At 51.9% G+C, this 242,403-nt stretch overlaps 63 protein-coding genes and 1 non-coding gene across 64 annotated transcripts; 28 read left to right on the top strand and 36 right to left on the bottom strand.

Moving 5' to 3' along the window:
* Positions 1-4,928: 4,928 nt before the first annotated feature.
* AREA (Nitrogen regulatory protein areA) lies at positions 4,929-8,153 on the top strand (the record flags this gene model as incomplete). The annotated part of the gene is made up of 3 exons (XM_066131375.1): positions 4,929-5,344; positions 5,495-5,840; positions 6,081-8,153. 3 exons carry the CDS (start codon positions 4,929-4,931, stop codon positions 8,151-8,153), a joined length of 2,835 nt encoding a protein of 944 aa, XP_065987304.1.
* Positions 8,154-9,495: 1,342 nt separating this feature from the next.
* On the bottom strand, positions 9,496-11,633 carry sid2 (Serine/threonine-protein kinase sid2; the record flags this gene model as incomplete). The annotated part of the gene is made up of 3 exons (XM_014686223.1): positions 9,496-9,859; positions 9,930-10,968; positions 11,039-11,633. 3 exons carry the CDS (start codon positions 11,631-11,633, stop codon positions 9,496-9,498), a joined length of 1,998 nt encoding a protein of 665 aa, XP_014541709.1.
* A 1,384-nt stretch (positions 11,634-13,017) lies between these two features.
* Positions 13,018-13,839, top strand: G6M90_00g090520 (uncharacterized protein; the record flags this gene model as incomplete). Its single annotated transcript, XM_014686224.1, has 1 exon — positions 13,018-13,839. The coding sequence occupies one exon, from the start codon at positions 13,018-13,020 to the stop codon at positions 13,837-13,839; it is 822 nt and encodes a 273-aa protein (XP_014541710.1).
* A 4,035-nt stretch (positions 13,840-17,874) lies between these two features.
* Positions 17,875-22,408, top strand: srb8 (Mediator of RNA polymerase II transcription subunit 12; the record flags this gene model as incomplete). Its single annotated transcript, XM_014686225.2, has 3 exons — positions 17,875-18,887; positions 18,954-19,158; positions 19,214-22,408. The coding sequence occupies 3 exons, from the start codon at positions 17,875-17,877 to the stop codon at positions 22,406-22,408; spliced, it is 4,413 nt and encodes a 1,470-aa protein (XP_014541711.2).
* Positions 22,409-23,145: 737 nt separating this feature from the next.
* Positions 23,146-25,802, bottom strand: G6M90_00g090540 (uncharacterized protein; the record flags this gene model as incomplete). Its single annotated transcript, XM_066131376.1, has 6 exons — positions 23,146-23,423; positions 23,497-23,646; positions 23,707-24,427; positions 24,487-24,689; positions 24,763-25,432; positions 25,491-25,802. The coding sequence occupies 6 exons, from the start codon at positions 25,800-25,802 to the stop codon at positions 23,146-23,148; spliced, it is 2,334 nt and encodes a 777-aa protein (XP_065987293.1).
* A 2,269-nt stretch (positions 25,803-28,071) lies between these two features.
* Positions 28,072-28,618, bottom strand: rps-28 (40S ribosomal protein eS28; the record flags this gene model as incomplete). The annotated part of the gene is made up of 3 exons (XM_014686227.1): positions 28,072-28,133; positions 28,245-28,328; positions 28,558-28,618. The coding sequence occupies 3 exons, from the start codon at positions 28,616-28,618 to the stop codon at positions 28,072-28,074; spliced, it is 207 nt and encodes a 68-aa protein (XP_014541713.1).
* Positions 28,619-30,732: 2,114 nt separating this feature from the next.
* G6M90_00g090560 (uncharacterized protein) lies at positions 30,733-31,794 on the top strand (the record flags this gene model as incomplete). Its single annotated transcript, XM_014686228.1, has 1 exon — positions 30,733-31,794. The coding sequence occupies one exon, from the start codon at positions 30,733-30,735 to the stop codon at positions 31,792-31,794; it is 1,062 nt and encodes a 353-aa protein (XP_014541714.1).
* A 1,587-nt stretch (positions 31,795-33,381) lies between these two features.
* Positions 33,382-35,442, bottom strand: G6M90_00g090570 (uncharacterized protein; the record flags this gene model as incomplete). The annotated part of the gene is made up of 2 exons (XM_014686229.1): positions 33,382-34,798; positions 34,895-35,442. The coding sequence occupies 2 exons, from the start codon at positions 35,440-35,442 to the stop codon at positions 33,382-33,384; spliced, it is 1,965 nt and encodes a 654-aa protein (XP_014541715.1).
* Positions 35,443-41,078: 5,636 nt separating this feature from the next.
* On the top strand, positions 41,079-41,982 carry G6M90_00g090580 (uncharacterized protein; the record flags this gene model as incomplete). Its single annotated transcript, XM_066131377.1, has 2 exons — positions 41,079-41,362; positions 41,421-41,982. The coding sequence occupies 2 exons, from the start codon at positions 41,079-41,081 to the stop codon at positions 41,980-41,982; spliced, it is 846 nt and encodes a 281-aa protein (XP_065987265.1).
* A 1,480-nt stretch (positions 41,983-43,462) lies between these two features.
* G6M90_00g090590 (uncharacterized protein) lies at positions 43,463-44,530 on the top strand (the record flags this gene model as incomplete). The annotated part of the gene is made up of 2 exons (XM_014686231.1): positions 43,463-43,565; positions 43,629-44,530. The coding sequence occupies 2 exons, from the start codon at positions 43,463-43,465 to the stop codon at positions 44,528-44,530; spliced, it is 1,005 nt and encodes a 334-aa protein (XP_014541717.1).
* Positions 44,531-44,808: 278 nt separating this feature from the next.
* G6M90_00g090600 (uncharacterized protein) lies at positions 44,809-45,370 on the bottom strand (the record flags this gene model as incomplete). The annotated part of the gene is made up of 2 exons (XM_066131378.1): positions 44,809-45,210; positions 45,281-45,370. The coding sequence occupies 2 exons, from the start codon at positions 45,368-45,370 to the stop codon at positions 44,809-44,811; spliced, it is 492 nt and encodes a 163-aa protein (XP_065987530.1).
* A 351-nt stretch (positions 45,371-45,721) lies between these two features.
* POP1 (Ribonucleases P/MRP protein subunit POP1) lies at positions 45,722-48,472 on the bottom strand (the record flags this gene model as incomplete). The annotated part of the gene is made up of 1 exon (XM_014686233.1): positions 45,722-48,472. One exon carries the CDS (start codon positions 48,470-48,472, stop codon positions 45,722-45,724), a length of 2,751 nt encoding a protein of 916 aa, XP_014541719.1.
* Positions 48,473-49,728: 1,256 nt separating this feature from the next.
* Positions 49,729-51,161, top strand: G6M90_00g090620 (uncharacterized protein; the record flags this gene model as incomplete). The annotated part of the gene is made up of 4 exons (XM_014686234.2): positions 49,729-49,764; positions 49,832-49,855; positions 49,926-50,508; positions 50,575-51,161. 4 exons carry the CDS (start codon positions 49,729-49,731, stop codon positions 51,159-51,161), a joined length of 1,230 nt encoding a protein of 409 aa, XP_014541720.2.
* A 485-nt stretch (positions 51,162-51,646) lies between these two features.
* Positions 51,647-53,534, bottom strand: SSZ1 (Ribosome-associated complex subunit SSZ1; the record flags this gene model as incomplete). The annotated part of the gene is made up of 3 exons (XM_066131379.1): positions 51,647-53,090; positions 53,168-53,294; positions 53,396-53,534. The coding sequence occupies 3 exons, from the start codon at positions 53,532-53,534 to the stop codon at positions 51,647-51,649; spliced, it is 1,710 nt and encodes a 569-aa protein (XP_065987373.1).
* A 391-nt stretch (positions 53,535-53,925) lies between these two features.
* RRP40 (Exosome complex component RRP40) lies at positions 53,926-54,735 on the top strand (the record flags this gene model as incomplete). Its single annotated transcript, XM_066131380.1, has 2 exons — positions 53,926-54,123; positions 54,196-54,735. 2 exons carry the CDS (start codon positions 53,926-53,928, stop codon positions 54,733-54,735), a joined length of 738 nt encoding a protein of 245 aa, XP_065987268.1.
* Positions 54,736-55,309: 574 nt separating this feature from the next.
* On the bottom strand, positions 55,310-57,229 carry G6M90_00g090650 (uncharacterized protein; the record flags this gene model as incomplete). Its single annotated transcript, XM_014686237.1, has 2 exons — positions 55,310-55,589; positions 55,671-57,229. 2 exons carry the CDS (start codon positions 57,227-57,229, stop codon positions 55,310-55,312), a joined length of 1,839 nt encoding a protein of 612 aa, XP_014541723.1.
* A 2,070-nt stretch (positions 57,230-59,299) lies between these two features.
* On the bottom strand, positions 59,300-61,758 carry NAM7 (ATP-dependent helicase NAM7; the record flags this gene model as incomplete). The annotated part of the gene is made up of 2 exons (XM_014686238.2): positions 59,300-61,636; positions 61,699-61,758. 2 exons carry the CDS (start codon positions 61,756-61,758, stop codon positions 59,300-59,302), a joined length of 2,397 nt encoding a protein of 798 aa, XP_014541724.2.
* Positions 61,759-62,609: 851 nt separating this feature from the next.
* Positions 62,610-64,574, bottom strand: ngoFVIIM (Modification methylase NgoFVII; the record flags this gene model as incomplete). The annotated part of the gene is made up of 1 exon (XM_014686239.1): positions 62,610-64,574. The coding sequence occupies one exon, from the start codon at positions 64,572-64,574 to the stop codon at positions 62,610-62,612; it is 1,965 nt and encodes a 654-aa protein (XP_014541725.1).
* A 1,492-nt stretch (positions 64,575-66,066) lies between these two features.
* On the top strand, positions 66,067-72,260 carry SEN1 (Helicase SEN1; the record flags this gene model as incomplete). The annotated part of the gene is made up of 2 exons (XM_066131381.1): positions 66,067-66,419; positions 66,470-72,260. The coding sequence occupies 2 exons, from the start codon at positions 66,067-66,069 to the stop codon at positions 72,258-72,260; spliced, it is 6,144 nt and encodes a 2,047-aa protein (XP_065987288.1).
* A 3,680-nt stretch (positions 72,261-75,940) lies between these two features.
* On the top strand, positions 75,941-78,235 carry G6M90_00g090690 (uncharacterized protein; the record flags this gene model as incomplete). The annotated part of the gene is made up of 1 exon (XM_014686241.1): positions 75,941-78,235. One exon carries the CDS (start codon positions 75,941-75,943, stop codon positions 78,233-78,235), a length of 2,295 nt encoding a protein of 764 aa, XP_014541727.1.
* Positions 78,236-78,927: 692 nt separating this feature from the next.
* On the top strand, positions 78,928-79,743 carry G6M90_00g090700 (uncharacterized protein; the record flags this gene model as incomplete). The annotated part of the gene is made up of 1 exon (XM_014686242.1): positions 78,928-79,743. The coding sequence occupies one exon, from the start codon at positions 78,928-78,930 to the stop codon at positions 79,741-79,743; it is 816 nt and encodes a 271-aa protein (XP_014541728.1).
* A 98-nt stretch (positions 79,744-79,841) lies between these two features.
* cfr1 (Cell fusion protein cfr1) lies at positions 79,842-81,060 on the bottom strand (the record flags this gene model as incomplete). Its single annotated transcript, XM_066131382.1, has 2 exons — positions 79,842-80,924; positions 80,989-81,060. The coding sequence occupies 2 exons, from the start codon at positions 81,058-81,060 to the stop codon at positions 79,842-79,844; spliced, it is 1,155 nt and encodes a 384-aa protein (XP_065987324.1).
* A 1,738-nt stretch (positions 81,061-82,798) lies between these two features.
* ppoA_1 (Psi-producing oxygenase A) lies at positions 82,799-86,530 on the top strand (the record flags this gene model as incomplete). The annotated part of the gene is made up of 5 exons (XM_066131383.1): positions 82,799-83,004; positions 83,052-85,671; positions 85,731-85,949; positions 86,050-86,326; positions 86,397-86,530. 5 exons carry the CDS (start codon positions 82,799-82,801, stop codon positions 86,528-86,530), a joined length of 3,456 nt encoding a protein of 1,151 aa, XP_065987471.1.
* A 1,458-nt stretch (positions 86,531-87,988) lies between these two features.
* On the top strand, positions 87,989-89,392 carry G6M90_00g090730 (uncharacterized protein; the record flags this gene model as incomplete). Its single annotated transcript, XM_014686245.1, has 1 exon — positions 87,989-89,392. The coding sequence occupies one exon, from the start codon at positions 87,989-87,991 to the stop codon at positions 89,390-89,392; it is 1,404 nt and encodes a 467-aa protein (XP_014541731.1).
* Positions 89,393-92,071: 2,679 nt separating this feature from the next.
* G6M90_00g090740 (uncharacterized protein) lies at positions 92,072-93,763 on the bottom strand (the record flags this gene model as incomplete). Its single annotated transcript, XM_014686246.1, has 1 exon — positions 92,072-93,763. One exon carries the CDS (start codon positions 93,761-93,763, stop codon positions 92,072-92,074), a length of 1,692 nt encoding a protein of 563 aa, XP_014541732.1.
* A 1,034-nt stretch (positions 93,764-94,797) lies between these two features.
* ygeX (Diaminopropionate ammonia-lyase) lies at positions 94,798-97,115 on the top strand (the record flags this gene model as incomplete). The annotated part of the gene is made up of 2 exons (XM_014686247.1): positions 94,798-95,391; positions 95,454-97,115. The coding sequence occupies 2 exons, from the start codon at positions 94,798-94,800 to the stop codon at positions 97,113-97,115; spliced, it is 2,256 nt and encodes a 751-aa protein (XP_014541733.1).
* A 401-nt stretch (positions 97,116-97,516) lies between these two features.
* Positions 97,517-98,116, bottom strand: G6M90_00g090760 (uncharacterized protein; the record flags this gene model as incomplete). Its single annotated transcript, XM_014686248.1, has 1 exon — positions 97,517-98,116. The coding sequence occupies one exon, from the start codon at positions 98,114-98,116 to the stop codon at positions 97,517-97,519; it is 600 nt and encodes a 199-aa protein (XP_014541734.1).
* Positions 98,117-99,220: 1,104 nt separating this feature from the next.
* On the top strand, positions 99,221-100,028 carry EIF1AY (Eukaryotic translation initiation factor 1A, Y-chromosomal; the record flags this gene model as incomplete). Its single annotated transcript, XM_014686249.1, has 3 exons — positions 99,221-99,241; positions 99,391-99,549; positions 99,738-100,028. The coding sequence occupies 3 exons, from the start codon at positions 99,221-99,223 to the stop codon at positions 100,026-100,028; spliced, it is 471 nt and encodes a 156-aa protein (XP_014541735.1).
* A 988-nt stretch (positions 100,029-101,016) lies between these two features.
* Positions 101,017-103,106, bottom strand: LAS17 (Proline-rich protein LAS17; the record flags this gene model as incomplete). Its single annotated transcript, XM_014686250.1, has 3 exons — positions 101,017-101,048; positions 101,107-102,832; positions 102,897-103,106. 3 exons carry the CDS (start codon positions 103,104-103,106, stop codon positions 101,017-101,019), a joined length of 1,968 nt encoding a protein of 655 aa, XP_014541736.1.
* Positions 103,107-103,955: 849 nt separating this feature from the next.
* Positions 103,956-104,249, bottom strand: G6M90_00g090790 (uncharacterized protein; the record flags this gene model as incomplete). The annotated part of the gene is made up of 2 exons (XM_014686251.1): positions 103,956-104,111; positions 104,199-104,249. 2 exons carry the CDS (start codon positions 104,247-104,249, stop codon positions 103,956-103,958), a joined length of 207 nt encoding a protein of 68 aa, XP_014541737.1.
* Positions 104,250-105,343: 1,094 nt separating this feature from the next.
* G6M90_00g090800 (uncharacterized protein) lies at positions 105,344-106,458 on the top strand (the record flags this gene model as incomplete). The annotated part of the gene is made up of 2 exons (XM_014686252.1): positions 105,344-105,795; positions 105,864-106,458. The coding sequence occupies 2 exons, from the start codon at positions 105,344-105,346 to the stop codon at positions 106,456-106,458; spliced, it is 1,047 nt and encodes a 348-aa protein (XP_014541738.1).
* Positions 106,459-106,988: 530 nt separating this feature from the next.
* On the top strand, positions 106,989-109,886 carry rad16 (DNA repair protein rad16; the record flags this gene model as incomplete). Its single annotated transcript, XM_014686253.1, has 2 exons — positions 106,989-107,036; positions 107,106-109,886. The coding sequence occupies 2 exons, from the start codon at positions 106,989-106,991 to the stop codon at positions 109,884-109,886; spliced, it is 2,829 nt and encodes a 942-aa protein (XP_014541739.1).
* A 185-nt stretch (positions 109,887-110,071) lies between these two features.
* On the bottom strand, positions 110,072-110,355 carry G6M90_00g090820 (uncharacterized protein; the record flags this gene model as incomplete). Its single annotated transcript, XM_066131384.1, has 2 exons — positions 110,072-110,263; positions 110,335-110,355. The coding sequence occupies 2 exons, from the start codon at positions 110,353-110,355 to the stop codon at positions 110,072-110,074; spliced, it is 213 nt and encodes a 70-aa protein (XP_065987355.1).
* Positions 110,356-111,534: 1,179 nt separating this feature from the next.
* On the bottom strand, positions 111,535-113,282 carry MRS2_1 (Mitochondrial inner membrane magnesium transporter MRS2; the record flags this gene model as incomplete). The annotated part of the gene is made up of 3 exons (XM_014686254.1): positions 111,535-111,955; positions 112,012-112,640; positions 112,704-113,282. The coding sequence occupies 3 exons, from the start codon at positions 113,280-113,282 to the stop codon at positions 111,535-111,537; spliced, it is 1,629 nt and encodes a 542-aa protein (XP_014541740.1).
* A 527-nt stretch (positions 113,283-113,809) lies between these two features.
* G6M90_00g090840 (uncharacterized protein) lies at positions 113,810-114,944 on the top strand (the record flags this gene model as incomplete). The annotated part of the gene is made up of 2 exons (XM_014686255.1): positions 113,810-114,211; positions 114,303-114,944. 2 exons carry the CDS (start codon positions 113,810-113,812, stop codon positions 114,942-114,944), a joined length of 1,044 nt encoding a protein of 347 aa, XP_014541741.1.
* Positions 114,945-117,949: 3,005 nt separating this feature from the next.
* Positions 117,950-120,120, bottom strand: pas1 (G1/S-specific cyclin pas1; the record flags this gene model as incomplete). Its single annotated transcript, XM_014686256.1, has 2 exons — positions 117,950-119,667; positions 119,724-120,120. 2 exons carry the CDS (start codon positions 120,118-120,120, stop codon positions 117,950-117,952), a joined length of 2,115 nt encoding a protein of 704 aa, XP_014541742.1.
* A 6,770-nt stretch (positions 120,121-126,890) lies between these two features.
* On the bottom strand, positions 126,891-128,994 carry SUB2 (ATP-dependent RNA helicase SUB2; the record flags this gene model as incomplete). The annotated part of the gene is made up of 5 exons (XM_014686257.1): positions 126,891-126,939; positions 126,996-127,253; positions 127,324-127,684; positions 127,744-128,154; positions 128,769-128,994. 5 exons carry the CDS (start codon positions 128,992-128,994, stop codon positions 126,891-126,893), a joined length of 1,305 nt encoding a protein of 434 aa, XP_014541743.1.
* A 1,552-nt stretch (positions 128,995-130,546) lies between these two features.
* Positions 130,547-130,936, bottom strand: G6M90_00g090870 (uncharacterized protein; the record flags this gene model as incomplete). Its single annotated transcript, XM_066131385.1, has 3 exons — positions 130,547-130,601; positions 130,655-130,776; positions 130,847-130,936. 3 exons carry the CDS (start codon positions 130,934-130,936, stop codon positions 130,547-130,549), a joined length of 267 nt encoding a protein of 88 aa, XP_065987474.1.
* Positions 130,937-132,872: 1,936 nt separating this feature from the next.
* mug72 (Meiotically up-regulated 72 protein) lies at positions 132,873-135,369 on the bottom strand (the record flags this gene model as incomplete). Its single annotated transcript, XM_014686258.1, has 4 exons — positions 132,873-134,517; positions 134,582-135,014; positions 135,105-135,145; positions 135,215-135,369. The coding sequence occupies 4 exons, from the start codon at positions 135,367-135,369 to the stop codon at positions 132,873-132,875; spliced, it is 2,274 nt and encodes a 757-aa protein (XP_014541744.1).
* Positions 135,370-144,259: 8,890 nt separating this feature from the next.
* G6M90_00g090890 (uncharacterized protein) lies at positions 144,260-144,544 on the bottom strand (the record flags this gene model as incomplete). Its single annotated transcript, XM_066131386.1, has 2 exons — positions 144,260-144,355; positions 144,485-144,544. 2 exons carry the CDS (start codon positions 144,542-144,544, stop codon positions 144,260-144,262), a joined length of 156 nt encoding a protein of 51 aa, XP_065987443.1.
* Positions 144,545-149,333: 4,789 nt separating this feature from the next.
* Positions 149,334-152,118, top strand: isp4_7 (Sexual differentiation process protein isp4; the record flags this gene model as incomplete). Its single annotated transcript, XM_066131387.1, has 4 exons — positions 149,334-149,729; positions 149,794-150,087; positions 150,186-151,083; positions 151,166-152,118. The coding sequence occupies 4 exons, from the start codon at positions 149,334-149,336 to the stop codon at positions 152,116-152,118; spliced, it is 2,541 nt and encodes an 846-aa protein (XP_065987284.1).
* An 831-nt stretch (positions 152,119-152,949) lies between these two features.
* On the top strand, positions 152,950-153,732 carry rpl37 (60S ribosomal protein L37; the record flags this gene model as incomplete). Its single annotated transcript, XM_066131388.1, has 3 exons — positions 152,950-152,953; positions 153,366-153,437; positions 153,587-153,732. 3 exons carry the CDS (start codon positions 152,950-152,952, stop codon positions 153,730-153,732), a joined length of 222 nt encoding a protein of 73 aa, XP_065987430.1.
* Positions 153,733-155,573: 1,841 nt separating this feature from the next.
* Positions 155,574-156,386, bottom strand: G6M90_00g090920 (uncharacterized protein; the record flags this gene model as incomplete). Its single annotated transcript, XM_014686260.1, has 1 exon — positions 155,574-156,386. The coding sequence occupies one exon, from the start codon at positions 156,384-156,386 to the stop codon at positions 155,574-155,576; it is 813 nt and encodes a 270-aa protein (XP_014541746.1).
* Positions 156,387-156,909: 523 nt separating this feature from the next.
* On the bottom strand, positions 156,910-157,919 carry G6M90_00g090930 (uncharacterized protein; the record flags this gene model as incomplete). Its single annotated transcript, XM_014686261.1, has 3 exons — positions 156,910-157,200; positions 157,288-157,572; positions 157,674-157,919. The coding sequence occupies 3 exons, from the start codon at positions 157,917-157,919 to the stop codon at positions 156,910-156,912; spliced, it is 822 nt and encodes a 273-aa protein (XP_014541747.1).
* A 705-nt stretch (positions 157,920-158,624) lies between these two features.
* Positions 158,625-161,226, bottom strand: G6M90_00g090940 (uncharacterized protein; the record flags this gene model as incomplete). The annotated part of the gene is made up of 3 exons (XM_014686262.1): positions 158,625-160,137; positions 160,223-160,973; positions 161,067-161,226. 3 exons carry the CDS (start codon positions 161,224-161,226, stop codon positions 158,625-158,627), a joined length of 2,424 nt encoding a protein of 807 aa, XP_014541748.1.
* Positions 161,227-164,156: 2,930 nt separating this feature from the next.
* G6M90_00g090950 (uncharacterized protein) lies at positions 164,157-164,980 on the top strand (the record flags this gene model as incomplete). Its single annotated transcript, XM_014686263.1, has 2 exons — positions 164,157-164,353; positions 164,527-164,980. The coding sequence occupies 2 exons, from the start codon at positions 164,157-164,159 to the stop codon at positions 164,978-164,980; spliced, it is 651 nt and encodes a 216-aa protein (XP_014541749.1).
* Positions 164,981-165,852: 872 nt separating this feature from the next.
* chr3 (Chitin synthase regulatory factor 3) lies at positions 165,853-168,834 on the bottom strand (the record flags this gene model as incomplete). The annotated part of the gene is made up of 4 exons (XM_066131389.1): positions 165,853-165,992; positions 166,071-168,206; positions 168,269-168,344; positions 168,430-168,834. 4 exons carry the CDS (start codon positions 168,832-168,834, stop codon positions 165,853-165,855), a joined length of 2,757 nt encoding a protein of 918 aa, XP_065987295.1.
* A 3,602-nt stretch (positions 168,835-172,436) lies between these two features.
* On the bottom strand, positions 172,437-173,401 carry G6M90_00g090970 (uncharacterized protein; the record flags this gene model as incomplete). Its single annotated transcript, XM_014686265.1, has 4 exons — positions 172,437-172,505; positions 172,564-172,781; positions 172,847-172,923; positions 173,028-173,401. The coding sequence occupies 4 exons, from the start codon at positions 173,399-173,401 to the stop codon at positions 172,437-172,439; spliced, it is 738 nt and encodes a 245-aa protein (XP_014541751.1).
* A 378-nt stretch (positions 173,402-173,779) lies between these two features.
* Positions 173,780-174,295, top strand: G6M90_00g090980 (uncharacterized protein; the record flags this gene model as incomplete). Its single annotated transcript, XM_014686266.1, has 1 exon — positions 173,780-174,295. The coding sequence occupies one exon, from the start codon at positions 173,780-173,782 to the stop codon at positions 174,293-174,295; it is 516 nt and encodes a 171-aa protein (XP_014541752.1).
* Positions 174,296-175,761: 1,466 nt separating this feature from the next.
* PANK (Pantothenate kinase) lies at positions 175,762-177,335 on the bottom strand (the record flags this gene model as incomplete). The annotated part of the gene is made up of 3 exons (XM_014686267.1): positions 175,762-176,564; positions 176,632-176,914; positions 177,021-177,335. 3 exons carry the CDS (start codon positions 177,333-177,335, stop codon positions 175,762-175,764), a joined length of 1,401 nt encoding a protein of 466 aa, XP_014541753.1.
* A 510-nt stretch (positions 177,336-177,845) lies between these two features.
* G6M90_00g091000 (uncharacterized protein) lies at positions 177,846-179,316 on the bottom strand (the record flags this gene model as incomplete). Its single annotated transcript, XM_014686268.1, has 3 exons — positions 177,846-178,561; positions 178,623-179,058; positions 179,131-179,316. 3 exons carry the CDS (start codon positions 179,314-179,316, stop codon positions 177,846-177,848), a joined length of 1,338 nt encoding a protein of 445 aa, XP_014541754.1.
* Positions 179,317-183,166: 3,850 nt separating this feature from the next.
* G6M90_00g091010 (uncharacterized protein) lies at positions 183,167-185,194 on the bottom strand (the record flags this gene model as incomplete). The annotated part of the gene is made up of 6 exons (XM_014686269.1): positions 183,167-183,368; positions 183,442-183,734; positions 183,809-184,067; positions 184,124-184,697; positions 184,780-185,038; positions 185,105-185,194. 6 exons carry the CDS (start codon positions 185,192-185,194, stop codon positions 183,167-183,169), a joined length of 1,677 nt encoding a protein of 558 aa, XP_014541755.1.
* A 1,466-nt stretch (positions 185,195-186,660) lies between these two features.
* G6M90_00g091020 (uncharacterized protein) lies at positions 186,661-188,466 on the bottom strand (the record flags this gene model as incomplete). The annotated part of the gene is made up of 1 exon (XM_014686270.1): positions 186,661-188,466. The coding sequence occupies one exon, from the start codon at positions 188,464-188,466 to the stop codon at positions 186,661-186,663; it is 1,806 nt and encodes a 601-aa protein (XP_014541756.1).
* Positions 188,467-190,017: 1,551 nt separating this feature from the next.
* On the top strand, positions 190,018-191,809 carry FUMR (Fumarate hydratase; the record flags this gene model as incomplete). The annotated part of the gene is made up of 3 exons (XM_014686271.1): positions 190,018-190,414; positions 190,525-191,548; positions 191,620-191,809. 3 exons carry the CDS (start codon positions 190,018-190,020, stop codon positions 191,807-191,809), a joined length of 1,611 nt encoding a protein of 536 aa, XP_014541757.1.
* A 1,078-nt stretch (positions 191,810-192,887) lies between these two features.
* Positions 192,888-195,035, bottom strand: prr-5_1 (pH-response regulator protein palI/prr-5; the record flags this gene model as incomplete). Its single annotated transcript, XM_014686272.1, has 3 exons — positions 192,888-193,389; positions 193,460-194,768; positions 194,849-195,035. 3 exons carry the CDS (start codon positions 195,033-195,035, stop codon positions 192,888-192,890), a joined length of 1,998 nt encoding a protein of 665 aa, XP_014541758.1.
* A 5,941-nt stretch (positions 195,036-200,976) lies between these two features.
* On the top strand, positions 200,977-203,057 carry G6M90_00g091050 (uncharacterized protein; the record flags this gene model as incomplete). Its single annotated transcript, XM_014686273.1, has 2 exons — positions 200,977-201,746; positions 201,845-203,057. 2 exons carry the CDS (start codon positions 200,977-200,979, stop codon positions 203,055-203,057), a joined length of 1,983 nt encoding a protein of 660 aa, XP_014541759.1.
* Positions 203,058-207,533: 4,476 nt separating this feature from the next.
* sept2-A (Septin-2A) lies at positions 207,534-209,125 on the top strand (the record flags this gene model as incomplete). Its single annotated transcript, XM_014686274.1, has 2 exons — positions 207,534-207,961; positions 208,084-209,125. 2 exons carry the CDS (start codon positions 207,534-207,536, stop codon positions 209,123-209,125), a joined length of 1,470 nt encoding a protein of 489 aa, XP_014541760.1.
* Positions 209,126-210,718: 1,593 nt separating this feature from the next.
* On the bottom strand, positions 210,719-212,895 carry G6M90_00g091070 (uncharacterized protein; the record flags this gene model as incomplete). The annotated part of the gene is made up of 2 exons (XM_014686275.1): positions 210,719-211,601; positions 211,673-212,895. The coding sequence occupies 2 exons, from the start codon at positions 212,893-212,895 to the stop codon at positions 210,719-210,721; spliced, it is 2,106 nt and encodes a 701-aa protein (XP_014541761.1).
* Positions 212,896-213,998: 1,103 nt separating this feature from the next.
* On the bottom strand, positions 213,999-215,010 carry G6M90_00g091080 (uncharacterized protein; the record flags this gene model as incomplete). The annotated part of the gene is made up of 3 exons (XM_014686276.1): positions 213,999-214,055; positions 214,384-214,708; positions 214,949-215,010. 3 exons carry the CDS (start codon positions 215,008-215,010, stop codon positions 213,999-214,001), a joined length of 444 nt encoding a protein of 147 aa, XP_014541762.1.
* Positions 215,011-216,680: 1,670 nt separating this feature from the next.
* TAY1 (telomere-associated protein 1) lies at positions 216,681-218,234 on the top strand (the record flags this gene model as incomplete). The annotated part of the gene is made up of 1 exon (XM_014686277.1): positions 216,681-218,234. The coding sequence occupies one exon, from the start codon at positions 216,681-216,683 to the stop codon at positions 218,232-218,234; it is 1,554 nt and encodes a 517-aa protein (XP_014541763.1).
* Positions 218,235-219,508: 1,274 nt separating this feature from the next.
* On the bottom strand, positions 219,509-220,153 carry G6M90_00g091100 (uncharacterized protein; the record flags this gene model as incomplete). Its single annotated transcript, XM_014686278.1, has 1 exon — positions 219,509-220,153. The coding sequence occupies one exon, from the start codon at positions 220,151-220,153 to the stop codon at positions 219,509-219,511; it is 645 nt and encodes a 214-aa protein (XP_014541764.1).
* Positions 220,154-221,289: 1,136 nt separating this feature from the next.
* G6M90_tRNA00000102 lies at positions 221,290-221,391 on the top strand. The gene has a single exon. It is a non-coding gene; the product is annotated as a tRNA-Ser (tRNA).
* Positions 221,392-226,174: 4,783 nt separating this feature from the next.
* Positions 226,175-226,318, top strand: G6M90_00g091110 (uncharacterized protein; the record flags this gene model as incomplete). The annotated part of the gene is made up of 1 exon (XM_066131390.1): positions 226,175-226,318. One exon carries the CDS (start codon positions 226,175-226,177, stop codon positions 226,316-226,318), a length of 144 nt encoding a protein of 47 aa, XP_065987529.1.
* Positions 226,319-233,130: 6,812 nt separating this feature from the next.
* Positions 233,131-234,868, bottom strand: G6M90_00g091120 (uncharacterized protein; the record flags this gene model as incomplete). The annotated part of the gene is made up of 3 exons (XM_014686279.1): positions 233,131-233,655; positions 233,725-234,666; positions 234,740-234,868. The coding sequence occupies 3 exons, from the start codon at positions 234,866-234,868 to the stop codon at positions 233,131-233,133; spliced, it is 1,596 nt and encodes a 531-aa protein (XP_014541765.1).
* Positions 234,869-242,403: the final 7,535 nt, after the last annotated feature.

Genomic DNA, 242,403 nt, shown 5'->3' on the forward strand with positions numbered 1-242,403 from the left:
CGGGCCAGCTTCGAGAATAAATCCACCAGACTGCATTTTCGCTAGTTCCAACGTTGTTTCGCAGTTGGCTAATGAGCGGGGTGTTGGCGTTTTTAAGCTAGACTGATAAGTCCTCGAGAGCAGTGACTGGTGGCACGACACATCGATAACACTCGCCTTACGTGTAAGCCACTTTCAGCCAAATGGAGAAGAGACCAACGTAGCTGCTTTGTTTAGCAACTGGCAAAACCTAGTTGCCAGCCCCCACGGTGAGTGTGCGTGGGTACGGCATCAAGTCAGATGGTAGCACGCCAAGCTCCGTCTCGATTTCTGGTCTTTCTAACTGGTGGACTTGTGCGTTCCAGGTTCCCTCCAGGACTCAAGACTATGTGCATACACCGTACGGTGTACATACCCGGGGAAACGGAGGCACTGTCCCGGCTACGAGCCTCTGGGATAGTATAGCCAGCACCAGTACTGTACCGGGTATCGAAAAATATTGTCGGATTTAACGGGAAGCAAGAGGAACGGAGTAAACTGCTAGGGTGAGCCACCGGCTGGTGCATGTCGATCCAAAGAGGAGGGATTTGCCCTTGGCGGCAGCTAGACAACGACACGGCTTTTAAACCTTTATTCGGGCGAGCGCATGCATGTCTGGTCTTGATGGCGCCTGTAATTATCCCACTACTACTCCGTGCTCGAAACCGTCAACTACTCCATCCTTGGAATGAATTGCACACGAAATATGCGCCGCGTCTAGTCCATGGTCCCATCGGGGAACCATCTTGCCGTCTTGAGAATCACAAGCAGCCGCTGGAATACCCGGCCGGCCCGGTATTGCGACAAGCCTCATGGCTAACGAGGACCAGTTGACTCCACTTCTGCCGGTCCCATAACTAGAATTCATAGCAGAGGCTGCCAATGTTGCGAGTTATAGATGCCACGTACAGCTGGCCGCTATATGCGGTCCTGTGGACGCCTCCGTACGGAGCAATAAACCCGCAACATAAGCCCGAGTAGAACCCATGGACCCACGCGGTCATGGTCACGAATCGACTGACCGAGGCAGAAAGCCGTTCTCGGTGACTTGCTTGACATCTGCGTGCTATGTCACTTGTTTAGCCAGGAGAACCGGCCGGAGGAGCGCCTGGCTGCAATTCAAGAGCAGGTCGCACGAAGCTCGTGCCTGAGAAAAAAAAGAGTCGTCAGTGCCAGTCAACAGATCGACGGCACAAAATGTAGTGAGAGAGTCCTGATCGAGGAGGACTGACCCTGAATGTTGTAGCTACATGAGCACAGCGAAAATGGCCTAATGGCAGCCAGCTGAAGCTGCTGTGTAACAAGATATGTTGTATGTCGTCCAATATAGTTACACGGCTCTACGTATGACAAGACGACAAAAGACTCCTTGCCGGTAGCATTGCCAGTGGTCCGGATGCTGGTCGATCCCCAAGCAAGACTTACATCTCAGATGCAACGCAGTCATATGCACGAACTTGCCGTAAATGCAGCACACATGGTTGTAGTGGCTGCAAAGCGAGGAGACTGTCAGGTTGCTGTGAGTGGCGCTTGTCTCGAACTGTCAAGAATTTCCCCCTCGCACGAGCGGTATTCATGCCATATTCTCCCGTAGTGCTCCATGCATGTAGGAGTCGTTTTCGATGGCCACCTTTGTCGCGACCTCCAGTCAGCTTCCAAAGCAGCCTTCCGCCCACCAAAGTTCTTCGCAATGTGAACTGGACTGTGGCCCGTTGTTATCCCGTTCTCCGTAGCGTTCGAATTTGACTTTCCAACACTGACGGGACCAAAGACACACACAGCCAACTGCAATGGCCGATTGGTCACATTTCCATCTAACCAGAGCCCGCTAAGGTTCCGCCGGTGTTGGGCCCGGGTCATGTTCTACCAGATACAAAGGACGCAACCACCAACCACCAAAGGAGCCAAGCCGCGAGAACCCCAAGGAACCAGGGCAAGTCTCGTCAGTTGGTCAAGGGGTCTCCTGGCGGGCGACCAGGGGAGCAGGGGAGGTTTGATGGGCGGCGCAACGCCACCAGCCACGTTGACGGTCAAATAAAAGCCTGGCGATTTGGCTGTGAATGCAATGAATGGGTGACTGGAGACTTGGGCGGCGTGGGTCAATGCAGCCCATCATCATCATCGTGGCTCCAAGGGTCCCGAGTATCCACCCATCAATTCAACCCATCCGACGCCAAGGGACTTGTCGCCGTTCGGATATCCTCCAGCCTGATCACAGGCCCTGTCCATAGTACGACATACGTACGAGAGAAAAGGCATCTATGTTGTGCCTGTCCTAAATTACGGCCATGCGTGGCTGCCGTGTTCTTGACTCAACATGCCGGTCTGATAGTGGACGAAGACATCAGTTCTCTGTCCGTCAAGCCAAAGGCACAGGACCTGTCTGGACTCTATTTTCCGTACTGGTGAACCCCGCATGGCACCACATGAAAAGCACATGTCAAAAGCTGGGACAATCCAAAGGTGGGCGAGTCCAATGTTGTCGATGAATTCCAGAGCTTCGGTCGCGTTTAACCTAGTGGCCAACGATGACGCTGGCGCTTTAACTCCGCGACTCTACGCTCCAAATGAGTCCACCTCATCCTTAGTTCATCGGCCGCATATGGAGAAGAAGAAAAAAAGCGGACGAACTAGTCTAAGCAAGTGATGAGGGGTACTGTGCTGTAGGGCGGCAGCCAGGTTTTGAATTTCAGTTGGCGCTCATGCAAAGCCATGGATGGGGCTTTGCGACTTGTCGGATGCGTTTTGGCAGGTGGTGGTTCAGGAAGTCGACGACGGTGTGTGGCGAGTGAGCCCAAGATATACACACTGCTTCTGGCTTGCGGGTGCCCCTCTGGCCCTGTCGGGTATTGCTTGTGGTGTTCAGATCTTTGTACGGAGTAGGTAGTTTGGCTAGGCCGCTGATGGTTGCAAGAACCGGGGTTTGGGAGGTGTGGTGTTCGGGGCGGAACAGAATGCATCGGTTGGTTGGTGGTTTCGCATGGCATCGCATGGCATCGCCTCTTGTCGCACCACGTCTTCCCGCGCGCAAGCTTATCCATCTTTCGTCCAACACCAATAGAGGCACGTCGAAGGGCCTGGCATGCAGCTTGACCGGGCGCGGGAAGACGGGCCAGCGTGGCAGTCGTGAGCCCCATCGCCGATGATGGGCAACATTGACAACATTCTCTCATCTTTCGAAAATAAAATAAAAGTAAGAAGGGTCTGGTGTGTTTGACGCTGAAGGTGCAAAGCACCGCACAATTGAGACCAGACACTAGCAGGGTTCATGGTTGGCAAGTGAGGCGGACATGGCCAGATCTAGCAAGCCGGCCGTCGTCTTTCATAGTACATAATAACAGCAGGAGGCTAGGCTGAATGCTTCTGTGTTGCAAAGAGGCTTTTCGTGATGGATGCTGTATATTTCGACTTTTGATTGTTCACATGTTTGTAGACGAAAAAGGCAGAAGATGCAAAATACCATTGGGGTTCAACTAGGGCTCGGCCACGTCCTCCAGGCAGAAGGCTCCTTCCGTCGGGAGCTTTCAAATGTTCAATGTTGCTTGTGCACTGTTGAACAAATATGTACTCTGTACTCTGTACTCTGTACTCCGTACTTGGACTGGCACGTTTTGCACAACCAAAGCAGCGCAGTGGATAATTTCCTCGTTTGCGATATTATTCGCGCACGAGGTCCAAGGAAGCACTGCATGGACGAAAATGTCCACATCCACCAGGTGTTTTCCCGATGACGGCAAAAGCGTCGAGAGGAGAGGCGGGAGCTGCGCGGCCAGACAGCAGCGAAAGGACAATTTTGCCACTTGTATTTTGGTCATGTTCGGCATCAATCGATCGATGCATGGCGGGAGCGCTCACGGCCTGGCATAGCAGAATAACTCGGTAATAGCGGAGGATACCAAGCGTCAAAGAGTCGAGCCAAGAGGGCCCTGGGGGCATCAGGACCCGCCGCGCGGCCGGACTTTCGGCGAGTCGTGGGACACATACTCGGCACTCTGGCCGCTGGCTTGCGCCTGGACAAGTCGATGAGGTGTGAAGCCGGCTGCGAGTAAAGTGACACATGCAAGTCGGGGCATCTGGGCGAATTGACCGCGGTGTAGGCAGTATCGGGCATCGCAGATGGCGGCAGACCAGCGTCAGGATGCAATAATCAATTGAGGCGGCGTGCACAAGTGCGCTGCCGGGCTGGGTGCTGGCTCGGCGGGTAATGAGGTAATAACGGGTCTGGTCTGGTGCTGCTGTCGGCCATATTGCGGGCTGGTCCCTCCCTGGTCTCTGGTTGACTGCTCAACGCGCCCGCTGCCAGTGTCCGCCTGCGCGGTCAATCAATGGCTCTTTGAGTGCTGACATGGATCAATGCCAAAGACGATGCCGCTCAGCGCTGCTGGGACTGCCGCCCGCCTAGTGCCCACATGTCAGGCTGCACAAGGTGCACAGGCTTGGCTGCACAAGCCGAGTGCGCACATGAGGTGAGTGCGTGAGTGGCCGACTGTGGGCGACCGAGTGACTGGCCGCCATTCCGGAACTCTCCGTCATCGCTCCAGCCTGGCCCGGCCTCCAATCTACAGTCAATCTGGCCCATCTGCACCAGACGTCTGCAACCAGTCTCAGACCCGAGTGTACATGGGTACGGAGTACTGCAGACTCCTACCAGACACTGGAACCAGAAGCGTCTCCTCCAGCCAGCCCCGGATACCGAGCAACGGACCAGACTACGTGCCACCGGGTGGCCACCGGGCGCCCAGCTACACACACTCACCTGCGGCCGCTCCTGCCTGCACATGTGTGCCTGTGCCGCTCTCGTCTCCTCCCGCTCTCTCGACTCTTGTCTTTTGCTTCACCCTCACCTCGCCTCATCCCAAACGCCCATCCGCCTCGCGACGTCTCTGACCGCTTCAGGGCCTGTCGTCGCCATGGATCCCACCATGACAGAACACGACTTTCGATTTCCTCGCCGGCCCCATCATCCGGGCCTTCGTGGTGGTGCCGACGACGACGATGACGATGGGAGCGCCGCCCACCAGACCCGCGGCCTCGACGCTGCCGCCTCCGAATTGACCCAGGCCGTTGCCGTCGCCAACAACAAATTGCTCGGCGGCGCCTTGTTTCCATCCCTCGATAACGCCGGCGCCGACTCCTCCGTGTCCATTGACCAGCTTCACCGCGATGACCCGCTCGCCGCTCAGGTCTGGAAATTCTACACCCAGACGAAGCTGCAGCTGCCCAACCAGCAGCGCCTCGAGAACTTCACCTGGCGCTGGATGGCGCTGAACATGCGCAAGCAGAAGCAGGATGATGAAGCTCGTCAGTTCACGGACCAGCAGACCGGGTACGTCGTTTTTTATTTATACAGTCGCATGCACGTGAAACCACGCTCGAATCCCCCGCAACCGCCATTGTCCCTGCGTATTGCATCATCCTTGCCGGTCCGGTTTGGCTAACACGAGGGCTTTCCCATCTGCCCGCCCCGGCTGTCCAGACATAGTCGTCCGGCATCACACAATGCGCCCAGCGGAATTGCCCAATTGCGAAAGACTTCAGAAATCAATGCCGCCACCGGCGCGGACGCCATGAATCTCGACGATTTCATCTATTCTGAAAATGTCGCCACCCCTTCGGGTCTCATGTCCCCGCCGCCGGCTCCCAGGCGTGACGATGCATCCCCCGGTGCAACGCCGGCTTCAGGAATTCCCATCAAGTCTCGCAAGGGGTCTTCTTCCAACCACTTCGTCCCTCAGTCTGTACCCCAATACCAACGAACTGGCAATAACGAATTCAACTACGTCCAACGACACCATCGTAAAACCAGTATTGATGAGCGTCGTGTGAGTGCATGCCCCCCGTCCTGTTCCGCAAAGTTTGATCATCTGTCATTGTCCCTGCCATGGTCTGGATGTTTGAGTCTTACATGTTGCAAATGCTCTTTGTTTTTTTTTTTTTTTATGTCTATTATCTTGACTTGCTTTCTTCAAAATCAACCCTGGCCTGCCTGGTGTGATACCTGTAGTCTCTGCTTTTGCTGCATTCATTTACAGCATCACCATGACTGACTTGATGATACACAGAACCGGAAACGTCCCGCCAACTTCTCACCGCATGTGCTCGCAGTCAATAGCAGCATATCAGGCGGAGCCTCCAATCTGGAAGCTGATTCTGAGTTTCAGGGATATTCACTCAACAATACTAATTCAGTTACGATGCAGCAGCTCACACAAGGCGGCAATTCCGCAGTTCCTTTTGGTCTCGATACCTTCATGGACAACGACGCAGTCATGAACCAGGCGGCACAATTTCAACAAAATTTTTCATTTTCTCCCTCCAGTTCCCCAATGATACCCCATGGTCCTTACTCCAACATGTATAATACTAGCTCTTCGGTTCCGAATTCGTCTCTCAACAATGCTGACCTATATTCGCCAACCGAATCGGCCTATCAATCAACCGTCTCCACCCCTCTGGCCTTGCCCGACAATGATGGCTTGTATTTTGGTTCTCAGGACAATCGTCAGCAGCAGCAGTCTCAAAACATGCGACAGCAAACTGTTCAAAATATGGCCAACATTGGCCACAACCAACAGTTCATGTATGACAGTTCCCATAACGGGAACCAGATATATTCTGCCCCTGATACAGAGTCCGGGCCACTGTCCGCCTTTAGTACTGCTCCAAGCTCCTATAGTCACATTGACCCGAACCATGTATTCCAGGCCGACAGCCAGGTCGCATCGCCCTCTGTGGCCATGAGACCAGAGAACATGTTCTCATTTGGCGCAGACTCCGATGATGAGGACGGCGGTAATGGTATGCAAGGGCAGAACATGCAAATCCATGGTGATTTTTCATCGTCCATGGATGACGTAGGACCCATGGGGTGGGACGCCTCTCTTCCAGGACAGTTTAGCACACAGGCTGCTCGGTTCCCCGGCGGGCCACCGCGCAAGCAAGTCATGATTGGTGGTACAACGACTGACTATGTTGAACACAATGGCGAGTGGGAGAACTCTGGGTTAGAACGGTCGCAGTCCTTCAAGGCCGGCAGTGACAAGATGCAGCAAAGACTTCCTCGGACAGCATCAACCCCGTCGCACATGGGTGCCAAGCACAGTGGCTTCGAGCAAGTTGCCCAGAGCTTACCTACGTCCCCGGGTGACGCTGCGCCTGGTTCCATGTCAGGCTTCTCTTCTGCTGCTCCGAGTCGCCCGTCTTCTCCTCCCGGCTCCAAACATGGCTCATCAGCCAACTTGCAGGTTGCTGGCGGCAGCCAGAACGATGGTGGTGCGCCAACAACTTGCACTAACTGCTTCACACAGACGACTCCTCTATGGAGACGAAATCCCGAGGGCCAACCTCTCTGCAATGCTTGCGGGTTATTCCTCAAGCTTCACGGAGTCGTTCGACCCCTGAGTTTGAAAACCGATGTTATCAAGAAGAGAAACAGAGGTTCGGGGCCCAATGGATCTGGCGGCAGCGTGAGGTCAAGGAAGAACCCGGCCGGCTCAACAGCCGCATCTCGCAAAAGCTCAACCTTGTCCATGGCAACCGTGTCTGCAAGTAGCACCAATCTCAATACCACCGCCAACGCCAACAGCAGCAGCACCTCGCCTCCTGGCGGCCGAAGCGTCCTGCCCAAGGACAGCGAAAGCCCTGTAGCTACAAGCGTGGGCTCTGGTCCTAACACGGCCGGCAGCACTCCAAACAGCCATTACGGTAACATGGGCAATACCGCTGCTGCGGGCGGCAAAGGTGTTGTTCCCATTGCTGCAGCTCCCCCCAAAGCAACCCCGGGGCCCGGGGCCTCGTCGTCCTCGCGGTCTGGACAGGCGTCGGCTTCATCCAAACGACAACGCAGGCATAGCAAGAGCGTCGGGACTGAAGCTACTTCGGGTATGGAAATTGACAGCCCCACTGAAACATCGTCACCCGGCGACTTGTCACGATCCATTGGCCATCCTCCAAGCATGTCCTCCATTTCCAGCACCATGCTCTCGGGCAGCTTCGGGATGGTGCCTCAAAGAAACCCCATGGCTCACGGCGGCATGATTCAAATGAACCACCATCAACCTGGTGCTGCTCAGCATAGCGCGGGGGGCCCTGCGACGGGACCCCAGGAGTGGGAATGGCTAACAATGAGCCTTTAATTTCCAATTGCCTAGCACGGACACGGGGAGTGCTAGCTTGCGACTAATTTTTTTTTTATATGCTGGAGCAATGGATGAGAGAGCATGTGGAACATACCTTGGGATCACTCTAGTCTTTCAAGAGGCGTTGGGGGAGGGAGGTATATTCGGGCCCCACGGTGGCAGGCTATTTTCCAAGCCTTTTTCTTTTTTTCTTTTTTTTTTTTCCAAGGAGTTCTCGCTTGTCGAGATTCGATCTCGTTTTTTGATATTTGTCGACTGGTTTTGGCCCGACGGTTAGGATTTATTTAACATAGATGGACGGTACGGATTGGTATTGGTTACGCACGACAGGCGGGTGGGTGGGGAGGACGGCAAAGCAGATATGTACGAGGCATCTGCCTAGTGGTATTTGTGTTGGCTGGGTGGGCTGGCTTTGATGTGTTTCTGATTCCCCTTTGAGCACGGTGGGATTGTTATATCTTTGGAGTTTGTTCAGACAGTACATAGATGGTATCGGGGGCCGATGCGCTCGAGCTCGATGAATACGGCAGATTCGTTACGCACACAGTATCATGATTATTTTGATCTCTTTCACGCCAAGTGTTGCATTGTTGTATACGTCGGTAGATGTGAGTGAGGATGTATGTGCACATGGTCAACTGCCACATGCCGTGTGGGGTGGATAGGCTACGGACTCAAGTACTTAAGTACTTAAGTACGGACTTGCCAGACAACCAACGTCACGACATGCACGGCATGTCATGTCATGGGGCGAAAGCGCCTCTGCTTAAGTTCATGCATCAATTCTCTACCATGGCATGCAACAAAAACATGTAATATAACAAGACCAAGCAAGCGGGCAACAGCAAAGAAACGAAAACCCTCTCAAGACTGACGAATACCCTCGTCCTACCGCATTAGCCATTGAAAAAAAAAAAAAAAGACGACCTCCCTGCACCCCAGCATGTTTGCAATCCCAGGGTGCCAGAAAACCGCGTACTACTTGCAACATGGACCATATTTTGTAATCCCGTCGGCCCAGCCAACCAACCCTGTTGTACTCCCCTAGCCCTTGTTCGTGGTCCATTTCACGTCTTTCCCGCCCTTGGTTTTTCGTAGCCTCGTGTAAAACTCCAGACACAGATCTTATGCCAACATACAACATAATACGAAGCCACAGCGTTCCAGCATCGGACGCTTCATTCACATTCTTCCGTATACAGCATATAGCGGAAGCAATTCTTCTTTACATCCCATCATTGAGCCGCTTGAGACAACGTACCAGCCCATTCTCGGCTTACAGCATCACCCTCTGAGTGGCACACACACGCCAGTCTCGACTAGGACTCCACCGCTCGTTCTAGAGCATGGTCCCAAATGTCTCGTTGTCTGAGATGGGAATGCGCTTCCGTGGACTGCCACCATCCTCATTGGCGGGTTTGCGATGTCTGAAGGTAAATCCAACAAAGAGGCTCTTGCTCATTTCGTCGTCACGCTCAGCCATTTGTTCCAGGGCCTGTTGCTTTTCATGCACTTCCTTGTATTTGGCCATGTCTGATTCGTTGCTGAAGTCGTCAAAATAGCCAGCATCCGTCTCCGAGTCCAGCTCCGGGACGAAGGGGGCCCTGGTCTGTCTCAGGGTTGCCCAGTCAACTTCAGCAAAGTACTGGTGGTTATAGATATCCTGAATATTCGAGAACCGACGAGTACGAGAGTTGATGCAACTAATTGCCATGGTTAGTGCCTCTGTTGCGTTGAAAGACAACTGCCACGAAATTCATGATTACGACTCACGTTGTAATAAAGTTCCAGGTGCGGTTGCTGAGGAAGTAGTTGGGGTCTTCCCAGACTGGTCTCTTCAACACCTCCTTCCAATGCTTCAAGTTTCGCCACGTCTCGTCCGGTACAGCTCCGGCAAATGGGGGGAAGCCAGTCAGAGCCTCAAAGAGCATGCAGCCCAAACTCCAGTAATCTACTGTGTAGTCGTATTCCTCGCCTCGAAGGACTTCGGGCGCCATGTAATCGGGGGATCCAACAATAGATTTTGCATAATTGACGTCATTCTGTCGCATGTTACGGTAACTTTCACGACGCTCTGCCACCGTTCGCTGATCCATAGGCTTTCCAAAGGGTACAGACGTTTCTGAAGCCTCCTCCAGCTTGATTCGCATAGACTCGATTCTTGAGGGTGCCAGGACGCCCGCGGCCAGGCCGAAATCGGTCAGCTTAACGTGGCCAGTTGAATCTACCAGGAAGTTTTCTGGCTTCAGATCTCGGTGAATATAGCCAAGTTCGTGGAGGGCATTAACCGCACAAAACATCTCAGCAATGTAGAATCGTGCGTGTCGATTGGACAAGACACCCGTGTTGTTAAGCAAGGTGCGGAAATCACCGCCAGGCACGTACTCCATGGCAAGATAGATACTCTTGTCGTCTTGGAATGAATATAGCAGACGAACCAACCATTCGCTCTGGGCGGTGGTGAGAATGTCTCTTTCGGTAAGGACATGGCGGACCTCGTCGAGCTTGAAGAGGAGCTTCTTGCTCATGACCTTGAGAGCGCACACCTCACGGGTGTCCTTCTTTTGAGCAAGGAAGACTTGACCATAGCCACCCTGACCGACTTGTGTCAAGATCTGGAAGTCGCCGTGGCGAAGTCTCACGCGTCGCTTGCGAAGGTTGGCTCGCTCGCGTCCCGTGTATTTAGTCCACAATTGGCTATGAGTCTGCTCGTCGGTCTCGGGGGGCTCGGGATATTCGGCCTTGAAAGCAGCCAATCGATTCTGCCTCGAGCCAACGTAGGTGAGAAGATCAAAGTAATAATCGAGGAAGTCTGGACAATTCTACTGTTAGCCTCGTCCAAAAGGTCTCTCACACTGGCCGTGTTCATGTTTCCTACTCACATAGTTGGGTAACATTAACCAATCTCTTGACACCGGGCTTTTGCAAAATCTCTCGCTCTTCAGCCGTCAGGCCTCTTGATGTGTTGAACTTCTTGTATGAAGTCATTGGTCGATCCCTAGTCTCATACAGTTGCTGGCGGGACTTGGCAGCATGGCTGTGCTGAGCGGGAGAATCAACCATTGCCAACCTAGACACAGGCGGTGTGTTTTCCTGGCCTTGCTTCTTTAACGGGCTGCCTGATGAAGTCGTCACCTTGTGGATGACACTCTCGTCCACATTGATGCTGGACTCGTCGATGGGTTGAGCGTTTGTTTTGCCAGGCGAGAGCGGGGTGACTACGCTCTGCGGCCGAGTAAGCTTTACAGGCGCGTCGAGGCCGGACGAATTGAGCGACATGGAGCTGTCAAAGGCAGACGGAAGATCGTGCGCACCGGGTGGAACGGTCTTCTTGCTAGGGCTGCCTTGTGGCGTGCTCGGCGGATTGATAAAACTGTTGTTGTTGACCTTTTTCGTTGGCGTCACGGGGCGGGGAGAGTCGTCTCCGGACACTTTGTCCTTGCCGCCCTGGAAGAAATTGGACATGAAGCTCGCCATGATTGAAGCGGCGGTCGGATTTATTGACGAGTCTGGACAATAGAGAAGCAGGGAGGGAAGCAGATATCAACAAAAAGACTCCCCTACTGGAAACGACACGATCAGGCTGCTCGTCTCTGCCCGACGTCAGGTTCTCGACTTGGCAAGCTAAGACTGACTAGACACGGCCACGAGCAGAAAAAAACTGCTGGCTGCTGTTTACTGTCGTCACTTTGGCTAGCCTGCGGGGTGAAGCTGGAGGCGAGAGATACGGATGCAGGGCCAGATTCGATGGCTGCAGGAGGAGCCGAGCCGGCGGGTGGTCTTAAGCTGCCCTCGAGGCGCTCATGCATGTCATTGGGTTGTGGCTTGGCCAAAGTCAACAATGTTGCAGGGGCAACAATCGCACCCCGATCTCCTCCCACAGCCGGAGTTCATCCGACGGTTCGTTGTGTCGACCAAGGGCACATTCCAGGCTCGTTGGCTCGGCTGCTGGAAGTTGACTGTCGATTCCCATGATCATTTCAGGTCTCATCGCACAGTCCTGGATACCTTTGCATGTACTTTTGTATCCTCCATGCATTTTTGAGCGTTACAACTACTACGTACTTAAGTACCTAGGTATATATACCCGTTCTCCGTATGCAGCTTGGATTGCAATTGGCGGGGTGGGTTTCCTAACATCGTAGGACCATTAAGCTGGAACTAGCACATGACGGTGCCAACTTTGCTTCTGACGGTGACGTGCATCCCACCAGAGGTCACGATGCGTTCCTTTGTAAAGAGAACCCAGGCTATATTATTCGTTGTCTGACTGTTGGAATGCAACGGACCACAACCGAGGACTGGCCCATCATTGCCAAAAACTACCCTGTACGACTCCTTTGTTCGGCATGACTAGGATAACTTTTTACAGGGTTTGGCAGCTTGGTAACCTTGCGGACCACGCGCAAGCTCGGATTTAAACATCTGACCCCATTCACAAACATCTAGCGTTCCTCTGGACCCATCCCGCTTCCAATATTGACGTACTCGGTGCCACTTTATTCTGGCGGTTTCTTCCCACCCACCCATCTAATCTTATCAATCTCCCCACCCACCTTCCCAGCATCACTTGATCAAACCAGGTGAGCTCAGATATAGTCGGGGGTCGGTTCCCCAGTCGCACCACTCTCGGCCAACAAAGAATTTTAACCCCCTCATACCACCTCATACCACTTCGGACATTCAAATCCTTTGTCAGGGCTCCGGACTCCGTTCTCCTAGCAGTATAAATATCGCGCCGGAGAACCTGCACCCCACGGGAGAAGGCACACCGTCGACGTCCTGTCGTGCATCTACGTGTCCCTGTACTGTTTCACCCAAACCTAGCGTGCAATCACATGCGCCAAGGCCCTCCATCACCATGAAGCTGCTCAACACCATCGCAGGCCTCTCCGGCGTCGTCGGCGCCGCGCAGACGCCACTGTCTATACTGGACAACTCTGCCGACTCGTACAGGATCCCGAGCAGCTACGAGTCGGCCGTCATGGGCCGACGCGTCCTGGCCCTGACCAAGCTCGGAACACTGTCGACCGTCTTCCAGCAGACGTCTACGCATGAAATCCGCCCCGGCGGCATGGAGGGCCAGCCCATCGGCCTGATGGACTACGTCGCCGACTGCGAGGACGAGGGCAACCCGACCATCCTCGCCATCAAGATCGGCACCAGCTTCAAGAACGTCCGCGCAGGCTCAAACATCACCCTGTCCATGAGGTGGACGCCTCCCTACCCGCCGGCCAAGCGCCTGTCCCTCCTGTCTCGCCTGGCGGCCTGGGTGCCCTTTCTCCCGCGGCACTGCCCACACGATTCTGAGCGGGAGCACACGGAGCTCCCCGACACGGTGCCCTACTCGGCGGCCAACCTGCCGCGATTCTCTCTCTTTGGCTACCTGGAGGAGATTAAGACAGACGGCAACAAGGCCCATGAGCTGGCTTCTTGCTACACGGCCAAGCACCGGGATGCCAAGTACTGGCTCCCGGGGAACCCCATTCACACGAGCGAGTGGATGAGGCTGATAGTGACGCACGTGTACTGGATTGGAGGATTCGGCGACAGAGCCTACATTGGCTGGATTCCCGTAGAGGAATGGAAACGGGTGACCAAGGAGGACTGGCAGGCGATTGAGCTTCCCGGCGAGAAGAAGGATTGGGATGAGTGGCATACTAATCAGTCTGAAGAGCTTTAGTGTGCTCTCTGATGATGTGAACGTCCCGAGGCTAGATTGTGAGAAAACGAGACGTCGCGACGTCATATTTGCCCTACGCAGCATTATGAGCACTGTCATTATCCATAAATTCCCTTTTGTGTTTTTAGCAATACTGGACAGATGTATTCCGTAGTTTGCGCATTGAAACGAAGCAGCATTTCGCACATCTCCCATATTCAGCTTCCGTATCACTTTGGTCTGTGGACGGTGATGGCGGCTCGCAATGTTGTGGGCCCACTATTCATGGAAGACGAAATCAGTCTTCGAGAATATCACCACAGAAAACACAACATGTAGTCGCCGAAATTTCGTAGCTTGTGTCTTCGTATTGTCGGGCTCAAGCGAACCCAGCAGGCCGCGCTGATCCCCGTCTTATGCAAAATGCCTAATGGCTTACAATAATTGGCTCTACCCTCATCTAGACAACTCTGTGGAAGACTATTTTTAAGAACCAACCAACATCATATGCGGTCAGCATCCGCGCAGCTGGGCACAATCCAGGCACGTTCATAAACAGTAGCTATCGTGCAGAGGCAGATGAAGAGCATTACACGTGCATGGCATCTATGAAGAATCAATCTGCAGAGTACTCCGTACCACCACACGGGATTCTCTACCCGGCCACCCAACAAAACCACGGGCATCTTGTTCCGTATGTAGTACGGAGTAGTACTACATATAAATCCATAGGTCTGTGCCCTGCATTTGCGAGAAAAAGCAAGCAATACTCCCTAGATGCACGTTTCGAACGGCAGTGGATGTCCTGCAAAGATAACGACCTGAGCTCGCTTCTTATGGCAAGGGTGATATCATGGTTTGGGTGGTGGCGCCGCTATTGTTTCGCTGGAAGCTTCCGTGTCCCGTTCGTCTCGAGAGGTTGCCAGCGTCCATGGCTGAGACAGCTTATGCTAGCATCCTTTCACAAATGGATCTTGAGATTTGCACCTTCAAAGACATTTCCGAGGGGGCCACAAAATACTCCGTATATTTGCCGGAGATAACGTCTCGGGGTAAGATGGTGCGGACCAATTGGGATGGCGATGATGCACCATGTTGGCCGGACGCCTCGCCTCAATAGCCCGCGACACCGAATTTCTTTCCCCGTCAAGTGAAGGGGAATCATGAGCACGCACCACTGCTCTTGGAGAGGCATTACTTGCAACTCTCATGATATCTTAACTTGGAATTTGAATCATCACCTGCATGGCTGCCGACCTAGACACTTTGCTTCAACGCCAAGAGGCAAGTGGCAAGCATCTTCCATCTGCACCGAGCGAGCCCAACCGACACACGTCATGCAAAGTACTCCGTAGTAGTCAGCAAATTACACACCAGCCCTCTTGCCATGCACTGTACTCCACAGTCGGTCCAAGTACGGAGTATTCCGTACGTGTATGTTTCTGTGAGAGCGGGTTGCAGCAACGACCCTGGGGCTTGTTTGCAGTCGGCTCGAAATGCAACGCTGGGAGGTAGACCTGCGTTTGGCCGCAGAGCCAGCCTGGCAAGCCACGAACTTGAGTCGCAGGGCCAGAAGTCGGTGATGAATGGGGAGGGGGCGTGCTAAGCGTGGCAACGAATGACAGATTCCCGGCGCCCGGAGCTGATGGCGAGTCGAGAGTCAAGAGTCGAGAGTCGCCTTTGTCCGCGGCGGTGGCGGCGATTCTGACAAACCATCGACATTGGCAAGCCCCGGTGGCACAACGTCTTGACGGGGGTAAAGCTTGGGTGCTAAGACTGGGGACCCCGACAATTTCTCGACCTATTACGGAGCACTCCGTAGTGAAGGCGGCAGAAGGAATTCAACATCACAAGGTTAGACGTTGATAGTCAAGAAGCTGGTTTGTGCAAGATGTTTGCTCCCAATGGCCGCGGCGCATCTAGTTGTACGTGTTCAGCTCCGAAACGTGCTTGACAGGACCACCCCTCGGAGCTTTGGTTCTTGTGGTGGGAGGCAAAAGATCTGTAGCCACCGCACGGCATTGTCTGCACATCTTAGGTACGTGGCGATAGGCAAACATGCCCTAGGTAGGTATTTTGCCAGAGAATGCAGCTTGACAATAGGCCGGGTTCGGGAGCCGGCAACCTAACAACTTCGGGCGGTATTCCAATACTGTCTGTCTCTCTTCCAATGGTGCCCTGTCCTCTCTCTCCCTTGCCTCAAGTCGCACAGATGTCGGCATTCGAAGTGGATGATTGAGTCGTGTGGCACTTGGGAGATGACACGCTACTTTTAAAAAAGTGTCCTTTGTCCTCGGTGGTTTTAGTTTTCAGACTGTTACTGCGTACTCCGTATACTGTTACTGTTCCGCCGTCTCTTTCCCCCGTTTGGCGACGGATATTCTGCAGATCGACCGCATTGACATTAACTGGCGTCTCTGCTAGCGGCGGATGGAAGTATCTCCTTGGGCCGGTGTTTGAGAGTTCAGAGCGTATTAGTATTTGTGTTGCCGAGGAGGATGCTGGACACTATCACTAGTATTACTCCGTAGTTATTCCATGTACGTACGTACACGTACATACAAGGTTGTGTACGTGTCTTGGTCTAGTTGCCCGTGAGGAATGATATCTGTCATGCAGTCTCTAGATGCCTGGTGGGAGATTAGCTCGGCAGCGATTCGATTGGGTGTGACAGCAGGCTCGACGTTGCAGGGGAATTCTCACTTGCGCAGTTGGTCCATAGTGTCTGCCGAGAGGAGTCGATGGGGTCATCTCGCTCCGGCCTCATCATGGCTGTTCAACAGCCATGGAAGCCTTCAAGCCTTACCCTCTCGCGGAATCTCGCGTGTTCTCGATACTCCCAACTCCGCCAGGTTCCCCAGCCACCCACCCTCACACCACTCTGGGTACCACCTAGGTAGGTACGTACGTAGTTGGTTATGTGTTCCTTCATTTTCGGGGGAGAGCACTGCTTGGGCCGAGTGATCCTGTCGGTGCGGCCGCTGTGTCCCTCTGTCGGTGTCACCCAGGTTACCGTTCTCCAACTCCGGTCGCTCCCTGACCCTGACGGGCGCAAAGACAGCCCAAGACGCCCAAGTCCACAAGTTTGGGAGCCCACACCCACTGTTCCTGCCACACGCCACCTGAGCCGTGGACGACTGGCCGAGCTTAGTTCGCAGTTCGTGAGAAGCCGTAGTGGTTCCTACTCCGTACGGAGTACTGTGCCAGCAGACGAGATTATTACTCGTGCCTCGTCTTCCGGACGTGGGTATCCCTTAGCGTGCCAGAGCCCCAGTCAGCTCTCGTCGTCTCGCCGCAGGCGCAGCCCACACACCCTCTCGCTCTTTCCCGCTCTTGCCTCTTGGCTTTTTTGGGACACTGTCCAATCTTGGGTGTCGCTGCGTCGCTCCTGCTTCGTTCGCTTCGCCCGCCAGCACCCGCACCCCCGAATACCCACTCTAAACGTCCTGCGACTGCGACCAGACTGGTTTAACCTCCTCTCATGCAACGGCCGGCCTCAACTACTAGGCACGACGACAACTTCTTGGCCTCACGTCGACATCCCCGAACACTTTCCTCTTTGTGCTTCCGACTGAGACGCCGAATTCGTTCACGATCGATATTCCGTGCCCAGTTCTGTGCCTCTTTGGCTGTGACACACCATCAGGGCGGGATCTCGTCCATTCGCACTCGGCGCGGTTATTCCATCGTGGTGTAGCAAGCGGCGGAATATCTGCCAAAAACCTACCCATGCCCCCCGAACGGGACGTCGTGCTTCGTCGCTAGCCCCCCCCATCAGCCTCTATACTCCCACCTTTTACCACATCAACATCTACATATTCAAGTATTCGTCGGGATGGCGCCCGTTCGCCCCTGTCAGCTATGAGCTCGAGGACGCCAATGGGTGTCCAGCCGCGACAGCCTCAACGAGGCCTCGGCTCCACGTTACACGTCCAAAGACCTTCCAATCATCACCAACGGAGTATATCGTCGTCGCAACAACAATACCTTCCAACTTCACCAGTCCGGCGAGATGCTAGCGCAGCCCTCGATTCCAGTGCCGAACCCGCCGAGGCCATGTCGGGCCGTCATGTGTCCACTCCAAGACGGCAAGGCTCGAAGTTGCGGCTCGAACTGTCAAACGAACTGATCTCAGCTGGCCCCATATCTGCTACCGAATCACCACAGACTCTCACGCCGTCTCGCATGATGCCTCTTCCAGACCCCATGGAGACAGATAATATGAGCCCGGCATTATCAAGGGTTTCACAACAAGATAGCGATAACCCTCCTATGCCAATGCCCAGGCGCCGACTGCCCCGGACCTCGCAGGCCATACCTTCCACACGGCCGGCCGCTCCAACACCAGCCTCCACTAAGAAAGACGTGCGGCCGAAGCCGTACACAGTCGAAGTTCCTACAGCGGCGCCTCGATACGTAAATACGAATAGACATGAGACCATAGGCCGGGATCCCTTCAGCAAGGGCCTGTTTTCTGGTAATGCGGACTTCTTTCCCTGGTCGGGCAATCATCATGAGGATGAATGGAGCACCGAGGCTATACAAAAGGGCACGTGGGATAGAGGTAGTCAAAATGAGGCGTCATCAGCACGAATTGCTATCTTCCCAGCGTTGAAGCAGAGGAGCGGCCTCAATGCTCTATCTACTCTATTCATGGGCGTGTTGAACCAACGGAGAATTCGTGGCCAAATTACAGCCCCATCAACCTTTAAACCTCCACCTCGAGTCACACTTACGGATACAAAGCGGGAAATATGGCTAAAGGATTTGGCAAATCCAGCCATATCCCTCAGACGTCTTAGCAGAACAATCCCACATGGTATTCGGGGCAGGACACTTCTTGACCAATGTTTGAACAAGGACGTCCCTACAGAGCGAGCAGTCTGGTTGGCCAAATGTGTTGGCGCCAACGAGATCCGAGCCTTCAAGAGGAAAGGAGCCAGCGGAGCATTCGTTTTGGGAGGCGAGCTGAAATGGATACGGGATTGGACTGTATTCGTGGAACAGTTCATTGAATCGGTGGTGTCTGCATTTGGCGAACCTGACTGGAAATCAAAAGTGACATACGCGTAAGTTTGGATCTTGTTTGCTGCATAATATCATCGACGTTGGAGGTACTAATCCAACAACTACAGAATTCGTCTTGCAACATGTCTATACTCTGAACAACTACTCGATCGCGACCATTACTTGGAGTGGATCATCTCTGGACTGGAAAACAGCCCGCAGTCAAGAATCCCTATGTGGATATTAATTGGCCAAATATATTGGAATGACCTGCTACAGTCACGAAAATGTGGCAGGCGCTTAGTCTTTGCATTATTAAAGCATTTGAATACGGTACGGACAAGCCATGTCACTGCGGGCTAGACGAGAAGCTAATTTCTGAATATAGATTGAAAATGACCCGGACAGAGATATTCTCATTCAACTGTCTGGCCAACTGTCAACGCTAGTCATTTATCTCCTCAAAACCAATCCCGAAAGTTTTGTTTGCCCTCCTGCTTGGCAACGACTTGGCGAGACGTTGAGGCTTGTGTTGCCAACTGAGGACGCAGCCGCCCAGGCTGCGTACAATACCGTCAAGTTACGGAATATAAGGCTTTTAGTTGCCAATACAACCTCACCACCCAGTGGCCGTCAGTATTTGGTACAGTTGCTAGATTCCACACTTCAGGGCAAGTGTGATCCTGGACTGTCTGCAAGATGTTGGGCGTCTGCGGATGATAAAGCTGGGATATTGAGGACAGCAGTCGAGTGGGCTACCTCTCTGCACCGGCCTGGGTTGGCCAAGGTTTATGTTGTTGCTGGACTGATCAAATCCTGGGGCGCTCATAGGATCCACGCTACTTCGACAATCCTTGATGCAATTGGAGACATCCCCCCTGGTGACCAGATGAGGAAAAGACTCATTATTCGATTAGTTGGCGAACTAGTACGAAGCGGACACTTTTCAGTCGCGCAGTACATGCAATGGCTCATTGGCCGTGGTGGCCTGCATGGTGCTGAGGAAATCGATCCTGTCGAGGGCCCTTGTCCTTCTCGCCTTCTGGTCGAGCTGCCCATTCACTGCCTTCTAGAGGAGCAGAAGGCCCAGAGAGGCAGTCTCCTTAGGCGTGCCGAACATTACTCTGTTGGTGATGAGGCCAACGATATTTCCTCGGCGCTTCAATATGTAGACAGCTCCCTTGGCTTGGCAACATATCTCAACGGCTCGGGGCCCTTCCGGAGACCTTTGTCATTAAAGAAGCTATCACGGAAAGTCAGAAATAGCAGCTGGGCAGTACAGAGTGCGATTGGAGCTCACCTGTATGATGTTATAACGTCCCTACCTCCTCACAGGCCCGACTTTGTCATGACTTTGTCAATGTTCAGCTCAGTTCGCACTATGATGGAGACTGTCGAAGATTATTCTATGCTTTCGGGTATTCTCAGGGCCTGTTCCAGTGGTCCAGACGTGGACACTCTCGCAGCCTGCGTTGACACTATTGACGCACAGCTAGACATCTTTATGGCTATAGGCACTGCAGAGACTCTTTTTGACATATTCATTGAACGACTAAAGGCTATGAGTCGAGACCAAGGAATAGTCGTTCGCTCGCTGCTCGCGTCTCTGGCGTCTCTGGCTGCAAGGTTGCCACAAAGGGAGGACCTGGCAAAACAACTCTCACAGGAATTGGCCCAGAACGACCGGTCCAACGCGATTGACGCCTGTTCCCCCGTCTCGGATAGCATGGCAACGCAAGCTCAAACGGCTGAAGGCGAGGTCTCGGAACAAATCGATAAGCTCCTCGCCAGTGGTAACGTCATTGATCACCCTACTATGAATCGTCTCTTTCGATACGTCATCATTAAGTTGGAATCTGGCTGGGGAAAATTGGATGACAGTCGAAGGGTATTTTCGTCGCTTCTGTCACGACTACGAATGCTGGACGCCCTTCATTTCGACAAGCTTATGGCAGACTGGATCAGTCACATCAGAACCCTGAAGGAACGGCCTCCGTTGCCGGAACTTTTCCCGCTCCTTGTTAGCTTTGGTTGTTTATCAATGTCGACAATACTGCACACTGCCAATGCTGGCTCCGTGGCCTTGGACATCACTCCCGATACTGTAACGTCAAAGACTGTGACGTATTTGCAAGAACTCCTCCAGCTTATCATTATGAAGTTACCAGCAACTGCGTTGCTAGATGCCGAAGAAACATATAGATTCCAAATTTACCAACAACGCGCCAAGTTCGAGCATGCGAAGGGCTTGTTAGCTTTGATACGCAATTCGCTTGTTGAGTACTCAGCTCTCCAGATACCCGGCCGAACTGCTATGATCCTCCCTCTTGATGATGTGGCCTGTCAGAATTGTCTCTTGGAGACCATGAGATTCATGGTTGTGGCCGATTCAGCAATCGTCGCAGAAGTGTTGAACATGAGCACGCTTCCTCCGGGAGCAACATCATTGGCGCACAGGATTGTCACCAGACTTTTATTGCCTGAAGCGGATTCCGACCACCACCCATCGTTTGACCATATTCTGTCTCTTGCGGATGAGCTAACAATGCCGTTTTGTCAACTCAAACTCAACCTAGACCTCTCTGTGAATCTGCCTAGCAGCTCTGCTATCGAGGGTGAGACACCTTCACGGTTTGAAGCGTTCGCAAAGGCCATGGATAAAGCCATCGAATCTCAGAACATCATTTGGACGAGGATGCTGCCATGTCTTAGTGACGACATTACTCAAAGCCTGAACACAGAGGCTCACACGAGATTTTTGGATTTGATGCCGTCGAGCAAATCGGAATCGTTAGCCAGCGACACGACGGACGAGAATCGCATCCGCCTCGCTGAAAACTTGCTCGGAGTCATCGAGGCTATCATCTCCGGCCAGCCACCCTCAAGATCAGCCTCGCTCACTAATAACTTGGTTGATAAACTGTCCGATATGTGGGAGATTGTCACGTCGCGAGATGAGGACCGAGCGCTGGCCAAGAAGGAGGTCTTGGGGCATTGGCTCCCTACGCTGCTACGATTCATTACACTACACAGCATTTCCTCAGAGCCGGCGCATATTGCCACGGCAGGGCCTGGCAGCTCAGCGAAGACCGCTGCGACCCCCAACCACGAAGTACGGGCTCGCATTATCCTTTTGCTCTGCGGTCTGCTGCTGGAGATGGAGACTCTTCCGAAGGAACTTACAGGGTCTCTTGCCCAGCAGATATTCGATATTGCGATACTCCTAGTAGACGCCCTACCAGACGATCTACGAACACAATGCGCCAAGTCGATCCTCTTCCTGCCTGGTACCACAGCAAGCGCAGGCACCACATCAGATCCACGCCTGTACTATCTCTTCAGCACGCCGCGACCAACCTCTGCCGAGAACCTAAAGCTCGTACACCGCGACAAGTCGTCGGTGCCGTACACGGCCGCTGCCCGAGGCATGGGGGCCATGTATGGCATCGGCCCGACATTAAACGAAAGACTGAGTCCCTTCGTTCTCCGTCGCTGGGAGATCCTCAGCGAACCAACACCCAATGTAGGCGAAAATGACACGAGTCTCAGCCTACGATTGTTCGAAGCAATTAGGATTCAATGAACCCAAAGGCATCTTTGATTCACTCTCGGCGTGTTGATTTTTTTTTTAGCTCCATACTTTACATTATTTGCTCTGCATCATGTTCAAATTGTTTGTTTATCGTTTCGGATTGTGGGATATCTATGAATAACGACCAAACTGGGAACTAAGCGAGAGCAACAACATACATTTCATGTGGGATTTTGAAAAAAGAGCCACCAGAGGCTTTTTTTTGTGATATATCAGTATCGGGATTTGCATCGTCCTGCTGTCTTTGTTCTTTTCCTGGATGGAGACTGCTTTTTTGTTTATGCATTGATGGATGGGTGAGGTGTTGGCGCTTGAGATGCTGCCATGTAGTTGCGTTTTTTTGCATCTACCATGTTGGATGACGGGCATTGGTTCGAATGGAATTGTTCTTTTTTTTTTAACTATTTCAAGCATGGTGGGAGTGGAGGTTTTTGTTTTCCATCTTGGATGAATAGAATTTAACATCAATCGAGCGTATGAACCTTTTACTCATATCCCTTTATATTTTGTGCACATTTGTTTCACTGAGATGGTAAGAGTTTTTGAGAAATGTATAAACATGCTGCTCCTATCAACAGACCACCTCCGTTACCGACAATTATCATACACTTGGCAATGTACCAAACACAAAATAAGACGCCAAATGCAATGGTGAACCCCGCACAAAACAAGAAACAAAACAATCTTCGAACAGCAGCCCCATGATGACAAACCTCGCCGTCCCGTTTTTAATCCTCATCAAATATCTGATATGTATTCTGTAAAATCGTGTCAATGACTTTAATCTGCCACCCTGCATCGGCAATAGCCGTGCTGGGATCGGAGCCCATGAGCGTAGGGCCGAAAATAACAGCCAAGTTGTGTGAATTCATCCTGTTGACGTGCGAATTGTCCATGATGCGGTAGAGGTGGAGCGTCATGGCGCGCAGGGTAGCGTAGTTGGGGTCGGGGAGGGCATTGATGATGGCGTGGAGAGAGTCGCGGCGCACAACGTCGTCTTCGTTTTCTACTCGGCGGTTAGCAGCCTGATGATCGGGGGATTTCGATGGGTGGATGATGTGGACAAAGAGGGTACGAACTGGCTGCATTGACAAAGGCATCATGGTGTTCTGCTGTCAGGAGGGGATCCGGGAGATCGCGGAAAAACTGCTTCAGGAGGCCAGTCACACTGTTTACGTCGTGATAGAAGTTTTCAGGGTTTCTAAAGTCCAGAGCGGGGTCGGATGAATCTGCCTAGAGGTTAGTTCATGCAGGTGAGCGATATGTAAATGTACAGTGTTGGGACTTGCCTGCATCAAACATGCCCTTGAGCTTGCTGATGTGGGTTACTGAGCCCGATTGTCTGTAGATACCCTCAACACCCAGGCCGAAGAGATCCACAGCCTGGATGCACTGATATACCACCATCGGCACGGCCAGACCGTCTCTCTCATACAGGCGGTTCAGTGACACACCAAATACGAGCTTTGCGTTTGTGGTTGCAGCAGACTGGTTGTTCCCAGGTGTCGGGGCATAGGCGGGAGGGGGCACACCACCGTATGCAGGGCCACTGCTGCGAGGATCCGTTGGAGGCTGAAACGGAGTTCCCTGAGGCGGTGTCGAGGATTGTGGAGATGGTTGTGAGCCCTGGAAGGGCAAAGCACCAAGTTGCGGCGGTCCTTGCGAGCTGGTGGTGTTACTGTATCTCGGCGCCGGTTGGGCAGAGTTCCTGCTCGCGAATTGCTGCAAGGCAGAGACCTGCTGGCTCAGCATGTTGCCCTGGCTGAAGCTGCGGCCGTGAGTTTGGGCATACGGGCGGTTGGAATCAGGCTTGCCACCTTGCGATGCAGAAGGGCCCTGTGATGAAATAAGGCTTCCCATGGGACCAAAATTGCCGACGCTGCTTCTTGAGCCTGGACCGAAGGAGTTCGGGCCTTCTGGAGGAGGCGGCCCAGATGTTCCAACTGACTGGATAGTGTGCATACTCTGGGGCAGAGGGTGGCTGACGGACGATGGATTGGAGATCAAAATCTGATGCGATGAGTTAGAACAGTGAATAGCGTCCATAACGGTAAAGACAGTGAACATACCGGATTGCGCTCATATTTGACCTCCGTGTAGGGCTGGATCCTGGTATGCTGGCCAGCAACAAAGTCGTTGAAGTCCTTCTCGTTATCAATGGCGGCAACTGCCTGGCGCAAACTTCGCGGCTGGCCAGCTCCTTGGGCGCCTTGGATCTTGAAGGGGCTGACAATCAGCCCGTTTCCGAGGAGGAGCTTCTCGTTGAAGGCGGCTAAGGGAAAAAAAGGGTCAGCCTCAAGTCAGATAGCCGCGGCCATCTGGGGGACAGCTTCAACCAAACTCACCAAACTTTTGCATCTGCAGTGTCACAGCCGAGTCGGTCTCGGAGATGAGCTCACGCAGGGCCTTGACGGCCTCGGGACGAGCAGACTTCTCAAGATGAGCCTTTTCGGCCTGCAATGACTGAACGTGGCCCGAATACGTTTGATCAGCCGCCTGAACCTTTCTCAACAAATCCTCTTCTTGTTGTGCTGGAGACTTGTGCGCTTTGAATGCGCCGAGCACCTTTCCGCTTTGCCTGGCCTCGCCGGTCCTCGCACGGTCATATTCCTCAGCCAGAGAATCGTATTTGGCCTTGCTCTTGCGCAACACCTGCTCCAAGTCGGCTACCTTTTGCTCGGCAGCCAGGCCGTTTGCCTTCCACATTTTGCGCCCTCGTTCGCCATTTGCCACCAATTCCAGCAAGTCTTCTTGCATCTGGTGGAGTGAAGCGGCAAATTGTGATCCGTTCTCGGCCATGCGATCGTGAATAAAGACCATCTCGTCGTAAGACTTGGAGAAGGTGCCCTGGCGATGTTCGGGCCGGCGCGCATTGTCCTGAGTTAGCCGACACAATTTGCGAAGGCTCTGGGCGTGGTCGTCTTCGAGGACGGAGCGCTTCTTGAGGAACAGGGCGAATTCCTTGGCCGAGGCTACGCTTTGCTTGAGTCGGTTCAACAGGGTCGGGATGCCCAGCTGGTCGTTGTTAGCATGGGACGCCAAGAGGGAGGCGCATAGGGTTAACGGTAGTTACCTCTGAAGCCATGACATCGTTGACATGCTTCGTCACGGTTGGATCGACGGCTGGCCTGGCTTGCTCTTCGGTCCCGGAAACAGTTGCTGGAGGTGCCGTCGACGGTCCAGGTCCCTGCTCCGACGCCTCGATGTCATGACCCTGAGCCTCGGCGCTCTGTTTGCCATCTGAGCTGTTCTCGGGGCCAGTGGCCTCAGCGTCTTGTTGTGAGGATCTGGGCTCGTCGATAGGCAAGCTAATGGGCCTGTCTTGTTGGTGCTGCTGAGAATGCGGCACGGCATCGTCATCGTTGGAGCTTCGCAGGTCGGCCATGGTGGCACAAGGCACAAGGCCAAAGCCCTCGTTCGCTGAGGAGATGCGGGGAGGGGCGCCCTTCTCGCTCGGCCGCCCTGGTAGTCGCAATAGCTGCGTTGCGGCAGCAATCCGTCGCAAGGGCCTTTGCAAACAGTCTCGCAGCTAGGTCGTGGGATGGAGTTGTATCTGGTGTTGGTGCAGCGGCTTGCGCCTCCTGACCAGTTTGTCGACGTATGGCGGATACCAGCAACAAATTAAAGTAACCCGGTACTAGTCCAGCTCTTAGTTTGTTCGGTGCAACTGGTGCTTGCTGGTGCTCCTCTCTGTTCGTGCGTCGAGGTGGAACGAAGCCCGCCGCCCGACGCCGCCAGTCCACTTGAGCACTTCCAAGAGACCTTGAGCCCTGGAGCAAAACCCTGGGACCAAGGATGCGAGAAGAGATGGAGATGGAAGAATGAGGGGTCTACGGCCACGCGGATGTGGGAGGCGAAGCGACGTGTCTGGCAAGTATTGTAGATGGATGGAGGGATGGATGGATGTGAACGCGTAGGCGAGCTGTATTATGTATGTAGTCTGGTAGTTTGGAGATGGCGGTGCCGAAGCCGATGCCCTTGCCCTTGCCCATGCCAGTACCAATGCCAGAGTCGATGCGAATTGACAAGGACGACGAATCGACGCGATCGACCAAGACCAGCCAGTGGCCTTTGGCTGCGAAGCAGGGCGACAGTGACGGGTTTATCAAGTTACAAGATGCTCGATGTGCAAATCCAAGCTGTCGGGCAATCAATCTGCATCTGCACTTGCCCCTTGCGCTCAAGTGCTCGCACTTACGGAGTAGTACGTAGTACTTGCACTACCAGACTGACTCTGCAGCTGCAGCCTGCAGCCTGTTTTTTTTGCGCGTTTGGTGCCTTGTTCCTCCGTACCGCTGCTCCTGTGCGCACCTTGGAACACGCCACGCCAGACCACAATGGCTGCTTCTGCACTTGTCTTACTCTCTTACGTATTTTTGTCGTCTGATCGACACAGCCTGCGCCAGAATAGCCACGGAATCCCCCTGGCGATGCGATGACGACAAGGTGCCGGGCTGAGCCACGTTTCCTGCCACCAAAAAGTGACTGGGCCTGGGGCCAAGGCTCGGCTACGGCCAATGCACATTCGACAAAAAATAGTACTACTAGTACATCACACACGAGGGCCTCTGCAGATTGCCATGTGCCGGGCCTCGTCGACTTTGCTAAAGAAGCGACAGCCTGTCTGTCTGTCGTTTAGCCACCAGGCAGACAGACAGACCATTGTCAGCAACTTGACAACTGCTCGAAGCCAACATGCATTCTCGTCTGCTCTGTACGAACTACTACTACGTATGTACATTAGGTATATACTTTTGCTTCCTATTTGTTCCACTTTTTCTTTTCTCAGGGAAATTATCACCTGACGTGACCATCTGCATCTATTTACGGGCAAAGCTCCCGCCCGAGACCAGCAGCACAGACGTTGGATGCTCCGTATGCCCGGCACCGGGTAAATTTGGAAGGAAAAAATAATAATAACCAATAAACTACTCCTCAGGCCTGTGGATTATAACTCGGGACGGATCGTTCGTGTCTGGGCTACCACATTGCTGTTTCTGGCGCAAACATTGTTTGGACTACGGACTTGAATTGATAAACTGGGTGGAGAAGTAGTCTCTCGTTGAGCAGGCGAACCTAGTAGACCGTAACGAGTACTGGTAAGAAATTGCCAGGTGAGAGAGAGACACCGATCCAACTTCCATCTCCAAGCACAAATACCACGTGCATACACGTTACCGTTGTTAGTAGCTGTTCCAGACCGGATACGGCACGGGTCGAATACAAACAATGGACACACCATGAACCGTGCTTCATCTTTGTCTCGCAGCGACCGGAACACAAGAGCACACTGCACCACGAAACCAACATACAACAGAGAAAATAAAAATAGGTTAATGCCCAAATCCGTCCTTGTATGCCGATGAAAAACAGAGCTCGGATTCCTGAACACAGTGAAGAGAAACGAGCCTTGCTATTTTCCGACCAGGTAGCCTGCCGGCTATGCTAACTTGACATCCATTTTTATACCGTCAAGCAAGACAATTGTCCAGCGCCTCAACCCCGAAGAATTCGACCCTGAGTTGTTTTGCATCGTTGCAAAACAAGCCTCCCACATGCCCTCTGATATCAACAACAACCGTGGTTCGTCATCCGTTCATAGTCGCTCCATGTAACCCCTCCTACGTAACACCGTCCGCCACCAACAAGGCCCTTTATCGCAGACGTCTGGCCTCACGTTCGGACTCGAGCAGGCAAAGGATATCGTCCTCACGAACTACACAGCACAATGAGTTAGTCATGCGCTAAATTCCCCCATCACTCAATATGTATCATGCCGGCGGTCTAAACATGGCGACACTGTGAGAAGGAAAAGGATTTGCCATACCGGGTCCCTTAACGTTTCGGATGATGGATCGGGTCTGGTCGTCCATGAACTCGACGCGCACCTGGGTGACACCACCACGGGAGCCTATCAACATCAACATGTTAGCCTCTATAGCCCAGTAAATCCGTAATCCCTTTTGATCGATCGAAACAATTTTTCTGCTTGGAGGTGGTATGCGTAGTGCGAGCGGAATTTCTCGAAAATCGTAGTCATCCAAACACACAGACGGGGCAAGCAAGAGCCGAATTTCAATAATTTTTCAGGCATCCTGCGACATGTCGGGAGAGGAGAGAATGGGGTTTTGTTTTCGTACCGGTTCGGCCGAGGACTCGGGTCACCTTGACCAGCTTGACGGGGGCCTTTGAGGAATCCATTGTGAAATTTGTGCTTTTGTATTTGTCGACGGGAGACGTGTGGTGTTGAAAAGCGAAATTTTGGCAAAAAGATTCCCTTGGGTCGTGTGGAAAGTGGACGCAGCTATTTTGTGCTATTCAGCAGGGTTTTCGACAGCCCCCTGTGGTGGGCGGCCGGTGGGCCACGCCAACCGACGGAAGTCACGTGTGGGGGACTGAGAAACCCCAAAACGGAGCCCCGATGCTGAGGGGGGAAAATCGACACCGGATAAACCTATTATCCGACGGTGCATGAGACCGAATTATGCAAATCGTACCCCGAATTTTATGCTATGTATTTCATTCATTTGACTACAATTTTGAAGCTGACCCTATCTTAAGGCAGGTACTGTGTCTAGTTAAACATGATGATGAATGATATCGCTGCATCACTTCAGCGGCAGGAATTGGCCTGTGCAGATTTGGCAATTTATGCGATTTCTTTCTATATTCTCCCTTGAATCTCAGATATCCCTTTCTGGATGACAATTGGGTTGCTTCTTTAGCCCCTCCAGCACCAGACATCTTGTGACTGTTCTTCGTCCACAACTCCACTGACACAGCTCAAGGTCCTCACGTTGCGCATCTTGAGGTATGGGAAAGGCCGTACTCCGTACAGGACACATCTCTACGCCCTGTCTAAAGGCTGGGCGGCTGAAGCTCTGAATTGACCACGCAAAAGGGGGGGGCGTCGTGTCTTAGGCCTCAAATTACCCGAGAGGAGTACTCGGTACGGAGTAGCTCAAGCAAGGGATTTAAATAGGGGGTGGTGAGTCGTTCAAGAGCCGAAACCCGGTAACCAGTCGCGCGCCGACAAGCAGAGTTGTCTCGGGGAGTGTTTGCTTCCAAAAGAAAACAACCGTTTGCCAAGGAGCAAAGTCGAGGAACGAATACGACCCAGTGGCTCGTCCACTGACTTAGTCGCTGACCGGTAGCATTGTTCAGGGTCAATGTATCGTGCGGATGTTTACCCGTGCACCATTTTTTAATAATAACTGCGTGCCTGATGGACCTAGTTTCGCAACAGCACGATGCAGATATCGTACCGGCCTATTCACGACGGTAAGCTCGGCCAGTTGCTCCAAGCCAGGAGTCAGGACATAATTTTGGCGAAATTATTGCGGCTGGCCATCAGAATGCTTGCCAAAGAATACGGACCATGAACAAAATCAGTGAGATTGAAACCAGTGGTAACGTAGACCATATTGTACACTCGATTTCGGGATCTTCCGGTGCTGGACCGGCCTCAGATATCAAAGGCTATTGCTGTCTTCAGACGTCTGAAATATTGATGACCTTACAATCCCGGGCCTCCCAGTACAACTGATGCTGCATCCAATACAAGCTAGCTGCTGTAAGACAGGAGAGAATGGATTTCGAGTTCGTGTAACCACCCAAAGCACGGGCAGTCCCGGTGAAGCACACGGAGCAGGGTATGAAGACCAGGAGGTTGGGGGCGACTGAGGTAATATGTAGTCAATGGACCACAGCCGGTACGTTGTTCGGCTTGTTCGGCCTGTTTACCGCTGCCTAACCGTCTTGTGTTGGTAGTGTAACCGGATGAGAAAGCCGGGTATTCTTAGATAACCCCCTGATGCTTGGAGACGCGTTATAAAAGTCGTAAGCTTACCAAAGTCTGCCAGTGTAGATTGTATCAACAATTCACTAGCTGTATTTACTACGCAGCATGTTTCAACACTCATCGCAGTTTCTTCTTGCTCGAGTGCCACTCGCCATGGGTACGAGAGCGAACGAGTCCAGTTCGCAGTCTTCGACATTGTTACATGCATCTGAGATGACTGACGTCTCGGCCGTGTCAGTAGCAACTCAAGTAACATCATCGGCTTCTGCACCTCTTGGAGGACTTGATATAGAAACCAGTGTTTCTAACAAAACACCAGTCATGTGAGTACCATGCCGTAGTTCTTGTCTCGTATCTCGGGGCCTTGCTCCCTAGAATAGACATTTTCCGTTTGCTTAACCTGCCAGCCAATCTGTTCTGGCCTATTGGGGTTAACTTTCCACCACTCTAAAACATATATTGTGAACAGCCACTAAGAAATGAACTTTATAGTGATTCGGATATCGATAACAACATGGAGAGCGAAGCCATGGCTCGTGGACGAGTTACCCTAAGAAGCACGTCAACCTGGCGCCAAACTTGGGAGGCCAATATCGACGAGGGAACTGAATACTCTCCAGAGGACGCTGCATATTCTAACTTAGAAGACAAAAGACTAAAGCACGCCGAAAGACAGCGTGCTGCCCAAAGCAAGGGCGTCCAGCTCGGGACCTGGATAGACTCTCAGGTCCTCCAAGAAGACAGAAAGCACGCCGTCACCGGATTCATAGATACCGTAGGCCGCCTACAAACCCACGTTCTGCCGGAAACAAAGCACGGAGAGTCGTTGGCCTCGGAGTCCCCCCTGCCCCCTGGCTCCGGCAGGTGCTGGATCAGGTTTTCCAAAATCAAGTTTTCCGAGCACCTACACGGCCTGGATCACTTGCAAATAAAGGAATATATCCGCGTTCTAAGCGAATCCAGAGAAACCAGGGGCCGCGTTCCGGGCGACGAGGCGGCGGCCGTACAAGCGGCCAAGTACCGCCTCTCCAAGGACCCGAATTGGGTCAAGTCCAAGAAGCGTTATATCGCGTACAGTGATGCCGAGAGCGGGCTTGCCCGGGTCCGATCCTCACGAGCTGCCGCGGTGCATTGGGGCCGGACTGGGCCGCTGCCTGTCCATTCCCTTCACTGCGAGGCTAGGACTCGCGAGCGCCAGTTGCAGGACGTGGGGGTAACCAAGGAGGCTGAAGTGTTGGCACATGGCGGAAATGGAGTTGCTCAAAACCAGGCAGATGGTCGGATGATGGATCGAGGGCAGGCGGTAGAGGCTGCCGCAGCCACATCTTCCACCGGCCGCCGGATGCTCTTCCGCGAATGGAAAGATGTGCAGAGATTTGACGACATGTGCGGCGTGCAGGAAACTCCTCGCAGGGGTAAGAGTATACGTCGTGCCAAGATGTATAACGGCATCACGTATGAGCGTCAGACGACGGGTGCTTTTATTGGAAAGCTTGTCTCGCGGGGTTTATTAATTCATATTGATGGTGAGGACTACTTGGAGCACCGTGTTCTTGCCATGCCCGGGTTCTGTTAGAGCCAACGTATTCTGGGCTCCGTGTACATGTGTATAGAAAATAGTACAGACGTTTCTCCATCCCATGGTTGTGGTGACTACATCTAACCAAACGTAATAGATGGATGAATGGTAGGTAGCTGGTGAATGAAGGAAGAAATTGGTGTGTATCGATAGTCCCGTGCACTGATCTGATAAGAGTTTAGGTATTGTTGAGAAGCCTCGCAGTTGCAGGTTGAGACGCTTGGGGAATCATGTTCTCCAGAAGCTATCGACAGTACACACTCCGTCAGAGACAAGCAAGGCAAATTGCCAAGTAATAGTACTACTATTACTACTAATGCCTAGCTCATCACACCGAGACGTCATATTCTGGTTTCTCATGTTGGCCACCGCCCAACAAAACGAATTACCACTGGTTTTGATCGTCCAAGCCCACTCGATATGTCATATTTGCAATCTGTGCAACAAAGAAAATGCCGGCACCCCCCTGTCCTTGCGGGGTGGCAGTTACGTACGGAGCACTGAGCAGTGAGGAATCAATCCATAATTAGGCTCCTTGTTATGTCTCTGAAATCGTGTTCGTGCTTGGGTGGCTGGCGCGCACTGACGAAAACTCCCAGAGTTCATGATCGGCATCTCGCCTTCCTGAGAGTCGCAGGCAGCAGCTACATCTTGGCAAAGTTCAAGTGTCTATAGTCTGAATCTGATACTCTAATATATGCTGATATTTTGCCAAGGGGGTACTACCGAGGTCGGGTGGACAACCATTCCCCATCTTGACCATGAAACCGCGCTTCAATACCAAAGAAGAGTCATGCGCAACGACCGAGTCTGTCCAGCCGAATTGGCCTGTCTGCAGCGGCCCAACTACTATCCTTGACGCAACCACGTTTGTGATTATTTTGCCAAGGTTCCTGTATTCCACAAAACTATCCATAATTTCGGCCGTGGCGAATCCAGAATCGCCAAGACAAATCATGGAGTTTGCCGAGTTGAAGGAATTGGCATGGCGGGAAAATGGCTTTGAACAACCTTGACGTGGAATGCTCCTTGGGTTTTCAGCACACTGAATCTTTGTTCATGCTTATGCAGCTATAACTCAGCCAAAGAGACTTCACCAGATGAGCATTGCGGCACGGCAGGAGCATCATGAGTACATCTTCTTCCCTCAATTGACAATTAGAGATGAGTCTGGTACTATTCTATCCACCACTCCCTCCCCACTCCGCAATGACACAGAGCCCATTTGTTAATTGTACAAACAAATACCTTTCAACGAATCAAGAATTGATTGCAGTGAAGACACTAAGCAACTTCAGAGCAATGGACGGATATGAGATATGGACAACCTGCAACCACGCCTCCACGGCGAACGATGCTGAGTCTCGAATGGTCAATGATTAACTAGGATTATGATTGAAAACCCGACAAATGAAACAAAGAAATGCCAAGGCAATTCGTATATATGTTGGTGAATCAGAGATTGCGTCAAAGTATTTCGTCGTAGTAAAAGCATAACTAAACGGGGTATAACGTCCGTCATCACCGGACAAGTCATTAGATGTAAACGGGTTTTGAAAAAAAAAAAGCCTTCATGACATATCATTAGGACTCAACCACCGTTGGCACAGCGTCTTCCGGCCAGGATGGTGCGTCCACCACGGCGTATTTCAAGCCGTCTTGCTCCTGCAGCTCTTTGCACAATACCTCGATTGCCAAGGTCCACCTTGCCGTGGTTCGAGATTGACGCTCGCCGAAGATGCTGTGGAATTGTCCCGCTTCTTGTTTATGTTTGTCGATTAACTCGTCCCTTGCCTTTCGCTGCCCGTCAGCCTGGTCCTGGAGATCTGTTTCATGCTTCTCGAGGAGCTCCTCCATTCTTTTCTCCTGGCGATCTCGCATCATATTGATCTTGGACTGATGTTGTCTTTCCATGTCGTCGCGCAAGTTGTACTGGATCCCCAAATCTCGAAGGTTTTGCTCAGTGACAATCCGTGGTGGCAGGGCTGATCCGTTTGGATTTTGCCCTAAACCATCGCAGTAGGCCTCCATATGCTTTATCCGTACTCGAATGCTTTTCTCTGCTTGCTCGAGTGATTGCCGAAGTTCTAGCTCTTCCGCAATTTGACGATCGTCAAGGTGACTAGTTTCCCTCGAATGCTTCTGAGACAGCTGTTCTTCTTCCTCGACTTGCTGGTTCATTAGTGCAATCCCCTCCGCAGCATGCCTTGCTTTCAGAGAGCTCTCAGCAGAGCATCTGAAGTCCAGAAGTCGTTGCTTCTCTTGCTCTTGGGATGCCCTCAATGCCATCATACTGGGGTGTGATGCTGATCGTTCTTCGCACTCCTGTCGTTCGGCTTCTCGTACTGCCTTTGCCTGGGCTGCTCGCTCCTCTTCCTCCTTCCTCCTTCTAGCCAGTCCTTCCTCTCCATTGCAAACATTGGGACAGCCAACTGCGCTATCCCAGACACCTCCACAAGAGTGGCAGAATTGTGCACTGCAGGCGCATGTCGTCGGGCCAATGCTATCCGAGAGCTCTACCAACTTACGACACCTATAGCAACGGCGCCAGCTGCTTCGTCCCCCAATCTTGAGTGCATCTAAGAGTTCCCAGTCTCCGGGACAGTGAATTCCAATGGAATGCGCTGACTGTTTACATGTAGAGCAAACTTTTGTCTGGCACTTCAGACAAGTAACTGCAGACGGCAACTTGGGGTCCAATCTTTTCAAAGGCGGTATAAACTCTCCACAAAGCGTGCTGCAGCAAAAGATCCTCGACTCGGATGGTGTGCTATATTGGTGAACTGCCTTCAAGAACGATTCCTGAACATCAAGATCAAGAGACTGCTTCAGAGCATCAGCCGGCACTGGCTGCGCGCAGCAGCTTGGAGGCATGCGCGTCTCATGGTTGATCGCCTGAATCACCAGGTCCCTGATACAATCGGTACAGTGTGCATGGCCGCATGGTAAGCTTTTCAGTCCGTTGGTCTTGTTAAAGGCAGCTTGACAGGCGAAGCAGGAGCTAAGTGATGAACACAAGTTAGCATACCCCAAGTCATGGCCGGCCTGAAAGGATGGGCCATCAGTAGGAACTCAGAAGGAGAGCTTGTTCACATACACTGGAGTGTCAAACAGGCGAGTTGGCTTCTTTCTGAGCCTCATTCTGTTTCGAAATCCTGTGGTTACACCTGATATGCTCTTCCTCGTGCTAACGCTGAATATGCTCTGGCCAGAGCTGTCGATGACAAGACTTGGCTTCCGAAACCTCGGTTCTTCGTGAACGGTGTCGATTTGGGAAATGTACTTTTCATATGAGGCAAAGTTCAAAGCCTTGCAATGAGGTTTGTTGATACTGCTGTCGAAGGACGAGAGCTTTGGACTAACGCCGCCATATATAGACGAGTGAGGCGTGAGATATGTTGTCGACGCTTCTGAAATGGTGGAAAATGTCTGCTCTCGTGAGGTAGACTCGGTTGAATCAGACGCGCTCGAAGTGACACGCTGAGCTTCTGCGACAGACGGCAAGGTGGCCATGATGCCCAGACCGTGAGCCTTCTTTAACAACTCGCGATCATATACGAGTTCTGACTTGCCAGCACGCAGGTGCATCACCTCGGTGCAATAAAGGGCATCTTCCAGCTCGGGAATATGGGTGGTAGTGTCCATGATAGCTGTTTTCCCTAGTCTCACTTCCCGCTGCAGCAATGATCGGTGATGATGGGGTTTGTACCTTTTGTCGAACAATACAACAGGGGCACCCGGATTATGTCTTCACGAGCCGCAACAACACAACATACCGCCCACGAGTCGACCTGGGGCCACGCACAATCAAATACATTTTGCCGACGCATAGGAGGGCGTGAATCATGAAACCAACAAAAGTCGGGCAATCGAGTGTGTGATCTAAGTGAACTGCAAGTAGGGGGTGTGTGGAGGACGGGACATGGGCTGGACTGGATGGGCTCATCCAAGACAAGCGGCACAGATCCGCCTCGCGATAGGCGCCATTCTCAAGATGGGACGGGAATGTCTGAGAGCGACGGCGACCAGGAGACTAGGCAGGCAAGCAGGGTCTCAGAAATAAGGAAAGCTAGGGTCAACCAGGGCTTCTGAAGGGATCGGAGCGCTGGGGCGAGCAAATTCCTAGCACTGCTCAGCCATATGAGAAAATGCCAATGACCAACAGAAGGGGGGGGTGGAGAATCGAGATGGCATCGCGAAGTGACGGCTTATTGTTTTGTATGGGGCCCAACAAGAGCACGACGTACATACGGAGTACAGAGCACGGCTTCCTTGCCTGTGTATCAGGTAGAGGAGAAGACTGCAGAATGAGTAAGAAAAGGGACTAGAACAGGGGCAATATTGCTTGTTGGCCCTGGTCGCCATGCTTTGCTCCTGAATCTGATGGCCTGATGCCAACGAAAAGAAGCAAAGTCGCATCCGGTGTTGGCAACACTTGCGTACACCAAGCACATGCAAAACGTTGGAGATGTATGCAATATTCCGCACAGGGCCAAGTGATGCGGAGTTAGCAGACCGAGTGAGGCTCATCGGGATAGAGAGACGGAGGGAGGGTCGATTGAAAGAGCGGATGTGGCGGCAACATTCAATGCTTGACATGCATCTAGATCAATCAATCATTACAATGCCGGAGGGCTGTTGGGCTTGCTGGTTAGCAGGTCACTTACACATTGATTGACTCGCACATCAATCATCGATGGCAGCTGCGAGGGTGGTGGTACCTGCCCTCTGGATTGTTTGATTACCGTAAAGTTTAATCATAATCCTTGACTGACACCGACGCACTGATGGGGTGACCGTGGAGCCGGGGAGAAGGGAAGAGGGGGGAAGCTCAGTGCTATCGTGTTAGTAGCCTCTGGCTGTAGCCCAGCTGCCAACTGCCAACTGCCAATTATTTGGCTCTTGCCAATTACGACCAACCTTTTTCACGGAAGGAGCAACTTTTTTTTTTCTCGGTCCAGCGCTGAATGATCGCGCCAACATCCAAATGTCAATCGTCTCGTCTTTCTACCACCCAGCGTGCCCATAACCCATCGTCTTCATCACCAATCGCTGTCTGATATTAATTTTCAAATCCAGAACCCGCTTAACATTGTACCTCATATGCAGTGAAGACATGGCCATTCCTTGTACTCTGTTGTACGTCGTTGCACTCGTAATACGCAGTTTACAAATATTTGTCAGGAATTTGCAGGGCTACGGGCCAACGGGAGAGGCTTGAACGAATCGTCCAAGGTCAAACTGCTGGTGTGCAAGCCCTAGCCCCCGCAGCTAGCAAGGCCAGCTAACAGTCTCTCATTACGGAGCAACCAAGTCAGGGATCTTATTAGTGGCATATCCTGTGGCAAATTGTAGTAGTGTTGTGGTCCGGGAGGTGGACAACTACGTCAATTCTCCGAGCAATGGATTGCTACCTCAGCTCGGTCCATCAGATAACTGCCGTCTTGACAACAAGGGCCACGCCACTCTCTGGCACGTACGGAGTACATACGATACATACAATATGGAGCGAGTGGCTGCCGAAGGCCGGCAAATATGTATCGACAAGCCGCTCAAAAACACAAGGCAAACACCATCTCATCTCAAAGTCAAGTAGCCTGCCTATTGCCGGCGATACTGAAGGAAAGGCCGTCGACTAGAGTCGAGTGCAGCGAGCACTTGCCATTCATTCTTGTGGGACTCCCAACTAGCCTGAGTGTCCCATCATCTTGTTGGCTTGTTAAAATACGACCAGCAGCGTCTGCCTGTTCGCCTATCCATTTTAGCGCAACCGCTGGTCGCACTGCCAGTTTCCGGGTAAATCCGCCATGTATCCACCCCAGTCCAGTGGCTGTTCATCTGGCGGAGTCTGGAGAACCAACCATCTGATCGGTCTGCCAGCCAGCAGCATCGGTCTACATCGAGAAATTAGAGTACCTACCGAGTAGGTAGTTACTACATATATATTCAAGCAGAGATGAAGCTCTCAGAAGATCCCTGGGTCATGGCTATCATCATTCTTTAAGCCACCGGTTAATTCCAATGTGAGCGAGAGAGAGAGTATGCTTAAAATTCTACCCTGCCATCGCTTTCAGGAATCGTCCTAACGATTTGATGGGGGAGTATTTGGAAATGATCAAAAGCGGCCGAGGCGGGTCAACCTGACCCACTGCGTACGGCCCAAAAAGACGGTTCATCCCTGATCCATCGAGACAATACGGAGTAATAGTGAGCGCAACGGTTGATGGTTGGCAGGCAACGCAGGGACCGGTCGACCACCTCCCTACGATTTGTCCTCTTTGCCAAACGCGACAGGTGATTAACTCCGTTCTGATTCCTGAGCTGTGACGGGCCAACAATGTTTTCGCCTGCCAAGTGTAATATTGCATTAATTATCACATCCGGGTACAGACCGTATCACAGCCGAATCAGACGAATCCACAGCAACCTAGTGACGTCTCAAGCAATTCAGAACAAAAACAAGGGCAAACGCAGGGCAGGACACTCCGTGCCACACCTTTCTCTGCTCCAAATCGTCTCCTTCTATGATTGCGCTTGGCCAATCAAGAGGGGATTAGTAGAAGAAGCAAATTTCTCCGTATTGTACTCCGTTACCTGCTCGCTCAGGGTCGATGGCACGATACATTCCGATGTCGCCTCGTCCTGCTCCCTGGGTGTGACTCTGGAATCAAGTTGCACGGAACTTCATAGATGTCAGCGCCGACATTGCTAGCATTCCCGTTACTGCACCACCTTCATCATATATTCAAAGCGCGCAATTTGCGTCCCGAGTCTGACTTCGCGCGAGCTTCAGGCCAATGCCTGTGAAACAAAAGGCTACAGTCAGTCACGGGCTTGACTTAACCAACGGCAGTTGTTCCCGCCCCGCCCAATTGGGAGCGGTGTGAGCACGACTTGAAGTCTCTGAGAAAAATGTGAGACTTGGTTCCTTAATCGCACGCCAAAGGGCTATGAATCAAGAACAAAAGAGGACAACGATGGCTGAGTTTTCAGCCCACTGCTCTCTCAGCAGGTTGAGTTAACCCAGCGCTACGGTTCAACCATGACTACGGAGTGATGGAGCAAGCATTGTCTCGACAATGGAGTTACAGAGGCCAAACTGGGGCAGTTTGCGTGTCGTTGCAGGCTTGCAATATTCATGGTCCCCTAGCAGCTTCTCAGCCTAGGTGTGTTGAAAATTTTGGTGCGCTAGCACTCTATAGCTTGACGAAGGAACATTGCAACGAAACAATTTGGCAAGCTATACTCCAGGTGGGTACCACGCTGGATTCGCGCTGGAACATGTCACGCCTTACTTCATAAGGCTCGTGATCATCTTTTTCGTGGTACACGGTGAAGATCGCTGGGGCACTTGGTGCCTTGAGATAGACACGCCAAGGCGCCTATTGCCGAAAACTAGTACATACATAGCTTCGGAGTCTTGCCATCCGGGGGTTCCCTATGTTTTATTTGCTTTTTTCAATAGGTGGGACAGTCAATGGCGCCAACTAGCCATCATCAGATGGTAGCAAATGAAAAGAAACGAGCCGGTGGCTTGAGCGGGCACGGAAAACAACTCTCCGAGAGGTATTTGTGTATGTGCGCGCATACCGAGAGACTTCCACAACTGTAGCAAGATCGAGGTCGTCGTTCGATCTTTAGTGCCGTCAACAATCGAGGCATTCTTGTGCATCCCAGACAGTGGCTGTCATGAGGTTCTTCCCTGTTTCTCGGTCGGCGTATCAAGTGAAGCGGAAGCAGACGATGGAACCCTGCATTTCCGTTTATCTTGCAAGATATGGCTGACCGCAGTGTTGACCGCCGACAGCTCGTCTGATTTGTTATTTCAAGCTTGGTCAGCCTGCCCAGTTCAAGCGCAAGGCCGTTCCCATTCACACACTGGTCGGGGATACTAGTAAGTAGTTATGTTCCCGAACTATCATGAGCTAGGCAAGGCGAGACAGTTGCCGTCCATTTCGGCGAGGTCTCGCCTGAAGCGTGCCAGACACCGAGCACCTGAGATAGCCAAGGCTCCAAAACATCAAGGGTAGAGCCTGATGTAGAGGCGTGGCATCTCATCTGAGATGGCAAACGCAACTTGCCAGGTGCTCGCTGACGTATCTGCATCATTTGAGGATGGTGGTTCTGTCAAGGCGTCTTGCTAATGTCGTGTATAAGAGCGGCGCTTAATAATATCATGGCCAGGTGGGACCAGACTTCATTTGACCGTCGATTGGTCGCTATTCTACTCCGTATCAGTGCGCAAAAACTAAGCATCTCGTTTCTTTTTCTCATCAACTACCGGGCGTCATTGAACAGGCTTATAAGGAGGCACAAGTGCAGAATAGCTGGTGGAATAATGGTAGCAATATTGTCTTGACAAAAATGAAAAGGGACAGGGGAAAAGAAAGACGTGCAAAAAAATGAAAATAAAAATAAAAATAAAATAAAATAAAAGGGGGGGTGCACGAGGACTCTACATCATGCGAATGCCAAATGCCGCGGAAACTCTGACACAATTCGAGTCGGCTTCCGGGTGTATGCCTGGGATTTTGGAAGTTGTCACTTGGAACGTATTCGTTTCTGTACACGCTATTGATGACGCCTTTTCTGTATTGCCAACGAAAATGTTGGCTGTCCTCGGTTTTCGTGGTAACGATTTGCGCTTGCTAATACTCTGCCACCATCTGTCAGCTTAGGCGTCGGGTCAATATTGATAAATCGATGGCTGTAGCAACACGGCCAGAAATATCATGATATATTTCGTTCTCTGTTGACGAGTGTTTCCTCTTGGACAAGGCCCAATGCAGCGGGGTGCAAAGTTCGACCAACTCGGACATATGAAACGAAATACATGCCGAAGCGGGCTACAGTCATTTTGGGTCATGTTGAATGTATATTCGGAGAGAGACGCATTTCAATTGACAAGGGACGTGTGTGTATGACACCAAACTCTCGCGTACTCGAACCTTCTTTCGTTTGTGCAGCTATCGATGGAACACACCTTACTATGGAACAGCAGATGTGAATGACCGGGACAATAGCAAGATGGACTGTATGTCTACATGTATGCTGGCCGAGATTGTGGCACAGTTTCGGTTCTGGTCTGGCTGCAGTTGCAACATTGAATGCTCTTGCCGTACGTGTAAGTGACTGTAACCAGTGGTACTGTGCCAAAACAACGGCATCAAGGACTTCCCAACAACACCAACCCGTGACGGGGTCGATCAGCATCATTATTATTCCTTCAGGCCAATTTCCTTCGAGACCGATCCTATCTTCAGACACATAGAGTTACGATAATGTGGTGGGCCGAGCGGCCTGAGCAGGGCTCACTTCGTGCCATTATTCAGGCACACAGTCGAAAATGCATCCTTGTCAGAGGCATTGCTTGGACTGGGACTCACCTTCGGATCTTGAATGTTCGGTTCCTGCGAGGAGATGAACAGCTAGCCAACGCGCGAAGCATGTGGCAGACTTGGCCGGGTGAGATCGCCGTGGAGGAATATCTGAGGTCTTCTCTCCGGACCGTGCAAAATACTGGGATTCGCAAGGTCCTCGAGCTACTCGATATCTATAACCTAGGGCCGGTGCAATCCACATGTCCTCGGGCACATTCACCTTCATGCTAACTTGTGTTATAGGATCAAGTCGCTTGAACTGGACTTTGACGGCCGGGTTGTTGACGTTATACATACGGATGGAATTTTTAAGAGCGACACCGGCGACTCTTGCATTGCTTACGTTAATCTAAATACAATAACCTTTCTGCGAAGAGCATACATCTGGGGGGCCCCGGGGGCCCCGGGGGCCCAGCTATCGCCATTTAACACTCCTATGATACGCCTTCGACAAAAGAAGCAGCGTCGACTTACACCTCCAGACTTGGCCGAAGATCCCTATATACTATGCGTTTTGATCGCCCTAGCTCAGAAACAACTAGAGGATCGAGACCAGACAGACGAACCCTTACGGGTGTCTTTGCTTGCCCTTCCAGGAGCGCGAGCAAGCCACCTCTACTTTTACACGGCTTGCTTCCCCTTCAGCTTTCTGAACAAGTTTACCGAGCCCTCTTTATTCCTCGAATGCCCTACTGTTTCAATTTCGTATGTGAAAATGCCATTGGACAAGCCTGAAGAGTTCCTTTGTCACCTGAAAGGCGTGCTGCTTGAGACGGATGCATTGGAGACAGAGGAAGAGTCATAGCTGAAGCTTTGAAATGGACCGTCGAGGGAGCAAACGTTGCCAAAAGCAATGCGTGTTCAAATCGCTTAGTGAGTACGAATGGTTTCAACTCGGAGAGAATGCTATCCCTGTTTGCAAGAAACGCAATGCAAGATCCATTTGTCACGACTTGGGCCGCACTCCTCGAGGCTTACAACGCTGTCTACAAAAATAAAAGAGCAGTTGGGTTCGTGGACACTTCATTTCAAACCTAAATGCCAGATGCCTCTGAATACTAATGACGGTACAGAACAGGGGTATCGTCACATGTGTTGTTTGATGGCATCTCTTTTGTTCTCCGAATGGCCACTCACTGCCTTTGTTGACGACTTTGGACGTCATTGGCAAGATAGATGCGAATTTGGAGGGTAGAGTGTCTTATCGGTGGAGATGTGGTTGGCCTATTGCTTGGAGACAATATTCAAATACTTGATGGTAATCTTATTTCACCAAGAACAGCGTGGGTGGTTGCGCCATCCTCATTAGCGTGTGAGTCGGCAAGTTGCAAGCTTGGATGAGCACAAGTTACTGATTCGCTTTGCTAGGTGCTGCAGAAACAACAGAAATAGCAATATTCATTTATTTGACCTTTTTAGCCTTGTCTGTTGCTGTGATGTATTGCGTTGAAAAGCTCGACAAGTCTTTTGCGATGTGGTGCTATAAGAAGCGCCGGCACCCGATGGTCTTTGTACACATGGACGGTCCAAAATGCATGGTTATTGTGCTTGATTCAGGACGAACAATAATGCCTTTGATGTATCTCTTTGTATTGCAAGGCAAGATTGCCGGTGGGGAGAATAGAGGTCTGGTGATGCAAGACGGGATTCTGCAGATGATATTCAGTGCCGATTACTCGGTACACACTGCGGTCGAATTCGAGAAGTGAGAATTGACAACTGACAGCTGAGGACAGGGAATCAACTTTTCATGCCACATGAAGGGCGAAACTGGCCAGATGTCGCGCCCACGTCGTTGATTAATGCGCCTGCGGTGCAACTCTGAATCCACAGCCTCCACCCAACAGCCCACACAGCAGTGACACGACGTGCTCGAGGGATACTGGCCATGCTGCATCTCTCTCGGCCGCTTGTCCAGCTCCTGTTCATGCTGATGGCCTGATGCAAGTGATAATGGCAACGACGCCGTAACTGCGCCGTAGGTACGGGCGAGTCCGTAGTGTGCGTACCGAGTGCTACTCTGGGCCCTGAGGACCCGGACAAAGCTGGCCTCCCACGTCCAGCCCCACTGTCGCCCGTCTCGGCCAGTCTCACGCACGCTCAATGTCCCGGTCATTGTCCGTCATCCATCATCCGTCATCCATCATCTACCACGGCCATCCTCTATCCTCGAATTGCTCTCGCTCAAACTCTCGCCATCGCTTGTATTTCGACCCCTGAATCCACAGACAGGATAGCATCTCACGCGGCGGGCTGCACCGCTCTCGGCTTCACCCGGCCCCAACATGGCTGGTCTGATCGACCCGACCGTCGCGGGCAAGTATCCCGTCATTCTCGGCGATGGGCTGCTGGGAAAGACGTCCAACGAAATATTCACAGGCATTAGATGTACGCATTCTACAACAACGACTCCCAATTGCCGCTCTGCTTCTTGCTAACACCCCAGCTCAGATAACCACAAACCTGTGCTATCCTCCGACGATGCTCCCAACAGTGCCCGCCTCAAGCCTTCGCTCCCCGGCAAAACAGACTCATACGACTTGTCGTTTACAGACGACGACGGCGCGTACCTATACACCGGCTCGAGAAACACCAGCAGCAGTCAATATGTCCTGCACTTCGATAGCGAGCGCAAGGCCTTTATCCTCGACAAGATCGACTCCACATTCAACATGAACGTCACCCGGCTGCCGGGGAACTCGGACTCGGCCCGTCTAAGTCGGCAGTATCCTCACCTCGACAGCAAACAAGGAGCAGAAGCGCAGCCCCAGCGAGCCGCTGCGAAAAAGACCACCGCACCCAAGGGCACATCTGCGACCTCGGCTGCAAAGTCACAACCCAAAGAACCCAAGCGCAAGGCGGAGAAGAAGCAGCAAGCCAAAGAAGTGGCTCTGTCTTTCCCCGAGCCACAAAGGGAGAAGCCCAAGCCCAAACCAAGCTCCTTTGACGAAGAGGAGGACGAGGACGAAGATGATGACGGGGGCTTGCTGATCGAGTACCCCGGTGCCGACACTACTGCTAGACAAACCGACTTTTCGCCAGCATTCCCACCCCCGAGGCGGTTTGACGACTTTATGGACCAGCGAGACTCCGAGGCCGATGATGCGGATGGGGAGAGTGACGACGAACCAGACATGGACTTCAAGCTACCTAGTCCTGTGAATCATCATCGACCGGAACCGACGGACGAAGACGCCATGGAGATGGAGCATGACGAGGGCGACGGCGACGTTGGCGATGATTTGGAGGATGTTCTAGAGAAGGAGATGGAGGAGGCGTTTGAGGATCTGGCGAATAGCCAGGAGGAAACGCCCATGGGAGGCGACGAGAGCGAGATTAGCGAAGAGGACTAATGAAATGCCAAACGGGCTCGATTTATGGCGTCTCGGGCAAAAAAGAAAAAAGCGCGAATAGAAGTGTATAGATTCCGAGTTGAAATTTCCAGCGTGGAACAGCCGGCGTTGGGGGTGTGATTTGAAAAGAAAAGACCGCCTTGGTATTATACTACACTTGAATGAAGCTTATTTGTTTTGTTTCCCAGTCTGATGCACCCCCCTCACGCGAATTGAACATGAGCTATTGTCCGTCGGTCATCCTCATGGTCAGCTCATCACGCATCCAGATCACCCGGCTAGCGAGGCTCCCTCCTCCCCAGCAGGACAACCTCGCCCTCGCCCTCGCCTTCCTCGTCGTCGTACTTGTACCTGTCCCCGGGTAAGTGGTCCGTCACGCCGTCGATCTCGGCGCCGCAGAAGAGGTGCCGCTCCGCATACGTCAGCAGGCGGCCGTGCTCGCGCAGCGCCTCCGCGTCGAAGCACCCGACGCACATGCTGATCCTGTCCGACGCCTCGTGGCGCCAGAACAGGAGCGAGCCGCAGCGGGAGCAGAACCCGCGCGCGTTCCCCGGCGACGCGCGGTACTCCGAGAGCGTCGCCGAGGACGTGTACCTCAGCGAGGAGACGGGGACCCTGTGCACCCGGAAGATGAGCGAGCCCGTCTGCTTGCGGCACTGGGAGCACTGGCACGTTGAGCACTGGGCGTGGGGACCTGTTAGCTGGGCGGCGGAAGGGGGAAGGGGGGGAGGGGGGCCCTGTGTTGTTTACTTGCGCGGTGAAGTCGTGGTCTGCTGGGAATGTGATTGTGTAGCGGACGCCTTCGCAGAGACAGCCGCCGGAGATGGTGGTGGGAGCCATTATTGATGCTTGTTTGGGGTGTGCCTGGTGGTTCTGTCGAGGTTTGCGACAGATTGTGGTTATTTTGGCATTGAACACTGACGGTGACGAGGAATCACCGAGTTGGTAATACTCGCGGTGAGCTGAATGTGTCATTGACGCCTTTCGGCAACAGATGGTGATGGGCGGCGGCATGCGTGAAACGGCAAGACCAGCCCCCGCCGCGATTTGCATAGGCTAGAGTTGGTGTGGCGTCGGGAAGGGCATCATCTGTGGGCATCATGATGATTGGTGAGGGAAACATTTTGATGCATTTTCCTGTCTCATGGCGGGTATATCGTATACATGGTATTCTGTCCACGTCTAATATGACTATATCGCCTCCCATTTTGCTATCCAGCCGACATTCTCGCCGGCGTTTCTTACTATACATAACCGTCCTTCTTTGCTGTTTGCTTTCACGCCGGGTATTACTTTCTCGGCGGCCACACTGCCAATGGCTGCTGCTTTGCCGTCGGCAAGACAATATGAGCCGGATGTCACGAAACCGATTAGGTCCTTGGCATCGGGAACTAGGGGATGGCCGCCGATGTCGACCTGGTTTGGTGCAGGGGGTGGATGGGCGACCGGTGGTGCTGTGAGTTCCCGAGCGAGAAGCTGCATCCGGGACTCCATGTTTGTGGTTTTGGCCGTGGTTCGAGCCCGTTTAGATGAGGAATTGCATCCCTGCGGGACCTTGGAGAGCCATTGGGCGCGTAAATCGTGCGGCAAATCGGAGCTGTTGTCCTGTGCTATAGTGGATGGGACTTCGGCGTTTGAAGACGTCGGTGCTGGAACTGGTTGTTGAGGAAGTCTATAGATTCTGGCGCATGTAGTTACTGTGCCGCGTGATAAGAGTGTGATGCGAACATTCATGATGGCATTGGGTGGGAGTTTAGGCGGAGAGTCTTGAGACGTGACTGCCTTGGAAAAATCTGCGCTTGAAACTAAATTCAGTAGCTTCAATGATGGAGGGTTCGGCGACGTATTGGGTGCAGAGACTGGCTGAACATCGTCCATGGCATCTTGATCGTCGGTTTTGTCTGCTTGGACAAACTCGGGTTCGGTGGTGGTGGTTGTGGTCTTTGGAGGCGCAGGTAAGTCGAAAAGAAATTCATAATCGCAAGCTAGACCATCGCCAATTTCGCCTTTCCTGCCGGCCCCCAGGTCCAATGTTGTCCACGAGGTTCTCTTGCTCTTGGGACGCCTGTCATATGCTCGTTGCCTCTTTTGCCGCTCTTCCAACTCCCACTCAGCACCCGAATCAGTGCCCATGAAGTCCGTTGGAAACCATGATAGCCCTCGTTCAAACGCAACTTGCATTGTCTCGTTTAACCCACCAAACCGAGGATTCATACCCGATACGAGAGGGCAGTGGACCATGCTATACCACAAGGGCAGAACACATTTCCACGGCATGAGCACCACCCACGTTCCCTGGGCCTGTGTGCTTGTAGGTGAGCGAGACGCAAGTAGAATTACGGGAATAGGAGGGTCTATTTGGCCGGGCTTTAAAAACGACCCAGGGCTTATTGCACCCCTTCTCCTGTTGATGGTCTTTTGTGACGGCAAGCATGTGGCTTGGAAGCGACTGGTTCTGTCAAACAGTTTATAGGGCTCCAGTTGCTCTTCTGCCGGCCAATCTGCCAATATCTCTAAAAGCTTGCACTCAGCTTCGGAATCATCTGAAAATTCCATTTTTCGAGGTGGGTGTCTCAGACGGGGGTCTTGTATTGAGAATCCAAGAACTGAATTTGCTGGTAATGAGGCGGGATTAGTTAGACCCTTTAGGGACCTGAAAAGACTGGCGTGCTTGTTTTTGGGCCTCTCCTCTGTTGAGTAGGGTGTCATGGTGCTCAAAAGAGCTTCTGTAGACGCAGGACCGGTGAGTTCGATGCTGCCAATTTCAAACCTCAAATCTTCGACAAAAACGCCCGATCCCTTCATCTTGGACAGACGTACTAGCTCGGCGAAGACCTCCAGGAATGCTGCCGGATTTACTCTTATGTAGAGTTGCCGCTTGGCCTGGCTCCCATTTGCTGCATTTTCTGCAGCCACGGGCTCTGGATTCCATATAATCGTAGCTGGACACATGACTCTGTTCAGACCGTCCTGTGGCCGTGAAATGCAGCCCGACCATGCCTTCAACCCCATCCTCCATTTCGTGCCTTTGTCATTCCAACACGATTCTTGCATAACCCCGACGCTCTTGAGAGTCTTCTCTATGCCATCAGGGCTTCCATACACGCCAATTGTGCTCATGTAACTCATATCCCAAACCATGGTCCCCCTCTCGCCTTGGGCACGATGAGTTGGCCGATAGATCTTCTCTGTTGGCGTCAAGGGGATAGCAAAGCGCCACAGAGGATTCTTGGGATCAGTCATATGCGCTCTTTTGGCATGCCACTTGTGAGTCGGTAACCAAGTCTTATTGATCTGCCTTTTGCGAAACCTGGCCGGCGGTGTGGGAGGGCTGTTGAGCTGGTTTCTTCGAATTTTCGGTTTAGGCTGCCGTCTAGCCAACCGTTCGGCTTCGGTGGCAAGTGATTTTCCTTCACTTTGGGCAGATTTTTCTTTTTTTAGTAACCTTTTGCGCTTCCTCGCCGCCAGAACACCCTGGCGTTTTGCCGATTCCGCTCGTATTCTCGCCCTTGTTGTCTTTGGTTTTCGTTTTCTAGATTCAACCAGGGGGGTATTGTCGTCTTCCATCTCTCTTCTGGCCCTTGCTCTCAGTCTTCGCGGCACTCTTTTCGGATTATGGCTTGCTGTTCGACGTCGCAACCCTCGTGGGACTTGCTGGAATGCACGGGTCGAGCTGACAGCTTGGGAAGTGGCCATGCTCTGCTCGAGAGACCGAATCTCGAATTCACGCGCGGCAACAAAGGCCGGAAGGTCGAGTTCGCCATCTTTCAATGCTGCATCGGCTGGCTGGGCCGGGATGTGTCGCGCCGAGTGCGTTTTCGCTCTCTTTTGACGAAATGCGTCACCGCGAGCACTTGCCGAGGCATTGGCAGAGCCTGGCACAGCGTTACGCTTCCCTGTGGCAGAGGCAGATGGACCACCGGATGACGGCTTCGGAGCCATAGTCACTGGGCTATGATGGCCAAGCCTGCCGAATGCGTGCCATGTGGTCTATCGTATGCGTGTTGATGTGATTGATACGCGACTTGGCTCAGAAATTTGACACGGCCCACTGCTGCAGCTTTATCGATAGGCGGTGGCCCACTATGGTCCGGGCTTGGAAAGGGACATGAGCAATTCTTAAGGTTCATTGGAGTACCGTCACGTAGACATGCACAATTTCAGCTTGGTCAACATTTCAATGCCACCAGAACTTCTCGTAGTGTTTAGCCACAAGGTTCCCTATTAGTAGACTATCTGGGACGCAATCAAGGCAACTGGCGTTGTCGGGCCTAGCCATTTAATAGCAATAGCTGACCCCGCGTATAGAAACAAGAATTGAACCTTCATAGACCCAAGCGTATCCGTTGAGCAGCTTTGCTTCAAAATGCGTAGTATTTGGTTAACCAACTGCTGGATGAACTGATGGCCCTGAATCCTTCACTGGTGAGACTGGGGCCTCAAGGGTTAGGGTTAAGTTGTAGCTGTCTGGGTACCCAGTTTTCCTCCTGTCCATCCATTGATTGATTTTGTTCTTGCGCCTCGCTTCCCTCGTTGCCACAACAAGCGCTTTATCTCTTTCTCTTTCAGGTTGCTTAAATCGCCTCATCATTTCGCCAAATTGTCCCGCAAAAGTCCTCCATTCTGCAGTAGCGCCGCCGCTCCGGGATCGCCGGCACGTGCCTCCGTCGCTCGAGGCTGCGAGAGCCTCACTCACTCCGGCGCCCGTGCTCCGTCTCAAGCGTCTGGTCTCAAGCGTCTCAAGCGTCATCACCCACACCTGCGCACCATCAAACCCCAGCAGCCCATGACCTCTATCAGTAAGCCTAAAATTCCGAACGCCCCGTTCCCTCGTGCCTAAATAAGTGCCTGTGTCCGTCTTGTCTTTGTGTGTGAGTGGTGCATTCTGGCATGGCAGTCTAATTCTGGATTCGGTTTTTTAAATCCCCCTTCAAAACACCTCGAGACATTTTTCGCTCTAGTGTGCAAGCGCCAGCTCTTCTCAACTGCCTGCCTGTTCATGCCGGACGCCAAGGGCCACGACTTCTTTCGGAAACGCGCGCCGTTCAAGTGAACTCGGTTGGATTAAGCACGCTCATCACCCACCACTTACCACTCACCACTCACTCCTCAACCACTTGCTTGCATCGGTTGTTTCCTCATTGCATTGATGCATTGCTGCATGGAGCCTCAATTACAAAAAACACCGAATCGCTAACATGAAATTTTTGTCCACAGTGGGCAAGGCTCGCAGGGTGAGTGTCGTCTCCTTCGACATTGAGTTCTCGCAATCGAGGCCACTTTTGCTAACAATGCCTCAAGCCCAAATTCGAATTACATCTCAAGGTTGGACGGGCCCGACACTCTTTGTTGCACACCTCTCCTAGTTGTCATGTCTAATACAATCCCTCTACAGATTTATGATTTAAACAACATCCCCCTCGTGTCTGGCAGCTCATTCATCAAATGGCATCTCTCGCACTCAATGCACGCCGAGCATCGAGGGCGCACCGGGAAATGCCCCATTTCCAACCACAAAGTTGACTACGGCTACAGCAAACTGATTCCCGGAGTCCGAATCTCCATGGAGAAGAACAACAGCCTGACCGAGTGCCCCATGGAGTTTGAGATTGTCCAAGAATTTGCCGTCGCTGAAAAGATCACCCTTGGCTACGTCAAGCTCAATCTAGCCGAGTACGTGGAAGAGAGCGAGTCATTCAGCCGTGAAGCAGGGTCGCCGCCTCGAAAACGCAGCAGCATCGGCGTCAGCCCGACTCCCGCTGATGGCGGCGCCAGGCCTGAAAATCGCATCGTGGAGGAGGGCATCGTGAGGAGATATCTCATGTCAGACAGCAAGATCAACAGCACGCTCAAGATTGGCATCCTCATGGTACAAGTAGACGGAGAGCGCAACTTTGTCGCGCCAGCACTGAAAACCGCCCCCGTGTTTGGCGGCATCGCAGGATTAGTAGCACCCGAAGCTGAGGATGACACATCACGTACGCTTCTCCCCCCCCTTCCCCCTTTTCCCCCAGCCATGTCACTTGCTGCTAACGCGGCTTCAGCGATGCCCAGTATTTCAAAGCCCAGGGATGCAGCCGAGGTGCACGACCTCTACCGCCGGACCCTCGCGGCCTCCTGGTCCCGGCAGCCTAATGAGCTACCGGCCGACGAGTGCATCGAGGACATCTTCTCCGGCGGCAACGGCTGGGGCACCAAGAAGGAGGCGCACGACAATCACAACAGCGACGAGGGTGAGGCGGAGCCCTTGGCCGGCACCCTTCGGCCCAGCGACTTCCGCCGATACGCCAACCACCACAACAGCCATGACGGGAGCCACGGCCGGCATAGCCGCGACAAGAGCGCGTCTAGCGACAGGAGCGTGTCCACCGTCACCGGAGGGTCCGGCGGCAACGGCACCGGGGGCCACAGGCGCGGAGGCCGGTTCGTCAACGAGGATGGTAGGGATGCCCGCGACGACGACCTCGGCAGCAGCAGGAGTGGCAGCATGGGCAGTCTGGCGCCGACACTGGGCAGCAGTAGTGATGGCGGGAGAGGCGAGCCCGCCATGAGGAGGGCCAGGGAGGTGGACGAGTTTGAGGTGAGGGAGGACTTGGTAGCGTGGAAGTTGCCCGGCAGCGTGGAAGCTTGAACTGAACCATTGGCAATTCAGTGACACGACACGACATGTATTTTCTCGAGGTTTTGTAGCCGGCGTTTTGATAAAGTGACTCTGATACCTTGCCGCTTAGCTGGCCCTAATGGCATCTTCTCCCTTCTGCAACCCGCCCATGATTTGCTCCGTCCACCAAACACTGACACCCATCCCATCCCAACCGAATACTTTTCAAATCCATCACATTCAAGTAAACTAGTCGTATTGATCATGTATAATTACCATACACCTATTTATTTATCCCGTCTCGATATCGAGAATCACGCTGTCTAATTCCGTGGAGGCAAACCATGCTCCTTGCCACTTCCACATTTTGTCCACCAATCTATCAATAGTGTCCCCCTTTTTGGTCATGTCAAAAACAAACAAAAAAAAGACAAGACAAACGAAGCCCCATACTGAACAAAAGATAGGGTTAATCCACAAGCTCCTGTCCTCAACTCCCTTTCCGGGACAAAAATTTAAGCAGCCAAGTTACCCCTGACGCCGCCCTTTCCACCGACTTCTCTAGCAGTCACGGTGACGCCGAGATCAGCCAACACGTTGATGGTGACCTCGACTTTGCCGCCCTTCTTGACGCCCTTGATAGCAGCCTCGGCGAGCTGTTTGCCCAGCTTCCAGATCTTCTCGCGCTTCTCCTCCTCTTCCTCCTCCTCTGAATCGAAATCAGAGTCGGCGTCGGAGCCCTTGTCGCCGTTGACGGGCTCCTTAGTCTTGGGCTCGGGCTTGGTGATTTTGATGTGGGTGCCGCCTTCGACGACCTTGATGAGGACGTCGCCGCCGTCCTTGGGGGCGGCAATGTGCACGGTGCGGCGGGCAGGGGCCGCAGTCTCGGCTTGCATGATGGGGGTAAACACTTCTTCGCCGTCGGGGTTGATGGTGACGACGCCGATGGCGTTGGAGATGTGCTTGACGGTGGTGACGGCGGGGTGGGTGGACTGTTCGATGTCGTTGGCTTCGTATTCCTGGATCAGTGAGGCCTGGAGGGCGGCACCGCGGGCCTGAGCCTCGGACGGGTTGATGGCGCTGACGTTGGTGGCCGGGGCGAGGATCCTGGTGCTCTCGGGGAAGATGTTGCGCAGGTTGTTGGCGATGCGGGGCGTGTGGGATGTGCCGCCGCACATGATGACCTCGTCAATGTCGAGGACGTCCAGCTCAGCCTTCTTGACGACGCCTTCGACGAGGCGGTTGAAGCCCTCAAAGACCTTGCGGCCAATCATTTCGTATCGCAGGCGGTTAATGGTGGACGAGAAGTCGAAGCCCTCTGCCAGACTCTCGATGCTGAACTGGGCATTTGTTCCCAGGGAGAGTGCCTTCTTGGTGGCCTCAGCCTCCTGTCGGAGCTTGGCCAGACTCTTGGCGTTGGATCGGGGGTCGGTGGTGTGTTTCTTGATAAACTCCTTTGCGAAGTGGTCCATGAGCACCTGGTCAAGCTGGACACCGGCAAACTCGTAGTCATGCGCAGTAGCCAGGACAGTGTACATGCCGCCTCTTGAGGCGACAACAGCAACATCTGAGCGAGTGCCGCCCAGATCAGCAACAACGACAATCTTGTCCTCGACAACACCCTCGGGGCGAGCATCGTACGCCAGCATGGCAGCAACAGGGTCAGAAATGAGCTGCAGAACCTCGAGGTCGGCATCGTTGGCCGCCTTTATCAGGGCCTCGCGCTGCTTGTCGCTGAAGTTGGTCGGCACGGTGATGACGGCCGAGGTCACCTTCTTGCCAAGGTAGTCTGAGGCCGAGGTGACCAGGCGGCGCAGATACCGGGTGGCAGCTTCGCTGACAGAGACGGGCGAAGCTTCGCCCTCGGCGTCCTTGTCCTTGACCGAGAAGAAGACGTTGCCGGCGTTGTCCTGGGGGTGAGCAGCGGCATGGCAGTAGGTAGGGTCAATGGACTTGAAGCTATTGAAAGCACCATTGTTAGCACCGCGGCTCTTCCCGTCACGTTGCGCAGAAACACAAGGGATGCATATACGTACTCCTTGCCCAAAAACTCCCGGAAGTAAGCGATCGAATTGGAAGGATTGCGCACCAAGAACGCCTTGGCCTGGGCACCGTAGTACTCGTCACCGTCGACGTACGACAGAACAGTAGGAATTTGTCGGTCTGATGCCCAAAAGAAGGTCAGTATCACGGTGTCACATCAAACAACCACAATTCACCCTGCCAACATCCAATCCAAGCCCCCCAGTCCTACAGAGACATACCTCCGTCCTCATTGGCAATAACCTCCGCCTTGTCATCGACAGTAAACGCAATCGAACTGTTGGAGTTGCCAAAGGTGATACCAATAACCACCCGGTCCGCTGGCTCGGGACCGGGTTTGGCGCCCCTACTCTCAGACATCCGGAGCGGTTTGAGCGAGCAAATTCGTAGTCGTGCAAAGAGCGATTGAAACTCGGTAGCAGAGAAGCAAAATACGCTTCGGGTTGTTTTTCTGCCAAAAAAAAAAAAAACCGGTCGCGGCCGCGTCGAAAGAAACGTAGTTGAAGGTTTGGGGCCCTTGGCAAAATGAGTAGTGGGGGTATTATTTTTTTTGCGTCTTATCAATTCTATCCCAGAAATTTCGAGCACCTGCCCAGCTAACGAGGATGCTCACACCTTACCCCCACCGTGGGCCGCTAAACCGCTTTCGAACCCGCCTCCATTGAAATTGTCGTCCTGCAAAGGGCAAACAGCTTCACGACGCTGGAAGAACTGGCTGGCACGGAACTTCCACCGCCATTCACCAGGCATCATGTCTTCAGAACCGGTGTTCGTCCTTCCGGGCGATCACATCCCACCAGACCTTGTGCCCTCACATCCTAAGAAGCCGCTCCGATTAGGCCCCGGCCTGCGGCACGTTCCTCCGAATGATGTTGTGCCCACGCTGGCTGGCCAGTTTGTGACGGATAGACCAAAGAATGCGATTAGAGTTGAGAACTCACATGGGCGGGTAAGCCAATTACTATGCATCGACTATCTGAGCGGAAATGTGGCTAACGGCGGGTCGGGATATTGTTTACAGTACGTCCCTCGGGTGGGAGAGCTCGTCATAGGAACGATTCACAAGACCGCCGCAGATGTCTACTACGTCCATCTGTCAGATTACACCGCGCCCGTGCTACTGCCGCAATTGTCGTTCGAGTCGGCGACCAAGAAGACACGTCCTGTCTTGGCACCCGGGGCGCTGGTCTACGCGCGCGTCACTCTGGCGAATAAGCATATGGATGCAGAACTAGAGTGTGTTTCATCGTCGACGGGGAAATCGGATGGATTGGGGCCCTTGACCGGCGGTATGATGTTTGACATATCATTAGGGATGGCTAGGCGACTGATGATGCCCAAGAGCGTGCAGGAAGGCAAGATTGTTGTGTTGGAAGAGCTGGGTGCGCTGGGTTTGCAATTCGATACCGCAACGGGCCGCAACGGGCGATTCTGGGTGGACAGCGAAAATACAAAGACTGTTCTGGCTGTCGGAAGAGCAATTCAGGAGACAGACGAGAGGAGACTAGGAGTAGAAGACCAAAAGAAATTGGTCCGAAAGATAATCAAAGATTTGAGCTGAAGCTCTCGCTCTCTCTATTGAGCTCGGAAACAGTTCGCCGACCTTCCTTTTTGTTACTACATACAAAGCGCTCGCTCGCGCAACACCATACATATACCGCAACGCCCCAGAGCCGTAAAGTCTGTAATTAGCAAAGTGCTGCTCCATGCTGGTCATGATCAACCAGAAAATACTGTATCCAAACGCCTCATTGCTGCTCTAGCAAAGTCCTTATTACCTGATGCCCCAAACCCTATTTCATAGTCTCTCCATTGATGCGCAATCTCCATTTGGAAAAGATAGACAAAAGTTGGTAGATCCTTGTGAATGTAACCGAGAATAACGCAAAGCGAAAGAAAAGAAAAAAAAAAGAATTCACGATGAAGCAGGAGTGCACGTTCGCTGCAACTATCTACATGCGAAACGCCTGTTTCGAAGGTATATGTTTCTATAATGGCGTGGGTTGCTGCTGTGCAATAACCGATGTCCAAACTCTGCTGATGGTCGCAGAACCGTTGCGTTGAGTCCCGGTCGACGGTGGTTAGTGTAAACAGTATGACACTTTCTCGGTGTGTATTTTGTGCCAGCTGCAACATCATGTGCCGCCCATGTCCAGATCAACTTCGATGGGTTCTGGGAGATGTTGCTGATCCATGTTATGAATTTTGGTCATATGCCGCTTCCAGTTATCCTTGCGAGGGAATGCTTTGCCCCCGGCCTTGGAATAATCGCACTCTGGAAACGCACAGTGGAATTTCTTCTTCTTCTCATGGCGGTCATTTATATGCCGTTGTAAGTGCGTCTTAGTTCCAAAGCCCTTGCCACAGTTTTTGTAAGGGCATTTGTGTTCTTTGATGTGATAGCGCTGGTGATGTCTACTTCCCGGTTAGTTTCTGCAAATTCAACACAAGACATTGGTAGCATGGTGAATTTTGACTCCCCCTCCCCCCACTTACTTGAGCTTGTGTGGCTGGTCAAACACTTGACTGCAACCAGGCTCGTCACATCGAAATAGCCCTGTTCTTGGAGATGCTTGTCCGGGTTGCGGGGAAGCACTGTTGCGGATTTCAGAGCTATTCATTGAACCTGGAGAAGGGCTGTCGAACTGTGTCGAAGGGGTATTTTCGGTGGATGGCCCGGTCGAGTGCGGCCCGTGGTATTGAGTTGATCCGTCCGAGGTACAACTCTGATGTCGGCCATTGTCCGGGATCATGGACGGGCTCAGGTGATCGTGGCTATGCACGTCAACCATTGGCACATCATTTTCATCCATTGCCTGCAACCCCTGAACAGCGTTCTGATTCGTCGGAGTAGCTGGCCGGGCGGCATTAGCAGCATCCGAAGGAGATAGGGCGGACGTGGGCAAAGGTGTAAATGCCAAGGTCGAGAAATGCTCTTGCTCAGCAGGGTCACCGGTAGACGAAAGCCCTGGAGAGGACCCGTATGAGGTATGCAATCGATGCTCGGTTCTGTGCCATACTTCTGACTCTGTTGACGCAGGCATGATATCCATGGGATTCACAGTGCCAGGAGCGGGAAAGGTCGGCGGTGAAGGCGACGCCTGGAACGCTCGTTCCGCCGGCGGTGGTGGTGATTGGGGTGGGGTCTGAATCGTTAATTGTGGAGGAGACGCTGATGATTCCTTCGTCTCTGGTGGTTCCGTCACTCCGGGAACATAGGGTGGTGGCATTGATGTCTTGGTGGGCGAAAGCTCGGTTGGAGAGTCGGTTGCACGGCCTGTCGTGAGTATTTGGCCAAGCTCCGTCCCTGGAGGTACCTGCGACGCGGTGGCTTTGTCGTTGCTGGACAGCACCGACGCAAGAGAGTTTTCGCGGCCGCTCTGCTGGCGAAACATGTGCTTTATATGGTGCTTCAAAGAGCTGCCACGCGATAATGTCGGAGGTGGTTCGTCGGCAGGCTCTGGGGTGGTGATCATGCCAAACGCCGATGAAGGGATTGACGGGCTGTAATAATCAGCACTGGTTCCCTTGAGAACCCCTGGATTATCATCGTGTGCCGTTGCCGCAGGGGTGTTTTCAAAATAATATGGGAATGGCTCGTCGTTTGAAAAGTTGTTGCCGGTGTAATGGCTCTGTTCTTGCCGGGAACCATCACCTGTTTGCGCAGAAAACTGTCTCGACGGGCCAAAATTCCCATCCGGCTGCGTCACATGGCCATTATAAGACGGCCAGCCAAACTCCTTGTTCTGAAGGGCGCCAAAGTCCCCGCGCGCAACATCCCCATTTTGCTTGAACGAGTCTGTCGATGACAGGCGACGATGTAAATTCTGATGCTGCACCGGGCCGGTGCCAGGCTGTGGGAAAAGCCCTGCTTCGGCATCGAACTTGGGCCGTTGTGCTCGCCTTCGGCGTTTGATTTGGTGAATGACAACGGGATAGAGGCAAAAGGCTAATAGTGCGACGGCGACGACAACACCAACGACGGTTCCAGCAATGGCCCCATCGCTCATGTCTCGTTTATAAGCTCTGAGGGCAGGCTCTGTAGCGGCCGCCATGGCGACGGCAGCTCTCGAGTTCAATGATGAAAATGGTGGGATCTCGTGGACAGCACGAGAAACTGCAGCTGCTGCAACGAGATGGCTGCCCATCACCATGGACAGTCAAGCGGTGCGAGTATCAAGTGCCAAGGTGCCAACGTTGCGATGGAGCAACTGTCCACATGGGAGGCCGCCCACGATGGGGGCTCGCGCAAAGGCCCGTTGGGGCCGACTAAACAACTGCGCAGCACGCAGCGACGTTGATGAGCGGTCGGTGTCTGGATACTGTCAAGCATACATGCTTGCGAAGCGTAGTAAGAATGAGGATGTGGAAGGGGGAGAAGGAGAAATACAAATGAAACCTGCGATCGGTAATGGTTAATGGCGGTAATTAGGGTGGGCAGGTTGGACATGGAAGCTTGAGCTGAAGGGCCTGCGGCACAAGCCGGCGCGAAGGTCAAGTACAAGGATGCACACGTACCGGGTATATGCTCCGTACAGCAGCCCCGGGGTTAGGCTTTGTCGTCACGGATTGACAGCGTCGTCTCCGCGGTGGTGGTACGTGGACAATTGATACCAGATGTTGTACTCCGTACGTACTTCGCCAGGTCCCCGTGTGTGTGCCAGCTTTCCACGTTTAATACCAGACGTGAAGCCATTGGTGGCGTCAATCTAGGCGGCTCCATGCCAGCTGCCCACGCACTGCCCACTGACCGCCGCTCACAGCTGCCGCCAGACCACCAGACGCTAAACCCTCCTCATCTTAGCATTCAATGCGGCGGCGCTCTGCTTTTTCGCGGCATTGTCTACCCTGCATCTGCATCATCGTCATCATCGTCATCCTGCCCGTTCATCCTTCCAACACACACAGACCCTGTAGGCCGCCGCGAAAGTCGTCCAAATCAAGCTTGCCGTCGGTTGAATCAATCCGAAAGCCGGCTAGCGCATCTCTGTCCTGCTCCAGCCATACTCGAGTCAGGCATCCGGGGTATCATGTGTATGTATCTGTTTAATCGACCAGCTGCAGCCCAAGTCGGCTGCCATTGTCTGCTCTAGGCATGGTCATAATAACCTGCTCGAACGGGAAAGCCAAGACTTCGTAAAGTCAATATGCTTTGTCGCCAACACCAACGCCGCCAGCCTGCCTGCTCAGCTGTGGTCGAAGACAACCCCACGGCAATTGAAGTTGACTAGACCTTTTTACCACTGCCACCAGCCCCGGCCCTTGAAACTCAACACAACATCTGAACCTTGACAACCTTAACCCTTCACCCGGCACCGGACTTTGTTGGCTGGCTGCCTCCGCCTTCTTGGTCAACCGCCCTCCATGTCTGCCATCACGTCGCCCGACGTGCCCCTGTCCTCCGCATCTCTGACACCGAGAAACCTCCCCGTGTATCACAATGCAATTCTTGCCTTGCCGCTCCCAACCTCCAAGTCTATCATGACGTCTTCACCTGTATGCATGTACGTGAACCTGCCGTTCACTGCCTCCACTGAGCCCTACTAGGATAGGCGTCTTGGCGACTCGACCCCAAGTCGTGGACCCTTGCAGACAATCAATCTTCCGCAACTAAGATAGGCCAGTGACCAGACCGCTCCGCGTTTGGACTGTTCGATAGCGGTAGTGATACAATGATATCAATCTAGTTCACCCAAGAGCGTAGCAAACTAGTCCAGCATCCTGGAAGCTTACTTCTATTATCGCAATTTAGTAAACGTATGACTCCCTCTTGAATCTATGAATAGATGCACATCCCCTGCTCCAACACAGATCGGCGGTAAGACACTGTCCTGAATGCAGCGAAGCCTCACACCTGTTCTGTTCTTGCTGTTGCCGTGTACATGCCGAGTGAAAAAAAGAAACAAAGCTCCTTACAAAGCCTGTGATATCATCCATTTAAACTAAACCATTCTCATTCAAAGGCACTCTAATATCAACCAAGGGTCGTCGCGTCGCCCATGCACGTGTCTGTACTCATACTCACCCTTGTTTCCACTCATGAGTTTCTGGTAGAACTTCCTGTTGACAGGCTTTAAAGACAGACACGTCCGGAGTGTGCCGCGTCTCTTCCAGACATGGAGCCACTATATCGTTACAATCCGTTTATGTAGAAGTGTGTCGTCCCATAGCTGCGACAAATATTTGCTTCTTCCGAATCTTTTTCCAGGAACATAAGCCATTGTCCTGCGCATCAAAATAACTTCAGCTTGGCGTGCCCTCGTGATAGCAACGTTTAACCGCTTGGGGTCATCCATGAACCCGGCAGTAGTTGTTCTGACCATGTCTAGAAACACCACATCAGCCTCATTCCCCTGTGCCTTATCTACTGTTAAGACCTGAGTTCTTCTTTGCCAAGATTCTGGCCAGCTTTTCACTGCGGCGTGATACTGCTTTACTGCAGTGCTGTACGGAGTTGCAATCATGATGGTACCGCCCATTTCTCTGTCTCTGAGGCCACGGAATCTGTCATCCTGTAGTAGATGTGTGGCTTGGGCCAGAACCCATTGGTGGTGAAGGGGGTTCCAATAGCTGTCGCGATGCTTTTCTTCATTGCTGTTTTCCAAATTCACGATAATGCGATTTTCGTCGACGTCTCGGTTACCATTCAGATTTTGGAGGTAAATAGTTAGGTGGGCCACGCCGTCAGGGTATCGGGATGCCTCGTCATAGCCGGATCTCATCTGGCTTTCATAGAACATAGCAGATGGCAGCCTATGAAGGTTTCCAAATGCCCGCTTATTAATGAGTAACTTACTATTGACAGCATTGACATGGTCTGCCCTAGCCATGGTACTCATCCTCAGTTGTGCAGCAAAGGGATTAAACCTCAGTCCGCTGTGCTTCTCTCTGTCCTTTGCATCCTTCACGAACGGCTGAGTTTGTTTCACATCGCCCGTAAATATCCAAGCCTTGGGTGTAAAATATGCCAGAGGGATGAGTGTGGTGAGCTCCCTGGCATGAGAAGCTTCATCCATAAAAATGATGTCCGGTTTAAAAAACTTTGAGAATCTTCCGTACGCCGCGACCGGAGTAGTCGCGATAAAGTCTGTTCCCGCCAAAACAACACGATAAAGCCTGGAGACATGGCTTCTCAAATGCTTCCAATCATCTGTACTCAAGGCTTCGCCACTATCCATCTTGTCCAACAACTTTTGGAGGCCAAGAAACGCGTCCCTTTTGTTCTTTTCAAAGTACTCCCATGACGCCTGGTCCAAAGTCGGCACAATGCCAGGATCTCTTGACACGCTGGTCTGCTTGGAGAGGCCAGCGGTCACAAGAAATCGATTAGTAAAGTCTGGGACCGCGAAACTATCTTGATTTGTAGTTGACCGTGATCCATGAAGTTTAGCACTCTGTCGCATTTCCAGTGGCCATCCGTGCATACGGACGATACGGATCGTTACTCCGGCTTCCTGACAAAGCGAGTAGTACCTGCTAGCAGCATCGTCTACAGCTTTATTGATGTCCACCAGAAACAGGATAGGGTTTCGCCTTTTTTTGTGCCTCCTTTTTGAACACTGTATCAGGCCTGCCAGAATCATATTCCATTCTGTCTTTCCAGACCCCGGACAGCCGTTGACGAAGTAGAGTCCGTTTGGTATCTGCTTCAGGCCGTTGAAAGCGTTCGAATGATCATTGTTAAAGGCTTTAAATCGCCGTAAAATTGCGTCTGGGACTGCATGCCTACGCAGCTCTGGGTTGCTTAACTGTGGGAAGTCTTTGTGGAGATCATAAAAGTCTTTCCAACTTGAATGAAAGTTCTGAATCATACGAAATGCTCTTTGAGACTTCAACGTGGGGCCTCTATTCTGTAGACGTTTTTCTTCAGTGAAGAAATGAAGAGCGTCGAGCTCTGCCTCAAAAGTGGCTGAGTTCACATCCCACTCGATGGTCAAGAGCTGATGTTCGTGTTCCTCCAGAACGATTTTGTCCAACTCGGTTTCTCTACAAGATATCTGAAACTCTGACATCAAATCCAACTCAATGTGATCTCCTTCCGAATTCGTCCAAGACCGTGGCACGTCGACTTTGTATGCTGCAAATGTTTTGATCCTGGTATCTCGTACTGCTTCACAGGTTTCAAAGGGATTGGGAATGCGGGTAGCTGGTATGTGAGCGAGAGAATATTCATCGCCACCTCTTTTGACATTTGAAACCATGTCTATCCTGAAACGGTCTGTGGTGGTTGGGAAACCGCTCGCTTCCAGGTTGTCGGGTGGTTGAACTAGAAATAGCCATGGCTTCGTGAAGGCTGTGATTAAGTTGCTAAAAGGCGTAATAACCCAGCATCTGAATTTTTGCCGCCTTTCATTCAAGACTCGGTGCAAATGTTCCTCGTTGTACATTTCAATCTCGGTACCTTGTTCATGACGCCAGGCAAATTCTTCCTGAATCGGAAATGTGTGCAGAGGTACAAGTGCCTTCGTCAGTAGATGTTAGCCAAGATGAACGTGCTCCGTACGGGTTTGCAAAAAGGCCTCACGGTGTCTGGTATTGTCTGAAGTGACAGTGGCTGTTCAATATCAGGTCTTGTCAGCGACATTCTAAAAGCGTTGTCGAGTGGGCCTTTTGGAGAGAGGTTCAAAGAAAATTGGATGTTCCTGGTGTGCAACAGGTGATGGAAATGCGAGAAAAAGGCATGTCAATGGTGTCAATATCAGAATGGGGGAAGGAAAGGATCCAAGGCAGCCGGCAGAGTTTACGAACTGGCTGCCAGCTGACAGCAACTGCCCAGCTCTATGTACTCAAGTACCTTGGCACCAAATGGTCGACCGGTATGCTCGTATCCGGTAATGGTCACTGAGCCTGTCAAGAATTTCAACTTTCCCTAAGGCTAAGTTTCAATCCATGCTTGCTCTTTTTACCTCCGGTTCAGGACAATGGCGCCAGCTCATCCAACCACAGTAAATACAGAGTACGTAGTGCGACTATCAAACACATTCGCTATAGACAAGACTTCTTTTCTCTTCTTCTCTTCTCCCTTAATTGAATTCAGTCTAAAAGTGACCTTGATATATATCGTTAGCCGCGTGCGAAACATAGACCAAGCTCCTTACTAGTCAGGGGAGAGAACTGCACTCAAAAAAACAACAACGAAATATTCATTGTATTATCCACACCCACTTATCCCATCTATTAGTTCTGGGATTACTACTTGGTCGAAATTATCTCTCTATTCTTACAATACCTACCCAGGCACTAAGTAGGCAGGTAGCAACAGCTCTCTCGCTCCGAATGCCCCTTCAAGGCTCGTCACAATTTTTGTCCGTCATGTGCAGGAATAGCACCCAATATACCTTTCCATGATATAAACCACATCATCTCGAATCACTAGCTCCGAAACTATTTTCTTTTAAAACCGCGGCGCAGTCGTGTAGGCTCCTTTTGACGATCTCACGTGAGGTCCATGAAGGAACTGGACGTGATAATGCTTGTCTGGAGGCCAGATATGTCTTCATCGGTCAAGTCGATGACAGAGTTCATTGCTCCTGGCGAGTCTGAACCAATGCTTTCAGTATCAAGCATTTCCGCGTCAAGTATCACCACATCCTCCGCCTCGGGCTGATGTGATTGAACACGGTCCTGTTGCAGCAACCAGTTTTCCAGATGCTTGTATAAATGCTTGACACAGGTGGGCGCAAAGGCGTTCCCTATCTGAGATTTTATGCCGACTGTTGTTCCCCGAAACCTATGGGCTTTTGGAAACCCTTGCAAGCAGGCATATTCTCGCAGAGTAAAATTTCGGGTTCCGTCAGGATAGTACAGACTTCCCGATCGAGCCGTAATTGTTCCCAGCAAAGTGTCAAAATTTGAAGCGCGTCTCCTAGGGGTAAATCGGGCGACGGTGCCAAGGTTGTGCAAGTTGTCACCCTCCTGAATTCTGCTAAGAACTTGTCGAATTGTGGTATACGGACGCAAACCATTTTTGCTATTCTCATAATGGGTCGCCGCAGGAAAGCCTGGTAGCTGCTCTCCCGGACCTGCAGCAATTATTATAAGTCGTCTGCGATTTTGAGCCAACCCCCAGGTGCATAGTGCTACGATCTTCCATCGAACAGAGTACCCAAGCTCCGTGAGACCTCCGATAAGCGAGTAAAAGTGTTGTCGATGTCGATCGAACAGCAGCCCAAAGGTCTGCTCTATGGTGACCAGCCTCGGACGCAGCTTTTTCACAAGCGAAGGACAGCTACGCTGCGCTAATATGTTGTCATAGTCGTGGGCACAATCTTTTGTGTGTGCTGGAGAAAAGTATTGGCAGGGCGGAGACAAGTGAAGCACATCTACTCGAATGGACGCATCATTTGTTTGCCCAATGAACCTGTCAACGGGCCATTTGTAAAGTTTTGTCTCCGGAAAGTTAAGAGAGTATGTTCGCCACACATCTGGCGATTTATCGATGGCATGAGTAACCTTGAATCCCGCATTCTGAGCACCCCTCGAGACACCGCCAGCGCCTGAAAACGCGTCAAAAAAGGTATATTTCTGGTTACTTCCTCGGAAGTTCCCCTCTTGGATACTCGAACCATTAGCGAGATCAACGGTATGAGTACAGGAACCTTGGTCTGGAGTCCAGGAACCACCCCTGATACGGCCTCCTCTCCATCTATTGCATAGAGCCTCTTGGTCGACAAGATATTGGCGATCCAAAACTTCTTCAGCCGATATCCGTTCCAAAACTTCTTCCTTAAACTTCTGGTCCTGACTCTTATCGATAAGATATACCATCCATTTCCATCGACAGCAGAGGTTACCTGACTGTTCAATGTGACGCTTGAGGGCTTGGGTTTCGCCTCTGATGGACAGGGGGGATTGCGGACCATGCAATACAGAATGCTCTGGAAATTTTGCGTTTGTAATTATAAGGTTTCGCTTTCTCACAACACGGTCTTCTTTGATATCAACCAGTAATGCAAAGTCGTCTGGGGTGCGTCCGTTTTCTTGCTGAAAGTGCAGCATCATGCACACTTCATTCATCTTCTTGGGAAGCCGTCCTCGCATATTTCGTGTCCTGGTAAACGGGATACCTCGAAATTTTCGTCCAGATAGAGTAGCTCGGGAAATGTGCTTTACTTGGATGAAGTCTACTCGGCAATCGCCGATCATGACATTCTTGATTTCGATCACATCTCCAACCCGAATGCTTGGCTGCCCGAGAGTAGTGAGATTTTGTTGTGCTGTACGCATAGGCGTCTGCGTTTGTGCAGTATTGCCGACATTGTTGATCCAATCTATTATGCGGGCATCATTTCTTCCGTGTAATTCATCGTCTTCCAGAGCAAGCGTGCGTGATGAAGCAACGCTGGGGCTGCGCGACTCTCGAGATCCTTCTTCAAGGCATATTACAGAAGGAGGTGCCATTATCGTCATGTATATTCCGATGAACCATAGGAAGCTTAGTTTGAGCAACTTCCTGGCTATAGGAGCAGGGCGCCTTGGTATGGCATAAGCCCAGCGAGTTGAACCAAATGAGAATCAGAAACAGAAACTGTAAAGAGGGAGCCGAGTGTTGATGTTTAGACGAGGATTTTTCATGTCGTGAAGAAGACATGCATCCAGCCTTGTAATACTCGGGGCGAGAAAGATGTGAGTTTGTGTAAATTCAACTGTCCATTTGGCTCCTTGCATGTGACGAGAGCCGTTGGCCGTTTGCATAATGAGCCGACAGCAAAGCTCTGATTGAAAGAACTCTGACTCTCAGCTCAGAATGCCCTCACTTTTGGGATGGGAGTTGCGATGCCGCCTCGGCTAGTACCACTTGGGCAAGGAGAGCCAAAGTGAGCGGGATACCGTTTTGCAAATCGCCACTTAGATGTCACTATCAAATCTCCAAGGGAATGGTAGTTTCGATTTAAAGACACAGCGCCTCTGTACCTACTAGGTAGGTACAGAGTTGTTGAAATGCATGTAGTACGCGACATGATAGCGATCCCGCTCATGAGCCTGGATGCCTCTCGGAATCCAGTCTGTCAAGAATAGTCGAGTATCAGCTAGATTCTGCGGATTCTGCGGATTCTGCAGGGCTTTCTGATATGGGGTCAACAGAAGGAATCACTGAAGAATATCAACCTCCCCAGCGCCATCATCTCACATTGAAGGTGATGCGTATGCGTTTGAAAACTTCTAAAAGCCTGGCATCAAACGTCATCCTACCTACCTGAGTCAGAATATACTGACAATGTTCGATATCCAAATAGGCGAAGAACCACTGAACTAAGCATTCAAAGATGCCAATCTAATTGTCCAAGTGGACATTGATCTGGAAGAAAACATTGAAGAGCAGAACAGTGACAAGGCTGGTGTGCACGGGCCACATTAAACTTGCTCCGCTGCACCTCTAGCGGATATACTACCAGCAATCAGAGCTCCTTCTCCTTCTGCTTTCAAAACGCGCTATCTCACATGCACTTAACGCGTGCAGTTGTCCAGGTGGGCAAAAAAAAAGTTCAAGCCATTCCTGGTCCCATTTAGCTCCCTGCTTCTCCGCGCCCGCGCCTTTCAACTTCCACCACATCGCCGACGTGGCTCATCTCTCAATCCCTGACAGTCGTGATTGGGCTACCTTTATAGCGGCTGAATTGCTATACATGTTGAAGAGGGCTGCAGGGCCTGGAAGCTAGCTTGCTTCCGTCCAAACCAATTTCGATTTCTTCAGTACCTGGAACTCTCCGCCTCCCACAACCTCAGCCTCTTCCGCTGTATCCTCAATCCATCGCCTCTGTAGTCTACCTGAACACTGCGAAACACCTTTTTTCAAGGCTCCTACATCTGCCTACGAGCCTGGGTAGTGGCCTGGCGGTCCTCCACTTGCTAGGCAGATGTTTGGGGATGGGCACGAGATTCCAACGCCAACATGTCGGATCTTAACGAGGAACTGGCAAAATGGTACGAGGAACTACAGAAGCTCCCCCATGATTGCCATCTACTCTGCCCGAAGATCGACTCCGACGATCGCGAAAATTACAAAACCTTTGATGACCCTGAATCCCAAATCACCGTCGAAGACAAAAAACAGCGGATCGAAGATGGCCATCACCGCATCGAAATCACGTACTGGAATAGCCTGATATTTGGATTTGATAAAAGTGAGGCAGGGAAATGGGCAGAGGAGTTCAAAGATAGACTCGAGCATGTACTGAGGAGTTGCTCTGAATGCGTCCTCAACTGGCACATGCAACGCCAGGTCTATCTGCAAAGATTTTCTGAGTACGCTACCAATCCTTATTTTTTATAGAGAGCCTGCTGACCAAGCGCAGAAAATGGAACGAACAAGTCATCGAGCACATCGAACAAATGCTGAATCGAATCGATATCGCCAGAATTAGTTGCAATCTTCAGTGGGCGAAAGAATACATCGGCAAAATCGAGGAAAGGGGAGATGTTTTCAAAAAGACGCAGTTGGGAGAGAAGCTGCCAGAAGTTCTTATTGCTGTCTACGAGGCTCTTTGCTGCATGCCGTTCATGTCAACACCTGACCAGCGCGCCCTTTTTCAGTACGTCTTCATGCGGTTGCAGGGCAAGAGTTATCTCAAGCTGGGGCGAAGCGATCCACTCCCTGGCATGACATACTTTTTATTTGATCAAAAGAATGATGACCGTCGAAAATGGGCACAAGAAAACTGGAAATTCATCAACTCCAAATCGATGACGGAGGCCCAGTTTGACTGGGCTGTGAGCAACGGATTGACCAGTGCGATAGATGACATTGCCAGAATTCAGGTGACTCCTCAGTTCTCGGATGAAGAGCGACTGGCTATCGAGCGTTTCTGGGAAGGGTTTGAAATAATTTTGACCAAGCTGCCAGAGAACCTTATTCACAGCCGCCTCCGCAGTCTGGAACTGCGCCAAGGCTCAAGCATTTACGACCTATTATTCCGTCACATTCAGACCTGTCCCTCGGAAGGTATGCTGGTTGTGACGATCCGAGTACTGACAATCTTCTTAAAAGATTACCCAAAAGCCTTTTGGGATGTAATCGGTGATGCTCGGCCAAACGTAATTGCCGACCTGCTTTTTGCTAGTCCTGTTTACAAGGTTTTGCTTCGCCAATCTCTTGACGACTGCTGGAGTGGGTTCAGCATGGATTCGGATGTTGTGCCTTTTCCTACATCGTGGATTCAACCTTGGCTTATGTCGTTGGGTCGAGACCGTAGATATGACGCTTGTGAAGTCCTCATGCACACTCTGTTTGCGACTCTGGCAAAAGATCCATTCATTGGTGAACCGGGGCAAGCCGCGTGTATTCGTGCTGGCTTTGACGCCATAAATTTCACCCTGAAGTCCTTCCTAGATCCCGATATACAGACAGCATCCGGTACGACTCATTTATACGCGGGTGGCGCTTTTAATCTAGTGGTAAAGAACAAGGACCTCATATTGGAGAGCCTGCGGCCACCACAAGATTCACGAGAGGGCTGGACGACTTTCAGAGTCTCCGACGCGGCCATGTCAGTCCTACATGCCGCTATGAAATTGGATATGAAGATGTTTTTGGAGGAGTTCCAGGCTATTCACAACAAAAAGCAACTTCAATCAACAATTCTCCGTGAGTCAAAGACATTTTGGGAAACCATTGTCGAAACATTCGACTCTTCGGGGGATCAAGTGACGCTGGCAAAGGATGTCTTAGTGTCCCTTGGCCCTCTCATCTCAGTCGAACAAATACGGCCACGCAAAAGCATCAACAAGCTGGATGAGTCTAGCCAGCGATTCAACACATCACTCGGTAGCATTGCCGATGTGTTGGCGAGAATATTGGGTCGAGTTTCGGAAGTGGACGCCACCGATTTGAATCTCCTGTTTGCAGATCGATTGTCCTTTCAGGTTATTGTAGGGTTATCCGTCCACGACGATTCTAACCTGGCTGAAGGCTCAGCGGAGATCCTCAAAAGCTGGACCGGTGAATTATCGCGGAGTGGTGCCATAGAACACATGTCTCAACTACATCCGGAACAAACTCTATCTTCTATCGTCTGGACACTGGAGAGAGTTCTTAAACCACCATTTCCTTGGGGACCTATCCGTCCGCTGCTCAATATGAGCAGGGATGTTCTCAGGGGATTGTCCGACCCGACCTCGGGTGTCCTCAGAACAAAGACTCTCAACTCAAAATCCGTCGCTGTAGTGTTACGCTGGTGGAATGAGCAGTGGAGATTCGTTTCAAAGTCCTGTCTCAATATAGAATCTTGGTCATTTTGCATTTCAAACGCGATTATGACCGAGTTCTGTCGAGAAATTATGGAACTAGCCGAAGCTCTTATTGCAGAAGACGGCCTTCTCACTTCTGCTACTGCTTTGGGCAAAAGTGAACAGGACGTGATGCCAATCATTCTGGGCCCGGCGAAAGAGAACTTTCGGGGAATGGAAAACATGATTCGATTGAAGGATAGATGGTTAGTTGACGTTACCGTTCGAGTGCTCGGCAAGATCTTGACTAGACTTCGGGAAAATAAACTCGAAATCAATGCCGGGTCACGAAAGCTCATCACGGACGCCTGCATTCCTACTGGGACTACCGGAAAGTACCTCCGCTCAACGAATTTAACAGACCAACAACGAGCTGAATTGCTTCAAGCCCTCGGCCATGATGAAGAAGTTCAGATTTTACAACTTGGGCCTACTACCAGTGTGGTAGATCGGACAACTGCTTTAGACAAGGAAAGGTCTAAGAAGCAGAGCAAGCTGGATGCTTGGTCCAAGTCTGCCCCTCCTGGGACTCCTTCCGATAAGGTTGGGAGGTCCAATAGAGATGACGTCCTGGAATTTAGCAGATCGGCTGACAGTCCTATTCTAAAGCAGCTTGCGGCACAGCAAGCAAGGTCTAAGTCCAAGGGTCCCGACATGAAGGCTATTTTGGCACTTAAGGAGAGCAGACAGAGAGAAAGGGCTGAGAAAGCCAAGAGAGATGCTGAGGCTATTGCCAGAGCCAAGAAGATTCGTGGAGAACTTGTCCCAGGAGAAGGATCTGGAGCCCAGAGTCTTGCATCAACAGGGAAAGATAATGCAAGAAGTGAAATCATGGTTAACAGCTCTGATGAGGAATCAGACGATGATAGTGCAGATTCTGACTCGGACGAGCAGCTTGCAACATTGAGCACTGGCGGCCAGAAAGGTCTTGACGAACATGAAAAACGTCGGCAGCAGGCTCTGCGAGATCGACTGCGCAGGCCGGTCAAGAAGATTCGACAGCAGCGTTCAGTTAAGGAAATGAGAGCTCGCTTGATCCCTCCTATGGATAGACTTCACAACACCATTCTAGCATGGGACATTTTTCACCAAGGCAACGACCCTCCTAATGGTCCGGCTGCCTCCGAGGTTGCTACAAAGTATCCCGATCCGCGGTCGTATCAAGCAACGTTCTTTCCTTTGCTTGCTTCCGAGGCCTGGCGTTCTTTCGTGACCGCAAAGGATGAGATAACGGCTCAGCCCTTCGGCATGAAACTTGCCAGCAGGGCAAGTGTTGACAGCTTTTTGGAAGTAGCCTTCACTTTACCTGTTGTTCAAAATCGTGAAAGGGGAGTCTCAGAAGGAGATATTCTCTTGGTCTCCGAAGCCGAGAGCCCTCTCCAAAACCCTATTTCAAGACACTGTCTGGCTAGAGTTCACCGAATCACGTACAAGAAGGATCTCATCGAAATTACATACCGTGTCGCATCACGTAACAACCAACTATCGACCTTGTTAATGCCTGGAGTCACTATCTATGGCGTCAAGATAACTAATATGACTACCATCGAACGAGAATATGCTGCGCTGGAAAGTCTACAGTATTACGATCTCATGGATGAAATCTTGAAAGCTGAACCGTCACCGATTCTTCGATACGGGGAGGAAAAGATTTCGAATGCCATGCAAAATTGGACTCTTAACCATGGTCAGGCTGTGGCGGTACTGGGGGCTCAAGATAACGATGGTTTCACACTTATCCAAGGACCGCCTGGAACTGGCAAGACCAAGACTATTACTGCAATGGTTGGGTCATTACTCTCAGAACAGCTTGCCCAAGCCTCGAACGGCGTGCCTATGGGCGCTCCACTGCGCCCTTTGGCTGGTGCCATACCTGCTGGTCAAGGCCGCCCGAAAAAACTTCTTGTCTGCGCTCCCAGTAACGCAGCTGTTGATGAATTAGTACTTCGTCTAAAGAGTGGTGTCAAGACTAGCAGTGGAAAAACGAAGCCTATCAATGTACTTCGTCTCGGCAGGAGCGATGCTATTAACGCTGCCGTCAAGGATGTCACGCTCGACGAACTTGTCCGAAATCGAATGGAGGGTGACAATACCAAGGACAAAGCCAAAGCCGAAAGAGACAAGCTTCACGGAGACGCGGCGAAAATCAGGGAAGAGCTTGCAGAAATTAGACAGCTCCTTGATGAAGCTCGTGCACAGGATAATCGTATCACACAAAACACCCTCTCCCGAAAATTTGACGAGCTAAAGCGGCAGCAAATGAACATTGGTAAACAAATCGACGCAAACAAGGATAGCGGCAATTCCCTTGCTCGAGAGATGGAGATGCGTCGCAGACAAGTTCAGCAGGAAATCCTCAACTCTGCTCATGTGCTTTGTGCAACACTTAGTGGTAGTGGACATGAAATGTTCCGCAACTTAGATGTTGAGTTTGAAACCGTTATTATCGATGAAGCTGCTCAATGTGTCGAGCTCAGCGCCTTGATTCCACTCAAATATGGATGCTGCAAATGTATACTTGTGGGTGACCCCAAGCAGCTTCCTCCAACCGTTTTGTCTCAGTCTGCTGCACGTTTTGGCTACGACCAGAGTTTGTTCGTTCGAATGCAACAGAACCATCCCAAGTCTGTCCATCTACTCGATATGCAATACCGAATGCATCCAGAGATCAGCATGTTTCCCAGCAAAGAATTCTACGAAGGACAGCTCCAAGACGGGCAAGACATGCTGCAGCTTCGACACCAGCCCTGGCATCAGAGTGCTCTCCTTGGCCCTTATCGGTTCTTTGATGTGGAGGGTGTTCAAGAAAAAGGCAGAAAAGGTCAATCACTGGTTAACACTAGAGAACTGCAAGTTGCCATGGAGATGTATGACCGTTTCAGTAAAGAGTACAAGCAATGTGATCTTACAGGCAAGATTGGCATCATTACCCCATATAAAGCTCAATTGTTTGAGCTGAGGAATCGTTTTACAAGTCGATACGGCGAAAATATCACTGATATCATCGAATTCAACACTACAGACGCCTTTCAAGGTCGAGAATGTGAAATTATCATATTCTCCTGCGTACGAGCCAGCTCAACGGGAGGTATTGGTTTTATGACGGATATTCGCCGTATGAATGTTGGTTTGACTCGTGCCAAATCATCACTGTGGATTCTAGGAGACTCTAGAGCATTGGTTCAGGGTGAGTTCTGGAAGAAATTGATTGAAGATGCCAAAGCCAGAGACAGATACACAAAGGGCGATATACTAGGCATGTTCAGACGGCCTTTACGAAGAGCAAGCCCGTCAAGCTACCAAGCGCCTCAAAAGGAATCTCCCAAAGATATCGAGATGCTCGACTCCCCTGCTGCAAAACCTATCATGGATGGTGTGAAGAATATCAAATCAGGACCATCGACTGACCTGCCGGCCTTGAGCAACGGAAGCCAATCCCGAAAGACTACTGACGGCAGTATACCGAATGTTGTTCCACGCGGAGCGGGTCTGCCCGTGATACACACTTCAGATAACCAAGCTTCTGAGCCAAAGAAGCGACCGCTGGACGGGTCAGAGCCTGGACAGCAAGCAGCAAAGAGAGTATGTGGCATATCAGTGGCAGTCCAAACAACCAGCAACCAAGCACAGATTTCTAATACAACAGCAGATTGCGAGTACGCAGCGAGGCGGCCTGATGGGCAAATTCGGACAAAAACCTGTCAAACAGACGATGCCGCCGCCGCCCAAGGATCCGTCGGCAATGTCAGTCCTCGGGATGGTACCCCCGGAACGACCCCCTCCTCCAGCGATGAATTCGAAAGCGATTCCGATGAATCAGGCACCGAATGGGTCGATGTCGACATCGGGTCAACCCAGTAGCTCCGTGACTGGTACAAAGGTGCGTTTTGAGGCGGATGTCACTGTTGTCTTGGAAACGTAGCTGACGATTGCAAAATAGTCGATGAATAAGCCTATACCAACGGCGCCACGGAAGAAGGCGAAACCAAGTTTATTTATGCCCAAAAAGAGGTGATGTCGTAGGAGATGAAGACTATTTTGCTTTCTTTCAATGAAAGTGGGATGGCACATTAGCATTGCGAAGGCGCATAACATAGACGGGTGGGGAGCATTTGTATAGGCGTTTTTTCCCTCTTGATGATGCCATGTGATATGCGCATGTGGTGCATTCATTAAGGGTTAGATTTGAATAGGGAGCGCACGTAGAGATGGGTTTTGGTAGGCTTCTCGGGTATTGAGAATAGAAGATTTGATGGGGATGGATGAGAACGACCAGCCAAAGTTTGATGATGGCTGATGATGCGGCTATTCCACGAACGATTGACACCAGGAAATAGTTGCTTCGCTGCGATACTCACTTGAACACAATGGTGTGCATTTGTGCTAGGGAGACATCCCCCTATTCCTGGGTGCTAGCTACCATTGATGCATTCCGATCTACCCAGTAGTACCTACTCCGTAACTACCTAAGTTACCTCGTATTATGTATGGAAAGGTACTCCGTTCGTAGTTCTTACGTAGTAGTAACTGATTCTTGTTTGGACAATGCCGCAAGGAGGAAGCATGAAATGTCTCAGCCAACGACAGCCGTATCTATGTCTCAGATTGGTTCCTGCTTGCTTCTCTGGGCAGAGACATGGAGGTTGGGTTTTGGACCAGGGAGAATTCGGGCACCCACCCTTGTTCAGATTCTCTCCCGAAATTTAAAACACTACGAAATTGTTCACCAGGGGAAGTCGTACATACAACGGCAGTCACCGTGACGATGGAAAGGCACCGATGGCGAAACCCCTGAGCGCCCCAGGTTTTTGTGGCTGCAAGAAACCCTTGCTGGTGGTGATCTCAGATGCGATGCGATGCGATGCGCAGCTGCGTTCCTCGCCTGTTGTGCATACTTGTACGTGTCATTGTGACTACCACTGGCAGTTCGTAATGCTACGTAATGTGAGTCTCTGCCGTGGTCGTGAACCCTGTCATGACAGACAACATGGCTATCATGTACTCGGTATTGCCTGGGTTGCTTTGTGGGCACGGTAGGCAACTGGGACAATTCTGTTGTAAAATATTTGTCATGAGGCCCCGTACTCCTTGTTTAAGTATCTTGGTATTGGGCATTGCATTGGTTGCTTGCAAGGTGCAAGGGAAACATGTCTGGTTGGACATACTGTATGTACAAGTATGTATCGACTGTCTCTCTACGCCAAGGTCCAGAGGTGATGGGCAAGTGGTGGGTGGTTCGTGGCTGCCAACGGAGCGACATCCAGTGTCGATCGTCGAAGTGGCGCCTGGCCCCCAAGGTCTGGTGTGATGATTGACGCCATCAATTACTTGGTACAATGCTGCCATTGCCCTCGTTGCCTTGCTACCCATGCATTCTGCTTGCTCGCTTCAACAGTTTTCCGCGGCTTTCGGTCAGTCCACCATCAGTTGACGAAGAGATGTTACCCCGTATCCTATCCGGCTTAGCAAACAACTCTCCTTTCATGGCTGGCGTGATGGAGGGCGCAGAACGGCGGCCCCCATTTTTTTGTTGGGTCGACTGGTTCGCCGTTGGAGATTATTTAACATGACCCCTGGACATTTGGGCCAGCTCACCGGAATCAACAAGTAGACGCACAGGCTAGAACTGGGGTATGGAAATAATCATATAGTAGTAGTAGTAGTAATGGGTATCCGGAGCATTTGGCGACAAGGACAAGCGCGCCGGCAAAGGGGCGAATGCCCAGTTTATTGTTGGGGTTTGCTGCGGCCATCACAGCCTCGTCACCTCCTCCATGTCCAGATGTCACCGCACGCAGAACACCGTTATGCATGCGAGCCTTGGCAGCTAGTCTTATTCTCTTCTCTCGGTTGCCCCGTCCTCCTCTCGGAGAACGTCCAGGGTGTCTGTCCTTGGACCTTGATCAATGCCTTTCGCCGGCTTCTCTGTGCATAGAGCCAGCTGCGGTACGCTATCCGAGGATGATTTCGAGGTCGCAATCGACTAGCATCTCTGGTTGCGCTTAACTGCTGCAAGACTAGGACCCCGTCGACAAACAAGCGACCAGACAGCTAATGTACTCCGTAATTAGTTGCATATGAGAGCGAGCCAGCTTACTGGGGCGCTGGGGCACTGGGGCACTGGGTCACTGGGTCGCTGGGTCTCCGCCTCCATTTTCTCGCTGCCCATTGCCATCTTTGTCCACCCACATTTTACGTCTCTCGGTGGCCGAGCGACGCCTCTTGCATCGTCGAGTGGGCCGCGGCAATGTTCAACCTCACCCGATGGCCATCCATCGTGCAATCTCGACCCTGTCATCCAATCCCTGCCATGGGCTAAGAAGAGCTGCGGGTTCGTCATCACGCTAGGACCGGGTGTTTCTTTTTCTGAGCAGAAATCCCAAGGCCATGGGAAGAACCTCCTCCATCCGCCATTGGGGCCAGAGATGCAAGAGCTGCTCTCGTCACGCAGGGTCAGAGCTCGACCAAGATGCAAGGATACCTTATCATCTGAGCATAACGAAGAAGACAATATTGTATTGTCAACCCAGGATCCCAGTATCACGCTATGAGCGTTCCTCCGTATTATTGTCATCTCGAAAACCAACAAAAAGGACGATAGCACCGTGTCCGTCAGTTCATGAGCCCACCAACCAGCCCCCCGGTCTGGGAGGAAAAGCTAGTGACGACCGTCGCCCGGATGTGACGCCGAAAGGACAAGAGACTATAGCCAAGGACGGCTCTGTTTCATTAATAAAGAAGTTGGCCGTCCAGTCGCTTGTTTATAAACGATTCAAGGGACCCCAGTCGTTACCACCCTGCCGGATACCACCTACATTGTACGCTGTTGGCCTCCAGAGCTGTAAATCGTGAAGAGAGCAAAGAGTTGCGAGAACCGGTTCCCCAATGCCTTAACAAGGATTCCAAAAGTTTAAGCTCTTCTTCGTCGGCTCGGGGGCCGTTGGAATTGCCGGTCTCTTGCCAGGCTTCTCCTTTCAAGTTTCTCTTGACGAAGCCGTTTATTTGAGATTTTCCTTTCTATCCGATGTATTAAACTGGAACCTTCTTTCTCCTCTTCTGCATCATATCGATATTTTTTCTTTGTGCCCGTCCTATGGGCCCCTTCCCTCCTCTTCTTCTCTTTCCCTTGTAGCCGATTCGGAGCCTGTCCCCAAATTTGACAGTCAATCTTGGCGCTGGTCTGTAATATTTTCCTTTTCTTTAGTCTCTATTCGGTCAATTCCCTAGAATTGAGAACTCGGGACTTCTCGCCGATCCGTATCCAGCCCTTCAGCTTGTTTCTGTGTCGAGAAGGCTTCCAGTGAGACACGGCCTTGGTCCACGCCTTGCAGCAACACAGACATATGCCTGTCTTAAGCAGTGTCCAGTAAAAGATCGGAAGCAAGTGTTATTATTTGTTCAGACTCCAACCACTGCTTTTCGTTCCGTTTTGCGCCTCGAAACTGACCGACTCCTTCTTACATGCATGCAAGGGCAGGCTACCAATATCAGGAACTGGTGTTGTTGACGAATAGCTTTTCCTCTTATATTAGGTAGTCGCCATGACGTATCCAGTCTCACTCGGCAGGGGATTTATACTGTCATCAAGAGATGACGCCGACTCTTCTCTGTCACATCTGGGTTCCAACCCTCTCTACTCCCGTTGCCGAAGCCATACTGGCACGGAAGCGCATCATCGTGCGGAGAAGAAGTTGGAGCGACCTTGCTCAGAGTTCCAGTTTCAGAGCGTCAGCAGCAACCTCTACGCGGGCGACTTACACGACACAATGTTGCTGGGGGAGAGACTTCGTGCTCGTCGAGCCAGAGATGACGTGGCTGCTCTAGTAGATTTTCTGAAGAATCATCCGCCGCCGCCGGATAACTTCATGTCGATACCATACGGAGATGACGGGCATGGCCGCGGAAGATGGTCCAAAATCAAGAAAATAGGAAGAAGGAGCAAATCCACGCCCAAACAGCCACAAAACATCCAACTGCCAGACTCGGCAGTGGTAGGCGTCACCAGTGGAGGGCATAGGCACATTGCCATCTCGATTCCAATCGAGGCAACTCCGTATGGGTTGGAGATCCGGTCCCAGTATCCTGTCTTCACTCACGACACGCAAATTGGAATACCAAGCAAAGGACCCATCAGAACGTTCAGGAATGAAAAGGGCGTTGTTACCGTTTTGCGGCCCGTGGCGGAGGCATTTGAGTCAGATACCGGTTTGGTTGCTACTAAATCTCGAGCGCCATATTTGAACTCCCGGGGACACCGCCCTCCTCCGTTACCGCCGCACAAGCCAACCAATAGTCTAACGGACAAAGTCCATGATTATATTGGGATTCTACCAACGAAGTTTGATACGCCATTACTTGATGACAGCTCAGCGCCATGGCATATCTCGCGAAGTCCATCAAGAGATGAAGGCTCAGTAGGCAAACAAAATCCGGCGGTGTTTCGGCGCTCTGCGTACCCTGCACGAGCTTCTAGTATGGTTTCCAATAGATCTGCGAGAAACCCACCATCTATCGACGGCTTGATATCACCACAGGACCATGTTGCGGGAGCGAGTAGTGTCGCTCGGTCGAAATGCTTGTACAACTCGTTAACCCCGGCTCCACAGCGAGCACTTTCAATAAGCAACAACAACCCTGTGAACAGTATTGGTGCTCGCAGATCAGAATCCGGACCGTCCTACATCAGAGACTCAAGTCCAGCACTAAGCTGGGATGGTAGCCAAAATCGGAATACTGCTTCGACGACAGACGCTCATGTTCTTTCACATTCGGAGGACTATCGACACGCAAGCTCAGGGTCAAGTTGGAATAGAAAGGATATTGTGAGAGAAAGAAAGCGGCGCGACATTGAGGCAGCCGTGTGGAATGCAAAAGTGAAAGATCAGCTGGAACGAGATGCTTCCAAGGCGATACAGCGACCATCAGCTGCCCAACCATCGTCACGACCAGCAGCGGCGGTTCCGGACAAGACGTCAACCGCTATGCCGGGCCAATTAGCCTTAACCTTGAGTGGTCTCATGGTGGTGACGGATGTCGAGCCGTCTTCTGCTGATGAAAAGGGCGGACCCGTCCGTCCCAAGACGGCGCCTGCAAAGAAGTCTTCAAAGGAGGATTCTGAAATAACACTGCCCTCAACCACTGTCAACACACCAAGTATTCTGACCCCGCCAGCCTCCACGCGTGGCTCGCCATCACAGCAACATGACGTGTCAGATCGCACGTCTCTGACCCGTCGACGAGAATGGAAGGCCATCAGGGAACAGGAGCGCAGGGCACGCGATGCAATGGCTATGGCCAGAGCAAGGACGCAACAGTTAGCCTCGGGTGGAGTGGCATACGGGAATGGCTCGGTTTCCCACGCAGACAAGGAGGTCATGCGCTTATACGAAGCGTACCGCGAGCATCGGTTGCGAGACATGGAGCGCCGGCTCCGTAGGTTGGAACGCAACGGCGATGACTGGCTTCGGGCCCCAGTGCCTGTTTTGGACAACATGAATAAAACTATAGGGTCTTCCAATAACTGGCCATTAGAGGGAATTAGGGCCTGGGCATCCGATGGCGAAACTTCAGGCACAGCAGACAGGATGGACCGGGATATGGAAAAGACGCGACTAACACGGCGGCCTAGCTTATCCCAGGCCAGACTCCTGGATATGTTGACTAGGCATGCGTATAACGACGATGCATGGAGTGATAGTGTGAGCAGGAGTGACGACGCAAGCGGGTTGGGGACTATTGAGCCGCTGATGAGGGAATTGGCGGGAGAGGCAAGGCGATGGCAGGGAACGACGCAATCGCCAGTCATTACGAAAGGTGGACAATCCCACCCCATGTAAGGTTAATGAAGGTGTACAAAGTCCATTTCCAAATTTTCATCATGGCGAATATTTCTTTCATCAGGGCAACGGTCTGCAATCTCAACACTATAGTGCGCAAAAACAAAATATACGACAGATAAAATTGGGTGTGCCGGCAGCAACTATGGGTGCAGGGTGCGAACATGGTAGAATTGAGCGTCACCTTGGGTATATCCTCCCTTGGATCAATATGCCAAAAAGTGATGTCAAATCAGGACCTGGATATGAATATTAACTATGTACAGTGCTAGGTTGTGATTATTAGCTGAACATGTGATACTGTTTAAGAACGGGAATTCGAAGTGTCGAGTTGTCGTCGAATAAAGTTGGCGCATTGTAACTGACGTCTTACACGGGCCAGCTAAAGCAGTAGTCACTCGTCACCTGCGGGTAAAAGAAAGGAGAAGGAAAAAAAGTGAAAACCAGTATTGTTATTTCAAAGGGCTTGAAATTGGCTTCGACATAAATCTACCTCGAACATCTCCAGAATAACCATTTACCCAGAAAAGTATAGTTCACAAGTCAAGAGTACAAGCAAACTCAGTCAATGACGTAGCTAGCACTGCATCTCTCATCCAGGGTACGGAGTACATAAACACCAATACTCACCAAGGCCCACGCAACGCAACACAGATGCAAATGCAAATGCAAACGCAAGTGACAAGACAAAAATGTCCACCCCCTGGATATTCATATGCCCGTCCAGCCGCGGAATCGGGCTCGCCCTGACGCGCCACCTGCTCCGGACGACACGCCTCCCCGTCCTGGCGACGACTCGCCATCCGAACCCGGAGGTTTCCAAGGCCGCCATCCTGAAGGGCATGGACGGCACTCAGCACGGCGACTCGGCCTCTTCGCGCCTGCACCTCGTGTCCGTGGACGTGACGGACCCGCCGTCGGTGGAAGCGGCCTCGCACACGGCGCGGCGGCTGTTCCCCCCGGACCGCCACCACCTGCACCTGTCGCTTGCGGTGCCGGGGGTCCTGACGCCCGAGAAGAGTCCCGCGCAGGTAGACGCCGGCGCGAGCCTGGCCATGTTCCGGGTGAACACGCTGGGGCCGCTGCTGCTCATGAAGCACTTTGCGGAGTTTCTGCCGCGGCGCGGGACGGACATGGCCGGCGGGGAGGCGGACGCGCTGCCCGCACACGCTACGTGGGTGTTCATGTCTGCGAGGGTCGGGTCCGTCGCGGATAATAGGTCGGGGGGCTGGTTCTCGTACCGCGCCAGCAAGGCTGCGGTGAATAGCGTCGCCAAGAGCTTGGATGTGATGCTCCGGGCGAGGAGTGGCGACAAGGCCGTGGCCGTGGCGTATCATCCCGGGACGGTGAGGACCGGGCTGAGCAGGGAGTTTTGGGAGAGGGTTCCGGAGGAGCAGCTGTTCAGTCCCGAGTACGCGGCGGAGAGAATGGTCAGCGTGGTGAATGGGTTGCATCTTGGTCAACGGGGGAGGTGTTTGGATTGGAAGGGCGAGGAGATTCCGCCTTAGGATGGAATGAAATCAGGGGCATTAAATGAGTATTATTTCATCTATTCTTCAAAGAAATAGGTTTTTTTTCCCTCTTCAACTCTTTACCATGGCTGAACCTACAATTCCACTTCCTGGAAGGACGCGCCGTCTGGTGTGCCAGATGGCTTCTCTCCTACGTCTCTGCCTGCGCCGTCGTCGCCTCCGTGTGTTTCGGCCGCGTCGCCTTCATGATTTGAGGTGCTTGGACGTAGGGCGACCTTTTGCTCTTCCATGTCTTCGAGTCTCATTTTTTGCTCTTCGGCTTGCGATGGCGTCTTGGACTTTTGCTCGGGCTCTTCCTCTGCTTCTTTCTCGGCCTCCTGCTCCACTTCCGCCTCTGGTTCATCTACCTCATCCCCATTCTTAGTCGCCTCTGTCGTCTTCGCGGCCTCAGGGCCGGGGGCCGGGGGCTCGTCCTTGACAGGAACCGGCGGGGGTGAGATGGTCTCGCTACTAGGAGGCCCGGGCCTCATTGCATCCAGATAGAACTTGGTGACACCCAGAATGCGGCCATTCTTCTCACAGGCGTCCACCCATTCCGGCCGTACCACGGGAATATTGTTTTCGACGGCCTTTTCCCAAGCTGTACCTCTCCCCTCTGTGGTGACAAAATGTGTAGTATCGATGCGCACCCCATCCGCGATCTTGGCGCCGATACGCTCCACAGCCTTGCCCAAGTTTTCCTTGAGAGCTCCGGGCAAAATGCCGGTTGTGATGGTGATACCGCTCAAATCGGTCATCTTATGCGTACGCACAGTCACCTTCTCACTCATACGTGTCCCAGCAGTGGTCCTCAACACAAGGTGGAATGTGTACTCCGTATCGACAGCCAAGCCACTGATCTTGGTGCTGTGCATCTGCATCGGTCGGGGGATGTTTCCGGCCTTTTGGCCATTGCGATACAGACTGAGGGATATCAAATCGGCCGTGGCAAGCTCAATTGGGTCCCACTCGAGAACAACTGACGTCTGGGTGGCATTGCGACAGCGGAGAACGGGGCTGGCAGGCTCAGAAGCGCCAAAGGACTGGTATATGCGATCTTGTAGGTCGCGAAACTTTTGCTCTTCGAGTGATTCTTTTTCGTTGTTTTGAGAGACGGCGATGTCGACGATGCTACCAGATGAAATGTTCGGGGGCAGGAGGATGGAGGGGAACTCAATCTGTGCAAGCTGTTAGAAACCAATCGTATATTTCAAGGCGACTCGTTGGAGAGGTTTGGCATACCAGCCGCTTGTCCGGCGTCAGGAGGACCGTGACTCCAGCGTCAACCTTTCCGACGGTGAGAGAGACGAGCATATTCCTCAGATGATGATCGCGGAGTTGAGAGTTGTGTCCCTGGGGTTGGCGGTGGTGCTCCTAGGCACTCCTGAACAAAGGGCCGCGCAATCGGGCCAGTTTGCTGGATGGATTATTCGCAACGACCTTGGTAACAAATCTTGTTTTTGCCTGCAAAAACATCGAACCAGGTCGAATATGTTGGGTTCTGAACTACCTAGGCAGTTGAAGCTTTGGTTTCGAGGCCAATGGGAGTCAAATGTCGGTAGCAAGTTGAAGTGCTCAAGTGTCAAGGACTCGAGGTGCTGCATGTGTGGTTGAATCTACTCTGGACAGGAAGCTGGCTTGTGATTCGTCGCAGCTCCACTTGAGCAGTTGGCTGGTCCATTGTCTGAGTTGGAAGGAGCGATGCTGGGCGTTGGAAGTGGGTCGAGGGGCTGTTCAATGTTGAATACAAAATGAATAAAGTCGAATAGCAACTCTGTACTTTTCCCTCGTACACTTGGGGATTTGCCTCGTACCAACGAACTCATTCTTATCATTGTTAGAATTGAGCCACACACCCCCTATTTTGTAAATACGTGCAGTCGTGTCGAACTCTACAAACCTTCGCTGGGTCTCAGCCAGTGACAGACGAGGCGCAGTGGCCATTCTTCGATGATAGTGCCCTCTTTTCCTGTACCTGTTTCCGACATCTAGTTTCTTCTATTCCCCGTCCTATATTCCACCAAAGTCAGGTGTTACTTTTCCTGATGTCTAGCTATTCATCATAACTCCATCCAATTGCAGTCATGAGAGAGCCATTCAAGCAAACACCACCTAGCTTCATCCCGTACAAGTCGGGTGATCGTACCCCCCGAGCCTTACTGGGCTTATGCCGATATTTTGTCCCGAGTGCCCAGAGCGTCAGTGTCGCCAATGCAACTCGAGGCTTAAACGAGCCATGTGGCACACCGAGGCTGTGCCAAGAGTTCCTGCCGAGAATACGGAGCAACCGGCTCACCTATATCCATCGATTGCCCCGTTCATAATACATGGCATGGCGTAAGGGGCGTCAAGGAACTAACGCTGAGTCAGACTACGCCCGAAACTTATTATTGCGCTCCGTATCCCGCAGGCTGACGAGATGTAACTGTGCGGCTTTCATTCATTCGGTATGAAAGAGTGGAGACCGAAACGTTGATGCAACAGCGAAGAACTCGATGTACAAGAAACATTTGCCCCAAAGCCCAGCAGCTGGCCGTTTTCCATCTCACCAATCAGAATCCTCTGCTATGAAATTGCTATATTTTCGAGATGCTGCTTTCATGCAGCACGCCCGGCCCTCTGGGGTCAAATGTTTCCACCTTGGCGAATCAAGGCAGTTTTCTTATCGACTGATCTTCGCATAACGCCCTAAAATCTTTCTCCATGCAAACGTGTTCATGTACATTCTCCGCTCCAATATCTTGACTGGCTGTTGCCGCCTACGCCGAGATTGTTTACAGCTGCAGGTACTCGATACTACGCTGGGATCATGTAGAAGGAGGCTATGGTATGCGGCTGACTTCTTACCACCACGACTCGGCTCAAGGCTGCAGCTAATATAACAATTGAGTTGCTTGCTGCAGGCCCGCCGGGGTGCTCGATAATCTAATAATTTTTTGTATAAATAAGAGGAGCCATTTGGCAGTCTCGGACTACTCGTCTGAATTCTGTTTTCATACTATAACAACAAAAACAACTTGATACCCCCACATTTCACTTCTCAGACACCAACATGTCCTTCGAAAAGAAGTTTCAAGCTGGTGAGACTTACGGGGATCCCCGTACAGAATCATCGCATTTTATGACTGATGCCGCCGACATTGCCGAATATATCTGGAATAACGCTGTTGGCGTCCAAAATCGGACGTCCAAAAAGGAGATTATAGAACTTTTGAGAGAACTCTTACATAAAGGAGAACCAATTGACGATAAGAAGGGGTTAGTAGCATTCAGCATCTGGAATGAACGTTTCTGACAAGAGACAGCACCACCGAGCTCCTGATCAGCATTCTTACAAGCCTACCCTCCACATCAAAACTTCGTACTCGACTCACCAGCAAGTTCATCGACAGGCTGTGGAGTAATATCCAACATCCACCACTGAGCTATGTTGGAGGCGATGTCAAGTATGAGGTTGTCAATCCCCACGAGCCAGTTTACAAAGACGACAATGAGGCCTATAGCACGATTGAGTTCAAGGCTCCTGATAGCGACATAATGCTACGGGAGCGCATGCCAAAAGTCCCCGACGGTACCTATCAATACCGATTACCTGATGGGAGCTTCAACAGTGTCCTTCAGCCTAACTTGGGAAAAGCCGGTACGCCTTATGCCAAGACTGTCCGTCCGCTAAAGCGGCTTCAAGGGGTCAAGCCTGACCCGGGTCTACTCTTTGATCTTTTGATGGCCCGCGATGAGGATAACTTCATTGAGAATCCTGCTGGCATCTCGTCTATGCTCTTCTACCATGCATCTATCATCATTCATGACATCTTTCGCACTAATCGTACGGACATGAACAAGTCTGATACGTCGTCATATCTTGACCTGGCGCCCCTGTACGGTTCATCACTCAAGGATCAGTTGGAAATCCGTACCATGAAAGAGGGCAAGTTGAAGCCCGACACCTTCCATGAGAAACGGCTATTAGGGCAGCCCGCCGGTGTCAATGTCATGTTGGTCCTCTACAGCCGCTTCCACAACTACGTTGCCGACATCTTATTAAAAATCAACGAGAATGGACGGTTTACACTGGCATGCCCGCCAAATGCCAGCCCTGAAGACAAGGCTCGAGCTGTAGCCAAGCAAGACCATGACATCTTCAACACCGCTCGTTTGATCGTTGGCGGGCTTTATGTCAACATATCCCTGCATGACTACTTGCGAGCCATCACCAACACCCACCACTCTAAGAGTGATTGGACATTGGACCCTAGGATCGAAATAGGCAACCAATATGATGGCGAGGGTGTTCCTCGGGGCGTTGGCAATCAGGTCAGCGTCGAGTTCAATCTGATATACCGATTTCATTCATGCATCTCCAAAAAAGACGAGCGCTGGATTAATGATTTCTTTCTTAAGCTTTTCCCAGGCCGTAACCCAGACGACTTGAGTAACGTGAGCCATGTCGAGCTTGGTCAGGCGTTGGTGGCCTTTGAACAGAGTATTCCCAAAGATCCTAGTGTTCGAACATTTGACGGCCTAGAACGTCAGGCCGACGGGACATTCAAAGACGAGGACCTTGTCCGCATTCTAAAAGAGGCCATGGAGGACCCAGCTGGTGCCTTTGGCGCCCGTATGGTCCCTAAGGCGCTGAAGGTGGTCGAAGTCCTTGGTATCAACCAAGCCCGCAAATGGCAGGTTGCGTCCTTGAACGAATTTCGTGACTTCTTTGGACTCAAACGATATGATAAATTCAGTGATATCAACTCAAACGAGGAGATTGCCAACATCCTGGAGAAGCTGTATGCGGATCCTGACATGGTGGAACTTTATCCGGGTCTCATGATTGAGGATATTAAGCCCGTCCGCAATCCTGGTTGCGGAATCTGCCCAACTTACTCAGTCGGCCGCGCAATCCTTTCTGACGCCATCACGCTCGTGCGGTCAGATAGATTCAACACAATCGACTATACGGTCGCCAATCTCACAAGTTGGGGCTACAATGAAGTACAGCAAGATTACAAGACTCTTGGTGGTTCCATGCTGTACAAGCTCATACAACGAGGTGTTCCCGGCTGGTTCCCCTTCAACTCCGTAGCCGTTATGCAACCCATGTATACAAAGAAAGCCAACGAAAAGATTGCTCAGGAGCTTGGAACGCTGGACCAGTATACGCTGGACGACCCAAAGCCTCCAGGAATGCCCATCACAATTTCCGCAAATGCCTCGATTAAACAAATATTTGATAACCCCGCACAGTTCGCTGTGCCTTGGCTCAAATCATTCAACTGCTTGTTCCCGGGAAAAAAAGATTTGGGTTGGTTTATGTTGGCTGGTGACGAAACCCATGGCTATGCGAATCGTGCTGGTTTTGGCAAAGCAATGGGCAATATTCCACACTTGCATCATGCCATAAACGAGTTCATCCATGGCGTCGGCACACAGATGATCCAAAAAGAGACCTTCAGACTCAAAGAGGGCCTTAATCAGGCTGACATGGTCCGCGATATTGCTATTCCATTGTTGACAAGGCTACTCGCAGACCTTTTCTACTTTGACTTGCGCTCTGATGAGAATCCAGACGGCAAACTAGGCACGGCCGATCTCTATCAGCACCTGATGAATATTCGCGCCTGGGGGGATAATACCGACTCTGGAGAGGCCTGGAACCGTCGCCGTCGTGCTAAGGAGAGTCTTGAGGTCATCATCAAGTCCACTCGGAAGCTAGTTGACGAAGTTGCTGTTAGTGGTGGTTTTGGAATGGGCGTCGTCTCTGCCTTGACGAGTAAATTCACCCGCAAGGCTCACATAAAGGAGAACTCTTTGAGATCGTGTGGCTTGAAGCTTGTTGAGGAGCTCCTGGCCCAAGGAAACTCGGCTGAGAGAGTTGTTGACAGCCTATGGCTGACGGCCTTTGGCGGTGTCGGGCCTCCAGTCAATACGGTAAGTGTTTGTTGTTATTCTTTGTATCGATTCCACTAAAGATGCTGATTCAATTGTAGTTTTACGAAGTCCTGGAATTCTTTCTGCGGTCCGAGAATGCATCCCTGTGGGCTGATGTGCAGGACTATGCTCAAAAGTCTGATGATAGCTCCCTCCGTGCCTATGTTGTTGAGGCACAACGTCTCACGAGTTCACAACGCGTTCTGCGTACCGCGACGCAGCCGGCTGAAGTGGAGGGCAAGTCAATTCAACCAGGTAATATGATTATAATTATGCTTGTAAGTTCGAGCTTCTGCTAATTCTACCTTGGCACCTTTTGCCCGCACATTGTTATTCCGGAAGTACAAGCCTAGGACAGAAGTGCTAATTACATTCTAGGGCGAGGCCGGGCGTAATCCATCAGAGGTCTCTAGCTGCGACAAGTTTGACGCAAAAAGACAGGCAGGCTCTGCGGCTTCCTTCAGCTACGGTCATCACCCTTGTTTTGGCGAGGACATTGCACTCGCCTTCGTGACCGGACTAGTGAAGCTTTGCGCCGGCCTCAGCCAGCTACGTCCGGCACCGGGGGCGATGGGACAAGCCAAGACGATCCGCGTTGGCGACGACAAGTTCTATCTTAATGACAGCTGGTCATGCTTTAGCCCTTATGCCAATAGTAAGCTCTTCCACATTCTGTGCTTTACATTCGATAAATTTGTATGTCCAAGGTTCTAACCAGCTCGTAGCCTGGAAGGTCCACTTCAATGGTCACGGAAAAGGCAACTACGAGGGCGAAATGCTGCCGAAGAAGTTGGTGGATATGCAAGAATACTACTATCTGGTAAGGAAATACAAGGATAAGCTTAAAAGGGCTATCTAGGTTCTTAAATATGCTGGAACCCTTTTTTGTATAGCCAACTTATTTCAGGCTTGCTCTACTGGCGTCAACGGTTGCAGGTTTGGGGGGGGTATAGTGATAATCAACGTCGCACTCTTGTTTGTCGTCATCATGGTACCGTGTAAATTAGCTTTCATTCACTTATATACGTAGGTAATCTCGTTCCTTGAGGAAACTATCACTTGCTAGTTAGTCCTCTTTTTGGAAGCTGTTGTGTTCCGTAGTACAACCACATACACCCCGTGCAGGTGCCAGTGATATTCTCGCTGGTCAATCCGATGCCAGCGAATCATGGCGCAAAAGTAGAATTCCTTTGACAGAGATTGTCCTTCTAAGCAAGGCCGCGATTCATAAATTCGGGAAACCGAAGCTGAGGACTCCAGGCAGGAGCCTAGATACCCTAGGTCTTGACATAATATTTCTATTAGTGAAAAAAAAAAGCCCACTGCTTTTGGCTTGGCGCAACGAGCCCTGCTAGAGTCATAGATTCCTAATAGCGGTTGAGAGACCTGAGTGGTTTCAACAGTGTTAAATACAAACTTCTTGGAGAAAGTGTTGAGTCCTTGTTTAATTCTAGATTTCTTCACAAATTCGTGGTTCGTGATACAATGCAGACGGCAGTGGATGAACCCCAGTTCCTTGTTGTGAAATCCAGACAACTCTGTGGAAGCACTGATAACATTGATGGCTACAAATCTAGTGATATATTCAGGACAACCGAATACTAGTGTTGCCATGAGATATAGCGGATTTTTTCATTAATCGGACTACTCGACACCCTCGGACTACTTCAGCCTCAGTGCTGGCGAGCTACCTGGCTTCGTAACAAAAGATGCCCGCGTCTTTTCTTCATCGCAAAAGCCCTCGCTACAAATTAACATCTTGAAAGTATGACAAGAGACAGAGAGGTACTATCAATATAACATGCCACCGATATCCTGTAAGAACGCTCAAGCTTGACTCTGCACAACCCATCCTGACTTCGAAGGTATCCGTCAAAGGTCTTTCGGTAACTATCGGCAATATTATCAATAACGTTATGATGCCAAATATGTTCACCATCAATGGATATCTATCTTGGCTTAGGCCATGGACTGTTGGTGATATGTGTCTGTCAATGCTTTGTAATCGCATTATGGGCCAAATATTGGTCCCGGCGTTACGAGAGAACTCGAGCACGTATTCCCAACGGCATTTCTGCAGCTTGAAGTTTACCCAAACGTCGTCCAACGTCGTTGTGAAAGTCTAGTCTTATTGGCTCGAGGTGTCACCAGGCAGGTGGGACTGTCAGATGAACAAGACACAGACACTTTCCTTGTCCCCAACCCAACTCAAGCAGGCCCAATCGACCAGTTCATCAGAATCGTGCCAACAATCCTTCTTTCCTCGTACCCCTCATCCCTCTTTGAGCATTGCCTCTATATGGAAACGACAAAGACGATGGAACCTCGCATGCGTTTCGACGACGTAGCCTGGGAGGAAAGCGAGAACATCGAAAGCGCCTGGGTGAAGGACATCCTCAAGGAAGAATCGCAGCGAGCAATTGGAAACTTTATCGTCAAACATCGTCAGGGTGTTCCTACAGAGTTGTGTGATCCCAAGGCCGGCGCCTTCAACGTCCTCTTCCGCATGAAGTTCCAGGACGGCGGGTCGGCCGTGATTCGCTTTACCAAGCCAGGTTGCACCATGTTTCCCGAAGAGAAAATCCAGAACGAGGTAGCGACGATAAGGTATATCCAGGATAATACCTCTATACCCGTGCCGTTTATCCTGCACTGGGGGCCAAGAGAAGAAAGCCCCCTCGGACTTGGCCCATTCATTATTATGGAATATATCAACCATGAGACGGACGTTTGTAAAGTTCTCAATATACCTGAACTGCACTGGGAAGATCGACCTCGCCTTAATCCGCATATAAACCTGGGAAAGCTTGAGATGCTATACTACCAACTCGCAGATGTGTTGTTACAGCTATCCAAGCTGGAATTTCCATATATAGGTTCGCTCGAGGAGGTCAAGGAGTTTGAGTCGGAAGCTCGCCGTCGGCCACTCTCTATTCATATGAATGAGCTTATACGGCTGGGGACTCTACCGCGAAATAAGTTGCCGAGCGGAACCTTTACCTCGTCGTTTGACTACTTCGAGGCTTTGTCACAGCTTCATATTGATCATTTAGCGCACCAGCGAAATGATGCGGTGGACTCAGAAACGGATTGCCGGCGCAAGTATGTCGCCAGACAATTATTCCGTAAGCTCGTCAGGCAACGCCGGCTACTATCTAAGGCGCACGCTGATGGCCCGTTTAAACTGTGGTGTGACGATCTACGGCCATCAAACGTTCTATTAGATGCGAATATGCAAATTGTTGGGGTGGTAGACTGGGAATTCACATATGCTGCGCCAGTCGAGTTCTCCTTCTCTCCCCCCTGGTGGTTGCTCCTCGAACAGCCAGAGTACTGGCCAGAAGGCGTGGAAAATTGGAAAGAAATATACGACAGTCGGCTTAAGACATTCTTGAAGGCGATGACAGACGTCGAGGATGCCGCTATAGCGTCAGGCCGGCTTGATGAGGCCCAGCGACTGTCGCCTCGGATGAAGGAGAGCTGGGACAGCGGGGAGTTTTGGGTAATTTACGCGGCGCGGAAAAATTTCGCTTTTGACTCCATCTTTTGGCGGGAGCTGGATCCACGATTCTTTGGGAATCCTGGGGTGGCGCAGGAAGATTCCTGGAGGAAGAGGTTGGATATGCTGGACGAACTTGAGAGATCATGTATGGAGGAGCTGGTGGAAAGAAAGATGAAGGAGATGGAGACGAGGGTTTTAGCATGGGAAGTAGATGAATAATTGTCGATATTATTAATTCATATAATAAAAAAAGGTTACACAGTCGCAAGGGCCTACTAGTAGTATAATATACGGGGGGGGTAGTAGTAAATAGTTAAAAAAAACGCCAAGTGCACGTATCACGATACGTTAAACGCACTAGCTTACGTAGCAAGAACACCAATAAACTAGATAAAAAGAAATAACCTAATATTATAATATATATATCTAGTGGGTTTAACACATCGCGATGCGTGTACGCAGTGTTTTTTTATTGCGTGTTACTGTCAATTAAGCCAGGTACAGCTATCGATTGTGTTACTAGTGGGTCCTGGTGATTAGCTAGCCTTTTTTTATTTTTTTATATTAATTTAATAATTTAATAAAAAAAGGCTAGATAATCACAAGGGCCTACTAGTAACACAATTAATTAGCCGTACCAGGCATTCATAACAGTAGCGCGTAATATAAAAAAACACTAAACGCATCGCGATATGTTAAACGCACCAGCTTAGGAGGTGATTTTTGACCGCACGCGCCGGTAAAAGCTATTTGGAGGTGGGGTCAAGAGGAACACCAGGGAGCTAATCAATAAAAAGTAACCCTATGTCATAGTCTTTCCCCTCATTGCGGAGGGATATTATAAGGTTATTTCTTTTTAATTAGTCCCCGGTATTCTTCTTACCATTGCTACCTATCCAAGTAGCCAAGACGGTCTCTGGATAGCTCTCGCCGGCGTGTGCGGTCACGAATCACCTCCTGAGCTAATGCGTGTACTCCGTGGTCTTGCATGACCAACTAGCCCTCTTTCTTTATTTTTTGAATACCTTGCGGGTGTGTGTTCTTGATGTTTGGAAGCAGGTGTGACCGGGCTTGGAACGTCGCGTTCAATTCAAACTGTGATAATCGGCTTGGGGACAATAAAGATCTAAAGTTTCTCACAAAATCTTCGGGGGCGGAAGGTCTATAAATACAAAAATTCGGTGAGGGCTAGTGCCTGAGGCAACCCTCGCTTAGGGCCGACTTCGGGCCTCGTGATCCTTCCTAATGTTACTCCGTACTGGTGTAACCGTTGTTAGCCCAACGCTCTTTGTTGTGGGCCAATCGTGTGGCAGCAGGTCGGTACGTACGTATTTATGTACTTTGTCCCGTAAGATAACGCGGCAGAGCGATCAAAGAACCCTCATGTTTTCATGACGAGTATCTCGGGAAGGAGAATAGAATGCCCCCTCGGAACCTCCCTGCTAGCTGCAGGTAACCTACACAAATAAAGCAATTTGCTACTTCCCAGAAAGTAAGCCGAGTAGGAATTGGCATGTTCACGTTTCGTTGAATTGACACCTTGTTTGCTCCTGTCTGCAGGCGCAACAAGAACACGAGCGCCATGCAAGCAAAAGCCCAAGCAGCAACCCGGGTCATCATCTAGCTTATATAGCATCCCAACGCCCAGAACTATCGCAAGAACCCTCGCCACAATAGTTCTGACACTTTCATCGAGTTCTTCAAGACCTGCCATGGATGCCCTGTAGCCTATGTTTGTCGAAACGACTCTAATGGCAAATGCCCCAAGGAGCAGTATTGACGTTTCCTCATTGGTAAGGCGTCGCCGGTGTCTCCTAACACTGCCCAGGGCTACTGGCAAATAGACGCTAGGTATGGTCTCCCTGTGAATAAGAATGCTTCCAGTCATAATAGAGCAAGCAGTCGCCTCATTGAGTGCTGCATATAGCCTGGCTGGAAAGACCATGGCTTCTCTGCATGTATAGATTTGCGCATTTTTGGCATTCGTTGAGCTCTCTTGGACTACTTTGATCGCTTCTGTGTATGTATATTTCATCTTTTTGAAAAGCATTCGCCGGTGCTTATATATCCCGCACTGGCAATCTTCGCGAGGTCACGTTTCCATTATGAATGATAACAGCTCTATGAAATATACAAAAACGGCAAGGCGTCCTAGGATGGTGACAGTTGTATCTGTATAGCATCAAACAATACTCAAATATGTCCAAGGACTGGTAAATTAGTACGTGCTTCGAACCCATGTTAGAGGGCCGATTCAGAACAAAACATGGCCTCCCACTTGCCTATCTTTACGCATACAAGGTTGCCGTTACGTACTTAAGTAGGTAAACCGTATTAGTGCTCTTTTCCCCATCACCACCAAGGATATCTTCCCCAGCTTTAACGTTTCGTTCTTGTTAGCCAATCAGTTTTCAAAAAAGCACATGATCAAACTATGCTTTGACATGGTTTATTAAGGACGTGCGATTCGAACTCCAAAGCAGTAAATATTAATGTAGTCAGGCGGGACGATATGCCAGCCTATTCAAATCATTTGTAAGTATTAGAGCCCTATATGCAAGGAAGCTATGGGTATCCCGCAAAACAGAGGTTGAAAGTGAAGCATGCGTCCTCCAAGCACATGAGTGTCTTATCAACTTACACAAGATAGGCGTTGGAAGCCTGACTTATTTAAACTTTGATCACACCCTTTCAGTCGCACTTTCAACTTCACATCTATTTTGTCCATCGTTGCTCAAAGCAGTTCTGAGTGACATACCCAGGCTCGTCGGTTGTGCTTCAACGCTGCGAAGAACGGGTTGTGATAAAACCCACACACACGTCGCTAGTACATCTTTCAAAATGGGCCATCCGCCCAGATTTAACAGTAGTGAGCAAAATCCAAATGACAATTCTACCTCATACTCCCTCAGCTTTGTGCCTTAGCAGATCCACGTCCGGTTTCCAGCCTTCCCACTTTCGACACCCGTGGAACTTGTAGAGATGCTGCCACATGTGATCCTTCCTGGTGAAGCTCCTGTCCTGAACCGCACGCTTGGCGCATGATTCAAACTCGTGCGACTGGAAATGCTCTTCTGTCGGGGATGATTGTCCGCAAAAGATACACTCTGCCTGTGTCTGACCCAGTCTCCAGATGACGTAGGGCTGCTCGGGCGGTAATGGAATGGCACAAACCCACGACGTGTCCCCAGGGGCATGGACCGATCGCTCATGTCGAAGCCAATCATATTTTTTGTTGAAGTTGCGCGAGCAGTAACTGCACGTAAAAGTACGAGCCTTTGATCGTTTCGATCTTGCCGATGCTGACTTCACCCATGCAGGATGGCCACGCTCTTCCAAGCTCCTTCCAGACAGAACGACGTCACTGTTAACAGACGCACGCGAGTAGTTGGATAAAGACCCATCCGAGGAGTAATGCAACGCCGACTGAGAGTACAACATTGAATCTGTACTTGCTGAAGACCCTAAATCATCGTCATCGCCTGGTGCCCCTATCTCATGGTGAATATTTGAGTTGGAACCGATTGCCTTCTGAATAGCCGCTTCTGAGACTGGTTCACTGTCTGGGGGTGAGTGCTTCCATCTTTCAAACGGAGTCATACTCGAAGTCATTAAAGAGCGTGGCATAGGCGATCCAGCTCGAAACGTCGCGTTGTTGACCATTGGTTGCGTAGACAAGCGATGGCGTCGTCTGGCGTTGGTGAACCAGTTGATAACTTGGGTCCTGCTTAGGCCTGATTGCTCGGCCAGCGTCATTTTTTCGTCATCCGTTGGATATGGGTGTTGAATATTGACAGCGAACCAGTCTCGTAGGATCTGTGTTTTCCGAACAGAACGAGAGCTAGACCTCTTGCTGGTCACTGTGAGCCTAGCACCTGCAGTAGGAGACGGCCCAGACAGCCCAGATGATGGACCTGCACCCGGATGCGAAATCTGATCCCAAGCCAACTGATTTTCTTCCTCATTGACTCCGTGTAAGTGTCCAATCACTGGACGTGAAGTCTCGAACAGGGAGTGGCCGCGCTTCGACCGCTCAGCTAGACTGCAGTTTCTAAAAAGTGCAACGCAACTAGAACAAGAATTGACGGGGTTGGGGTTGGCATCTGTAGTTTGGAGCATGAAACATTGTAAACGCAGACGCTTGCAATGATTGCAGGGCTCGGGGGGGCGCCAAGCTCCGTTCTTGGCAAAGAACTCCTCCATAGCTTCTTGATACAATGCCGGCTCTAATCCAGGAGCCGGCTCCTGAATAGGGAGGGAGAGAGAAAAGGCGGCACTGTCATATTCCCTAGTTGGATGCGGAAATGCAAGGCTCGTGTCCTGGGGCTCAAAACCGGGTATCGCCGACGAGAATTGCGGAGAGATGGCATCTTGGCTACCCATATCCGCTCCGAACAAAAGCGATTCAGACCAGTCTAACTCGGCAGGTAGCACCGTAGTCGCACCGGCAGCCGCACTGGTTCCGATGATGCTCTGCGGCGACTCCAAGTCGGCCGAGGTTGAGATGCTGGACACTCGACGGTCGTCATTCGCGCCCTCCAAGGTCGTGGCGTCGACCACGCCCACGAAGAAATCATTGTCGGTTGACATCTGCTCCTACAACCCAGGCGAACAGGCGACGGATTAAAGGATATTTGGCGTCTTACATAGCAATGGTTAAATGGCGAGGGCGACGTGATGACGTCTTTCTTGGCAAGTGAAGAAGCAATGTCAAGCGAATATTGGATTGAGAGGGGAGAAAATTGGGCTGAATGGCTTGTTTCTCATTCTGGCTGGATTCAGGGCCCAGGCAATCGGGCAATCGGGCAGACGGGCAGACGGATAGAGACCACCCTTGGCAAGCCTGCGCCTTGTCCGTGACGGACGGCGACCGGATGACGGACGGATCCCACTGTGAGTGAGAGGAGAGGCATGCGGTGGCGTTTTCCAGAAGCTCCAGTCTTCCCAGGTTTACCGGCCGACAACGGGCTGCAGGCTGGTTTATGCGCACTGAGTGTCGGCCAATAATCATGTGGTACGGAGTAGTACGGACTACTCCGTTGAAGAAAAAACAACGACTCAGCTTAAAGAATGTTGCCCACAGTGCATGCACCAAGCCAGTGCCGTGATCCGAATATTATCCGATTGTATACAATCTTGATATTCTGTCAACCACACGTCCTTGACGCCCTCTCTTATCTTCCACAGCCAAGATGTACGGCGGTTGCCAGGTCCCATTCAATCGAGTAGACATGGCTCGGTGGACTGGATTTACAGCCAAGTATAATCTGCCAACGTTGTGCCTCCCATGATGTGATGAGACATGTAGCCGTTCGATGGACGCTCCAAGAGGTTGACTTCTCTTGGCTTTCGGTAGTGGAACCACTGTTTTTTGTCTGTAGACACAGCGGGAAGGCGCGCGCACTCTGTGCGCAGAAGGCGCCTATTGTAAAACGGAAAAACAGCAAGATCCTCCCTCTCAGTTATAGATAAATATCATGTGTATTCTGTCCAGAGGATTGTCGGTGTTTTCTCTCACCAGGATCCAGAATCATCTGAGCACTGCTCTGGCTAAACAGGCTTGTTAAACATCTCCGCAATCCCTACTCTGTTCGTGTTGCTCGCAGAGATCTCGAGCCACTACTATGGCCTCGTCTCGAAGGGCTATGCAGCTCAACCCAGGTGCTGCCTCGTGGTGTGCAGATGGCTCCCTTTCCGCCGACACGAGGCTGGTTGACAGATTCCATAGCCAATTCCCCGATGGCTCCTCCACAAGGCTCGTGCGGCTTGACGAGGTTGCCAATCATCTCGGCATCAAGGCCGTCTATCTCAAAGATGAGAGCACGAGGTTCGGCCTGCCGTCTTTCAAGATCTTGGGTGCCTCCTGGGGAACTTTTCGCGCCCTGGTCCAAAAACTTGGACTCCCTCTAGATGCAGATTTGGCGGCAGTGAAAGATGCTCTGGTGCGTTCACCTATTCCCCTGTATGCAGCGAGCGAGGGCAATCATGGCAGAGCTGTGGCTAGGATGGGGTCTCTCCTGGGTGTGCCTGTCGAAATTCATGTTCCCTCAGATATGCCATCAGAGACGATGAAACGATTGGAAGAAGAGGGCGCCATAGTTTCCGTCAATGCTGGTACCTATGATGACGCCATGGGCACTGCTCGAGAAGCTTGCGCGGCAAGAGGCGGTCTCCTTGTGCAGGACTATTCCTTCGATGATTATAAAGAGATTCCCCAGGTGAGATTTCACATCTGCTGTGTCGGGTATAGTTGTGGTTTTCTAACTCTCACCGTACACAGTGGATAGTGGACGGATATTTGACAATGTTGCGAGAGATTGATGGCCAGCTCAATGGTACTGAAGCCGATCTTATCATCTCTCCAGTCGGCGTAGGCTCTCTTGCACAAGCAGTCGTCTCGCATTATAAAAGAAAAGCTTGCAAGACAGCCGTCATGACAGTTGAACCTGACACCGCAGCATGTTTGTATAAGAGCTTACGTGCCAAAAAGTCTGTTGATGTTCAGACATATTCCACTATCATGGCTGGCCTGGACTGTGCTACCTTGTCGCCCATCGCATGGCCATTGCTGAAATCTGGTGTGGACGCCAGTTTGACCGTGTCTGATTATGAGGCACATCAGGCCTCCCAGTATCTAAAATCTCGACACATATCAGCAGGGCCATGCGGCGCTTCACCTCTTGCTGCTCTCCAACGCCTTACAAGGAAGGATATGGCTGACTTGGGCCTTGGACAAGATTCTGTGGTGGTTCTTCTCTGCACCGAGGGAACCAGAAGTTATCGCATTCCCATGGACGTCTCCGTTGATGGCCCTATCGCATTGACCCAAGCTTTAGTCCGCATCGACTCTTCCAATCCAGCATTGGGGTCTGTGCCTGGTCCAGGAGAGACTGAGATTGCCCGTTATATTGGCTCTTGGCTTGAACACCGCGATATTGAGACTCATTGGATTGAGCCAACCAAGGGACGCCCGTCCATTGTTGGTATTGTTCGAGGTTCAGGCGGAGGCAAGAATTTGATGTTCAACGGGCATATCGACACAGTCACAACGCTGGGTTATGATGATGACCCTCTAGGCGGAGAAATCAAGGATGGGAAGCTCTATGGACGGGGAGCCGATGACATGAAGTGCGGAATAGCTGCTGCCATGTCTGCCCTGGCGGCTTCCAAGGCCCAGGCTCTTCGAGGCGACGTCATATTTACTGGCGTGGCCGATGAGGAAGCAACCAGCATTGGCACAGAGCAGGTTCTTGAGGCAGGCTGGAGAGCAGACGGTGCCATTGTCAATGAGCCGACTGGCGAAGAAATAATCCACGCGCACAAAGGATTTGTCTGGCTCGAGGTCGATATTCATGGCCTCGCATCACATGGATCACTGCCTACAGTTGGCATAGACGCCATTACTCGGGCAGGTTATTTTTTGGTCGAACTGGACAGGTATTCGCAGAACTTGAGCAAAGGCTGGGCCGATCCTCTCTTGGCTCCAAGTGTCCATGCATCCACAATCAAGGGCGGTGAGGAGGAGTCTTCATATCCAGCATTGTGCACTGTGGTGATAGAGCGTCGAACTATTGCAGGCGAGTCTGTCGATTCGGTAACACAGGAGCTTCAAACTATTCTGGACAATCTCGCCAAGTCAGTCAAGGACTTCAAATATGACTTACGGGTAACTTTTGATAGGGCCCCTTTCAATATTGAGCCCGAACATCCGTTTGCAACACTTGTGGGCGGCGTTACCAGCGAGGTGCAGGGAAGAAAGACCAAATTCAGCAAAGGACCGTACTGGACTGATTGCGCCCTGCTGGCTGACAAAGACATCCCCGTTCTTCTCTGGGGCCCAACAGGTGATGGGCTTCACGGCAAAGAGGAGTGGGTGGAAGTAGCCTCTGTCGAACGAGTGGCCAGAGGATTGAGGATGATTGCACAAAAGTTTTGTAGCTAGGCCCTGGATTCTCGTGTCACCTTCCAGCATATGTCAAGTGGGCTTGCACTCACACGCGTCCAGTTACACGAGGGGTGGCGGGGAAGGAGCAATGGGCAGATCGGTTGCAGGTCGGGACATTGCATTGGCCAGGTTGATATACATCAAGGTCGGCCTGCATGGCTATGAGTTTTGTGTTTGGTCTAATGATTATGGGATAGTCTGCAGTGTCCCTCCTAAATTCAAAGGCCAGTAATGTACGGAGTATGTGGGATCGGCCTCGGTAGCCAACGACCTAATCATGGACCTACGCCAGTCCAGACTGCCCAAACAGGATATCAATACAATAAACGCCGTTACATGCCGTTAGTAGGACCCTCAAACTCCAAGCTAGAAGAAAGTCATGATGTACAATACCGCCTTCATCTTCTGCAGTATTTGACCAAAGCATCGGCTACAAGGCGCCCGAACCGCTCCGGCGACTGTGTTGCGGCTTTTACAGGATCATGTATTGTAATCCAAAGGGTTCCCCAAACTATGTTGGCCACGCCGTTTTGAGACCCGGGCCGATACCCAAGCGTATGAAGAGCTTCATATACATGTCGCGTCAGTCGTCGGCGGGTAAGCGTACGCACGACAGCAGACATGCTCCCAACACTAGTGATCATAATCCACATTGGCTCTTGCCACGTTTTCTGGGCATATTTGGCCCGCTTCATTGGTGCCAGAGGGTGACCCCGAGGGTCGAAATAGCGGAGGTCGAACGGATGGATGATGTGTCGTGGACTATATGCCAACGTGGCGCTGAAATCTGAGGCAGCTCGGGATAGCTCAGAGCCTCCGTTGAAGCGGATCATTCGTCCATTGTCGGGTTCGAGGCCATGTTTGAGAAGAAAGTCTCGGTTTTGGGGCGTGGTCAGGAGCTTGCCATCGGCCTTGACGAAGTTTTTTACTTCTTCAGGTATGAATCTCTTGACGGACTTGGATTTGCTAGGCTGTCGCTTAGCGCTCGGCGGTCGCATTACACTCGAGGCCGAACGCTGCGTTGATGCGAACAGCCACAAATGAGAGCTCCTAGGCAACGTCGAGCTCGAGACCAGAGGTCGCCAGAAGGCTCTTGCTATCGCCATGTGAAGTTGAGCTGAAATCCGGCCGCTAGTTTCATCTTTGCCACTTCGAAGGCGAAATGAACAGAGCTGGCGAGGGACGGGCTCGAATTGGGAAGCTCGTGGCTGGCAAATCGGCTGGAGCAGAAAGGAAGTAATACTAGAATGAGTCGAGAGATTATCATGTGTGACAGAAGGACGTGTCGTCCAACCAACCAGACGTCACAACATTTGAAAACCGGGCCCACTACGGCGTACTCCGTAGTACCGGCTGCCGTACGTCAGGCACTGACTGGTACGCGCCACAGGATATCAACGGCGTTGGTTATGTAAGCGCGTCCCTTCAGTTTTGACCAAGCGTCGCCTCTTCTGCTAGAACGAAACTTATTATTATATTAGAGTAAAAAGTAATTAGGAGTGAAAGACACACGCGTTAATGGCATGACACTTGGATGCCGACACCAACCCAAGTCATCTCGAAGCCAGCCCATTGTGGACCGGCGGAACACAGAGTTCTTGGTGCACCCACGCCCACAAGCCAGTAGCCCACAGCCCACATTGTCTGCGCCAATGTGCATGCAGCCCACCATTGAGTCATCGCAGGCGCACGCACACAGAGCCCAACGCCAGATGGCGAAAAATTAATCACGTCCGAAGTTGGGAGGCGGACCAAAGTTGCAGACGGACCTGGGAAGCGGACCAAAGTGATTGGGAAGGAGCGATTCAAGCTCGGCGTCTGTACATGCACCCAAACACACAAAAATATAAATTCTCCACAGCACCGAGTGCCCGTCCATTCTGAAGTACTAACCGCCCGGCCTAGTCCTCAAACCTGCCCACTTACTTAAGTAATAAGTCCCCTTCCACAACACTACCGCCACCTTCAGACTTGACACCTCTCGAGCAAAGAACGTCGCGTCCACACCCCTTGCGCTTCAGCAAACCCCGTCCCGTGCGCGCAGCCGCCAGTCTACAACATCATCTCCATTGTAACGCGCATCACCGCTACCACAGTCAAATATGCCTAAGAACAAGGGAAAGGTGCGTTCACAAAAATAAGTCCGGCCTCTTGCGCTGGTTTTGCCCCGCCCCCGCCATTGTGTGCCGCCGTATCTGTGTGCCTCATAGCAGGCACTGATTGCCAATACCCTCAAAAAAACACGCCATGCTGACAGTTATTGCAATAATAGGGCGGCAAGAACCGCAGACGAGGTACCAAGGAGAACGATGACCAGCGTCGAGAGTTGACCTTCAAGGAGGACGGCCAGGAATATGCCCAGGTTATCAAGATGCTGGGCAACGGACGACTTGAGGCCCTTTGTTTCGACGGCAGCAAGCGTCTCGCCAACGTATGTAACAATGCACCCAAACACCCGCTCATCAGTCCTCATGCCATGGAGATGGATGTTTGTTTCAACATCATATATGGATCATGAAATGTTGATTCAGGCAAACATTTCCCGCCACAAAAACCAACATTGCCTCCATTCTATTTCCTCCTTCCATCAATCTACCTTACTAACTCGACCTCTTACAGATTCGTGGCAAGATGCGCAAGAAGGTCTGGATCAACCAGGGTGATATCATCCTCCTCTCTTTGCGTGACTTCCAAGACAACAAGGGCGATGTCATTCTCAAGTACACTGCCGACGAGGCTCGTTCTCTGAAATCGTATGGCGAGCTTCCCGAGCACGCCAAGATTAACGAAACCGACACCTTCGGTCAAGGAGAGGACGGCGAGGCCTACTTCGAGTTCGGTGACGCAGACTCAGATGAGGACTCCGACGAAGATGAGAAGAAGAAGGAGGTCGACATTGACGACATCTAAGTCCCCAGTCGTCGTCATCTTGCCGTGCTCATCTCCTCATCGGCAAGACCGCGGAGTTCCGGCTCGCCACCCGGGCTCTACCACCGTTCACCACATCTCTAGCCCAAAGAAACAACAAAGAGAAGAGAAACAGGGCTGACCACACTTTTTGCCTTTGCCATTTTTCTGTGTACCTCTTTGGGTTCTCTTTGCCGTCTCAACTTGCGCGCGCGCGGTTTGACTCTGTGTCACGAGTCCTCTTCCAGGTTGACCGTTCCGCCATTCCGCGCTGCGCGTGCGCCGGGCCGGCTGGGAGTTTGCTCACGGACACACACGCATCTACACTGTCTTCTCTCTCAACCCCTCTGGAAGCGAAAGAAGGAAAAAAAAGGGAGTGTCTTGTTCTTATAATGTTACTTTATTTTAGCACTTGCACCCTGCCTCTTTTTTTTTATCGATATTTGGTCTCCCTTGGGTCCCGCGACAGTTCTATAGCAGGAGTGGGGGTTTGGGGACCGCCGTGGTGGGAGAGACGTCACGGCGCGTCCATTTGTCATGTTTCTTTGAAGGTTCTTCAACTTTGTTGTCTTCTTTACAGTTATTATGAATATGAGCATCATGGCATTCCCTTTATCGCTTGTAGCGGGCCATCAGCAGTCTTTGCATGATAGATCAAGAAATTATGCCAACAAGATGAATCCACGAAAGCTAATGCCATATATGATCTTGAAGATTATCTGCTTTTTATTCTCCCTTTTGGTTATGTTTGTGTGTGTGTGTGTGTGTGTGTGCTATGTAGAGACCTCGACCACCGATCGAAGAGCCACATGGTAAATGAATGATAGTTTCCCTCAACACCTCCTATACATGCGAGCTACTGCTCCAAAACTTGCCATGCTCGCAGCAACTCGACACTAAACGTGGCATACCACCTCTTCCAGCCCCCGAATACACAGGTCAAGATAATGCGTTATAGTGTCTCCGGATGACATTGTGTAGCGTCGTGGTCTTAATCCCAGTCATCATCATCACCTTCGTCGTCTATTAGATGGTTAGTTTACTGCTACATATAGTACGTGTAGGATAATTCAAAACATACCACTCTTGGAAACTTTATCCTTTCTCTTTTTCAACGCAGCAGCTAAAGCATCTGCCATGCCGCCGCCGCCGCCAGCAGCAGCAACTGCACCAGCTGGTGGACCAGCACCTCCTGAATCCCCACCTGCGCCGACCTGCGCGGCGGATCGGTCTCGGATTTGAGTTCTGTCAATTTTCTTTAAGGACCCAATGCCACCCGCTTTTTGGATATCGCCCAGCATGGCAGCTCGACCCTTATCAGCTCCTGCTGAAGGGCCGGCTGGGATGCCAGAAGAGTAGCCTGAGTCGCGGTTTGGTGGTGGGGGAGGCGGAGGAGGCGGAGGAGGTGCTCCGCTTGAAGATGGCATAGGCGGTGGCAGTGGAGGAGGCGGAGGTGCTGCCGAACCGCTGGACGGCATGGGCGGCGGTGGAAGAGGAGCATTTGATGATGGTAACGGGGGAGGCGGAGGGGCGCTTGATGAAGGCAGCGGCGGAGGTGGAGGAGCGTTTGATGAAGGCAGCGGCGGAGGTGGAGGAGCGTTTGACGAAGGCAAGGGGGGAGGTGGAGGAGCGTTTAACGCTGGCAATGGTGGAGGAGGAGGAGGAATGCTAGCAGCAGCGGGAGGAGGAGGCATAGGTCTTGAACTCGATGGTGGGAGAGGCGGAGGAGCACTACTAGCTGGTGGTACCTTGGGAGGCAACGGCGGAGGTGCAGGAGGTGCTGAGTGAGAGTCGTTTGCTCGAGGCGGAGGCGGGGGCGGCACCGGCCCGCGACTGGGAGTCGGGGGAGGAAGGCGTTGGCCGGTAAAGGCGGGAGGAACGGAGAACCTGTGGCTAGAATTCTCGGGTTCAATAGGTGTCTTGGCCGGGCGAGGAGGCGGGGGAGGGCCCGGTACTGATGCTGTTGATGATGAGACCGTCTTCCGCCTCGGCTGCTCGACATTGGCGAATTTTCCTGCATCTGGCAACGGCGGAGGAGCGTTGAACTTGGGACGTGGAGGAGATGGCGGAGCTGGAGGAGGGCTTGCTTCTCTTGCTGGTCCATCAGCTTTAGCAGATCGTCTCGGGGCCGGTGGAGGCGGAGGAGCTCCGCGTTTGGTAGACGACGATGATGACGAGACACCACCTGGAGGGGGAGGAGGTGGTGGTGGTGCCCTAGCACCCTTTGAATCTCCTCCATTTGTAGGCGCAGAAGGCGGCGGCGGCGGCGGCACGGGTGAAGGATTGTTCAACTTGGCTTGCTCCTGTCGCAAGAAATCGACAATAAACTCTTGATTGTCCTTAATAAAGTCGTCAGTAAGACCTTTCTCAGTAAGGTCCTGTCCAAAATGCTCCCTCCACAACGGATCAAAGGCATCCAGCAAAGCAAACTGCGAGGGTTCAATGCCCCCATTCATACTTTGCGAGGACGAAGGCGAGTGGTGAAAGGGATGGGGCAATAGACTGGGCCTCGTTGATTCTGTTGGCGACGGAGCAGAGGAGTGGCGATGACCAAAAAAGCTTCCCAGCAAGCTGTGCTTGTGGACAGGTTGCGAACCTCCTCCAAAGGGTGTTGATTTCGTAGCTCGACTTGCGTTCTTTTCTCGCTCATCCATCTTCTTTTTGAACTGCTTGGCCTCCTTTTCGTCAACAAAGCTTAATCCGGCTAGGCAGTCTTCGAGTTCAAAAGTGTGGAAAAAGGTACGATCCTGGTTGTAGTGCCATGTGTCGTAGATTTCTTGATCCCAAATGACGCCTCGGTTGGTGGGCTGTTCGAATAAATGTATGTCAGTATAGAGGCGACAGCACAACTGAAAAAACATCAGAACATACGGAAATGTCCACCATCTTAAGCCAGTAGGTGTTGCCAACCAGGTCATTGGCCAGCACGATGGCGCCTTGCATGCCCGAGTAGGTCCATTTTGATCGGTTTGGATATGCGACGTAGAGTCTGGCGACTCCAACCGCATGGATCTTGTTGGACTGCTTGGGGACGAACCGCTTAACGGTGTCCTTGTCGTCCTCGTTGAGTATCGACGGCATGGCGATGGGAAGGTTGGTCTGCTAATAGGCTTTTCGTCGATGCTGATTACTCGAGCGGGCAACGAGGGAGACAAGACGGCTCTTTAATACTGTGAGGGCGAAGGAGAGAGACGAGATGAGGACTCATCTGCGAGGCTCTACTATACGGCGTGGGATGACGGTTAGGAATTGGGTCCTGCCGTCATTCGGGGCGGCTGCGGTGGGAGATGGTGTTGAAGTGCTGAAGTGGTTGGTCGTGGGCCAGCGGATGCGAGCGGCTACTGGTGCAGTCTGGCGCCTGGCAAAGGCAGCCGTGTAGCCCAACGTCTGCCTATGGCGGTTACGCCGGGCGGAGACAAGGTGGCTGTTGAAGGATGGCACAATTCCTGATGGTACGGTTCGCAGGAATTGACGTCGCGAGCCGCGTGAAGTGAGGTGAAGTTGGAGTGAAGACGAGTTCGGTGACAAAGTGTGTCTGGGATGGTACGTCTTTGGCTGGGTGGGTGGGGGGGAGCTGAGCTGAGCAAGCACTTGTGACTTGGGCACTGTCTGGCGGTTGAGGTCAAGAAGTCAAACTGGTCCACCGGACCTGACGGTGGGCGGTGGAGCTCGGACCAGTTCACGGCTTGGAGGCCCCGGGAGGGACATGCAGACTCTACCAGACATCTTGGGGCGTACGGAGTGCCCCAGACAAGGAAGGAACCAGACGCAACATTGAACATCGGGCACCGCCACGCAAGGCAACACATGTGCATACACTCAAGGGTCAAGAGACGCCTCAGGACTGGCGTCATCAGCTGCACAAATTAAACGTCATCAAATCTCATTGCGCGGTGCTCCATGTTGTTTTACAATAGTCTTTGGTGCCCTCTATGCATTCAACTCCTTCTTTCTCGCCTCGCGCTCTGCCTTGCTGCCCTCCTCGCTTGGCATATCCTTGGTCAAGGCTGGGCCCGGGTGAGCTTGGTGCGGAGCCACCTTGGGGTCAATACCGTGCTGGACGGGCTGCGTGGTGAACTGCTTCTCCTGTTGAATTGTTTTTAACATATATACGGCCAGAAAATGACGATGACGCGGGGCCGCAAAGACACTGCACGGGAGGGGGCAACTTACGCTGTCGGAGCTCGAGGTGGCCTTGTTGACTGCTTCCTTGACCTTATCCATGGTGACGAATGACGATGCAGGGTCTGGCGTTTGATTGGCGATGGTTTATACCGAGTACGTACTCTATGTATGTTTCAAATGCAGAATCAGTAGGTCCGGGATCACGGAGTGCTACTAGACAAAGAAAGCAAGAAACTGAAAACGGATTCAAAGGGTTGCAGCGAGTCTTATTTGTAGTTTTGGAAAGTATGAAACTGGTCCCGCTGCCACCAAACATGCCGATTAATGGATGACGTCGGGCCACCGAGGAACCGTCAAGATGGGGGGAGGCAACTGGTAGCCATTGGTGCTCAATGCTCAAGTCGCTCCCCTCGAGATACTTGACCGGCGTAAGCCTCTTTGATGGGCTTCGTGGAGCACTACGTAATGACTGGTCCCAAAGTTGTAGACTCCCATGTGCCCCTTTGTTCCTGCCTGTCGCGTGCTCGGCCTGCACGACATCACCACACAACCAAGTCCTGCCACAAACCAATCGGCTCAACTACTTACCCGACCGAGCCTTCTACGGCAGAGCCATGGCTATTGATGTTGAGAGCACGTTTAAGGGGCCTATCAAATGAAGAGTGTGCCACTCGTGATACAGCCGAGGCCCATTGGTTCGCTAGGTTGTGGGAGGCAACTAGCCACTGCTTCCTGGAAGATGGCGAGATATATCAACAGCGAAGCGGCAGCTAATGATGCTTTGATTCTTTTCAACTGAATCAAGTTTGGTGTCGAACAGTTTCCCAGAGTTTGCTGCTCGACATCATCTGACCACGGTTTCCGCCGAGAAAAGACATGGTCAAATACCAAAATATTCACGAATCATCATCATAACTTCACCGAAAATTACGGTACACTTTCTCTAAGAACAAAGAAACAAGTCCCCCCACCTTTATATTGCTTGCATTCTTGGAACGCCAGTTGTACAACCAACAAAATTGGATTTTCTCGCTTACAGAGTCCCCGTCCGCGTAAAATGGCCGCCGCTGAATGGCGGCCATCATCACATCGAATGGCTCTAATATTGTCGATAAATTATAATAATAAGTGTATATATACATGGCCATGATACAACGTCTCTGTCCTTCACCTCTTTGAAAGGCATGGTCAAAATGAGCACTTCACAAGAAAAGCTTGTGGTCTACACCCTGGACGGCGCAATCAATGATTTCTTCAAAAGCCACCCGAACGTAACCCGACAACAGTGCGATGTCTTGGCCGCTTCTATTGTCGGTGAGCCCGTCGAGCCTGTGCCCATCCAAGGCTCATTCAGCTACACAGTCACAGCGGGAAATGATCAAGCCAAGATTGTCCAATTCCGATCCCCAGAGTCGACATTAGACACCAACACTCTCGATCTAGCCAGAAATATCCACGGAAAGCTGGTCCCAAGCCCCATCTACCATGGCAGGATTGGACATCTCTCATCACAGCTACATGTCTATATCATGGATAAGATACCAGGGAATGTATATGTCCAAGCGCAATCAGACTACCATGTTCCTGTAGGGACCTCGCTGGAAGCCTCCCTCCAACACGCCAATACCGTAGCGGACATGGCAAGGTAAATATCAGTAGTAAACAAGGTGCAAAACCAGTCCGTCTCTTGCGCATTTCTGACACCAAGCATAGGTTCTTCGCTCAGTCGTGGAACAACAGGCAGACTACCACTCCCGATATCGTTCAAGCCACTCACAACGACTACCGACAGAAACTTCAGCTCCTCTCAGAAGATCTTCCCTCTCGATTCACACAGAACCTCCAAAAGGCCATCGGTGGTCTGGAGTTGGTCTTCACGCCGGAATACCCCTGGGTTCTCGGCCACGGAGACCTCAGCGCACTGAACATCATGACGGAACCTTCTACCGGCCACATCACGGGGATTATTGACTGGGCTGAAGCACAAATCCTTCCGTTTGGCATGAATCTATGGGGTCTCGAGAACGTACTAGGCTGGATGGACTCCGCAGGCTGGCACTACTACAGCAATCGTCGGGCCTTGGAGGAGCACTTTTGGCAGACTTTCCAAGAAAATGCCATGGGTAGCGGCGCTGCTGAGATGCAGCGGATTGGGATGGCAAGTATGACTGGTACCTTTCTTCGCTATGGCTTCCGCAGGACTCGGGGCACGGATGTGGTAGATGAGGGTTCTTCGTCTTTCAAATACCTCGAGGCATTTTGCTGCAGCGAATCCCGGACTCAAATCATACACTCGGAGCAGCTATAGCCAGAGTAATTTTTCTTCTTCAAGTAGCAGTTTCTTCACTGTACGTTCTCATCTCCTCTGTGAGCAAGTACCCTTCAATATTATAAGACAAGTCCAGTGCAATGTAAGCCTTCTTGGCCTGAACTGATGCGATTTAAGCAGGGTGCACCCAAGTTAATTGTACCACGATGGCCTTGAAGAAAGACTATTTCAGCCGGTTTGTTTAACAATAAATGTCAACTGGTATGTAAAATGAGCCGTACTTTTCTGCTGAATGCTGTCTGGTAGCAAAAGGCCCTACAGCTTAAGGGGCTAGTAGCCTGAACTAGGTTCAAATGGTGGCACGGCAAGTGAGCTTCTGTAGGGGTGCTGAGCGTAACGGCTAGACCAATCAGACTCCGCCCTTGTTTCTGCGGAAGCCTAGAACTGCACTGAGCCACGGCGCATTCAAGGTGCCAGGCCGCTTCATTGAATGTTCACGTCAAACCAGACCGGAATCTCATCATCATCCATTCACACATTCACATCCACCACATCACCCGGTTGCCCGCATGTCTGCGAATAATGCCCCGCAGCCAGTCAAGCTCTCCTTACCCTTGGTATGCTACTCTCAATCTGATGTGTGACTAAAAGACTGCATCGCATTTGCTGACCCATCTTTACCGCAGGAGTATCAACAGCATCTCTTCCAAGAGCTCCGGGCAGAAGATGAGCTCGTCGTGCTGGCCCGTGGCCTGGGGCTGATGCGCCTCGTCACAAACCTACTTCACTCCTATGACGCAGCCGGAAATAATCTCATAGTCATTGTAGGTGCCGAAGAGCGTGAAAATGGCTGGATTGGCGAGGCATTGGCCGAGCATGCCGCCATCAGCGCTGCTCCCAAGGCCCGGGGCTTGACAGTTGTGAATACCGACTTCCAAAGTGTCGGTGCACGCGAGAAGATGTACGCCGGAGGCGGCATATTCAGCATCACTTCGCGTATCCTAGTTGTCGACCTTCTTACCGGCCTGCTGGATCCAGAGTCAATTACGGGGCTCGTCGTGCTTCACGCTGATCGTGTTGTCGCAACTTCACTCGAGGCCTTCATCCTTAGAGTGTATCGGCAGAAGAACAAGATTGGGTTTCTGAAGGCGTTTTCCGACAACCCAGATCCTTTCTCTACTGGCTTCTCCCCGCTGTCGACCATGATGCGAAATCTGTTCCTGAAAAGGGCATCGCTGTGGCCGAGATTCCACGTCACTGTAGCACAGTCTCTCGAAGGCAAGAAGAAAGCCGAAGTCATCGAGTTGGAGGTACCCATGACAGATTCGATGACGCATATTCAAAACGCCATCATGGAATGTGTTGAGGTCAGCATCCACGAGCTCAAAAAGGGCAACTCGGGCCTTGAAATGGACGACTGGAATCTCGACAGCGCTTTGCTTAAAAGCTTTGACGTCATGGTCCGACGACAGTTGGATCCCAATTGGCACCGTGTGAGTTGGAAAACACGGCAGATCGTAAACGATCTCACAGTGTTGCGCGGTCTATTGACGTCCGTCCTGGCATATGACGCAGTGTCGTTTTTACAGCATCTTGACACCATCCACGCAGCGCACTCACCTCCGCCTGGATCTTCGAGACAAAATCAGTCACCTTGGCTATTTTTGGATGCCGCACAAACAATATTCGACACGGCGCGAAGGAGGGTGTATTCGGCCAGCGCAAAATCAATCTCACAAAGTGGCGATAATATCGACTCTTTGCGGCCAGTCCTCGAGGAGCTGCCAAAGTGGGCTCTGCTTGCTGAAGTGCTCGAAGAGATTGACAGAGATCTCTACTTCGAACCACCTGCCAGAGACGACTCAAATGGGACTATACTCATCATGTGCTCAAACACGGATACCTGTAGACAACTCCGCGACTACTTGCAAACAATGCACGTAAAGCCCAGGGTCGCAACTCCCACCACCACCGCGGAAGATGAAGAAGATGCCCACAAACCATCGGCTGCTTTCATGATGAGAAGACGTCTACGCAGCTACCTAACCTGGAAGCGACAGTTCGCCCAAGTCAGCGCAACGCTCTTCTCCGAGAACCAAAAGGCCCTCAACGGCGCAGCTGATTCCCGGCCTGGCCATGCTGGCATGGGCCGTGGTAAACCTCCGTCGAACAAGAGGAGACGCGTCCGTGGCGGAGGTAACGCCGGTGTCTCGGCCGGGCGGACCGACACTGGTGTTATTGCGCAGTACTTTGAGAAGCCAGGCGAAGTGGCCCATCTCATGGCCGAAGTCCAGATCACGGAAGAAGAAGCCCAACAAAAGGACGACATCATCGCCGACCCACTAGACAACATGGAAGATTACTATCAGCTGTACGAAATGCAAGACCTAGTCGTGGTCCACGCCTACGACGGCGACCAAGACGAGCACGTCCTCGAGGAAGTCAAACCCCGATATATCATCATGTACGAGCCAGACGCCTCCTTTATTCGAAGGGTAGAAGTCTACCGCTCGTCACACAATGACAGAAACGTCCGTGTCTACTTCATGTACTACGGGGGCTCGGTCGAAGAACAGCGCTACCTTGCATCAGTCCGTCGAGAAAAGGACTCGTTCACAAAACTTATCAAGGAACGAGCAAGCATGTCCCTCGTCATGACGGTCGACCCTCACGGCATCGAAGACCCGCAAGAAGCGTTCCTCCGCACAGTCAACACGCGAATTGCAGGCGGCGGACGGCTCGCAGCGACAGCCCAACCGCCGCGCGTTGTAGTCGACGTTCGAGAATTCCGCTCCTCCTTGCCATCCCTCCTCCACGGCCGGTCCATCGTCATCGTGCCCTGCATGCTCACAGTCGGCGACTACATCCTCTCGCCCAACATTTGCGTGGAGCGTAAATCCATCAGCGATCTCATCTCGTCCTTCAAGGACGGGCGTCTCTACACGCAGGCAGAAACCATGTTCCAGCACTACAAGTCCCCGATGCTGCTCATCGAGTTCGATCAGAACAAATCCTTTACGCTGGAGCCCTTTGCCGACTTATCAGGCAGCCTGAGCAGCGTGGCGCCCACAAACGTGTCGTCCGACTTGCAGTCAAAGCTCGTCCTGTTAACACTCGCCTTCCCCAAGCTCCGCATCATATGGTCGTCATCGCCCTACCAAACCGCCGAGATATTCGAGTCTCTCAAGGCGCAAGAGGATGAACCGGACCCGATTGCAGCGGTGCAAGCAGGCCTAGACAAGGACATGAAGGCGGAAGACCAGGCGTTCAACCAGGAACCGCAAGAGATGCTCACCAAAGTCCCTGGCGTCACGCCCAAGAATATCAAAACCCTCGTACTAGAAACAGAGAATATCAAAGAGGTGGCCAACATGTCAGTGGGAGACCTGGAGCCCATGGTTGGAAAAGTCGCCGGCAAGGCCATACACGGATTTTTCAACCGCAACGTCATGGAAGAAGACGACTAGAGCAAAGGAGACCACGGTCAAATCAAATAAAAAAAGATACCCATTAAGAATCGTAAAAAGAAGAAGAACTAGGGTATAGACGTCGTAACACGGGTGGGTATCGATGGTACCACCACCTTCCAAGCTCTGATGGCAATCTCATTCCTTTCCCCTCTCCCCAACCGTCGCAATCAGTAGCAGACGCACTACACCCTACTCCTCCTCATTCCTCCATGTCGATGTCCGCCTCCTCTCCGCCCGCAGTAGCCGCAGGTCAGGAACCGCACAATGATGCCGCAGAAGGACACCACGCCGCTGATAATAGCCTGCAGGATGCCGCCGATGCCGCTGACAATTGCCATGATGCAACTGCCTATCGTGGCGAAAATGGATTGAATCTAAAAAGGAGGCCGTCAGCTGCGCTCTTCACAATAGGAAAAAAAGAAAAGAAGAGAAAAGTCCGACTCACGCAAGAGAGTATGCCGCCCATGGTGACAGTGGTAGATTTTGCAGAATGGATGCTTTCAGCAGCGTCAAAGTTGGGTATGTCTTCCAAAAGGCGATGGCTGGATTAGAAGGGAAGAGTGAAAAAAAGAAGGCAGGAAGCCGTCCGTCACGCAGGTACGAGCAAATGTTTTTATACCACGTCACTTACACCTCACCTCACCCAACCTCGTTCTGCCCAAGCAGCCCAAACACGCCGACTGCCGACTGACGTCAACCTCCGGGAAAACACCCGGCACAAGACCCCCAGATTTAGAAACACAAAAAAAACACGGGCATGGGGGGGTTTTTTTTTTCTTTTTCGCTATCCGTGTTCCAGGCCGGTGCATTCGCTCCGGGACTCGCCCAAACAGGCAGCTGTCAGCGGTTCAGGGGACGCGGCCGACCACTCAGCGTGCCGCGTTGCGTCGAGAAGCTTGTTTTGGGAAGTGCACATCAACCATGACGCCAGAGACTTGGCTCGTCCTGAACCGTTTGCAACAGGGAGCCGGGTGCGGGCACAGGTGATTGGCTTTCTTAGAGACCATGTCCCGTACGAAGAGGGGGCGGCGATGTGATGCACACCGTTTGGTGGCGCGCGTGGAAGAGGGAAGTGCGCCGTTACAGATTGTTCGACGGTCGCGGGCATGACGTCAGCACGCGGCAAACGGCGACATTGCGCATTGTCTCGCTGCGGTCGGAAAGACGGCCAAAAGGGCCTGCCTTGGATGTTTTCCATGTTTTGCACTTGCGGAGGAAATTGCGCGGCGGTTCTCTAGAGGCACAGACCCAGCTACTTGTAGGGTGCCAAAGACCAAAGGGGTCTATGGTAACCCTATCACTGCGTGGGTTACATCATATACCACACTCACGCTCGAAACCCCTGGGGCCTTTTTTTTTTTTTTTTTTTTTTTACCATTTGATGTATATCATTATTGGGAGATCTTCTAAAACTCAGGGCTAATGCGAATCCCTATGTACATACATATCACGGATATCCTACTTCCAAATACGCGCCACCGATGCCATGGAGGCAAAATAAACACTCGTAAGAACCCGCCATGCAGAAATCCCGCTCGTAAGAGGAATGAAAGGGAGAAACAAAAACCAGCCAACGCCATCTATATGCCTGTACAGTCGTATGTCGCGGGGTGAATATATGTACTCGCTCGTTTACATGGTCCACTTAGGCCTTCCAGAACGTAAGCCAGCTTCTTCGCGTCGCCATGGCCTTCTGCATGTGCGCCCGACGGAGCATCTCCCTGTTCCTAGAGTCAAGAAGACCCAGCGCACTGTCGTCGTGGTACTGGTACTGGTACGGATACTGGTTGCCGCGAGGAACGTGTGGCCGCTCGTTGCGCATCATCTTGATGCGCTGCACCTTGCGCAGCTTGATCAGCCCGTACCAGCACACCATGATGGACGCGACGGTTGACATGCCCGTGACGGCGCCAAAGCCCCAGTTTGTTTCTTCGATGAAGTTCTCCAGGTTCATGCCGTACAGGCCGGCGAGGAAGGTGCCCATGGCGAGCCCGAGGGTTCCCACGCTGAATTTGAGGTCTAGCAGCATGAGTGCATTGCGGTTGGCGTCGAGAATGGCGCGGACGCTGTCGGCGTGTTAGCTACGTGCCTCTCCAAAGAGAGCAGGCCTTGTGCCACTTACATTTCCTCCGTGTTCCTGATTCCAGACACCAGGTTGCCGGCCTCTTGCACGATTTCGTCGGTGAGCTTGTGGTATGACTCCAGCAGCATTTCCACCTCGGTGTGGTCGTCTAGCCCCCTGTACAAGTCGTGTGTCTTCTCGGTCAAATACATGGCCGCTAGGTCGTCATCCGCCTCGAGGAGTTCCTCAATGGCGTCTCGGACCAGCTTGGCCTTTTGCTCAAACGTGCTCACTCGCTTCGACAAGATGAGGAGTATGCGCAGCTTGTCTCGGTCAATGTCGTCCTCTAGTTCGCTGAGAATGCGCATAACTGGTTCTCGCACGGCCTCGAAATCGGCTTCCATTTCCGACGTCACGGATGTCAACACAGCTTCCAGGGCACGGAACTCGTAGGGCAGGCTGTTGGAGCCTTGGGCCGTCTTTTGCTGCAGTTTCCCCTGCAAGTCATACATGAATGCAGACTGCGGATACGATGTCTTTGACCCATATACATCGAACAGGAGGACGCGGTCGTGCTTGATGAGGACCTTTAAGTGCAAAAGGTTAAGGAGAATAGCCGAGGGTCGGATGAGGATATGCGGCAGGTTGGAGGAGTCGATTTTTCGAAGATCTCGGGGGTTGAGCCCAAACTTTTTTTTTTTTCGTAGTTAGCTATGCGCCTGAGAATGTTTGAGTGCCGTCATTGCCTTTACCTTTGCAATCAGCTCCGTCTTCTTAAACTCCCCATCCACGAGGATAACTTTGCCATTCTCATCCACTTCGGTGCATCGCAGCCGAGGCTCCAAAGCTGCCTTGGCCGCCAAGGCCCGGCGACTAGTAAACATGGACGAGCCATGCTCAAAGTCGTCGTGGACTGGAAGGTCATCTGGCTTTAGCAGCTTGGGTCCCTTCTTGGCGCTCGTCCCCCAAAGCTTTTCCTGCCATGTAGGTTCGTTGCTTGATTTCGGCTCGAACAGCTTGCGCCCAGCTGCCGTGGTGCTAAATCCTAGCGAGGCCGATTTTGTTGGCGATCCGTTTCGGAGGGGATATTTGACGGCACGAAGACCAGAACCAACATGGCGCTGGCCCCCAGGCGTCGTCGGCAGTGAGCTGAATGATCTGGCGCCCAGGGAATTCAGGCTCCCCGACGCTCTCGCTCGTCGACACACTCGAGCGCCAGCAGCTACCAAGCTATTCGGGCGGCCGTGGGCCAAGAAGGCGGCGTCGGACTGCAATTTCAAGAAGCGAAGGAGGTTGCGGGACGGAACTGGCGATGGCAAAGCTGGCTGCATCGCGGGCTGGTCTACCAACGAGATGATGCAGAAATCCAGGGGTCCAGCATCGGACGCGACGACAGCGGCGAGGGCTAGCCGTCAAAACCTGGAACGTTATCAGGATCTGCCGTGATGCAGTCGTCTCGTCCAGGTAGGAGAAATATGAGACTCGGTGGAAATTAATTTAGTACCTCGCAACATCGGAAATGCACGGGCTTAGCGCGTCTCTCTTTTTTTTTTACTGGTTGGACGGCAGGGGGTCAACTGGTCCTTTTGGGCCCTTTTAGCCTGCGCATGTGCAGCCACCTGCCGATCCATTCAAACTCCTCCGTTCTAGACACACTTGACAGCATCGCAGTCATCTTGTACAGCTTCAATTGGCTTTTGGAACACCCTTCGTCTCAATCGAAAGCCGAGTATTTCGACGCACCTCCCACAAACGCCATGGCCTGAGCTCGGGCTTGCAGTTGCAAATTCCGACTCTGGGCTTTGTGAGAGGCAAACAATGGAGCATAATTTGCTCTCGGAAAATCGTCAACGTCGCGATGCTTCTGACTCCCGTGCACATAAGGGGCAAACGAAAGCGCGATCCGCCACCTACGCCGTCTTCCGTGGCTGCTGCAAACACAGACAAGGCGCCAAAGAAGATGAAAAGATCGCTTGCGTCCCTCCGCGCCAGCCGCCTATCTCGCCATCGCACAGTCCTGGAGTCTCTACCTGCCGAGCTGCTGGAAAGCATACTCTTGTACTCGGAAAATCTCTCGCTTCCTCGATCAAGTCACCTGATTGGTGCCAAACTCTCTGGCCGAGCTACGATGCTGCGACTGTTCATGCTGGCTTTCCACGACACCTGGAACCAGTGGTTTGGCATTCCCAAGACGCAGCTGCATGGGCCGAGACCAAAACAGAAAGAATGGGCGTTGTTTGATGGTGATGCCCTGTTTCAGGTGAGAATGGAATCATTGCCCTTGTGCAGCTTTTCCTTTTCCTTCTTTTTTACCTTTGTTTTGGACGAGCATGGCATCTAACCGATGTTAGTCTGCAATGCTGGAACTGCCTTGGGTAGATGTCGACTTCATTCTTCAGGCACAACAAGCCTGGTCAGACAGATATGCTCGAGGCAGATGGTATCAACACAGCGTCCCATTTGAAGACGGCTACGATCAGCTGAATCACGACCACCAGGGTGGATTCGCGCACTTCCATGCCCATGACTGCTTCGAGGCAGACTACAAGCGAGCACTTCAATGGCCAGCCTTCAAAACCGAGGCCATGAGCTGGGGCACACACGACCTACACCCAAGGGCTCGCTTACCCGTGGATCTAATCACAGGCCCGTGGGACGAGGAAAAGAAACGGCGACTATTTTGGCTTGCCCGTGGCGGTTTTCAAATGGGCGGCGAGGGTCAGAATCCAGTCCCTTGGGAAATCAAGTTGAAATGTCTCGAAAATGCAGTCATCAATGCAGAAGAGCCCGATCCACTCATCATCAATTGTCTAATTGGGAATTGGATATTCCTAGATTTACCAGAAGACATTGTGCGGAAACACCTCATTAGTCTCGACAGACGTCTTGAATGGGGAGCCGATGAGCCTGCGAGCAGGGCTATTCTCCGACGAATACGAAATACCCTCGACATGTTTATGCAGCTTCCACAATACCATCACATGCCGGCTTGACGCACGGGACGAAACGTAACTCAGCTAGCATTGAGCTTTGTCAGCCGCTGCCAAGCAACAACAGGTCGACAACTCGCCTCTCTGACTCATGACGACTCATTCAGCCCATCCGAGGTAGCCGGAATGTGGTTGTGCGGCGGTCCCTATACTCAGTCGCTCGCCGGAGCGTGCTGGGGGTATCGTGTGATGTTCGCGTCCCACTCGCGTTATGCTCTCGGCATGCGCGCACAGCATCGATTACTCTGGCACTAATGACGCTGTATGGCTCACAATCTATCAGGCACCATCTCTTCATCCTATGTCCTGGGGGTGACGCCCCGCCTAGCCCAAGACTTCTCGCCGACGTGACTAACACGGCAAGGGGCTGAGACGGAAACACCTTCCAGACCGGCGGCAGACGTAACCAAGAGACCAGATTGAGAGGTTTGTAATGATTTTGGCCGAGGCATACGACTGGTCAACCACGTGTCGGGTTGTTTCCAGCGCACTGATTATGGCGGCATTCAATACGTTCAACTCGTCCGCAAGGCACACAGGTCAGCCAAGCGAGCAGACGCACCAACGCATTGATAAGGATTCAAGTGTGGCAAACAAATTGGCTATAGACCAGAGTATTATGTTGGGCTGAATGAGATGTATGGAAAGTGAAGAACGTCAAGATCTCCCTATCGCGAGCTACGGGTTCAATTTCCACCTCATCTTTGGCCATCTATCACGGATTTAAAATACCGCATAAAAGAGACGACCAGTCCACAATACTACACCATAGATTCATAGCAATGTACCAAGGTGAAAACTGGTCCACTACCAGAATGCAGACTCCTAGAATCTACGCAGAGAAAAAAAACGGCTTGGCCCGCCACAGAGGCAGCGAAACTACTAGCCGGACTGGATGGTCCTGATGGTCGGACAAGACGGCTTCACCAAGTGTCAACCCTGTCACGACGGCCTACGCCTCTGCCCGATCCAAGTCGGCTGCCTACAAGATGCAAGGACTCAGTAAATGCCAACTTATGCCCAGGAAAGATGCTGTCTGATGAAAAGTACCCCAAGGCTCCATCCAGAGCCCACGTAACGCTCCCAACATCTCGCCACGCAAGGAGTCAGCACCAAACCGCGATGCTAGTCACCATCTGGCTGACGCACCCGCATCCCAGGGCATCAGAGCGAACACAAAAAAAAAATTGGCTCGTAGTATTGTCACGCTGACCTTGGCGCAAGTCACCACCGGTCCGCCGCACGCTCGTCTCACCCCGTCGTGAACTACACCACCCACGACGCCGCCAACATCTCACGCACACTCGAGGCATCACGATTCATCCGGCAATCAGGACTCTCTGTACAGAGTCAGAAATCGGCTGTTCCCACAGTTGAGCAGAGCATGACCTCTCCAGCTGCCAGGCTGCCGGGCTGCCGAACCAGGCCATGGCTGTGGTCAAGACCGACTCGAGCATAGAAAACAAGCTTCCTTTGTTCCTTCATCTCGACGAGTTGCACGCTGTTGGATCATTGCGTTCTCCACTGACTGACATGAACCATTTAGATGAATCCACTATTTACTTAATGCGGCAAGTTCGCAGACTTGAGCAGCACCTGACTGGTGATGGACAGCGCCGCATGTCTCAGTGACTCACTCGGGAGCAACGGAGGGAGGGACTTTTCCAGCCCACCTCCCCCCTTCCCGCCTTTCTGAACACTTGTCCAAGGCCAGCCAGGCTGGGCCTTTCGGCGTTTTCCGGAATCTTCACGATGCGTGGTGCGACCTTCTCCCGACCAGAGTGGCGGGATCCTCCCTTTGTGTAAGTCACACCACCTTTGAACGAATCAGTTGCAAAGTTGAGCCACTTGTTGCGCAAGGATTCTCAGATCGTACACGTCAAAAAGTAAAACGATATTTCAGGCAAGGGAATCAACTTTTTGTTTGAATTTCTCTTTTTGGCTCTTCTCCGCATGCCTCGGGACGAACCTCATCTACCAACCTTGAAGCTGGCAAAACAGGCCTCCCGTGGCTCGCGAGTGCCCACTATCTTCGAGGACTCTTCCAAGCTAGCTATTAGATTTCGCCATAGCGTCATCGCTCTCCTCGATCTGAAACATCTTCTGGTTCCTAGACCTCGACTTTCCACAATGTTTCTTTTTGGTGTCCCGGTCCGTTAATTCACATCAGCAGCACCAGATATGCCTGTCGAGGAGGTCGAGTGGGGTCATTATTTTAGTTGCATGCGAGCTTTTGTTTTGGTTTCAAAAGAGTCGTCAAGTTCATGTTGATTATTGTCTTCTTGGTTTGTTTGAACGTGTGCGAGGTTGCTTTGAGCGCCTATCTGGTGGTCGTCAAGAGTTCCTAGAGATACAAGTGGCTGTCGTGGCCCGGCCACTATTAATCGCGCTTCCTCTTTCGTCTTCGGCATATGCTGGCGTCCTGTACTTTGAAAGAAATCGCCGTAGAGGTGCCCTTGATTATCCCCTCCCAGAAAAAAATGAATGAAAATAGCAAACAAACCAAGATGCATGCATGAGTCTTCTAGTCGTACAAAGCCGCATCCGCCTGCCACCATGCTTCCCCTTCTTCTGCCCCTATCCATCACCACAGAATCAACCAAAACAAAAACCACTAAACCCCCACTTCCGCTTTCCGCATCAGTACGCCGTTCCTAGGATGATGCATGCTATATTAATGCGTTTTGCAGCCAATGTCCCTGGACGCCATCTGCAGGTTCTATAGAACAAGAAGATGAGACGAATCCGCCCAAGGTTTTGTGGTATCAAAAAGCTCCGATTGGCAAATGACTCCCGTCCACCTCCGTCCTATGCCGAGTATATAACAAAGAGAACCCAGCAATATAAAAAAAAATGGCAAAACCAATAACAAAAAACAGCGATAAGCCTGGATGTTGCTGTCCAGACTATGATGAGCTTGCATGATGACTGTCATGCATTCTGGTGTTGGTGTCCAGTCGCGTCAAGTTGTCGAGATTGCGCCACTAGTCGAGAAATGCTCCAATATCTCAGTTAAGAATACCATCCCATATGCCAGGTCCTCGCAGACTGATGGCGGGGTGAACGCTAGAAGTCTGATAGCCAGTAGCAGCTTCTGCAGAGCAGCACACTCGCTTTGCGTTGCGTCCAAAGGTGGGGTGGACGGGAACCTGCAGGTACGACTCCGAGGCGATGCCCCGGGAGCGCACAAGGGTGTCGGGCCATGAGGGTTTGGGAGACTCATAGCGGCAGCTGAGGATACCGCGAACATTTTCCTGCAGAGAATCGTCAATGGAAGGCGCACGACTTCGCTTAGAGCCAACCTTGGCTGTAGTGGGCGTAGCGTCCGCAGACACGTCGTGGTTGTGAAGATCCTGTAAAGCCCTTGCAGCATCCGATGCAGGATCACGGGCCATCTCGTCGAGCTCTCGCTCGCGTCTTGCCAGGGGAGTGTCGAGACATAGATCACCGAGTTTGGCAGTCTCTGGATCAATGTAGGACTCGGGTGAGGAGGCCAGGCAGTGCTCATCATAATCCTCGGGAACGGAGGGGACAGAGGGTTTCGAGCTCACCCGGTCATTCCAGAGCTTCGCTGCCCGGAATCGCGACGGCACACTGCAACGGCCAGTGCCGTTGTAGAGGGTCGCGCTAGCGAGGCTAGAAGCGGAGGAGATGGACGAGGAGCGAGAAGATCGTGAAGAATCCGAAACCATGGACTCGGGGGACGAGGCGGCTGACACTGAGTTGGCGAGAGACGATCGACGAGCTGGGCAGTACCCTAGCGGCGACGAAGTAACAGAGTAGGGAAAGCGATCGAGAGCTGTCTGTGCGGCGCTGACGGTATTGGCGTGGGCCATGGCAAGACCCATTGCATTGCTTTTTCCGAGAAGTTGGGATGCAACACTCACTGCAGGAGTGCAGAATCCGCTGGTCTGCGGAGTAAGGCGTGGAGTGGGCAAAAGAGTCAGAGCTGGTGCCAACCGACCAGGAGTGTACACGCTGCTAGATGAGGGCTCCATGACGGCCGGTGTGTTGGACATCTTTGGGGTCGGAGTAATATTGAAGCTGTCAAGAGCAGCTGGGCTGCGGGCCTCCTGAGGGAGGTTGAGGATGCTTCGGGGGGAGAGAGCACACAAGTCGCTAGCCGTGGCGCTGACGGGAGTGGTTGGAATGAGCCCATCAACATTGGTGAGCTCAGGCTCAAGTCTCAGAATGAGTTGCTTCCAGTCGGCGGACTGCTGGGCATATGTATGAGACCCGGCACCGGGTGAAGGGGGTGAAGGGGGCGGCGTGTATTTGAGGACAATCTCGGTCCAGCGCTGGAAAACTTCATCCGTGATGTGCAACTGCCAGTTGACGGCAAGAAGGAATGCAATCTCATTCTGATTTATCTCTTGGGTGTTGAGCCCAGAAATCTTGCTCCAAGCACGAGCCGAGTAGTTGCGGTCCTGAAGATACTTCGAGGCAAGAATGAGAGCTGCAAGAAACATGCGACGGCCACACTGCAAAGCACGATCCACATGTCTATCGTGGGGCTGCTCGGTAGTGAAGTTGTGCTTCGGGACGTGAGGCTTGATAAGAATAAGGTAGTACAGGGCTACCTGCAGCGTGGAGTAGCTGGTGCGTGAGCGCCGAAGTGTTTCTTGGATGAACGTGCGCAGAGGCAAGACAGCTTTGCTGCCGAGCTCACTGCGGCATACAACCGAGGACAGGGGCCAGATCGCTTCTACGATCTGGGTGGAAGAATCTGCGGAAAGGCTAAGCATTGGTTTAGTGAATCAAGAGGCAATAGTTGCCACCTACCAACAAGGCTGTCAACAAAGTTGACCTTGCGATCCGACTGTCGCACTAGAGCAGGAGGGCAACCTCCTCGGGCCGTACGGCAGCCCGCGGCGGTACGTCTGGGGTTTTGTCGCAACTCCGTCGGGACGGCCTCGGCATCCCGCTGGTGGAGTGAGCGGCGATGGTTGACAAGATTTTGGGTACTTGTAGCGGCACGTTTGGAGCGACAAAACGTGTCGCACGAGTCGGAATCGGACGTGTTGGCAGATATAGAGGAGTCGTCGGACGATTGGGAAGCGGTATCAGACCATACAGATGTTGTAGAGATGGAGGCCACAGAACTCATAGCAGAGCTGTACGGCGCATATTGAGAGGCAGAGGCGACGAAGGCGGGCGAATCATCCGCGTCGTACTTCATCTTGATTGAGGTGGTGGTAGTAAGGGTGGAGAACCGGCTTGAGTCGAAGTAAGTGTCAAGCCGAGTATCTATCGAGGTTCCAGTCGCCGTGAGGCTAAGTCAACCAATAAGATCGTGGGTTACCGTAGAGCAATTCGAGAAGTACCGTGGTCGAGTTACAACTAGCTCCAAGCAAACAGCATCAAACCAGCTGTCAGTGGGAGCAGAAATCCGGGGTGTAAAGAAAAGGCGGTTCACACAAGAGTGGCAACAGCTGACTTTACAACAAGGATCAGACCGGTAGACGAAGCGGAAACGGCGACTGGAGTGGTAAGAATATAACTTGCAAGAGGCATTGCGACAAATGCTTCTACAGACAAGTTGGTGGAGGAGGTGATGGGAGTCTTAAGCGACGACTACCATCGGCATGTAAGGAGGCAAGGCAAAAGACAGCGAGGAGTGGAGAGGGGGGAGAAGTCGTTTGAGGACGTATTCGTCGAGAGATGAATCAGAGTGGCGACACACGAGGTTTGCGGATGATGCACTCGACCGCGTCCGGTGACGATGAAGTCGTGCAGGGTTCGTCGCGCTTTGGGGGTGCGGGTGGACGAAATGCAGGAACAGTGGGTGATGCAGGTGATGCGGCTCAAAGGCGTGGATGAGTGTGCCTGGAATGGCGTATTTATCAAGGACGTCGTGCGCCGGTGATGTGACTCCTTCGACGTGGCCTGGGAGGCGAGGCACCGGAGGGAGCAGGGAGCAGTGACAACAGCGTCGAGCGTCAAGAGACCGTGACGGACGGGCTGGAGGCGACGGGGTGGAGTGGGTAATGGGTAATGGATGGGGCGAGGGTGGTCGAGTGAGTGGTCGGGTGCTTTGTGTGACTCGATCTGGGTTGGCGAGCGTGTCCAAGGTGTCCCCAGCAGTCCCAGGTGTCTGCGTGCGGTGCGGTGGCGACCGAGTCTTGCCGCGCGGGCCAAGTGGCAGCCAACGAGAGCGGACTTGGCGATTTCGGAGCGGCGAGGCAGTGACTGGACAGACGGGGGCCTTGCAGCCTAGAGAGTTCCAGCTGGACCGAGCCTAAAAAAAAATGACGGACTGCAGTGCCTCAGCCAAGATGTGGCGAAGACAAACTGACAGGGTGTGCGTGTGCTTCGGTGCTGAACTAAGCAGCCCGAGGGTTGGTGGGTGGTTGATGTGTGATGTGTTTGCGTGCCGCGCGGGCGTGGGCGCGAGGGCCGAATGATACTGCTGCGATTAAAAAGGCTAAGGGAGTGCAAGTCGAGCAACACAAAAACTTGGTCGTCAGTGATGGACTCGACAGTATCAACCGCGCCGTGCGATGCGTGTTGCTTCGGTCGTCCTCTGGAGAATGCCGCAAGGTACAAGTGAATGCCGCTGCGAGCGAAGAGAGACGAGACGGCTTGGTTGGTGGTGACGGCCTCGTGGTGTTGGCAACGTCGGGTGCGCTCGTCAAAGACAATAGTACAAGAATGGAAACAAATGGACGTGGAAACCCAGAAATCAGATTATTAGAATGCGCCGTGGAGTGGAGAGAAACCAGAGCAGACTGCGAGAGTCGCTGGCAACGTTTACAAGGCGTAGTTGAACTTCATCTTGACGTTGGAGTTCGATGGGGGAGAGAAAACAGACAGCTGATGCGAGGGCCAGTGGTTTTGAATGCTTGGCCAGACGAGATGGCCTCTCTTTGGCCGCTGGCCGGTGGTCTCCTCTGGTTTGGCCTCTGGACTCCAGACAGCAGCGCAGCAGCAGCGCGAAGCAGCCACCTCTGGAGTTTTGACTGGACAGCGAGCACCAAGGGGGGGGCGCTGCGGAGGCGGCGGACCAGGGTCTGTCTGTCTAGTGCTGCTCCCAGTTCAGTCTTGTTCTACTAAGCATGGCTTGGCTGAGCATCGATTTCTGTTGGAGGGGGGCAGCAGGTCGCAGGCACACAGGCAGAAAGGAGGCAGACATGGAAGCACGCAGCGTGCAGCACGTAGCACGGCAGCCAAGGGATGTATGGTATGTGTCAGGTACCGGCACGGCGGGTAGTTGGTACAATGACCACCAGGCATGCCCGCCTGCGATGCCGCTGCTTTCCCGTCCCTCCACGTTAAGTACCCGGTACCAAATGGCCTGCCACGGCCCAAGTACATCTCGCATCTGGCCATCTCCCGCGAGGCGCACATGTACCTCGCGCGCGCGTGAACTATGACGAAGTACAGCCAGCAATGACCCCTCTCGGTCTCCACTGCCTCGTTGTCACTGGCCACGGCTGGCCAATCTGCATTTCAGCAATCGTTGATTGGCCCTGGCGTTCCCATAATGCCGGTCCCCGACCACCCCTTAGGAAGGAGCTCTCGGCGGGCTGTCCCCGACTCCTCGAGCTCTTCCATCTCGTCCAGCGGGCGCACTCAGCCAACGCATCGCGCGCCCACTTCGAGCCCGTTGTGCAGTTCGGCCGCCGTATTTCAACCCCTGCTACTCCGTACTTCAGGATGCTCCTTTTGGATTGGCGGCGCAGCATTTTCGCCCTCACTCAGTGACGAACTGGCAGGTCAAGGCTGCTCGGCATGGTGGGTGGATGGCAAATGTGGCTACAGCGAGGCGTTCCTGAGGCCATGACTATGACTCTTCTCTTCCGTGGGCTACCAGACTGATGCGACTCGATCCCGCCAGAATCAACCATTTGTCCATTCCGGCTTCGTCTTGGTCCCCACGGCCTTTTCCTTGGGCTTGCGTGCATCAGAAGCGCTAGCAGTCAGGTCATTTCTCGTACTCCGTAATACTTCCTGGAGATCCGTCACATCAGCCTGGTCGCCGGCCACGCCTTCACTTACTTTTGCGGGATCAGAGCTGGGTAGGTTGGCATGCTCAAACGGCAGGGTAAGCTCTTTTGTATCGTACTCGGTTGACGGTGTTTGATGCTGATCACGCACGCACCGTTTCAAACAGGGCGTTGAAGGGTAGGCCAGTGTCGATAGTGTCAACAATACGTAGCTCCAGAAGCACAACAGCTCCCGGTGAGAAGTCTATCTGGTAAGCCTTCAGTCCGTAGCATACATGCTGCAGCCACTGTATTACGGCAGTGAAAGGTCGACTGGTGTCTTCGACCCATACGCCCACTCGCTGGTCTAACCGTTGAGACCGCTCGACCAACGTAACTGCGAGAAGACCAAGACCGTCTAGCAATGCTGGAATATGTCATCGGGGCATAATCAGGTATAGGGCAGGCCTTAGTCGTGCGTTCCAAAAAGAACAAGAGCCTGGTGACGCTATCCTTTGGCTGGCAAGCTAGTTTGCTGCATCAGTGCCTCCGACAACTATTGGTACATAACTAATTGCTATTATATAAACCGGCTGATCGACGCGCAGTCCATCAGGAAACACGGCATACATACGGATTATGTGCAATGCCAATGACCCTCACTGCACTCCAACACACGAGGCCAAGTAGCCAAGGATAATGAGGGGCGAACAAGAATATCGTAGCCACTGACTGACGCCAGAGGGCACATTCCCCTCAAAGATACGTGCCACTGCCCCAGGCAGACAGGCCATCAATCAGATACTCCGTACTCCGTACATTGGTTGCAGTTCCACAGCCTCCCAGTACAGTAAACTGATGCTATTATTATTACGACGACGGATGTACAAGCAAAATAAAAACAAAATAAAAAAGACACAAGGGTCACATCAAACAGGCTTATCGAAAAGCCATGCCCACTACCACTGTCATAGCTAAGACAAAAAATTTTCTTCTCCAGGATTGCAAGTTCCCGGCACGAGGCAAAGCTTTTCAAGCGTGCTTTTTCCGGCCGGATACGCCGGTGTCAGGCGGCATCCCAAAGGTCGTAATGGTGGCATTTAGCATCCTCCGAGACTCTAAGCGCTTCGGCCCTCCCTCGGACAGAGCAGCGTCTTGTCGAGTGACTCCGTAGAATTCAAAAATTCAAAGGAGGCGCCGCGCTCTCGCCACTGGACATACCGCTTGGCACACAAAAGCTACTGCCTAGCCAAAGGAGGGTCCGACGTTAACGGGTTACTGAGAGGGCTGCTGGTGAAACGCACTTTTCCGCATCTTTCAGTATCGACGTTCGTGTGGCGAATCTGGGCATCAAACCCTGCTCTGCATTTGGAAGAAGCGGTCGTACCCAACAGTCCACGAAAGGAACAAGCATCTATTTGCTAGGGAGATCACTTGTTGCATTGAAACGCTGCTCATCCCACGAACGTGTCCGTTGTTAGCGGCCGAGTTTAGTGCTCACCACGAACCAAGGCAACAAATCACCCCCGTTCATCTACTCCGTACAATGCTTCAAAAATGCGGCCTCTCGCCATGAAATTGCGCAGCGCCCCACTTTCATAAGTGTGCGTGCACAAAAATGTCGCACACAAATGAAAGTTCGGAGCTGCTGGCTACCCTGTGCTGGATGCCTGGCCACTGTCGATGTGTTTTGCCTTGGTGCCTCAGGCTGCAAACGAAGCCTAAACCAGCCGCGTGCATGAATCCTCCGTGACCAGAAGCCATTGAACTTGCTTCTCGTGGTCTCTGTGCTCCGCCGGACCCGATATCCACAGCAACTTTGTGCACGACCCGATAGGTACTTATGTACGGAGTTACATGCCGCTATCACTGCTCCGTAAAATACGTCCTGTTCACGGCCAGGCTACGTCCCAACTGTCGGTAGTACACCACTGGAAGCTCACCTCGTGCAAGACGAAATCGTCATCCTGAAGCCATCCATCAACACCTACCCCGTTGGGCCCCATAGAGCTGACAATTACGTCCAAGTTGGCCTCCAAGTTCGGTACTGACTGCTGCTTCATACGTATCACTTGAATTGTCAGACACCGTCTCCCACCTTACGCGATACATGGAGAAAGTGGAAACCCCATGCAAGTGTTCGCTCCCCGTACGGAATACTGCGGGCGAGAGAATATGCCAGGGGCGAACAAGCCAAACAAACTGCTAATGCTAGACATGGAGGCGAAGTACATAGGGGTGTAGGAACCAAAGGCATCGCCATGATCCCATCTCTCTCTCACTGCCTCCTCCTCTGCTTCTTGGATGACGAGATGTCCTGCCTCGCCCCTTGCCCCTTAACCTAGCAGTGTGACGGCATCGCACGGTATTGGGACATGGCCATTTGGCCAAAATAGAACATTGGCGCCTCAAACTGCTGCTGCGCTTTCGCGCCGCCGCGAAGGTTCATACGTCACACGCTCCTCATTCTCCTTTAATCATCCATTGTTACAGGAACATGTTCGTCATTGAGTGCCATTGGGCAGAGAGGCAACCATCCCCACTTGGCTGCGGCATTGCTGATTGGAAGGGGGGGGTCGAGACGGCAATCGCCTTTTGTCATTTTCCGACTCCAGAATGGCGCAAGTGAGCAATCAATCCGTTCAATCCTGCCAAAAGTCAATGCAGCCGTGTGTGTTTAGGCAAAGAAAAAAAAAAGGGGGGGGCAGTATAGCTCAATATTGGACAGCCTCGTCTGTGGCCCAAATTACATACACAAAACAAGAGCAAGACTGTTGCCCGCCTTGGGCCGGGAGGCTGTCGAGTCAATTCGTTTCAGCTCTTTCTTTGAAGAATCCACCCGGTTCGTTGCCTAGAAAAGCCCATTCAGCCGGTGTGTATTGGAGAGGTGGCCCGTCCACGGCAAGCAGTCACAGCCTTGTCCAGGCCTCATCTCAACCATCGTGCTGCGCTTCAGTGCATTGGCATGAGTCAACCCCGGGTAGCGGTGCCTAAGCCTTGGCCGCCCGACAACCCGTCCATTTTGTTCTTCGCGCAAGCGCAAGCAAGCAGGCAGGCAGGGAGGGACTGTTCCGTGTGGCCACAAGGTCATGTGCCTATTCCCGTGCCCGACCCAAGGCCATTCGGTGCTTGATGTCGTGTAAGACGCAGCGCTGGAATCACGAGACCATCGTGTGGCAATTCAGCATGGGAACATGCACGCCGCGTTCGGGGCCCAATCCAATCCGTAAACTTACATCCCGTTTCCGTCGTTGAGATTCCATGATGCTCAATTCCCATTGTTTATTTTCCTTATCAACGTACTTGCTCGGGATGGAGGGAGTCGGTCCACCTGGCCGATATCGCCGACTCATCGATGGTGCCCAATATCTCAACTTGGCGAGAACGCTTTACGTCATGGTAGTATATCCTTGGGGGGGCATTAAAAGCTACGAGTCTTGACCGGGTGTGTCGTCAGACCAAATAACCCCAAGTGGTCTCCGGTTTCGCCACTCGTGGGAGTCATGACTTGCCTATGCTGGCGGACTCACCAGTACGTACTCGCAATATTATCAAAGAGGACCATCATTTGTTGCGAAACAGATTGCAGCAAGTCTCGGCACATTTTCGCCTATAGGTTACTGCGTCTATTTGAATCGGCCATACTTATTAGTTCCCATGTGCGGATGGCTGTCCACGAGCATCATTTCTAATGCCGGTTATTCACCCGACAACTATAGGGTAGCTTATATACTACGGCCCATCTCGTATCGCCCAGTGTTTGACACCACTGCATTTCAACCGACGTGTCTCAACCAAATCACTCCAGACAAAAAACAGTCACATAATAAATGCCAAATGTATCAAAACCCAGACCCCATTGACTATCGACCATATTGAATACAAGCAAACTGAAAACTACACACACCACTTCCAATTTTGTTCATGGCTTCTAGAAGAGAGACATCATTCGCATCCAGCCCCGTCTTCCTAGCTACCCGTAACCATCACAATCCGTAGTACGCCTTCCAGAAACTGGACTACTTTACGAAGCCATATATGTGCTGGCATCGACACCCTCCTTGGGAAATTCACTATAAATAATTAGCATATGCGGGCCATCTGGATAGACAATATAAAAAAAACTTACGGTAGGGCAACTTCGAACCGCTTCTCAATCTCCTTGAGCACGTCTTGGTCTTGGTCTGAACTGACAAACGAGATGGCAAGACCCTTGGTACCGAAACGGCCGGCACGACCGACACGGTGGAGGTACGAACTAGCATCGGCAGGGAGATCGTAGTTGATCGCCAGGTTGATACGTTCAATATCAATACCACGACCAAAAACGTCCGTGGCAACGCAAATTCTCTTCTTGAACTCCTTGAACTCCTTGTAACGTTTGATACTACGGGTTGTTAGATTTAGTCATATTGAATTGACGTCTCAAAGGCAAGAAACAAGGGGGGCTTGCTCACCGCTCCTCCTGGCTCACACCAGAGTGCACCGCAATCGAAGGGAAGTTGCATTCGCGCAGCAACTTGTCAAGCTCGGTGGCACGAATGGTGCTCTTGACGAAGATGATGACCTGGTTGAATTGGAGTTCGTCGAGAAGCTCGTTCAGCTTTCTGTTCTTTTCCTTCTCTTCGAGCTTGATGTAGTACTGCTGAAGACCATGCAGAGTGAGCTTGGTGTCCTCATCGACATAGTGCTCGGTGGGGTTCTGCATGAACTTCCTGCAGATGGGCTTGATCTCATTAGCCAAAGTAGCAGAGAACATCATGACCTGCTTCTGGGTAGGAGTGGCGCGGAAGACATCCTGGACATCAGTACGCATGTCTAATCTCATTAGTATCTATCGGCTGATAACCTCATTTTTTTTAGCGGGGCACACCTACCAGGCTGATCAAGCATCTTGTCGCATTCATCAAGAACAAAGATGCGAACACTGCCGAGGCGTAGAGCCTTGTCGCGGACAAGAGCCTTGAGACGACCTGGAGTACCAACGATAATGTGGGGGCAGGTGTCCTTGTTCTTCAAGGTCTCCATGTCGGTCTTGATGGGAGTGCCACCAAAGAACACGCCAGTCTTGATGTCGGGCATGTACTTGCTGAATCGGTTGTACTCATCGCGAATCTGGTAGGCAAGTTCACGGGTGTGGCACATAACCACAACTGAAACTTCTCCGTTGACGGGCTCGACCTGCTGCAACGTAGCAAGGACGAAGACAGCCGTCTTGCCCAGACCGGACTTGGCCTGGCAAATAATATCACCACCGAGGAGCGCCTGAGGGATACAGGTTTGTTGGACTGTCGATCGAGCGGATGTTAGATCATTGGATTTCTTCAAGCAGAAACGAACGATGTATGCAATGCGTCAAAGTGCCCGTCCGTCCACCGTCGCAGGTATGAGGGGCGGCGCGGAAAAGAAGAACAAGTACCACGTAAGAAGAATCGAGCGCAGCTTGTCGAGGTCGTCATAGACATTCAAAATACTTCGCTTGCTTTTGCAATGCGACAATAACAAAGCCTTCCACTGGCCGTGGCCTCGGACATGATACCATCTGGTCGGATGCTAAGTGCTTTTCGGCCTTGATCCTTTTCGCCGATATTTTCCACACAGCCCAAGCTGTTGTTATTGATGAGGGCAGCCGATGTCAAAAGATGCTTTCAATCCCATTACAGGATGGATGCACTTTTGCAGGCTGCCACGAGTTCATCGATGACCATGCATAGCCATGATTTACATGATCTTGTTGCAAGTCCCCAAGATGACGATCCGTGGCAAAAGGACTCTGACTCTCGTCTTCGGGGATTGGAAGCCCGTGCGCGCATTTTGTTCTCGTTGCGAAGATGGACGGACGCTTTGTACTTTGGAGGGAGGGGAATTGATGACTTAGGGTATTAGGATTTTCAGGACTAACCCTCCGATGGATGCTCGAAACCACAGTCGCCGATAGCACGGAGGAGCTCAGGCTTCAGCAAGAAGTCGCGGAAGCCGGTCGAGTGAATACCAACATAACTGCCCTTCTTGTCGACATCGGTAGAGGCAGCGAGTTCGCCTTTCTTGCCGTTGGAGCCGGCGGCGGCGGTCTCGTTGGCGCCAATTTCCTCATCAGAGTAGTCGATGAGATCCTCCTCGTGAGACATGCTGACGGATTTGTTGTGGGTGGCGAGAGCACGTAAAAAATTCGACAGCTGTTGCTGCTTGACAGGTCAGGTCGAATGCGCAAAAAAAGAAAAAGGATGCCGATGCGCGGGCTGAGCGTTTAAAAGGACCTCTAACTGTCTAGGAAATGACAATAGAAGTGAAGAGAGAGAAATTTGTCACAACGAGGACGTAGATGATGGAGATTGACGGTCCCAATGTCCGGGGCGATGTTGACAAAGAGAGGTTGCGAGAGGCTCCCCAGACGGCTGACGAGGGAGAGAAGTGACTCGCGGCTGAGCTGCAGTGCAGGCGAACTGGTCCGTGCACGATAATCACGTGACCTCTTCTCTTACTCACTGTGCGAGCATGGTTTTTGGACACGATAGTCATAGTCACATGGGATTAAATGAACGTCCGGCCTCTTTTTTTTTTTTTTTTTTTTTTTTTTTTTTTTTTTTTTTGTGGCTCAAAGGACACGGACAGTTTTGCATTTTTGGCGGCGACAAAGCGCTGTCGACAGGACAATGGCAAAGACAAAGGTGGACGCAGGAGTCCAGAATAGAATCATCTATTCTAGAGCGTCTTATCTCTACCAAGCGGCGAATTATCTGACAAGCTGCGCAAACGCAATTCAAGATGCTCCATGCACATCAGACGCAAAGCAAAGTGCTTCGGCAAAGACGGACAAACAATACAAAGCAATCACAAACATGTCCCGCCAGGCAATTACCGATATGAGGGCTATTTCGTTAAAAGCACAAATTCGACAAAGCCCAGCACTGAAAAGGACAATCTGCAAGTTTTGCGACTCGCTGCTGGTGGAGGGACAGACGTGCCATTCGTTCATCCAGAACCCTAGTAAAGGGGGCCGCAAACCCTGGGCAGACGTTCTCGTCATCGAGTGCAAGACGTGTGGGAATTCAAAAAGATATCCCGTCGATGCGCCACGGCAAACGCGCAAGGCAATTCGTTTACGGAAACAGGAGACCCTGACCGATAAACAAGGCGGAGTGGCCCAGGAAGGAGAACAAGTTACTTGAGCTTTTGAGCCCAGAGGCAGCCCACGATCTCTCAAGACACATACGATGTTGTAACAGCGGAGGGAACAGCAGGACTACTCGTTTCCTGCACCATTCTGCCGCTCCAACATCCCATCATGGCAAGATGACGCCCTTGAGGAGATGTGTCGTATCGCGCCGAACCATCTTGCCGTCCTGTTGAGCGATGATTTTGAGGCCCTTGTCGTGGATTTTAACCACACGGACATTGGCCAATAACAAACACACTCATTGCTGTGAAAGGCAAAGACGCAAGTTGTTCCGCTGCTATCAATGTACAAATCCATTGGTCACTATTTGTGGTCGTGTAACTATGCGCATACACAACTTGGTAGCCCAGCTTGAATGAAAATAGAACGCCTACATCCCGAGCAATAAGGTCGCGTCCTGAAACCAGGATGAACAGAAACCAAGCCTAGACTCCATAGAGCGAACAATGCAATGACCGCCCAACGTTCCAAAACCATCATCATGATCGTATCCCATCACAGCATCACCTCGCTTCCCTCACACTCTCCTCCCCAAGGACCTTGCTAGCAGCCATAAACCTGAAGATGAATCAGCAAACAATCCCGTCTATTCTCTCCCACGCTGCACTCACAGTCCACCGTGCCAACTCCCCAAGCCTCTCATCGCCTCAGCCTGCACGCTCGTCATGCGCAGCAGATTCTCAGTATCTGATAAATTAGTCGATAACTGGGCAAGTTGCGACTGGAGATGAGCCTGTCCTCTTCCATGTCAGCAACGGCAACCGTTTTCCACACTTCGCCGTGTCGTCAGGCGCGATGCTCACCAGTTGTCGGTTTTTGGCGGCGCTGCCCGCGCCCGGAGCCATGCTTTGCCGGTTCAGGTTTTGGGTTGCGCCGAAGTTTCTGGTCGCCATTTCGCGTTTCGGTAGTCCGTAGCCACGGTTGACGAGTTAGTTTGGCGCGCCCGTCGGCGGGTTGATGTGAAGAATGTGTCGGGGGGTATGGGGGGTATGGGGAGTCGGATGACAAGACCGGGGGGGGCAGTGCGATTCAAGGCGTCCCTGGTCGCCTGGTATCGGAGAGTCGATAAGTAATCGCCGTTTCCTGAGTAGTGCCGACAATTGTTATGTGGACAAGGGGACTGGCGGACTACTTGTACTAGTATTGGAGTTTGTAGTTGAGTAATGTCGACGCGTCTGCGCGGCCGGCTTGGTTACAACCGTTCGTCGATCAAGTGGGGACGTGGCATCTTCAACCACATCTCACATCTCACATCATCCCACATCCCACTTACCTCTGCAACCCGTAAGGTTTACCCGTTTCCAAGAGAGGGGCGAGTATATTAAAGGGACGTGAGGTTGCGTGCTATGCTTGACCAGGCTCGATTATGCTTGTAACAATCCCTACCGTGGTGCCTGTCCCTTCTCGTAGGCGGTGAGCCGCCTGGACCGGCTTTGGTCTAGATGAAATCTCTCTGGCTATACTCCGTACGCAGATTAGGTTGCTAGAATGCCTATATCAAACAGTCAGGCGGTAGTGTCGGGGGTACACACATACTCGCACACTTTTATCATACACCTACTGTACTTCACTGTTGCTACGAGAGATAGTCAATGATACCAGCGATTCATTGCAAAGAACCTGACGTGTCATCGTGAAACGCTGCTGCTTTTGTTCTATGCCTGTGTTGTTCAACTACTTATTATTCAAGCCTTCCGAACCCGCTAGAAGGATCTCTTCTTCCTCTAAGCCGTTCATTACGTCCGGGGCAGTAGCTGCCCAAAAAGTCCTCGTCCTCACTCCTCGTCCTCACTCCTTCAATGGTGCTGTGTACTCTGCAGGGCAGCTAGAATGGCCATTACCCGCAATTATTCATCTCGCCACAAAAGAAGAAGAAGAAGAAGAAGAAGAAGAAGAAAAAAAAAGCATGAAACCGGTCCGAGACCATATCCCCAAAAACAAATAAATATGTGAGAAAAAGAACACAGTGTAAGAAAAAAAGGCCCCCAATGTCTAAGTTTGTTGTTAAACCCGATCAAACAGGCCTGTATATGTCGCTGTACTCCCCCCCGGCGATCCGGCACACCATCAAACAGTACAGATGTGGATATGTCTGCATGGCAACAGTAACACATGCTACCAAGCCATGAATCGTAATCGTACAAACAATGCTCGGCATGTTGCCGACATTTGATTGGTTAGGGCATTCCCGGATATGTCATACAACAATCCCATCTCCAAAAAATTGCCTCCCCCTTTGTGTCGCTGATGATGTATTTGCAGTCGTCTAGTGGTTGTCTTATTTTCAACAGACCATTTGCTCCACAGCCAAACGTCATGTCGTAAGAATGCTCGATGTGGAAAAGACTGTGAGTTCGCCAGAAGACTGGATAACTGATTATATGCTAGACGCAAGCAAGAACATGAATTCCGATCCCAATGCAATATTACCTAAATGTAGACCAGTCTCTTGTTTTTAGTTGCAAACATTCCCACGCTTATGTACGGGACTCATCCAGTCCGTTCAAAGAAACTATCAACGCGCCGGTGTTCCAATAATAGGCCAAGTTGACTCTGAACCGCATGTCGTATCTTTTTTTTTTGTGTTTAAAATTCGTTTGGCCAATGCCGTGCGACGCACCAAAAGTAAAAACCATGAGAGGTGGCGTCTCAATCGTGTAACGAGAGGCAGAATAGAATTGAGATGTGTAGCTTTGAAGTGGTTGAACAGCCATGAATACGAGAGGTATAGCGCACATTCAAGGTGCATGATGCTGGTATACCGGGTTCGAATTATTGAGCACGAGTTTCTCGGCTGATTCGAACAGCGATCTGGCGGACACGGCCCATTTAACGCACTCCGATCGATGTCGCATTCTGGAAACTGCTCTGGCTGCTATGTGCAGACTGTTCCGAGTCGAGTTCACCACTGCCCACGCTGGCGCTCGCACTACCAGTCAGACTACGAACATTTCTTGGCTTAGGTGGATTGAGGGCGCTCACCCCTATATGCTGCTCTACCTGCTGGGGGGCAACAGAATTACCCTGCCCTGGCGGGTAGCGAGGGATAGGTTGTCGAACCCCGTCTGGCGGCGAGGGCCGCCCATTCATCGAAGGTGTGTAGCCGTTAGGGGGCGAAGGACGGCCACCTCGCATTGGTGGACCGTACGGGTTGCCAGGGGATTGGCTTGCGCGACGTGGAAATGCGCCGTTCATCCCAGGTGGGCCGCCTGGCCCAGGTCCGTACGGGATCTCCTCCAACCTTGAAGCTGTCAGCGAGTTCGCGCGTGAGCTACCGCCCATGGCACCTCTGTCAACATTGCCGTATCGGTTCGATGTAAAGGATAACATGGCGTCATCCAGGATGTTGTCATTCATCGCAGGGAGGTGGTTAACCTGGCTGGCGCGGTTTCGTCCAAAGCTAGGGCGGAATCGGCTGGCTCGAGACGGGGGAGGAAGGTCGCTTTCTGGGTTCCGGCGAAATTGGGACGCAGACTGGCCCGACGTTTTGCGATTTTTCCTCGATGTTACACTCATCATGTCAAAATTATCGGGGTCAATGGTTGGCGCTCCGGTAGGTGCTATAGGGTCGAAGAAATCGTCGTCGTCATCGTCGTCGTCGAAAACTTGCTGGCTGTTGCGCATGGGATGAGGACCCCGACGGGGGCCAGGCGGGCCACGTCTTATTCTCATTTCCTGTTCCCGCAGAGCAAGCTCACGTTGACGAAGCTGAAGTTCCCGTTCGCGCAAGGCCATATCAGAATCTCCACCGAGTGATGGTTCTTGGCCCTCCGGGATGTCATCATACAACACTAGATGTGAGAACTCTTCCAGGTCGTTACCATCCATTGAGCCCCTTCGGGAGGGAGCTCTTGAGCCACCATTCACCGATGGCGGGGGGCGAGGATAGCCGTTTGGCGGCCCTCCATTCATCTGAGGGGGCCGCCTCATACCTGAAGGCCCGAAGTTTGAAGAATTTCTAGGTCGGGGTTGTCGAGGCAGCATACCGTTTCCGTTTGGCATACCGCCGCCCATCATGGGACGATGACCCGCTTGAGAAACAGACCGGGACTGTGGGGAAGAGATTGGAGAGCCCGGGGGCATCATATTTGGCGGGGGACCTTCGCCAGGCTTGGGTCTGGAGCGATTTACAACGTTGAGATTGTGAAGAATGGCGTATAACGTCTCAATTCGAGGAATGGGTATCTGTGATTCGCGAGCCAATTTAATGGGTGAACCAAGATATGTCTCAATTTCCATGGGACGTCTGGCAGTATAGTCTTGCCACATAATACTTTCGGGTAGATTCGGTTTCGTCATCTCATCCATTGTTCGTTCCTTGAAGTCTGGGGCGAGCTTGCAGCCATTTGCATCGGCGAGGCGCAACAGTTCATCTATGACCTCCGAAATCATGTCCTTAACCCCGACCTTCTCCAACAAAGCAGCGTGGTTTGGCGTGTCAAAGAGGACCGAAGCGGGGTGGAATGCGATAGGGCTGGATATTTGGTTAGCTCTAGAAGAATACGAGCAAGACAGGCTAGGTAAATGCAGATTCTCACCCAATAACCCTTTCATATTGCTGTTGGCGAATATTTGAGGAGACCTTGCAATCCACTTGGCCAGTGCTCAGTGTCATCGCTAATGCTTGAGCCATGTCCTCCTGGATAGCTTGGGGTATGTTGCTGTTCCTACTGGCAGGCCCAACCCATATCTCTGTCGAGCCCCTGTGCTCGAACTCACTTTGGCCAAGTTGTGTAAGCTCCGCTCCGGAAACAAGTGACAAAACAACATTTGTAGGAAATCGTTCTTCGAGCGCGGCTTCAACACCCAATGTGTGAGTAGTATTTACAAGTATACACGTATGCTGAGGTGTCACAACGGAATCGATAACGGCAGCAAGATCGTAGACGTCAGGGAGTGCCTTGACGCATAAAACAACGTAATCAAATGCGCCTTCTCGAGAATGAGCGGCATCTTCAGGATTTCGAACAACTGCGAAGCGAATAAGTTTAAAATCTAGTCACTAGATTGGAGGAGGAGGAGAGAGGCAATTCAACAAAGCAGTGGGCCAACGGGTCTTACCATGACGAGGTTTAAACCGTTCGTTCCCAAAAACCGGTGACCTGCAATTGTTGCAATTAGTCTTGACCCAATCCCGCTCTCTTCCTCGCAGGGATCTAACGGGAACGTACTTGAATGAGATGCCGTACTGAGCAACGTGCTCGTATCCTGATTTCCACACCAAGGTCACGTCGCAGGCATTGGTGGCCTGTAGCCTCCATGATAAGAAGGCAGAAACGGGATTTCCACCAACTGAGCATATATTCATTAGCTGGCTGTCGCCCATCTCGAACGCAATCAATGGAAAACCGCTGAACCAAAAGTCTTCTCCAGCGATTGAAGGAAAAGAACGGCTCGGTAAAAAGAAATACAAACGAGTGAGAATGGAGATGTAGGAGCGGGAATGGGCGGCAGGGCCGGAAGGGAGACCAAGAGATAGGTAACAATGGACTGCAGAACTAAAATGCTGAACCAGCGCGACAGGGCAGCATTTTCAGGCGCCAACGAACAGGGACGAGTTGAGAGGTAGCGTGCACAGAGGACAGGACAATGACGGGAGGTGGGACAGCATACCTGATAGAATCTTGAGACGGGGCTGTATGGGTGCCATGGTTTCTGTCGTGGCGCCCGATAGGGATTAGTGAGCTGTGCGAGATCTTAACCGTAGCGTTGTAATAACGAGCGGCTTGCTGCGATGGCCCTGGTCACCCTGTCCCACGAGGTGTCTGGCCTTTGACTCTAGGCTCTCTGAGAATGGCGAGATGCCGGGGCTCGAGGAGCTACGTGCGAGTACGTGATTTGGATGGGTCGACAGGCGGGCGGGCGTGCAATTGCGACCGGAAGCAGGTGAGACTTGTCGAGCTGAAGCGATGGAGTGGGATAGTGTAGTTGGTCGGCACGCAAGGCGAAGAGAGAGAGCGGGAGTCGGGAGAGCCACGGAGCCAGAGAGAGAGGGGGGGCGTGTCGAGATGCGACCCGCGAAATCCCAGAGTTGGTGGAGGCCGGATTGTCAGGAGGGCGGGCAGCGATGGCAACCGCGAGGTCAGGGCGTGCGATCAGTGATGATGGTATTATTGGGAGCGACGATGATGGCCAGCGAATGCAAAGGCTCTGACTGATGGTTGGCCAGGTTCACAGGTCCAGGGGTCAGTTTCAGTAACGACGGCACGCTGAGGAACGGACGGCTGGACCAGCAATTGTTGACTGGTGTGACGAATAAAGACGAAAAGTGCCCAGTGGCGGTGGGACGTGAGAGATAGTAGTGGACGGGACGGGCGTGGGAAATTGTCTGGGGTTTCGTGGGACAAGTTGTTAAACCTTGTCGGGCTGGGCACGCAAGCGCAGCCGCCAGCACACGCAACACACACACGCGCACGCACGTACGCACGACCTGGGAGCGTCTTGGGGGCCTGGAGGAACCAGCGAGCCCTTAAGAAGGCCTGTAAGAAGCAGTGGAACGGTGGCCGCCGATGTCTGATGTCTGGGCCTGATGGGCGGCCGGACCAATGCTACTGCCACTTCCACTACCACTGCCGCGGATGGGCAAGAAGGCGTCAATCGAGGGCGTGGGCCTTGGCTGCCTCGTGGATCCGCTGGATAAACGGAGATGAAAACAATGACGAGAAAGGGAGGGAAAGGCAAAAAAAAAAAAAGAGGGGGGAACCGGCAACGACGGAGGTGCGTGCCTTCAGGAAAAAACGAAGTCGACAGAACGGGTGCTTGGTCGACGATTGCCGGCAACGAGGCAACCAAAGAGTGAAGGGGCCGCAAGACGGTCAGAGCTAGAGCCTGCAAAATAAATTAAAAATTAAAAAAAAAAAATCCGGACAAAACTTTTGTGTGCAAAATGCACACTAGCATGTGTAGTCGAGAATTTAGTGGCCTACCTAGCATCATGTAAGTCCTTGTACCCCGTTCTCCATGCACGCAATTGCGCCGCAAGCAGTGCAGATTTTCCAGGCTAGTGGCGATGTGTACGTACCTTGGCCCCTGGATGCCTGTTTCCAGCGTGTTCCCAGCGCGTTGGATGCGCAAGGCGTGCAGTGCAAGTCCTTGTACAACGACACTGCCGCAGTTGTGTAAAAACGGGAGACTTGCGGCTTTGGTCCGGCAGGTACCCGATACCCGACGCGCCACCGAATAATACGTTAGTCAGATGTACTATTCTGCTTTCGGCGCTCTTTCCAATTGCAGGTCGAAGCTGCGAAATTTCTGTGCAAAGCACCAGATTGTGCACGCTGGCATGTGGCTGGGAGCTACTGAGTATACAAATCTGTTGGCGGCTCTTTTCCGCCGCCGTTCGAAATGCTGACTGTTCAGTTCAAGCGACGTCCAGGCACAGGGACTCCTCGAACAGAGTTCAGTCCGGTCCTAAACAACCACCCAGTTAGCAATCGGCATGGCGGTCTCGGTGACGTACTAAAGGGATGTGGCGCGGGCCAAGGGGAGGAGGAGGAGGAAAACTTTGGAGCCTCGAGGCCCCAGAGGTCCCAGAGGCCCCAGTCAGGGACGCTTCTCGCACCGACACGGTAACAAAACGAGTCAAGACAAGTGCTCAAGGTCTTGAAACTATTGCCCGTAATCAAGGGCAAAGTTTCAAACTCATTATGAACCCTGAAAGTCCTTGAAGGGGTCGAACTGACCGAGCTGTCCTCCAATCAGGTGTATTCAATAGAGTTTTGTGTCCGATACTGGAGCCAAGCAGTTTCCCATATCACCCTTCCATGTCCAATGGCCCGTAGTGGAACACGACGTACCGTATTTACTGGAATGTGTTTTCCTGTCCCAAGATTCGAGACCCCGGAATACTAGGGATAGTACGGAGTATGAGTACTATTAGTACCGGCCGTCGAGCAAGAGATGTGGTTCGGGCTGGACCAGAGAGCAGCTCCTGTTCAAGTGGTGCCGAACAATGTCGCCAGGCGCATGGATAAGGATGAGAATAATATCTTCCTCGCCTGCCCCTTCCAAATTACACTCTTCCAAAGCAATACTCCGTACGCCGTTCACTATTGTACATTCGTCCGAAAGAGTGTCGAGAAAACGCCTCTTGCACTGAAATTGGAAAGAATGCGACCCTGGGAGCAAATCGAATATGACGGCCTGAGCGTGGGGTGTCGGAGGGGAGGTGCAATTGGTGCTTGCAGAGATCTGCTGGCTCAATTCCGAAGCCTGGGAACTCCCCAACGCCTATCGTGCTCGGACTATGATTGAATAGCTGGTAGGCTCGCCCGGCCGAATCAAAGATTGGGAGAACGCTATACTCCGTATCCGGATGCCAGTTCGGACAGGCCTGCGTGATGAGAAGGCAGCCACAGCCCACTGTGGTGATGGCCGAGCAACAGGAGCAACAAGAGAAGCGAGGAAGGTGGTGGTAGAAAGGGAAAAGGAAGGAAAGCTTGCAAATGCGACGAGAAGAAGGCCTACTCGGGAAGAAACAAACACGCAGTCGACACTTTTAAGTGAATGATTTCTCTCTGCCAAGTCGAAGGGCCACTTGCAGGGTAAGGCTACACCAGACAGCTTCGTTGAATACGAGTCCTTACTTCAACCTGATAAGGTGCCAAGTTCCAAGGTACTCGGGCTGCCAGGCATGTCTGTCTGGTATTTGGACGTCAACCTGAGACTGGACTACTATGCATCTCCCTTCCACGACAGTCTTGGAAAGGGCGGACGGGGCCTGAACATAAAAAGGGAAGGACCGACCGCGATGAATTCAATAATGCGGCGGCATAATTCACACATGGCACATTGTATGTACTAGTAGGTGCTTGTACTCCGTAGGGCAGGCCGGAGTACGGAGTCTCTAGGGCACAATTGATTCACAATCTGTTTTGCGAGTCCCAGAGCGAGCCATGACTCTCCGTCTCCTCCATCTCATCATCTCTGCTGTCAACTCAACGACGCCGAATGCCGACGCCGATTTCTCTTGTCCTTGGCTGGTGCTTGGTGTTCAATAACACACCGGCCCCCGCCATGCCACAGACACACGTGCAGCCACAGCGAGACTGTTGGCATGACGGGCAAAACATGCCGTGTGAGTGGAGGAGCCTTCCATCCTGCCACATGCACAAAAGCTCGTGATGGCGCTGCCAACGGTTTAGACGGCTATTATGGCAACCGGTCCATGTCATCATTCCCACGCGACATGGCTGCTTCGTTCGATCTCGTTGGTGTCAGACACATCAAAGAAGCTTACCGTACGGAGCACACCTCGGAGTACTACTACATTGTATTCCGGCTCTTCCGCACAAACTCACCATTTTTGCTGCACGACGCCTCTCGGATGCACAGCGGTAATCTCCCAGAAGATGGCTTGCCCTGCCCGACCCCGGCCCTGGCCCTGCCCTGGTCCCCCCGTCGCGGCTTGCAAACAGGATTCCATGTTCCCAATTTGGATTCCTCTTGGCGTCAGGCACTGCCATCTGTTCGGATAGAACCCACTGTGGAACCTAGGAGCATGTTGGCTGCCAGCTTTTGCCAGCCAGATCAGTGTTTCTTATTACGGGTCATAATACGGTTGATAATCCTCTCTATGGGTATTGGATAATGGATATTGCGGCTCGCTCATCCATAATACTAGTACATATCATACATACATACATTGTACGTTCTAGCATCTGTTGGTCGAACGAGCTGGGCTAGAACGTGCCTGGGCCCGTTTGTGCCCGTTGGCAGCAACTACCTTCTCCACGCAGCGCCAACCTCGTTTTAGCCTGGGTCTTTTCGGTCTACTCCCGTACTATGCAGCTGATCTATCTGGCCAAATAGGAACACAAGGATGGCAAAGCAGGACCAAACCATATAAACCCTCACGGAATGAACCGATACTGGGGAGGAACGGCACATAATATCAGATATTCGACTAGCATTAGCCAAGGGAGTTGTAAGAAAGCGGATAGCAAGTCCCCGTCTAGTCTCCATTGAGACGATTGCTGGGCCCCTCAAGCTTGCTGTGCTGCTTTATGCTCGAGAACTGAGCTTTGTCAGTACTAAAGGGATTTGCGCTCTCGGCATGCCACGCAAAACAGAGGAGCCCGCATTGCAAGGTCGACCGTTTCTTACATCACTCATTACATATCGTGTCTGTCATGATCTATTTCTGATCGCCGGCAGGGTACTTGGCTGCAAGAGTTCACTGCCGCGAGGGGCTCAAGGGATGGCGTATCCCTATCGACTCGGTCCAAATTATCCGTTGATGTGATGCCTAAATGCATTTATGTGGCTTGATAACACTCTTGTGCTGTATCTGGAAGACATGAACCAACGAACTGGTCGTACATACAGGCGTCGCCAACCAATTAGAGGCACGCACACCTACAACCGCTCATGGATGTTGATAGAACTGCGGCGTTGTCGTTACCTTTGAGGATGGACAGCGGGCGGGCAAAGACAATTCCCTCATGTGCTCCGTACACGGGTCTAAAATTAAGATTCCACATATGGAGTACATACACCATCTCTGATCCTCATGGGCAATCACCTTTCACTCACCTGCATGCGGGAAATGTCGCCAGACAGACATGGTGACCACCAATTACGAAGACCCCAGAGAACACCCCCCCTTTTTTTTCCAAGTTCAAATTAGTGTGGGCAGGTCGAAAGCTTGTTTTTGTTCCCAAATCCTTACCATCTACCATATCCTTCTCCGGGGTTGATGACTTCGGATGATTGAAACTCTACTTCTTCATTTCAATGCCCGCGATGATTGCCGTGGCAAGTGATTACATGCAGATCCACGATTGATGATGGGAACAAGTCGATGACGTACCCCCAAGCGAGTCTCAGTCCAGTTTTAGATCGTGGCCCTCATCTGACCCTTGCTCAGTCAGGTTGTTTGCATGGGGCGTCCGGCATGACGAACCCACGAACATTAAGCGAAAATACTGCCTCAAGTCATGGCACTACTACTAGTTACTCCTCCCGGGTATTTTTATCACAATGATCCACCTGTGAAGAACTCGTCGATCACATTCCGACTTTACGGAGTCCGCGCAAGCAACCAAACAACCAGACTTGACAACTCACGCTAGTGGAGGGAGCGCTGGAGTTTTTTTTTTTTCTTTTCTTGAGGAATACTACATGTATGGCGGGACCAAGGGTCAAGGTCATATCGACGCACATGCAGGAATAACCAGGACTTGATGTTGCAGAAGACGGACGATAAATGGCATCGGCGTTCGGCCCCCAGCATGGACATTCAACATCTTTCACAATCACAATGCAACATTAGTGGGCCGGGCGGCTTGATCCGTGGCGGTCCTGCATTTAAAATGCCCAGGAGAACACCAATCACTCTCCCACTCCGACGTGGCACCTGGGAGGAGCCAGTTGATAGGGAAAGAGGAGACAGGTCGCACACTCGGGACGGCGTCGAAGTTTGTTCAACCCAGATATGGCCCCCCTGCACGCTTTGGGCGCCTCGGCGAAACAGGACGAGCGGCTGAACATGTCTAAGGCTGGAGGTTGTAAAGGAAAACATGGCCCTTTCCCTCAATACATTACATCAGATGGGGAGGAGCTAGGCCAAGTACTACAACACTGTCTTCAAACTCTCCGAATTTCGACTTGTGGCTATTGAGCAACATACGTCCTTGGCATCACCAATGGCCCGCCCGGTTCCACAGGGACAACTACCCAAATTACGGTTTTGTCTGTTTCGTAACATTGGAGGAAACTTCAAGTCCGATTTGGATTTTACACCTTCACATGCTCTGTGCCGTGGATACCAACTTTACCGTCGTTATCTTTCCACGTCTCTTCGAGGTCTTGTCCCGCTGCTTCACCGCAACAATCACTGTTGGATTCCAGATACAGGGTATTTCAATGCACTCTGCACCTCTCGTAGCATCCCTCCCATTGTGATTGGTGGTTTACATGACATCTGTTGTTCTTGGTCGTTTAACAGCTTGATCTCAAGCCCAGGGATCCGACTAGTAGCAATCATTCCTGGGTGAATAGTCCCCCGCTGGCGAAACTGTTACCATCTCGTGGAGAGACACAAACAGCTACTCCGTACTGCTGTTTGAAATTTGATGCCGAGGCAAGCTTCATACTCATTTTCGATTTGGTCTCCGTGTGGGAGACTCTTTTCTGATTGACTTTGGAGAGTCTACGCTTGAACAAAATCGCAATACCGGCTCTTTGAACACTCACTTTCTGGTAGAAGAGTATTCACTCCCCTGATAGTGGTTCCCTGCAGCCGAAAACGAATTTCCTGATTACTTCGATGCCAAGAGGACCTTTTAAGAGACAGCTTGTGCTAACTAAGCCTGGCAGCATAACTTAATCTTAGTCGTTTCAGCCGATTCTCTTGGCTGTTCTCCTCTTGACCTCCGCTTAGACTGCTCGCAAATCCGCCGGGTGCCACTGCCGAGAATCCATTCATTTTAAACTAGTCCGAGACCCATTGTGAGCACTCTTGACAAATTACCGGTCCGAAATGCCCGGCCCTACGTGACAAGGCTGGGACTCCAGACAGACACAGCAGAAGGTTTCATCAGCATAAATATTCTGGGGATGAACGTGGACATGGCCAAGAATCTGCCCGCCTCCAAGGAGTAGAAGCCATCTGTCATTCAGGTTTTAAAAAAACGTGGCGCACGCAACCTTGCGGTGAGGACCAATTTATGTCACCACACCGCATATGGACGTGTTTTCGCCATTCTCACGCAGTTCAGGCATGCATAGCAAAGAAAACTTGTCGTAAACTGCTCAACGATCAAGGGCAACGAGGACGTCGGTCAAGCGGTGAAAGGGCCTCTCCCGCGGCCAACATCTCTGTCATGCAAGAACCAACTTTTCGCCCCCGCCCCCTCTGCCTCTTCCCTGGTAGGTCAAGTTGGATAACCCAGGCCAGGGGTTCAGCAGGACAAGTATTTTGCATCATGGTATACAGCCTACTGTACCCGCTTCTGCTTCGCATTGCCAAGATCAGCTCCGCCTCGTGATAAACAGCCGGTAAGGCGTGGTGTTTAACAGGGTGTGGCTTGGCTGTGAACAAAGACAAGGCTGAATTCAGGCATCTCTTCCTCCAAATGCCGAAGTCAAACGAAGATCAGCAAGGGCGTGCCGGCAACCGACTGGCATAATTGGTTGTTCGTAATGCGGGATTTGTCCGTTGAGCGACGAGCCGTTCGGAGTATTAACTAGTGGATGTCTTTTTGTCTTGATATCAGAACAAGTAGTACTCCTCCCAGCCGCAGAAGTTCCTGCTTTGGGTTGCCAGTAGCCGTTTCGGCCATATCTTAGTTTGTGAATGACCGAACGACCGGTTCGTCATGACCACGACGCGGTGAAACAAAGCATTCCCGATTCCACGAAAAAAGCAACTAATGGGATGAAGGAACAGCTTGACCGGTAAAAAAATGTGGCTTTGCGCCTGCCGAGCCCAAAATAGCTCTGTCTCGACGCGGACTTATCTTGAGACAAAACCCGTGATTCTCTTTGATGGCGATACTGTGCAACATCTACACCCGGAGATATTCAAGATGCAACAAAAGAAAAAGCAATTAAATTACTCCGGGCTGCAATTTCCATCCCAGCTGCATCTGGATTGTACTTATTTCCTGCACGGGATGCACGCAATATAGGCACTTACGAGTTGTACGACATGCTCGTTTTGCCATGGCGTCAACTTGGTCAGCTTGTGTGACGGCTCGAGGGCCGGAGGGCATGTTTTCGTGATTTCTGTAATCAGATGCGGCAGGTAACACGATGACTGGGGGCGGGATGTGGGATCTGCTGTGCATCCGTACACGTCGGCGAAGTGTGATGGGTTTCGGACATGGACTGGCGTGTTGTATTGAGGTGTCTGCCAATTTGTCAAGGCAGCATGAGCCGTGATTTCGTTCTGTTGGAGTTGTATAGCACCCTTGCGTGGGGTGTATTGTCTGCGTCGGGACATGTCTTACAATACGGGGAGGTGAGACAATGGATATTGCCCGAGATTCGACGTCACTGCAGCATCTTATCTGGTGTTGCCGTAATGCAGTCATTTCCTGGCCGGACTAATTGGGATGCCATGTCATGATTCCATTTCAGATGAACCTGTGGTGAGCCAAAGGTCCTCACTCGAGCAGAAGTTGGTCGTGGAATGGACCTTTACTGGTGTAGTATGTGCCTAGAGTGCCTGTTTTATATCTGTATTACCTTTCAAGGCGTACTTTTGCCCATGGCTACTCGTAGTAGCCGTACGTGGACCAGAATGAGCGAAGAGCTCCGACTCTACACCTAGGTTCTTCCTCGAGGGTTTGTTGTTTTTGTAGTTGGCCCTGCGAGGCTGTCAGGTCAGAGCACCACTATCAGTGAGAGACACTCTTCCCCCCTAAATTCATTCATGGCTTGCGCAATTACCTTCGTACTCGTGTTCTCAAGTGAATAAAAACGGAGTTTTGCCTCACCAACTCGTCGCGGCACTGCCACCGGTAGTATTCGATCAAGTAAATACACCCGTCCTTCATCTTTGGAATGAAGAGCTTCAAGTCCCCTTGGGGAATAATAAAAGAGATGCTCTGTGAAGTCTATTACTCTTAAAACCTACCCTGTTCCGATGGACAGGAGTTTGTCCCAATGACGAAAGTGTATCTGGGTTGTTCACAAAATAGTTCACCATGAGGCTGTACATCTCACTCCTTGGATCGCTCTTGTATATAATGCGATTCTATTATTCCCTGGAAGACGCGATTCTCTGTGATTGCATTCCATCCGAGTACATGTACTCACAGGGCGGTGCGTACATGTATCCTCTGGAAGAGACTGTCCAGTTCAGAAAAAAAAAGTAGCTTCTATGCCGCAAACACTCTGCAATTTGGGAGGAGGGCACTGGATAAAAAGCCTACCATGATGCTACTCCTTCTATGCCATTGGAGTGTGTGCAGAACAAAATAATACCATGTGCGTAGTACCATGTGTGTGAAGACGCTGTTTGACAGCATCGAGAGGGCCAACGGTGCGGTTGCATCTGGAGCGTTTGACACCCCTTATATATTCCAATAGCTGTGAGGGTAGTAGCGCATCCAGGTATAAGGGATGCCTTGTATAGTGACTGATAGTTGGAGTTTATCTAACAGCACGGGGGAAGTCGAATTGCATCTCTTCCAGGCATTGTCCGTATATACATCCCCTTGTGAACTTGAGGATGGTCGACAAGGCGGTGCTATAAATGCATATATGAATTACTAACGGAATCCAGAGGAATATTTGATAATTACAGACTATGATGTAATTACGGACTGAACATGTGTGCGATTTTGTCTTCAAGATTCTGCAGATGCAGCGTGTCGAACTCCATTACCGTGACTTCACGGCTAGTTTCAAATAGAAGCATGAATTTCCAGATGAAAAAAGCGCCATTGGAACATGACTTCACATGCACCTTCATTTCGCATTACTATTTGCCCGTGTAAATGCAAAGTTATATGAGGGAATACACTCCTTGACAGCTGGAAACGATCAATTCATATAGGGTAGGCAAGAAGCCCCATTTCAAACCTCGGAAACTGCAAATGACTAGAAAGGAAGAAATGTTCACGAGCCAGATCTGGAATTACCACGAGAATCTTGGCCGCATACTCGGCCTTCTCCGTGTCTGCTGTCCGTCGACCGTGTCAACGACTCCAGCAGGCAGAAACGGCGATCTGCCTCACACAGTGCTGCGGCGCTACAAAAAGCACAAATAGATGATACGATATTTGAAACTAGACGTGTTTTGTACCTCGTAAACGAGGTCGATCAGGTCAAACATCGTTTGACTTTGTCGCCACCCAGTAAACGATAATGTCGTGTCATAGACATGATTCAAGTCACCCATGGAACCAGACAACATGACTTACGGAGAAAAGGGAGAGAGCAGCTCGACCAACTTGATGAGAGATCGTTGCAGACTTGTTTAAGAAACAGCACGGGGAAGGCAAAACATGGATCTGCGATTAACCGACGATCCTCAATGGCACCAGTACTGCCAAGACGATTGATCCTGGTTGATTCGATCTCGCTACAGACACAACAGCTGCGATGAGACAAATTTGGGTGAAAAGACAACCATTCAACTTGTTGGAATACCTCGCTCGGCGCAGCTGCCGAGCCGGACCCTGCGTAGTTGGAGCGTCTCATTCTTTATAACTCTATTTTCTCTTATAAGAGACACTAATCTGACCACGTGGAGCTTTACGAGTTGACGGTTTTCAGAAGTGGAAGGCGATCGAGGCGAGAGCGGTATGATGTGTAGCAAATGTGTTTCGTGTAGTGCGAACAGCTCTCGTACCCTATGATGCACCCGCGACTGAGGTCGATAATACACAGACAAAAGAATGAACCATTGGAAAGGACGTGACGGTGTAACAGCTAGCAAGTGTAATTTAAAACAATTGCAGAGCCAAAAGTGCTTCCCAGCTGTGGTTCGAAATCCCGAGATCCCAGCCATAGGTGGAGGCACATGTGAAGGGCGAAACGCAAGAAGAAAAAAAGCCCAAGGACGCAAAAGGGCATTATCTTACGAGAATGCGACGGTTGTTTGAGTTGAAGCATCCAGGAGGAACTTCTGGATGGCCCAGAGTTGCAGGGACAAAAGTCCCCAACACGACTAGGCAATACTTGCTCCGTAAATGGCGGGCCTCATCCGACTTTGAAAACACAGTACGAACCACTCGCGTGTTGTTTTGTGATGGGATGAACGACGCTCGCACTGTGCCTCGTTATGCCTTTCGAGGTACGGAGTAACGAACAATGGGATGCTGTAAAGTGCAGTATGTGTAGATGTGCTCGGTACCTAGCATGAGCGAATGCGTCAGATTGAGGTTATAATGGCGAATTAAATCCCCGACACTTTGAGCCGTTCTGGTTGGCTGACGGCTGGATGAGTGAAAGATATGCCGCACGCATGATTTTTCTGAACAGGATCTGGCATCATAACAACATGGTAGCTCCCATGGCTCGGCAGTCGCCGTGACAGTATTAGCCTTGCAGTAATACATAGATTGTTTTTGGTGATCTTGGCCAAACCAATCCCCATTAGAATTAGTAAGATACCAACAGTGTGGTCCATATTCGCAGGCAAGTCCACGCTAGCCAAGGTTGCGGTTGCGCACAGGCAGTTCAAGCAGATGGAATAGATCTGAGCACTGGATGTACATAGGGTGGCATATCTATTCCAATGTTGATTCAGGATACCTTCGGGTCGATTTTCGGCATCATGTGAACAAGTCGAGCTCAACGGCGACAAATTTCGGCCAGGCGAGCATGTAATGGTGTATTATGCGCTCCTGATCAACCTTGATCAACAAAACCAACCCCTTTGTCTAAGCCTCGGGAGTCAGTTTTGCTTCAGCCGGGGAATTTTATGCGGTACGAGGAAGGGGAAAGAAAGATGACAAGGCGCAGCAGCTTACCTAGCAACTTGCCGGCAAGCGGTACAGAGCCGTGGCAGTGATGGTTCATACTATATATATGACGCATAATACAAAGTATTGCCGCAGAAAATTCCCGCCCAAAAGCCAGGTCCTCGTCCGCCTTCGTACTTGGTATCATTCCGTATGTAAGGCTGGACAGCGGCAACGGAGGGAGTTGTTGAGGCTGTCAAGGCGACATCGGCGAGTCAGTTGGAAGCAGCAGCCCAAAGCACCGAAAGATCAGCAGGGTGAGCGACGGAAATTGGAAGGAGGCACAGAGAGCCACGCCGCTTAAGAGGGAGCATGGCGTCGATGAGGCGTCGATTATGGAAGACTGGGCTTGGAGAAGAAGGGCTGGGAGGCGAGGCCACACACTGTCAGCCGTATCGCAGTCGAGACTTGAGGCAGGGGGCGCAGGGGTAGGCGAGCCACAACCATGCCTTTTTGGGAAGGTGGAATGGCATGGAGCCGGGTTTGAGCCAGCCAAACGATGCAAGACTGGCCAATGGCTGCTAGCGGTGGTCAGCCATGGCCTACAACGGCTATGTAGTGGCCTGCAACGACCCGTAACGAACTGCACCTACAGTGGGTGTCTGTACCTGCGAGGCCCTGATGAGACGACTGCACAGGCCAAAATGGCACCAGTCGATACATAAAGTACTTAAGCATGCACACGCACACGCACAGCTGGAGCGAACCCCGGGCCAGCCGTCGCAGGGAGAGCATCAAATTGAATGATTATCTGGGTCTGACCTTGGACGTCTCTCCCTTTGCCATGCGCACACAGTGTGGATGGGGAAGTAAGGAAAGCCATGTGTCCTCAAATCATGGCCTAAAATCATTCAACGTTTTGTCCTACTGAGCTCAACAGAACAAATCCAGTACTTTTTACTGAGCGTTTTGGAGTTCATCCGGACTGTGGGGGAGCATACATACAATGCCGGCGGGAAGGGATCAATTGATCGTCTTTCTCGAAACACGCGCACTGATGGGTAATTTGCCCGCCAACCTGCCTGCTTTGGTCTGGGACGAAGACACGCCGCCAGCATCTTGTTCCCAGCAGACGTGTAGTAGTACGACAGACGGAGTACTAGCGTGAGGCCGGTACCGCCTCCACATAAAATGTCACCTTCATTCAGGACTGAGTCGAGTCGAGCAGAAAGGAGCGGCGGGACTGTGCCTGGCTTTGCTTCCTGAAATTTCTGTTGCGGCGTTGTCCATGATAATATGACGGTGTGCGCCTGCACAGTATGACTATGCATGTATGTATCAGCTACAGTGGTAACCCAGGCCGGCAAGACGAGACGAGAGACGGGGCCGTGGAGGATGGAGGCTGGAGGCTGGAGACTGGAAGCGGAGGCCAGAGACTACCGCTGCACCACCACCAGCCAGTCATCAATTGATTGTCCGTTCGCCCTATCGCTGCCACCAGAACAAAAGAACCAGGGTGGAAAACCGCCTTCTTTGGTCCTGTTGGCTACTTTATGTACTTACGTACGTACCTCGTCCATGGCCAGCCAGCCGTCTCCGCTCGGCGCACCCGTTCTTACCAGTCACCAGGCAAACCTTACTCCCTCCATTTTACCCACCCCTCCCCCAGATGTCTATCTATCTTGGTCTCTTGCAGCGCAATCACCACCACCACAAGACAGACGGTTGTTCTTGCTCGATTCTGTTCTCAAGGAGACCGGCCTGGCCACTCGGGGACCGACGGCGGTGACGAAATAAAACAAAACAACAGCAGCCGTCCGACACCAAGACCAAGGGAGCCGAGCTGCATCAACCCGACTTGCGACTCGAGCTCGGCGACAACAATCCGTCTGGTCGTTGTCCCTCCGTTGGGAGGACACATCAGAAAATCACCATGCCCCTCTCGATTTTCCGCAAGCGCCATGAGGTTGAGGAGATTATGCCCATCCCCGAACCCTTGGAGGGCAATTCCTCGGGCGTGGATCACCTCAAGCATCTAGCAGCCTTCGAAAAGGCGCACAAGCTAGATCCGAATCTGCCCATGGACGAGTTGAACGACGTCGACGCCGCCCTTGCCACTGGCAATGCCGAGAAGGGTCTCGAGATTGAGCATGCGCTCATGGAGGATAACAGCCCGTATCCAGAGGTGTGTATCTTCCTCTTTCATCTTCCCCTTGGTCCCCTCGAATCATATGAGCGACCATATGATGCGTCCATGGCCCCGGAGATGAACGAGGCATGGCTTGCTTCCTTGTCATCATTCATCTTTTGCGCATGGGAGCTCGGACTAGTTGGATGTCTGCAATTGAGTCACTTCGGAGTAAAACACCTGACACGCTTTCCAATGTCTATAGGTCCGAGCCGTAGTGAGGAATTACGACGTAGATGTGCCTGCCAACACGATACGAGCATGGGTCATTGGCTTACTGCTCTGCACTGTTGGCTCTGGTGTCAACATGCTCTTCTCATTGCGAAATCCCACAGTCTACATTACTACCTATGTTGTTCAGCTGATTGCATATCCCATCGGTCGCGGATGGGACATGGTTTTCCCCGACAAGGTGTGGAATGTGTGCGGTGTCAAGTTCAACCTGCGACCGGGCAAGTTCAATTTCAAGGAACATGTTGTCATTGTTGCCATGTCCAATGTAGGTTACCTTGTTGGCCCAGTCCTTTGGCCACCAGCAATTCCAATTTTCCCTGCCAAGTCCTCGGCATGTTCCTCAAGTACTAACGATTTTGATAGGCTGCGTATGGTGGTGGTGCTCTTTACGCTACTGATGTCCTTCTCACGCAGAAAGTCTTCTACAAGCAGGAATTTGGCGTTGCTTTTCAGCTTCTTTTTGGCATCACCACATTGTGCACTGGCTACGGAATGGCTGGCTTGGCTCGTCGTTTTCTTGTATGGCCCGCAGCCATGATTTGGCCTGCCGACCTGGTCAACTGCGCCTTGTTCTACACCCTGCACGACCATTCACGATCAGACCCGTCCAAGACCAACGGTTGGACAATCGGTCGCTACAAGCTCTTCCTCATCGTTGGCTGTGCAGCTTTCACTTGGTATTGGTTCCCTGGTTGGATCTTTAGGGGCCTGTCATACTTCGCCATTGCCTGCTGGATCGCACCCAACAGTGTCGTTGTCAACAAGCTATTTGGCAATAATCACGGATACGGTCTTATCCCCATTACTTTTGACTGGACAGTTGCCACTGGTTTCATTGGATCACCCCTCATTCCGCCTTTCTACGCTATTGTCAACGTGTTGGGAGGCATCATTTTCTTTTTCGTCATCGTTTCTATGGGTATTCACTTCAGTGGTACCTGGTATGCCGACTACATGCCTGTCCAGTCGTCAACATCCTACGACAACACCGGAGCGCCTTACAACGTGTCTCGCATCCTGGATGCCAACTTCAGTTTCAACGAGACTGCTTACAAAGAATACTCTCCTCTGTACCTGTCTACGCAGTTTGCCATGGCGTATGGTATGAATTTTGCTGCCATGTCCGCGGTACTGATTCATGTTGCGTTGTACCACGGTAAGGAGATTTGGAGACAGTTTAGAATGGCGCGCCATCAAGAAGACGATGTCCACATGCGCTTAATGAAGAAATATCGTGATGCTGAGGATTGGTGGTATGCTGGTAAGTGCTTCATGGCGATCCTTTGATACGCAAAACATCGGTTTTTGTGTAAAGCAAACGCTAATCGTTTTTTTTTTTCTAGCTTTGTTCATCATCATGGTTGGCGTTTCTTTCGGCGTCGTCACTGGTTGGCCAACTGGTTTTCCTGCCTGGGCGTTTGTCGTCTGCCTCCTCCTCCCCATCATTTGGCTCATTCCCATTGGTCTGATCCAAGGTATCTCTAACATCCAAATCGGTCTGAACGTCTTAACCGAATTTATCATCGGTTACATGGTTCCTGGTAAACCCATGGCGATGATGATGTTCAAGAACTATGGTTACACTTCCATGTCTCAGGCGTTGTACTTTGCCCAAGATCTCAAACTCGGCCATTATATGAAGGTACCGCCCCGGGTCATGTTTTCGTCACAGCTGGTCGCATCGATTTGGTCCGCCATTATTCAAATTGGAGTTATGAACTGGGCCTTGGCGAAGATCCCGGATATCTGTACAGATAATCAAAAGGATAGCTATACTTGCCCCAGCGGGCATGTGTACTATACCGCGTCGGTGATTTGGGGTGCCATTGGACCAGCGCGGATTTTCAGCCATGGCGCTACCTATGCGAACCTGCAGTGGTTCTGGCTTGTCGGTGCCGCCACGCCTATTCTGACTTGGATTTTTGCTAGACGATGGCCCAGGTCTTTTTGGAGATACGTCTGCACTCCCGTCATCTACGGCGGTACCGGGTTACTGCCTCCCGCTACTGTCCACATTTTCCTCTGCTGGGGTGTGGTCGGCATCATGTTCAACTACTTTGTTAAGCGCCGCTATACTGGCTGGTGGCTGCAATACAACTATATTGTTTCTGCAGCCCTGGATTGCGGCCTCATCATCAGCACCCTCCTCATTTTCTTCACCCTGTATCTGACCAATGTGAGGGCTCCAGCATGGTGGGGGAACGACGGCATGACAGAAACCCTCGACTGGAATTCCCAGGCAATCGCGAAGCGTGTGGCACCTGGCGAATTTTTCGGACCTGCAGTCTTCCCTTGAACCTAGAGAGACCGTTGAGTGCAGAAGAAGATGACAGAGGAAAGCATCAAAAATTTAGAAACAGGTTCCGGTTTAATGAATGATGAAAACACGAGCGAGTAAGCAAAATCTGCATCACCGCCTGGAGGAGGAGGCCATGTGTCGTGGATTTCATATTTATATTTTGAACATTCTTGAAGATACTTGACACGTGTATGACTTTGGTTTTTGGATGGAAACGGCGTTCAGGATCATGGGAGGCTTGGTTCACATTGGATGTAACAGTCGTTGGGGCTTGCGGAAGCACAGCCTTTGCAGAGATACCTCATTAATGAATTGCATAAAAAGCGAAGGTGCGAAAAGTGATTATGTGGTGAATGCGGAGCCCTGTACACGCACGCACGTCACCAGGTAACTAGATCGGTATAATGTGTGATGGTGAGCGTGGTAGCCAGTGAGAAGTAGCGTGTAAAAGAATACGTGTTGATGGATGAACAAAAACGTCGTGCTTGTATCAATCAATTTGACGTAGCTTGAAGCCAAGGGGCCAAGGAACATGGATGAACCCATTTGTCGGTCATTTTGTTTGGTGGGTCAGGCACAGCCACCAGCCCGAGTGTGCCCCCCCAAAGTCACGTGCATTTACTCAGGGTACCATCACATGATCTAGCTGGGCAATCCCACAAGCCTCACGAAGCGTATTATTGTGTGCGCACCGCGCCAAATTAGGGCTAAGCAGCAGCCCCAGCGCTCAGATTCTCGCAATTCGACACTCCACCGAAAAAGGCCTCTCCCCCAATTCGAGAATTTCCTCGATCGTCACTAACCACAGGTCAAACCACCAACGCCAAAATGAGTACGTTTCTGCTCCCTGCCAGCTGCTGATGTAGCGTTCAATCTCTTCTTCTTGCCCCGAAAAGAATGAAGGCATGAAGTGCCACGACTACGACGTTGGACTGCTTGCAGTGTGCTAACGGGTTTTGCGTCGTGTAGCGAAGGGTACCTCCAGTTTCGGTAAACGTCACAACAAGACGCACACCTTGTGCCGACGATGCGGTCAGTGATGCCTTGCACTTATTTCCACCTCAAGAAACTGCCTAAGAGACCGGAAAGAGGGGGAATTATCGAGACACCACCAGGGGAAGAGAATGGCGGGGACGAGATTCCAAGTTCAACCGCATGCTCGGCAACCACAACGTTGGATTCGGATTCGGTCAAGGCAGTGTCAAATCCACAGCAGACATTGAAGCTAACTGGGTGATTCGTAGGTCGCCGCTCCTTGCACATCCAGAAGCATGAGTGCTCTTCTTGCGGCTACCCGTCCGCCAAGACTCGCAAGTGTACGTTTCCTCGCTCCCTCTCTGGTCCCACGAGCAGACTCTCGCAGCCGGTTGAATCCTCAATGGGCGTTTTCCGTCAAAACGACATGAGCTGCAAGAAAAGCAACACGAGGAAGCACAGAACATTTGCTAACAGACGAAAAATACAGACAACTGGGGCGAGAAGGCCAAGCGAAGAAAGACTGTTGGCACCGGCCGCTGCCGCTACCTCAAGGACGTCTCTCGCCGATTCAAGAACGGCTTCCGAACCGGCACTCCCAAGGGCGCTCGTGGCTCTACCACCAAGTCGGAGTAAACCAAAACAACCTGTCAACCATTGCCCCAATCAAACAACACATGGAACAATTTTTTCACGACTTGACGAAACCAACGTGGAAACTTTGAGGAAGAGGTTACAAAGACATTTGGGAGGCCTGTCATGAAAAAAAAACGAGGGAAACCACTACGGAAGCACTTTTTGCATTGAGGACGAGAATTAAGGGGGGAGTCGGACTTGATCCTGTTCCGGAGACGACATCTTGGTCACGCGCTGTTGTCGTACTCTTTTGGTGTGGAGATGAAGGAGGGGAGCCTACGTACTGAATTGACTCTTGTTGCAAAGCGGTCATTTCGTGCCGGGGGGGTTTTGCGGAAAATTTTCTCAAAGGTGGTGGTGGGCTGGAGCATGGGACCACGGTGTTTTTATTGAAACGTATTTGGCACGGGGACGTCCCTTTGCTTTGTGCCTTTTTGAGAGAAGAGTAAAATAAACAAGGGATTTCCATACGCCTACCTCGCGATAGTCTGCACGTCGGCCCAGGGCACCGGTCGGACTGCGTGTGTGTGCTTGCACCTAGTTTTTCATTCGTGTGCTTGTCTTTGCAGGAGAAGGGTCCTTTTTGCAAGCTTTGACAACAGCCAGACTTGCCCACGTCGTGGCACATCACAGGATGACACTGACGAAACTGCCATCTCGGCCCACGAAGCCGCTGACATTCATAAACGGTCCATCGCACCGCGCGCCACAAGACACGCTCGTATCGGGAGACTCATGAAAACAAACAGAGCCCCCGTGTTCTGCGCTAGACCACGTTCCCCCTTATCCAGCATTCTAGCATCATCATGCTTCGTAGTACTATCCTAGCGCAACCACCATCTTAAAGCGGAAAGCAAATAAAGGTTCCCATCTAAGTTTTGCGCAATGAGACCATCCACCAACAGCAAATACCAGGACACATGCGGTCTCTGTAAAATGTGGCTGGGGCCATGGCCAGAGAAGCCAACGAGCATCGCGAGCGGACGAAAAGACAGGCACGACAGAGCAAACTTCTGTGCCTCATCACAAACAACTAGATGCATCTTTAACCCTACGCGTAAGAAATTCAAGCATAAATCTCCTTGGCCAATATTTCCGCTACCGCCGACGACACGATGCCTTCTGAAGAGGACACAACCGCAGTAAAGCAGCATTTCAGCACCGTCATGAAATATCTCGATACTCCCCGCAAGTCACAGCACGTCCGGGGGATCGCGCAACCAAGCAGCCGAGACACCTTGCCAGACGCGCAGCAAAGCCACGGGAGGCTGTTTGGAAAAGTCCAACCCCACGGGGCCATATACCCGGGCATAAGTTGATGCCGTCACCACGACTCTGCAGACTCCTCGCCCCCGTAGACGTCGCCCTGTAGCCTCGTGAAACCAAGCCACGAGACTCCAAGACTCCGCATACATGATATCATGTAGACCGCTACTTGGCAAGATTGAGCGAGATGGCTAGTATTCTAACCAGCCCCCCCGGTCAAGCTTATACTTTGGGAGCACTGCGCACTTTGCGTCATCACCAACCCCTATATGGATATGCTGGTCATGTATTATTCTATAAACAACTCTGCTGCTGAATAAGTTTTCCCCTGGCCCAGCCGTGGCACACAACTCTTGCGTGCAAACCCGATTCTACTTGTCTTGCGGGACGCGATACATGGGAGACACGGGCGACAGGGGAGGGAAAAGCTAGGGTATAATTTCTTCAATTTGGTTACAAAATACAAAGTAAACTCAAGCCCTTCCAACTACTCGAGAGAAGCAAAATCCTCCTAATCACCACCCGAGTACTTTGGGCATGTCGTGCAAAGCACACAGTAAAAAAAACACACGCACTTAAGCCGTGGTCGATGGCTCAGCGAGCTCGATCGATATAGGTACGGTAGTGTCAGGAAGCTCCGTCGACTCAGCTTCGTCGGTAGGCTCAGGAACTTCGTCGGTAGGCTCAGGAACTTCGTCGGTAGGCTCAGGAAGCTCCGTCGACGCAGCCTCAGTAGTCTCAGGCAGCTCCGTCAACATGGTCCCGGTGCTCTCAGCCTGAGCAATAGTCAGGCAGCTCACTTGGGTGATTGTATAAGTGTAATCCGTGGGATTAGCCACCGTGACGCGAGGAACATACGTGGACTGGGCCGTTGTCCAGAAGAGCGCACAGGTCCCGCAATCTTTCCAGAGCACGCTGGTGGTGGTGATGGCGGGTTCCTCCTCAAGTGGTGAGGTTGGTGACGGTGCCTCGCTGTGTTCCGTCTTGCTGCCCTTACCCTTGTCCTTGTCCTTGTCCTTGCCCTGCTTAGAAGAAGTGGTTGAAAGGGGCGTCACAACGGCCGGGTGCGTCGCTCCAACGACCGTCGTCGTCTGGGTGCAATCCGGCGAGGAGACGTATGGCGGGAACGCTGTTCCGGGTCCCAAATCCAGGGCCGTGGACAAGTCCGGCTCGGCACTGGGCGAGACCGTCGTGGCCTTGGTCTTGGTCTTGAACTTGGATTTTATGGTTTTGACGTGTTCGCTGGGCCTGGCAAAAGAGCTCTTGCATGAGTCGTCACACGTCTCGAGCGGCGACACGAATTCGCCGTTGTCCAACGTCGTAGGCCTGGGCGTTGTCTTGGCTGCTTGAACAGCCACGAGGGCCGAGAGGACAACAATGGCCTTCATGATTTTTGGGGGAGGGAAGAGTTGGGATGGGAAGGAGTAGGTTGGAGTAACAATGGTCAAAGTAAGAAGGGAGGCAATGAGCTGAGATTTATCGTTTATATATACATTTCATGCTGAGAGCAATGATGCATGTTTGTTTATTTAAAAGGTAATTTCGCACGCATCATCGGAAGAATCTAGTTTCGCGTTAGTTGTATTATACCACCGAGACTCATGAAGTCTAGACTGAGAGGAAAACATGCTGGACGGGGAAACCTAGTCAGGGGCTGTCGAGACCCAGCGCCTGAGGATGCGAGAATGTTGACGTATTGTGTTTGAATATGACATCTTTGGGGAAGTAGTAAGGAGAATTGAGAATCAGTATCGTCCTAATACGTACCAAGTGGTTCTTCAGGGGCAAGTCGCGCTATGGCGTGACGCGCGCCTCTCCAAGTTCGGCCGCCAGGAACCGTCCTGTCTGTCATCAAGCTCTCATCTTCAGGTACCTCATCGCCCTCACCAACATCCAATCCATCTTCCAGAATCACGCCCCCCTCTCAAAGACCCTGACACCGCCATCTCCACCCACGAAATACAGGAACTCACCCTCTCCTTTCCCAGCTTCATCCTCGTCTGCTTTGCCACCGCCAGTCACCCTCACCACACCACTGACATCCCTCGCCGTCCCTGTGTCTAACAAGCGCAGTGCCATAACTATCCTCGCTTCGTGCGCGAGGCTCAACGCAAATGCCGCGTGGTCCTTTTCTAGCGTCGTGTTCTGTGCGTGAAGCAGGGGGTCGTCTGCCGAAATGGCCACTACAGTAGCGTGAACTCTCTGTGTAGAGTTAGCTTGGCCTCGGTGGTTTCCTCGACAACAAATCTCCCCTGGTAAATACGGCAAAGGGGATAAATGTAAACTCACCTCTCTCCATGAACTCAACACATTGACCGCGCCCAATGCACCGACCCCTCCCATGGCCAACCACGCATCCATCCCGTCCACCAAAAGCACCACCTTCCTCCCCTCCTTGGAAATCTCGGCAATAGCCTTCTCAACTCCTTTCTTCACATCATCCATCTTCCCACCACGTAGCACGTGGTCCCTCCCGCCACCCGTAGAAGGTTCCCCGTTGGGCACATACAAGCCTGTTAGCCCGTCGACGAAGATGAACCTCTTGCTTCTGTTCACGGCATCCAGGTCCAGGCCCTATGACCGTAATTAGCGTCATTCATTCTGATTCCAACATACCACGGTCGAAGAGTAACCGCAATACGTCATCTGGGTAAAATTGGGAAAAAAGAAAGTACCATTTTGGCAGCTCCCTCTCTCCAAAACGCGCCATCCCTTAAAAAGCTACACAACACAACGGCCGTAGTGTCCGCGGCTTCACCAGCTTGCTGCCCATTCCTCAGCAGACCATACACCCATCTCAGAACTAGCCAGTTTGCACTGGCTCCCAATACACTGGTAAGAACTACAAGGGCCGCTTCAGGAGGTAAATTGAGATATGGCTCTAGCAAGGGCGGGATCTTGGTCGATGCTGTAGAGGCCATGCGGACTCTTCGAGTTTGGAAATGTGATTTGGCGAGGGCAAAAAGTTGGACCTGTGATTGCAACGACCCTGTCAGACGGCAAAACGGAGTGTAAATGTGACTTATTTGGCTGACTTGAAAGAATAGCACCTTGGCTTCAAAATTGAGGTGACGGTTGTGAATGAAGAGCTACGACGTGAGGTGAGATGGGATGGGAAGATTGTGGTTGACACTCGAGGTGGGGCGCGTTATACCCATCCATACCCACTTCCACGGCCGACTTACATTGTGCATACTATGATACAATGCTCGCAGACATGAGGATGAGACTCCACGATTTATTCATAGCCAGGTCCACGTGGGATTGCCAGTGTGGAGGACATGTCTAATAAATAATATTCATATGCTCTGTCAACATGCCATCCGTGACATCTAGTATAACTAAATGCAGTGTGTAGTTTTCCATGAAAACCGCGGACGCCCGGAAAATCCAATACAACGGGGAAATGCCAGTTACAGATGAACAACCCGGCAAATACAAATGATATCCAATCTAACTCCAACAAGGCGAAATGCCACCAAAAATCTATATTCCCAAGGCCCATATTAGCTCCATCTTCCTTTGTACCAAGATGCTACCACCTTGAAATACGCTTGCCAAAATAACATCATGCAATATCCTCTGTTCCACGCATGTCAAATGACTCGGGAAACGCTCAGCTTCATTCAAAACTTCTCCATGAGGTTCATTCTCACTGTCCACATACGTGCTCTCTTGCCAAATATGAATAAGGGGATCGTGGTGAGCTGGACGAGGAGTTGAATGATTCCCAACCACATGTAGACCTGCTTCGGCCCGTCCTTGGCCATCCAGTGACTAACAAACAGACTAAAAACAAGGCCGTGCAAGACATTCTTGGAAAAATTAAGCGTAACCAGCGCCTCTCCTGCGTACTGACGATAGCTATCGACGCAAAAAGTGATAGCCGTCGTAGATCCCAGAGAGCAACCAAATGAAAGTATGCCAAAGAAAGCAGTTGGGATCATCCAGTGGTCTTTCTCTTGAGCAGACCAGCCGAAGCCCATGAGACCAATGCAGGTTGTGAGCATAATGGGAATGGCCATTACCAGTCGGAACTCAGGTTCGTACATGCCGCCATTACGACGAGACATGGCTCGGACAATCAAATCGCTAATCTTTCCTGCGACGCCTGTGCCGAGGACACCGCCAACAAATGGGGATACATACACAAGGCCGGTTTGGAGCGCACCAAAGTTGTAACTCGCAGGGTCTCGGTAGATAACGGCCATTGTCTCTGATATAACGATTAACCAACCAATCGAGCAGGCGTATACCGCAGAAGACCACAAAACGGCCGGATAGGAAAACAAAATGAATGGACGGATCATAACTTTCAACCACCTGTCGTTATTGAGCCGGCCATGGTAGGGTTTCAGCTGCTGTGTAAACGTTTGGGCAGGCTGCTGTCGCAAATTATGCGTATACGCCTTTATCCTAGGTGGCGCCCTGAGTGCCGACGCAGGGATTCTTTCATTATCCAGATTTGGGCCTTGTGAGAAATAATCTATATTGGCACCACTCCCGTTTGCACTCTGGAGGTATGGTGAGTGCCCACCTGAACCGTTGTGAGACTGGCGGAGGATGGACCTTGGCGATCGAATTGGGCTATGCACGGAGCTTGCTCCATCCATTACATGGTGCTCGTCAGAAACGTGCACAAGTGGTGCATTTGTATCCACCTGGTTGGGCTCTGCTTCGATTTCTTCCGACTTCTCCCCAGATGCTGACACCGTGATGGAAGGCATTTGACCTTGTACGTTGCCAGGTAAATTTGGACGGTACGTGACATGTTCCTTCTCAGTCTCCCTGGATGTAGTGATTTCGGCATGGTGGTCGGCGGAACCTGGGTGCATATGACCTGTATTGCCTTCACCGTCATGTTGAGATTCACCAGCGGTGGGCGGTTCGGATGCGAAGCCAACATGGAGTCCCCTTTGACGAGTCTCTGCACCAGGAGAGTGAGGCCTTTCGAGAGTCTTTGAGTCTCTGGCAGATTGAGTCGATTGGTGAGGGTTATGTACGTTCCTACGCGAAGAGAGACGGCGAAGAAAGCTGGGGCGTTTTGAGGGTTTCCGCGTAGGTGTGCGATCCCAGAAGGTTTCGGGTACGAAAAGGAAGAGCAGGACGAAGCCTAGACCGGCTACCATTGCGACGATACTACAGGGTTTGTTAATCAAGCGCTGAAGGTAGATACAGAGCACAAAGAAAAAGTAAACTTATAGTTGGTTGAGAGGAAACGTACAAGAACACCCAGCGCCATCCATACCGCCCAATGATGGCAGCGCTGACTAGAGGAATTAAGTTCTTTCCGCCTAATAGTAACAATGTGTAAATACCGATACGATAGGCTCGCTCGTGGAGGAAGTAAATCTCTGCAATTGTAGCCGAAGGAAGGCACTCCACGGGGCTGATAGCTATTCCTTGAAATACTCTGGCTGCGAGCAGAGAAGGGAAGGTGGGAGAGTAGCCTCCCCAAACGCATGTTGCAATAAAGAGAATGACACTAGCGAGATATACAGGTCGCTTGCCGAAAAGGATGGCGGTTGGAGAAGCGAAAACTGAGCCTACACCAAGGCCCATCATGTATAGACCGACCGTGAGAGACACTGTTTCGACTTCGACATCCATATCATGGGCAATGTTGGTGAAACCAGCGGCCATGATGGAGGTAATGCCACCGCCAATCATGCAGTAAAAGCCTAGTGACAACAAGGCAGTATCTCGTCGCCAGCTAGGCCAGTTCAACGGGTCGTTGACGGAGTCCTCGGGTTGAGGATCGAGAATAATGGCACCATCCTGTGTTTTCTTCTTCCCTTCATGTGGGTCAACATTTTCCGTGGCAGCCGGAGTCTGTATGACAGGACGTGAACCTCCTGGGGTCAATGGCATGTCGACAAAAAACCCCGTTGGAATAGATGAATGAGAGGTCCTGGCACGCACATCACGCAGACCAAGAGGCTCATTGCGGTTAGCGGCTAGGAGTAAAACAGAGCCTGATTATGGGCATCAGCAAGTGTGAATATATATGTACACATTTTTTTTTAAAAAAAAAGAAATTGACAGCAGATACAAGAACGCATTCTTACCTGGAACCTCAACGGTCTGCGTATCGTTGAGCACACCAAAACTCCATTTCGAGTGGCCAGACACTTGCTTCTCATGTTTGCTACTGTCGCTAGCTCTCACCCTAAATAATCGTTTCCAAGGGGAGGTAGTCCCCTTTAAGTCTTCTGAGGTAGATGACATAATGTCAACCGTCTTCAAGGGAGATATTTACGCAGTCTTCGCGTACGCGCCGCGCGGCAGGCGGAATGCTGGAAATATTGTAAGCTTTATGGCCGAAGAAAGAATGGCGGATTCAGATGGCGAAATATATGCGGTGTACTGCATTCGGGATACAAGATAAATTTCAGTCGCACTCGCTGGAATGGCATTGGACGGAGGAAGCCGACGCACAAAGGTTGCGGGATGGTAAATTAGGAGTTGCGGTGACAGTAAAGCGAGAAAAAAAAAACGCCAACTAATGATAGGAAAGAAACAGAGGCATAGGACATAGGTAGTTGAGTAATATACGTCTAAAGATGCATAGGAGGTGCGTGAGGGCCGGGTAACCGGCATCAAGGCTCGGTAGGGATCGAATTGATGGCTAAGGGATAACTGGGAGTACAAGTCAAGACGGGATCCAGACCTGGCTTTGGGGAATTATCGTGCAGGGGAAAAAAGAAGAAAGTGACTGTAGAAGGTAACAGCGAGTTTGCGAGCCGGCAGTGCGAGGACAAAATGAGATGAGACAAGATGCAAGCGCACGATGGACATGCATGACGCACATGCATGAGAGAAATGCCAAGTTGGTAAGATGCGGCTTTGGGCAGAGGAAGGAGCAAAGCCGTTCAATATTCGCAGTTCGCAATTCGCAGATGGCCGTCCTCACCAGCTATCAGTCCAACCCTGCTCGGGGTTGGCGTTGATGCGATCGCCGCCAACTTGGTGTCGACTTCAGCACCTGAATAGGCGATTGCCTTGTTTCATGCGGCTGGAGATGGGATGCAAGGGCGCACATGTGGTTGTACAATCCAGAACATCGCGCGAACGAGGGGCGTCGAGGGGCTCGCAGGCGCTCGCAGCGGACAGTGCGGGTGGCGCAGGAGCGTGGAGATGCTGGTGCACGAGCGCGGTGCAATTTGCAGGTGGTGATGCCGTGTCTGGCAGTCTGGGTGTCTGCATGGTGAGCCGTGGCTCGACGCCACTAGGACCCAGAATGTCCAGACGGGTGCGTTCGACGGCGAGGAGGATGTAGAGGATGGAATGCTTCAATCTTGTCCTGGCAAAAAAAAAAAAAAAAAAAAAAAAAAGGCTTACCTGACCGGCAGTGAGGGCAAACCACGTCCCACAACGTTCTCGCCCTTCAGGTCGCTCGAGGCTTCAGAATCAGAAGTTCAGACGCCGCCCTTTGTGTTCGTCTGTCTCACAGCGTCCAAATCCAATCCACATGGCCAACGCTGATCCAGTCAAGGGCCCGGCTGTTTGGCACCCAAGGCAAAACCGATATCTGCACCTGTAAAGGCCAAAGGATGATGAAGGGTTGCAAAGGACGAGTTCAGCTTAAAATATGGATGAGGTATCAAGACGAGGTTGAAATAGACTCGGCGCGTCACAGCTGGGGGGCAAGGGAGGCCAGGCCATGCCATTCATGTCATCAGACTCCAACAGATCAACTCATACGCCATGCTACGCTACCGACATAAACAATAGTACTATCCCGGTATGCACCACCTTGGCCAAACTAACGGTCAAGAGTTTAGAGAGGCAACGCCAAACGAACCAGACATTTGACGTGGTGGAGCAAGTGCCCGTGTTTGTTTCATGGCGTGGACAAGGAACAATCAGCAGCAAGGGCTCGAACTAAACACCGCTACGTCGTATGGAGCCGTACCCAAATAAATCTGGTGTGTTCGAACCGACCCGTTCAGCTGATGGATTGACAATATCGAAGTCGACCTTGGATACCAGTTGACGGTCAGGCGGGCAGAGACCCCTACGCACAGCACTCGGGGTTAACGGCCGTTCCTTCCCCCGCCATCCATCTCGAGGCCTCTGGGGAAGGAGCGATACACACAATGCCACAACACACACGATTTGCCTCGACACCTTCACTGCTCAGTGCTCTTTGAGGGTGCAAATATTTACACAGAGACATGATGGATTTGAACTTTGAATCACCGCTGCTGCTGTTGCTACATGCTAGGTCTTCACTCTCCATGACCGTGATGACAGTCATGTGCGCTCCCACACACCAATGTTGGAGATGCGAGTTAGGTAAACCTGAAGCCTTCGGTATGCACAATGACGATGCCCTCCCCATCTCGCAAGACTGGAACCGGCAATTCAATGACTGCCTAGGTAGCTGACCAGAGCTGCTTGCAGGGATCAGCTTGTGCTGACTTGTGGAAGGAAGAGATCGTCGTTCCTACGGCTGCTGCGGCTCCCCGCCATGGGCTGTCAAGCCGTTTAGCCAACTTCTGTATGTACGAAGTAACACAAGCATGTGCAAATACCGAGTACGTAGTAACTACTACTCCTAAAACCAGACCCCTTCTCGATACTGCTGCAAGATTTGCGGGGTGGTGACCAAAGAGGCTGCCGCCTCAGTTCCACGGCATGGGGGCTCGACGGAGATCGGACAGGACGTTGACATCCTGTGATTGACTGGTGCGGCAGCCTATCAATAATAATGACGGGGTTGTACGAAGCACCATGGTTCGACACTATGCTAGTGAAGCTAATAACCATCTAGGGACATATGCTGTACGATAACGACCATGTCAATGCCGCCAAGACGACAATTTGCGGTCAACCATCCGTTGAGACGACCCCAACTCCAGTCAGGCTAATTATGACCTCATCGCTAAAGACATCTGGACTCGTGTCGCTTAGAAAGCTCCGTCCCAACTCTAAAGCCGTTGGAGTCCACCCGTGAGCCCCTAAAGTTGGAGTGCATGGCATGCGAATTGATGCGACTTGACCTCGTAAACCGCCAAGGTTGTAACCCTTCACCCGCGTCACCAGCCACCAGCAGGCGCCTTGTCCATCATCCGCCCACGTTGGCAACCATCAAAGATTCAACACCACACCCACGAGGATACACTTGACTCGACCAAGCTCGAGGCCAGTCCGCCATGCCCCCCATCATCATCAGCAGCAACATCGCGCCCCGTACAATTCGGCTTGGCACCAAGGCTGCGGCGGCTAATCTGGCGGTGCGCGAGACCTCTGTCACGCGGGCTCATTATTACCCACTGCATGCAGCTGCGTCTTTGAGAGCCTTCCAGTCCACGACCCCTGCTCGTCAGCCCAAGAACCAAGTCTACAATCCGTACGTTCATTCCCATGCCCAAAAACAACGGATCTACCGCCAAGCCTTTGATATCGGACCAGCTTGAGGTCAAACGGCATTATATTGCCCGCACCTCAGTCCGACATTTGCATGCACCAAACGTACGAAATTATGGTTGACTAACAAGAAGCATTTATCCAAACGCAAAACAGTATCCGCAACCCCGATACGTTCAACACATACCTCTCCCTATCCTCCTCATCCCGCATACCCCTCCTGACCCTCTGGACAGCATCATGGTGTCCAACATGCCGTACTGTCCTTCCCCTGATCCAATCACTAGTCGAGTCCGGCACAGGCGAGTCAGAAGGTGGCGTGGCCTTTGCACCTGTCGAATTCGATGCCCCTGACATTATGTCGTCCTCGTCGTACACGGAGAACCTGGCCATGACTTATATGATCACCTCTATCCCCACTCTGCTGAGCTTCGACGCCGGCGAGGCCCAGACAGCCACAAAGGTCACGGATGGGCGTAAACTCGCAGATCGGCAATTCTTGATTGAATGGATTCAGCACGAGGCACGCCGGCATGGAGGTCGTGGGGGTGGAGGAGACGGGGGTCCGGGGTCATCTGTATATGGCGGCTTATTCGGCAGTAAGAAATGAGGACGCCACGGAGCACATGTGTTCCTTGATACCAACGACGCCTCATCAGCGCCGCTCTCATCACCACGTGTTTTGTACTATTACTATTCCATGTTTCATAGAAAACAACTGATCTGTATGTACCTGGACATAGCCACTTCACTGATCATTCTGAAGATGGCAAGGTCTTGATATCTGAACACAATTTACACCAAAACTTCAGCACTTATAATGTAGGTGTCCAGAGTGTGATTGTGTCTCTACATTATGAGGCCCGACCTTTGGATGAAATATTCCGACACCACAAAAGCGCCAGCTGAGGAAAGTTCATAAAAGATGTGTCAATGTATTGACACCCCTCTTCCATCCTTCATCTACGAAACTCTGCCGCCGAGCCTCCCAAATCTATTTTACCATCACTGAACCCAAGATTGTACATGCCGCATACTTTGACTGAGCCGGAAAAAGAAGAATTGGACGCCGCTACAGTATATTAGAAAAGTAACATTATGATACCAGCTGTAAAATCATGCCATCGCGTCATATCAAAGAAGCCTAGCCGTTATCATTTGCACTGTCATCACGCCGTATTATACCCTCTAGCAAGGCCTCAACAGCATCAAAACATCACAGTCGCCACCTGCTCAACCTTTTGGTAGAATATATTTCCCACCTACTGATACATTACCTACTTCATACAAGCATCATATCTCGTAATCGATGCTAGCCGCACCTCCTATCTCTCGGCAAAAGAACACGCCTTCTGGTGCATCTAATGTTCGTTTCCTTTTCGGAGAGAAATACAACGCCAAAACTCCAGTCTGAAAAGAATCCCAGTACCCCCTTCAGGAGGATTTTTCCTGGCCGATTACAACGCAGCATTGGCCATCTTTTCACATTACCGTACATTCCCCGTCTTGTCGTTCCTTCTCAATTCTACTGCGTGAAAGTCGTTCCCGAGGTCTAACAGGTCCGCCCTTGCCTGCACGTTTGAGGTCTTCAAGACGATCTCTCGCCTTGGGGAAGTCTTGCGCTAATAACGTAGAACGTCAGTATCACCGAAGTGGTAGCTTGGTGGTAAAACGAGTAAAAATGTCTGAAGACAACGTACCAGCAGCTCTCCAATACCATCGTTTTGCATCTTCCAAGTTGGCAGGGACGCCAATCCCAACTTCTGTAAAGTATCCCATCGCGTATTCAGCCTTTGCCAGGCCGGCCACAGCCGCTTTTCTTGCCCAGAGGTATGCCTCTGTATCGCTCTGGTTCAGAACTCCTGGGCTTCCCGTCAGGTACCATCCACTAAGCGCTAGCTCTGACTGATGTTCTTCCTGCTGAGCTGCCTGCGAATACCAATAGATAGATTGCCTGGAGTCAATTGGGCAGCCAAGAGCGCCATGTTCAAATGCACAGCCAAGCCGATACTGTGAGTACTTGTAGCCTAAATCTGCAGCCTGCTGAAACAGGCTCAGGGCGTAGCCTTCATCTCGGATAATAGCGTCGTTAGGTTGCGCCGATTCGTAAAGCAGTCCGAGCTCATGGAGCGCATGCGGATTCTCTGCATCCGCCCTCTCTGCAGCACGCTTCAACCAGCCTACAGCCTCGCGCGGATTTCTAGGCTGACCCAACAGTCCCTTGAGGAGAATCATACCTACCTTATACATGGCTGGGGGGTCGCCGAGCGTAGCTGCGCGCTTGTACCACTGCATCGCTTTGAGGGGGTCTTTGCGCGTGCCACCACCATCTTCATGACCAATCTCACAACACACCGCGGTTCGATACGCAGCAGCAGCATGCCCTACTTTGGCCGCTGACTGATACAGAGTAAAGGCTTCTTTGTTATCCGGCTCGTGGCCAAACAGACCCTTGCCGAGGCTATCAGCCAAAACAAACATGGCCTCTGAGTTTTGTGCGTTGGAAAGCTTTTTGAGAACCTTGTGCGAATCCATGAGGTATCTCTCACGGGCCTTCATCCGCTGCTTAGGGTCAGGCAGCTTTGGAGCCAGCACATCGGCAGCTTGAATGAGGCGCTTTGCTAGACGCAGAGCTGATTCCTGGTCGTTGGCGTTCACCTTAATAACCATTCGCAGACGTTCGAGCTCCTGCGGCGTCACTGGCTCCTGAAGCTGTCCTGCTTCCACAGAAGCGGGATATCCACCTCCAACATGCCCGGCCTGTTGTTGCTGTTGCTGAGGCGGCAGGGATTGGTTGTATTGTTGGGACGGTTGCTGCTGCTGCTGCTGCTGTACAACGCCGTAGTTTCGAACAGGGGGAGGCCGGTTATTCATATTCACCACGGAGTTAGCCATCAACCCTGGACGAACCGGCGTAGGATGTGAAGGAAGGGTATCGATATTCGTTTGCGTCGACGACGTTGCGCCATGCCGGACCATCCCCATGGCACCTCCGCCTCTCACATCTTGAATGGGACCCGGGGGTGCACTGGGTCCTCGCGGAGGCAACTGATCGTAACCAGCGGGCGGCGCACCATATCCCTGGCCGAATCCCGGCTGGTAAGGCTTCACTTGTGGCATAGGGGGCATGGAAGGTATATCACCAGCCATCTCAAAGACCGCAGCTTGTGGTTCGTGAAAATTGGCCTCGGACTTGGCGTGATGAAGTCTCGGCATACCATGCGCACCGGGCTGCGTCTGCTCTGTTGCGGGACGCATCGACTGGTCGAAGGATCCGCGGCCTGGGTCGGCAGGTGCAGACTGGAAATCGGGATAACTAGACCTGGCCGGCTCAGCTCCGTACTGATTCCGCGGATCGGAATCGTTGACTCCGGGACCGTCGTAATATGAGTCGTACAAATCGTCAACCGACGATGACGGACCCGGGTGAGGAGCCTGTCCCGTTGGTGCTGCAGCGCCGCCGTATGCCCCTCGGTCGTCATTGTATGCTCCACCACCATAAGGGTCCGCAGACGGTGTCTGACGATCTGCTGGGTAAATCCTTTGTGGGGGAGGGCGATGGCCGCTGGCCGTTGCAGGTCTTGCTGGCACGCTTCCTGCTCCGGAGACTCCATTGAAAGGTGCTGTACCTACTCGTCGCGGTGGAGGCATATTTTGTGAGGAACCAAAATCGTTAACTGGCATCGTCATGCTCCTTGCTGGAGGACCGAATTCGTTCCCTACGGGTCGCTGCGGCCCACCGCCGTACGCACCATCATAATGGCCAAAATTACCACCAGCCTGTCCAGCAGGCAGGCCTTGTTGCGGACCCCCATAGCCCTGATCTGGACTTCGTGCTGTTTCATAGCTCGATCTCCCATCAGCCCTTGACCGTTGTCCATTCAAGTCCATAGCTGACATTTGGCCAGCCAGCTGTCGTTCCTGGTCATAGCCATTATATCCGGCCGCTGGATGATTCGGAGGGGGTCTTCGGCCTGTATAAAAGGCAAGGGGAAAGTGGAAGCGTCAGTACAAATATGTTCAGATGCGCAGGATCTTCCCAGCCGTGCAAAAGCTTACCGCCATAATCTCCTTGGGGATATTGACCAGGTCGCGCTCCAGGAGGACCACCTCGTGGTGGCATGCCACGACCAGGTCCTGGTCCCATGCCTCTACCCTGCGGATATGGACCTCCCCGGGTTCCGTCAGCAGTTCCAGGACGAGGTATAGAGCCACCTTCCTTTGCGTACGGATGCATTGGGCCTCCTCTTCCCGGGCCAGGCACATAATTGTCTTGATATCGTCGAGCTCCATCGTCTCTGTAGCCTCCTCCCTGGCCATCGTAGGCATATCCATTTTGATAATCATTATAAGCTTGTCGACCGCCGAATTGCTGCTGCGGGGGAGCTTCGTTGTATCCTCCCTGGGGTGCAGGACGGCGCGCCGCTGGACCAGCATACGGTCGCTGACCTCCACCTCCACCATAGCCTCCCTGGTAGGCCATGTCGATTGTTGCGTGTCAGGGTATGAAAGGTGGCGATGCGAACGGGGCGCTTTCTCGTTCGACGCCGAAGACTAGGAGTTGCTGTCTGCTTAAAAAGCTATATGTGATCGAGGAAGAAGACAACAAGATACTGCATATCCCATATCCGAGACGACAGGCCACACACACCGCGCACCCAAATACCAAGAGTCGCGAAGAGATACCGGGGCGCGGCAAACGATAAGGGGAGGCGCGGAATGAGGAGGAAAAAAAAAAACAGAAAAAGAAAAACAAATAACACGGACAAAAAAGAGCTGATGTTGGTCGTCCTCGGTTTCACAGCGACTGCTTAACAAGGCATCGGGAAGTGGTTTGTGTCAAAGGCAGCGGTCCGACGTCAATCTGGGGCGGGTGGTGTTTCGACTTGGGGCGCACGGAATCGACAGTTTCGACAGTGAACGCGCCCGTGTGTCTGCAGACACCAGACGCAACAGAGGTGACGGCGACCTCACGGCTGGATCGTGGACCGATGAGCTGTGATTTGTCGTCGTGGGACTGAGAAACGTCTACTCGGTGCTTGACCAGGCGTGGGGGACAAGGAGCAAGTAAGCTGATGGAGGTGCTTAAGCCAGAGTGTAGTCGTTATGCCTTCAATGTTGTGGCAGGGAAAGTACCGGGCGTGTTGGACAAGCTAGAAGAAGAGGATAGTTGCACAAGAGGGAGGAAGCGCGCAGCGTGTGGTTGCCATGAGGTATTGTTGTGCTTGGTCAATTCTGCTCGGCCAAGGTGGAGGTCAAGATGTGGATGTCACAATGGAACACTTGAGCCAAGCCAAAGTGCATAGGTCCGGTGGGGATTGGGTTTGGACTGAATGCATGTATCACTGCTACAACCGACACGCGCTCGACGGTCAAGAGGGAAAGAGCGAGGGATGATGCGAGCTCCCCAAGCCAAGCTAGCTGCTGCCAAGGAGCCCTGCCGCTTGACGTTAGACACCAGGCGTTAAAGTTTGCGGCACAGAAGGAGCATCTGAGTGATCAACGATCAAGAAGTGGTGGTGGTTGATGGTTGGCGGCGCCAACGTTAGAAATGTCCACGCCGGTGAGGGGCGGGAAGCTGCAGGGGCTAAAAAAGGGGGGCAGGCATGCGACAGAAAGCATTGCGCATGTACATGCGGAGTTCAGAGGACTGGCAGGCAGTACGCCATATACGTCGAAGTACTATGTACCGTCTACTTAGTCTGGTGGTTGTTGCTGGCAGGTCCAACATTGCGCAGACGAACCAAGTGACAATGTCAACCGGTTCAGATGCAATGCCAACGGCGTCAACCTCCGTCCTGCCGCATGCCACCTGGATCGAGGAGACCAGCTGACCACGGCCGCTGTGGTGTCGCCTTGTCGCCTACGCCAGGTCATCTGGCCATGTGCTCAAAAGGACCGTTGGCATCCAGTCCCTGCCAGTCCCGTCAATGCTGCTTCTAAAGTTAGAGCTGGTACCTGCAGCTGTGGGCAAGCGAATGCGGCATCCAGCCCGTCCTAAGCGTTCCAACTCTCCCAACCTTGCCCGTCCATTGAATGTGGCATCGGCCAATCTGACGGAGCATGCTCATTTGATGACAGGAAATTGGACAATCCATCAGGCTAGACTGCGAGTTCCAAGCTTCATTCTTTCCCAACATGGGTGCCACGGTGAGCATGGACTTATTGCTAGTATTATAGTTTCCTGTCTAACGTCCAGACGAGAATGCCTACGGAGTACAATCCAATCAATGCGCAGCTTGCCGCCCTCGACTCGCGCTTCTTCCTTGATACCGAAGCGTGGTTCTGGATTCGCTGTCGACTGTTCATCTCAAGACGAGGCTTAGTACGGAGTAGGGAGTACAGAGTAATACTACACAACGCAATTTAATGACCCAGATCCCTACCCCTACCCGGTGAACCGCTGGCGCTGATTGGAGCAGGACAACGACCACCAGAATAAAATGTCGTGGCTGAGTCTCACAAGCATGAACCAATGACGAGGCATCTCCAGCAATGTCCAGCAATGGTCACAGGCTCTGCCCATGCCCGACGTTACCGTTGTGTTTTGCAAGTTTCATTCGCCGCTGTATCAAAATGCCAGCATCTGGCCAGCATCATTGGCCATGGCCATTTATCCGCCAACGTTGCGCGCACCTGTAACAAAACGGTTCGGATGATACTGGCCCGTCAAACAAAATAGTTGTCGTCCATGCAGTAGCGTAAATAGGTAGCCGCCGGATGGCGCCTCTTCCACCCGATGCCTGGTAGTAGTATATATCTGCCATCCCATGAGGTGTGTGTGACATGCTTGGCGCGCCGCAACTTGACTGTGAGAGAACCTACCCTTCGCTGTGTTTACGATGCAGTAAATTTGCGGCGTCACGATATAATTTGATAACGGTACTCCGTACTAAGGCAACCATCCGATTCATTCATAATGCTGCCTTATCAAGGCGGTGGTCCGATGACCGCGCACCATATCGAATCCAAACCATCTCAACTTGGAGCTTTACTCCTATTCAAAGACGATTGATTATAAACATGAGGACGACAATAGACCCAGTGGAAGATCTAGCCAAAGCTCTCGTCGATCTTTGCATTGATGACATGGGCCTATTAATAAAGCAGCCTCCCCACGTTTACGTTGACCCATGGAATGACAAAGAGGACAAGTTCAACCGTTTCTAGGTCCCAACCTCGATTTTCGACCTCCGGGTGAGCGAGTTGGAGGAGAAAATTGGCATGAAAGCCCTAGGAAGGGCGATAGTCGAATGCAAATCGCCCAGTTCATTGCTGCAATCCAACGCTGGGGTACCGACTCGGAAGGTAAGTCCCCGTTGCTGGTGACTTTGCTGAATATGTTTAAGTGAGGGTATGATTTGATACAGGAGAACACCAAAAAGGAGGTATAAGCATTGCCATCTTTCAGATGCCGGACATGATAAGACGAGTGAGGTCAAGGTCAAGACATCGGGTAGTAAGATAGAGCTCATCTAAGCATTTATGCGTCCAGTTCATGCGGGTAGAAGCTCGCCAATTCCGTCGCCCATTGCTATGCAAAGTATGAAGGCAGGATGAGGTGGAGAATTGGTTAATTTAATGTTGGTTACGGAGTAATTTTTGACGGATAATGCGTTGCAGCCCAGTCAAGATTACCATCCATGCATTAACCTACCAGGGGACCTTGGTCTCGGAGTGTTTTGTAGTGTTAAACGACTCACACAATACAGATATGTCCTCGCCTTGAGACTGGTCAAGAATGCACCTAGGTTATTGCAAGGACAAACTTTCAGCTACACTACTCATGTATACATAGCCGTCTCTAGCCCGGCATGTGAAGTCCGTCCCAAGCGAACGCCTTGCCATGCCAGCCGCTACTCCCAGAAGGCTGATTTGGCCCAGCACCTGGGCAGTAGACGTTTTCAATAGAAGCGATAGCAACCGTCCAACGACGTCCGCGCGCGCTGGTCAAATATACACAGTCGCCTGGTAGCGGGTGCATGAATCGGGGTCCAAGCCCGGAATCCATTCAACAGAAACTCGGCTCGCTCGGCTCCGTCTCTGAGCTGGGTATCTTGCGCCTCTCATCTTTGGACGCATAAGTCAGTTCTCAGAACCCACTTCTCGCCCGACTTCACCTCCCGCCCTTCGTGCTGTTGAACGACGGTTAGTTGTCGGTCTTGCCAGCATTTCCGTCGCGCATAGACGTACCAATAAACAGTCGTCGCCGTGCTTATGCAGCAGTAGAGTGCCGGTTTCCAATGACACGGCGATTTCCTCCGAGGGGAGTTTCCGATCATTCGGGTAAAACACAGTCTCTCCGCCGACGCAGCCTTCGGCGGAGGACGTGAGATACAAAAGCAGAGTCCAGGTTGTACGTACAGGCGTGGGCGGTGCTGTGGCAAGAGTCAAGTTGTTGGAGTCGTCATCTGCAGCGCCCGCGTGAGCAAGAGGCGATGCGAATAGGCAGCAGGACACTTGGAAACACACCTACAATGACAGTCGAAATACTGGCCCTTGGAATATCGGTAGACGCGTATGTTTGGATTCAGGCCAACGGGCTGTCCGCCCCTGTGAATGAAAATGGACTCAGCATGTCGGCATGTCAACCTCGGCCGGTGCGCACATGAAACAAATTTACAAGTTTTTTTTCGTTTTGAGTAACAACGACGTACCAAAGGTTTCGAACGTCCTCATTTTCAGTCAGTGCCTCCTTCAGCCCCGTAGATTCCCAGAGTCTGTTCGCAAAGACGGCATCGTCGACCTGGAAGCGATCATTCACTCGAACGGCCTCCCCGCGCTTGGGCTTTCCGGGAGTCGTCTGCAGTGGCAGGGTTTTAAAAAACGTCACGTAGTCTCTGCAGAGAGACTTGGGGAAGAACGAGGCGATTGTGGCAATTTTTGACGTTGCGGGATGTAATTCAGGCGTCAGCTCGACGACGGGCAACGGCGGCTTGAATTGTGGCCAGTCCGGAAGGGTGACCGCTTTGGTTGGTGTTGAAGCTGTGGAATGTACTTTTGACGGCTTCGCCGACCTTGGCTTGGGCATTGCAAGATTCTGATGCGTGTACTCCGTACGGCAAGCCTAGGCGCAACGCAGCATGAGAAGAATATCTGACATCAAATGTCTTTTGTTGGTGGCGGGGCGTTGCCGTTTGGTGCGAAGTCGTCGAGTAGTACTTCATGACCCAGCGCACCAATCAGCTTCCTTCCAGCCAACGATTCAACCGCTCAACCACAAAGTTGCTTCAACTCACTTTTTCAACTCGACCACACCGTCATTGATGTGCGGCACAACAAAACACCACTGCGAAGAAGCGTAACGTGACCGCCGCACCACAAGGACCCCTTCATTGGATCGTCCTCCCTCATTCAGCTCACCCCATCGGCCCCCAGATTGCGCCCAATGGCCTATGCTTCCACCGCCATGTCCCAACTACCGGGTTCATCGGACGCATCATCATCAAGGCAACACGCGCCGGCGCCGCTATCGCCGTCGGAGCGAAAACTGAAGCAGCTGGGACTTCTTTTCGCCGGCGCCGGCTTCATGGCCGCCTCGGTTGCCGTGACGCGCAGGGCTGTGCTGCGGCGCCAACTCGAGAGCTACCCCAGGTTTTACTCGTCCAACCGGGCCTCGCTGCACATTGATCCGGGGGAGAGGTCGTTCATGGCCCTGCAAGCGTTGGGACTGGCCACGCTCAATGTTACCAGTTTCGGGATCATGATGATGGGCGGGCTTGCGTATTCCTTTGATCTGTGCAACATTGGAGAATTGAGAGAGCGGACGCAGGCCGCGCTACGAAGACCGGGCAACTTCTCGCCAGAGGACGAAAAGGAGATGGAGAAGATGATGGGGTCGATTCTGGAAAAGCTGGGGATGCAGAAGCCCGAAGAGGCGCACAAAACAGAGTCAGAGGATAAAAAGACGGAATCCAAGAAGTAGACCGTGCCGCCCTTTACCTTTTCGCATCCACATTTCTTACACCTCGCAACCTTCTCATACAAGTGGAAGTGTCAAATCTCACATCGACACAGATCTGTCACTCTACAACCGCCTGATGTTCTATCTGTGAGTGTGTTGGACATTAGGCAACACGTCACCACATAAACAGCATCAACATGAACCAATTCAATGCGTCCACACATCAACCCCCTGAGATATGAAGCTTGTACTTATATGTATATTAGATATTTCATGATATAGCCCCAGCCTCCGATTTACCAACATGCTCTGCATCGAGGTATCCTAGGATACGCTTCACTCCTAAATATAGTTATTATCACACCCTGACGTTCTGCAAAGCACACACCTCATACTCGAATGCAAATGCCAATCTGGCAATCAATTGCGCCATCACAGGGACACCGACCCATGTACACTCCGTTAACAGGGCCCGTCGCTAACGCAGCATATAAGAACCCGTTTGGTACCAAGGCGACGCCGCATCCGCCGAGCATTGCAACTCACCGCATCGCTCATCCAGTTGCGCCAGAGGCTGGCAGCTCCTGCTCCCATCTCTATCGACGCAGCATTCTTCCGAACCACACTGGTTTCCTACACGCAGTTAGTCCCTCCTAACGGCCGCGGCGTAGCCACAAGGGAATCGCCGCACCAGGTCCACACACGTCCGCGGCCACGAGCCATGCAAAAGTAGCAACGAGCCCAAGCGCAACTCTCATCGCGGCGTTGGAAGAGGGTCTGAGTATCAGTCGTATTCGATAAAGGCGTGGAATGTGTTTGGGGAGTAGGAAGAAAAAGCCGACGTGCAAGGCAACAGGCTCGTGTCTACTGTCCGTACGTCACGCACTTCCCAGCACAGGGAGGAGACGCGATCCTCGGAAAACAGGAACTAAATGACGGCACTGCTGCGCAAACGCTCAGGAATTGAGAGACGTCTGTTCCCGGACATTATTGGTTGTTACGCCATTCGCGCAGCAGGCTTGTTTCATTGTCGGCAGATGTTTCAACCAAATTTGTCTTGGATGAGCGTGAGCAAGCGGGAGCATCATCAGGACGGGGGAGAAAATAATGACAAGAAATAGTAGTAGTATTAAAAAAAGCTATTTTTATATTCCAATCATGTGTTGAACCGTTTCTATATGATTTCTCTGCAAAATGAGGTTGCCGCAGTGTGCTCCAGGATTCTATGTCCATGTAGATCAAATCGTTTGCCCCTTTGTGTATGTACATATTTGCAGGCAATTGATGAGCTACCCAGACGGGACCTTGTAATTCCCCCCCATGCGATGTAATGCCCTCGCTATGGTACTGTCGTAGGAGACGCTTCCATAAATGTTAAAAAAGGCAAAAAATAACAGAGCTGCCTCCCAGTATTTCATCGCCGATAGTTGATCAAACTTGGACAGCCACATCCAAGAATAGATGATAATGAGTCGAGCCAATGCTGATTACAATGCCAACGCTTCCTTTACCTTTCCGCTCTTCCTAAGTTCGAGCATTTCTTCCATGCCCTCAAGACTGTTTCTACGTCCCCAGTTCTTCGGTTGCCGCTTCAAGAATGCGCCAACGGCGCCGAGATAGCCTTCATGCCGCAAGAAATAAGCTTGCTTCTCCCCCTTGCTCCAAAACTTCAGACCATAACTGAGAGTGTTCATTGTTTGTCGGTGGCCGCGGATGAATGAGCCGCCAAAGTAAATGTCCGACACATTGTGTATTTGCGACTGCAAATACGCAATCTGTCCAATGTTATTGGAGACGGCGTATAGTAGCGACCTCGAAATGTCGCTTTCTGTAAACCCCAACTCTATCGGACCAGCCTTTTCGTTTGGCTGACCCTTGTGCGTGGCGGCCGCGGCTTCCGCCAAGCTCTTCTTGCGAAACACTTTGCCAAAGGATGATGCAATGGTGGTGCTCTTGAGCCCAATCTTGCCATAGTCGGTGCCATAGATGTCGCCGACAAGCATGTCAACATTGGCATTGTCGCCGTGACCGGCCTGTTCCAACATTTCGTCAAAGTTTTGAGCGCCCGTCAATAATGACAGCAGTCCCCATAACGTACCCCCGCCAAGCGAGGTGCCGCCAACTCGTTGGTAGGATCGAGGGCCATCGACTTTCAGGATGGAAACCCCAGACCCAATGTTGACCAAAAGATAAGGATATATCCTTTCCCTCGGAGTCACAAAGTGCATAGGATCGGTCTCGGAGTACGTAAAGACCTCCCGGGGAATCTCCGTGATGAAGAAATCAAGACCTGTTGCAGAACCAACTTGTTAGTCTTGGCGTAGCGACGAATACAGTACCGCGCGTTAGCTCCTCACCGATAATGAGACACTCCATTTCGTCCTCTCTCAGCACGTCAACGCCGAGGGCATCTCGAATCTTGTCGTAAAATTTGTATGCGCCACCGCCAGTAGCCATGACACACAGCTCTCCGGGCTTGGAGCCATTGAGGGCCAATTGGTTGTCACGCAGGTGCTTCATGAATTCGACACAATCGTCGATTCGATCAGTCTCGAAGATCTGAAAGTTTAGCCGGCCGCCGGGTTCCATGGAATGCACCTCACGGGAGAAGTACACCAGCTTAATGAGCGACCCGCCAATCTATCCAAGGAAGGGTTTGGGTTAGCGCACAAGTCGTTCGGGTCACAACCAGGTCCCCAATTCTCGCCGCGCCGCGCAATAAGGGGGGGGATACGCAGATACTGACATCGACTGCAATATGGCTGACCACGGCGGTGTGGTTTGGCAATCGAATATCGCTCGTCTCGTGATGCGTCGGGCTTCCGCGCCCATTGCCGTGGGAGTTGGTCGTGCTGCCCACCGCTGGGGTAGACGTATCCGGATCGACGATAAAAGCGCCTTGAACATTGATCTTGACGCTGCCCGGCCTGGTAATGGTGTTGTTGATCTCCTCCGTCGAAGTCATAGTCCTAGACGCCTCTGCCTCGGTCACAGGCTGCCGCATTGTGACGGCGGCGGTACCACCACCGGCGGGGTCGCGATGCTCAACGGCGGGCGTCATATGGATGCGCAAAGACTTGCAGAGTCTGGGGCGTTGTGCTTGCTGTGGATGTCACAAGGCAAGTCAGTCGGCTTCAACAATGTGCTGTCATGCTCACGTTTGACTGGCGAAATTGTTGAGAGCTCAGAACATGTTAGAGGCGCAGCTCCTGAGCCGTTGGTCCGTCCAGGTTGTGGCAGTTCAATCACTAAGAGGATGTGGAGGGGAAGTGGGAACCTGGCCGAGTAATCAGTAACTTTACCAATGAATGCACTTATCGATAAGGAACCGACCCGGTTGGCCGAGGTCTACGGGTCGTCGGTAACTTCCCCATACGGACGGACCAACCGACTCGAAACGTAGCATTTTGTTGTTCCATACTCCGTACATGGGACAAGCAACAAGTCATCAAGGCCGGTCCCATTTCAAACCAGAAAATGCTTTGGCTTCTATGTTATTGTTATTATTATTATCTTCACATGCTTATTTTTACAACCTACTTCCCACGAGACATCCTCCACCCCTTGGCCCTCAGAACAAGTGTCCTTGAGGAACAGCGACAAAAATAGCAGCCAAAACAACGCTCAGAAGAACAGATGCAAGAAGCGCTTGAACAAAAATGGTGTCCTGGATCTGTCTCAATGCTGGTTCCTGGATCCAAACCTCGCGGTCAAAGACTTTGCGCACAACATTCCGCTTCTTGTACTTGACGACCCACGGCTCGTCTTCATAGCTGTTTTGAGTTCCAAACGAGTCAAAGCTACGCTTGTTCGGTTTCTCCCCATCATCTTGCATGAAAAGTTCCCAAGGTCGCACATGACGGTGGTGCATGCCATGCAAGACAACACACAGGCCCTTGTGTGCAGCAACCAAAGTGCTGATGCCCAAAATCCACGCGATGGCGGCCACAGCACGGTAACCGCGGTTAAGCTTGCTAAGAGTAATCGGGATGGCAATGGCAAAGCCAGCAACTATAAGAAATACTCCAAGGAAGCGGGCGTACAAGACGCGGGCGGGATTACCGTTGCAGATTGACCAACGGACAAAGTTGGGGTGTGCTTGTTGTCGCAGAGAAGAATCCACCGTCCCGAAAATGCCACGAAGGGCAGTAGGATGAGTTGTGTGCGATAGGGCTTGAACAGCAGCCTTCTGTTCCCAGGAGGCTAGATTGAGCTGTCGAGGAGCCCCATTCATGATGTATGTTGCGATGACCCGATTTATCTCCTCCCGAAACGGCTGGATGGTGACTGTCTAGTATTAGTATAGTAGATTCCACGGGCATTTGGGACGTAATCTTGGTAGACCTACAAGGCAACCTGGCTCCTGCGGATTGGAAAGCATCAGCAGCTTGCGAGTTGTACGACCCAGAAATCGCAATTGGCATGGTACGTGATGCCGCATCAATCGAACCTTTATTACTACCGCCATTGGAGGATTGAGGAGGGCTGTTGAAAGGGTTGAGGGCATTCTCAGGCATCTCTGGGACCTTCTTCTCAAAGTCTGTCCCCCGAAATATTGAAGCAGCTCCTGGGGGTGAACATGTCTTCGTAGCGTGCTCCTTTCGAATTTTGGCAACCGCTTCGTCTTCCATGGTCTGTGTCCACGCCGGCGCAAGAGAGATATCAGGGGCGTTTGCTTCGTGAAATCGCTTGACATAGTCCTTGTACCAAAGATAGAACTGAAGGTTCTCGGCAGAGTGCTCAACGTAGACCAGATAGTTCATAAAGTCGCGAATAGTCATGGGCTAGCAAGGAAAAGTGTCAGATCAAGGTTTTTTTATTCGGCAGATGAATCTTATTTCGCGGGGAAGCTTTACTGGGCAGGTTCCACCGTTCATAACGTTATCAAAACTCAGCGAGTCCGGTATACCAGCCGAGTGACCAGATCGACCTGACTTGACGGAACCATCAGTCTTCTCATCAGATAGTGACTCCCGGCTGCGTTGCAAGCTTTGCTGTTCCACATGCTGGGGACGGGTGTAAGTAAGCGAGAGGAAGCCCATCTTGAATAGCAAAGTCGGCACTGGAAACTAAAGAGCCGGCGCTCGGCATCAAGAATACATGAACTGAAGAGGGAGGAAGTGGGCGAGAGATAGGAACATCACTGGCAGCAGCAAGAGGTTGGGACTACGCGTTTTTATGTGCAGAACCAAGCGACCATTCAACGGTTGTTTGGAAGGCGAGGCCTGTCTCGTTGGTTCAGGTATGACCCGAGAAGGCAAATCGAAGTCCACGGGACTCAACCTCTGGTTCGTGGATATAAGTCCGACCAACGGGAAGGCATAGTGATGCAGGGATTGCTTAGAGGTAGCTAACAAATGCGTTAGCTCTCAAAGAGGAGGCCACTGTGCAATATTAGTCCCAACTATTGTTGCACTTGCAACCACCACGACCAACACTGAAGCTAATGGCCTCCCGGTTGGTGGTGGTGGTGGAGAGGCATGTGGAGTGATCCGCAGAAGCGGGATGTGGCACTTGCACGACAACCAAGCGGGTAGTTGGTTGGAAACAGATCTGAGATGGACAAGTACATTTCGTAAGTTGCATACTACTAGTACGTAACTAGAAGGATGTTCCTGGTTGATGCCAAGCATGAAATGTTGGTCTGGGGATGTTGGGTCTTGTACCTGGCCCAAGCCGGCCGGGAAGCCGAGAGGGCGATACGGACTGCAACATTTATATTCGGCATTCGCTTTGCTAAACACGTTGTATTGGCCGTTCGTTTCAAAATGGGAAATATTCTGCGAATTGATTAGTTAGCAAATCGCGTACTCGAGATAATCGTCATCAGAGACGAGTCAACTAGCGCATTGGCTGCCGGTATCCGGGTGGTACAAACGTTAACGACAAATACTTACGTTGAAGCAACCGACGCCTGAGCGCGTTCGATAGCGGTCGTACAAAGGGTTTACCGGCTAATTCATTGGATAAGCCATGATGCTTTGCTTTTGCTGGGCATTGCGATTCATAACTTCCGCGTCCCATGTTGAGTCCAGAACGGTGCCAAGGCGGGTTGGGAAATTGTCCGTGTACTCCTACGTACATTCTTAATAGCGCAAACAGAAGAAAGAAAACTGTCTACTCCACGGACCACTTGGGCTTAGCTAGCAAACGGGGAACATCGCAAACAGATCTTCTTGGGCTTGTCGGGGCTGATTTAGGGAGATGTATGTAGTAGTGTGTATGTTCTTTGTTTGCAAGGAATCACGCATGTGGCCAAAGCGTGGCGTCGTTGGTCCTGGCTGAGAGGCAAGAGAGAACCGACCTTGACCCTTCCTTCCTCTTGTTTTTCAGATGCACCCAGTCTCGGCGAGTGCAAGCCAAGCCAGCGCTCGGATCGTGGTAATAACTGCTTGTTCCCTCGTTCCCTCGTTCTCGCCACCCGATTCGCATGCACATCTACCGGCTTCCAGATCAAGTTATTGAATCGCGTGCGCTTTAACGCAAATAAGACGTCCATTCATGGGACGTTTCATCCAGGTCTTTGGGGCCTGGGGTCTGAATTCGGCAAAAAGCCAATTGTCCAAGCTGAAGATACTAGCTCTGACATGGCTGCTCAATATCGCTCGTCTTCTCAGCACGCGACCACGACAAAGTCTCGTGAAAACCACGCTGGCATCCGAATGGGAAAGATGGTCCTCGACAGGTTTAGGATTATCGATTTGTCAACCACGGCCGAAGCGCCCAGAGTGGATCTCAAGCAAACCAATTTTGAATTCTTGGCGCCCGCGACGTGCCCGCGACCAACTGCGGATGAGCGACAGATCTCCAGACTCGCACGCCAAACTCCAAGAGTCATGCGTGTGTTAAAGCCATAGAACTGGGAGCGTGCACGGCAATATATGCAAGCCCCGTCACTAGTTGGTACTCTCGACTATTGGAGCCGCCGCGTTCATCATACACGGCACGGCCGCGCAGTCTGCGAGGCATCTTGGTGGTTGCACCCGCCGGGCTGTTGGCTCCTGCATCGCTTACTATTTCTAGCATTTGAGAATAGCAATATTCTCATCGGAGTGTTAGCTCAAAGCTTTGGAGGCCTTCAGCTCTCCCAACACACAAGCTTCGCAGGACACACTTTAACCCCTGACTTCACCATATTCAGGTCTCTCACAGTTGCTGTTGTATAAAACTGGACCAAGGAAATGAAGTCGTGGCAACGTCGATGACACAAGCCAGAAACATCCCAATTGGAGAAACAGCATTTGGTCTGGTCGAATTCTCCCTTGGAAAAAGTAGACTCTGGTTGCCTGTAGGCTGTTGCGCAAGGGCTTGTCCATGTTTGTGCAAAACAAACAGGACTAGAAAAAATCCAAAGGGACTTGACGGGGTCGAAACCATGCGGCCCCAATGGCGCGGTTCAGATTGGCCGTTCCTTGTATTCAAGATACCCATACTCCACAGACAACCTTTCGTCAAGAGTCCCTGACATGGAGGCTCGGAGAACGCTCAGTTTCTTTGACTTGACTCATCAAGCCGATCAACTACCGATCAGTCACTTCGGATATGACTGGAAGGAGTTTAGAATGCACCTACAATCTTAACACATGTTTCTCTTCCGATGTCAATCAATCGTCACTGGACGGGCTGTTTCAGTCCATCGACATTACACCTCACTGGCAAAGCTCGGCATAAACCAGCCGTGACTGCATGACTATAATTGACTACTGAACTGCACGATACAGTTTGGATCTCCGTTGTTGTTTCTGCTTCACTACTTGGGTGTTGCCCGCAACGCGTAAGTTAGATGGAAACAGGCCATCTGGCCGTGAAACTATGCAACAGCGGGATTTCACACCCCGGGAAAGGTTGATCGACTACTGGTATTTCGATTTCATATGTTTAGCATGAAAAACCGACCATTTAACTTTGCTAGAGATGGAATTTTGATTCAGTAGCTTTTCCCGGATTCTGCTCTTGCCAACTTCACGGCTACGTTGGGGAGCAATGCAATGCTCAACAATTGGGCCATCAAGGACAGAAATTTGAGAGCCATATATCTCCTATTCGAAACATTGCAGCAGAAAGAACAGGAGTCAAGTCATGTTTTCTTCTGTGTGAGCACGTTTCCAGAAATTCAATACCTGAATCTTCAACATGGCTTGATGGCTGTTTACATTACGCGCCAGACTTCCCTGGCGTCAAGACGAAGTCCTGGCCTGAAAAGACGTTCATTAGTGTCCTGTTATTGTGGGTTTTCAAATAACATCTTGCTTGTCGAATGGAACTTCTCTGTATTCGCAATAGGCTGACATCATCGATATTTTTGCGGCTTGACTTCAACACAAAACTACGGGCATGTGTATCGTGGATTTCTTCTTCGAGTTTCATATTGTCACCTCTGTTTCACTACCTGCATGTGCACGCGTGACCAAATACCCGACCGACAGGCTATCAGCAACAGCGAACAATGGGCTCGGCACCAGCCAAACGATAGTTTCAAGACGTTTACTCATACACAGACCAAGTACATTCACAAAACATGAAAGTTCCCACTCTTGACCTTGGTCACGGCATGCCGGGGGCTACACCGAGTTCATCTCAGAATGGGAGGTTGAGTTTCGCTCCAGTGGCCCTCCCCCCATCAGAGTTAACGATACCATCGAGAAAGTCCGCGCAGAAAAGACGAAACGTAATCCCGACTGGGAGGCGAAAATATCAGCTTATTTCTTTCAATTTGAAAGTCCATTACGCTGTTCAAATTATACACCTCGAATAGACACTCGTTTCCAACACCACAGAAATATCGCTCTCCCCGTGCTTAGGCTTGTCTTGATCAAGCTACAATTACACTTGACCAGCAACTCTCTCACCTTCTTACGTCACCAACCCCCCTGTCCGCAGAAAATAAAGTCATCAACCACCAACCCTCCACTCGACATATCTTTCGCACCCCTCATGCCCGGAACCCATGATGCGTAGAAACTCTTCCTGGGCCCCAGCTTGATTCGGCCTCTTCCTGATACGCAGCGGCCACTTATCAATAATTGTATGGTGAGACTTCATTTCAAGCTTCAAACGCGAGGAAAACTCGTTGAATCGACAAGCGTTCATGTATCTAACACAAAAATAGCATGTCAGCCCGTTACCCACCGGCTAATACCGGCTTAAGGTGAAAGAGTCCAGCGTACCTGTCAAAGAACTTATCATTGTTGCGAACCATATCGCGGCAGGAATCGATCCTCAGCCGATCTGCGTCATAAGGTGCGATGGAGAAGCTGGGTGTGAGGTATTTCGTCACATGGCTCAGTTCTTCCCGCAGGGAGGCATACTCATCCCTCTTAGTCACTGTCTCTGGTACTGCGTTCATGAAGAGTGTGATGAGCGTAGCGTGCGGGTTGGTCTGTGGCTCCTTGAGGAGGGTGCCTAGGAGAGAAACGCATCTTTCTGGTCCAAGATATGGTGTGTCGGCGATGTTGGACGTCTGTGTTTTATTCCAATGGGTAAGTGGCTTTGTAGCTTGTCTCTGTGTACGATTGATGAATGCGTGGGGCTTACTTCGATTCGATCGAATCTCATAGCGCCGAGATGCTGTGGAAGAGCAGCAGCATCAAGATTGCAGAGGTGGAATGAAATATTTACATGTCCCAGTCTGCCGTGTACACTTCTGATCAAGTCCAGCAGGGAGTAGTATAATTTGCCGAGTACGTCATTGGCAGCAGCCCCGGATGCTCGACTCACTTCTTGAAGCGACCAGCCGTGAAGGGGCTCTGCAGAATCCATCATGGGCCAAGCACCGAGATCCGTGAACAAGGTGCTCCGAGAAGTGTCAGTCCCTTCTCGCATCGCTTTTCATGTGATGTGCGTACTTACGGATTAGGTGTATTGAACGCGTTTCTGGGGAGTCCAAATGGGAGCAGGATGCCATCGCTACGGAACCGGAACGACCCGAACCGGCTACTTGGATCCTGTCGGAAGAACGCCCGTTCTCGGTAGTCGGCTCTGCTAGGAGCCAGGGTGACTGCCCGGCGAACATCCTGCGCTTTCTGTAGGGTCAGATTGCTTGGCTTCAAGATGCTCTGTAGAGCATCCCACGATCTCTTGGTCAGCACGAGCCGGACACTTCCTCTCGTAAAGGAAAAGGCCTTTGGAAACAGATCATCCGGCTGTTTCTGCGTAGTCTCGTGACATACGCCTTCTACCAGTTTCAAGATCTGGCCCTGAAGTGTGCGACTGAGTTCGTCGGTGATGAAAGCGGAATACCAAATGTGTATAATGTGGTCAGCTGCCCTTTGGGGATCATCATCCATCAACAACAGTAGCAGCATGATGATATTCCGGGCCACTATGTTAAAATCGCGGTCGTTCACAACCACAGAGACTCGGGTGCAAAAGTCGTTAGGAAGGTCAGCAAGAGTCCTCAGGACATTTCTCAGATCTCCGGAAGCTAATACCCGAACCCAATCAGCAAGTCTCATTGAACATTGGGTCACGGTCCACGTCCAAATGGTTCGAGAGAGGCACTATACCGGCGAAAAGAAGGTCCAGATCGCCCTTGTACCCCTTGCCTTCATTGGCTTCAAGTTTCAAAACATCAAACGCCGGCATGTTTCCCCAAAGATACTTCTTGTGGTGGTTAAAGGACCGCGCTGGAGCGTCTGATATCATAAATGCAGGCTTGCGGCCCTCGGCCTCCCATTGCGGTCGCCAAGTCGACTTGAGCAATGGAGAATTGCAGTCGAGCTTATGTGATGTCCAATGCTCTCTCTGGCAAGACACACCACAGTACTTTGTGGAGTTTGTGGTCAGCCTTGTTGTTCGCCAATCCTCCCGCGTATGTCTGACGAGACTTACACAGACGAGCTGGCACTTTTTGCACCTAAGCTTTCCATCCTCGCCGCAGCCGACGTTGGCACAAACATAGCGTGCTATGTTGGTCGTCATTGTTGTTTTCGAGCCAGGTTCTGCATTCGGTAGGCCCCAACGACAACTGACTACGGCAGCAGGCTTCGCCGGACATGATGTGGTTATATTTTTGAATGAGCGCCTGATATGAAATCGGGCGGGCCGCACATAGAAGCCTCAACAACAATTGATTGGATCGCAACCATTGCAAAGTGAGAAGAGTTTCAGCTCGGCTGCCTTGTAATATATGACAAGATGGAAGAGCGGGGTTGACTGCTAATATGATAAGCAGTCAGCATATTCCCGGAGGCATTCACACCAACAGCCGTGCCGAAGAACAACAATGTGGTGGTGCTACGTCTCTGCATACAAGGATCCGGATGTATAATTATAATGCTCGTACGGAGCAGGTACATTGCCCTTGACAGCCATCCCGCCTCCCGACGGCAACTCGCATTAGTGCCGTGAGAACGAACAGACAATCAAGGCCACCACACCCTCGCGTGGCGTCCAATTTCCTCGAATCCATTTGGCGCTGAACATGATGGCCAGACCGGTCGACTTCTGCCTCCCTGCCGCTTCCCATCGTCTGGTCGTGAATCCTCCACGTCTGTCCACGCCAGTCCTCATGTACGAGATGCAATCGAGGACGGCCCCGTCATGTCCGACCAGGGCCCTTCTCGTCCGTTGGCATTCAATTGTCAAGTACGGAGTAGAATCAAATTGTAAAAAGGCACACATGCTTGAGGACCGTACGAAAACGGCCACACGAAAGTCGATGGCAACACCACGACGGGTCCTAGTACCCAAAGCTAGCATCTTATACACCTATTGGTAGCTGGTCGCGTCGCCAACGATCGACAACTGATGCGCCTCGCATCCATCAATGAAGCCCAGTTGTCTCAATTCATCTTCATGGAAAACAATGTCCGTCTCAGGACCGCCAACAAGGTCTAATTCGCGGAGAACAATTTTGGCCCATGTCTTATACGCTGCTGCTGAGGTCCGGCTTTTAAGGATATTTACACAGGCCACTGGACAGTACAACAACAATGATGACACAGATCTATTGTACAACTAGAGTCGTGTTTCACCGTCATACCATGTCCTATGCCTGTCATCAGACAGAGAGCCTTACGCCGAGAGACTCTGGGACATGCCTCGTACCCCAGGCCGGGTGGTTACACAGCCAAGGACGACATCGGTGGCAATCATCACATTATTGAACCAATACGATTAACAAATATGGGATAATTATATCTAGAAATCTCAGTAAAGGTCCCAAATTATGATTCCCTTAACTCCAAGTCACCAGACCGCCCATCTGAATGTATCGCCGCCTTTACTTCCAGTCTTTGCTCTGGTCGTATCCATCTCGCCACGTGCCGAGTCTTGCTTATCTTGTCCACAAAGGTACGATTACAATACAATCTATTTTACACACGGTACCCAGAATATCAGATTGTTGATTGTCCATTATCCGCTCAGTAGAGCCAGTCAGTGTATCATAGAATCTGTTGTTGGGCCCTCTCAACCTTGGCTTCGCGTATGCTGTGCGTCTCCAGCAGCGACCCTGCATTCTCTGACGTGAAGATTTCAGTAGTCTCCTGAGTCGTCTCCTGAGTCTCCTCTGTGATATCTTCCGTGGTCTCTCGAATGGTCACGTAAGTGGTCTTTTCAGTCGTCTGCTTAGTCGTCTCTTCAACTGAAGCTTCTCCGGCTGAAGCCTTCTCCGAAAGGCTTTTCGGCGTCTTTAGCCTTCTGTCTCCTATAACCCCGAAATCCTGATCCGCCCGAGGCAAGCTTTGGGGGAAAGGTATATTCCCTGGTATGTTCTCTAGTCCGGTTTCATTGTCTGTTTTGTCGACTCTCGAGTACCACCACTTGTTCAGCTCGGTTTTGCGAGCCGCCATTGCCTCATCGGTAAGTCTATCGGTGCCAGGCTTGTAAAGAGCTCGAACTTCTGGAGAAGGATCCCGCCAACTCTTTGTCTGAATGAGTCTTTCATTTGGGTCCCAGACCTTCATGCGCTCCATAGGACCTGTAATGTTACGAAATTGATTCTGCGTCTCGTCTTCATAGACGGGTTCCGTTGGTAGTACAGATCCCCGAGGTTCCGCATTCCCGGCACCACCGTCCCAGATTGGATAGGAAGAGGGAGCGCTGTGCAAATTCTCTGCAAATAGAGACCCGAGCGAATCGATGGAGACATCCTCAATCCCGGCTTCGAAAAGAACTCGATTTGCAATTTGTAGCGTATCCTCGTCCGCTGGGTTAGATGTCGGTAGCGCAGAGGGTCCTGCGCTTACAAATGGTCTGAATGTTGACTCAACAGCCACGGGACGATACTGTCGCTGCCCTGGTGGCCCAGCAGTCAGGGGTAACAGTGTACCACTTGCAGAGGCAGAATTTCCAACAGGATTTGGGGCATCGCCAAACGTCAAGTTGATTCTGGAATGGTTGGGAAACGGTGGTGTTGGCGTGCCAGTTCTTGCATCCCACATATCATCAACCCTGAAGGCAGCATCAAGTTCTCCCCTTCTAAAGCCAAAGATATCTGTCGGTCCTTGATGGCCCAGGTTTGAGGGACCCCCGATCTCATTTGAACTAGAGGGAGGATTGAATGCTGACAATGTTGGGGGGCTGGTTGATGTAGTACTTCCCATAGAAGATGAGCCCAGCGTAAGTGGCCTCTTTGTTCCTCGCTTAAGCGCCCTCTGAGCATACTTCTGGGTCGGATTCTGGTAAGAAGCCAGATTATACAGTGACTTGACCGGCATATTCATGAGCAAAGTTATCTTGGATTCGCTATCCTCACTATCGTCATCACTCCCATCGAGGGAACAATGCTCGCCATCTTCTGTCGCCGCCTTTTCCTGACTGCTATTTTCAGGCATCGTGGGGGCAGAGAGGGCATTTGGAAGGTTCCCTAGATGTATGCGAGGTGTTTCTATCGGCGTCTTAGCAACAAGATGGTCGGGCTCACTGAAGGGGCTGACGGCGCGATGGTTGTTCTGCTGCAAAGGCGTGTACTGCTGGAGTGCCGAGTTGGGACGGCCTCCAAGAGCCTTCATCGACATCCCGGGCAAAGATGATTTGGGGAAGAGGGCAAGTTTGGAATGGATATTACCGTCAGACCACTTGGGCAAGCGTCCGCGACGAGTAGGCGGCTGAAGTGGCTGGGACGAACTCGGCTTGTAGATTGTTCCCGCAGTAGTGTAAGTCGGCTGGGGGGATGATGACGCAACAGCAGAATCAACAATAGCCGGGGACGAAGTAGTCTCGATATCGGCAAGAGGTGCAGTGTCCATGATGTCAAGCGTAAAGGTGGCCGTTACGCGCAAACTGAAGCCTACCACTCTTCGTACCTTCGTACCTTCGTTTTGACAGTAGACTGAAGAGATCTGGCGGCAAGTCCAAGTTAGAATAACTGTTGGCTGCGGTTGCAATTAGAGCAGAAGAAAATGGCGGTAAAGTATTTCTCCAAAGTTTCTGATTTCTGATTTCTTGTGAGGAAAAAAAAAAAGACGAAAACGAAAAAGAGATTTTGGCTGGTAAATGCGAAGAGTTTTTTTTTCTTTTCTTAGCCCCGGCACCAAGTCATTCTCTTGAGATCCAAATAAAATCTGTCCTCGAAGACTAGGGAATCAGTAGTATCTAACAAAATAAAAGAAAACTTTAAAGAGCAGAGGGCTTCAAGCACCACGGCAAGGAGGAAGCTAAAAAGCAGTGGCAAAGAGTAAAGAGGGCAGAAAGACAAGCTAAGAAGAAGGCTATGGCTTCTGGGTAAAAGTATCATGGCTCATGCTTCAAGACGGGCGAGACCAGACTTCTGCTTGGCTCCTTCCTGTATGACCAAACGGCAAGGAAGGAAGGTGCAGTGCGGCGTGTGCAGGTTTCCCAGATGATGCAAACACTTGAACATTCTGCTGCTCGAGCTAGACGTGACGCGCTACTCACCGAAAACCCAAAAAGTAAACTTTGCTACACACAGCGTATAGCCAAAATTAAGAATAAAAATAAAAATGTTACTAAGGAACTCAAGCAGATGGTGATCCAGCCCATCCCACCACGTCAAGTTGCCGAGTCTTCAAGTCTTCGAGCGCAGATAAATAATCCAAAATGACGGTGTTGATGAGACGAAACGGGGGGTTGCGAGGAAGAAGTTAAAAGAAGATGCAGTCCCCAATACCAAAGAGGAAAAATAAAGTGACTGTGACCAGTGTCTATAGCATTTGCCAGCTGTCGAGATACATAAAGGCCGTGAACCTCGCCTGTCGACAGCTGACAAAAGGCCGTCGTCTTTAGTGTTAAAAAGCTCAAAGCCGTCAAAGAAAAGAAGCCATCACACAGACCGCGCGCAACTACATGGCACTTTGAAACCCAGAACTGGACAATGGAGACTGGAACAAAGCAGCATGTTTTTGCCATTTACGCGCCGCATCAAAATGTACCCTTTGTCTAGCGCCTGTCTCTCTCTCTCTACTGTAAACTTACTTGCACGTCGTCCTCGTCCACAATATACGCAATCCAAGCATACTACTGCTACAACGCCGGGCTTTCGTTATAAGCTCGGCGGAAACGCAGCAGACGCCGTGATGCGACCAAATATCAAACGAGAAACCATGTCTCATCTACGGAGTATACTCGACACTTGTCGGCTCTTCCCGAGACCCTTTTGTTACCGGGGAAAACCGGAGAAACTTTTTTACTCTTGGCTGCCCCAGACTGCCGACACGGCCAGCCGTGCTTGCATCTCTTTTTTCTTTCCTCTTCCTCATGAGCGAATAGACTTCCTAGCATTGCACGGGGTTCTTTGATTTTACCGGGAAAATACAAAAAAGGGGGCACGCCAATTGATCATGCTGCGATCGACGTCATCCAGAGCGCTGGCCTCGGGTCTTGCGAAGAGCTCCGTCCCCAGGGTCGGACGAGCTGCTAATGCTGCAGCATCCTCGGCCAGTCGTGGCGGCGCCGTTGCATGGACCCCGCAGCTACAAGTACAGCTCAACTCGAGAATCTCGTCGTGCCGAAGCATTCACAGCACCGCAAGAAACATGGCTCAAGCTACGCGAACCGAGAGCGACGCCTTTGGCGAGATCCAGGTGCCCGCCGACAGGTACTGGGGTGCCCAGACGGAACGGTCCCTCGAGAACTTCCGCATCAACCAGCCTCAGGACCGCATGCCGCCTCCCGTTGTCAAGGCCTTTGGTATCTTGAAGGGGGCTGCCGCGACTGTCAACATGCGATATGGTCTGGGTACGTGAGCTGTGTCATGTGTGCTGTCATGGCCTCGATCCCAACTTGACCGCTGGCTGCCCTCAAGCTCTGTGAGCGAATTTCACTAACACCATCCTCCCATCACCCAGACCCCAAGATTGGACAGGCCATCCAGCAAGCCGCCAAGGAGGTTGCCGATGGCAAGCTCATGGACCACTTCCCGCTCGTCGTCTGGCAGACCGGCTCCGGCACCCAGTCCAACATGAACGCCAACGAAGTCATCTCCAACCGCGCCATCGAGATCCTGGGCGGCGAGAAGGGCAGCAAGAAGCCTGTCCACCCCAACGACCACGTCAACCGCAGCGCCTCCTCCAACGACACCTTCCCAACCGTCATGCACATCGCTGCCGTCCTCGAGCTTGAGAACGACCTGATCCCTGCCCTGCGAAGCCTCCGCAAGGCTCTCCAGGCAAAGGTCGACGAGTTCCAGGCCAAGAACATCATCAAGATCGGCCGAACTCACTTGCAGGATGCCACGCCCCTGACTCTCGCCCAGGAGTTCTCCGGCTACGTCGCCCAGCTCGACTTTGGCATCAAGCGAGTTGAGGGATCCATCCCCGACCTCCGCCTGCTCGCCCAGGGTGGTACCGCCGTTGGCACCGGAATCAACACCTTCCAGGGCTTCGCCGAGGCCATTGCCGAGGAAGTCACCAAAATGACCGGCACCGAGTTCAAGACGGCCCCCAACAAGTTCGAGGCCCTAGCCGCCCACGACGCCATAGTCCAGGCCCACGGCAGCCTCAACACCGTCGCCACCTCGTTGACCAAGATTGCCCAGGACATCCGCTACCTGGGCAGCGGCCCCCGCTGCGGCCTCGGCGAGCTGGCTCTCCCCGAGAACGAGCCCGGCAGCAGCATCATGCCCGGCAAGGTCAACCCCACGCAGTGCGAGGCCCTGACCATGGTCTGCGCCCAAGTCATGGGCAACAACGTCGCCACCACCATTGGCGGCATGAACGGCCAGTTCGAGCTCAACGTCTACAAGCCCCTCGTCATCCGCAACCTGCTGCACAGCTCTCGCCTCCTGGCCGACGGCATGCGCTCCTTTGAGAAGAACCTGGTTGCTGGCCTCCAGGCCAACGAGGACAAGATTTCTCAAATCATGAAGGAATCGTGAGTTTTTGCCCTCTTGTCCCTCTACTTTACAATTGGGCATGCGATACCAGCAGACTAATGCAACTCAGGCTCATGCTCGTCACCTGCCTCAACCCCAAGATTGGGTACGACATGGCCTCCAAGGTCGCCAAGAACGCTCACAAGAAGGGCCTTACCCTCAAGCAGAGCGCCATGGAGCTCAAGGCTCTCACCGAAGACGAGTTCGATGCCCTCGTCAAGCCGGAGCTCATGATTGGACCTAGCCCCTACAAGCAGTAGGTTCGCCTGAGTGGAGAGACACGCTACGACGCGTTGATGGCATGCAACCTAAGTACGAATAAAACTTTATACAGATGTACAATAGATTCAGTTAATTAAACAAGAAAAAAAAAGTCATGGCAGTGGAGTATACAGTAAATTGGGTCTGTTGTATCGAGTGTTTTCGTCGTGTAAATGATCCTTACTACAGCCCGACTGGCATGACTGGCAAACTGTCATGCAAAGTGTAAACTTGACCTACAGACGAACGAATGCTTCTCTACGCCCGGAGCCTCAATCACGCAATACTCACCGCCCAATCACAAGCTTCACCGCAAGAGTGGTAATAGTACTAAGCAACTTTATATCTCTAAGCACGGCTCATCGTCTAACCTCGTGGTTCGCGACCCCTCGTCCAAAACCAACAAGTACATCATCACACCGACCCAAAATGATTTCAACACCAGTCTCGTGTGTCCCAGCAGCCATGCTGCCCCGCAATAATATCACCTAGTAATATGCAAAAGAGTATTTGCGCGTCATGACAGCAGCCTAGCGGCCATCCCCCGCGTTGCCCGATTTCTCATTAGTTGGAGGTCACCTTGGACCCTGTACACTGCAAAAAAACATAAAAGACAGAAATTGACCCGAATGTGTCGTAGTCTTTACCAAATAGGCAAATCGCCTCGCCCGCACATCTTCTCTACAAGACCAAAAAAAGGGGAGAAATGAAATAAATCGACGCATCTCGAGGCACAGCCAGACAATAAAAAAAAAGGAGGACGATAAAGAGTCCTCGAGATAGTCCGGAGGCAGTGTGTATCCCTTTATATATCAGAGTTGAAAATTAAGGGATCGTGATGAAGTGTAAAATCAAAAGAATGGAAATTCAACCTCGCCTTCCGAGGATTGAAAGAAAGAGTTTGATCATGCTGGATTAAGCTCAAAGTCGGGAAATCTCTGCTCTGCTATGCTCGAATTTGCAAATTCCGCAAGGAGTGGCGCACTAGTTGAATAGAATCCAATATTTAGAGTTTGAAAGGACATTATTTACAGTAGCCCGGCTTTAGTTGTGGGCTTTTTTGAAGGCTGGTTTTCCCTAAATAGCGCCTCCAGGATAAGCGCTTCCAGGAATCATCCCGGTGCCGGTCCGGTTCGGTCCTGGCCCGCGTGAACTTGGTAACTGGAAGTCGGGGTTGTTGTTCAAGAGCACATCCTGACGCTGATGCTTCACCTGGACCGGTCGACGGTTCGGGGGCGCCTGGTTGGGCATTGGCGGATGTGGTTCCCATCGAGGATTGACTCCTCGTTGAGAGATGGACGTGAAATTAGATCGTTCTGATTCGGCAGGGCTTCGTGCTCTGCCACCCGTAGCAGGAGCATCTTCGAACAGTGGCTCAGGATAGGCAGATGGGTGGTGGCTTTGCACCGGTCCAGAAGGAGGCGTAGTATCGAATCGAGGGTTGGTGTCCTCGTAGTAGTCGCTACGCGATCCTGTCGTCGTTGGAAGCATATTCTGGCCACCTGGAGAAGGAGCTCCTGGCGAGTTTCTCCCTGGATTTTGGTTCCACGCAGCACGTGGTGGAACATATTGTTGCGGCCTATCAACCATTAGTAAACGAGGAAAGCAATAATAAGATCGGCATGTATGGAATTAGGGGGCAGACATACTCGTCAGTGCTGTACTTGCTTCCGTCACTCATAATCGTTTCACGCCCTCCACCGAGCATTGGACGACCTTGCTGCAAGCCAACCATGCCGGCGACATCGACGTCGCTATCCCGAAGTAGGTTATGCTGACCGTAGGCATTTGGCGGCGGCGGACTCAGAGGAGTAGTAGTGTCGGTGTCTGGAGCTCGTGAACCGCCCGCGACTTGTCCTGGTAAGGGCGGAGGAGACTCGGCTCGGGGAAGATCATTGTTATCCGCTGCTAAGCTGGGCTGGCTTCCATTCCACCCACGGTCCAATGAGTTTTGTACTGGCTGGGTCTGTCCATATGGTGCGTATTCGTTCTCCGGCGGCCTCTGATTGTGTTGGCTTGGAGGCATATTAGCATAGCCTCCCATCGGAGGCGGCCCGCGTCCTCCTCGTGGTGGAAGGCCATAACCACCTCGCCCACGGGCCCCCCCTCTGCCAGGCAAGGGACCATAACCTCCTCGTCCTCCTCCACCACGTCCTCGACCTGCTATGCCATAGGTATCGAAACCTCCGCGGCCATAAGCACCACCACGTCCGCCGCGGTAGCCTCCACCACGTTCCCTACCATAGGCATCGGGCCCATTGATGGGATTACCATAACGATCCCGTGAGGGCGATTGCCTTGAATTGGCCAGACTAGTGGCCTCCCTCGCGTTTGCCATGTCGTTGTGAACAGTGGTTGCTGATCTCTCTACAGGACTTCGTTGTGTCAGAGGAATTTTCTCGTCGCTAACTTGGTCGTCCTTTCGCTGACTCTGACTTTCAAAGACTGCAAATGCAGGGAGGCTATCCGTTCCCAAATTTCCTCCGCCCACAGCAGAAAAAGTTGGTTGGCTGGCAAAGATGGCAGCCGCCTTGACCTGACCGTCCCTGTTGTAGTAGCTTTCACCACTCATGTCTCCATTCTCCGCAATGCGCTTCTGACGAGCTTTCCTGCTAACAGTGGTTCTTCGCATGGCGAAAGACCCAAAGGTGCAGATAGCAAGAACGATGGATGCAGCCAACACCATGTAGGTGCCCCATGCCAAGTGAGGGATGAAGAGCAGCACATCCACCACAAAACCAGCAACACACACGAGAAAGGTGATGAGGGTAAAAACGGAGACGACGAGGAGATATCTCGACGAATGCGACGCACTGTGCAGGTGTGCAGCGATGGCCAGACAGAACATGATGAGAGTTAGGAGTGCCGCTACGGGATGAATGACCAGAATGGCGGACAGAGTATGGCGAACTGAGCTTGGCAGATCGAACTTTTGAGTTTCATCGGTTAATGCTCCATCTACACGAAAGGTTCAGTCTGGTCAGTATACCGTTTGTCAGGTTGCAGTTTAGCGTTCGCATGTTCTCGATTAAGCGTACCTCGCGGATATCCTATAGCAATATTGGTGCATTCCTCACCCTGGCAGTAGCCAAAGACGCCATACTTGACATCCCCAAATGATCCGAGCGGCACAAATTTGGTGACGGGAATGGAAATCACCGAAAAGAGAAGTAGAACAAAGGCTGCAAACAGCAGCACCGACAAGGGTGTTGCTGGTCGTATCATAACGACAGCGGCCGGCCACGCCGACCGACGAGCTTTGATTGAAAGGTTAGCGTCGTGCAAGTCAAGGCACAACTGCGAGTAGTCGACAGGAAGCCGTTGGACAGTTATATCGTGTTGGTCTGCTGATGGTTCATCGGGAGACGGTATTACGCATACTCGGTAAGCAGGAGAAAGGACGACGGCCAATTTCCGCGGGAAAGAAAGAAAAGGAAAGGAAAGGCTGCCCGCCGTTCAATGGTGTTTATGATGCAGCATATGATAAAGGCCAAACTCAATCGTCCACGGTTTCTTCTGTCTCCGCAGTGACCAGCGGCGATGGCGTCAAAACAAGATGGCCCGTCGAAGGTTAGTCGATAGGTGAGCGGCCGAGTAAACGGACAACCGAAAGAACACAGCGATGCAGAATCAAGTCGGCACGATTGAGCCCAGCGACAAATGCTTTTCCGCAACAGCTCAGTCAGAGGGCAACTGTTGGCTGGATGCTGGAGCGACGTTCCCTTGGTGCAGAAGGGTTACGCACAGATGACGGAGGAGACGGTCGAGCGAGTGCGGCGGACAATTTGTCGCGGGAAGACCCCAACCAACCTGGTCGGTTTGGAGTGGCCGAGGTGGTCAACTGATCGACTTGTCAACGTCTCGCAGCAGAAGAGACATGGGAGAAGACATGGAGACACCTCAATTGATCTCTTGAGACTCGAGACACCAACGGCGGTGCTTGCAGCGGGTTCAGGGCCAACAGGGCCAAGGACGATTGTCTCAAGTGCTGGGAGTGGAATGGCCAGTGGGTCCGGGCAGGTATGGCGATGCTGATTGGGGAGATGGGGGCTGGGCTCTGGTTTACACCGGGGCCAGGGATTGGAGGACAGCCAGAGCCCACTGTACTAGCCTTGCTAGCGTGGCATGCTTTGCAGGTCCCAGCCTGCGCCAGCCTGCAGCCAAGCAGCCACAGCCATCGGGTCACAAACATGCGGCCAGAGACATGCCAGGGCAGCTTACTCCGTTGCTCCATCGCCATTCAACATGCCGCCATCCAAGCCATCCTGGCCCTCAATCAACATCCCCCCGTCAGGGGAACGAGAGGCCCCATTGGTCGGATGCGATGACAAGAGTGGTGAGTGGGGGGGGAAGCCACGCTCAACGTTAAACCTGGGGCAGACGAGATGCCCACGACGGCCCTAGGGCAGCAACTTCGGCAGCATTTCTTCCGTATTCAAGTCTACCTGTCCGCAGATGATTTGAAAAAGGCAGTTTTAGGTTGCTACTACTTCCACGTTGGTGCACACCCCGATGTTGTGCATTTGCAGCCGAAAATTGTGTGTGCGGCGTGGCTAGTCAGATCCGGCGTGGCACGAGGCATGGCACAGCACAAGCATGAAGACCCGGAGCGCGATAACTTGGTGCAACAACAGAGCACCCAAATACTACTACTCATCGACTCAGGTCGGAGCAAGCAAAGTATAAATCGGCGACATGCGGTGTACATACGGATGCATGTACATAGGCATGCGTGGCGTCCTCCGCGTTCATCCAACACCACCAAATGAATCCAGTCGAGGCCATCTCCCCTCGTCAGCCACCACCAACAATGCGCCGGGAATACATGACTCTCAAGCCAGGCAGCGTGGCCTTTCCAGAAAACAGCAAAATGACGCGCTCGTCCCGGTTTATTCACGAAATTGTGCGCACAAGGCCGCGACAAATATCCTTCTTCTTTTTGTTACTCTGGGTATTCTTTATAAAACTGGACTCTGGTACGGAGTACATAATATTATATGTAAGTATGTATGTATGTACATGGAGGCAATTGGTGAACGGAATGGGTCATGAATCAGTCACATCGGATGTCAACTGATCCCTGCTTGCACCCGTTGTCTGTGCAATCACATGTACATACCGAGTACGACTCCCATACAGAGTAGACAAGGAGGATTTTCATCGTACAGTACGTTGTATGATGGGCAGAGCAGGTAATGGAGCGCAGGAGTCTTCAGCGACCTTCTTGCGCCAGAAAACGTATACGGAGAACTTGGTACGGAATACTTGCTGCAGGGAGGTTAAATGAATACTCCGTACGGAGCACTGCTGTTGAGTTTTTCCATTGGCATTCCTCCCTCGCATGCAAAGAGGCAGTCTGCAAATAACAAGTCTCTTGGCGCTCAGCTCTCATATTCCCAAGTTTCCACCTTTGGGATAGTAGTACCTTTGTTTTTTCTCCGATGAACGATGTGCCGCAACCAGTATTTTCCAGGTGCCGAATTCCCTCTTGACATGCTCAGTCGTACTTACGGTACTGATGGATCGAGCGGGAAATTGGAGGTGCCACACTGGAAACGTGAAAAATGCTCCCAGCGGCATCCGCCTGTGACAAACAAGCCACCACGGATTTGTGTGTACTCGACGTATTTGATGGAGTCGACTGGTCATTGCCCATATGTACTGTACCCATCCATTTTGATAGTAATTGTACAGTACTCACCCCATTAGCCACCGACTGAGCTTAACCTTGTCCCCTTCTTCCCCTTGGTCCCGCGACAGATCGACATTACACAGCCCACTGTCTTGAATGTCTGGAAATTCTGGTACGATCCACGGGGACCCGACGTACTTACTCCGTACATACGTCGCTTATAGCCCCAGGACCCATGGACAGCTTCGCTAAACGACAACCCGCCTGGAAAGAAATGTATAATGCTGTATACTACGAAACTGCCGTCTGGCAATGCATATCGCGTCAATGCACTGAAAGCACACTTGCAGTGCTCGGGAGTACGTATCGACCAAACGCCTCATGGCAACATTCGAACAGTCCAAGATTACCATTACCACGTCGTGCCTGCCCCACCGACATGCGGCGCGGCGGGCGCAAATCTGATCCAAAATAGCTTGAGCTTGTTTTTCCCTGTTCCTGGCCATTCCCTGCCTTCTGTCCCCTTCTTGGCACGTGTTTGCAACGGACCGTCGACGCTCGGCGGGGCTGGCCCTGCCCGTACGAGAACAAAGTGTGATGTGCGTGGTAGTACTCCGTAGTAGCACAACATAACCTGCACTACGCCGTACATACATGTACCGTATGTACATATGTACTACATACATGCATGCGATCCCACCCCAACCAATGTCTTCTGCGACAAATGCATGCATTCATGGCAACATGCATCTATCACGTCGGGACTACACGCGTCGGCCACGTCATGATTATCGTGACCTGCTGCAATGGCTCGAAGGTGAGGCAGGAGATCAGACACAAGAAGGACGGCGAACCCAACAATCGTACCCACAGGCAACAGATATTCAAATCCATCGACGACATCTCATCGCCCGGGACCCTGATGCCCCTATCAGTAGCATCGGCCACGGCGCTCCCTCCACCGACTTTTCTTACCGGCGAGCGAACCGCTGAACCATACGGCTTGATGTGCAAAATCTGCTGCAACACTTCCCGTTCGTCACTGCTATGCTGTCGACTTCTCACCTAGACTAGAAGATAGCACCGTATGGCGAAACTCGAGGCCGGAAGACCCGCAATTCTCTCCATGATACCGCTCCAAGTAAAGGTGTATCGCGTGTACGCACTCGGAGGCATCAAAGTCTGGACTCTGGAGAAGTGGATAGAGATACGCGTATAAGGGCACCGCCTTGGTCATCTTTGTTGCGTTCCGAAACAGACTGTTCTGCGCCTCTAGCCTTGTGTCCGTTCTAGCGCTCAGTAGAAGAGTCCAGAACCAAGTATAACATCATCAGCGCGATCCAATATATCTCGCTCAGATGAAGGGGCGAAATGCCCGCATCTTCCTTGGGTGCCAATAGGCGGTTTCGCTTGCGTGTAGTCAAAATGTCAAGACATCTGGTACCGTTTGCGTCCTAGTCTCAGACTCTCGATGGAGTTGGTTGCACGGGGTAATGATGCGCATCTCGAGGTGCTTTGTGGCTCCTGCTCGTCCGAGGGCTCGGAATGCCATGACTTGCTCCGGGATGGCCGGCAACTCCTGTCCAAGATCGATCACCTCGTCCTTGACTGATTTTGGGTGCCTGGGCCATGGATTCGTGCGTGCTAAAGGGGGGTCGTTGTCTTTTCTCCAATCTGGGCAATGGCCTTGCAGAGAGGCTCGTCGGCTTGCTCGTGGCCCAAGGTCAAGGTGTCAGGTCATGCCAGATCAACCCGAGCGTCGAGGAAGAGCGGATGCGCCGCGCCGGACGTGAACGCCTGGAGACCTCTGGCCAGAAACATGGCCCCGGTTCCTTCGTTGTGTCCTCTCCGGGCGAGCATTTGAGGCTTGCCGACGGCCGGCACCGTGACCTATGATGGCGTCGTTGGTCTGCCTGCCAGAGCATGCATACATAGTACTTTGGCCCCGGATTGTTGGCCGGTCAAGCCCACCTCGTAGAATGACAAGAGCCTAGCGGTTGCCATCAACCCATCACGTTGGTACCAGTCCGCCTCCTTTAAAGCCTTGGCCACCTCGTAAATAGCCCTGTTATATGTCTGAATGCTCTTCACGCATAACTGGGTGTCTTGGGCATCTAGAGCCAGTAGGAAGGTGCCTATAGAAATAGATGGCCTCACGATAGCCTCCGCGAGGCAGCCCAGCTTTAATACATCGGCGGCATCGGGGTCGGGTTATATCACACTAATATCGGGTCAGTTTCTATATTTCCAGAACCTGTGCAAAGTTTTGAACAATGACACGCACGGCTTTCTCCCTCTTCCGACAAGTCGCTCAACCACTTGACACCTCCGGCAGCCTGGCCATTGTCCATGCCAGTCATGGGGAGTCAACCTTTAACGTGGGCAGGAAGAACCCAGTCGAACGCTCCGAAGTCGGGAATTGTCATGGTGGCGTTTGATAAGATGGTCTGCTGTTCAAGGCAAGATTCAGATATGGTTCCTGGCTGTGGAGTTTCATGGGGGCCATGTGGTGGTGCATGTGGTGATATGCGGGGTTTGGAGCAGGTGAGATGGATAGATGGCTGCGAATACTCTGTTGGTCGACGGGGTTATTTCTCCATCAAATTGCTTGCTAGTTTTATTGCGAGAATGACAGGATTGTTGGCATGGGCAAATGTCTTTGACTGCCAGGTCAACATGTGCATACATGAGTCAATGTTTAGTGTTCCCAGAGACTATGACATACTGTCGCTAGGCGGACTGTCTGTCTGGTTGGAGCACCAGACATCATCCAACCAGTCTGATGGCGATACATAGTCGTCGATAATTTTATCGCACATAGTCACTCTTGCAGCCGCACATCCCCCATCTCCGGGTCCAGCAGGTTACAAGTACTTGACATTGCTAGTTAAGTAGCCAGCATCGAGAGACAAATCAGAGCCTACTGGTTTTGACATTTCCAGCTGGCTACCCTATAGACAGTTTGACATTTGGTATATACAACTTCAGCACTCCGTGTACACGGAACTGGTGCCGCCCATATTACGGTTGATTACCTTGTTTTTTGCCTACTTAAGCATAGGGTAGTTACCCCAGCGCGTTTACGCATCAGTGCGCATCTATGACGCTGCTGGCGATGATATCAGCCTTGATGTGCGTCATTCTCAATTAACGTGAACACTAGTGTGCTGGAATTTGACTGATGACTTCAGCCACCGCAAGCTTTCCGTGAAGGGATAAGCCCTTAATACTAGCCTGACAATAACGAAATACTAGGTAAAAAAGGGCCATATAGTCGTCACCGATTGACAGGCATAGTCCGGACACGGGACCTCCCGAGGGCGATTCGAAATCCCCGATCGGAGCCGGATATAATGCTTCTCGGCGATTATATTCGGCCCGCAAAAAAAAAAAAAGAGCCTCTCTCAACTTCCCGACGACCAAAGTCCTCTCCCAACTTCCACACCCGTGCTAGCCATCATCTTCAATGTCCGCCTGCACCTAACAACATCAAGCAGGCGACTTCAGACAGCTGGGCCGGCAGCACCACCCAGCATGTTCCGCCGCAGCACCCTCATCCTCTCGAGGGCACCGTGTCGCGTGCCTCGCGTCGGCCTTGCTCGCAGCGACGTCGTCGCCGCCGCCTCCCGCCGAGGCATTCAGACCCCGGGGGGTTTCTCGCCCCTCCGACCGCCGTCGCCAGAAGAGCTGGGCGCCCCGAGGGCAGCCAAGCAGTACAACAAGGGGAGGAGATGGACGCGCTGGCTGGTGACGGGCCTCGCGGCCGGCGGCGCCGTCTACGTGGCCGACCGCCAGATATACGCCTCGGGGTTCGCCCGGACGCTGCGCACGTTTGCGACGACGCTCCTCGTCGCGCTGGACTACAAGATCAACTTCCGGCCGGAGCCGCTGACGGCCGGTTCCGTGCCGGAGCTGCACGCCCGCAACGCCGAGCGGCTGTTCGACCTGCTCCGCGCCAACGGCGGGCTGTACCTCAAGATCGGGCAGGCGATTGCCATGCAGAGCGCCGTGCTGCCGCCCGAGTTCCAGAAGATGTTTGGCCGCATGTTTGACGACGCGCCGCAGGACGACTGGAGGGACGTCGAGGCCGTGATCCGGAGGGACTTTGGCAGGAGCGTCGAGGACGTGTTCGGCGTCAGCTTCACGGGCAAGGAGGGCATGGGCGTCATGGAGCGCAGGGCGAGGGCGAGCGCCAGCGTGGCCCAGGTCCACTGGGCGAGACTGCCGGACGGCCGAGAGGTGGCTGTCAAGATTCAGAAGAGGGAGATTGCCAAGCAGATTGCTTGGGATCTATGGGCTTTCAGGTACGCCGTCCAGCCGTGACATCTTTTCACCCCTTTTCCCCCAGTGACGGGGAGGACCAGACGAGGAAGGGGGATCCTGACCAAATGCACACATACAGGGCCGTTACATGGATCTACTCCAAGTGGTTCGACCTCCCGCTGTACACGCTCGTCCCCTTCATCACGGAACGCCTCGAGCTCGAAACGGATTTCCTAAACGAGGCCAAAAACTCAGAGACGATGCGAAACCTAGTCAACTCGGAGAGCAGCCTCCGGGGCCGCGTCTACGTGCCCGTCGTCCACGCCGACCTCACCACCAAGCGCGTGCTGACGACGGAGTGGATTGAGGGCGTCCGGCTCTGGGACAAGAAGGCCCTCACGTCGCGCTGGCTCGGCGGCCGCGGCAAGGGCTCCCCCGGCGCCCAGACGGCCCTGCCGCCCGTCGACATGGCCGCCGCCCGCCGGGAGCTCCGCGCCCGCCCCTACAACGAGAAGATCAAGCCCGCGCGCCAGGAGTGGAAGGGCGCCCGCGGCCGCGGCGGCCTCGGCCTCTCCACCACCGAGGTCATGACCACCATGGTCGACCTGTTCTCGGCGCAAATCTTCAAATGGGGCGTCGTCCACTGCGACCCGCACCCGGGCAACATCTTCATCCGCCGCCTGCCCAGCGGCCGCGCCGAGCTGGTCCTCATCGACCACGGCCTCTACGTCTACATGTCGCCCACGTTCCGGCGCCAGTACAGCGCCTTCTGGAAGGCCCTCATGACCTTTGACAACGGGACCATCGCGCGCGTCACCTCGGAATGGGGCATCCGCGGCGCCGACTTCTTCGCCAGCGCCACGCTCATGCGCCCCTACGAGGGCGGCGACAACTCGCTCCGCGACAGCATCCGGAAGGACCTCGAGGGCAAGACGCCCGCGGAGCGGCACTACGCCATGCAGCAGCTCATGAAGCAGAGCCTGCGCGACATGCTGGCCGACGAGGACAAGTGGCCCAAGGAGCTCGTCTTTATTGGGAGGAACATGCGCATTGTCCAGGGGAACAACCAGTACCTCGGGTCGCCTGTCAACAGGGTCAAGATGATGGGCGAGTGGGCGAGCAGGAGCCTGTTCCAGGACAAGAACCTGCCGGTGGCGCAGAGGATGACCAACGCCTGGAGACACTTGCTCTTCAAGGCAGTCATGTTTGGTACCGACGTGGCATTTTACTTTTTCAAGCTGAGGCAGTGGTTGGGACTGGGGGGTGGCATGGAGGACGAGATGGAGAGGAGAATGAGAGGTGTAGCGCAGGACTATGGCATTGAGTTGCAGCATGATGTTTTTGAGGGCTAAATGGGTATATGGGAGAGCTCGGCTTCTTCTTCTTCTTTTTTTTTTTTTGGCAGTGACTGGTTGTAAGAGTACATGGTATCGAAGGGGACGGGCAAGCCGAGTTTCGTTTCAGCGATGGCGTCGTGGGTCAAGCGTGTACAACAACAACCAGGTGTGAGATATATGTATATACCTGGACTTGCATCTCATTAGACTAGATATGGGTAGAGGAAAATACCGCTCTGTATGTATATGCCGGGTTAATACTGAGTAGCCGGACAGATGAACTTGTCGGGGTACTATCCGTTCAGGGGGCGGAGGGATCAGTTCTTGTTGCCGCAATGTCTTGTGTCCGCAGTGGGTTCAATGTTCTTAACACATAAACTCTAAGGGTTTTTAAATGGTGTACACCAGTAACTTAATAGTAGTTACACAGATTCAAGACGGGCTAAATGCCTTGGAGAACAACGAGATGCCCAAAATAGACTCGAGAAAAAAAGACATCCCCGTCATCATCCACTATTTTAATTTTCAATGCCGTCAAGGCCCAGCATGTTGTACTCATGTTCTTTCTGTAGTCGAATGAGATAGTACTACGCAGCTGGACGACTGGAGACAAAACAGATCAGATCGGACAGAGCACCAATCAGCCTCTTATCATGGACTCCAATTTTCTTTCCCATGCCCATGCCCATGCCCAGCCCACAAGCCAAGGTGCATGACAGCCTTCCCCGTCGTTTCACTTCTCCTGCGACACGCGATAATCCTGGCTCCGATTGGGTTGGGGCCCAGGGCCGAGGATGGGCTTGCATGCGTTGCAGCGACTCCTGTAATTTCACTAAGCCTTCCGTTTTTTTTGTTAAAAAAAATTAAACAAAAATTGACTTTTTTTCTCCTCAAGTCAACTTTAAAACAAGAAGAGAGTTATACAAAGCGGACCGACCCGTAGTGAATAGAGGCGACAAGGTCCTATAATTTTGCGACATGAAATATGCATCCACGGCACGAGGCCGCAAACCGGGTTGGACAATGTGTCGTATTGTGTGTATGTGCGAGGCCACACGTACTCCGTACAAGCCCGTTACGAGTTATCACTAACGATAAAAGTAGAAATTCGGCGGCGACCTTGCAATACCTTGACCAACACAATGTAGTAAATACACAATCTACCTACCCAAGGCATGTACAACAGCTTGGTCCACATGCTGTATGTACATACAACGCATTCGTGTTAGTACGACTGGTGGAGTGCATGATTTACATGATTAGGCATGGGTTTTGGGGATAGAAATTCATGCAAAAGACATTGCAGCAGTGCACTCGACACCGACTGGTAAGTCATTGGTTAGACCGAGTAACCATGACACATGTGCCGTGAATGACACTCATGACAGTCATGGCACTCCATGCAAAGTCCAAATATGAGACTCCGCGGCAACCAAAAGTTCCTTGGCACGCAGATATTGAAACGTCATGCCGGCGAGCCGTATCACTGCTCGCTGGCCTTGATGGTTGGCGGTTAATAAGGCCGAAGGAAGATTTGGATGCCATCTTGGCTTGCGCTGGCATCATGGTGCACTAGGATGTGATTCTTTTATCCTTCCCATTGTTCACTAGATCCATGGCAATCCTGTGAATTCCGGTTGAGCTCTGGGACGGTTTTGACACAAGTTTTTCGTTGCATACAGGTGTAACATGTAACACATGCAAGACTTGTCGTGATTTATGATATCGATTGTAACAAATGGGCACGGCCAACTGCATCCGCGGCTAGGGACGAGTGGGTCATCTTTTCATAGTGGAAATCCATTGTTCTGAAGTCAAAGGAATCCTCATTGTTCGCCGATTGTCTGCAGTAGTACGCAGTACGCAGTATTCCGTAGATCATGCATGTCTTGGAACGATGTTTTAGCTGGATTCTATTCGCCCTTTGTGGCTGGGCAAATCGAACTGTCTCTGTGCTGGCTTTGTTTATTCAAAAAGCCATCTATTCGCCATCCCGATCCGCCGAGTCCGGACGGAGTACTCATCTCGCCCACGTCGTGTGATGGTGGTCGTGTGGAACGGGCGCCGCCGCCTCCTCCAGCGACCCCTATTTTTGGCCCTCCTTCTCGGGACACACGTCTTGGACTGGTGATGGCGGCGTTTGATCCCCGACCCTGCAGGCGGCCGTGCCTTGGTACTACTACGTACGGAGTACCTGACTGGAGTCTGAACACAGGCTGTCTTGGATTGTTGTATTACAGCGTGTAATCTTGCTCAACACTGGCTAGCGTAGCGTAGCGTACCAGCTAGGATGTTGCGTATGGTTGGTGAAGAGGGAAGTAAAATTAGCATGTAAGCTCGTCCGAAGAGCGCAGAGTTAAGCCAGAATTCCGTTCATCTCGAGCAAAGACCTGTGCGGGTTGAGCATGCAAGGACCGAGCAAAGCGCAGTCGTTGTCCATCGTCGTCTCAATAGCGTAGTAGCTGGTCGAGCATGCCGAAGTGGCCGCTTTGGCCTGCCATGGAAAAGAAGTCAGTCATCATGCTGTAATTGGCGATGTGTTCCACATTGGTTCACGGTACTAGTAGTAACAGTCGAACAACCAAGCGCAAGGCAAAAGCTGAGATGGCGTGGGAAAAGATGGAAAACGGCCCATGATCTGGGCGGGGCAACATTCTGAAGTCAAGTGGTACTACGTACTCCAAATTCCGTATATGTACGCAGACCTAAGTGACCATGTGTTGTGCACCAAGTCCCTTGCTGGTCAGGCTCATCAATATTGAAGGCATGAGAAGGAAGGAACGGTTCGTGCCCAGTGCCAACGCTGTCAGTTGTCGCGAAGGTCGTTGCGAAAGAGGAAGGCGCATTCAATGTTTGCACCGGGGAATATGGGTAAAAGGGGCCAGCCCGGGGGCTAGAGATGGAGAATTAATATCAGAATTTACAGGACATGTACGTGTACGGTGCATGTACATGCATCTTCTTATCGCCGCTTGCTACGTAAGCTTGAACCAGCTCGAAATTTGAAATGTCTAAGGCGGAACAGGGTGCTGCCGGCTCCTTGTACCTCTTTTCAGGCGATCGCTCGCGCTTGTCGTCCAATCTACTAGCTGGGAGCCCTGGCGATCCCCTGCTTTCGCGACCGCCAGACGACACACATGTGCAGCATCTTCAACCGCCTTCACCACGTTAGCCTACCAACTCCACGCACAAAGGCCAAATTAGCTGCTTCTAGCGTCGAACCTTGCGTCCCCGTTGGCCCCAAGTCTCCGCCGCTACCGAAACCTTGGCTCCTTCGGATGCCCACTTCGAACCTACAGAGGAACCTCATGTATGGCCATGGAGGAAACGGTCCAGATGTCTGCAGCTGGCTGGACATGTTCCCCTATTCTTTCATACCCTCCATGCGACATTGGGCCAACAGCCTCATACGGCTCCTGAGTGGATGAGGCGTAAGCCGGCTAATTGGCCGGGTGGATGATGGGTGATGGGTGATGGGTCCCTGCGTCCTGACAAGGGGTCATCTGAACCAGCATGGGAGTGGGAGCCTGGAGGCCTGTGGAGAGCACTGTTGCAAGCATATCGATCATCATGCTCTTCCATCTAGCTTGGTCTTGGGGCCTGGGGCCTGGGTCCCGGTGTCCTGGATTCTTTGTGGATGTTGGATGCCCAGGTTGCTCGTGTGTGTGTGTTCCCAGGTGCTTGCAAGAAAGGGCTTCTTCTCGACTCGTGCTGCGTCGTCACCTGGTGCTATACCATTGTCACGGGTCGCATTTTCGCCCTTTTCTCCCATTTCTGACAATCTTCCAGTGGCCGATCCCCCGAATTTACAAATTTGCCGCTTGACACTCGTGGCAGTTGCCCATGTACCCAACCCACCACCGGCCGCTTAAACCGTCAAGTATTAGCCAGGGCCGTTTGTATGTCCAGTCTGGAGAAGCGATCCCCTAATCTCCACAAGGCTCGAGGCTCAAGGCTCAAGGCTCAAGGCTCAAGGCTCCGAGCCCCTCTGCTCAACTGCATTACGCTTCGGTGCGAGTTTTTGACCTGGCAGAGGCCAGTCTTGGGCTCGTGTCCGACTCGTTCAGCTTGTCCTCAGTCTCTTTGCGTGGACTACCCATCCCACGCACTCCTACTCAACACCAACAAATCACCTCTCTCCCAGCTTCCCGCGAGCCAACCGCCATCGACCACAAACCGGCGGCTAGGTGCCTATCTGTGTGTGCTCCTTGGCCTGCTAGAACCTGGGCGCAACCAAAAACACTACACGACGCCCCCTTCTTCTTTGGCGGCGCATCATCAAATCATTCCACAATTCGTTTGACCCCTGGTTGGTTGCATCGTTCTATTTCCTTCCCCTCCTGTACTCCGAGCTGCGCGGACCGCGCGTGGATCCGTCGCCCAGGTTGTCATTGATGAAAGCCATCACACTCTTTTCGACCGCTCCTACTCACGCCTTCCCGACTTACTCCTGTAATGAACGAATTGCGACAACGTCGTCCCAGTTTCGGAATGTTGCTTCGACGGAGCAAGAGCGGTGATCTTGGCAAAGGCAGCAAGAAGGCTCAAGCCCTTAGAGAGGCTGAGCTGGAGCGCCAGCGTCAAGCGGCTGCGCGAGTTCCTCCTAAGCTGCCCGAATTCGCCAATAATACCGAAAAATTGTCCAATACCTTTCCGCGGGAGCTGCAACCGTCTGAGTTGACTTACAGTCTTTCCAATTCGAGTTCAGGTGGTTATTATGTGCGCGCCTCCAATGAACCTCGCAATTACATATCAAACGCTGCTCCGCCAGTGCCGCCGATTCCGAACAACGCCTTCGACCCTTATGCTCGAACTGAGAGCATGACTCACCGTGGACGGTACAGCTATGCCAGCAGTGCTATTAGCTCCATCAACAGCCCTAGGAGGGTTCGAAGAAGAAAGGATCCGACTCCATTCAAGTGAGCTGCCCCTCATTCATGGCGCAGTGTCTAAGTCACTCGTCGCTCCTTTTGGCAATTTGGACAAAAGCCTGTTTCTTTGTCTCAACTTATTTCATCGCTTCTAACTGTTAGGAATGTAGTATCCTAGTCATTGGAACCCCTGGCGCCGGCAAGACCTCCTTTCTCGAATTTCTCAAGACTGCACTCGCTCTTCCGCCTAGAAAGCGACCTAAGAAGACTGACGACGATGACTTTAACATTCCAGCTCCGGCATCGGGAAACTTTGTCCCCCACTTCATGGAAACTGAGATTGATAACGAGCGGATTGGATTAACTTTGTGGGATTCGGAAGGCATTGAAAAGAACCTGGTGGATTTGCAATTGAGGGAGCTGAGCGCTTTTCTCGAGAGCAGGTTCGAGGAGACGTTTGCAGAGGAGATGAAGGTTGTGCGATCCCCCGGTGTTCAGGACAGCCACATTCACGCCGTCTTCTTGATTTTGGATCCCTTCCGTCTCGATCGTAATATTGCCGCCTCCCGAAACAGAGCGACTGGTCACCAAGGCAATGATTCACGCACTCGGGCGGCGTCTGGCGCCCTTGACGACGACCTCGACCTCCAAATCTTGCGCAGTCTCCACCGCAAGACCACTGTGATTCCAGTTATTGCCAAAGCAGACACCATCACCACCAAGCATATGAATGTGCTAAAGAAATCCGTTTGGGACAGCATCAAGAAAGCTGACCTGGACCCGCTTGAGGCGCTCGGATTGGATGAGGACAGCGACAGGATTGATGAGGAGGAAGAAGATGCGGCTGTTCCGGATATCAGTGAGCCAAAAGATGCAAGCTCTTCTTTACCGAGTTCTCCAAACTCCAAGCGATTGTCAAGCCAGTCCATCCGTCGCCACAAAGCTCAAGAGGAGTCAAAGGAAGATGAGATCCCGTTCCTGCCCCTCTCCATCATTAGCCCTGATTTGTACGAACCTGCTGTGATCGGCCGCCAGTTCCCTTGGGGATTTGCCGATCCTTACAATGAGCAGCATTGCGACTTCACGCGTTTGAAGGAGGCAGTGTTCTCGGATTGGCGAGGCGAGTTGCGTGAGGCCAGTCGAGAGCAATGGTATGAAGGATGGCGAACGAATCGTCTGAAGCTGCGAGACCTGCCCTATCGTCATCGATAGATGATGCAATTGCTCACTGTCATGAAAATCTGATGCCAGCAAGCGGCGCAGGAGGCGAAACTAAAAAAAAAAAAGGGAAGAAGAAAAAGAGGTCGAATCCGAATTCGACAAAGCTGGCGCTTCGTGCTTGGCTTGTATTAGCTACCATTACGGATATCATCATACCCCGCGACATTACGAGCTTCGTCCTTTGCTGGCGCTAATGAATTGTCTGAGTATTCGGCTTGTTTTTTTTTTTTTTTTGCATTAACTACTGGAGCAAGTCTCCTCGACTATTTCTTTGTTTACACGCAGCTTGCGACATACCTCAGCCTTTTCCTTCAAGCATGTTTATTCCAAACGCGGACAGTCTGGCGAGAAGACACCCTACTTACCGACTATCACTAATCAGCGTGCACCGAACGCAGTTTCCCCAAAGGATGATGCAGGTCTAGCTGTCTGACGCGCTTTGCGTTATTTCTGTGAACAATATTAGGCGGCCCTTACATCTAAATATGCCCGTCCATGGTCAACATGCAGGTTTTCATGGTTCCTGATTGCCATGTGGTACTTTTCTCGCAGGACGGGCAGGGTCGGGGAACAACCACCATGTCTATCTCAGCCAACGCAACGATTTTTTCCTTCTTTTTCTTCACATTTTTCTCACTCTTATATTCTTCTCACCGTCAACAGATTTGGCACGGTACTATTATCGACTATGTGTGTCAACTTTTGATTTTTTTTCTTTCTTTCTCTTCGTAGGTATTTTGCTTTCCGTCATCAACAAAAGAATGATTGGGGGTTTCGCCAAGAATTCAGATGTGGAATAGGGGTTGAGGCGAACAGAAAGTGTGACGGGATGGATGGAGGCTGGCTCTCTGGCCTCGATGCCGTGAGTGTGGTGGATTGCCAACCGGACGAGTGGATTCTCTCAACGGAAGTGAGAAGGATATTCCCGGGGCCGTTTCTTGTACCTCGACAATAGGAAAGTAGGGAGGTGGGAAATGACCCGGGCATGTGGATGGGGTGGAATTGACAAGGCTTGCCTGTAGAGTAGTGGCTTTCTGATCAATTTGACAGATTTTGCACATGATTGATTGACGTGTGAATTGGTTTGTGAGCGGCGGGCAAGAGTGCTAGTCGTTGTGTATAGTGGTTTGAAGATATTTCTATGCCAGCCGCTTTTGTATCGTATTAAGCGTGGTGATACTGCTGAGTGTGGTGTAGTTGCGGATGCCATTGTCGACCTGGGGCATTTAGGAGAATGCGGTCCGTATTTCACTTCAAAGCTGAGCAAGCCACCGTCCCGAGTTGCACCACCATACATCACAATGTCCTGTATACAGAAATCTGCGATATAACGAGAACGCCTCATGAACACTGAAGTATGAAGTGTGAATTGTTTCGCTCTGTAGTCAAAGTGATATTACAAGCATGATGCGAGTATCAGAACACTCAAGTATACTGATAAAATGGACACGGATCCTTGAGACTCTTCTAACCCTTGTCTCCTCGAGGAGATAAAAATGCAGACATTAAAAAATACATACAGAGCTAATAGACACCTTGAACCCATACGAAAAAGACAAGAACCATCAACCTATCCCTACAATCTTAAATATCAGTGTTGAGGGCCATTCCGTTTTCCTGCTCGTGCTCCCTTCTATATGGATTCTTGCCTAGACTCAATAACCTCGCTATCTCCTTCTTGCCGAGCGTGACTAGATCAAAGCCAGTCGGCAGGACGGCGTCCATGATCAACAAGTCTACCTTCATGTTGCGCGCCTTGTCCCGGTACGCCTGCTGATTACGGGGGTGCTCGAATTCACTACTGTGCTCTCGTTCGATGGCGGCCCACGCGGCGTGCCTCTCCTTGATGAGCCTGAGGAGCACGTTGCAATCTCTGTTGCTCCATACGTAGCGCTGTTTGGCGGGTGTCGCGATGGCGTGTGTGGTGATGGCTGATGATGGTGGATGGGCCGAGGACGACAGGTGCTGCGATGAGTCCAGGGCACGGGCGCGGGCGCGGGCAATGGCTTCGCTCTTGAGTTTCTTGATGATCTCGAAGTCTGGTTCGGCTGTGGAGGGTGGCTGCGATGAGGTTGGCCGAGGGGGTGGAGGCATGGATCGTGAAGGCGGGTTGGTGGGAAGACGCTGGCGTTTGGCTGCTTGCACGGCGGCTTGGGCTTTGATCTGCGAGACTCGGGATGGAGGAACTTCACGTGTGTCGTCTTCAAAGTCGTCGTCGTCGTCGTCGTCGTAGTCGTCATCAGCTTCATCATCATTGTTGTTGCGCTTTCGTTTTTGAGCGCGAGCTGGGTCCCGGATCACGTCGCTGCGTAGAAGGTCTCTCGTCTCATCTTCCGGATAGTCGGATGGTATAGGGGATGATGTCTTGTTGTGATGCTGTTGGTTGGAAGGAGGGGCTACCTGGTTGCGATTTGGTCCGGGTTGGAGATCTCTGAGAGACTTTGCTCCCTGGAACAAAGAAGCCCCCCTGAATAGTAAACGTTAGAAAAAAAACTTTTGGATGGAAAAAATCAAAAGGAATGGGATGCGTAAACGTACTTTGGTTCTTCTCCTGTAGGGCGCATAATTGGCTGCGATTCTGTAACAGAGTCGGGAATAGTCTCCTCAGCATCGTGCCATGATTCTCTTCCCGGTTCGGTTTGCTCGTTGAGCCCTGCTCTTTGACCTCTTTCGGCGTCCTTCGAGTTGACATACCATTGAACAAGGCATTGTGACAGCTCTTTCAGTGTTCGATCCAGCGGCCACGATTCGCGCAACTGTCCCAGACCATGATCTTTCTTATTCTGGAAGGCGATTGTGTATAGCTCACTTGCTCGCTTTGATATCAGTTCATCCTCGTCATCGCTAGTTTCCGTCTCATGATTTCTTGTTAAACTTTTGAACGGTCCGTGGGTAAGGATATGGGCATAATTTTTGCTGTCTGTGTCTTTGCAAAACACAGACACAACTGTCTGCTCCAAATCAGATTGTGCCCCTTGGGCTGCCAACGCCTCAATGAAATAGCATGTACGGAGGTCCAATGCTAGCTTCCAGTGATCTTCAGTGCTATCCTCGGAGGTGAAAAGATGCATAAAAGCAGAGTCGAGGCCTTTCAGAACAGGAAGAATGTCTTCGACGGTGTTATCCTTAATGTGCTGAATACCGTCGAGGGCGGTGACGATGTTGGCGCATGAGGACGCATTGAGAATTCTGGCGTCGCCATCTGTACGGTTGCTAAGCCTTTCCACCCAAGAAAGATCGATAAATGAAAAGAATTCTTTGGATTTGAGGTAATTTTCCAGGATAGAATGAAATGTGCTGCGCTTCGACTTAAGAACTGCAGCAAACACTTTGTTCTGGTAGTCACCGTTGACCAGACGACGTTGAAGCTCCTCTGTAGCTCTTGTGAAATCTGACAAGAGAGATGCCATGATTTGATGTTTTTCCACATCATCTGGGCTCAGAGAATCTTCCTGCAACGAGTCGCCCCCTGGTTGAGGCTGGGAGCTTTCAAGTTCTTCGTCCTCATCCTCGGCAATCTCGCTACGCGTCTTGCGCCTCGAACTCAAGCTAGCAATACTAGCTGCATCATTTCGTTGTTGGGCGCCGCGGCGAGGAATAGGGTCTTTAGAAAGAGAGCCATAATACCCTACGAATGTAATGGTGTCCTTGGCAGTGGCAGTAGTTCGTCGCGTAGTCCGCGGGCTCATCTGCTGTTGAGGGGATCCCGCAATCTCAGGAACAGGATTGTCTCGTCTCCGCCCTCTTGTGCGCGTTTCCATAATTCCAGCCGCGTTATCGTACTGCTCTCCAAGAAACGAAAGCAAGCAAAGTTATGATACAACGTGATACAACGTGATGTGATGATGACACCAAGAGCGTCACGTAAAATCCTGCGTGAAGTCTGCGGTGCCACTGGACGGAGGCGGGCGAAGCGAAGCTTCCTGTTGCTGCTGGCTATGGACACTCGTCGGATAAATTGAAGCTGTCTCGGTGTACTTTGACCGTATGATTCACCCGAGGCCTGATGTTTTTGCACCTGAATGTACGAGATAGTTGAGAGATGGGGAACCCTAACCCGATGCTTTGTGAGCCTAACCCCTACCCTAATATTGCAACGGAATGAAATTTTTTTGTTTTGGAGAGTTGCAGAATCCGACCCCACATAGCACGATATGATTGGCTGACGGTGGCTTCCGGTCTTGGCAATTGGCTCACCTTGCCCAGCCGCCTGCGATTGGCTTGCGGAGTGAGATGGTGTATTATTAAGTGGCGCACACCTTGCGCTCATCACACACAAATCCCAAGATAACACACGATGCACACGAAAAAGGACTGACTAGACGCCCGGAGTACGGCGTTCGGAGTACGCCATAGTCACATCACTCTCTGTATCCACCTCAGCCTAGCCTGGAGGATAAGGTAAGTTCGCCTAGCATCTAATGGCGTCTGGCACATGCAAAAAGTCAAAGAGTAGAGCGAGGAAGCCCGTTATTAATGTTTATGTATGCCGGATTCCGTCGAGCGCCACAATGGCCGTCAAGCAAGCACGGATGATCTGATGAATTTTAGTGGTAATAAACACAGAACACCATACCACCCGGCCTTGTTTACAGAGTATTTGACACGAATTACACCAGTCGTCGCATTGTGCTTGCCTATTCAGTGACTGCCATTGGGCAGCATGTGACAATAGTATCATGGTCCCGTTCTATAATCCATCTGCCCATCTTTCCAAAAGGTTTTTTGATAATGACCGCATATGCCACACGGCTCACACCACTTCCCCCTCATTTCTTTTCAAACTTACACGACACCATGACTGTCTTGCATATTCGGGATGTTCAGGAACCGGACCGTGTCATCGCCAAAGGCCCCCATCCTCTTACCCTTCGGCCGAGGGCTCGAGCACAAGCAAAATCTCTGTTCCTAATTCATTGCCCTGTCCTATACCCATTAGAACAGCCGTATGCTCGGCTGTCGACCTCGGGTTTGACTTGCCGGACCATTAAGTGGACTTTTTGTGGGTGGATACGGCTGGCTTATCTCGACCAAAGATGCCGAGAAAATAGGCAGAGCGCATCGAAAATAACCAGGCCTGAGGGGATATGAGAGACCCTTGTTTAGCAGGAGAGACCGGGTGAGATGTGATGACACTCATGAAGAATGAAAGGCGGGGGGGACTTTAATATCATCGGTTTACATGTGTATAGTACATGTACAAGATGAAGGATATATTTTTAGGTGAGATTTAAAAGGGATATACTTACGGTGAAAACGATATTGCCCCAAGCCATGACGTTCCATCCCGAGGGATTCATCATCCGTTCTTTTCCTAGACCGTAGCAACTGAAAGCCACATGTCCAATGTCTCCCAGCCAAAGCGCCCAAAGGTAGCCTCGCACAACCTTGACCTCAGATGTTGAGTTGAGGACAAAGAGGCCCACCAGGGCCATGAGCAGGTACAGATTGCCGAGCTGCCATGCTAGGACGATGCTGTTCTCGGCGACGGCGGCAGCAGGAACCAGCTTCTGAGGGACCTGTTGGGCCACGAACCAGGCGGGGTCGCTGACAGCACCGAGGAAGCCAGCCACGCTGTGTCCCGGTCAATTAGCTATCTTGGTCGTTTATCAGGTGTTGCGCATTGTGCCTTGTTTACTCGACCTGCTCCTTTTGCTATACTCTGCTGCAAGCCGCGGGAAGGGGACAAAGGCACCGGACGGGGTCAACACACTGCGGGTCTGGAATCTGGATGGTGGATGCGGTCTTGCCTTGGGGTCGGAGCCGGAGATTTTGATAATTTACGACGCCTCCAGGGGCCACGGTGGTACTCACAGCGAGATGGGTTCGATAACGGTGAATGTCACCCGAGGGACGGTCGGCATACACGAAGCCATGCTGCTAGGCAATAAGGAGAAACAAAGCACTTGGTATCTGACAGCGCCCTCGTAAATTAAGCGTTCTTGTTTGTCAGAAACGGAGGGAGGGGAACAGGTAGAGTGGCAAAAGAGGCCCTGGACAAGGCGACTCGGCAACAATAGCTGACGAGTGTGTGATGAATCACTCGGTCGATAAATTAGTTGAGTGGCACGTCGCAGCTTGAGCAGTCGTACGAGTGTCAAGTCCAAGTCTCCAAGCCGGATTAGACTTTGACACGAGTGTTTTGCTCCGTGGCCCGCAGTCAAAGAATCCTGGCCTCGGCGGCGGGATACGTAGCCAAAAGCAGAGACGCTGACCGAAGCTACGGCGAGGCCCTGTAGGCATGAACACACTGACACCTCGCCCCCTTGATCAGGTTAGGCATCGAACGAAGGTTCTTCGCCGCCGGCCCAGCGTTATCGAAGTGGATGCCATAATGAGTTTGGAGGCGTTGATGCGTTGATGCGTCGAGGCGTTGGCAATGATGGGTGGTTCATCACTGTCAGCACTACCCCCGGACTCTTTCAAGCCATCTGCATCAATGGATCTACAACGGGTGTTGGTGATGCTCGAGGCCATTGGCTCATCTGTCAGATATGGCTGGCACTTGTGCCGTTGGTCTGATCTGGCCTTGCCATGATGGATGCATTCAATGCCCGAGAGTGGTCATTGGCACGGAATTGATCGAAGCGCCAAGTACCATCAGCACAACTGTGGAATAAGTCAGTAGCAATATTGGTCTGGCGCTGCTGGCTCCGGTCGTCAAGTGTCGGGATCGCGGAGACGGATGCACGCAACACATACAATATATTGACGGATAACACCGATGTGCAAAGTGCCGCTGGGCCATGGGCCATTCTATAGTGTACATAGCAGCATGAGAATGGGCATCGCTGGGGGCGAACCCGGGATGCTTGACTCGGGGTCGAGACTCAAGACTCAAGAGTCAAGATGCAGCAGCAGCTGTTGTCGAGATCAACGATGTCGCTTGTTCAGCCGAAGCCCCGCTGCCGAAGCCCAGGTAGTACCTGCCTCACGAGTCTGCTGGTAGCTCGACGCGGACTAGAGCCTTTGACAGGGCTCTATCAGGCGCCGTTCCAGCACCCAGCTGCCTTGGTTGACACCAGACCTGCACGCCCCCCTGGCGCAACTGAAAGCTATCAATTTGGCAATAGCCAGGGCCGGCGCTTGCCTGGCGCCAGCTGCCGAAGACACCGGCTCCAGTCTGCTCCAGCCCCTTCCCAGTGGCTCTCCTGTCCCCACTATCGCAGCATTAAACCCTCCGCGCCGCTGTCCGTCTCTGGCAACTGGGCTGGCGACTGGCAACTGGCGACTGGCGACTGGCGGTCGCTGGCATCTGGCATCTGGCCATCGTCCCATGTGATGGTCCGCTTCACGTGCTTGTGACAAAGCAAGCTGCATGCCACAATAGGTGACACCACCGAGCCGCTTGGCATGGCATTTGCTCACCTTGACAAAGTATACAAATTGCGTCCCGAGGACAGGCCCTTCCCAGCTTTCTTTAATATATATCTTGGCTCCCCCCCTCCCTCGTCCCTCGTCTTGTCGCCGCTTGACATTTGACCCGTCCCATCTATGAACTCCTCTGCCCAATGCAATATAAGCCAGAAGGCACATACAGCCCAAGATGGCCACCATCGAACCTCGCCTGATTCACTTGTTAAACGAGTCAACATCTACACCTCAGCTTCACCATGCTGACCTCCCTCCGCTGCACGCACTGCCTCTGCCGACTTCTACAGAGCGACCTCTGCCTCGCCTCGAGCTTGATGCGGCGTACCGGTCAGACCGGCCAAGCGGCGCCTCGGCATATCCACTGCGCCTGTTCCTTGGAGACTACGAAGCCACGGAGCCGTCACCCCGTGGCCGCTCCAAAGCCATCAAAGACTCGAGTGATGCCTCCGATGACGCCTATAACAAGAAGCGCGGGCGAAATATCCATATCAAGGATGACTTCGTCCAGCTGCCCCAGCCCATGAAGCGACAGAAGTCGGCGCAGCAGGCGCCTGCGATGCCGCCCATTATCAACGGGCTACTCGAACCTCCAAGCCACCCTGCTCTGTTTCCGCCAATTGTATCAAATGCATACGATGAGAATGATGCCGGCCAGATACGACTTCTCAATGAATACGCCGCACATGGAGCCGTCGAGGACCGCGCCAGGCGGTCTCCCGAGGCTGAGAAGTCAGGCAAGAGCAGAAAGCGGGCTGCCAAGCCTCGCAGAAAGTGGTCCGAGGAAGAGACGAAGCACCTGCTCCTCGGTGTGAATCGCCATGGAGTTGGCAAATGGACCAGCATCCTCGAGGACCCAGACTTTACCTTCAACGACCGAACTGCCGGTGACCTGAAGGATAGATTCAGGACGTGCTGTCCGGAGGAGCTGCGCGGTTCAAGCAAGTCCTCCTCGCAGGCCGGCTCACCGCGTGCAGCGTCTCAAGAGATTGGACGTCGAACCAAGTCGGGTATTCATGCCGAGAACATTCTTATCGAGGACTCGCCTTCGCCAAAAGAGGCTGGCGAGTCCGACTCAACTGCTAAGCCTAGGAAGAGCCGTGCCCACCGCAAGAAGCTCGAAGACCTGGCCGAATTGGGTATTCATGGGCCGTTCAAGAAGTCACATAGACGTGAACGGCGCCCTTTTACCGAACAGGACGATCGTGAGATCCTGGAGGGGCTGGATATATATGGCCCTGCTTGGACCAAAATCCAGCGCGACGCTCGCTTCAACCTGTCTAGCAGACAGCCTACGGATTTGAGAGACCGCGTTCGCAACAAGTATCCTAACATCTATCAGCGCATTGAAAAGGGCACTTTTAACTCCAAAGATGCCCCTCGAAGCAGCAATGTTCTTGAGCCTTCCGTTACCATGTCCATCGACAGCTCGCTGAAACGATCCAAGGCATCATCCAAGGTTGTTCGAACCGGCCACAACAACGCCAAGGAGGACTTACCAACGTGGCCATTGCACATGGTTGACACGTCCAGTTATACTCAGCCACCGCAAACCTTTGATTTCGGTGAGGCCAGTGGACCTCACTTCATGGGCGGTGAGATGGACATTTCAAGGCTGTTGCTTGACGACTCCAAGATGGCTCAGGCACCTGTACGACACGGCGCAGATTATTCTCCTGGTTCTTCATCGCCCCCAGCATACATTACAGAGCCGCGCCGGGACAGGTAACTGCTCCGTCCGGGGCTGAGGTGGCTAGCATTTTTGCGTTTTTGCATCATATCAATCACAAGGTTGGCAATCAGGGACTTTGCTATTGGACCGAATGGCATTGTATTTCTACGAATTGTTACGATTTTTGGGATTTGGGACGGAGTTGGGGATAAAGTCATCTGTCAAAATAGAGTAGACTGGACAGGGGGGGAAGCATGGAAAGTGAGCATGGCATCGTATGACAGTCTGGTTGTTTTTTTTCGCCTGGTACCCGCTGTCTAATACGAAGAAATATACCTCGGCGTTTGGATTTTTGGAAGATTACAGGGTCCCTCGGAAAGAAACAATGGGGCAATCTCGAGGCGATTGCGTCTGAGCAACACTGCTTCAGACTGATTCCCACTCTACAGTAGACATAATCTAAAAGAAACCAAGTGCAAAATGATAACAAGTACGAGCGCTCCACCTCGAAAGCATGTGCTAGCCCAGTCACAGTTGATTGGGTTGTTTTCCCCTGCCGATCTACTAGTACATAGAAGCACCAAAAAAGTCAATGACGGAATCTCACATGCCAAAATGCCAAAGAGCCGGCTGCCTCGATTCGGGAGCATTGCCAAGGGGGGTAAGGGGAGACCACGGGTCCGGTGGAGCAAGTCCTCTGTAAGGACCGGAAGTTGCATGACTCGACAAGTCCCTTGGGTCTGAAATTGGCATGTGAAGATGAGGGTTGGGGATTGTGCGCAAGATTTATTTCTATAGCGTGTATGTACAGGTTTACATCTGTGGCCAGATGCATGAATGTCCCTTTGTAGAGAGTAGGGCGATGACGGGAAAAGGCTGTCTTTTCTTCTTCTTTTTTTTTCCCTTGAAGCCGCCCGTCCTGGACTCCTGGGAGGAGACAAGACGCCGTACTTGGTTGGACTTCCAAGTCGACCTCTTCCTCTGGCCATTGCTGTGAAACTCCATCACCGCTACCGCTATTCCTGCTACGCGCCCTCCCCCAGGAAGCTGTATTTTGACTCTGCACTCAATCCACTGGGTTTTTGCACTGGGTTCGGTCAAAACGCGCTCAATGTACAATGTACGCAGTGGCTGGAGACTATTTGCGGATAATGTTGGGCAGATTGGGAAAAACCCCGATGTTGGCTACTTACGCAACGATGATGTTCCCAAGGCACCGTCTTACGGGAAAGCTCCAGACCAGCCACGTACTCGCAGCACGGGAGCCCATCCGCCCCCAGGCGTCTCTCACTTGAATTATTAATAATAAGCGTATCATAGTACAAGAGCCTTCATTTCCAGTGTGCGCCTACACCACCCTCACCACCCACCACGGGGTCAAGCGTCGGCAGAGGCACATTCCATACCGCCTCAAACCGAGCCAGGTGGTCCCCTCCCTCTGCCCAGCTCCATGAACATCCGCGAGGGTACGCCCCCATCATGGTGAAGCCCGAGAGCGGCACGCGGCCAACAGTCTCTCGGGGGTTCTCGCCGTCGATGCCGTGGTAGCCCCCGGTCAGACACTGCGCGTCCGGGTCTGGGGCTTGGGGATCGAAGGACTTGTGCGCTACGCCGGCTGGGATGACAAAGACGTCGCCGACGTTTGCTTCCGTCTGCAGGGCCCCGTCCTCATGTGCCGTGCCGTACGTGTGCTTGTCCCCGTCGTCGTCTGTGTCGGCTACACCCCAGCGTATGATGCCCGGGCCGCTTAGAACGGCCATGGCCTCGTGGGTCTCGGGATGGTAGTGCGATCTCTGGTACTTGCCGTATTTCGTTACCCATTGCACATCCCACCCATTGCGCTGGAAGGCGTCGTGTATAGTGGCCGCATCGGGTTTCTCATCCTTGTCGAAGTAGCCCTTGTAGTGGAGGAGCGGTTTGGGGGAGTTGGGCACAAGTTTCGTTGGCCTGATTTGGTATACGGTTGGCGAGGGCATTTTCGCAACACATCAATCCGATTCACGGTGGCGGCACCGGGCTGTAGTTGGAATCGCTGGCGGGTTTAGCAATGTGCATGTCGATTCTGGAACGGGCGTGGCCGCCATTTATGACTGGGACGTTGTCATGCGTGCTGAGTGTTCGATAATGAGAGTCGGAGATAGGACGGCATCTCGCCCCCGCATCACCATCATGGACGACGTTGCTGATTGAAGCCTCCGGGAGCATTGCCGGTGCGCCGTCGCCGTCTCGGATGGCTTCCCGATAACCAGCTCGCGCAAGTCTAAAGCCACATTAGCGCAAGTCTCCCAGGACAGGCCTTCGTTTCATTTGGTACGCCGCGTGGGACAGTCCAGGTGAACAACGGTATGCGATATGCAAGGCTGACTGGCAGTCTACCTAGGTATTAGGTCGCGGCATTCCCGACCGGTGGTGCGAGTATCTTGACGCAAAAGCACCATTGCTGCAACGGTTTTTCTAGGACAGAGTAAAGGTTCCAACGTGAGGCTATACGCATCTTGGTGCACCATAGAACAGAGTCACCGTGCCAGCAACAATCGTACAGGAATGCCAAGCCTTGGGGAAACCTGCCAATGTACTTAGTAGTATGTACTGTCTGGTACATGTAGGGCTCACGCCGTGGAACCGTGGATGCAAAACATGGCAATCTGGGGTGCGGGGTAGCTTTTACATGGTTTCCGCAATTTGCAATAACATTGGAAGGCAATTCATCATTCCTTGTACCTAGAAGCTATAGGAAATTTAAAGAGATAATGCTCAATCCGAGTGCCTTGTGTCCACGGCATTCAAAATCCAAAGCTCTCGCAGACGTCTGACAGATACCCGAGAATGCACTAGTTCTAACCGCGACACCCATTTTTTGGTATTTATTCGTGTGATGCAAAGAAACAGGCCGCCGCGAAACTTACAGGAACAGCGGGTCCAAGCGAACTGTCACGGGTACAAGTCGGGGAAGTTCGAAGTTCGGACAAGAGTGTTCACAGGTTTTGACTTTTCAAATTCCACCAGCTCTTGAAGTTATCCAAAAACAGAGCTACGGGAAATCAATTTTTTTTTCGGTTCCAAAAAGACGAAAAAAAAAAAAACACATTTTGAATGTAATGCGAAAAAAAATCGACACCTGCAGGATTCGAACCTACGCACCCGAAAGTAATGCCTGTGTAACTTACGTAAGCAAGGTAGCAGGGCACCGCCTTAACCACTCGGCCAAAGTGTCTTAGATAGCGGGGACGGGGTTAATTGTAAATTATATAGGCTAGTTAACAGGCAGTACCAATCGCTTCAACTTATTAACAGTTTCCTATCATCAATACGTCAATCAATGATAGTCAAGGCTAATATCGCCTGACCTTGTTAATAACCTGGCGGGTGGTCCTAATTTTGGAGTCGCGAGTTTAACGCAGAACCCGCCTTTCCTGTAAATTCGAACCTGCGCACATAATAATTTCTGGGCTGGATCACTTTGCCTAGTCTGACAACCCATGCCAGTTTCACAGACTATCAACTATTAGTATCGCAAAAACATGGCATAAATTCGGGTAATCGAGCGTCGTTTATACCACCCTAAATATTACAGCTTATAGCCTTTAGGCACTAACTGGCTTAGCAGAAGACTAAAATCGACTTGTACCCCGCGCCAATATACGATTATAGGATGCGGTCGTCATCATCTCCAACGCACGTACGAGCAATGTTACACGGAAAAGGCCCAACAGATCGTGAAGCCCAACAAAGGGGCTTCGCCGATACAGGACTTGTTGGCTACACAGCTAGAACACGTGCCCGGGCAAGGACTCTAGGCCCGGGCGTTCATTTCATGTATATAAGGCGGTCACCCTTCTCTTCCTTTCTCGTAGCAACTCAGGGCTTTTGACATCCTACGAGATTATTATTGAATTGAGCCCTGTTTTGCTCCAAGCCTTCACATTGAACCCTTGTCACAGTTGAAGACATTGAGTGAACTACTTAAAATGAGGCTGTCGCTGCAGGAATGACGGTGAGCTGGACGCCGTTTTATTCATACTCATCCATTAGCCGGATAAGTATGAATACAACGGCATCCAGCTCACGGTCATTCCCGCAGCGACAAAGTTTCAGCCTCAACTAAGCAATGCTGCGCAATAGCAAATAATAATTAAATAGACCACTAGCTGTCTTTGGCCTTGATGAACTTTGTCTCTGGAGATTTGCTATGACGCCATGTCTAAACAGATCCAGGCCACCCAGTATCATCATACAATCACGTAGCCCCCCCTTACAGCAATCTTGGAATTCCCGCCTTAGCATGGCATCCTGCCTGTGGAAAACGCGAATAATGAATAGAGGGTGAAGGCTTTTCCCCCTACGGATTTGTTAGCTGCGGCACCTATTCATTTAGTACCCAAAATTTCGCTTACTTCACTCGCCTCAAGGCTCCAAGTGGTGTCAATTACACGAGTGACATTTTACGTCCTTAGCTGGGCCGACATAGCCAGAGCCGTCGCACTGGCCGCACATTGTTCTGTCTTGATTCTGGCCTTTAGAACAACTTATCTTGGGGTGCAGAATGTCGGACAGTAGATGGACGTAAATGCGATACAAGAAATAAACGTGGCACAAATAGAGAGAACAAAGCCCGAAAATGTGAGATGACAGCCCAACAACCCGCTGGCCCCTCTTTAAAGGTACCAGACATAAGTATGCAGACTGTTTAATGCATACATATGTACGATGGGCCATGTCAGATATCGGATTATTAAACTAGCCCACCGGTAAACCAGTGGCACCTTTACCGCTACCCAAGAGTGGCAAAAGCTGCCAATAAACATAAGTGCCAATGTGAGTGAAATGAGAATTAATTCACGCTCAATACTAATGATTTGTAGATGCCAAAGAACCCCGTGTTGCAAGTAGCAACAAAAAGACTGTCGAGAAGGCGCGCACTCGTACGCCGCCGCCTAACAATAAGGACGCAGGGAAATATCACGAGAGCCCGGAGTCAGACCATAGCGAGGGCCATCTCAGGCACTAGCCCTAGCCACGTTCTTGTATTCATAGAGACCTTCAGTCCTTGAGACGTCTTGGAAAACCAAGGACCTTTGATACCTTGAGGTCGATGATTCAACGAATATATACCAAGATATACTTGAATAGTCCGGCAGGTATCCTGTCGACTCAGTCCGCTGGGAAGCCTGTGGATTCCGGAACCATCCTGTTGATATGCATCATTCCTTCCCACCAGGCTGTATGGCTTAATGAGAGAACTACTCTCCTGGTAGGCAATTGACGTCCCAAGGACCTTGGGGGCTACACGAAGACTGTCTAACAAAAGACTATATACAATGAGCCCAATGAAGAAGAATGACTTCCCCGGATTTCCGGTAATCATTATGCCAATACAAACTCATTACGGCTGCCAAGGAAAGCGTGCCGTTAATGCATAATAAGTAGCTTCAAGCTCTGTCATTCTCGTTCTGGAATACTTAGAGTCCAGCTGGTCACATCAACTGAGGGGAGTGAGCTAATAACTACTAGTTATGCGCTTCTTAGAGGAGTTGTCATCGTCCAACACCAGCGCGGGGCAACTCCCCCATCGACAACGTTGCCAGACAGTCTTTCCGCAACAAGGTGAAAATGCAACCCGCCGCATGTCATTTACCAGACTGTCCAACCATGTCGTCACGGATCGGTAGACGCCAGAGACGTACAGTAGCCGCTGCCACGACTACCCGTTTGCCCACTCACCAAGTTGTGCGTCGCACTGTCCATAGATGTGATGCCAGCTCACTCGATAGTCGGGCTGCACACGAGCCGGACAACTACAAGAACAGTAAGCTTAGCTCCCCTAAACCTTTGTCACTGATATCCGAGCAACTGGAACATATTGTAGTCTGGACACATTACTCTCTCACCGGGAATGATGACCAAATGCACCGCCTGTCTTGGGTTTAGATAATGCCGCCCCTTGTCTCCCGGCCTGAAGCCCGCTGACGGTATTTCCATTGAAACAAAACGAATTCGCAAGGCAATAGGATGTAAACCACGAGACCCTGCCGCCAAGCAAGGAACATCCTGACCTTGACAAACTCTTTGTTTTCTCACACTAGTTTTATTGCTGAATTAACGCGTTTCTCATTAAAGTGAAAAAAGAGTCTAAGCCGTTATCGTAATGATCATGAGCTTACCCAGGTCGTCATGGTTCGTTTGATCCTTCTCGCCGGCGGCATGCTGACGGGGAGGAACCAGGTTCCATTTGACGGCAGACACATGGCCTAGCGTCGGGGGTTCATGTATCGGCGCGCCTTGACCCTTCGCCTCGTGGGAACGTGGGTTGATTACTCCGTAATGACCTCGCAGTAGTTTTCTTTTCGGCCGGGTGTAATCCGTCCTCCGTGAGCGCCAGCCCCCACGCATGGGGAATAAGCAAGGCCGTTGCCCGAGAGGGTGTGTATAGATAAAATGTCTTAGCATTTTGGCCCTAATGTACTGTCCCGCTCCCGCTCGGATTGGTGTTGCTAAGAATTGAGGCGATCGCTGCAGCTAGAAGCTGCTCCTTGGGAAGAATCGCCACTGGCAAGCGGTCGCTTGAACTGGAGGGCGATATAATCGGCAACGTGTATACCTGGTATTTGCCATATTCCTCATTCATTAGCATATGATCGGTATGCAAGGGGCTTTATTTGCACTGATTATCCCCTAGGGTGGAAAGGGGACTCGGTTGAGGTTAGGTGAACCTTTGCGAGTTCAAGACAAACCGAGTATCCAGTTGGCAGGTATATAACGCAGATTTCCGCAAGAATGGCCACCACGTGGAAGAGAAGACGGCGGCACTTAGTGCAGATATAACCATGCGGTAATCTCGAGTGACCTGACGCCCTACGGAGTACTGCATATGCTGAAACTCGAAACCCACGCCCCCTTTACCATTATGAGTACATGTCAATACATTGTCAGAAGGGGCGTTGTATAAAAGTTGAGAAGAGACGGGGTAAAAGGCCCCCAAGCGTGACAAACCAACAAGTTGGACTCGGCCGGGTGACTGGGAGGACAAGGGCCGGTGCAAATGCCACAGCCCGGTTATTATACCCGCGATTGACGAAGCTTCTCTCATCAGTTGACATGTTGGCCGATTTCACTAGACCGTAATTTATGACCAAACATCAGGTGGATGATTTGTCTAGTCTGGTATGACTGAGGGCATCGAACCGCATTACGAGCAGCAAGGTGATGCGGTAGCAAGTCAGGCCCTTGCGTCGGTATGGGAAAAAAAAAGCATACTTGCCCCTTGGCAGATTGCCAGCATGACGGCGGCCTTTTGTCCCGCGCATCGAGTGGTGCCGCGATATGCACGAGCAAGGTGATGGTCACAGTCACATGGAAATAGCATTCCCCGAATGCTATGTCCAAGGCTACGGTCCAAGGTAGGAAACTACCATGGCTGACACGTTTTTCATGCTGGCAGGCTGGCAGTACTACCCAACATGCCGGTCAGCCGATTGATCCCCTTTTGCGACCAGTCTACGCTGCTGCAGAAAGGGGTCGACAAGGCTTCGTATGCGTACATGGCGAACACATGGTTTACCAGCCAGTGACGGCGGAAGCGGAAGCTTTGTTGAAGGACGATGATCCTCGTGCTGGGGGTACTTGGATGGACCATCCCACAAAGGTTCTTCTCTGGTCCGGGAGCATCCCCTCTGGGGGTGTACCGAAGGGGCTGCCCTGCAGATTCGGTTCATGGTTCAGTTTGCCTAGGGAAGCGGCCTGCGCTGTGATTTGATCGTTCCATCACGAAAAGCTCCAGATTCTCGACATGATGGTGATTGAGCCCAGGTTAGTGCTAGCCCAGGGGGTGGGACAGGGCAAGGCAAGGCGAGTTCAAATCATGCCGAAGAGAATCGTAGGACAAGAGACGGGAACATGGGCCATGCCGTCAGCAGCTAATAAGGGGGCGTCATCTGTGCCGGACGGCGGTCGAGAGGGTAGATGGAGAAGCGATACGGGCTGACGCGCAAAGACGCAGAATGTCATTCGACATGACCACCACCACGGCATCTGGAGGGGCGGTTGCGCTTATTCGTGCATCGTTTGTTGGCCGACGAGCCCGCTCCGCCCTGGCCAACGTGTGGATATTTCCAGAAGAGGAAGCAACCGAATGGCAACATTGAACAGCCCTCGTCGTCGACGTCGTCTTCTTCCACCTTGTTGTGGGACTGCCCTGCCCCTGGAACATGCGGACCTCGTTCAAGCACCTTGTGCATTAGCGCCGTGTTCTTTTGGACCTCAAGTCCATGTCCTGCTATCGGGCATGTTGCCATGTAGTATGTACCGTTCCTTGCCTTGGTACCTGTTGCCATTGACGGGTGCAGAGAGGCACGCATGGCATCATCCGTCGTCATGTTGCAGGTTGCAGGCGTGTGCCTGTTATTTGGAACAAAGGCACACTCCAAGTCAACAGCCTTGGTTTTGACGCCCATGTGCTCTCTTGCCCGGATTGCCATGTACTACACAAGTACGTTGCTGCAGCAAGGTGTACATTACAGACTGCAAGGGGTCATCCTGCACCTCTTTTGCCATCCCCCCCTTTTCCTTGCTCGCCTGGGGCTGAGGTGATAATTTGGGGCAAAAAAGGATGGCGAATGGTTCGAAAACGACTTACATACCATGTGTAGACCTGAGTAGAAACACTTTGTGGAGGCACCAAGGTTGTGGCAAAGAGGCCTGGGCTTTCGCATCATGCTCACAGTATTTGACAACCGTCTGGTAGTACGAGATCAGCCTTGAGGCCGGAAAGTGCCAAATTTAATTGCCACCATTGCGGTAACGCAGCTGGCCAGTGACCTGCCAACATCGCACAACATCGCAACTGCTCTGCGTATTGCCCTACTTCGGCGCTCTCTACCATTAGCGATTGCCAAAAGATTTGCTGACCGTGACAAGTGACCTACAGCATGCCAGTCAGCCATGGAGCGCATGTTTTCTGCCAGGATTTGGCACAGGAGACAGCTATTAGTTGGGTGCATACCCGTTTCCGCCACTTCTGTTTTGCTTTAACAAGGCCGCTGTGCTAGTTTCACGGCTATTGTAGCAGTTTGTCAACTATGGCTTCCTTGTCTTTTATCGGTGAGGGAATCATGGCTACTTACAGCTCAGTGAGAGCTCAATGTTAGGCTGCCTTATATCATGGGTAGTGTCGGGATGATCGATATGCTCTCTGTAACTCTGAGTATCTGAATTGCCTCTTCTGCCTGACATCTTCAAATAGTGCAATACTGCTTGCACGGCTTTTTTTTTTGGTGTGGAGGCCAAGATTAGTCAAGAGTGCGTTGATAACAGAATAATATGCCTGCCTCTGATACAAACCGGTTATATGGATTGTACTTCTGATGTCAGCAAAGAGATACGTAGTGTCGATATAGATATATTGCGTCACTAACACACGCGCGTCTTTCGGTGCTTTACATCGATATGGTGCGTCTCGTGGTATTCAAGACATATGTCAAGTATATCATTTCCCGCCGTATCTGCTTTGACGCAGATACCTGACAATAAGGGGGGGTATTTTGGTTAGAAGGAAGATTATCTGGGCGACACTCTGGTATGCTCGAGTCTCTCTGCTTGGACGGCGCCTCATCATCCTTCCGCCAAAACCACGAGGATGGCGTTAGTTAACAGACAAGTAATATCTTACTATTTATTCGCATTAACAAGCTGAAATCTGATCGGGCAATGTCATCGCGCGGTTCTGAAACCAACGAATGCGGTTTGAGTCTAGATGTCATTGTGTCCACGGTATGTAAGTTGCAGTTTACTCACAGAGACTGCTACGGCTTAAGAACTCAGCTACTCCAAACACTTCGAGTTGCCCAATACCAAATGCCATCTCTTGGCGCAGACTTGTGGTGTACAATAGGCTTTTCTGTAAGTCTTTTTGATTAGTTCAGTGTCATGCAAAATGTAGTCGTGAGGGTTCCTCGAATGAGCCAATCCACCCACCGTCTTTGTCGCAGATCGAGAGAAGCCTCGCCTCTAGTTCTATCATAACCAATGGCAGTTTCGAGGATCAACCGGCATATTATACGAGCTTAGTCGGCTGAGAGGCGCATTTGGGGTTGCGCAAAAAGCTGATAGTCCAATAAGTTGTTGCCTTGCCACCTCGCACCTGAAGGGATAGGCGTGCAACCGAAGTTGGCAGAAGATAGACATTGGCTCCCTTCCACTGCCTGTTCTAACGATTCCTTAGACAGTCCAAGAATTGTAAAACAACAAATACAATGACCGTTTCCCCTCCTTTTACTTTCAAGTAATCGCGCTGCATGGGGCGAGCAGTGCAGAGCAGCGAACTTCCAGGGCCTGGCAGTGTCAACCGGCCTGAATCGTGATTCAGTCATTAATATTTGCTTTAAATTGCTTGCGAAAGGCAGTTTCGAGGCGTAGTTCATTATGAATATATGTGTGCTAAGCAGCGCTAATCCAGGCTGTGGTGTGAGCACATCAAGACTAGCCTCGTTGTCCGAACGATTTCATGATGGCCCCCGGGCGTGGCCACAGCCAGAACCTGGATGAGACTCTGTGAGATACAAGGCGGTCACGGAGGCTATCCCATCCTTCGAGAGTGATCACTTGCCTGAACACTCAGTTTCACTGTCAACCACCCTTGCTCATAAAGCGGAGGCGGGCTGAAAGTCCTGAGACGTCAAGTCTGTCGCATTTTACAAAAAGAGGGAAATCACACCGGCTGAATTGGGGAGGTGGTAGTGTCACATCCCGCTGCATGCTTGTCTGCGTGTCGTCATTTTGCAATAATACAATGCCCATGCCACACAGTGCCCGCATGTGCCTCGGGATTTCTTTCACTTCATAGGGCAGGGTTGAGAGAAGGCCCTCAGGCGAGCAGCTGGTGCGCCACAGCATCGCATCCGGACAATGTCCGCGGTATTTTCCACTCTGTCGGGACCTAGAATGCAACCAAATGAGCCCAAATGCTTGCAAAGTTGCCAGAGGACATTTTAGTCTTACCCCGAGAGGGCACTACTACAGGGAGCTGAAGCCCGAGCATGCAAGTCCGAGGTTACCCAAGTGCGAAATCGAGCCAGTCCACAGCCACTCGCGCAATGATGCCGTTCATCCCAGGCATTAAGACAATAAGAGCCGTCTTCATTTTTCTTTCCAAGAAATCCTACCTGGCAGTTCTGACAAGATGGCTCCGATTTCCCAGCCCGAATGCACCAGGTTGCGCGTCAGGTATAAAGGGCATTTGCGTTCTTCACCCCACTGATCAGTGATGATGACGCTGAGATTGCCCTCCCATCTCTGGTTGATGTAAGCTGCATGTTATGTTCGAGCCGTATCACACACAAATAGAACGGTGGTGGTATGGTCGTTTCTGGCTAGTCTTCTTGAACCCGATTTCTCTCCGCCTTGTGCCATTGATTCAACTGCGGCCGATATTACCTCCGACTAATCTGACCGAGTATTCTCTTTGTTTATAACATAACGGTCAAGGCACATTATGAGCACCGCCGGGATCACCGGCCGTTATCACCGATGATTGGTTTGGGAACCTGTTGACTTGTCATGCCATTTTTCGCTGGAAGATTTTGCAACTGAGAAGTCTGGCGCACAAAACCTGCGGCGATAATGATGAACGGTGTTAACGGGAGTCCTCCTGGCGTTGTTGGGCGATCTGGGCGGCCGATCGGCGTTAGGTGTGAGGCTGATGGTTGGGATGGATCTCTCGTAATACAGGTGGCTGGCAAAAGAGGCAACGAATCAGCCCAGGCTCCCTCCTAGGAGGCTAGTGAACCTTCATTCACGCAGAAGAACGACCGGACATGACTGAGGTCGAAGGGACTTCACCTTGTCCATCTCGCGCCAGCTCTCGGGAAATCGCAAAGAGTCGCACAGGGGGCCCCGGATGGAGAAAGGGGAAAAAAGCTCAGATGGGAGTCGCTCCGGGACGGTTGGGAGGATGTCGAATGGGTTAAAATAACACCTATACCAGGCGGGATCAACAAATACCATGGCTGTGATCGGTAGAGCCGACAAGACAGGGGCACTTCGAGGCTGATGTAGGCTCCGTCCACTTCGACATCGAGGCCTGCACAGACGTAGGCGTGAGTTGCAAGGCTGTCAAGTAGGACAATCTTGGATGGCAGGCTCCTTCCACAGGTTCATGCAAGATGAGTAACATGTTATGTACGGAGTACTAGGTACCTGAACAGGTCAGTACTAGAAGGCCTGCATTGGGGGCTTGCGGCCAAGCGCCTCCCACGGAAGCCTCCACGGAACATCATTGGAACCGAGAAAAATGGTACTTGGCTCTCGGTTGCTGTGTTTTCCGCGCTGTTCGGCAATGAGGCAGGCGCGGTCGGTGTGGAAGTATATTGTATACCCGACATAACCTCCTGACAATCGATCCTTTACATCGTTGACCGTACCGGTTCACCTATCATATCGCCACTGCAGGAGCTGTTACCGCGTTCCAATTCGATTCATGGCCGGGATACGTTAGCCTATCAAGGGATCACGGTGTAAAACTCCTTGTTGCGCAATATGCCGAACGGTACGGCCTTTGACCACAGCACTCGGTGCTCTCTGGGGATGTTTTGTCCACCTGAAGCCATTGCCGTCGTCCAACTTTTACACTACCAAGCCCGGTAAGGGGTTCCCTTTCATGTCGTTTATGCTGACACTGCATTAGCGTCTTTACCAACCGCCGCCGGCATGTTCAGTGGCGTAACCATGATTTCACTTCCTACAAAAGCATGGCAACTGCCATCAAAAGCGTGTCAGCGTTACACCAAAAGCCAAAACGCATTGAGCGCTTGATATGAACCAAACTCAAAGGCCTGGTGGGCCAGATCAGCCAGTCCACGCCTTAGCGTGGGTGTATCTCATGGTTTGAAAGGTGTCCGAGTACCATGACCGGCTCTCGCCTGTGTTGAAATATCTTCAAAGGCTGTCCGGAGCCCGACAGACGGAGCTAGCCACATTCACTCGACGAGCACGGACATCCATTACCACATGACACGTTCTTCATATCCTGTCATAGAGATCAGCTATTTTTGCTGACATCTGAAATGAGGGTTGCGCCACAAACAAAGCTTCAGGACAAACCGACGCAAATGTCAAGAATGATGTCACTCCCGAGCCAAAAACGGCTCAACTCAACTCCTATCGCCGCCGCAGAAGGTGAATTGAGGCCGGGCCCGGGCCCCGACTGTTGGGCCCCGTCTCAAAATACAAGGGATCATGACGCTCCGTGGTATTGTTTTTCTCCATGTGCTACCCGCAAGGGTCCCAGTCTTTACTCCGAATACCGGCCCCCGAAGGAGCGTTGGAATAATAGCTCATGGGCCTACTGGGCCTCTGATCTGGGAAACCAGCTACATCGGGGTTGTGACATGGCAAAAAGCAGAATCCTTGTGGTATATGGAGTACAGAGAGCCAGGGAAGCTGCAAGAGAAGCAGAGGATCAAGCCTTCGAAACTTCTCAAAAGATCCCACTTAGAGTGGAACGGCATTAACTCAGATGGTAACCCTGGCTAAGCCGAAAAGAGCGCCATGGAGCGCACCCGCAGGCCCCACAGCACGTTTTAACTCGGAAGTCGCAAAATCACCTGCGCTAGTATCTATGCTAGTGCTCCTTTCTCCGTATTATGTATGTACATGTCAATCCAAGGCTGACCACTCGGGGAGGCCATGCCGGTGTGCGTTTCAATACTTTTTTTTTTCCCTTTGCGCAATTGTCTAACCATGAATGGAGGACTCCTTCCTGTTTCGATTACACCATGTGTCATCGGTCGGAGCATGATGACGCTTCAATCCTCTCCCCGTCTTGATCTGCTTCTATCCCTGCCTGAACGGCGAAAACTGGCGACGGACAATGGAGCGCTCCACGTGGAACATTGAATGCTAAGTAGTCACCCCATTCCATACCCCGGCAAAGTGTACAAGGACACAACTGACAGAGCAAGAAACTAGCACATGTAAGTCTTTTCCTCGTTGCTCTAGGATGAATGATCTAACCGTTATTGGGGGCTAAAGCGGGTCGTCTTTCCTATTTTTGCAGACACTTTGACTAAGTGTACGGGAACGAAAACATTAGTATTGACAATACACGCACGCCCCCATTAGCTTCTCTTCATTACGTAGTAGATGAGAAAAGTCTATTAGACTATTCCGCACCCTTTGTGCCAGATAATCGGCCGAGATGGGTAGACATTTGGTTGTCCAGTTCTCGCAATATTAACAAATCTGTCTCGTCAAAGCGGGGCACCGGAGCGGGGCACCAAGTCGGTGTGGCCATCCTGACATCCACTCGGCCTGATTCCTGTCAGGCCTGACAAACAACTCAAGATTGAAACTTTCACCCACAGGATCTACCTCCGACAGCCGACAGCCTGCCAACCAGCCCTTGTTGGTTGAAACACGCTGTTTCAGGGCCAAATCCACATTCTCTGCAGAGCCCCCATTTTCCGAGTCAGTGCCAGCCGGCATTCAGGCAAACTGTACGCGGTACGACGAGCCCTACGACCATTCAGTGACACTCGGGGCATTTGAAGCTTCTTTTTTTTTTCGAAAATTAAATGAATGGTGGCTCTTCTCGGGAAGACGTGAAAAATCTACCCTCCTGCCAATAATAATAGTCTGTAGACATGGTTTATGAAGAAGAAATAACATCCCAGTCATCAAAAGAGTCGAGATGTAAGATTCGAGCTACCAAGGAATGAAGATGTGAAAAGAAAATCCCTCCCTGACACCGTGCACCGTGCACTTTCCAATAGTCCCGATAAACCTCCAATTTCAATCCCCAAAGCAGATCGTGAAACTTGCGTTTGCATCTCTCGCCCTCTTGTTGAAAGCACAGTGTACAATTTCAGACCGCCCTCCCAAACTAGTGTACCCAAAATAAGTTTTCATTGCCACACACACACACACAAAAAACAAACACGCAACGAAAGGGGGGTATTATGAATCAAATACATGCTCCAGAGGCAACGCTCCCCTGAAAGCAGGGACGTGGGACGCCAGTCAGCATTCTGTGTGTTGCCGCTAGAGGCTCCAGCTTCATCGGAGCTCTGCTGTCCCAAATCTGCATGTCCATCATCTCACCTGAGCTTGCAGGCGCTCCCTCCCACCGAGATCTAGGGTTGTGAACCTGGTTGATCACATCGTCTTCATTGTGGGTGTGGTGGTGGTGCGGGTCGAGGTCCATCATGGAGTTGTCGCCTCCCATAGGCACTCCATCCTCGTCTCTTCGGCCACTGCCGCCGCCAGAGCGCTTTTTCGCAGAGAGCTTCTTGCGGCGTCTGACATTGATCTCGCGAAAGCAGTCCATATACAGATGCTCTTCGAGTTTTAGGCCATTGACCAGCTTGACTTCAATATCGCTAGAGTTCAAGCGCATGTTGCGGGACCCGCCCATGTCGTGGAAAACATCGAGGATCGTTTTGTAGCGATCCTGCTCAACTTTTCTCCAAGCCTCGCGGAGAATTTCTTCCTGTGCATGATATACTTGGTCAATAATTCATTCTCAAAGGTGAGTTTCGAGGCGAGGGGAATTGCTTACATCACGAGGTAGCCACTGGATGTACTTGGAGCGAGCCCGCTTAAACTTCATTTGGAGCATTTCCTTGCCTTGTCTCTTGTTAAACTCCTTGAGAAAGTCGTTCTGGATGCTGTCCCACATATCCTGCCCTCTCTTGTTGCGGTGGCGCCAGCGGGATTCAAAGATACATCGCTCCTCAGCAGGGCAGGTGTCTTTGAGAGTAGGGGGTACTTCGTCGCCATGGCAATTTTGGTGCTCCTCGGCTGGATCTGGATGCGAATTCACAGTTGACTTTCTACGGCTTGTCTTCTTCACGCGATTGCTGGCACCGGTGGCTCCCGGGCGTCTGCGAGGGGAGTCGCTCGGGGCGCGCAGCGTCCCGGCGGTTGGGTGCTCTGATTTTATTTCCGCATTGTTGGAGCTCTCGCGACGAGGACGGCGAACATTTGAATTTCTGGGAGGCTCATGAAGAAGCGACGACGCGGACAGCGGGTTGTTGCGGTCCAGTTCCCGCGAGTGTGGTTCCATGGGGATGGGGGGATTGCCTCGGAGAAGCATGTTGTTCTGGTTTGGAATGGGGCCCATGTCCAGGTAGTAGGGAGAACCTGATTGTGACAGTGAATGTGGTTGTGTGGCATCGGAAACGCCAAAGTTCCCCATGTAAGGCTCTGGAGGCCCAGGTGTACGTCTGTCCGCGATGTAGAAGTCCGGCGCAACATGGCCCGGCGTGTTCATGGAAGAGCTGGTCTCGTTGGGGTGGCTATTCATCTCAAACTGGGGATGGTTCCACGGGTGGTACATCTTGGAGCTGGCCGGCGGGGTTGGCTCTTGGCTGTGAGGGCTTCCGGGAGGGGGAGGATATTGGCCCATTAATTTGGGCATTTGATGCAAAGGAGGCGAGTCTGCGGTTGATATGGGCGTCAGGAGGTCAGGTTCGCACTGAGGGAGTGCAAATGATGAAACCTGGGAGAACAATTGCAAGTCAGCTTAGCTAGGCCACTGCCTGGTGAATTGATCCGACGAAGCCAGGGCTTACTGTAGAGTAGTGAGTCAGGTCTGGATAGCTTGATGGAGACGACCTGTTGTCTGACAAGCTGGGTGTATCTTCGGAAAGAGCGTCTGCTGGAGAAAGGACAGACGCAACGTATTGTTGGTGCGCAACCATGATTAGGTGAACCCACGAAAGGTGATTGCCAAACAGTCAGATTATTATGTGACGGTCTCCCTGACCAAGATAACGCGCTTTTGAGGTCACCCGTTGGCCTGATTGCGACAGAGGGGGCAATTGCCGACACGCAGAAGCAGCCGCGGCGACGATTGTCGTGTTTTTCTCTGAAAGTCGACGGATCTCAACTGGTACATATGAAGACCAACAATCTATGCTCACGTACTTGTGAAGCAATCTTGGAAGACTTTGGCAGAGGAACGAGGATGGTGGGAATCAAGGGAGCACAAGAATTAGATGCGGCTCAAGTAACCAAATGACGACTGCGAAGAATCAGCATTAAGATAAGATGTTAGGTCCCTGTCTAAGCCAAGAGCAACAACGAGTGTCAAATAACAGCCTTGGGCAAGGTAGGGACCAAGAATCAGGAAGAAGTGAAGAGATGGAGAGCAGAATCTGAGAAGGTCGAAGGCCCGGCCTCTTTGTTATAAGCGGCTCAAGATTGAGGATGTGGTGCAGATCTTTTGGACACAGGATGAGCACGACGACAACACTGGCCAAAGCCTGGGCATGTACCTCGACTTTGCGTGGTACAACCAAGGAGAGCAGGGGGTGCGGGTATGGTGGAACAGCCTCGCCAGGGTGGGTGTCTAGGGAGGTGTGTGATTGCGCTCTAAAATAACAGGGGTAGGGGCGTGCAAACAAGAGGGCGTGGACATGGCGCCTCGGCCATCATCCTCATCCGCTTCTGCTTAGTGGAACTCGTCTACCCCAGTCGGACCATGGGGTCTGTTGATGATGGGGGCACACAGGGCAGCCAGGCACATTGGCCGATGAGACGTCGTCGACTGTCGTTCGACCATGGCTCTCAGGCTTTCGAGCTCGGCTTCATATGCTCTCGTCCTGTAGTGCATGCGGATAGCCGCCGAAGTTCTGCTGTGCACTTGGGGACTGGCAGCGTAGGGTCCAATGAGATGTGGGCCTGGGGGCCAGCATGAACTCTTGTGTTGAGGGGTGCAACGAAGCCATAACTCCGAACAGATAGTGGGTGACGCCCGGAGTCCCCTTGGGGGTCCAACTGGGCCGCTCTGGGCTGCAATTCTTTCCGTCTTGAGGCTCTTGAGGCTCTTGCTGGCCCAGCTTGGCTGAGGAATTGCTGCTGTATCGCCTTGCTGAAACCCTCAGATGATGCCAAATACACCATATATATCCATTGCCTTTCTTTGGCATTTGTCAAGACCCGCTGGCTGGTTCTTGGTTGCTGAGGCTAATCCGGGCGAACCTGTCGCGCCTCAAGACAGGAAAAGGCGAGCTAAAAGCCAACGGCCAGATCTGCGGGCGCGCTACTCCGTACCGATGATGCCAAACTAAGAAAGAAAGAGGAGAAATTGCTTCAAAGTCATAGCATCCCGGGGCCGTGACCGATCAGGGCTCCATACGTATCGAATGCCAACGGCCAAGACTGCGTCGTATCCCGTTCGTTGGAGCACGGCGGGGCATTGGACAGTAACCACAGGCTCTAAACTACATACATATTCCATATGTACACAAGCAAAAACGCAAGCTGTGGCAGGCTTTAGCGGAGAGGAAGAAGAACGAGTTGCGGCTCTGACCAATACAGATGTTGGCCGTTTCACGCTCCGCACGAATCAGCGTGGAGTCTCCTTTGACTTTGGGGGCAGAACCGGTACTCCGTCCTTGTGGATCAGATTCGCGGCAGGCGAACGCATGACGTGCCCACCAAGTTGCTTGGTTGGGAAGTTGCGAATTGAAGAAACATGAAGCTGGCTTGGCGACGAGCCTGTTGACTTTCTGCAGGGACAATCTCAGTTGCGGCCCACAACCCGGCGGCCATGATCATACTCATGCTTGGGCTGAGGTGTGGTGTTGGGTGCATGACCGCCAGAAGTTAGAACCAGAGGCAATCGTGGTATGAGGGGGAGGAGCAGCTGCAGTACATGCTACTAAGTTTGGCGACGAGATGAAACCTAGGACTTTCACGGCGGGCCAGAAAACAGCTGGGCCTACATTGCCACCGTCAGACTTGTGTAGGATGAGAGAGTATCTTGAGATTTTGGAAAGCCGTGTGCGCAGAACCCGCAACAGAATCAACGGATGATGGCAGAAGCATCGAGTGTTGGAAGCCGTTGTTAGGAATACTCCAGAAATGCTCTCGCGATTTGCAGCCGGCAAGATATGATGTACAGTAGCCAGATGTCGGAAACGGAACAGAGCTTCCACCAAAGCAGACGCTTGTTACAGCAACATTGGCCATAGGGGGCACGGCACCCTGTAGACGACACCTTCATCATTGGCCTCCGGTGCACAAATACATACGTAGTCGGAGGCAAACAGAGGTCGAGTACTCCGTAGGTCGAGCAAGTCGAAAGCACCCAGACAAGGCTGGTGGCGGCCAATTGCAATGGGGACCGAGATCAAAGCTGCACTCCGTGACAATAGCGGAGACAATAGCAGAGACAATAGCCAAGGGAAGCAACGCTGGTTGATGAAGCCCCAACGCGACGGAGTTACGGCCGAGTGTCGCCCGCCTGAGCATATCAGAATCGATGAAGGGGACAGGCCACCAAGAGGCACACGGACCAGTCGCCGAGAATCACGGTCTAGCGGCGAGAACGAAGCTCCCTTGAGCGCTCCCGAATCCTGAAATCGTCAAGCCGATGGATTTCTCTCCGTTACGACCATCATCATGATTCATCAGCCATCCGAATGCTCACGGCTTGCGCAGAATGATGGACCAGAAGCAGAAGCAGTAGCAGCAGGAAAAGGAACGGAAAGTAGACACAATCAAATAAATGCAACAAGCAACGGCAGTGACACCACCCTCGTTGCTTGCCAGCCTTGGGAGGAAGATGCAGGCTGAGATCCAAGCAAATGTCGAGGGGACTCGAAGCAGGGGTGCAAACGTCAAGTTCATGTGGGTGGTGGGGAGAATCTAGGCAACAAGGCTGGAGACCCACCAGCTCGACAACCTGGAGGCCAAACATTGAACGAACATTGGTGTGCAGCGTGGCAGCATCGGCATCCAGCCTACATATGTAGCCACTTGGGCAGGTTGCGGACTTGACTTGGAGTGCGCGTGCGAGTCTTTACGGTGCGCCATCGCACGGAGCCCCCCCCAGCGCCTCCAGAGTCCAGGTGGCCAATGTTTGCCAGCACTGAGTGCCGGAGATGCTGACATCTGGACTCAGCCTGCGACAAGCGCCCGGATGGCTGGATGGTCCAGGTGGACACCAGGTCCTCACCAGGGCAGTCATCGTCGGCCACTTTTTTCCTTTTCGTCCTCGTTAGAGTGCCACACGAGATCCGCCGAATTCAGGTACCAGCTAGCGCCAGCAGATCGCGGAAATGATGCGGGAAACGCCATGCTCAAGCCCCCAATCCGCCTCTGATCCGTCAATGCCATGCGATACCTGCGATACCTGCGATACATGCGATACCTGCGATACACCTCTCCCGCTCCATCGGCCGGCCGGGTTGGAGCGGATGCCGCTCGTGCGAATCTGCCAAGTTGCGCCGCGCAAGCTAGCCAGCCGAGAAAGCATTGTAAGGCGACCAGTCAGGAGATTCTCCCGTGGGTGTGCGTACGAGGACGGGCCATTCGGTCCTGGTAGAGTGTAGCATCGTCATCCAGGCGTAGCTCGAGCATCGCCTGGCCATCGTCGACCAAATCCACCTCGACAAACGCGACGATGAAACGATGGCTATAATTGCTGTCAGGCGCTGTTGCTAGTGTCACATCGCAGCTGACACCAACACGCAGCATCGACATGGATGACAGGACTGGCAAGTGATCATGCATGCCTTCCATCCGATCCTGTCGAATGTTTTTTTATGGCTGCCAGGTCGGTGTACTTGCATCCAATCCAATCTTTGCCCGTACATGCACTGGCACCAGAGCCTCCCTTCCACATACCATCAGGATGTTCAGGGCTCTGGGGAACAATGACAAGAACCGACTTCCACGGCCGACCTCTACGGCCGATGGCCCAAACCTCGGACTTGCTCTGTGCTTCTTTAGTCGCCACCCTCGTCGGCCACAAGCCGAAATGTGACGCTTTAGAAAGCAGAAAGCCCTTACAACACCGCCGGGGATTTGTCGCCCTGAGCAGACTAGGCCAAGCATCCGTGTGTACACCCGACAATCAAGTACGGAGTGCATTGCCATGCTATCAAACTGGTGTTTAATATGTACCTTGGCGGCGAAAGAGCAACGCGGATAAGCAAACCCCGTGAAATTCAGCCCCTGTTGTCGACTTTCCCCGCAAACCACCGGCAGCCCCTTCTTGTCACGGGAAGCTTAAGAGGATAGGGAAAGCACGGTAGGTATGATAGGCCTCTCGGCGTTGAAAAGACTTAGAACCGAGCATTTCAAGGCTTGTACTCTCCCCGCCGGCAGAACTTCTAGTCTCCCTTTGACTCCTCGATTGTCATTCAACAAAGGCACCTGAGCGCTCACATTGAGGCGCTCGACTTGGATCCTCTGCTTCACTTAGTGGCCGAATTGTCTGCTTCATTTCTTCTGCCATTTCAATCGCCGAATAGTGTCCAACTAGCAGTGGTTGCGCGCCATGTCCACGGAGATCCGAGACCGAAGTCAATAATGTAGTCGACCTCTCTCTTTGCTTAGCACCACAATGGTCAGTATAGGGAGCTCTTTGTTATCCATTACAATGTGGCTTCAGACAGATGCTGATTTAGTGACTTTGGATCATATATGACAGCCCAGTGGATAGTGACAATCAGGATTGCGAAAACACAGAGATTCAAAACGCCCTCGCCGAAGTCAAAGGCCTAGTGGCCCAGCTTTGAGAATGCTAGTATTCCCGGCTTGATGTGATACATGGATGTTAAACCCTGAGAAACCCTGGACCGAGGAGCGCGGAACGCCGACAGCTTAGCAGGACATTACCAAACGCTTCGAGGTTAGAGCGATGCCATGAGTGTTCGAACTAGCAAGGTTAGCAGATAGGCCACGAGCATTACGCCACTGCTGTAGACCCAGACGATTTCGGGCGCTAGATGATAAACTCAAGGACTGGGGTGGATAGACACCGGTTATGAAATGCCTCTACGGCTAGGAGCCCTGGCCGTCTCGCGCCCGTTGCGTCAACACCACCCGCCAAGTACAGGTGCAATTTTGACTCATGAGAGCAAGAAGGGGCCGTCCGATATGCCAAATTACGGTTCATGCAGTGCCTGAGCACTCACAAACGGCTACCTAGCGCCATGGACAGGTCGTTGAATGGTTGTCTTAGCCACACAAACATACATACATACATACATACTCCGTACATACCGAGTACTAGTGTTTAAAGACGGAAATAGGCCATAGGTCATTGCTCGCCCAACTGTGAGGCGCCTGGGCCCTGTCCGTCATCACTTCATCACAGCCCCAATTTCCAGTGAGCATCGGCCAACTTGGAGTCTGCCTAGTGGCACAGTCTGCGACAGTCGCTAATGCCATCGAGGTTGTGGTCTTTGAGTGGGTTTTGGTGTGGCGTCAACGCCGAACGGCAACGATGCGGTAAAGGCGCGGGACTGCCAAAAGACCCATTGCTACATTTACATGTAAGAAGTACCTTGTTGCATTAACACGGCCAGGATTCAACAAGAGAGTCGTCGCATTTTACCAGCTTCTTGGACTCTCACCAGAGTTTGGCGCAATCGGAAAGCAAAAGCTCCCCGGCCATTTCCTAATCTGGCCGCACTGGGTGGGCCCCATGCATTTATCTACCACATGTGCCTTGGCGAAACCGTAATGGGCACTGGACAGCTTGGTAGCCTGACAGTCCATCTACTCCGCTCAACGGCAAATTTGATAGGGCAAGATGCGAGCGATCACGGAGATCTTCACGGCTATTCAACATCCATTGTCCTTGCCCACCAAAGAAAGAAGAAAAAAAACCGCCACCTACTGCCCATGTGGAGATGGGGAAAGTGTAAGTGTACTCCGTACAGTCAGGCCTTACAAAGCCAAGTGGAAGACAGGACGCACGGCCCTACGGCTCTCATGTTGATGGTGGTTTATGGCATACGGAGTACGTTACAGTGCCTGCAATTTTGGATTGAAACGGCGAGGACCCCAAATCCCCAGTCTCACAGGGATTGCTGTGGATGGCAAGGCTAGGAATGGGGTGGGAGGGGTCAGGCGAGCCATCAGCGGCCTAGCGGCCCCGCATCTAGCCAGTCGTGGAGCATGGCGATGTCAGACCCGACCGGGACGACCCGAGCTGTCGGGACGCGCTAGCAAGGCCCGTCATTGCCCGGATTGGACGATTGCATCTCCAGGTCCGCTCTAGATTTACTCAGGTCACCCCTATGTGGGGTCACTCGTGCCCAATAGGCGTCTACTCCGGGAGACGCTACATCGACCACGAGAACCCGTACGCGCGCGTCTGGTTGTCTGTGAAGGGGAGAGCTATTGGATACCGACGAGCTCTAAGCGAGCTGCACTGCCAACTCACGAGAACAGATCCACGCCACACCACATTCACCACCAGTGACCACACCACTCCGCCCGCTTACTGAGCCGAAGCATCGACCAACATACGAAGTACTGCGACAACTCCAGAAAGAACGAGCGGTGTTGGAGTTGGGGGTCTTGCCACCTCATCTGCCATGGCAAATCCCCAGGCATAGCACGGAAAACCGAGTGCCCAGTGCGCCGCCTCCCGCGGCAAGCCTCTCTTGACTTCGGACCCGAGTCTGTGACGAAAGCCCGCCCTGCAAAGCCCAGTCCTGATGAGTTTAGCCCCTTAGAGAGAAGGTCAAGAAACTAACGAAAGTGTACAAACGCGTCTTTATGGTGTATGTGTTCTGCACGTCGTCCTTTGGAGAGCATCTATTAACAGACGACCAGGAAAACATATCAAGAGCGTCCTGCATGGCTTTGTTGTAATGGGCCGCACTGCCTCGTTCCAGGCTTGACGCAGCTGCAGCTGCAGCTCGGCGACCACACCTCGAGAAGCTCTTTTGTCCTCGTCTAACTGCAGCAAACGGCGAGGATGGGACTGAAATACGCCCGGCTTGGTGTTTGGTCAGCTACGCGATCTGCAGTCAAAATGCCGTGCCTTGTTTCTCAGCCGCGGCCGCTGTCGAGGTGGCCCAACGGGCTTGAAGGGCTGACGGATTTGAGACGAGAAAAAAAAATACGGCGTGATGCAGCGCGGCTATCGTGCATGATTCGCACCAAACTGATGGCAGGGCTGGCAATTCTTCCGCCCGTCTTCCTTCCCATTTCTATTGCATACACCGCTTTGTCCGGTTTGTGGGTTTGGACGGACTTGCATGGTTGTCAGGGATGTAGACACCAAAGAGCTTTCACATCTTAGCGCCCAGCCCGCAGCGTATTTCGAAGCCCCTCGCTCATCGCAAAACACCGTTGTAATTGCACATCGCGGCATTGGCGGATCGTAGTAGATTCCGCGTCAAGGCAAAGCTGCTGGTATTCTCTTTATTGGAGATTTGGTGACGTCGTTGGATCGTCGTGCGTGCAATATCAACAGCCGGGGAGC

Source organism: Metarhizium brunneum, chromosome 5 (assembly GCF_013426205.1).
Source record: "Metarhizium brunneum chromosome 5, complete sequence".
Lineage (NCBI taxonomy): Eukaryota > Fungi > Ascomycota > Sordariomycetes > Hypocreales > Clavicipitaceae > Metarhizium > Metarhizium brunneum.